This window comes from Aspergillus welwitschiae, assembly GCF_003344945.1.
Source record: "Aspergillus welwitschiae strain CBS 139.54b unplaced genomic scaffold BDQ94scaffold_9, whole genome shotgun sequence".
NCBI lineage: Eukaryota > Fungi > Ascomycota > Eurotiomycetes > Eurotiales > Aspergillaceae > Aspergillus > Aspergillus welwitschiae.
Genome location: NW_020798703.1, coordinates 768,307 through 972,519, shown reverse-complemented (window position 1 = coordinate 972,519; position 204,213 = coordinate 768,307). Strand labels below are relative to the sequence as shown.

Here is a 204,213-nt window from a genome sequence, read left to right as displayed (position 1 = left end):
TACAAGTATTTTTAATATTTTCTAATTTTATTTTTAATAATAAAAAAATCTCTGTAAAATATTATATTTTAATAATATTAAATAAATAATTTTATAAGTTTAATTTAAGAATCCTGTATTTTAATACTAACTTATTATTATTAATAAACTTTTATAAATAAAATTTATTTAAATATAGAATTTAACTTTTTTTAATTATTTTTTTAAAATTATAATTTTAATATTAAATACTGCAGCACACGCTTGCTTAGAGAATTATTAATCTTAATTAGAAATCTTATAAATAAGCTCTAGTCTTTTATCTTTAAAGAAATCCTTTATATATCTGAATAATTTTAATTTTAATTAAATTAAGTAAGATTAAATATTATGTATTGTAGAGATTTAAAGCAGTAAGGATTACGGGCAGTTCATTGTCCCGGCAGTTCATTGTCCAATTACTTTATAAAATGAACTGATTTTATTATTATAAATAATTTTTTATTCTTCTTCTAGATTCAAAAGTTTTTAGTAAATATACAGACCTTCAACAGGATCCTCTATCATTATAGTTTATAGGCTCTCACAATAAGTGCCCTGCAGGCATTGTTTAATCTACTTATATGAAAATAAGCTAATGATACTAGTCAAGTATTTCTACACTTACTGACTTATTAAGAATAAGACATCCCTAAAAAGATGTTGAGTACACAGCAAAGTAATATACATAGCTACTAAGATAAAAGACTCACGATAATCAATATCTTAATACAAGGAATCGAGAGGCATGTCTCATAGCATTGCTTATATCAAAGTTTTACTCCACTTCGGCTGCGGTTTTCTCTAACCGGACCTGTCCCTCTTTACTCCACAACAATCCCCCCCCCCTCCCCCCCCACAACTGGTATTACACCCGCAGTGATCTGTTTGGCAACCGAGCCTCCCAGCGCCGGGCTCTGGTTTCCATCTAAATACATAACGCCGTGTATTCTTATTTCCATTTCACCTATACCTTTTAAACCATAACTGTTGGTGAGTGATTAACAAAGGCTTGTCACCACTAAAAGGAAACCTCTTGTCTCTCGAATACACGTATGCATAGCACCTTCACGAGCCTTTCTTTCATATGCGTTTTTTGCCAAATCATCCTGTTTTTAGGCCAACGGAAGTGCACTGGATCCCAACAAGTCACGATAGACCAATTATCCCATGGCCTATAGACAATATACCGGATGATCCGCATGTACCCTATTTAAGTCGTCTCGCTATAGGTACTAGTACTTCGATCCCTCGAGCTGCCTCTATTGGCTGCTCTTTGAATTCAATGTTGCTCATACTAACTAACCCCTGGATAGGCCCTATCCAGTACGTCTGTCACATAGTGGCTAACTGAATTCGTGTTCCCCACATCTTGCTACTATCAAATTGATTTACCTCGGTTTCTTGCGAAGGACCCAACGTCAGCTTGGACCGCCACCGGTCAGGTCGATGCATCAATTCGGACGGGCAAAGTGCAGACTACAAAATGCCCCAATCACCAATGTCCAACACTATTCAGGTATGACTATAGAGGTTATCATATACATCGCCAAGCTCACGACTGTTGTCGTCTTAAAAGGACCATTTCACGGAGAAAACGCCAAGTTTTATCAATAAAACCAGGTCTAGAATTTCCGAACCCGTTGTTGCTGCTTTCATAGCCGGAGGAGTAGCGGGTGCAGTGTCGAGGACACTTGTATCACCACTCGAACGTCTCAAAATCCTTCTCCAGATTCAGAGTGTCGGCAGAGAGGAGTACAAATTATCAATATGGAGAGCTCTCGTCAAAATCGGAAAGGAAGAGGGATGGAAAGGCTTCATGCGCGGAAATGGTACAAATTGTATTCGCATCATTCCTTATTCGGCGGTTCAATTCGGCAGCTATAATTTTTACAAAAAGGTGAGTTGAATATGAATTCGTACAGGCTTTGAGATTGTATACCCTGAGTGTACAAGGATTTGAAGTGCGAATATATAAGCCATAAAGGACGACTAGGTTGGAGGCTTGATTAACGAAGCACTCTAGTTCGCGGAATCTTCGCCAAATGCCGAGTTGTCAGCCATGCAGCGTCTTCTTTGTGGTGCCGCTGCCGGCATCACGTCTGTGACAATCACCTACCCTCTTGATATTGTCAGAACTCGACTCTCCATCCAGTCAGCGTCATTTGAAGCTCTCAGTCACCGAGGGGTTGGCGAGCAGTTACCGGGCATGTTTACCACCATGGTATTGATATATAGAAACGAAGGCGGCATCGTAGGTCTTTACCGTGGCATTATACCTACTGTTGCTGGTGTCGCCCCTTATGTCAGTAAGGCCGGAACACTCATACGATACCCACCTGTGGCTAAGTGCATTTAGGTCGGCCTCAACTTCATGACGTATGAATCTGTCCGCAAGTATTTGACACCTGAAGGCGATGCGACACCAGGACCCCTGCGTAAACTACTTGCCGGTGCAGTGTCCGGCGCAGTAGCACAGACATGCACATACCCATTGTAAGCCTCACCAGAAAACATCGATTCTTCTCCCTCATCATGGTTAGCTAATATGAAGGTCACGGCTCAGCGATGTCCTACGACGCCGCTTTCAGATTAACACGATGTCTGGGATGGGATATCAATATGCATCAATCATGGACGCCGTAAAGGCCATTGTGGCACAAGAGGGCTTGCGGGGCCTGTTCAAAGGAATCGTGCCAAATATTCTTAAAGTGGCTCCCAGTATGGCTAGTAGTTGGCTCAGCTTCGAGTTGACCCGGGACTTTCTAGTGAGTTTGGAGGAATAATAGATATGACATCAGTAAATATGGCCATGGCACCAGAAGGATTACATATCACACCTGACAAATAAAACATTCTTCTATTTTGAAAAAAAAAAAAAAAAAAAAAAAACCAAAAAAAAAAATTCATTGTTTTGTTAGGTGACGGTTCGTATTATATACCCTTTTTAGCCTTACTGCATGCAATGCGCCATTTTCTTGGATCGAGCGATGACTGTGTTCGGCAAATCTCTCCCAATATAGGTATGAATGTGGAGACAACTGAAAAATATTATATCGGTATGGAAGCCTCTGCAGGGCATTGTTTGATGTAAGGACTGCAACTACGTATTGAAATATGAGATAGCTGACAAAGTAAGTCGAGTGAGCTGGAGTGGATTGTGCTAGACTATGCGGGGCAAAAGGTGGGAAAGATGCAACATATTTATGGATCATAAGCCTACACTATGAAATTTGGTAGAAGAGCAAACCCCTACAAATTAAGAAAGATGTGTGGTCTAGAGGGGAACCGGAGGGATCGCTCATTGATAAATCAACAGCATGTGAGGTCAACGTCCAATGATGAATGATAGCAGGATAAATGGAGCTCCCCACTAAAACTATAATTTATTTAGCACACAGTGCTAGGATAGTCGGGATCTAAACTGGAGTAACTGATACAATGAGCGGTTGATGCCTTGTATATTGGGCATCAAATGGTCTTGGCTACCGTATGTGGACTAGGGTAGGGCTCAACCCGCACACACCGTGCATCTGAAAATCGTAGATTGAAAACCTCACCAGCTTCACCTTGACTACGGGTGCGATAGCCAGTCAACTTTCAGGTGTCCCATCAATAACAGCAGCCATGGGTATGTTCAAATCGACGTGGTGATATATTCATTTGCTGAAGAATTTCGCGGGTTGCGACTTTTTTTTTTGGCTCAACACCATGGACATTTCCTGTTTTCACTTGGCAAATACTGATTTTGGGATACAGGTATCGACTTGGACCGCCACCATGTGCGCGGCACCCATCGCAAGGCGCCCAAGAGCGAGAACGTCTACCTGCAAGTCTTGGTGAAGCTCTACCGATTCCTCGCCCGTATGTCTCCGTCTTCTGAGTGCAGCCGATTTCAGCAATGGGAAACTGATTGGTGGTGGTATTTTTACAGGTCGTACGGAATCCAACTTCAACAAGGTCGTCTTGCGCCGCCTTTTCATGTCCAGGATCAATCGCCCCCCCGTTTCGCTCTCGCGCATTGTATCCAATGTGACCGACTCCCACAAGGGCAAGACTATCGTTGTGATCGGCACCATCACTGACGACAACCGTCTTCTGACTGTCCCGAAGCTGTCTATTGCAGCACTTCGTTTCACGGCTACTGCTCGGGCCAGGATTGAGAAGGCTGGTGGTGAGGTCTTGACTTTGGACCAGCTCGCTCTGCGTGCCCCTACTGGAGCAAACACTCTCCTTCTCCGCGGACCTAAGAATGCTCGGGAGGCAGTGAAGCACTTCGGTTTCGGCCCCCACAGCCACAAGGCATGTTATATACTCTTCGCGCAATATATGGTTTGCATAACTAACCTTGAAACAGAAACCCTACGTTCGCAGCAAGGGACGTAAGTTCGAGAGAGCCCGTGGACGCAGAAGGTCTCGCGGTTTCAAGGTGTAAGGAACGCTGGTTAAATATTTTCCGTTTCTTGTGTTTGGTAGCGGTTCATCGTGCTGGTGAAGACGACTTGCGGAATCATGCATACCCGGGAGTCTTCCTTATCGGCCGTTGCTCCAACTTTTTTAGAACGCCCGATGCCAGACCAAATATTATGAGGGTTCCAGGCGAGCTTAACTGGATGAAAATGAAAATGGAGTTATATCATTGAATACCTATAAATTTCTCTATATCTTCTTTTCTACTTATCAGAATGGTAGAGCTTTGTGTTTCCATTTTTTACCCCCAGCACCATCAAAGTAGTCTCCTGCTCTATGCCCATCTCCACGAATGAGGTACCTGTAAATTGTGAGGCCATCTAGTCCCACAGGGCCTCTGGAGTGAATCTTATTGGTGCTGATCCCGACTTCTGTGCCAAAGCCATACCTCATACCGTCTGCAAATCTCGTTGAAGCATTCCAGAAAACACCAGCACTGTCGATGCTGCTCATGAAGTAATCCGCAGTGGCCTTCGAATTGGTCAAAATTATGTCGGTGTGTTTTGAGGAATGGGTATTGATGTGGTCAATCGCTGCATCAACACCTGAACCGGGAGCAGATGTAGGTATCGTTTTGATAGCAAGGATGAGATCCAAAAATTCTGTGTCATAGTCGGACTCAACGGCATCCAGGATAGAACCCATTTGCGCAGGCTCTAAAGTATCGGCTAGCGCACGTTTCGAGGATTCGTCACACTTCAGAGTAACGCCCTTCGCCACGAGGGCTCTGGCAACAGTAGGTAGTATGGTCCTCAAGACTGCTTCATTCACCAGCAGGGTCTCTAGAGAGTTGCAAGCGGCAGGATAATCCGTCTTGGAATCCACGAGCACTTTGACAGAAACTTCCGGGTCCGCGTCATGATGTATGTAAGCGGAGCAAAGGCCGTCTGCGTGGCCTAATACTGGAATTTTGGTGTTGTCTTTGACGAAGCGAACAAGGTCATTCGAACCGCGAGGGATGACTAGATCAATCAAAGTGTCCTGGGCCAGCAATGAAGAAACTACATCTCTGGTCTGTACGAGCTGGATGGAGGACTTGGGAACACGAGTGCCTGATATGGCCTGGGAGATCACCGTCGATATTGCGACAAAAGATTCGGTTGATTCTTTCCCACCTGTTATTATGGTCAGCAATGCATGAAGATTCAAAGCGGGTATGTAATCGGGACCAACCTTTCAGGATAGCCGCATTGCCAGACTTGATAGATAAGGCAGCAATATTCGCGATCACCTCAGGGCGAGCTTCGAAAATTATCAACAACACCCCAATGGGACAGCTCACCCTCTCCAAAGTAATTCCGTCATCGAGCAGTGTCCTCAGAGTCACATTTCCAACTTCGACAGGTCAGAACGCGTACTTTGAATCAATTGAACATTCTTACTTGGATCGTTCAAACCCCGCACACTGAGGATTCCTTGCAACATATCATCATATTTCCCCGGCCTTGATAAGTCAAGCCTCTTCAATACGCTGGAATTCAAATCACCATCCTCCGCGGCACGGCTTGCCAATGCGACATCCTTTGCATTGGCGGCCAAGATGGCGTCCTTATTAGCCAAAAGACCCTCATAGAGCGCCGTTAATGCTTCATTGCGCTCGGCGTTTGATAGGACCGCTAGCCGCCGAGCAGCTACGGATGCGGCGCTTGCGATACTGCCGGCAGAAGACTGTGTAAGCGACATTTGCTGGGTTTCGATTATAAGAAAGTAGGATATCGGGTGAGAACGCGGGAGGTGAGGGGTCACGGATTGAAGTCGGTAACATTACCTAATCCACCAGGGACGTGGTGTGTAACCTTCAGTCCAACATACCCTGAGAAGTATCCGTCTCGGCCTCTCTGGCTAATTAACCACCAGGTTCATACTTGGCACTTTCGGAATTTTATCAGAAAGGGACCAGCACATGTGTATCTATCATTAGGCCTGTTGACCACGGGGATTGCTGCTTCTAACAAGTTATACTTTGAAATGACACATAGCTCACTTTGGGTTTTTCAGTTCTCGGCCTCATGCCTACAACATCTGCTCTGATGTGCTGTAATGACCAATTCTGACCTACAGCATCATCGGTTTGAATGTGAAATCGATGTCAAACTCTTCCATTTCGCCTTGAGTACTACTATGATTCCTAGTCTTTACATAGTTGAAGCTGGCTTCGGATATGACAGACTTAGTGCTGCACAAACTGTGTGTGTGTGTGTGTGTGTGTGTGTGTGTGTGTGTGTGTGTGTGTGTGGCCTTTGATGCCAGAAAAGACTGTCTTATGGGTAAGTGAAGTGGAGCATCAGTAAGTATTTCATGTACTACTACTGTATTACTATCCTCCCCATTATGTTACTGGGCCAGTTGGTCACGAGTAAGCTAGTCTGCTCTATTTATTAGCTGTTGTAGCCAAGCTGCGTGCACTGTGTATGAGGTAATAAATGGGTAGTACTGTTAACCACTCCCCTCAACGACCCGCCGCGCTTATCTTTCGTCCCTTATTTGTACTCAACTAGCCACTACTCAGTTACAGGTCAACAACCCAAAGAAGATGGCAGAGATTCTCTCACATCTCACATCCGCCTCGTCCGAACTTCGTTCAGTAAATAATACGCGCGATGAAAGATATGACACGCAAATCCGTGACCTGGTTGCATACATCAAGAATTGCGATAAGAATTCTGACACTCAATATCTCCTAGATGTAAGCACAGTCAGAATCTTCACGGGTGAAAGTGGAAGAGCATGGCTAGTGGGTTCTTATGCAAGATGGTATAAGCCATGCTTACGAATATGACCATTTACCTCGCAGAATCTCCATCCATCACTGCACACGTTATCCTACCTGTTGATTCTTAACCTTCACATCGACAATCTACAAATAAGGGCGAAGGAAAACCTGCCGGATGAGATCAAGCCCGGGAATGACTTGTGGACTAGAGTGGCCTACTTTCTCCAACATTTTGATCCCATCCAGGTACGGTATGCTGGCCATGAGTGGCGCCGACTTGTTGAACTCCTGGCACAAGCTGCCGAAGTTACTGCAAAGGTAGGCTCACTCCAAGCCAATGTGCCAACGTGAACTGTTTCTTTGCTTTATAGTTGACCTCCAATAGCCGTTCCTAGCGGTCCAAGTGATGAAAGAAGCGTTGCTTCGACTCAACTCACCTGGTATCCTTACATCATTACACGTTACGTTCCTCAGACTTTCTCTTCTTTCCAAGTCTTATCATTATGCTTTACCGGTTATGGAAAGATGGATATTCCAGTTTCCCGCCAGTTCAGTCCAAGCCTACCGCAAGCATATCAGTCGTCCCTTGTGTTCCGAAGACACTTTTGGCGACACTTTCATCTCCGATGCATCTGGCTTCTCTGCAAAGCTGACATATCGAGATCATATGAGATTCTTCCTGTATGGCGCGATGATTTACTTGGCCCTGAAAAAATGGGATAAGGCGTTACATTGGCTAAGCGTCGTCATATCGTCCCCTGTCAATGACTCTGTCAGCAAAATCATGGTTGAAGGCTATAAGAAGTGGGTATTAGCTAGCTTGCTAGCGCATGGAAAGGTAGTCAGAATGCAACGAAACATCCAACATACGCTTATGACTGACATACGCTGTTGTTATAGTTGATCTCATCGCCTAGAGTGATCTCTGCACACGTTCTGAAAGTATTCCAAACGTTAACAAAACCTTACGCATCCTTGGCAGACGCTTTTGAGAGGGGCGACCTTCCAAGGTTGAGAGCTGAAATTGATATTGGTCGATCTATTTGGCGTGCTGTATGTTAGCAGACGAGGGTACATTTATCAACATAGCAGATAGGCTGACCTTCTTCTAGGACAATAACGAGGGCCTGGTTTCTCAGCTGTTCCATGCCTACAATTCGTTCCTTGTTATGAAGCTAGGAAGAACTTTCTCGGCTCTCACTACAGCGGATGTGGCACAACGCACACTTGCGCCGTTGGCATTCTCTGCGAGTATCGAAGAGTTCGTGGCGTTGCTCGTAATGTCTGGCACCCTCAGCGCTACTCTACTACATCTACATGGTCAAGCAGATGCAACAATGCTTCGGTTTCTTGCGCGCAGTGAATCTTACTTATATGGAGAGATATCCATGCGAACACGCTTGGTCGAAGAGGCTCGGGTACTAGGTCTAATAACGAAAGATGCTAACCAATGTAGCAGTGAGTTGCAGCTGGGAAACGAGAGTCTCCAAATCCTATCTAGAAATCAGAGGTGGCCTGATGCGTCAAGGGTCAGTGGCGATGCTGTTGGAGAATCAGATGGTGGTTTGGACATCGATGAAGACATTATGGGAGATGGTACCTGAAGTACAAGGAAACATCAGTGAATACCATGCCGACCTTGACCATATCCAATAGCGGAACTAGAAACAGGGCTCAAGCAATGTGTAGCCCAAGCCGAATTTTGCCAACAGTCCTGTATTTGTATGGTCCGCCTATCATGGCGCGCTCGGTACATCAATTTATGCTGTCTCCTGTTCAGGTCACTGCCTCTTAGGGGATATGTGGGTATCATTAATAACGGCTAATATGGAAGCTGCGGCGTCTACCATGACTATAGCTATCTTACCCCAGAGTAAATCAATTATATACAGATATGGCCATAGTATGAAGCACGTATTAATGGCCCTAGCTTAAAAATCTACACAAATCGCGTGGCAAATGAATAAATTACGCCCATGGCTCATTGCGTTACCATGCTTAGGCCTCAGATATTATAAGTTGGTGTTGTCATTCTTCACGCGCTTGCACTTAAGCCTTCTTTTACAAGCCCTGGTTAACTGCAAAGCATATCAAACTAACATTCATAACACTTAGGCAGGTTGATGTATGATCAGCATGCGATACCATGCCCAGATTGGCTATGCTGCTCCTTCGATCTCCTACAAAGCATCTGCGACATCATGAAATGGCACACGTCTTCATCAGACCAATAGCTTAGATGGCTAGCAATACTAGCAATCATTGATATATCGAAGGCCCCCCTTTGCAAGATCAGCGATCTGTTCTTGGTTGAAAATGTTAAAAGCATTGAAGGTAACAAGCAGGTGTCTTACTCTTGTATACTATAGTCAACCCTTCCGTTGGAATTCAAAGCCCTCACTTTTGCATCTTCAATCATAAGCCTCCTCCCATGATGATCGTTCCCAAGTGATTCAAAAGTGTCCCCTAAATTGTTCTGGGAATCCCTCGGTTTGCCGCGCTCCCCGGCCTTACGATAACCCTCATAGAGTGTTTCTAAATTCGAGTCAATGAGCGTAGGATTTCTGAGATCTTCTGTTTGATGAAGAGAGTCGGGGTCAGAGGCTAATGAAAGTGTTTTCTGGGCATGCAGAGTTGAATTAAGGCCTGCCTCGGAGGATGCGGTTTCCTCTGAAGTAAGGCCAAGGCTGCGGTTAAGCAAACTGCTTGCGACACCGGATGTGAAGTTCGTCCACAATGACCCCACACTTTGTCCGACACGACTGCTAATTAATGAGAGACTCTGACCCGATGTCGTCCAAATCCCTCTCTTGACTGACGGCAATGGCTGGGGTTTAAGTGATGACATTGCTGGTGAAATGAGAGGCTCTAGACGGTAACTAACCGGGTCAGACGGATGAAAAATATTGAACAATTGTCGGCATTTTGGAGAGGATATCGAAGCCAGAGTGTGGTGTTGAAGCGTGTCCTTCCCATGACCATGAGGCGCAGAAGAGCTGGTTTGCGACTTGACAGTCACAGCCTCGCCTTCAGGACGGTTTGATGATGCATAGTACCTATGTGGTCGCCCAGCAATGGTTTTCCCCTTGAGCATCTGAAACAGTGCTATTGGAGACCCCAAACAAAATAAATCCTCACAGTCAAAGCTCAAAGAGTCGCCCTGTATCACTTTGTGACATGCCTCGTCATAGCCACGATGCGAGGCTTCAGTAGGCCGTGAGTTTTGCTGTTCATGACAGAGGATATCGAAAAGGATGGCGCTACCAAGCGAATGCCCACAAAGGCTTACAGAGCCCCGAAAAGAAGGGTTTCGCTTCTTAAAAAGGTCCAAGATCCGGTTACACTCTTGTTTGACTATCCGAGAGATATGCTCACAGTAATCACTTTGGTATAGAAGCACATCCATCGCCAAATCTGAAATGAGGCCTCGGACAGCAGGAACATTGTCAAGTGTGATATCGGACAAGCTTGGATATGGGGCTTTCTCGGAGCCTTTCACATCACCCAGATCGAATTCTGTACGGGTTTGGTGCTCCTTTTGATATGGGAAGTCCAAAAGATGCCTCCAGCATCTGGAACAAATTAGCCCTAGCGCGCTAATAGTCTACTCGGAAGAATGAATGAAGATGGAGAGTAGTCCTGATGGCGTGACAAGGGTAAAAGCACATTACCAAATTGAACCATAAAAACAGGGTACTACTTACACTGGGAGAACCTGGATGCGGCAATTTTCATGCTTGTCCGGAAAATCCGAGTTAAGAGCCTGAAGATCAGGAGAGGCTCTGTAGACACTCTTTAGAGTTTTGCGCAAAACGTTGATGTCGTGTATGAAGTTAACACTCTCCAGGCGCATGCCAAGTCGCTGGCCGATTCCATGAGTAACCAAAACTAGGTGATCGATCCCCCGATCTTTATCCTCAACCTTCCTGGACTCCTCCATCTCCTCTTGTTCCTGCTTGCGTGCTCGCTCTTCAAGCTCAACCATATCTGTCGAAACGCGCTGCTCAACAGTCGGTTTCTCCTCGAGCGAGATATTTTCATCGTCTGATGTTTGGTAACGAGACGTAAATGGTCTAGCCATCTGTGAAACTAACTTTTCTTGAGTATCCTCAGGCAAGACGTCCTGTAACTCGTCCCCAGATGATTTCGTTTCGACGCAAGTCTCATGCCCCGCCTCTTTTTGTTTTTTAGTTTCAATATAACCACGTACGAGCTTCGTACCTGGAACGCCACCTAGCTTTTGATAGACCGTTGTGCTCACCCTGGACATAAAATCATCGTTCACCAATAACGCCGTCTTAGAATCCTGATAAGTCACTATACTATTCATATAGGCACCAAACAGACGGTACGCTTCAGGTTCACTTCTAGGCACAGGAGTTGTATGTCCCGCATTCTCAGAGTCATTGGAAGATCCGGGTCCTGTAGGCAAGTAAGCCTATGACTTCGCGAAGACATATTTTCAGTCTTACCTTTTTCACTACCATTTGTTCTCACAGGAAACTTGGAAGAATAGGCAGGGCTTGTATACCGCCATGGCTTTGACTTGAGGTAACCTTCTTCAAGTTGGGTAGCTAAATTTTCTTCACATGGTTTAATTGTCGACCCGTCTTGGAAGAACCAAGTTCCGCGACGGACTTCGTAGACTGGACCTATCCAGTAGGCTGGCCGGAGCTCCCTTTGTTCAATAATAACATCAAAAAGCGAGTCTTCGTTCACAGGAACCTTGGTCGGCTCGGAAGACGCTTCTCCTATCGACCTGTTGTATGAGTCGTGCTCGTTCTCGGCATCTGTCCGTAGAAGTGCTTGAAATGCATCTTCTATGGCTTGGGAGTCTCTGGATATGAACGGGACAAACTTCTTCGGGGGCGCTAAAGGTTTTGTGTCACCCTTTTGATCCCGGAGCCCAGGTTTCCATTTGGGCGAATCCACAGCATAGAACCACCTAACCTTAAGAGGAGGACAGTCCTTGGGGTAGCGACGGGGACTCAGCCCATGTCTATGTGAGACTGTATGGTCCTCACCTCGAGAACGTTGGAGGAGCTCTTTCGTACCGATGTCAGGCTGCGGGGTTGTACTTCTAGGGGTTTTACCCGGTGTAAAGGCCCCGAAGAAAGTTCCCTTTTGACTTTCCTTTGACATGAAGCTCTTAAGAGCCCGATATGACGGAGCGCGAGCCAACGCGTTTGGTAGCAAGCAAATACGATGGCTATTGAATATGGTGACAAGACGGTTAGCTTAGAAGAAGGCCACGTAGTTAGACTGCGCGATTGTGGATCAGCAATAAGGTAGAACGAGTTTTATCTCAGATGATCACAGCGCTGAATTGGTGTATGGTCTGACCAGATAAAGTTCTATTCACCGTTGTTCTCTTCGGCTTCTACTGTCGTTAGTTCGTGGTCAATTAAGCATCTCAGACACTATATAATGTGAAGCTGCAACCGTTTTCTTGGCAAAGCCGAGCTCCAGGGACTTGGGTTGTAGGAAACGACCACTTAGTTGGGATAATCGTACAGTAAGTCGCTGGTGTGGCAATGAGGAAACCCTTGAAGCAGACATCGACTGATTGGACTGCAACTAGATACTGTCAGGGGCTACGCTACTGTATGTCTACAAAGTAGACTACCCTATGCCCGACCCAGGATCACCTCAATAGGATACCGACGAATACTACGTACGGACTGCTATTACTTACCACCGCAAAGACCGTAATTACCATAGAATACAGAAGCGTGGCCGTGCTGATCACGTGTACCACGCGAAGTACTTAATGTGTGGGATTACCTCCTCCAGACACATCCATGTCATGGAAGATTTATGTAGGGGTGTTTTTTTTTTTCTCTTTTCTTCTTTAAATTTTCAAAGAGAGAGATCTGAATCCACAAGGTGATCGAGCCCTACCTTTTCGGCTTGCAACTACTACAGAGTACTTCAAAAGCAGTACGTAGCAGTACTACTCCGTACTCGCAACCCCCACCTTGATTTCCCCACTTTCCTAGTAGGTAGAGGAAAATAGCGCAACTACGTACCTAGGTGCCTAAGTACGCCGTGCTTACTCTAATATAATAATAGTGCCTAGTGCAGGCTGCCAACTTCTTCTTGTACCCATCTCTGATTCAAATTACATCATCAGGCCGGTTACCCTTTCATACTGCTATATCAATACGCTTCCAAAGCCTATTGTAATTCCATTGACGTTTCCTCACTACTACTCTTAACTTGCCAGCCTGGATTGGAAAGTACCCGAGCAAACCCCCTGAGGATGAACGTGATCAAGCTCCAAAGGCAAGTCAATCGCCCCGATGGATTATCCAGCCATTGCGGGAATTGCTCAGCGCCGACTGACTCTGTAGCGCAGAAAATATCCGCAGTTCGAACAGTCGGAGATCTTCTCGCTTCAGGATGCATTTCGAAAGCTGGATGTTGATGATAAAGGCTCCTTAGACGAGGCAACTGTTATTAAGGCCACCCAACAATCAGAACGAAAGCCCTATGATGTTGTGCGTCAGGCCTTGAAACAAGTTGAACTCGACAGCTCTCGTCGAGTTGAGCTCGAAGATTATGTGGACGTCAGTATGCCACTATTGCTGTGTTGTTTTGGTCGCCCCTTTGTACTGTTATCGCTAAGATAACCCTCAACAGCTTATTTCTAGACTCCGCTTTGCATCGACGCAAAGCCAGGCGGCTTCAGCTCCTGCACCAGTGCTTCCGGGGAATGGAGCCGGTCCGTCTCGACATGTCTCCAAAGGCAGTATAGGAGGCAGGATCCACGTCCAAGGTTCCTCCGCAAATGTGACGCATACCATAAACGAGGATGAGAGAACCGAATTCACTAGGCATATCAATGCTGTCCTTGCTGGTGATCCAGACATTGGTCACTCCCTCCCCTTCCCCACCGACACGTTCGAAATGTTTGATAAATGTAAGGACGGCTTGGTGTTGGCGAAGTTGATCAACGATAGTGTCCCGGACACTATTGATGAGCGCGTTCTGAACAAAGCCGGGAAGAAGATAAAAGAGCTGAATGCATTTCATATGACTGAAAACAACAATATTGTGATCAATTCAGCCAAGGGTATTGGTTGTTCTGTTGTGAACATAGGAAGCGGCGACATCATAGAAGTGCGTGAACACCTTATTTTGGGTTTGATCTGGCAGATCATCCGCCGGGGTCTCCTGGGCAAGATTGATATCAAATTGCACCCTGAACTGTACAGGCTCTTGGAGGAGGATGAAACTTTGGAGCAATTCCTCCGCCTTCCACCAGAACAGATTCTTCTGCGCTGGTTCAATTATCATCTGAAGAATGCAAAGTGGAACAGAAGGTATGTTGCAATCCCTGACAGAAAGTTTCTAGCCGTGACACGACGAATAAAACTACGATAGTAAAGATGCAGCCTACTAACCGCCGTTATAGGGTGACAAATTTCTCATCTGATGTCAAGGATGGTGAAAATTATACCGTACTCCTGAATCAGTTGGCACCAGAGACCTGCTCTCGGAGTCCTCTTCAGACTCAGGATGTTGTTCAGAGGGCAGAACAAGTCTTGACAAATGCGGACAAACTGGGCTGTCGGAAGTTCCTGACACCCTCCTCGCTCGTCGCAGGGAACCCGAAGCTAAACCTGGCGTTTGTGGCGAACTTGTTCAACACTATTCCAGGCCTCGACCCAATCACCGAAGAAGAGAAGCTTGAAGTCGAAGATTTTGATGCAGAGGGCGAGCGAGAAGCCAGAGTTTTCACCCTATGGCTTAACTCTCTCGATGTACAACCTGCTGTTAATTCTTTATTCGATGATCTTAGGGATGGAACTATATTGCTACAAGCATATGACAAAGTTATGCCTGGCAGTGTCAACTGGAGACACGTCAATAAGCCTCCAGTTTCTGGGGGAGAGATGATGCGTTTTAAGGCAGTTGAGAATACCAATTACGCCACTGAGCTTGGGAAACATGTGGGATTTTCCTTGGTAGGTGTACAGGGAGCGGATATCACTGATGGTCAACGAACTCTCACGCTTGGGTTGGTCTGGCAATTAATGCGCCGGGATATCACAAATACGCTCTCAGGCCTAGCCAAACGTATGGGCAAGCGCGAGATAACAGATTCCGAGATGATCAAGTGGGCAAACGAAATGTCGCACCGCGGTGGCAGATCCTCGTCGATACGCAGCTTTAAGGACCAGTCGATCGCCTCAGGCCTTTTCCTCCTTGACGTGCTTAATGGCATGAAGAGCAGCTATGTCGACTATGATCTCGTAACACCTGGTCGGAACGATGAGGAGGCGTACGCAAACGCTAAGCTGAGCATCAGTATAGCACGAAAGCTAGGTGCCACAATTTGGTTGGTACCTGAAGATATTTGCCAAGTGCGCTCTCGCCTGGTGACTACTTTTATCGGTAAGTTCCAAGAACCTTGGACCGTGGCGAGCAGCATTCAAATTACTAACACCATGCGACTAGGCTCTTTAATGGCTACATACGAAAAAATGCAGTGATGGATCGGCAAAGATGTACACCAGCGGTGCACTGCGTTTTTTCTATCTATCCCTTTCGTGTGCAATACTAACAGTCCCTGGGGTATATGTACGTACTAGTCATGATGCAGACAATAGCAAGATGCTTCAATCCTTACCAACTTCCGTCTTGGAATGACTGTAAGACAAGAATGATGTACAAATGTGTAGGCAGTTCACACCTACCATTCTTTCCTCGCCTTGAAGCCGAGACTTCTGACTCTACAACTGCAAAGTCGCCCCAACCATATCACCAAGTGCAAATAAACCATAGACTAGAGTGTAGCCTTCAGTCCAGACTCGTATAAGCCTTGGAGGCAGACACGGCAGGTCAATACTTAGTCTTCCGTATAGCTCTTACCTTGTATGTCTCCCCACGACCTAGCATGGCGACCATTTCTACAGACTACAGAGTTACAGATCGTTTTCGAAGCGGTGTTGCAGGATATGCACGAAGTCGACCGGTCGTGTGAGACGGTAAAGGTCAATGATCATCGACTATATTAGAATGCGAGTTCAAGACGGATAACGGATCGCTGTTGATCGTGACGAAAGGACGAGACAGTGTGGCGATACGATAAACAAGAAAAAAGGCCCGCTCGACGTTCGTTCGGTCATGATTCGAGCTGCTGACCATGATAAATACCAATGTTAAGCAATAGTACCAAAGCCCCAATGCCTCGTATCTTGCGCCAGCACTTCCAGGAGTTGGCCCCTTCGCGTTCTCTCTGCTAATGAACACTGCAATTTAGAAGTAAATGGCAAAGGAAAGCACAGAGGAAGAATCAATGCAAATGGAAATATTAAGAAGCAAGACAAGAGAGCAATGGAATGAAAAAGAAGAGCGAACAAGCATGGGGGTTGAAGAGGGGAACGGGAGCTTAGGGGAGGGTCAAGACAATAGCGCCAGTATTCAACAGCGATAAAGCGAAATAAACATCCAGGTCGATCATCAACGTGCACTGATGACTTCTTAAGCTTCACGTTCTACCTCTCAGGCCTTGGAATACGATCCGGCACAGATTGACGTCTTTGGCCGGGTGCATGGTACGAGATCTGATAGTTCATGAAGCCAAAATAACCTACTCGGCTGTATCAAGCTCATCATGAGCTGAGGTCAAGGGTTCTAAGGGGACTGCGGCAGATGATCAGCACCGACTAGGAGTGGGTACATGTATCAAAGAGCAAACCTTTCCTGTCTTCACCGTTTGGGATATTCTCCCGCTCGTCCTCGCGTCGTTCACGATCGTCATCACGGCGCTCTCTTTCATCCTTGATATCGCGATCCCTCTCATCAGGGCTTCGAGAGCGGTCACGAGAACGTTCACGGTCCCGATCGCGGCGATCATAGTCGCGGTCACGGCGGTCATAGTCGCGGTCATGTCGGTCATAATCCCGGTCGTACCTGTCGTCCCTTCGGGGAGAATAGTCGCCACGACCACGTCTAGGGGAAGGAGAGCGGCCACGTCGTGGCGGAGTACGGTCACGTCGCCGGTCCCGACCAGAATCGAAACGCCAAGAAGCAGATGGAGGAGTACGTGCCCACTTTGGCCATGTCAGTCAAGTTATGAAATCCGAGTCTTCTACTTACCTCAATTTTCAACAAATCATCGCGGCCAATTCGCTTGTTATGCATTTCATGGTATGCATCATCTGCGTCACGGCGGCTCTCGTACTCCACAAAGGCAAACCTTATGTCATGAGCAAGTAACATTTAGGGTGTGAAGCCTCGATTTAACATACAGTCTGCTGGAAGGGGTACGTGGCGCTGGGATGTCACAGCGGACAAGACGTCCATATCTAAGTCAATGTTAGAAGACGATCCACATGCATTTCAATCATTAAATATATGGTGCAAGGCAACTGTGAGAGGAAATCTCTTTCGGAGGATCCCCCTTCAAGGAGTCCCCTCTCCAAGGAAATCGGATTAAACAAGCAAATCTCTATCACAATATGATATAGAGAGCGGCACCGACGTCGGTTTGCGGGACTCAGCCGAGGTGAATTGCGAGAATGGACACGGGTCGTATAGTCATGGTAGCGCGTAGCAATCGATGAGCGGCACGTACCGTTCGAATTCGTAGGCAAGGTCGCGAGCTCGTGTCCCGTGCCCGAAGCCGGTGACATAAAGCGTAGTACCAGGTCGAGACATTGTGTGTTAGCCAGTGAGGTTGTAAGGTTGTATGCTGGACTGTGTAGGCAAATCAACAATGGGTGGTGTGGATGCGAGTGAAGCAAGAATGGGCAGGATGTAAGGAAGTCAGAGACAATTCAGGAACTACAGCTAAGTTTGTATGCCACAAGCGAAGTATCCAGGGATGTTCTAGTTTCCTATTACATAATATCTGAGTCAGTAATAGCTCAAAAACGGATACACATGATAAGATATGTCTCTTAAAATGGAATCGCTGGAAGTAAAGAAAAGGTAAAATCTGGATTAAGAAAATGCAGAATTTTACATCTTATTGAAATGATTTACTTAAGGAACTAAGGTTTCATATCACAACTAAGATCTGAGGCTAGGACGCTAATAGTTGCTGAGATGTTATTTATCATTTACTGATGCCAGCAGCACTGCTGTACTGTATTAATAATAACAATATGCTTCTCGTCACTCTTGATTCGTAGTTAGCGATCGGATGGGGTTATTACGTACTCAATATTACTAGTGTCTAGTTTGTCAACACCTATATCAAGCTAATGCCGCCCTTGCAAAGCGGGAAAATCTTTCCTTTCTTTCAGAAACCTTTTGACTTGGCAAATCATTTGATTTACTTCAAAACGCAACAGCCTCTCTTAAAATGAATGCTGAACTACATCAAGTCCAGAAAGTGTGGGAGCGTATCCGCACTAACAGTCCAATTTATGCTTTTCTCCTTCAGGACATTGACATTTATGATGCCGGCAAAGGTGTATTTAATGCGCGACTGCAAGTCGCCCCTCATCATCTGAATTCAAAGGGTACCTTGCATGGCGTGTTCTCAGCCTGTGTCACTGACTGGGCGGGTGGATTGGCGATCGCATCGTCCGGTCTCGACTCAACGGGTGTCAGCACCAATATTCAGGTCAACTATCTCTCAACAGCAAAAACAGGAGACTGGCTAGTAATCGAAGGTCGCGCTGACAAAGTTGGGCGGAACCTTGCTTTCACAACTGTGACAATATCGAAGCAGACTGACTCTAATGGGAGTACGATTGTTGCACAGGGGTCTCATACCAAATATATTAAGGCTCAATAACGGTTTGGACAGTTTTATGAACAAGTAACGATTGGGCTAGCCGGGAGAAAAACACAGTGGTTTATGTAGACTTTCATACAAGCGCCGCAGTCTTCTTTGCATCTGGCATGAAACGCATATACTTTGAATGCTGGATTCACTCGGATTGCGCATAGCAATTTCCATCCTTATTTGCTTTAGATACCTTGCCTTTCAACTGGTAGCGCAAGGTAATATTGGATGGATACACGGCACCATATAAATGAATAACTCTTTCGCGATTTCAACTACACGTAGGATTTACTTCCCCCATTTCCTTTTTGTTACAGGAACTGGAACCAGTCCTGCTACGCATGATTAGGCTTATCGCTTATCCCAAGCCCTGAACTCATATGTCATGGGCCCTCAATGGCTAAAAGCAACACGGGATGACCAGAATGTCTTCTCGAGGTAGAGTGCCTTGGTTTTTGTGCGTAAAAGTTAAAGAAGACGCCCTCGCTTTCAACAATGAGTTAGCACCCGAGCCTCGCCACATCCAAGTATTTCAAACGCGGCATTGACATCGCCTGGTTAAGTCTCTGAGTGCAAGTTCTCATTTAATACGGGCCAAGGACTCCGCGCAATGAGTGAATGGGACGGAGTACTACTAAGTAGTATCACCGATCCTGCCACTATCTAAAACAGACATGCGCGCGGTCGCATTATCTATGTATTTCGAACTTTGTCAACGATTACAAACCTACACGTTATAATATATTAGCCCATTTAATGTCACTGAGAGAGACTCAAATAAAGATGAACATATTTGCAGATCATATTTATACATTACGTGTTGTTTGTATGATAAAGTAGTAGCACTCCATAGCTAGTATAGATATAATCCAAATGATCCCCGGCCGGTTGTATTAGGTAACCAAAGCGGACATGCCAATCAGATAACCAGACGTTAAAAGGACAACCAACTTGCTGTCGACGCACAGCCTTGATCACTTGCGAAATCGTGGGTTTCTCGCTTCCTTTATAAGTCTACAAACCTGCGTTACGGTCAATGCGACCATCTAATTAAGCCAATTGCTATGGATGAGACTTCCAACTGGGCCGAACAATCACAGCCCAAGAAACCCGAATTAGCTGAGACTCCTCACATTGTGTTGCCGACGAGCTACAACGAGCAGGCTGTGACGGAGAGTTCAAACCCTGTGCGATCAAAAGGAGCCATTGACTCTACACTCCAATTTCTCTCAACATCAAATGGTGAGACTCTTCTGGGTGTCTTCGCATGCTTGGTAGGCGCGACACTCTTACTTTTTGGAAGACTTGGTTTGCTCTTGATCGGAATTGCTAGTGGTATCATCTTGCACGCACAGTGGGAGGCAGCTGACGAAGACCCTACCCAACCATTATCTAATTCACGACACCGAAGGAGAAAGGAGCTCGCCCTGGACATAGCCAGAAGACTACTTGACTGGCCGAAAAGCACGGATTCTGCTGCTGATGCCGGGCAAGATGACATCGGGCAAGTATTCCTCTTCGGGGACACTTCCTCTGCTGATCTTGAATATTCTACTCTTGGCCCCAAGACAGCGGCTGCCCTGAGATCAATTACTGATGCAATCATGAGGGACTATGTGATGTAAGCTCTCGCCTATCATGCTACTTCGTGAGCTTACCAGACCTCGAAAGCTCCTGGTCTAGTCCAATATTACCGCCCGAGACAACATTTCCTCTATCATGCCGGAAGTTGTTGGCCGAATTTATCTCGTCCCTGTCATCGCACCTCTCTCGTAAACGCTCTGCTGACACTTTTCTGGAACTCCTCACTAACTCATCCTCACTGATCATTGTGTTTTTGGATGAGCTTTCTGCAGCATTTGAGTCCGTTGGCTCCAACGAACCTCCGGAAGAGGTGGTCTTGCGCTACATGGAGAGCTCCCCTGAAAGCGGTCTGGCGAATATCTTAGCCAAAGACCAGCAAAAGAGGAAGCTCGACATTATAGCAGACGATATTCTGGCTAGATTTTTGGACCCGAATGTCTATGGATGCTTGCTGCTCAAAGATTTCATGCGCGAAATGTTCGTGAGCGTTCTATTCGAGTCGACCATTTCGAGTCTTTCGAGGCCAGAAATTATAAATGGCTGGATTATATATCTCTTTAATGAAGGCAAGTCAGAAATAATGACTGCGATAGACGCCGGTGTCGAAGGGGCCCAGGAACAAGTTGTGACAGCAACTAGAGATCTCAACAGCGTAAATGAACCTTCATCCGAGACAACAAGCAACACGAGCCCCGAGCCCAATATCACTGGGGATGAAATACAACAAGAAACGGCAGATGTTGACAGGGCAACAGTGGAGGCCAAAATAGAGGCGAAGCGTCTCAGTGACATGATCACAGCACATGATATGCAGAAGCAAAGCTTAGAGAGAGCAATACGAGACGATGTGCAGGAGGTAGCATTGGATGACAGGATTGATCATGGAGAAGACTTGCCTGCAAACAAGATCGGAGACGATATTATGCAACGCGAAGACTCGGGATGTGATCAAGCAAAGCATATTGGAGTTAATATCGATTTCAAACTGGAAGAAAATAACAGCTCGTCCCCTTTACTCATGCCTTCTAAGAGTCAAACCGCACCAAATTCACCGCCGGAGCCAGTCGTCCTTCATCGTGCATCCATAACGGTAGAGACCGATGCTTCGAAGGTCACATCGAAAGGCCCACTCCGTTCAAAACCAACGTCGGACTATTTACTACAGGTTGAACCTGTATCGACACGGTCCACTGGCTGGATGGTTTTCCGAAAATATACCGATTTCGAGTCGCTTCACCAAACATTGGAGGCCATTTCGAGACTGCACAAAATCCGGACGTTTGCAGACGATCACCCAGTTGTACCCCCGTGGAAAGGCCAGACGAGATCTGAATTGGCCAAGAACTTAGGGCGTTATCTTCAGGATGCTCTCAGCCACAGGTCTATGGCAGAGAGCGAAAGGATGAAACGATTTCTTGGCAAGGATGAACATCTCGGATCGGACTTCAGTAATCCTTACAGCAAGACTGTATTCCCTTTTCCAAGCCAATCTGCGCTCGAGAATGTAGGAAAGGGCGTGTTGGGCGTTTTATCCAATGCGCCCAGGGGTGTCTCGGGAAGTGGTAAAGCCATGTTGGATGGCATGACAGGGATATTTGGTGGAGGCAGCAGTAAGAAGCAATCGCCAGATCCAGTGGCAGGCGATAAAGACAGATCACTAGATCTTTTCAACCAAAGCGAGTCAATTGGCCACGGGTCACAGGAGAAAATTGGGGATTCTACGAGAACTAGGCCGGCTTCCCCGCCGGACAGATCTCTCACACGCAAGACATCTGGGAAGCCAGGTCACCCTCCTGAAGAGAATTTCCCGGATCGAATCGAGACGGCCACGGACTATCCAGAATTTTCCGACAGCTCAGTTCAGACAACGGATGCAGGGCGCACTGTGGCTTCTACACAACCGTCTCCTTCTGCCGGGCGATATACTTCGGCTGACCTACGTCAGTCTCCTGGTGGGACACAAGATAATTTTCACACAAACAGCGAAGGGCAAGCACCAGATGCTGAATTAAGTGACTACAGGAGTCGAAGCAACCCTATCACGCATGAAGAGACGCGTATAGCCGTGGAACTCATATTTGCGGTAATCAATCAACTATACACTTTGTCTTCGGCATGGAACATACGCCGGACTCTACTTAATGCGGCAAAATCGTACATATTACGCCCCGGAAATCCTCATTTGGAGACGATCCGTGAGCTACTCCAGGTATCAATGATTGATTCACATACGTCAGATGAAGCAATTGGGCTATATCTCAACAAATTGCGTGAAAGTGCTCTCCCAACGGAAAGCGAGTTGGAAAACTGGCCGCCGCCTTCCACCGATACTGAGAAAGAACGGCTGAGGGAGACGGCTCGCAAAGTCTTCGTTCAAAGAGGCTTACCCCAGGCTCTTACGAGCGTTATGGGAGCAAATGCCAGTAAGGAAGTTTTGGGGAAAATTTTTGATTGTCTGCAGGTACAAAATCTCGCTCGGGGTTTCGTATATTCTCTTTTTTTGCAGGCTCTTAAGGCCGCTATCCTCTAATCCGAATATCCAGGGAGGGACTCGCTGATTATTAGCGACCATTAGCGATCACAAGAATACCGTCACATGTATAACCTAATGATCGGTTCCTGTTTGTATCTCTAGTTAGTTGAGCATTACATGCAGTTTCTGTGATAACTAGTCAATTAATTGTATAAGTAACATAGTTCCCATCTTGACCGGCCACCAGCCCGGGTCAGCTATCTATATAATACCATACAAAAAATTCTTTTTTTTTTCCCTTTTTTTTATAAATTTGGTTTTACTACTAATATTCATGGGTATAAAATGGAGTATAAATATTTTGGAGATAATCAAAAGTATTATCAGTATTTTTTCCAATGTCTAAAGCGTGCAATCATAGTAAGAAAATATATTTTCTAGATATTCTAATGGTATTAAGTCATAAATAGAAGACTTTATAAAAACTCTAATAAACATTGCAGCATATTTAATATTTAGATATGGACTTCTATATTAATATCTGCTACACTGGTTGAGATTCTAATTTAATTTAGAAATAATATTAATTGTATAGTAACATGGGTGGCCGACCGGGGAGGGTGGCTGGTTTGGATGGGAACTAACTACATTACTAGATTGACGATGATTCAATGGTCGGGTATAGTCACGTGATGTTACCTACCAAACCGGCGGTCCGTTTACCCCTACATATAGTCAATGAAGAAACTGAAAAGCTCGTCCACAATGAGCTTGCAAGAGAGAAATTATTGACGCATCCGTGTCTTTCTAAATACATACAGCGGTAAAACTACGTTCGCCCCTTTCGGTTTATCGGCCCCTTTCCTTGGCGGCAGACGTAGTTATGTCTTTCAGGGCCAGAAAGCGCGTACCAGACTCTGAGAGTGATTTCGTCGACGGCTATCGGTCATCAAAAAGGACAAGGGGAGATGTCTCGAAGGAAAACACAGACTCTCGTCATTCTGATTCAGTTGCTGGCCAGGGGAAGCTTGACTCGAATGGAGACCTTTATTGGGAAATCTCCAAAGCACGCCGTGTGACCATCTCATCTTTCCGTGGAAAGACCTTGGTCAATATAAGGGAATATTACGAGAAGGATGGCCACGAGCTCCCTGGGAAGAAGGTTGGTTCCCTTTTTATACTAAAAGGCTTTGCTACGAAACTCATCGTTTGCGCAGGGGATCTCTTTGCCAATTGATCAGTTTTCCTCTCTTGTGAGCTTACTACCTCATATTGAAACCACTCTTCAGGATAAAGGAGAATCAATCCCCCGGCCACAGTATGATAGTGATAGTAAAATCAACAGTGAGAATAAAGAGGCCGGTGATGACTCCGTTGATGTTTCGGATGAGGATACGCGCCGGAATATCGAAGCGACAAGTGAGGACGATAGCGAGTAGGCTTGCCCACTAAAGGGGCTAGAACTACCTTGAGGCAGACGGTCTGGTTTATTCAACAACGCCATCGCTGCTTATCTATCCCTGGGTTCCACTGGCGCTGCATTATAATGGGAATGAATGGATCGGTTGGATTTATTATGAGCAGGTATGCAAGGCGTCGAATATGCCATGAAACTCGCTCCAAACCACGAGAGTACGTATACAAGGTTTTTAAATCGCTTCCCAAATGTCCTGTAGCTTTCAAGTATATCCAGCTAGTCCCTCTGATTTCCAGTTGAAATTCTACCAGAAGTCTAGTACAAAATGTCATTTAACACCTTATCGCTACTTATCGGTCACCCTAGCACCTCTTGCAACTCCAGTAGACCTACATACCGATCGATGCCTTTAGCAGGCAATTGCTTTCTGAGGAGTACTGAAAAAGCTAAGGCAGTTGTTACCTGTGTATCGCTCCTGTATCACAACTAGAAGAACACAATAACAGTTGGCCATTTTGTACACTATAAAATAAGTATATTTGGGCTATTCAATGCGTGTCTGGCATTACCGATTTCCATTTGGATGTTTCTGCCCGTAAATGTTCATATTCCTAGACAGATCTGTCGCTTTCACACGGTGCTCAGTCTATTGTAGCGTGGGTACATGAACCCTGGTGGAGAATCGACACGCATACTTGGGTTCTCTAATACGGTGTTTGAACCTCCGGGACAACTACACAGTGCTTTGGACTTGTCTAGAATTTATGGAAGTAAGGGAAAGTGGTATTGTGAAGCAACTAACTCTGATATGTTCAATCGCGTTTCTGACATTATGTACATCCCGACACCCAGCCTCTGGGGCACTAGAGGGCGCCTTGACATCCATTTACTAATGGTGCCTGTGACTGAATAATATTAATATTAAAGAGATGTCAAGAATCCGAGGGAAGAGAGAGATTGAAAGCGACGGGAAGAAAGAGTTTGTTTCTGTATGAGAGGGTATTATCTGAGATACATGCAACGTAATTAGCCACGGTGTTGAACTACTAGGAGTGTTACCTTCGATGTGAAAACAGATTAGTAGGTTCTTAAAGTACTATGAAAAGGCTGTGGCTATTGACTATACCGTCATGTTGTGTAGGTTCAACTATGTCCTCCAATATATGTAGAAATTCATGGGTCCAATAATCATTAACAACTAACGCAAAACATAATCGCGCGGCCAGTTTGTAATGGTATAAAAAATATCTTTTCTGAAATTATTATAATCTAATTATTACACTTTTAGTGAGTCTATGATAATATATAAAGATCAATAACTAGAATATATATTTATTAGATTTATTCAAAAATTTTTATAAATTCTCTAGAATTAAAAATACGGAATATCTTAAAAATATAAGTAAATACAGGTATTTTATATCACCAGCTATTATATATATTTATATTTATCCGAAAAAAATATTAAAAACTAAGTTTATTGTTACCATAATCTATATATTTAAGATAAAGTCTAACACTCTTTTAATAGCTGAAATATACCAAACTAAAAGAGTAATTTTCATATAGTATTATTAGATAGGCCGCGCGATTGTATGGACCGCGTGATTGATATATGTTAAATGCTCAGATTAATCATCTCACTCATACTTTGTACAACCAACTAAAAGTTTACTACAAGATATGTACACAGTATAGTTGGCCTCAGAGAGACCCACATTTGCATTCACAGCCCTTTGGAGTGTGGTCACAAATTCAGTACATAATTTTGGGTATGTACAAAGTAACACCCATTGGGACATTACAAACCACAAGATCCCTTGCGTGTAATTATAGCTTAGCCGCTATTGAGGGAAGACATCAAATTGGTGTAAAATTAGTCGCCTTTAGTAAGTTATTTAGCCGGTTTTGCTAGGTATTATGGCTATGCGAATCCTTTACAAGCAGTTGCAATGCGTTATGTACCTTACAATGTTACAAACTCTGTACTATGGGGCTACTATAGTAGTAGTCGTAGTCTTGTGGAAAGATCGGTGGTTTAGCAAGCAAAGCAAATCCATGGCTAGTGAGGGACTTCCGTCATATCAGACCATGAATTGTAAAACACAATAGCCCCCTTCCCCTCCCCCTTTTCCACCCTGACCCCCGGAATAACGCTACATTATGATACGTGCTGCTTGAACATATTCTTGACTTGAATATTATAAAAAACCCACCCTGTACAATCACTGGCTATTAACTTGAGATTACTGGTTTTCTTTGTCAGCCTGGACGTATAGACCGGTTTGACCTGTCTTATCCTCTTTGTGATTTGATTGCTTATCAAAAAGGGTGCTCTTGGTATGTCCTGACACACTGCCTTTTAGCTACATTTAAGTATCATCATTCAGAAGAGTGAAGACCTATCTCAAGCAGTCGCAAGTATGATTTGCACCATCGATTATATTTTACTAACAAATAACTATCCATCTAGTGTGCTGGAAGGTCCTGTGTGGACTCGAATTCCGGATCCGAATTCAATCCCTACCGTCGGGTTCATCGAGCGTCCTACTAGCACATCTCAACCAAGAGAAGGAGAAAGTATCCTAGTGTATCGACCCACTTTGTCAATTATAATTCCGTGCATACCACCTACCTGTTGTGCTCCAGAACCGGGAGAAACTTGTCATGAATAAGGGGAGCATGCGCATCCTATAACGTCAAATCTGCCAATTGCATTGTCAACGCACACACACACACACACACACACACACACACACACACACACACACACACACACACACACACACACTATGCAACCGGAGTGAGTACTCTGGTATGGGCGCAAGACAGCAATTGAGCTGACAAATCTCTTGTGTGGACTTTCTCAGGCTGCAGAATTACTGTGGACACATCAGCTTCCGGTAAAAAGGACCTCCCTCACTGGCCAAGCCATCCTCTACGGTGCTATACTACCTACCTGAAAGCCGAAGTCGGTAATCTTTATGGCTGGTTCTGCCATTCTATAACCTGCTAGTCTCTTATTGCGGTCACGGTGTCGCAACATTGGGATTCTGTGAACAAACGTTATCTGCGTTTTCCGAAGAACGCCTTACGATTGTTCGTATTTCATTTGAGTCAACTGTTGAACGCAATCGTACACGGTTGAGGAAAGTCAAGTTATAGTGACCCGATAGACAAAGCTCACGTTCATCCATCCCCAAACGCATCACAGGCTATGTCTAGATCAAAGGAACCGGATACCGCGGATTACATTTCCAGAATCGGTTCAGGAACTCCGACACAATCTGCCTTGCCACAAGCTGCTGTATCGCTGGACAAGACCGATGAAAGTCTCATCCGTGAAGGACTAGGCAATTTGAATCGCTGGTCGCAGTCTACAACATCTAGCCAAAACTCACCGGAACATAATCGTCGACTCGATTATGCTAGAGTGCCTAGATCACCTTCGCCGAACACTGGCCATGGCGGACATAGTAACGATAGTGATGGCTCGGGATATCGAAGCCGGATAACTTCCGAAACGGGACTTGAAATACATGACGGATTCCACATACCGGAGACTTTGGATACTTTTGATGGATCGCATATGGATCACCCTTTTCAAACGTCAGTCACGTCAAATTATGGCGATCCCCCATCAAGTCACTCAGTCGACGTGGTAGGAGCGACAGTGCCACAGACTAATTGGATATTTTCTGGAGCGACTGAAATACCTCATAACCTTTTCCAAGACCCCTGGGTCAAGGAACACGGTTCAGGGCCTGATTCTGCCCAGGGAAAAGGTAGCGTTGTTCCTGCTCGCCCAATTCCAGAGGCACATAGTCCACGTGCATCGGGGCCTGACGCACCAGCAGAGGTAGGACCGCGGTTGGTCTCTGAGGGAGATAAGTCTCAGGAGAAGAGAAAGCGGGGACAGTCACAGAAAGCAATGCTTTCCAAAGCGTTGCAGAAAGCGAACACTGCAGTTCTTCTTGACAATGCGGCGAACTTCGAAGGGGCTATGGAGGCTTACAATGATGCGTGTCAACTCCTACATTTGGTAATGCTTCGGAGCGACGGAGGAGAAGACGAAAAGCAAAAACTTCAAGAAATAGTGAGTCTTCTGACTTGCATAAACTTCTTTTCAATCCTAAAACTCAATTTCTCTTCTAGCGAGATACATACATGGTACGAGTCACTGAGCTACAACGTATGGATTTTTCCTTTCGAGATTTGGATAGTAAAGCGCTCCCTGAGCGCCCGCTAAGTCAAGAATCATATGGTGACTTATCTCATCCAATCATTGATGAGAACGAGGAGTTGGCCAGAGAGAAGCGTGCCTCTTTGCAGCGCAGTTCTATGGTTCGACCATTTGATCTGGCAGAAGGGCTAGCGTCCAATTGGGATCACCCACCGCGCCAGTCATTATTGCCATCGCCGCTAGGTGATCGTACACCGGCTACAGCCCAATCATATGATTCGATCAGTCGCCATTATCCTGGATCATCCCGGCGTATATCGAAATTTGAGTACATGGATGCTTCTGAATCCTCGGAAGTAACAACTTCGGGAGTGGATATCAGTCATGCTGCTGGCCAGTCTGACCTGTCCTCCTTGGCCGGTCATAAGAAGGAAGTCAATGAATCCACGTCTTGGCTCGACACCATCGATGAATCCGGCGCATCGTCCCCAGCTTCGATGCGTTCAGAAGTGTCATCAATATACTTGCGACATAGGGGGAACTTTCATCATACTGTGGGTACTGAGGCCGAATTTGATGCTGCCCTGGATGCTGCTGTGGAGGCTGCATATGATGAAGGTCTGGAACCAGCAGTCGATATAGATGATAACCGTAGCAGCAATGACATTGTGGCCAATGCTCGGAGAAATATCGAAATGGCGAAGCAGAAGGTGAGAGAAGCTGAACGGGAGGCTCAGATAGCATTGACACGCGGACAAGAAACGCAGCGTCTGCAAGAACAACCCGCGTTTGACGGTGTCAATGATCTTAGGACTGGTTATCTAGATGAAGAAGCCGAAGAAGAGGAGCGCTTGCTAGAGGAAATGACTAGAGGCTATGTGATGGATGACTTCGAATTTGGCATTCAGTCCAAGTCCGCTCTTCCCCGCCAGTCAAGATCGGGTAGCCTTTCTGGCAGAATGCGGGATGGCCCTACTACTTCCAATACTATGACGGCCCTAACTCCCTTGACAGAAGATGCAAGTCTGCCCTTCATTGATAATAAGGGCTTCGAACCTAGCGCTTCTCCCCCAAGTCATGGCGCACTCTCAGTTTCTACAAATTCGGGACATGCCTCAACATCAACGCCAACTGTGCGAGCACGGAGGCTATCGGGTCAGTATGCCACAGAATTAAAAATCGAAACAAGTACGGACCCATTCAGCTTTCGGCCACCGCCCGTTCCAAAAGATAGTACGGCTTCGGCCTCTACTATCATTCATCAGCCAGGTCGGACATCGGGACCTGCCTCTGCTCTACGATCAGCCGCGCCCATAAAAACTCGGAATGTCTCAGTTGGATCTTTCAACGAAGATGCTCTATGTAACACTAGCTCGGAAAAGATTTCTTCTCGGGACAATGACGGCCGTGAGCTCCCGAAACTTCCATCCCCAACACGTCCCATCGGTAAAGTACCTTCAGCACCAGACAATTTGGGAAAGCTCAATACAGGACTGGGAACTTTTCGTCTGAGAAATATATCAGTTTCAGGGCCAGAACCGTTCGCTGAGTCCCCAAACAGTCCGTCAAGCAATGCGTTTCCTGCCGTCGATACCCACAAATTACCAATGACTGGTTCGATACCTATAATCCCCACACCCACCACTGCCATGATGTCTGCGAATGGCTTGCCAAGTGGCGGACTCAATATATTCGATAGCCATATACATTCCCCGACAAGCCCTGGATCCCCAAATTTGTTGGCCACTGATCCTCCTCTTCCATTGGAGCCGTGCCCAGAGTCGTTTCTTTTACGTCCATTTTGGCTCATGCGCTGTATCTATCAGACAATTTCTCACCCACGTGGTGGTTATCTGTCCACGAAGTTGTTTATTCCTCGAGACGTGTGGCGCGTGAAGAACGTGAAAATCAAGGCAGTCGAAGAAAAGGTGTCGAACTGCGACTTGCTAACTGCAGCATTACTCAAGCTGGCAAAGGTCGATACTTACGATGCCGATGCCGTATTGGAAGAAATGCAATCTTTGGAAAGTGTACTTGACCAGGTGCAAATGTCGCTGTCCAAGAAGATAGGGAGCGAGGTAGGAGTGCAGGGCGCCATGCCACTCTTCAAGTCGGCTCAAGTTCTCGAAGACTCAGCAACCGTCGATGCACCGCCCTCAAAACCATCGAATGTACCGAGCAAATCATATTTGACCTCCTGGCGTAAATTACGGTCGAAGAACTCCGGGGTCAGTGCGACGGCCTCGCTACCTGCATCGAAGGACACCAATAAGGACAATGCGACAGTCAACACCATTCCAATGACGTCTCTGCCCACTTCACAGCCTTTGAGGCGTAGAGTATCTCAATTACAATACAATGGATCTAATAACTACATGGGTGCCTTGGCACGGCTCTGCGATGCAGCTCAGGTGTTGGGTAAGTGACCCTCCTATATCGTCTCGGCAGTATTAACCAGGCTTGCTTAGATCAAATCGCTCAACAAGTCGAAGATCCTGGCCTTAGGCATTCTTCGCCTACATTAGTCGGCTTAGAGTTAAGCACTCGCCATGCTGCAGAGTTCTTCGGACTCTACGTTTGTCGGTTTGCCCTGAATGATATTGGTATGATGCTTGATAAATTCATAAAAAGAGGTAGTGAGTGGGTACTGATCTGATGGCGGGGCTTTGATTTACATGTATCATACTTGAAACTTCCTCTTCCCCGTTTTCATCTCTATTACTATTTTATCTCTGTTTCTATCTGTATTTCATTACTCTAATTATCATCATCATCATCATTAGCATCGTCATCATAATCATCCTTTATTCATTCATATATATTTATATTATGCGTCTTGATAGAACCTAGAGATGTGATTTACTTGTACAAGTACCTGCAAGATCACATAATTTCTTGCCTTTCTATCTAAGCTCTTTCAGCTGTGATATCTTGCGATAAATATACTGCTGGAGTTGCAATTCTGCAGCTATCTCGGAGAGATATGTACACCATGTGCATACCCGGTGTTCCATATCGATTGCCTCCTTGACTGCAGCGATGTCCACTGTTCCCCGTGGACTGACAAGATGCGTATGATGTATAAGGACCTGACGCCTTTATACGGAGCAGATATATGCAAGCTTGGGAATCTGCAAGTCAAGTGCCTCTTTCAACCTCGTCTGGCCGCTGACGCGAGGGACACCTGGCGTCTCTTTTCCGCATCACGAATGATCTCGGCAGATAACTTTAGACTTGGTGCAAGCCGCGCATATCTGCCAACCTCCGTTATGACGCCAGATATGATACCGTCTAGCTGAGTCGCTGGAGGCAACAGCGATGAGAGAGTCGGTGACATGGTTGCCCCCATGATTAACAACGCCTGAGAGACCATGGAAAGGGCACCTTGCCAGAGGTACGGCAGATGACCTTCACGATGTCTGTCTATATGCTCGAGTTGATTCAATGTCGCGTCCAAGCACCGCAGGCAGCAGTCTTTTACTGTCGGGTCACTGCATGCATACTCATTCTGGAAGACCGCCAGGATGTAAGGCCGATATATTATTGTACGGCAGGCAAAGTAGCGAAGCCTTAAAACTGTCTGAATGGGGCTTGAAGTTGGGCCCCCAGATAGAGGAAACCGGACAGGCTGAGGAAGGCTTTCATACCATTGAGACAGCTGGAAATCTAGCTCTGAGGCGATAGGACCGAGAGATGCGAGTGTCAAGATGCTGTCTTTTTGGTAGATCATATGACTGACTCTGTTGAGCAGCCTTCTTAGGGCAATTTCAGCCAAGAAATACCAGAGCTCATCCTGACCTATCATCGCATCTACTAGTTTCTCTTCAATTCGTATGCTTCCTTCGTCTTCTTCATCTTCTTCATCTTCCGGTTCAAAGCCCCCAGGGAGATCGACGAGCTCTTCAAAATGCACAATCCCCGAGTGTGGTAGGTCTAATTCGGCAAGCAAATCACTTTCAAATAGTAAGGTGTTCCAGTACACTCTTGTACTCAGCTCCTTCCATTGCCCCGGAACACGAGAGGGGTTACCTAAGAGTAATTGTAATTTCATGCTGGCATTTGATAGTAGCGTCCAGGCCTCAAGGGGCCTGACCATGTAAAATAAATATGCAGATGCCAAGATGACACATTGCGCTGCAAGCACCGAATTGCGCGTCATAACAGCCGGCAAAAGGGTCCAAGCTGCGGAGAAATATGATAGTCCTGGAAGTTCCTCATCTGCGGAAAGGCAAGATATACTTCCATATTGACTGGCACTGCCCAGTGCCAAAACCAAGAGTACAACGCAGCTTTCAGGCCCTCTCTCGAAGTCCCGAGAAAGAGCCATCTTGTAATAGCGAGGCCACGTCAATGGGTTGACACAAGCGTACCAAACATTTACGCGCTCGAAAAAAAGTCGAGCGTGAGTAAGTGCGTTTGATAAATCTAAGCTCACAGGAGGTTCGAGCCGAAGTGGCTCACGAGCCATTTCTAGCTGTAGAAGTGTATGAGGATCATAAGGAACAGCGACCAGTTCTCGAATGAGAGGCCATTGTAGAAGGTGCAAAGCCGGTGTAGTATGTACTCTGGGCATAGTTGAGATGCTTGTCGGTGGATTTGCCCATGATCCAAGACCCACCGCGATTGTCCTGGTAGGTATGTTGGCGAGACTGACAGCATCATCGCTACTAATTTGGACAAGGTTGGCAGCCGTGGAAGAATTCGATGACAGGGGAGACTGGCCGATGGGGTCTGCAAACTTCGACTGAAGTAAGACTTCTATTCTGTTCAGCTTTTCGATAATCAGTTTGTCACCGGCATCTAGTTTGATGCCCGGCTCACGATAGACACAATCTGCATCCAGGTCTACGCAGAGCTGGCATCTTGGGCGGGCTCCGTTACATCTCGTTTTCCGTAGACGACAGATCTGGCACTGTAGCAGCGCACGCACATTAGTATACTTGTTTTCGTAGCAGAGCTAGTACCAGGGGATAGGAAATGTGACGGCACCGGGTGGTACTTGGTGAGGGTTGTAGAGGGGAAGAGATCCAACATACCGCTATAGTTGCGCGCCTTCGGGGATACTCGGTTGCTTCAGAATTGTTGCGCTATTTTGCTGAGGTTGAATCGAGAATAGTATCACTGTCAAGTTCCTGACAAGACATGATGCTTTCAGCCCTCGGTGCATGCGAAACGCAGATCCCGGACAGTGTATGGCTTTGACAACATGAAGCCAATGATAAGGCCAAAGGGGCGTTGTTGTGTTCAAGGGTGCACAAAGACTGTCGCCCACGCGGCCACTAGCAGTTTTAATTGGCGCCCATATGAGGGGAAATAAGACAATAATCTTTGCCCTTAAAGAGGAACCCAAGCAATGCTACTAGCTAGGTGCTTTACCTACTTCGGCACGGAGCTTACTTGCCGCCCGTCAATGCTACTAACAGGTAACAATAAAGGCAAATACTATTTATTGGTGGACCGAGGCATGGAACCTGGCTAAAGTGCTTTGCTATGGCTGTCCGATAACTAGTCACGGGAAACAATATGTGAAGCTTTCTTACATTCACGTCTTCCCGCCTGCCTATTGATTTAATATACAACCGGTAAGTCACATCGTAGCAGGCTTAAACCGCACTCCGAGATTCAGCAGACCGGACTTCACCTACGCCTGTGCCCGAGTGGCTTTTCTTCCCCAATCCGCTGCCCCTCTCTGAGTTGGCGGTTGACTGTTCATCGCTGCTTCTCGTTGTGTTGTAGCTGCTGCTGGCTGGATTATGTTGGCGAGCCGGCGCCTTTCGGTCTTCGCCGTCATTACCTGTAGACGCTGTTGCAGAGACGTTCTTACTGGTTTCGCTGAGCTCAGCATGAGGGTCGAAAGTTTTAGTAGTAGTTGGACCAGCACTGCCAGAGATAGGGATCACGCCTGCAATACCGTTGACTTTCTCCCCAGTAATGTCGTCATCTTGATTCCCTTCAAACCTCTCGCCTTTCTTTTTGTTGATATCAGTGGTACTGGCATCAGCATTGGTGTCACGACCGCTATTCACGCGCGGTCCAGTCGTGTTCCTAGAATTGCTCGTCTGTGATGCGGTGGCCATTGACGCTGGAACTTCAGTGCCATGTCTCGACTCAGCAGGGCCTGACATGCTAGTCTGAGACTGGCGCAGAAACGAGTCATGTTGAGGATATTGATCTCCTGTCCCATGGGCGTTGCTGCTTCCATAGCTACTCTTGATAAGCGGCTCCTTGTTGTCCTCAGTGTTCCTCGGCTCGAACTCAGTGGCCGTCGATGATGGAGCTCTAGAACCATGCGATGACTCGGTAGCAGCAGGTATAGTCTGCTGGGACTGATGGCGAGGTGAGATATTCTGAGAGCTCTGACCGCACAGTTCTTTTGAGTTGTAGGAGTTGATGTTATCAAAGTTGTTGTCCATGTGCGGACCAGAGCTCTCAACATTGCTCGACTGGAATCCGGCAACTGTCGGCCTTAGAACATTGGTGCCATATGATAACTCGGCTGAACCCGGGGCGTTGTATTGAGACTGGTGAAGTGGTGACTCGTGCTGCGTGGGTTGTTCACTTGTGTTTTGTAGATACTGTTTCTGGCTCGGGCTTATAGCACCTTGGGCGTAGGAACCAGTATTAGATGAGATGCCGGGAGTACGGTCATACCGATCGCCGACAGCCCTCCGATCAATGGAGTCAGTGATACTGCTTGGGTGGCGATTTTCGGAGTACCCATACGAGCCACTACCGGTGTCGTTCGCATCATTGTTGTAGGTACTGACGTCGCGACGAAGGTCTGACGCGCTTGTACCAAAGGCATGTTCCGTTGCTTCGACGTTATAAGACGGATCATCGATGGGGTCCATGATGTTGGCCATTTTCGACAGTCAAATCAAATGCACGATGGTGTCTTATTCTATCAGGCTTTGCGTCAGGGCTGAGGCAGGAGGTGAATGAGGCATATACTCTAATGAAAATGATTGATTGTCTTGTGGATATTGTCCACCGGCATGGTCGTGAGGCATGACTGTTTAAGTATTCCTCAACCCCTCTGTGTAGGGCGTAAGATGACGTCGATACTAGTAGGTTATCTTGATTTTGATTTTACCTGTATTAATCATGATATCCCAAGATGAACTTTTACGTAGTTGTGGATGTCGATCCAGGCAGGACCATGACGTATGCCCACGGCTACGGTAAACAACTCGCCATTGACAGTCCACAGTAGTCAGAAGTATTAGTAAGTACTAGTCACAGTGAAACAACCGGCATCATCTTATTACTGTCTATGGGTACTGACCCTAGCATGCTGTCATAGCTCCTGGGCTCGCTTATCGGCATTGGTTAGACCAGTGAGTGGGTTTTCATGCACCCCCTCTCTCCACAAATGGATTAGGATCATTTTGTCCAACCTTCATGTACTCCGTACGGTGATGGATAAGATCTCTCGGAAGCCGAGATTGGGTGACCATCAGTCAGATTGTTGTTCAATAATTAACTATTCAATCAACCAATCATCAGAGTCAATTACCTTGTAAGTAGAATAAGACGTGATATGTTTGAAAGCCGCGTGAGTATAGTTGCTGGATCCTTAATGAAATATAGCCTGCCGTTTCTGTACTGATCCTGTGAATGCGAACAGTGAAGGAAAAGCTCAAACATAGAAATTACAATCAATGGGGCAGCTTCATTGTGTTAGAAGTTGCTAGTTACTTTTGTACATCGTACAAAAAGTATACGTGTGGATCCACACCCCACGCACGCGTGGTTCTCGGCGCGCCAGGTTTCCCGCCAAAACAACGGGACGCGCAAAAGCCTCCATGGAGATTGCTATTGATTGCAAACCACTAATCAACCTTCCCTGCTCGTTAGATACAACACAGTGCCATCATCGGCCTTGTCGCACATATATCATTGTTTACACAGTGTTAACACAGGTTATACTTGTTCCGAAGCCACAGAAGACACCCTGTAGGCGTTATCTACCTACGCAAAGCCCCGTGCTATACACAGATCCTCCGTGTGGTTGAGCAGGGCACGGCACCAAATACAGGCCCGCCTTTTCCTTCACCTCGACCTTATCACTCACAAGTCTCTACAGTTCTAGACACAAATCGCAAAATGCCGAGGCCGCCCACAAAACGCAATCGCTTGACATCCAAGGTTCCGCCAGCCGTCGAAAATGAAAGTCAACAGATCTCTGGACGGCATGGTATATCCTCGAAGGCAAACACCAAGCCCACAGAAGACGCAAACCAGGTCGTCATGGAATTTCCTGAGGTGGCCCAAAGTGGCCAAGTCTCGGAGATCAGGCGGCAATTGCGGAATCAGACGCCTTTAACGAGAGCACAAGAACATGCCATTGAGTCTTCGCCCATTGGGGGGCGTGAGAACACAGGCAGTCGCCCGGCTACGAGAGCTCGAGGGTACTCATCAACCCTCTCCGTTGTCGGGAGAAAGGGCGATACAAACTCCAAAGTCCCAGGGACTCCCGCATTCGAAAGCTCGATATTAAGTAATTTTAGAAGGAGGCCCCGGCAACCAAGCATCTTGCAGATGATGCAAGCAGAGGACGGTTCCTCTGACCTTGATGATGATGTTTTCCTCGGTAGTTTGAGCCCGGAAGATGAGTCCACCCCTTTGAATCTCCCAAGGGGTAGGCCACTCCTAATCGGACAAACTGCGTCACCATCGCCTAGACATCCAACTTCGTCCAGTGATGGGTCGCGCAAGCGTAAACTATCTGGCGAGGCACCATATGCTTCTCAATCAGACTCGGAAGATACCGAACATTCGCCTGCCACATCGCCTACATCACACTGGCGACAAAGCGGGTTTGATGTGTCTGTTGGCCATACTCAAAACCAGAACTCCCCTGGCGCATTCAGCCAAACGCTGGCCCCTCCCATGAGCAGCCCGCCAATCAGCCCGACACATACGATGTCACCATCTGGAGTGGCGCAGCAGAAGCATATAGACAAGTCAGCTGAGCCGGCAACCAGTAAGAAGCTGGTCTTACCGACGTCAGCCCTTCAAGACAGGCTTCTACCTCGGAGGAACCGCTCACAACGTAAACGCTCTGGTATGGACGGTTCTGAGATCCCAGAAGATCCAAGTGATTGCGATCATTACGCCACTGCGCAGGATGACGACGATGACGAATTGTACTACCTACCGCCCAAGAGGTCATCCCGGGCACAAAGAAAGCACTTGGTGGAACAGAAATCCGCGAAAAGTACCAGAACTGCACAGGGGCCGCAGCCAATGGCAAATAGTGTCGAAGGCCAGATAACAGGCGGCCGGAACCCTGCGGCTCAGCCGAATGCTACGGCAAGAAAACCTGGAGTTAAAAAAGTGACACACGGATTGGGAACCTTGAGAACAATGGGACCTAATAAAGAGAATGAGCTGGCTGATACATCGCCTTTATCATCCCTTTTGTCATCCCCCCCGGACTCAGAGGCGTCCGAGTCCGAGTCCGAGTCCACTGCACAGTTTACCCTGGGCAGTCATTTCCTTAGCGATGAATTGAGGTTGCAAGCGATGAAATTTGCGGATGTTGATAAGTGGGAGTTAGATTTCGAAGACGTGGCACCTGACAGCCAAGGCAGTGAAGCCTTCAGATAGCAGACAGCTGTATGATTGTTGCTCACGCGGCTAAATACGATTAGTTATGGATCAACTAGTTATCTAAGCGAATGGTCAGATTTGTCTGAGTAAGGTGATAGCCGCGCTGTTGCGATGATAACCGGCAACAGAGTCCGCCAAAATAAACCCCGCAAATTAACCCCGCCGGATTCAAATTCTTCGACGCCCATGGTTTTCCTCCTAACAGTCATTTGATTCAAGACCGCTTCCTAACATCCACTTGGAAACCCCAATCATGACTACCTTGGATTCCATTCTGGCAGGCCGATACCCTGCCAAAGCCCATGCCCGCCGGGTTGCCGAGCGTCTTCAAGTGGGCGGCTCTGGCCGGAATGGGATTATTTACCTTGAAGCACAGAAAACTCGACTGATCGAGGATAATGATGAGGCGATGCACTTCAGGTACGACAGCTCATATTAGCTCTGTTCCATATGCTCTACCGTTGCCGCTCAATCACTCAAGGCTTGCAAAGCTAATCAAGCTTCATGGCTTAGACAACGCCGACCCTTTTTTTATTTGTCAGGGTGCCCGCTGCCAGATTCGTCTCTGATTTATAACATTGCGTCTGATAAATTGACCCTGTTTATCCCACCAATTGATCCAGAGGATGTGATTTGGTCAGGTCTTCCCATGTCTGTTGCAGAGGCACTGAGACTCTACGATGTTGACCAAGTGCTACACACTACCGATGTAAATGCCACGTTGGCCTCTATTGCCTCGGATGGGAATGGTAAATCTGTTGCCTTTGCGATCGAGGGCCAGATTACAGAAGGAATCAAATTCGACGGGTTTCTCGAAACCAATACTTCCGTATTGAAGGGAGCCATCGACAGCACGCGTGTAGTCAAGGACGAATATGAGATCGCGCTCTTGAGAAAGGCAAATGACATTTCCGCCAAGGCGCATATAGCTGCCATTGAAGCATCTAAGACCGCCACCAATGAGCGTGAGATTGAGGCTGCTTTCCTCGCAACCTGTATCGCCAATGGTGCCCGTGATCAAGCTTACCACCCCATCGTTGCCTGCGGCCAGAACGGAGCCACTCTCCACTATGGAAGGAATGATGACGACTTAGTTGATCCAGTCACCAAGGCGGGGAAGTCAAGTGTCCTTATCGATGCTGGGGCGGAGTACAGAACATACTGTGCTGATATCACGCGTGTTTTTCCTTTGGGTGGAAGATTTACCAGTGAAACACAGGAAATTTACAAAATTGTGCTACAGATGCAGTTGGAGGCTATCGCAATGTTGAAAGAAAATGTGCAGTGGGAAGATGTCCATGCGCATGCCCATCGCATTGCGATCAAGGGCTTGCTCAAATTGGGAATTCTGCGTGGCTCTGAAGACGAATTGTTCGAGAAGAGGATTAGCGTCGCCTTCTTCCCTCATGGTCTAGGCCACTATCTGGGCATGGACACCCACGATACTGGTGGCAACCCCAACTATGCAGATAAAGACACCATGTTCAAGTATCTACGCGTGAGGGGCCGTTTACCCGCAGGATCAGTTATCACCGTTGAACCAGGTGTAAGATTTCCTCACCCTTTTTGATTGCTAACTCGCTAAATAATCCTTTAGATCTACTTTTGCCGGTTCATCATCGAACCGTACCTGACCTCCCCTGAGACCAGCAAATATATTGATACCAACGTCCTTGAGAAGTATTGGAATGTTGGGGGAGTACGCATTGAAGATAATGTCCACGTTACTCAGCAAGGTTACGAGAATCTGACCACAGCGCCAAAGGCTATAGAAGAAGTGGAAGTTCTAGCCACTTAGTGATCATTTGATGTATCCAGAATTCATGGCCGGTTTGCTTCCTCATAGCTCCTTAGATAAAGCATCCGATTTAGAGAGCCCTGCAGCATTTGAATCCCGCTACGTACTAATTCTGGTAGGCATACATCATATGTTGATAGGTAAGCAGCAGTCGGCCAGGGATGGTAGGGAGTGACTGCGATGGTCGCAAAGCTTTACTCGGAAAGTTTGCGTAAACATGCCCTAGAACAGCTGTATGGACCAGCCATTTTGGTTAGGCACGAGTAAAGATACTCGGGATCGGTAAAAGGGAAGAATCCTCGTACTGAGCCCTGGGACCAAATGCAGTATAGCTGGAGCAGGCAATCCTAGGGGCTCGTTGGCGACAAATTGCGGGTCATTAGGCGAGTTCTCATGTCGTACAGGACGATGTACCTTCTGGCTTTCTGCCTGCAACCAAGCAAAGGGTTGCGGCATTCGTGTTCCCAATTATCCGGTGTACGATTCAATCATATCTTCAAACCATTTCGTTTGCTATAACCCACTCCGAAGTCGTTTCCGTCCGCTTCCTTTCACAGCTGACTCTGACTCTGCCTTGTCCTGAGCACGCTTCTCCTTCTGATCGAGGACAAGACTAAGAACATCGAAGCTGAATTGGGGAACCTCAAGACAGAGTTTTCGGAATTCGTCTTCAGCTTCGTGGCGCAGGATGTGGCTCCTCAGGGCCCAGAACGTAGCCACTGGCTTTCGGATAGTAACATCGTCGACCGGAGTATTCATGTAGACATAGCGAGCATATGCAATCTCGCCATGCGAGGTGCTGTTTATACGATGGATCTTCGAGTGTGCTAGCGTCTTGAGCGCGGGGATCCCCAATTTGTCGGCTAAGGTGTATACTCGCGCATGCTTCAACAATTGTTCCCCACTATCATCTATTCCACCGGATACTGCTTCTTGTTCGGTATGGGATTCAAGCTGGGAGGCGGAATAATCGCGGGTATACTGGAATTGGAGGAAATAACCAAAGGCTTCCACATTCTCCTCGGGAAGCTCAATGCAACGCTATCAGGTATCAGAGCGCGGTCATGCAAGAGAGTAAAATGCATCAATCACTTACAGAGCTCGATTCACCCAAAGCCTTGACCTTTTCTGCAAGGACAGGCGACTCTAAAAGCAGACTTTGATGTGCTGACAAGCTAGTTTTGCCCTCTCCGGTTCCGACAATCAGTTCAACGATAGGTGACTTTAGAAAGCTGGAAGACTGTAAGTTACAGAGTCATGTACAGAAGCAGGGAAAGAAGGCGTGGAAAACAGAAAGTTGTGCTGGAAAAAGGAGACGGGCCCTTACTCTAGAAATTGAAAGCCAGGATTTTTCTTGGGCGGTGCTGGTGCCGTTTCTGGCTCAGCTGCGCCAGCGTCTGGCAGATCGATGTCTTCAGTGGGGTCTGCTTGGCCTTCGTTCACTGCGTCCACATCACGGTCGCTCGTAATTTCTAGAGGGTGCGTGCTTTCGCCTTCTTTTCCAACGTTCGCAGAGCTCTCCGGCGCATCCACGTGAACCTGAGGCGCGTCCATAATTTCGTATGCGAGCTAAGGAATCGGGCAAGGATGCGCGTTGGGATATGAAGTTCCAGCTACCGTGGTTTGACAAAGAAGGAAGGGGTAGGTATATGAGAGGACTAGATACCTGCCGCTAAGCAGCAGAGACACAAATGCCTCAACAAGATGGATAGACGTGAACGAGCGGTTGCAATACTGGGTTCAGGACTATGAAAGGAACCACAACAATGTCAATCTTACTCCCATCACTACTAAGTAGGTAGCCTTACTAGTTTGGTACGTTTGGTACTAGTAGTTCGGATATGGTAAGGCCCAAAAAGCAAGTCAAGCTAGGCCTGAAAGAAAGGGACTCGTGGTAAACATACAGATACAGTAGATAAACACGACGTAGCTAATTCTCCAGCGATTCAGCCCTGAGACATCATTTTCCTCGCAAAAACGGTCGTACGAAATTAGTCTGCCATCATGCTGTAGATAGTAGATACTAGATAGTAGTCTACGCCATGGCTCAAAGGCCCACAATCTATTTAGCGTGCAATTGAGCGAGTTGGCGGATTTGGGTTCCACTTGGAAGTTCTTCTCCGTATGGACTCCGTGTCTGCTCCGTACCTGCATGGTAGGTACTCGTAGAATCAGGCAGCTAGCAGCGACTAAACCCACGCTTGAAAGGCCGCAAAACTCTCCATTCGCCTCAGAATATTGATTGGCACTGCACAGTTCTATCCATTGGATGGTAGTGCAAAGTGATCTCATTTTCAAGCAAAGCAGTGACATGATGGTGCCATACAGTATTGTTTAGTCACACTTGTAGAAGCACTTAACTACGGCTAAATAGTAGTACCTTGCAATGGTTAGCAGTAGCCTTTTCAGTTGCCGAAATAACTAGTTAGATTCTTGAACATGTGGAAGACTTGGTCGTCAAGAACGCCTTCAATTGACAAGACAGGAAGGTCTATCATCGTCAGTACATGATGCGATGTAATTGTATATATATGTGGACATATATGTATCTGTAAACACATTCTAGCACTGAGATCAAGATCAGCTATACCCTGGGTACAACGAAAAGCAGCAAAGGAGCAAATACATTCTGCATCAGTAGCGTCACACACACACACACACACACACACACACACACAAAAGGGAAAATCAACCGTCAAGGGTACGGAAAACAAGAGTAGTAAGTAAGATACACCCAGCATCTAGTATGTGTACAGGCCGAGATGAGAGAGATGGTTACTAGAAAAGAAAGGTGGAGGAAGAGGAGGTATCATCAGGTGCGGGGCAGGGATGTCTTGGAACGTGAATGTAACAGAAATTAAGAGAAAGACGAACTTGGGAAGAGACCCGAGTCTTCCGCCCGCAGAATTCGAATTGATAGGATGGTTCTCCCTAGTCTAGGTAAGCTAAAAATCCCACTTCAATTTGAATAATTTAATAATAGTGTAAAAATAAAAGAAAGGGATAATGAAGAATTTTTACTTTCTCTTACCCATCCAGTCATCCGGACGGTAATATAAAGAGGGGCACATGCAACCTATTCCTTTCACTTTGTTCTGGCGGATTAGCTCCCCACGAGTTCCCTGCTTTACCGGTCTGAAGGCCAACGTCAACTCTTCGATTCAAGTCCGGTGGTCCCTTCGACTACCCCAGATTCACAGACGTAGCATGGCGATTAGCATCCACCCCCCCAGGGATCCCAATACCCTTAGCAACTATAACAACTGGATATGCACCCACATCACTGCCAACTTCGACATCCTTTTTGACCAGAGAAAGCTCGTGGGAAACGTCATTCACAAGCTCAAGTCAACTACCAACGGCGAATCGCAGGAGATCATCTTGGACTCTAACCATGTGGCAATCGGAGACGTCAAAATTGACGGCAGGCCTTCTGAGTGGGAGCTTCTCCCTCCGTTGGAACCTTATGGCTCTGCCTTGAAGATCAAGCTCGATCAGGGAGTAAACTTGAACGAAACCATTGACGTTGAGGTACATATAAAATCGAAATACCAGACACTTTCCTCGTTTTCTGGCCTAACACCGCAGACATTTAGATCTCCGTTCAGACCACTGAAAAGTGTACCGCACTCCAATGGCTGACCCCGGCCCAAACGTCCAACAAGAAGCATCCATACATGTGTAAGCGAGTACAATCTTTCTCCCGCCCAGTTTCTGTGAGAACTCTCTCAGACCAGGTTTAAAATCAATCAATTTGGAGCTGCTCACAAGAGTCATATCTAGTCTCTCAGTGCCAGGCGATCCATGCACGATCCATATTTCCTTGCCAGGATACGCCTGATGTTAAGAGTACCATCGATTTCAACATCTCGTCCCCCCTTCCTGTGATTGCTAGTGGCTTGCCTGTCCGGGATGCTCTGGGTGCGTCGAAATCGGAGGGCAAATCTTTGTACCAGTTTCATCAACGCGTCCCAATCCCGAGCTATCTCTTCGCTCTAGCCAGCGGGTAAGCCTGTTGTCTATCCGTGAATCCCAATCAACTCCATTTGGCTCACGAATGACAGTGACATTTCAGAAGCTGCAATCGGACCCCGCAGTGTTGTGGCCACCAGCCCGGACAAGGTCCAGGAATGCCAGTGGGAGCTCGAAGCAGATACGGAGAAGTTTATCGGCGCAATTGAGGTTTGTGAGCCGCTCAGTGCAATGGAACATCTCTGACCAAGGCAGAAAATTGTATACCCTTACGCCTGGGGCGAGTATAATGTTCTGATTCTCCCACCAAGCTTCCCTTACGGAGGAATGGAAAATCCCATCTTCACGTTCGCCACTCCCAGTATTATTTCTAAGGTGCGAATCAGAAGCTATCTTGTGCAATAAGTTGTTGCTTAATACTTAACTTGACGGATTAGGACCGAGAAAATATTGATGTCATTGCCCACGAACTCGCGCACAGCTGGAGCGGCAACCTCGTGACCAATGCATCATGGGAACATTTCTGGCTGAATGAAGGCTGGACCACCTATTTAGAGAGGCGGGTAAGCTTGTTTTTCCTGGGCCCCCTCCCCTCGGCTGAGGCAGCATAATCCTTTTTCGCTGACAACGCTCTAGATCCTAGCTGCCGTGTGAGTGTAGCATCTTGTCTTGTCGCTGCAACCAGTTACTAATCGGAACTAGACATGGGGAAGCATATCGGCATTTCTCCGCCATTATAGGTTGGAAAGCACTCACTGATTCCGTGGAGCATTTTGGGCATGACCACGAGTTCACTAAATTGATTACGGACCTCAAGGGCAAGGACCCGGATGATGCGTTTTCTAGTATCCCTTACGAGAAAGGATTCAACTTCTTGTTCCACCTGGAAACACTTGTAGGAAAACAGAAGTTTGACCGTTTTATCCCTCACGTGAGTTACCTAGGCTCACAAGCAAACCGTATCTACTGACTCAAATTCGTTCCATCAGTACTTTACTGTGTTCAAGGGAAAGTCACTAGACTCCTACGAATTCAAAGCGACTCTCCTGGATTTCTTTGGCACTGACGCGGAAGCGTCTAAGCTGTTGAATGATCTCGACTGGGATACATGGTTCTATGCCCCTGGGTTACCTCCGAAGCCTCAGTTCGATACATCACTTGTTGACGTTGTTTACGAACTTGCCCAAAAATGGAAGTCACTTTCTGAAACTTCCTCCTTCAAGCCGCAGCTAAGCGATATCGAGAGCTTGTCTGCAAATCAGATCGTCGTTTTCTTGGAACAGATGCTTCTTCTTGAGCGGCCACTTACTCCCGAACTGTCGAAGCTCATGGGCGAAGTTTATGGACTTTCCAAGAGCGAGAACATAGAGGTCGCCAACCTGTATTTCCAACTGGGCCTGAAAGCTGGTGATGAGAATGTTGTCGACCCGGCGACCGAACTACTGGGCAGAATTGGTAGAATGAAGTTTGTGAGGCCACTGTAAGCTATCTTGCAACCGAAAAGACAATTTATGGCGCTGACCAAGCAATCAGGTTCCGGAGCTTGCAGAGAGTCAACCGTGAGGTTGCAGTCGCAACTTTTGAGAAGTACAAGGACTTCTACCATCCGATATGTCGAGCAATGGTTGAGAAGGACCTTTTTGGGAAGAGGGACGTATAGCAAAATCGACAAAACTCATGAGCTTCTTGACTGATTCACATAATGGGTAAGGCCGTTGATAAAAATGACCTGCCATTTCATATCTAAAATGATTTTCCGACAACGTCAACTACGCTCATTAGCCATGGCAGTGATAGCAAAGTATGCAAGTATTCCCACACAAAGACTTAAGTGATGCAAGGTCAAGCCCAATATGTTACATTATAAAAGGTAGACATGATGGTTATTCGTACAAAGAGCGAACAAAAGAGCGCCGATGGCTAGTTCCAAACCCACATTGTCACCGCTTGCTATCGACCATCTTTTGATCGACATCGGAATAAGAGAAAATACCCGGCTTCCCGTTCCTTTGCCGGTCCAATTGGAAGACCAAATCCGCTTCATGCACCTGAGAGAGTTCGGAGAGCACTCGCCGCATATACGCGACGACCTGAGCTATCTTCGACCAATCCAAGTCCTTACCGTCTGGTGCAGTATGGCTCGCCTTCCAGAGGTTTCTCCAAACGGCAGCTCCCAGCACTGCATCTCCTTTGATTAGACCTTCGTCGTAGGCTGCCAAAACACCGCGCCACTGGATAAAAAGATCCTTGAGAAACTTATTGCGTATACCGCGGCTCGTCAATCCGTGAAGCACATCCATGCGATGTTCGGCACTATGTGAGAAGTGATCGATTAAGTGCCGTGAGTAGGTTTGAAGGCTGTCATGCGACGGCAACGCGCGCAACCGGACCGTCAATAGGTACATGTGCAGGAACGTAACCTGCGACCATGTTGAGAAAGTAGGAACGAGGCCCAATTCTATTTAATTGAGCTCTTTAGCCGCGCACCCCTAGGTACCACGCGCCTCCATCTACGAAATGAAGACACTTAGAGTAAACTCACCTTCATACCACCATCCTTCACCTACTCCCAAGTCTTCCCCGGCACTTGTCTTGGGCACCTGAGCCCCCTTCTGAGACAACTGAGGTATCTTGTAGTCTGCTTGTTTGGAGCAGGCTTCGAGTAGTTTTTGCGTCATTCCGTAAGCAACGTAGGTTTCTGCTGCAGTACCCGGGCGCGGCCCGATCGCACGAGCTAGCTGGGAAGAATTCCGGCGACTTTGCGAAGGAAGAACGAAGCATGAGGCTAGCGGCTGTTGCTGATGGCTAATGTGGCGGTGAGACACCGAGGGCTTCAAGCCGTGAATTGATGGAAGGTGTGTCTTGTTATACGTTTGTACCTAATATGATTGCCTTGTCAGACGGAACGTTATCCATTTGTTTTCTCTGCCAGATGAGGCCGTACCTGGGGCCGCGGGCATTGAAAATTGTAGAGCCCCCGAAGGGACAGAGTCTTCGAGCCTGCGGAAGGCATTGCTGGATGTCTGTATATCACCACCACCTGATTGCTTCTGGTCGGTGTTTATGCTCGCTTGGACCGAATGAAACCTTGTTGCATGAGATTGTAGATGGGGGTCTTGAGTACAATTCGAAAACTTGAGACTACTCCATACTCAGGATAAATCTAGAAGCCTGCGGGACCAACCATGTTTGCATTGTTTGCCGCCAAGCGATCCGCGGTTCATCTACCAGGTACGTCACGACTTAACCTTACCATATTAAGTGGACTGTGACAAGCATAAGCCCCTAGAAAGATTAAGTAGAAATGAAATTAACAACAATGAGCAGGACCACTGAGAGGCTCCAGAGGGATAGTAAAAAATCATTCTGCCTATATTACCTACCCCATTACTATGACACCCCTTCGTAAACTAAGCTATGGTATGTGAGGACTACCATGATAGTATCGTCACATATCATTTGAACGTGATTCCTCAGGGCTTTAATGAATACCATCCTCTAATGACCTTGCCTCACTGAGTAAAGATAATCGCAGCCAGGCCACCGGGCGTGGCGTTGCCTCGACCGCGCTCTTCATTTATCCGGAATACTGCGGGCATGAGTTGACCTAAGTAGCACTGGAGCGACTCCAAGCACTGAAGGCAGTAGACTATGCCTATCTATGTGGCGAGATAGAGCGGCCATTCCTATATCGGTTGCACTTCTTACAACCAGCTGGAGCCGCGACTGTGAATGGGCCTCATTTTGTGGTAGATGGGGGTAGACTGCGGTAGTGAGTATCCATCGTATTGGTGCTTCATTCATTGAGAGACACCCTCTCTAAGCGCTTTTCGACGAGCGGAAGAATTTCCGAAAGCCTATTAGGGTCTCTCATGACCGCTGGCACATCGTCTCTGGTCGTTGCTAAGGTCTGAAAACTAGTTAGCACTTTGGCCACTCAGATCTAGTACCCGAAATCAAGGTATGCGACAAGCTTACCCGTCTTACTGCTTCATAGTCACATTCTCTAGATTGATATTCTCTGATGATCTCCCTTTCCTCGAAGTCAACGTAGACTCTCGTGTCCCGAAGCCGGAACAGAACGTTGTCTAGTCGCATGAAGAACCTCGTAAGGAGAAGCAGCCTAGATGGCATGACTCGGATCTTGCATGATAACATAGTAATGCCGTTATCAGCAAGTTCATCCTCATAAAGGATGACGTCGTCATAAAACAAGATAGGGTCCGGCCGCTTCAACAGTTCGATAGGGATAGGCTTCGTTGTTGCTACGAAGGGCCGACTCCCAGGTTTCACTGTGCCCATGTAGTCCGTAGTGTAAGACCAATCGAAGGGTTTAACAATTTCTTTGATTCCTTCGTGAGTCTTCTCCCTAACAACCAGTCAGTCACAAACATGTGCAAGTGACCCGTGAGGTAAGCAAAGATGGTGGAGTACCTGCTCTTCTGCCACTCTCTCGAGTATGCGACTTTGAGCATCGATGTACCGGTTTTGTCCACACGGTCCAAGGCGTCAAACGCGTTGAAAGCTATTCCCCAAGAACTTTGTTCATGTTCAATCGCAACGAAATTGTCACCAAAGATCATTTCTGGTGGGGTTATTCCTAATTCTTTCGTCATTTCCTCGATTGGATCCGCCTTGAGTATTGGTAACTTCTGAGTGCTGATCTTGAATCCTTTGACCGTCACGGAATTGGGCTTCTGAAAGCTGGGCGAAGTTGCGGTACTCGCCATATTTGCTGACGCCGCGTTGCTACGTGAAGTCATGCTATGCTATATTGAGTGGGTGGCAAGTGACGGTGATAAATTATACACAGGCAGGAGAAGGAATAGGAGAATATGAAAGGTGTCGGAGAAGAGAGAATAATCCTTTTGATTCACAGATATGCATCATCGGCGTCCCCCATGGCCAGCCGATAGATCATACCCCGCGGTGTCGGAGAAAGAGGCGGTCCGATCTGTTGCTGGGGTGATGTGTATGGAAACCAAACCGGATAAACATCCGAGCGTCGCTAGAGGACTGCCAGTTCTCCTCAACCTTATTTATCTACTCACTCGTTCTCCATTATTCTCTTCCAGCTCATCATCTAGACCAATATTCTCTCTATAGACTCTCTAGGGCTTGACTATGACTTTGTAAGGCACGATAGTCCTGATAATCGCCTGCAACCTCGTTTAGCTTTCTCCGTCGCCAATCACTGTCGATTACATTTTTCTCCATGGCCTCCAAGACATTGGAAGCGCGCCTTGAGCGCCTTTCCGTCAAAGACGAAAATGACAGCGGACACAATGGCGGTAGCTACCCGAAACCTAAGGTATGAGTCCTGGAGTATGCCTTGTATAGCACATGGCCTGTTAATGCCGTACATCAGAGCTCCCTATCAACAGCTATGTCCCTTTCGGGCCTTGGAGCTGCAGGGCAATATAGCGGCTCCAATCGATCCAACCTGCTGAAGCTAGCCCTACAAAATACCAATGACAACAAAGTCAATGCCATGAACGTTGCTCAGTCCCCTACAAAGGGCTCCCAGAACACCTTACCGAGTCGCAACCTAGATGAGAATGGAGAGCAACGACACCCTAACCCGCTATATGATCAACCGGCACCAAAGAAGCTGCACCTTGGAATGTTTGAAATTGGAAAGCCTTTGGGAAAAGGGAAGTTTGGTAGGGTGTACCTGGCCAAAGAGCGGTCTTCTGGTTTTGTATGTGCGCTCAAAGTCCTACACAAATCTGAGCTGCAGCAGGGTGGAGTGCAGAAGCAAGTCCGCCGGGAAATCGAGATTCAGAGCAATCTTCGTCATCCGAATGTTCTAAGGCTCTACGGACACTTCCATGACAGCAAGCGGATCTTTTTGATTCTCGAATTTGCCGGCCGGGGGGAGTTATATAAACACCTTCGCAAGGAACATCGATTCCCTGAATGGAAAGCTGCCCAGTACATCGCCCAAATGGCTGCTGCCTTGAAATACCTTCACAAGAAGCATGTCATGCATCGTGATATCAAACCCGAGAATATCCTAGTCGGCATCCACGGGGAAATCAAGATCAGTGACTTTGGATGGAGTGTACATGCACCCAACAACCGGAGGCAAACAATGTGTGGAACATTGGACTACCTTCCTCCCGAGATGCTCAAGCCGGGTTCACAGGATAATTACTACAATGAAAAAGTCGATCTGTGGAGCTTGGGTGTTTTGACCTACGAATTTCTTGTTGGAGAAGCTCCCTTTGAGGACACCCCTGTTATGACACAGAGGCGGATTGCAAGAGCGGATATGTCGGTTCCCTCATTTGTGAGCCCTGAGGCGAGAGATCTTATCAAACGGGTATGTGAGGCCCAGCCGCCCCTGATGGAGTATCTGCTAATGCTTTCTAGCTTCTTGTTCTGGATCCTGAGAAGCGAATCTCTCTTGATGAAATCCAGAGGCATCCCTGGATTCTTAAACACTGTGTTAAGGATGAGCGAACCATGAAGCGCAGTTCTGGTTCTGCTTCGTCAAAGGATGCCAAACAATAATGTAATACTCATGCATTCATGGCGCTTTGGTGTTGAGACGTGTGGTCTTTCCCTGCCACTCCAACCAGTGGCCTTTTTCCGATTTATTTCGTGTGGAATGCGTTGAGCATGCTGGAGTTTTACGATTATCTGCTTTCTGCGGCGTCCGGTTCCCTGGGTCTATTATTTATTGGTATATCTTTGCAGGTGGCGTATCAAATAATATATACACACGAGTGCCCTCTATTGCAGGACTGCAACGCTCAAAAATGGTAGTATCATCGGTATATCTCGTCGAAGGGGCGGGTGTCCCTAAAACAGCTGTCCCATACTTCGTTTACAACCTTCTCTGCATGGGCTTCATCCTTGCATCCTGGCCTTGCTCGTACAGACAAGATAGCCCTTCTTCTAACACACTCTTGATGCTGTTGTGTAAACTTCCACTGACCCCTCCGGAAGAACTCGCGCGCCCACCGACATTCCCCACTAAGGGAGCTGGCTCGAATCTATATTTTGTGTCAGCCGATGGATCTCAAATTCAGGTGGTCATCATCCCGGGAGAGTAATTACCTCGGTACAAGCTGCGTGCCGCAAATTGTTCATCCAGTCAACCTTGAATCTCAGGTGATCGTAGGCGTGGACCATCTCATGAGCCATTGTGTCCTCCAGATGTCCCTGGTCCTTCATCTCATTCGCGCAAATTAAGATACCATAGTCAGGGTCGAAGCCTCCAGCTTTTCGATTGGTACATCGGCGGCAATAAATATTATGGCTATGGAGGTCTCCCCCAAGCTGTCGAATACTGTCACTCATGAACCGAATTATGGGACCTTGTGATTTCTTGCATTAGCTGTGATCCTGAGTGAGTGACAAAGCCCTGCGCATCCGCGAACAGCAAAGGGGAAATGACTCACTGAACTGTAAGAGATAATCACGCTGATCCTCGCAACGTTTACAATCGGCGACCTCATTCCGAATGTCCCGGGCAACACGAAACTGTTCTTTCCCTTCATCAGTCATTCGCCCTGCTAGGATGGAGAAGATATTGCGCCATTGCGTCCAAGTGTCGTCGCCAGGTATGTAACCTGTATCCTGATTGCCGGGTTGCGAGCCGTTATTGGAAGACTCGGAAGTCGACATTTCGCCCAAAGTTTCAAGGATGAGAAAGCCAGCGCAGTGAACTGGATACGGAAGAAGCGCTGCGGAAAGATCGTCCAGGCCGATTCCGCCCTCAGCTCTCCGCATTGGCGGTGAAGGGCGTACCTGGCAAAAAATAGAAATTCCCCGGAAAATCACACACGGCAAATGGGCATGCCCGATCATGCTACAAAGACTAGCGCAATCTGTCTGACATCGTCGTGTCTGGGAGGGAGGTCGGATCCCGCCGTTTACCAGTGTCGCCGTCAGATGGGTGACTGTTAGAAATATTCGTCTAACTAATCAACTCCAACTTCACTTTACAATGGCTTCAAAACGTCTCACGATCGTCATCAAATTAGGTGCGGGGTATCCTACTACAAGCCTGCGCATTTACTGTTACAGAAACGCTAACGTTCATTCGTGGTACAAACAGGGACGAGCTCCATCGTGGATGAGAACACCCATGAGCCTATACTGTCTATATTAACCTTAATTGTGGAGACCGCCGCAAAACTTCATCGCGACGGACATAATGTTGTGCTCGTTTCGTCCGGTGCTGTCGGCGTTGGTTTACGGAGAATGGATATCGACGAGAGGCCGAAACACTTGCCCCGTATACAGGTAATAACACACACACATAATACTACGGATTGCCTGATCTCCAGAAGCTGATATATGAACTCCAGGCCTTGGCCGCGGTTGGGCAATGTAGACTGATGAGTCTTTGGGACGGTCTTTTCTCGCATCTCCGTCTCCCGGTCGCACAGATCTTGTTGACCAGAAATGACATTGCGGATGTAAGCATTCATTCTGGTTCCTGAAGTTGCATCTAACATCTGATGCCGGTATAGAGGACACAATATCTCAATGCCCAAAATACCTTCGCACAGTTATTCGACATGGGTGTGATCCCCATAGTCAATGAGAACGACACTCTCGCTGTCTCGGTATGCTTCGGCTAGTTAAGATATGAAAGAAAAAGGGGGGAAAAGCTTACTCTTACAAGGAAATCAAATTCGGTGACAATGACACACTGTCGGCAATAACAGCAGCTATGGTCAAAGCCGATTACCTCTTCTTAATGACGGATGTCGACTGTCTATACACAGCTAACCCACGCCACAACCCAGATGCGAAGCCTATCGAGGTTGTCACGGATATTTCGTCTTTGGAGGCCGATGTCTCGTCTGCCGGATCTTCTTTAGGGACAGGAGGCATGAGTACCAAGATTGTCGCTGCTAAATTGGGGACCAGTGCGGGCGTGACCACAATCATTACCAAAAGCTCTAAACCGGGTAATGTCCATGAAATTGTCAGATACCTTCAGCAAACGGAGCAACTTGGCCTGGAGTCTGGAGATTCTACGAGCTCGTTAGAATTGCGCACACCGCCCCCACTACACACTCGATTCATTCCTTCGCAAACCCCAATTCAGTCCCGATCTTTCTGGCTCCTTCATGGCCTGAAACCAAGAGGTACACTATATATCGATCATGGTGCTTATAGTGCTCTCCAGAAAAAGGCTGGCTTGCTCCCGGCAGGCGTTGTGGGGGTGGAAGGTCATTTCGGCCAACAGGAAGCAGTGCGCTTGGTTGTGGTTGAGAAGATCTCGCCAGACGCCCTGAATGGGGAGTTCCTACACCATGGCCAGGAGCCGAAGGAAGTTGGGCGTGCCCTAGTCAATTACGGCAGCAGTGAAATCGTCCGCATCAAGGGCCAGAGAAGCACACATATTCAATCACTACTCGGTTATGCAGATAGTGAATATGTGGCTCTTCGAGAGAACATCTCTTTCACACAGAGTAACGACAGTCCACGTCATTGAAACGCAAATGCTTCTAACCCCTCGGCTATGTTGAGAAGGAACGATCAAGGCGCGTTCCAAATGGAGGATTAAAGATTGAAGGTGCGCTTTCGACATATTGGTTCTCTAAGTCAGTGATGCCCGAGTCCCAAATCAAGCATTGCTTCCTCCCCCAGTCACTGAACTACTAGCTATTCCGCCGCTAATTGGCGGAAGAGGGATACGAAAGTTCGATGAGTAACAGACAATTATATTATCACAAGTGCTTATCAAAGGAAGTAGAGGCTAGTCATGGATTAGATTAGAGCTTCACTCATTGTCCAAAAATCGAAACATAGATCACATTTAGTACATATATCAAAATTATTACCTGTAGTAGGCTTGCTGATTAAGATAAACTCCAAGAGGCCAGCATTGTCCAGTATAATAGTAATCACATTGATGCAAACAAACATAGTTGGGAAATGCCTGGCGTTAGGTGCAATATATATTCTCGAGCTCCGTTCTAGCTCGGGAACGCCCCATACAGGCTATCATGAAAGCATGCTAAGTAGGGAGGAAGCCTTGTAACGATCAGGCAATAGGCCATGCACGTCTAGACCTTACAGCTCAGAATTGTCAAACGCCTCAATCTTTCCATCTTTCCAAAAACCGTTTCATTTTTGTGTCTCCGGCATGCGGTGCTGGAGATGCCTGTGAAATGGAGTGCCATTAGCCCAGATTCGCAAGCTTTGAGAAGAGAAGAACAGAATCAATCGTGACAAAACCCAGCCACGCTATACTTACTGTATTCTCAATGCTAATAACGGAGTATGTTTCTGAGGCGGACAGTGTCATCTGAACAGTAGCCTGAGGTAGATATGTTGTAGCAACGGAATACGCGCTCGTTGGATATTGGGGGGTTGGTGTTCCCACCGGAATCGTACTTCCAGGCTTCTTAGCCATGGGTGCGTATCTTGTAGGTCCAGTCTGCAACTGATAGGGAATCGTAAAGGGTCCAGCCACCTGCCTCTTCCGTAATTCTTCGTGACTTTCATCCATATGGGCCGGGGGAAAGGAGTCTGTAGGGTACATAGCGGAAGGAATTCCATTGATAACCGTCGGGGAGAATGATCCGGTCATGTTCGTGAGGGTGAAGCGATCCGAGTAGTTGACAACAGAGGCATCAGGACCAGAAGCGGCAATCCTAAGGAAGCTGCACGAGGTGCAATTGTCAGCAGTGAAAGGGACGTTACAGCTGAGATCGAAACCTGCTGTCGCGTTTCATGGGAGCTATGGAAGAAGCCTTACTATGCGTTTGCATCATTGCCGTTAACCTCGGAATCAATCTTAAACGTAACTGAGTTGCCCTTGGCAAAAAGCGCGTTTTTCGCGAGGAGAGCTATGTCCTCCTGTATCAAAGACGTGGGTATTAGTAGAGTTTGCTTAAGGGGCGAGAATATTGACAGAGCACGCACATGGGATCCCACTGTGTCTCCGCCTGCACAAAGATAGAGGTCATACTGTACGAGTGAAGCAAGCCGGGGTAATGTGCCGGAATCCCTCCAGTGAGCAGTAAACTCATCCCCAGCTCTGATGACTGTGCCGGCTGCTGGGTCGATGAATTCGATATCCGCAAGAGCAGCTGAGAGAAGTGACAGCACTAAGTATACTGTACGCGCGAGTCTCATCATGGGAAGATGGGAAGATGGGAAGAGAGAAAGAGATAGAAGAAGGGGGAAAATTGGAATTTCAATGCTACCGAAAACAAGCGTTAAGTAGTATTTGACGGAGAAAGAAGATGGCCAAAGATGTCTGTTGACACACTCCCGTCACCCCCTGCAATCAACGGCATGCTGGGACGCCTGCTGTGCTACCGAAGTATATACCTGTATTTCCTCATCGGGAACTACAACGCACGGGCCACAAGCCAGGCACGAAGGCATCCAGGCACACAAGCACATGACATGTAAGGCATATACAGGCATCAAGGCAAGCACAAGCTCGGCCAGAATCCCGCTCCGAAGGTGGCATGATCCATCTGGCCCACCCGGAGGTTTCGTCGTCACCGCTGCAATCTCCAGCAACCAACAAGCAACAACTTGGATGTCAGCCCGCTTCCGGACAGGATTACAGCCCGCAGACTTGGTCTACTAATTGGCTGCGTCAGGACTGTTCTTCTAACCAGACTGGGAGAAGACGAGGGACAAGAAGTTCTGCGCTCGCGGATTGGTAGCTTCTTGGATACATACTGCGGAACCTGGGCTCGACCTGTTCATGCCCTACACAATCCCTCTTCACTACTCCCCGGATAACTGAAAAACCCTTCGTATCAATCCTGTTTATAGATTGATAAATTCACCCACCATACTTCAGGTGAGCATCTGTGAAAGATGCAATCTCACGGGAATTGGAAGACCCTTGAGGGAATAGCTACCAGTCTGCTTGATGGCAGTCCCATTGCCATTGCGGTCACAGTTTTCATTGCATTCGGGCTACCTATTCTGCTGCACTTGATCTTCTACCGGACCGTCGCTTCTCCACCCTCCAGCAATTTCCTACTCCTTGGTCCCAGTGGGGCTGGCAAGACCGCTCTCTTAAGCCTGGTATGTTCAATCTGACATGGCCTCAATGCACATCACACAATCTTATCTAGCCTTGCTCTGTGCATTCCCCCAAAGTGTAGCCTGTGCTAACAATCACTTTCCGTCTACAATAGCTCGAGACTAAATCGTCACGTGTTCCTCCCAAAGAGTCTCGGCTCACACATACTTCGCAAACGTCAACTGTAGCTACCATCAGCCTTCCCGCCTCCATCCAGACTGCTTCGAACCGCTACCGCTCTGTCAATGACACCTCCCTGAAGGATATTTCCAAGAACCCCGTCAAGTACCGCTTATGGGATACTCCAGGCCATGGAAAACTGCGGGGATCTCAGGGACTTGCGACATTGCTATCGATGTCAACATCCAAGGATGTAAAGTCCAAGTTGCGTGGAATCCTATTTATGGTCGACACGGCTGCTCTTGTGGAGGCTGAAACATTGCGAGATACAGCTTCGTATCTGTATGATGTGCTTTTAGCCCTCCAGAACCGGGCTCTTAAGAAGGGCAAGAATTCCGCGAAAGCAGCCTCGGAGATCCCCGTTCTCGTGGTGGCCAACAAGCAAGACCTTTTCACAGCCTTACCTCCAGGTTCCGTGCGTGAAAAGCTGGAGGCGGAGATTGACAGAATAAGGAAGTCCAAGAGCAAAGGTCTCATGGATGCTAGCGCTGACGCTGGAATTGATGAGGGCGAAGACGATATTCTGGGAAGTACTGACACTCGGATTAAGTTCACCTTCAGAGGCCTAGAAGATGAAATTGGGCTGACTGTTGACATTGTCGGCGGCGCAGTCAAGAGTGATGAGGGCAACCTCGGGGCCGGCGTCAGAAAGTGGGAGGAATGGATCGGTCAATGCCTCTGAACCGAATATTTATGTATGACTTGGGCCATTGACAGTGCTACTGGCCCCAGAGATGGGATGAAACGATACAAGACATTTGTTAAAAATACAAACTCATACATACAATCCAGACAGTCCATACAAGCCCTATGCGCCGGCACGATCATCACGAGCAGAAACCGGGAACCTTGGGATCATGATATACCTGAACTTTAGCCAAAAATATGCAATAACCTGCAAATTTTGACGGATACTTCTCGGAGGAGCTGCCGTCAGGACTCTTCTTGCCCATGGCGGCCTAGATGCTCCATCACCTTGGTATCTATCCAATCCCGTTACGCAAGCAGGATTCTGAGGAGAAGAGTAAGGGACAGAGAGGGTGAAATGTAAGGATATGGACCCAAAGGTCGCAGGCGAGAACCAGGTCATTTCCAATGTCAGTCGTCCGCGTCTGGCTTGGCAGTAGGAATGTAGTATTGGCCGCTAATACCATCGAGACGAATCCGATCGCTTGTAGCCAGATAGATGGCAGTGGCGGCGCTGTCTTGGGTACTTTGCCCGATGATTGAAAAGATGTAAGGGGACATTGCACCGAGAGTAAGTTCTACATACTCGTCCCAGGCCTTCCACTGCTCTGTGGCGATGTTCCCAGAAAAGAAAGCATTGACGTAGATGTTTCCAGCTTCGGAGCCTTTTTGCTCGACTCGACGAGTGAGTTCTCTCGTGGAGAGAATGTTTCCCAACTTGGAACGACAATAACCCCAGAAGCCATCAATATACGGATGCAGAGGCATCACACGCATAGGCGTGGTAAGCTGATTCAAATCCAGGGTATGGCATGCCGAGTGCAGCGAGGAACTAGTGACAACAATCCGGGCTTCTCTAGATTTACTGTACGTTTATAAGAGTGGTAAGAGCAGGGTGACCAGTTCCTGGGGGCCAATGCAATTTGCCGCAAAGACCATTTTCACCTGAGGTGATTGTTCGTTCTTGGTTGTGACACCGAGGCCTATAGAATTTGTTCTTAATCAATCATATGCCGCTAGTAGTATGCTGGTGAAGGGAAGGGTGGTCGTATATAGGAAGGTGTCATACCGCCCTTGCAAACGAGGATATCTAGTCTATTTGTTATACTTGCGGCCTGGTCGGTTGCTTCCTTCACGGCAAAAATATCGCCCAAACCGCATTGAATGAAAGTGACTCTTGTTGTCCTTGCCTAGGTTGATATGACGACGTTGCCATTCTTCTTTGGCTGCTAGGAACTTGTCGCTGTTTCGACCGAGGACCAAAACCCTATCTATATTATGAATAAGAAGCTGGGCGGTAATCTCTAGATAGACATCATTCAGTCTGACATCCTGCTTCAGGACTCGGCGTGGAAGGAGAGTTGCGATGTTCGTATCACAAAGTCGCTGCGATAACTAGGGCAGAGAAGAATTGTTTAACTCTTCCTATGCCTCCTTGACCACCCTGTTGACTGCCATGTTAGCAATAAACTCCTGGAAAACCGTGATATTTTGATTTCTCGGTTATACTGCATATTTTCTTGAATATTTCGGTAACGAAATAGTAGACTTACTGTTACCAAAGCCACTTTCCCATCCAGCGGTGGTGTGTCCTCTTAAGGAGAATTCTCTATAACTAGGTGAATATGCCTGTCATTATAGATGTCAAGTGATATCTGAAGCAAGAGAATATATACAGGTAAGAGGGATTTCTATCGTTGATAATCTTTTGGGGGCACAGTTCGAATGCATTGCTATTTCAATATAGTTACAAGATAGCGGACTCGAGACGTCATGCCGGGCTTCTGTGAGTTACGTACGTCAGCCCTACACACAGCAAGATCCCCCAACTTATTGGGATTGTTCGATTGGAGGCTCATTTGACCTGAATTATCTAGATTGCTCCAAGTAACTCCATCTCGCCCATTGCATAGCCCCCGTTATATGACTGGATGACTCGGAGCTGCGTGCCGGAGGGCATCCATCCACCCATGAAAATTAGAAAATAAAAGAAATCATGAAAATTGGAGAAATAGTTGATACTCTCCAATCGATAGCAAACCGGTTGAAAATCTAAGTTACAGTCGCTAGAATATCATAATCTTAATTACCTGAGGTGCCACTGTTGTCGTTGTGAAGCATCCAGGTGAGGAGATCGACCTTGGTCGCCACCGCAACCGGCTTCATTGCTCCTTGGTCATCTCGCTCAGTGACAACAGCTGCACTGTTCCATTCAAGGAATCGGTTGAGAACGCTCAAAGGCGTGTCCATGGTAATCTCCACAAATTTCCGATCTCTGATATGAGGCTTCGCGTTAGCACTACCGTTCTGGCCGGCCTGCGAGCTGGCAAGCCCCATATCTCTGGGATCCGTGACAATTTCCGGAATCCTGCTGAAATCGAACATGACATCAGCAACTGGGCTCTTCCCGGTAGCACGTCCATGCGTCAGCCGGCTGAGAACATTTCCAAGGGTAAGCAGTCCGACAAGCTTCTTCCCGGAAGGAGCAAGAACGGGCAGCTGGTCGAAACCTCTGTCGCGCATCATTTCGATGGCAATTTCACAGGGGATATTGGATCGGACTGTCGTTATCGGCTTCAACCTCAAAGCCTTGACCTGTGAGCCGGCGAAGGCATCGCTCTTCGCCTGCGGCTGTAGCGCTGGGAAGGATGTGGGCTCAGGGGTCGCCGACAGAAGGCCATTCGCAGCGAGCCAGTCGTCATCGGCAAACTGTGATATGTTAGAGGACTCATTAGAAGCAGCCAAAAAGTATATATTAACTTACCTTGGTAAGGTAACTTCTGATGCTGTCGGGCAGGACGACGACAACCACGTCATCCTTCTTGAATCTATTATCCTTCGCGGCTTGCGCCAAAGCGGAGATGGCACTTCCACTGCTTCCACCAACCAGAAGACCTTCCTCGGCGATTAACCGCCGAGAGTATTGGAACGACTCTTTGTCGGCGGTCTTGTACCACTTATCAACTGCCTGGCGATCCAGAACCTCGGGAATGAAATCATATCCGATACCCTCGACCTTGTAAGGCTCGTTCAGATGCTCGTCGTTCAGCGCCGCAGGAAGTGCCAAAATGGACCCATGAGGATCTGCTGCAATGACTTGGATATCGGGGTTGTGCTTCTTGAGGCCGCGAGAGATACCAGTAATCGTTCCACCAGTGCCAGCACCGGCGACAACCGCACTGATCCGGCCTTCTGTCTGTACCCAAATTTCCTCCGCGGTTCCAAGCTCGTGGGCGAGTGGGTTGTTCACGTTTCCATACTGGTCCAAAATGTGCGCATTCGGAAGCTCTTTCTCCAAGCGCTTTGCGACGCCAATGTGGGATTCCGGAGAGTCGAATGCCGCTTCGTTGGGAGTACGGATAATGGTAGCATTCAACGCTCGCAATACTGATACTTTCTCGGCAGACATCTTTTCAGGCAGAGTGATGATAGTCTTGTAGCCTGCATACTCCGAGATGGTTATTAGCCAACAAGATCCCAACGTCGAAATGCTGGTTCAACTAACCCTTGACGGCCGCAACGAGAGCTAGACCAATACCGCTAGTGATAGAAATTAGGAGTTAGGGCATCTTCTTTGAGGATCATGTGCGTGATTTGCGCAACGGGACCTACGTGTTACCGCTGGTAGGTTCGATCAAAGTATCGCCAGGCTTGATGCGCCCAGATCGTTCCGCTTCTTCAATCATGCGCAAAGCGATACGATCCTTCACGCTCCCGCCAGCATTGAAATATTCACATTTGGCATAGACGGTGGCTTCGATTCCCAGGCTGCGCGGAATCCTGTTAAGCTTGACCAAGGGAGTATTGCCGATATTCTGGGTGATTGTATCAAGGGCCACCGGAGGACCGGCCGGGGTGGTTATCGTGGACATGGTAGGTATCGGAGATAGCAGATCTTCGTCAAATGGGTTGATCGTGAGGTAAGATAATTTACGGAGCTGCAATTGAGGGCCCTGTGCGACTATAATAGGGGTATCAGAAGTAAGGAAATAAGACAAGAAGAAGGAAATTTTTTTGGCAAGGCAAAAAATCTCGTAACAGATTGGTGGTATACCCCTCCCGACGGTAGCCGTTTACGCCATGCCAACCAACCGCATTCGCCATTTCGCTCGAGTTCACGAAATTCTTGCATAAGCACCACGTGATCGCTATGTGGTCTGACATGTTGGTGTGAGTTGGGCTACATGAGACAGTATAGTTAGCATAAGGTTGTCATTATTCGGGAGTTGGATAATGAATGTCAATTGTCGACTTTACACTGAAGGGATTATGCTATCGGGCGATCTCTATCATTTCATGATTTAGCTTCTTCCATTTCTTCCAGGGACTTGGTGGAGGCAAGGTGGGTATTCACACGCACCGCCAATCAGAAAACACACTCATGCAATACCGATGACCGATAGCAGGTCCCGAGTGAAAATAAGGTACTCCAATAGGCACCACATGACCTAATACTACTAGTACTCCATACTTTGGAAATAGAGTAGGTCAGATTAGTGTTGGTCTACGTCAGAACTAGGATAGAGGTGTCCTTAGGATACGATATCGGTGACTGAAAAAAACAGCATTCTAACAGTGGTACTGGTCCCAGGAGTTCTCTCCTGCAACCAGCAATAGGATACATTCCCAAAAAATGTAGTGATAAGATAAAAATTGACATCTTCTATCGGCGGGTAAAGTTCTCGAAACTATTCCATGTGGATAATAGGCATTGCATTAGCTTTTATTCTTATTTCGCCGTTGGGGATTAACATAGAGAGAGAGAGAGAGAGAGAGAGAGGAGTATAAAAGAGAGATAACTAACTGATGTGTGTCAGCACTAAAACTATGTTACCGCTGCATTTGCTGGCATTTCTACTTAGGATACTTGGATTATGGGCCATGGATCCTGTCTAAGCCTCTGATAAATGACGGCGCAACCCTGTTCTTCTAAACTGATTTGCCTCTTGTCACATATCCATTTCAATGCTGGGGTCTGTTCTGGAATCCGCTCTTTTACTATACACACAATATTTGCTTTACCAAATCGTGTTGAGTCTTCCACTGCTTCCTTCCTCCCATTGATACCCGCACTCGTGTCAGATGGATAGTTGTAATTGCGGGATGCTGGTTACTACTATCTATGCCGTTGTGTGCTAAGTGAGTGCGCAATTGTAGATTTTGAGGGAGGATATAGAAGCCCATTGGGGGGGGGGGGGGGGGGGGGGGTTTTTTTTTTTTGTTGGGTTGTGGGGGGGGGGGGGGGGGGGGGGGGGGGGGGGGGGGGGGGGGGGGGGGGGGGGGGGGGGGGGGGGGGGGGGGGTCTATTATTCATGCATTGAGTTATTGGTTAAGCTGTGTCGAGACACTTGTCAAGCAAGCCAACTGCCGGGAAGTTTGCGGGAGCCCGCCAAGCTAGGCCATATTTACCGCTTGCTCTCGACTCTCGGTGAGTCCCCACCTGGAGGCGAGCTGCAGGATTCGACGCGAGTCAATCGTGGCTGTGTATCGACAATGCGTGAACCAGCCCCTCCTTGAAGCAGCGACTATGGTACACAGTCCATGGGCATAAATTCAGCATGCTTGGCATAACCGTATTGTCCTTGCAGCAAATCTCTCCTATCCTATAACTGTCATGGGAGACACCATCTATATCCGAAATATAGGCGGCGGGATGATAACCACCAAGCAGCTGACTGGCCTGTATCTGTTGACAGCTTATTTTTTGGGGGGGAAGTGAGCCTTTACAGCTCACCTGCCGAAGCGCCACGGCTCCATCCAGAGGCCGCACTCCGATGCTCATAGGCTCGCCAAGACTACAGCGTGGGCACGATGTTTTGAACTTTGACAACCAAGGGTAAACTAAGGAACTCAGGGATCGCCTCAGCTGAAGGGCCCGATTCTCCTGAGTGACGGACTGCACAGAGTCACTCTGGTGATGTCCAGTGAAGTACCCTGTCCAGTATTCCACAGGAATTTTGGGAAGATGACAGTTCGTAAATTCCAGCATACAATACTACCTATATGCTGTACTGTGTAGCCTCCTGACTGCATTACTTGGGTAGATCTATCTCCAGAATGATCGCGATCATGATCAGCGGGGAAAAAAAAAAAAAAAAAAAAAAAAAAGACGTCTGCTGAAGGTGGTTTATTAACTTTTCCTTCATGCAGACGGTCCCAGCCCCAGCAATTCCCCTCGTGTCTTTCCTTTCTACTAAAGGAATAGTACACAATAACAGTCGTCGACCACATCTGCAAAGCCAAGCATATTCAGCTGAAACTCCTGTTATTTCCATTTTTTTTATATGATATAGGTCCACAATTATTATCCCCCATACATAATCTCCGGTGTCCATACATTATCTTGCTTGTCTTTTACTACTCCCGTCCTCTTGTCCTCTATCCTTCTTGGCTTTGGGCCTCAAGTCACCTCTGACGATGCCGATGTGTGCCTGAGCTTACTAGAGCATGCAAACCAGTATCACCCACCTTGTTTTTATCTCACTATCGGTTTCATTCAGGAATTCCTCCGCCTTGCTCTCTTTTATGATAAAGCCCGTGTCCAACCCGTAAAAGATTGATTCTGGTCGATCACCGAGTCAATCAACAACGCATTCCCCCAGACGATGGGCTCTAATCCGGATGATGTTGGCAGACAGAAGTCACAATCCTCTCAGAAAGGAGGCCTTCCACAGCATGATGGAATATTGACGCCGGATGCTACTCGATCGGCTTCGAAGTCGCAGAGTGGTACATTATTGCCGACTCACAATGAGAAAGGACACCGACGGCACCATAGTCTGTTTCGAATCGATACCGCTGGAGAGAGTGGGCGTACTGGCGTCCATCCACTTCACTTCCTGCGCGTTTGTTTTCGGAGCACCTGTACTCTTTCCATGTTGGTGAACGTCCTCTGGCCTTTCGTTCCAGCTGCGATTGCTCTTCATTTCGCTCGGCCGGACCTTCATGTTTGGATATTTGCCCTCAACTATATCGCAATGGTACCTTCAGCGAACTTGCTTGGATTCGCGGGTGGCGAGCTAGCCAAGAAGCTGCCCAAGGTATTCGGTGTCTTGCTGGAGACCTTTCTCAGTTCCGTTGTGGAAATCGTCCTTTTCATGGTTCTGATCCACAAGGACAGGGGAGGCAATCTGATCCCTGTTATTCAAGCCGCCATTCTAGGCTCTATCCTGGCGAACCTCCTTCTCTGCTTAGGCCTATGCTTTTTCTTTGGAGGCATTGGGCGTGAAGATCAATCATTCCATGAGGCCGTCAGCGAAGTAGGCTCAGGACTCCTGCTAGTGGCAGGGTTTGGCCTTCTGATCCCGAGTGCCTTCTATTCGACTTTGAAAAGCAATGCATCGCATACACATGTACAAATCTCGACAGAAACACTGAATCAGTCTACACTGATCATTAGCAGAGCCACAGCCGTCATACTCCTAGTGGCTTTTATCATGTATGTTGTCGTGTCCCGAGATAGTTTTATGGATCTGTCTACTCACATGCTTTAGGTATCTGTTCTACAACCTCCATAGCCATCATAGCATATTCGACGAAGTCCTTGAATTCGACGAGCATTTGGATGAAGATCGCGAACGGGAAATGAAGCGGGCAAAGCTTACGTTAATTGAATGCTTTGTTGCCATTGCAATAGCTCTTGCATGCGTCTGCATGTCGGCCGTCTTTCTGGTGGAGGAAATAGAGGATATTGTGAATGAGAGAGGTGTATCAGACAACTTCATGGGCCTTATTCTTGTGCCGCTTGTTGAGAAGGCAGCAGAGCACTTGACTGCTATCGATGAAGCCTGGTAATTACATCCATTGGCGACTGTTTACTCCGCATCTTCTGACTCCGAAATAGGGACAATCAGATTAATTTTGCACTCTTCCACTGCCTGGGACCGTCGATACAGACTGCGCTGTTGAACGCACCGCTTGCAGTCATTGTGGGTTGGGGCATTGGCAAGGACATGGGTCTGAATTTCGAGATCTTCATGATCGTTTTGGTCGTTTTGTCCATCTTAGTTGTTGGAAACTTTCTTCGAGATGGCAAGTCCAACTATTTGGAAGGAGGGCTCTGCGTTCTGGTCTACGTTATTATCGCCGTCACTACATGGTACTATCCTCAGATTGTAGTGGAGGGCGAGGCTGAGGCATGAGAGGCGAAATGGACCGACTCAGTTCGGGTGGATACCAGTGTGTCAACAGTTCCTGAGCATATCGTAAATGTATGAAAGTAGACAGTAGCGGGTATTTTCAGAAACTCCCTCTTACTCACCAGGTAATTGTTGCTGAATAAACAGAGCTTTCTGTAGAACTCACAGACCTGCTTATATCCATCCGATTTAGTAAAGGTATCACGCCTAGCGCTGTTGAGGAGTGTGATGATTTTCAACCCACCAGAGTGGGATGTTGAAGTGGATTATCTGATAAGGTTGTCCTGAGGCGGCAGCAGAACAGATCCGACTCCGCGCGGAGCGCAGTGAACCCATCATCGCGACCCAACCAAAACAATCATTCAATGGACCCATCAGCGACCATTATTTCCGCTCTCAAAGATCGCGAACTCTCGATAAATCGAGACCAAATCCGATCCGCTCTTGCTGATAGGACAGAGGGTACTGAGATTGCAAAATGGCTGACGGAGCATCTCAGTACCGACACATTGTTGTCGCAAGAAGAGCTCATACTGTATTTCTAATCCCGCTTCGCAACGTACCTTTCATAGTCACTGATTACTTTGGTCAATATTAGATATTCAAAACTTGAAGACTCCGGTGCCTTGCAGACTCTTCTCGCCAATTCAAACCTCAAAGCGACTCGCCCACTTGTGGATGATGACCTTCGACGCGCCATTGAAACACTAGATGCCTCCACGGCTGCAATACAGAGACAGACCAACACGCTAGCATCGCAATATGAGACCTTAGACAGATCTATCACCTCGGATGATGAATTGGGGCTCAGACAAAATCGGGACATAGCACGATTGCGCCAGAAACATACGTCAGAAAGACAGAATATAACTGCCGCGGTAGTGCTTCCTTATGTTGATTCAGTCACAGAGCTTTGCTGAGTATATTATACAGTCTAGTGACCTGGCTCACGCATTGGAATCAGAGTTAAGAGGTGTATCGGAGCAAGCTTCAACAGACGCCAAACGGATACTCTCGTCTCTGACAGCTCGCTTCAAGGAAGATGATAGGTTAATCGCGAATCTGGAGAGGCTGGCATCCGGTATAGAAACGAGCCAACAAGATGAGAACAGTGCGAAGATAGCTTCCGAGAGATGTACTGCTCTTGCTCAGTGTGTTGCCGATGAGATCAAGTGTCGACTCGATCGGTTATATCTGGAATCGATACGGGCTGGACTAATGAAAATGCGAACTGAGCCAGCACCCACTGAAGATGAGCCGTTGGCCGCATTGGAGGAAGAGCTTGAATCTCTCTATCCCGAAATTGATGTACTGGCTGAGATGTCTACAAGACAACAGTTCGCTGTACCTATAATAGGCGAGCTAAGCAGTCACTACGAGGAACTGCAAAGTGCCTCCCATGAAACGCTGGATTATGTAAGAGATGAATGGCCTCTTTGGTTTGCTGCACTGACGCGTTCTAGGTTTTGGACGTAGTATCGGAGATGGCGTCGTCTACAAATGGTCTTGTCAAGTGCCTGCAGGACAGGGAATCTTACTGTGGAACCCTAGAGGCTATTGCTGCTGCGCACCGATCAGAGATTGGCGATATCTTCTTGGGTCCATCTAATCCTAGAAGAGAGACCCTGAGACGTTCCTCTGTACAGCCCGTTTCAATTTCTTCTTCAGCTCAAAAAGACAATAGTCGGCCGCATGATCCTCAATTGATGGCGAAAGTGTTACGCCGAGTAGGATTATCTCTGGATTCTATGCTTCATGCAGACGAAGCTAGTGAATGCGCAGTGACTTTAAAAGAGAAACGACATCAGTTGACTGAGAGTCTACATGACCACGGTAATGCCGCAGACTCGCCGCTCATAGCTGAGTTACTCCCGACAGACCGGGCGATCCGGCTTCTCTCCACTTCCTTGCACGCCGATTTTGAATTCGAGACCTCACTTGCGAATCTGGATAATCAGAGAAAGCTTTCCGATCTCGAAGATGATTTGAAGGGCGTTCAAAAGGGGCTGGAGGGACTCGACATGAGCGTGGTCCATAGACGAGATAGAGGGCGTGAGAAGTTTGTAGAGAGGTGGGGTTCGAAGGCCCTGGACGACTGAGCCCCGAGCGGCCTGAAATGCGCTTTTTAAATCATGAAGCTACGCGCTGTTCGTGCCTGCCCATGAAATGCCACGTCTACTAGAGGCACTATACATTATTGCGTCACTCCAGTTGTACTGCGGGAGAGTGATAGGTGCTGGGAAACATCCTCGATTCCATTGTCAATTGATATGGAAACAGTCAGCCCATAATTATGGGAAGAGACATGTGTACTTGGATATTTGCGCCACTTGGGTCGTAAACTTAGAGCTCTTTGTCTGAATGAAGCAGATATACCACTCTCTTGCGTGGAAGCAGAATTGATCGTCTGTTTTGAAAGGGTAACAGAATAAAACGGTTGGGTTGAGATCGGGCGCACTAATATCCGGCTAACTCCATTCCTCGCCTTTCACATTTCACTCATACACTTGAAACTCAATCCCTCTCCCATTTATGTATAGTGATCTAGAAGGCTGGCTTTCCTGTGTGCTTTTCCCAGTCATCTGCTGCTGCTACTGACCGGTGATTGAGCTGATTTCCACCCCTAGACACACAGGTAATGTGAGCAACCCAAGCATTGTTTATTGATAACCGCCCACTGACAGGTCGCACAGATGTTTCCTCCCTAGTAGGAAAACTAAGCACCGCCGTGTTTAATTCAAACCACAGGCTTTTACTTGTCCAGCCCACGCAGCCGATTCAACTCGTATCTGGTGCAGATATTTCAACATCGATTACATGCTGGGCAGTGTCCCGACCATGCGATACCTATCTGGGAAGCCAATATCAGCCTGTAGGTCCAAGACCATCTGTCGTATTGTTACCCTTGATTTTCCGACAACGTACAAGGCCTCGCGATGAACAAGGAGAGCCCGTCGACTGTTGCGAGCCTTATGGAGGCAACTGACCCAAGCCGTTCACCGAAACAAGATGAATCAATACTGGGGTCCAACTGCCCAACTGATGTCTTCCAGATCTCGCCTACGGTAGCACTGGGACTACTGTGCGCTGGTATTGAAATGCTTGTGGAATCGACCGCAGAAGGAGTGGGTTATTCTCAGGGAGCTGCCGTTCCTGTTCCCGGGCCCTTGGCCCACAGTGACTGTATATCTAGCGGGGAATCTACACCAATAAGGGTCACTGGGTTATATCGATCCACAGAAAGCTATGATGAAGCAGGTCATCACTCAAAACAGCAGACTGTGCTGTCCAAAAGATTCTCTTCGAAACGGCAGCCACCGATAACGTTGGAGGAATATTTGCTGCGTGTGCACAAGTTCTGCCCTATGTCTACAGGTGTTTATCTTGCCACAAGCATGTACATCATGAGGATGGCGACTGTCGAACGGGTGATAGTCGTCAGCCGGAAGAACATGCATCGCCTGGTGCTTGCTGGACTTCGCGTGGCGATGAAGTCCTTGGAAGACCTCAGCTATCCCCATAGCCGGGTTGCTAAGGTCGGAGGGGTGACTGAGCGCGAACTGTCGAGACTCGAGATCAGTTTCTGTTTCCTTGCGGATTTCGAACTACGAGTCGACGCGGATATGCTCGTCGACCAAGTTAGACTACTCCGAGATATAGGCTGTTGCAGTGATCCCCTCCGTTGATCTCAGCCTCGATGTGTGCGTCGAGCGGACATCGACATCTTGATTTCCCATTTGGCGAATTTGCTTTTGAGAGGCCTGCAATCGCCTTGGAGACGGCCTTTTGTAGTTCTTAATTAAACTGGAAAGGTATTCGCAAGTTGGTCAGGGGCGAATTGTGGCCTTTCAACTTGAGCATCACCTTTTCTGGGATACTCTACTACGTACCATGAGAATGCCAGATCGAAGAAGGACTTTTCATGCTTCCGATTTGGAGAGACAATCTGTGTGCACGTATCACAATGCGGCTGCCTAACTGCCCCATCAGTTAACTATCTACTAGCGACTGGTCAATTACCAGCTAAATACACAGGTGGGCTGAGTAATGCCTGCCGGGCGCAACAGTAGTTAGTTAACTGACGGACGGAAATTCGGTTCTCAGGGTGTTCGCGCGTTATATCCTCTACCATCAAATTAATATAGCTTGAAGAACCGGACTTGAAGTTGTACGCAAAGTTAAGGAAATTGCGGCGTAGTTAAAACTTGTTTTCTCGTTCAAGTCGGGGAGTTCGGATTCGCATTAGTAATAATGCAGGCAAGTTGTGGGTAAAGGTAGACCACGTCGCGAAAGGCGGAGTGGAAGGACGATCCGTCAGCCTTTCGGGAAGGGAGAGGCTCATCCCCGGGGCTTGCCTGCTGCGCCATGGTTTACTGCTACTACGCTCAGCTGTTCTTCCGCCCCCATCTAAATTTCGGTCTTCTCTTCTTCATCACAGCCTCGAAGGCCACCGTTGCCTTTCTGGAAACGACAGTACGGGCTTTAAGACATTCAGTTCGCTTCGCAATGCTCCTTTAGGTCGAGTTCCGCAAGACTACTCAACTAACTCGTGACCGCCGAACCCTTCTACAACTACGTCCTTTTTGCGGCGGCTTTTCTCTGTCTCCCTTTCCTCTCTCTAGTCCAGGAACAGTTGCGCGCGAGTTGGACTCAGTTTAGGTTAATCCCGACTATAATTTGAAATGTCTTCCGGGACTCCGAGCAGCAGCAGCTCTGCTGGTCTGGGGCAGAGTCCGCATTCCGTCCCCAGCGGCAAAGGCACCATCACTCCCCCGAAAGTGACCCAGCATGATGCGACCGTTGAACTCAAAGACATGAAACCGGAACGCGGTGGTGTCAAGGGCTCAATCCCCATTGGGGAGGATGTCATGCAGATTGCCCGTATAGGCGAGATTGCAGTTATGCAAAAAATGTTCGATGAGAAGAAGTTCCACGCCAATTACAAGGACGAAGAAGGAATTACCCCGTTACATGTGCGTGTTGCCGATATGTCCTTTGCGCTTGGCTCTTGCCATTGCTTCCATTTATCCCGAACTAACAATGCTATTCTCTTCTTCTAGTGGGCTGCGATCAACAATCAATATGCCATGTGCAAGTTCCTACTCGACTCCGGCGCCGACGTCAATGCGAAGGGAGGCGAATCTGTAGCTACACCCGCAATGTGGGCAGCTCAGCGTTGTCACTATTATATCGTGCACCTGTTACTTCAGCACGGCGCGGACCCTCTTCTTACCGACGTTCAGGGCTACAACATCTTACATCTGGCTACTATCGATGGAAATGCCTTCCTGCTTGTGCTTTTACTTCACCAGGAGATCCCGGTGGACGTTACCGATCAACAAGGCCATACAGGTTTGATGTGGGCGGCATATAAGGGATTCCCCGCCTGCGTGGACCTGTATCTGCGCTGGGGCGCTAATGCCAATGCTGTTGACGACAGCGGCTTAACTCCTTTACACTGGGCCTTGGTTAAGGGATCGTTGCCTTGCGTTCAGAAGCTCATTGAGTATGGCGCCGATAGGTTCGCAAAGACCAGGGATGGCAAGACCCCAGCAACGGTAGCGGGCGAAATGAATACCACGCGTGTGTGGTATCGTGCCCTGGACGAATGTGGCTATGACTTCGATGGGAACACGAAGGTTCTTCCCTTCGGATTGACGCCGTGGGTGCGGAACAAGAGCACTATGTCCAAGTTCTTCTTCCTGTGGCCTTTCTTAATGATTTTCGTAGCCGTCTGGATTCTCAGTAATCTGGTTGTATTCGCTGCTATCCCTATCATGATCGCAACAGCTTATGGGCTTCAATGGCTGGCCCAGAAAGTGGCGAGTCAAAGCATTTCAGAGTACAGAATACTTCAGAAGACGGTATGTCAACGACGCCCCTTGCAATGCCTCGCTTCGTTCGTCACACTGATCCGCAATCCAGCCGTACCTATCGGGCGTCTTCGCAGGCTCTTTGTTCTGGGTGGGTGTGAGATACATCTTCTACGTGCTACCAGGTGAGGCTTGCCCTGCTCTTCGCATGACATATTTCCTTTCCAATTAGATAGATTTTGCGAAGCACCAGCCAGAGTTTACTAACAATACATTCTGCCCAGCCACATATACCACAAATCCCATATCGAATATTTGTTTTGCTCTCTTCTTTTCAGCAACGACATATTTCTATTTCACCGCGATGATTGAAGATCCCGGTTTTGTTCCAAAGCTTGGCAGCAGAAATCAGCAACGAACAGTCATTGCGGAACTATTTGAGCAATGGAAGTTTGACGAAGAGAACTTCTGCGTTGCGTGCATGGTCCGAAAGCCTTTGCGGAGCAAGCATTGCAAGCGCTGCGGGCGCTGTGTTGCAAAGCATGACCAGTAAGTCCCTTATTGAGGCTGAAGTCGAAAGCCCAAACATTGACATCCCGAACAGTCACTGCCCGTGGATCGATAACTGCGTAGGCGCCAACAATCTGCGCCATTTTGTATTATACATCACATGTCTTGAAGCGGGTATAATTTTCTTTGTGCAGCTGACATACTCCTGTAAGTGTCAACTCCTCTTTTTACCGGATCAAAGACTAACGGCTACTGTAGACATCAATGTCTTGCCAGCACCTGCTAATCCGACCTGCAATGTCATTAACGACGCGCTATGTGATTTTGTACTTCGTGACACGTTCACCCTCATCCTTGATGTGTGGGTCATCATTCAGCTGGTCTGGGTCACTATGCTTTGTGCTGTTCAGCTTGTCCAAATTTCGCGGAATCAAACGACTTACGAAAACATGAGGGGCCATTCGATTGACAGAAGCTACCCAAGCTCTCGTGCTTTTGCTTCGGCTTTGGCTGCCGGAACTACCTCACTCGATGCAGCTGGCCTTTCCTCTGCTGGTCAGGGACCGAACCCAGCCCTTGCGCATGGCCACCGGCACCGGAGGGGCGGCTGCTTGAAGCAGTGGACTTCCCTTCTCGGTATCGATGCGTTCTTTGCGACAGCAAAGGATGGGCTGCGAGATGGTCCGCGTGCTTCTCGGGCGAAGAATCCCTTCTCTCGAGGTGTAGTCACCAACTGCCGGGACTTCTGGTGCGATCCGGCTCCGTACTTTGGACAGCGGGAGGCGGGATCTGGTATGCTCGGCGGTGAAGTAATCAACTACAACCGGATGTACGAGATGCCGTCACGTATGCACAGCGGCGGAAGATATCGAAGCCTGGCCGACGAGGACCCGGAACGGAATGCATAAACACGTTCTGGTGTCCTGGATTGAGTGATCATCAAGGGTTCTTACTATGCCCTCAAGAGGATCAACTAATTTCCCAGATGTCTCGATCTCCAATATGCGATCTAATGAATACCGGATGAGCCCTTTCTTCTGATGATATGTTTGACTGAAATAGATGGTCGCGGATGGTGTTTTATCCCTTCATGCCCTCACATTATCTTCATGGATTATCTTCTGCATATAAAGATTATGATATATTAGTAGATACATTTACTTTAAATCAAGGACATTGAACTTCCCACAGATATAGCCTGGCAGATCACCAAATAGCAGACATTGCAGACTTATATATACCAACCGAAAGTAAGGAAATAAATGAAGCCCTCACCTTGCTTTGTAGCTAGCTGCTGCCTTTTCAGAATATTAGAAACGGTCTCGGGAAAGCCAACGATTTTGAACCCATAATAGCCCAGCGCACTAAGTACAATTGCATTCATTAACCTGCAAACACAGAAGCGGGGAGAAGACAATCGCATAGAGTAATGTGTGACAGAGGGCGAAAGGGGAAGAAAAAGAGAGAGAGTAAATAGAACAGGGGGGAGAGAGGCCTATGTCTCAGTACGATAACCACTGAAGGATACGGACCAGTACAAAAGGGTAGTAATCGGTGGAGAACATGATGAGAATAACTGACCGTAAGTAACGTACATACAGCGTCTATACAATATTAATACATACGAAGATAATCTCCACACCCGCGCCCCATACCTAACCAAGCTTCTGAAGCCGAAAAAGCCGATGTCGCAAATAATAAAATTACGAAGTATGCATGCATGCATGCATGATATGTATTTATTCCTTTTTTCTGTTTATTTCGTGTTCGAACCTTGGAGAAAGTTTCTACTTTGGAGTAAGGGGAATGGGAACGATTGGTCTGAAACCTATTTTTCCGTCTGGTTGTGGCTTTAAAACCTTAGACCCAAAGTCAAAATGTCACGCTAAGATCTTATCTCGGCAGGTGCGGTTTGATTGATTGATTGATTTGATTTGATCGTATTTTTGCTGGATGTGGATTTCTTTTTTTTTTTTTTTTTTTTTTTTTTTTTTTTTTTTTTTTTTTTTTTTTTTTTTTTTTTTTTTTTTTTTTTTTTTTTTTTCCTTTTCCCTTTCATTCGAGGGCTGGATTCTTCTTTTTTTCTACTTTTGTATTCTCAGAGCTATTATTGTGTCGTGGGGTGCGTATGGCTTCCTCGCTTCCTCTTGTGCCTTTCTCTCGCTCTTTCTCGGTACGTAGACTAATCATGTATCTACGTACATTGATGCATACTCCCAAGTTTTAATGATTCCATCTAGGCAGACAGCTACCTACCTAATATTCCTCGTAACCGCAAGCCTGTGCGGTGGGTCTGTCTAGCTTCCACACACTTGCATTCCCGTACTTTCCATTTTCATTGGGTACATATGTTCGGGACCACTCTTCGTCACGACCTGAAAACTGGGTACTTAATTAGGACGTAGAACAGAAACGGACGTAGCGGCACCAAGTGCGCATTAATATATGATATGATCCATGGACCACGGATCCAATATATCATTATCTGATTGAAGCGGTCAGGCCACCGCTTCGTCAAGGCAAGTGGGCTCTATGTTTTATTTTCATCTGATAATGGATTGAAGAATTCACGGATCCATGGAACGGGCGGTGTTGGGCTGATTGATTAGGGCAAGGTGGTGAGGTTGTCGGGGATGGTTATGATGTTTGTTTCTTTATTTTTATTTTATGCAGGATTATATACGGTGATTGTTGACTCTGGTTTTGTTGTTTCTTTGGTGGTCACGTTATATGGGGGAATATGCGTAGTATTAATGATTAAAGTGTTGCTGCCTACTATCCAGAATATGGATACATGCATCAGATGATCAGGGTCTTTTACTTTTTGTTTTATGTTTTCGCTGATCTCTCGACATCCCCACGGATGATATTCCAGATAAACTGTGCTGTGTTGGGTGCAAGTTGCAGGTTGTGATTGCAGATCGTTCGATCTTTGGCCCTCCTGACAACTAGTAAGAGAAAGTGAGAACAGGACCCTGGAACATGGAACACCGGTCGCCGGTACCTGGCATAGCCGGCCTTGCCACAAGCGTGGACCGTTTGATCGGGTCACAGCACAGCCTGCTACATAATACATAGTACTTTCCCTAGGTTCATAGCTAAGCTAGTTTGGAAATACATTCAAGCTCGGTCTCTCTACCTGGTAAACTCAGACGCAGTTTTCTGTATCTACGTATTAGTCTTGATTTAGATATTTTGGTTATTTATTTACTATTTTTCTCCCTCGTGATATACGCGTGGGGGGAGAAGGGGATGGAGCTCCGGAGTTCGCGGAAACGGCAAGACTACTTACTTTGTACCTTTAGGCTGGCTAGCGAGTAAAGCTGGTCAAGGCTGTCTGCCTTCCTGACCAGTAAGTACATGAGTTCAGGTGCCTACTCATGATCTCTGGACAGACTGCAGCCGAATCCTTAAAAAATTGGGAGGCAAACTATTCTGACAACCTTTACGATTGGCGGGGGGAGAGGTGAATAATAATGGTCATTATTATTATAATTATCATGATAATAACAACTGTGGACATGCCACTGGCCCAGACCTGAATGGGGATCGGCGCATGTCTACCTAGGGAGTCGATTGTTCCAGGCGCCCGTTCCGGTTCCCAAGTCGCATGGTTCCGCGTGTACTGGTTAGGGATTAGTCTTGTCTCGTCTCGTCTAGTGGGCGCGTCGGGTCAGGTTGTCTACGCCAGTAGCAGCAAAGGCTGTTCATATCAATTGTTGCATTATCCAGCAATACGAGATTCATCGACAGATCGTCTGTCATATGCCTGAGAAAGTAGGAAGTAGCGTGGTGTGTTAATAATTGCAGTTGGGTTTGATGATGAGTCCCAGAGTAGGAGAGAAGGCCAAGTAATCGCCTTGACTGGCTTAGATTCTTCTCCGTTTGTGGGTTAGCTACAACCCCCAGACAGACAGATAGGTACTGTGTATAGCTACTTAAGAGCTAGATTAGTATTACGGCACCATTTGTTCCTCATGGTCTGACGATTGCACCGGAATTGCCTCCTTATCCAGCCGGGCCGGACAGCAGGATGGGTTTTCTTTCCTTATTTTGTCTTATTTCCTTGTTGTCTTCGTTATTCCCTCACCTCCAAGTCCCTAGGGCCTTGGTATTGTGGGAACGAAGGAGAGGGAAAAGTGGGGCCGCTCAGAATTATCAATCACTGATCAGGCTGTTACCTGATCGATCAAAAATGTCTGGGAATCTCTCGTTGGATGTGTTTCGGAGAGGTCCATTTCTAATGCTACCGGTATAGGTTTAACTCCGAGAAAATCCCTCGGGAACCGAGACACAAAGGAGAGTTGGTGGCAGGCATGGTCGGGGAAAGGGGGCCAGAAAGCAAACTAATTGAGTAACCCGTATACCGAAGCGAGAGGGTAAGCTAGTGTGTGCGTGCGTGTGGGTGGGTGTGGAAAAAAGAAAAAAAAAACGAGACCACACGGATCAACCTGCATGGTGCCTCATCGTAATCAATCAGTGAGTGGGGTCTCTTCATCCACCCAAGTGGTCCCTGGCAGCGAATGGGCGTGGAGAGCGGGAACCGCGGCGGAAAAACAGCGCGCCTGGCTCGGCGATGGGCGCTGATGCGGTTGGGGGATGGCGCCATCAGATAACGTGCGAAAATTTTTATCTGATCAGATTATCAGGATCCCTCCCCGACCCTCTACCAAGGTTGGAGCGCCAGCTAGTCAGTGAATGCCCACCCGCTTCAATTTCTCCTGATGAGAGTCCAATTGGTGACAATTACACCCAATCCCATCGACCCTCCTCCTGGTAATAACCTCGCTCTCCCTTTTTTGTTGTCCCTGCTCAAATGCAGAAACGCCATAATTCCCTCGTTGCGTATTACTCGCGGCGGCTAATCTGGTCAGGGCCAATTAGCCTGGTCGCTTGACGTCAGCGGGTCCGTGCTAGACTGGCGGTTGTGCGACCAGCCCACTCGCTTTTTTCTTTCCTAGGCACTTATTTTCGTCCTCCTGTCGGCTACAGGCGCGTGTCAGGGGGCCGGATAAAGTTTAAGGAGAATGAATTAACATCTGCAGCGAATGAAAAAAGAAACGTGCGCCATTAGCATGGCCTTCTTCCTAACACAATGAGCGGTGGAATTAAAATCAACAAGGACAGACTCGATGCATTCCGATCTCTATTCGTTATACAATTCCAATGTGGCTGGCTATATAACTCGCGATGGGGGTACTTGGGGAATCAGATGATGGGGTAATAACAATAGTAACAAAGTATAGGTGGTGAGACAGAAATGAACACAGATACAGTAGAGTAGATGATCGCAAAAGAAGATATCACCCCCTACCAATTTGTTTGGGGATATGCATGCATTTTTCCGGGGCATTCTTTTGTCCCAAGGGAATTAAAATGTCCGCCCTAGCGCCATCATTTCACGCGTCTAGAAAGCGGAACCCCTCCTGGGTCTCCGATCCGGCGAAAAGCCTTTACAGCATAGCGCGCAACTTCGTGACCGGCACCGTTGCACCCGCAAGCTGCTCGCCAAAGATCGACTCCACCATCTCTCCACCGCGTGCTGCCAGCACCGACAGAAGACTGTCGCTTAGCCCGTGTGTCTTCTCGTTACAGCCCTGCAGCCAGATTCCAGCATAGGGGCTGACCTTGCTGGCATCCATTTCGACCCGGTAATCCCGACTCGGCTTCCATTCCTCCTGGCCTGCCGGTCGCAGATGCTGCACGTTGCTCAAGAGCTGTTCATGTGCGTTGCGGTAGTAGCCGGTCGCCACCATGAGTGCATCCACCTCCAATATCTCCTTGCCGTCGCCGACAAGGCTGTCCGATCCATCCTTGGTCGCCCTCACGTGAATCCGCATCCGACTCTGAGGTCCATGGTGTTCGACTCGTGTGATCTTGCGTCCGGGGAGGATGCGGTGCTGCCATTGCTTCTCGTCGGGGTTCTTGACCCGCTGGACGTACATGTCGTGGTAAATCTCCTCAATGAGTTCAAGACGGACCACACTGTAGTTGGTGGCCTTGTCAGCCTTGAGGGAACGTTGGCGCTCTTCGGCAGAGAGGTTATAGAATTTGTCGACACGTTCGGGGTTGAAGACCTCGTTAACACTATATTGTTTGCTGTTAGTTGCGACCTGTCGGGCGTGCAAGGGGTATTATACTCACAAAGGAGAGTCATCACTAGGCCGCATAGCCGAATCTCTCATGATCAGTGTCGTCTTTGAGTTGGGGTATCTCTTTTGCAGGTCGTGGAAGATCTCAGCAGCACTCTGGCCACTTCCAAGCACGGCGATATTGTAGGGTTCGTTCGGGTTCTTCAGCAGGTGAGGCAGATTGGTGCAGTACTTCGACGAGTGCATAATGCGGGGGTCCTGGGGCAGGCCTGGGGGCATCTTCGCAGAGCCACCGAGTGCAGTCACCACCTTGCGCGCTCTTCTCGCAGTAATCTCACCCGTCTCAACGTTGCGGGAGCGGACGGTGAAGAAGTCGACCACCGAGCTGGTAGGATCCGTCTTTCCGGGCATCACATCGACCACTTCCTCTCCATAAGACACGACATCAGAGAATTGTTGCGCACACCACCGCATATAGTCCTCGAACTCCAAGCGAGCCGGAAGGAATGTCCCCAGGTTTGTGAAATGGATCAAACGATCCTTCTGGTGCAAATAGTTGAGGAAGGTGAAGCTGCTGCGAGGATCCCGGAGAGTCGCCAAATCCTTGATGAAGGAGATCTGCATCCTTGAACCGGGGACCAACATGCCCGAATGCCAAGCAAACTGCTTCTGACGCTCGACAAAGCAGACCTTGGGCTGCGATCCAGGCGCAGGTGCCGACTTGTTCAGACAAGGGTCCAGAGCATCGTGCAAGGCAATTGCGATCGCCAAAGAGGCAGGACCGAAACCCACGCAAAGTAAATCGTGAAGCTCATCCTTGGGGGTGGCCTTGAGCTTCGAAGGCACCCGCTGCTGCTTGGAGGGCATGTTGCGCTGGCTGTGGAAGCTCACTTCGGGCTTCCGTACCGCAGGTTCCATTGATACAGACTAGGAGAAGAATATAAGGAGTAGAAAGTGTGTGAATGAAAGAAGAGGCAGAGATTCCGTGCTCAGAGTTTGGGGAGCAGGAAGATGGAAGGAAGACGCAATGATGATGGGATTCTGAACGAAGGTGGGAGAGAACCGCGGCAAATGGTGGGAGCGATGGACGTAGTTATATCCCCTGGTGGATAAACAGATGGGGGGGAAGGACAGTAGCTTCGAACTTAGTAGACACTGGAGACCTTTGCGCCGTAAGAGGGAGAGAAAAATAAAAATATGTTAAAATAAAAACTAGGTACCAAAAAGGTAAATTCGACTAAAATATTAATAATAAAAAAAAATTCAGAATTTATGACGAGTGTAACATAAAAAAGAAAAGGGTATCAGCGCCGAACCCTTCTTTTTTTAATTTTTTTTTTCTGAAGCAGCGGATCCGTTAAGGACGGGTTTTTTTCCAGGCCACCGAGCAAAAGCAGTAGCCGGCCGTAGTTCTTCTGACAGCGGGCCGGCAATGGCCTACTTGATAGGCACTCCTCGGTTCCACCACCTGCCCATGAGAAACGTGGTTGCTGCTCCTCTTTTTTTACGTACTGGTTTAATGCTGGGGCACCGAGGCTCTTGGTGGTTGGCAAGGTATGTAGAATAGGTATTAACAATACTGAAGCTTGATCTAGCAGGCGATTTCGCGAGGATTTGTATCGTCTCCGCGTTAACGTTGGGCTTGAAGGAGAGGGAAGTGTTCACATATTAGTAGTTGTGTGACTGAGGAAACCCAACGCCATATGTCGAAATTCCAAGCATAGATGGCTGTTTCCTCGGAGATAAGATGATGTTTTATCAGGTCCAGAAGAGCCCACTTGTGGTATGAACTTGTAAACGAAGTGCTAACCATAGCCCCTCCCTTCTTCCCTTTGCTCGCCCCAGATCCGTTCACATCCTGGGAAGTTGAGGATCACGCCACAACAACCACCACCCCCATCACCATTAGCACCAGTGAAAATTCATCGAGGCATATCAACCAGTTGTACCCACGAACACTTCAATTTGCTTCATAAAAATTGAACCCAAAATAGCAAAGAAAGCAAACAATAAGCCAAGCTGCCTACTCAGTCTCCGAGCCCGAAGAGCCGACCAGGAGCCCCGCAGCATGATCCGGTGTGCAATGCAAATTAATCCAGGAAAAGTGGGATGATGGACGCTTAGATTAGATCCGCAGTCGCCCGATGTCGGGAAATTTCACAACGTTTCCAAGACTGGGCTGAATGGCGGTATCCGTATCGTATTGACGCCCAACTTACATTACCTCCTGTAACCGGTTGGATTGTTCAGGTACCAATCTTGATAAGCTTTCCCTCACTCAAATGAAATCAATACAGCTGAGTATAGACGCTTGACCGTCAAGAAGACGCTCAGGCATCAAGTTATTAACCATCAGACTCTTAAGAGTCGCACAATATCTCTCCTTTTCCCCTAGGCCGCCCGGTGACCATGAGGGGGTTCATTCACGCTACCCCCAAACCGTGGGCTGGTGGCGCACCCCAACTGAACATCCAGGGACCACTCCATGCATTGGAAACCTTTCCCGCTGCATTTCCATGTCGGCGATCAGTAGTAAGGTTTGCTGGTCAGCGGGCCTCAGCAGAAAATGATCGCATGGATACGGTGTCCCACACACGCATGCAAGATCGCAATCTGTACCGAATGCGGCGGAGATAGTCTGTACTCCTTCATCTCCTTGAGGGCTTCCTGAACCGATTAATCATTCGAATGGCTAAGATCATCTAATTGCCAAAGCAAGGCCGGTTTGTGGTGCCCATATTTGCTGGCTAAACATACAGTGATTGGTCTCAAGGTCCGGCCTGAATATGTTTTGCTTCTTCGGCTGTTGTCTGGACCTACCAGATATCACGGATTGCTAATCTACTCGGTTTGGACCATCCTCTGCCCTACCTGTTTCGGACAGTCCACTACTGTCCTGATCCCCGTACCGGCTTCGCCCTAAACAATCTACGGTTCGCAGGAAAGGAAGAAAGAAAGAAAGAGATCCCCCTCCATCGCCCCCACACCAAGGCAATACGAAGTTGTAAGTATCCCTATTCGGTAGATGTCTCATCGCCCCATGCAAGCATCCAGAACTCCTGCTCTAGTACAGTGCGGTGGATACTTGCTGTCTCACACAGAGTGACTACCCAAATGCTGCCCGTCTGACATACACACCATCCATCAGAGGGAGTTTATTAGACCTATCTCCTGCAGCACTTAATATAAAACCAATGGCATATGGGCAATTACCCGGAGTTCCGAGTTAGAGGCACGTGCCACATTACGGAAACATATAGAGGTATCTGATCGCCAGACCTCGTAGTGCGTATATGAATGACATAGGAACATCATGGCCCGCGCGATTACCCCGCCGCAAAGTCCCCCTCCTTTTGGACTCGGACGTGAACAGGGATCCTTGTCTGGGTTGGAGTCCACTACGGACGATCTCATTCACTCTATTACTTGGCCCAAGTTCTGTGCACGTTCATTTTCATTTGACGAGGGGAGATTTGAAAGCGTGGGTCGACACTGGCCAAAAGGCACATGCTATGCCGCTATGGAGCTAAAGCTAAACCTGGATGACTATAACTATGAACTGATTTGCCCGAAGCTTCGGCTGGCCGATCGCTGTTTTGGTCTTACTCATTTTCCAGCGCTTGCCTCGACTACTAGTGCTGCTATGTAATTGTGGGTACCTTGCTCCTTTGTTCGTGTGGTAAAACTCTTCTTAGTACCTAGTACTACTTACGTATGTCCGAAGTCGATCCATGAGCCTGTCGACTGCTTACCTTGTTTCTTTCTCCACTCCAATGCAGCAGCCCCTCCTCATCATACGAGAGAGTCCGCTTATTTACCGCCGTAATCGAGCCTCGAGATTATGAATATCTGAATCATGGTTGGCTCATGCAAGACACTACCTAGGCAGCTAACCTCTTTCACGCTATTGCGGCAGCAGGCTGGGTATCCTGGTCTAGTTCAGCCTCGAATCATATGCAAGTGTGTCAGGATCAGACGCCATTGCTAGGAGCGAATGCAACATCTCTCTTTCAGGGGCATTGTCTAGCCACCACTTCATCCTTGAGGCCTTTGTTCCTCTTTTCTTCCGTTAAAGACGTAAACGGTATTTCCCCTCATTAACAGGACTTGCTTATTATACCCGACCTGTGACTGGCTGTGCCCTCGCACTATAGATTGTTCTACACAACCTCCGTCTCTTACCAAGGCAATGATAGACATAGCTTTTCTCAGGTGACGCAGGTCAATATGACTGTGAAAGATCTCACTTTCCGCGAAACGTAACTATTGCCGAGCTCGCTTCCTGATTCTCGTAGCAATAGTGGGTCCTACAAGAAGGTAGTAGTTGATTGATTGAAATTGATATATCGTCGAGTTCTCTCGTGTCAGCACACGACTAAGATTCGGTGCTTTAGGAGACCATCCAAGTGTCCTCACAAGTGAGAATCAAGTATACCATGTGTCACAACTCGACATGTCAACTACTCAAGGCGATTGCTCTCCCGTTTGCTTACATATGAGCTGCCATCAAGCATCTTATGCAGAGACTACGAGAAAACGCGCTACCCAGGAAGTCTATGCTCAGACAGTCACCGTCAGTCGTCAGTATCACAGTAGTACAGCCCTGTTGGAGCAGCCACGACGAAGATGAAAAACATATATTCATGGGGCGTACCTGGATGATGCAATTGCTTCATATGACGTACCCTATTGTGCAGCCTTTACCCTGACGAGCCCACCGGTGTACCACACAGATAGATCCCTGCACAGTTTTTTGTGAAGTTCATTGAAGTCAGCTTCTGAGAATGCTCATGATATACTGAATGACACTCTCACTACATATGCTGTAGTCAGTCGATGACACAATAGGCCGCAGTGAAGCATTGGAGACTTCTCAAGTATAAGACAGTCGCTACAGATATAGGCGCCCCCATTTTAAGTGGCCAACAGCCCTTTGCATGGACTTGGAGAAATACATCGTTAAGTACAACTCACCAGGCCGTCGGGTATGAAGGAATGTGTACTAATACCTAGGTCCCGACGTGCCCGGAAGCCACACGAATGAGGCGTTATCGTAGAAAGCATACCCTTATGCAAAATTTACATTCATAACATGACTCAGTATCCCGAACCCAGGCTGTTTGGAATAAGAAGTAAATTCTAGCTGCATTCCAACGGTGACACCAGTCATCCCTCGTACTCAATCACTGAAAATAGTACTATACCGAAATTGTGGCTTATACTAGGATGATAAATTGAAGTTGCCCATGGTTTCCTGAAGAAGCATCCCTTTCAAGTTACTTCACACCACTGGAACTCAGTATGACTCGAGGAAATGGAACCACACTACCAGAAGACGTTCGAACCCGGAAACAATCAGGTGCAGCTGCCTTTCTATAGTAAGTCAATACGTATAAGCCCAACATCCTCTTTGAACAGCCATCCAAACAGCCCCGTTATTGCACAAACTTTGTATATTACCTACCATAACTAATGACACGCAACGTTTCAGAGTCCCACGCTTACAACTCGAAGCATCCCCTTTGTTACAATGGTAAAAACTCCGAACATTATTCATCCCAAATTCTCCTTCCTGCCTGTCTGATGGATATCACCGGCTGGACGCTGCATGCGCATCTCTCCAGTCCCCTTGCTGCATGCTCTTGCTGCTGTCAGTCTGATGCATTGTTCTATATATTCCGAAATACTCGGATATCTAAATGGGAGCATGGTATGTTTCTGATGTGAAGGCGCATTAGACACCTTCGGAATCCCTCCTTATCTATCACACTTGAGCGGCTCAGGTACTTGCTAATCATTCCTCGGAGGTCGATTTAAGCATCTACTATCTTTCAGATCGTCTTGATTGATTTTCAGAAACAAGAAAGCGACGGCATTATTCTTAGTCAAGTCACATAGGATAGAATTCCACTCTAAACTGGCGAGAGCATGAAAAATACTAGTCTCACTGAGCTCCTATTACATAGAATGCTCCTGAGTCCTACTAAGGATCATAACTCTGTTTCTAGCTAATTAGCCATTGAAGTGATCATGGTGCACGATTCCAGTTCTTATCTCTCTGCGCTAGCCCCGATGCTAAGCACCTTGCGCAAGATATCCAGGTGAGTGCTGGTAGCAATGGACTCTGAGGGCCAGAACATTGTCGCTATACTCATTGTTTCCTAGCAGCTCCGAACAACTAGTCTGCTCTTGTTCTGTCACGAACAACTAAGGGTCCCGCATCCCTCAAAAGTCCTCATGATCAAGGAAACTTTAGACAAGCCGGCAGAACTATGTATGTTAGCTTAAAACATATGATAGCTGTAGGACAACCTAGCACTAGTTTTACTGTCTCTTCTACATCCCCTTCCGGGAATATTTGATGAACGCTTAATGCGACTGCAATATTCCCGCAACAGCCAGAACTTGTTTCACACTACTATAGAGTTCCACAATGTTGCTTGCTGAATGCCGGATTGAGTGGGTGCATTGGTGCTTCTGGGGTATTGCTGCTAACTCACCTTCCAAATCGACCAAGCCACTACGATATTCTGAAGATCTGGATGGCTGAAGGACAATTGCAGGATAGGTGAATCAATACTATCGGGCATCCCGTGCAGCAAAATCGGGATTTGGCGCATCCTCAGCTACTGATGGGACATGTCATATTCAGCTAAAAATGGCCGTGGCGATGTAGATCATGAACGACGAGATTAGATTTGGAGTTCATGCATTAATACGATATCAATTACCGATTTGGTCGAGGTTGTTGCGGACGGACCACGCCGAGAAACGGCCAAGGTGGCTGCAGAAAGGTTATGGGGTCTTGAGCATTCAGCGTAAGGGATAGGATTACTGCATGCAATCTATGCACGATCGCTGGGCTGGAAATCAACATTTACCTTGTTAGGTTCACTGCGACATTAACTGAAGCAGAACAGAACTTTGCTGAGTCATGCCGCCGACAACGGTTGGACTTCTAGGGATGGATAAGTTCAATAAATCGAATCAAGGGTTGGGGTAATGGCCTGGATCTGCCTAATAATTGCCCATGGTCATAATGAATAATGCCCAAGGCGGCTTTCACGCAACACTGTGTGCAAGGAAGGGTTCAGGTGTTGACATTGGACCGTTGTGTGGCAGTAGTTGTGGTTGTTGAAAGCGCTACTATATATTTTGGGGATAGTGCTATCATTTCGAAGCGACTAACTCTGCGCTTCACCGACGACATCATTCACTATTGGTAAAGCGCAACATACCCCTCGAGGCAGAGAGAGAAGAAATACCCCATAAAAAATTCGCCTCAAAGTACTAGATATTTAATATGACCGCACATTCAACGTCATCGATGCCCGATTGTCGGCTCAGGACGTAGTCTACCCATGAGGACCACGGCGTTGCAAGTCCAGTCGCCTGAGGCAACGAGACCGTTTCATTCCTTCAGAGGTTAGAGCTCGGAAGCAGGCAATCTAGATGGAGATCGTGTGGGGTATACGCCGTATGTCGAGGATTATGATGTTATCCATCATATTCGGAGTACGTCAAGATTGTTGGACTGAGTATCTGATGACGTATGTACGAAGGGATTATGGCGAGGAAGTTGGTGGTATGTATCATACTGGGAATTGCACGACGGAAACGGTAAGTACTAGGTGTATCCATTTATCTGAGACTATGATCTGCGATTGGGGGGCCCTCCGACGTCAGTTATTCTCGATTTGGACACGTCGACAATGAGGGACGACACGTGGTGCTGAGGGGTTTGTACCGTAGAGTTGAAGTTGGGCCTTCTAAGATGGAAGAGGCGACAGCGTGGTAAACAACGTGTGGGACTCGTTGGTTACCCTGGCATCTAGGAACAATTGAAATTATTTACCTATGTCAAAATTGGTAAATTATGAGGTCAATGATCTGCCTACTACGTCCATGCTTACTACATCTATGCCTTGGAGAACTACTAGAAGGATGATGGAAGCACGGGAAGATGGGGCGTCGGAACCCAAAAAGATGCCTAAGCCGCGCTGTGCCTGACTCAAGTCCAGTTGAGGGGTGTGGAGAAAGGATTTTTTTTTCCCTTCTTTTTTTTTTTTTGGGAGGAAAAAAGACCAAATGAAAATAAAACCAGAACAGACGAGAAAGAGGAAGAATATATTAACCATATCTTTTGCCACTATCATCGTCTTATTGGCGTGCTGTAGATGCTACTAGTGGATATAGCACGGGACTTGCAAGCAGAATGGTTTGGTGGCGACAACTCGGGGAAAGGGTACTACTATGTTGTACTGACTAGTAGAAAGGCAGCTCCCCTCAGCCTGGAAACTTAAGCGTCTCATGTTGGTGGCCGGATCAAACCAAGTAATACTTAGATTTTTTGTTTTCATTATGGCGCACATGCAAGGGAGCAGGATAAATGGGATGATCCGGCTCCCCCGCGGTGTCCTTATCAACATTATCGATATCGATATTGTTTAACAATGGGGGAGGGGCGACGGCGGATAGAACCCGAAATCTTGTCTTGGAGCGAAAGGGTCGGTACGGAAGGAAACAGTACCGCGGGATGGATGCCTGAACATCATCCAAGCCAGGCTAGCCAGCCAGCCAGCCAGCCAGCCAGCCAGCCAACCAAAACTGGGTCAACAAAGGATGAATAATTTTTCAACAACAATGTAATAACCACCTAACAAATATTCGGTCAATTGAATGCTAAACATGGATTAACTACTTCACTTTAAAGTGTGGCAAAGGCTTAACAGTAGTTGCATCTGTAGAGTGTGTCTGTATTGTAACTAACGCGGTCTGTATCGTATGATCCACGGGGAGGGAGGGGCGAACCCTGCCTGGGGGTGGGAAAAAGACGCGTGAGACTTCCGGCGCTAAACCCAAAGTAGCGGGGCAAACAACAACAAACGACGCGAGAGTCGCGCGTGCGACAGAAACATCGAGGTTCCCAGGCGTAACTGGCTGGGTACCTGAACCTGAACCACTCAAATCCTGCCGATAGAATCGCTAAGTACCTAGTAGACCATCTTAGTAAACTACTAGTCGTGGTCACCTAACTGACCACTATGTTCATTCGCTTCTCTCTATTTTTTTTTTCCCTTGCCAACCTCTCCCAGTGTGTTGTGTCTCCATCATCGCCTGTCCTCCCTCCAGCCATCGACTAATCCACCTTCCCCAACCTTAACCGTCGAAACTCTCCTCCCATAAGGGAAATCCATCGGACGATTGATCCCTCATTATTGAAGGTTGGCTCTGCATACCGCAACTTCCGTCCCCAGTCGCCAGCCCCTCCGTCCGGCCGCCCATCCTATCTCCCACCACCATCTCCACTACGTACTACTACAGCTATCCACCACTGCCGCCTCCCATCCCTTTCTTCGTTTCGACTCCTCTGCTTCGCGTGGCTGTCTGCTTCTTTTTTTGGGGCATCATCTCGCGTCACCCCTTGCGCTGCCAGTCCCTCGGCCGGAGAAGCGCAGTCATTCAGGTTTTAAAGGAAGAAAGGGAGACGGAAGGGAGACGAATCTTGCTGCTGCCGGTGTCCTTCTATCAAATCAAAATCATCCCTCTCGCATCCCTCTCTGCAACTCGTTACCTCTTCTCGCGCATCGCTTGCAGTTATTCGCTGTCTGGGAACTTTCTCGCGTCCGCCTCGTCGCGCCAGTCCTCGTTCCTGTCGCCGCTGCATCTTCGCGCGTCGCGCCTGCTTGTTTTGACGCCTGGGTTGTCACCCTGAAACATTCCGTCTTATCGAACAATATCGCATTAGGCGCCGAGCGAAACTGCGAAGGTCCCTTCAAGGATATTGCGTGTTTCAGGCGCGTGGCCCCGTGCCTCAGCGCGAAAGAGTCCCCGCTTGTGCTTGTTCCTGCCCTCATCCACACACTCTTGGGGTGTATGGAGGCTTCAACAAGCGCATTCGAAGCCCCCCGTGGTCTCGGAATAGGCTGGTGATGTACAGCCGTCGTTTCGCATCTTCGACTTGTTTTGGCTGCACCCTGCCATAGGCGCGCAGCCTTACTTTTCCTAGCATTCCACCGCGGTCAACAACAACTTCCGACCCCTGTCACTGGCTAGACCGACAGGCGGAGGAAAACACCGCCACACGCACTCTCTGTTTGGCCCAGAAGACTCTGTTGTTGTGTACGCTCATCGCGACTTGAGGTCAACTTTGTCCCGCGTCGTAAACTGTATACTGCTTTACACCTTGTCTGGCCGACCTCATCACGACACCAACCTAATAGTTGAGTGTTCTTGTGATCTCGGTCTCATATTACCAGATCTGGAGAGCTACTATCCTGTTTTACCACCTACAGACTGTTCGTGATCATCATGGTCGCGACATTTTCGCCGCACCGTGATGCGGGTGGCACACTACACCTGCCCTCGCACACGGGCATTCACCACATGGATGCTAACTCGGCCATTCGACAACTGCGCCGGTCACTATCTCGTTCACCTTCAAAGAGCTCCAACTTCTCATTGCTTGCTTCCCGAGGCCATTCGCCGTCCAAAACAGCGCCATACATTTCGTCGCCTTTGTCACCGTCACGGAGATCGACCCAGAGCAACTTTGTCCTTTTCCCCAGCTCCTCTCACCAGTCTCCATTCGCAGTCCCGTATCACCCAAGCGGAAAAATTACAAGGCCAACCATGCGCCGTGTGCGGACCTCTCCGAGGAGCCCCGTGAAGCGTGCCCTAAACGTCTCTACGGACCAGGGAAATGCAAAGCCTGCGCCGTCGGTGCCAACAACACCGGGCGTGGAGAACACACCCTCGACACCTGGACTTGTTCAACCCGACAATGCGGCTAGAGACATCTGTCCAAGTGACACGCCCGCATGTGCGGAATCCAGCTTGGGTCCCCGCCCGGCCCTTTCCCGCATTGAGAAGCGGCGGAGTGGAACGTTTGGCTCATATGCCACGGTTAGCCCGCTGAAACGGAGCGATGGAATCATGAATCTAGATCGAGTGTCTCGCGGTAGTCCATCGGCTAAAAGACGAAGCGTCCAGGCAGCAAGCCTATCGGGTGAATTTAGCATTTTTGATAACGAAGTCACACCGAACAATGCTGAAGAGCCCGAAGTCGAGGCTTCCCCAGAATCGACCACGCCTTCCTTCCCTCCCCCCATCACACCGTTCAGCCCGTTTGCCACCATTCCCAAACGATCCTCTTCTCTACGGCGGTCCACCCTACAACAGCGTCAGAGTGATCGCTCTCTATTTGCTCGGGCGAAGGCTATGGATGATTCACCTGATGCCCTAGACAATGGGACTCCGCTCTCCGTTCGACCTCGCATGTCTTTGGATCAGAATCTTTTCCAGCCAAACCGGGACAGTCCGTTCTTGTCACGGCCATCGCCAGGTACCCCGTTGTTTGCATCGACGGGTAACAACGCCGAACAGCCCCGACCTTCTGCTCATCCCCTATCCAGAACAATTACACAATCCTCCTCGAGTTCGAGTCTTGGAGACGATTCTCCGACCCACGAGCCCGTTCACAAGGGTGATCGTCCCAGAGGGATAATAAACTTTTCAAAGTCTCTCCCTGCGGGGACTGCCCGGCCTGCGCCGTTGCGGCATCTTAACCGCGAGGATTCGACCTCGTCCGTCGACTCCTTTGCCACGCCCGAGAATTACAAACTCGTCAAGCCTCTCCCAGCGGCGTTTATGTCAACTGGTCTTATATCCAAGAAGAACCGCAATGCCGACGATCCTCAGAACACGCTAGGTTTCAGCAAGAACATGCCCGATACCCCATGCAAAAGGCCCATTAACCTCTTTCCTACCGGTGGAAGAATACAGCCGGAACGGCCTTTGGAGATGTCAGGCTTGGTTCGACAATCAGATACAATACCTCCGTCACCCTTCAATCCTTCTAGCACACGCCCTAAATCCGGACCTTTTGCGCGAGGCATGGGAATCTTTGGAAGTTCCTTCAACAGGCCCGAGGTTTCCCGACGCGGAAGCTTTGCTAGCATCGACGGCGACGACTTATTACCATCTCAATCGCCCTGCGGCCGAAATAGCCAACCGCTAAGCGAAACCGACTTCCCACCAACACCCACAAAGCAGAGCTTTTTCCCGTCTCGAACCTATCCACCACCAGTCTCGCAGATTGCCTCTCTTGAGCGATTGGCGGAGGCTAAAGGTACCAACTCAAGTCCCTTGCACGACAGGTTTCTGCGCGGTTCTCCACGTACACCGCAAGACCATCTATTCCCCGATCCAAGTGGACTATCAATCTCGAACGAACAGCAATCTGGTCAGCCTGACTTTAATTCCTCTAACCTGCCAGCAACCCCAACTGGCCCTCGTGATTCCTTCCAGTCTGGAAAACGACCCAGCCTTCCCTTGGCTGGATATCATGCGCCAGATGTCGATCCCAGTTTGACTTCACGGTTCGAACGGGTAGAACTTGTTGGAACCGGTGAATTCTCTCAAGTTTACCGTGTTTCCGAGCCTCACGACACATCGATCTCTACTTACCCAAGCGAGATGTTCCCCCCCAAGGTGCTACCCGAACAAGTATGGGCCGTTAAGAAGTCGAAGCAGCCATATTCGGGGCTCAAGGACCGGGAACGCCGAATTCGTGAGGTCGACATACTCAAGTCGTTGACTAATGCGGACCACATCATTTCCTTTATGAACAGTTGGGAGGACAACGGCCACCTTTACATTCAGACAGAATTCTGTGAAGAAGGCAGCTTGGATGTCTTCCTTGCGCAAGTTGGGCTCAAGGCAAGATTGGACGATTTCCGAATCTGGAAGATAATGCTGGAACTATCAATGGTAAGTCCTAACATTTTTATACTGGATGAAGTCATTGGCAAATGTAGTGTAGTGCTAACCATCATGGCAGGGTTTGAAACATATCCATGACATGGGATTCATTCACCTTGATCTCAAACCAGCCAATATCCTAATAACCTTTGAGGGCGTGCTCAAGATCGCTGATTTCGGTATGGCCGCACGTTGGCCAGCAGAAGACGGAATCGAAGGCGAGGGTGACCGCGAATACATTGGACCAGAGATCTTGATGGGCCGCTATGATAAACCAGCGGACATCTTCTCTCTGGGTCTCATTATGTTCGAGATCGCCGGCAACGTTGAGCTGCCTGACAATGGCCTCTCGTGGCAGAAGCTCCGCAATGGAGACATGAGCGATATCCCCAGCTTGACTTGGAGTTTTGAGACCAGCGTCTTCCGCGATGCATCCGGTAATCCGATCTCGGAGGAACCATCGTTCGAAGAACTATGTACCTCAGACTTTGGCGAGGATGATTATGGCACAGACAGTTTCCTCGGAGGTCGCACAAGCAAGCGGGACATGACCTCTACCGCTCGAATTGGAGAGCTTGTTGATCCCCCTAGCTTCATGGTTGATGCTGGCCATGAGCAGGCATTGGACAAGATTGTGCGCTGGATGATCTCGCCTGAACCGCTTGACCGGCCCACTGCGGATCAAGTACTAGAAACGTACGGGGTCCAATTCGTCGCCCGCCGGCGTCGCGCGGGTGCTACCGTCTACGAAGGCAACTGGGGCCCTGCCGACGAGGTCCTAGCGGAAGACGCCGAGATGATCGATGTTTAATCACCACGACTTGACATATCTAGTGCATTTGGACGGAGTTGGCGCTTTCCCTTTACAGTACCATCTAATGACGGCGTTTATGCGGAGAACCGAGCTTTTGATATTAATGCCTCTTTTCTCTCGATGACCTTGATGTGATCGGGATGTCTTACCGACCATCCTTCATGATTTGGACGATGTTGATATGACCGATATGCTAGTCCCATGGAGGGGTGGTTGTCCACTCATTCCTCAAGATTTCCTTTGTGAACATGACTCGTTGATTTAGCGATGATTATAGGCTTCTTGTTTCTTTTTCTCTTTCTACCTTTCTATCGCGGTTCCTTCTCTTCATGTACCTATGTCTTCTGCAGGTTGAAAACCTCGTGACGCAGGATGACCGAGGCGACATGTCTATAATCCTATGCCTGCCATTTGTTTTTGCCTTTCACCTCTTGATTCCCACTACACAACTTCTCTTCACCACCTTTGTTTTATTGATGCTTCATTTCCTTTGTTGGAGTGACTGAGAGCACTGGAGTAGTTCTTGCTCGTGCACTTTGGGCGTTTGATGACCTCTACTACCCTATTTCTAGATGTCTATGTATTAAATATCCTTGGCGTGTGTGCGCCATTTTCTCTTCAACACTGTGTTCGCTTGATTCGATATACCTTTTTTCTTCCACGTGCTTTTGCCTTCTCCTGTTGTCCTCACTACTCCTTTCTATGTGTCCTTGGCAGACGAGAAACCGCCTCGACGTGATCAAGCCGGCTTGAGAACAGGATAATGCTTGTGAATTAGATATTGAAATGTACATCTGACTTGGACGGACCAAAACAGCCAACCAACTATCGAGGCGTAAATAAATAAAACCATCAATATAGCGTATACTTTGTATTGCATGTTAGGTAGAGGAGAGGTTGGAGCACCTTCGTCGGAGGCTCTCGCCACTGGCCGACCTAAATTCGGTCTTGGCGCCCGCCGCTGCGTCTTGCAGTTCCTCGCCGCGACCTCCATCTTGCCTGCATCTCTCTGACCCTCTCCAACGCCTTGGTGTCGCCGAGCTTTCCTCTAACAACCGTTATAGCCGAATTTACAACTACGAGTCGCCGATTCTATATCAAATCTATCCGATAATCAGCAAACACCCCTGTTGTCGTTGACCTTTTCTCGATACGCGGCGACGATGTGCGGCTCGATTTAAAGCCTCATTACGGAAGTATTCGAACTGGAAGCTTGTCACCACCGAATGCCAAAGTCTTAGACTTTGCTATTGCAAAGATCTTCTCGAATTTACCAGTCTCTGCGATTTCCTTTAACTTTGGCCGTGCAACCTCGAGAAAAAATACCCTCGCAACATGGACCATCGAACTTTCGTGTCGGATTCGCTCCTCCGCCTTACGAACGCGTCGGATCCTACTGTCGTCGACTTCGTGCTTGCCACCGCCAGTTCCGCTAAGTCAGCTTCCGCTTTGCAAGACAAGCTACTCCCTTTCCTGGACGGCAGCTCCGATGACATTAGCTCGTTTTGCGGCGAACTTTACAGACGGGTTGGGGTGAGGGCCGGGTCCAGCGCTACCAGTGCCAATGTGGCAAGTAAAGAGCGCAGTGATGCCGTGTCATCAAAGAAGAAATATCGACTGCTAGAGATGGAGGAGGATGACGTACCGGACGCTCGGGGGTCACTAGGCCCTGTGAATGTCGAGGCGGAACGGGACAGACGGCGACGCAGAGATAAAGATCGGAGCAATGGACGCAGCAGTAAGGATGGCGAGAGCGGTCGCAGCCGCTGGGAAAAGGACGAGAGCCGCAAACGCGATCGCAGTCGGGAAGAGGAATCGCGCGACCGGCCCCGGACGAAGAAGGTACGGCGACGGAATGCCGATGACTTTGATGATCGCTGGGGAGATGAGGAGATACCTGAAGATGAGCTATACGAGGATGATGAGCAGGCGGGCGAATTTGAGGAGTCGCCTTCGAAACGGAGTCGGTTAGAGGATGGGTCTGCGTCGCCACGGTCAAATGCCTCTGAGGAATTGGATCCGGAGACGAAGAAGGAACAAGACCGGAAACGGGATCTCGAAGAACGAGATGAGTTTGCGAAACGCCTTGCTAAGAAGGATGATGGCAAAACGAAGAAGATCGTCGAGGATCGGACAAGGTCTGGTGAGGCTGCGCGGCGACGAGCGTTGGCGGATGATGCGTCTGCGCGGGCGGCTGTCATGCCAGACCTGAGGATGCGCTCTCGACAGGAATATTTGAAGAAGCGTGAGACGGAGCGGTTGGCCCTCTTGCGCAGACAGGTCGCCGAGGAGACGGCAGAGCTGCGCGATAATCCCAGTTTGACTCGCAAGGAGAAGGAGGAGTTCGCGCGCAATCGAGAAGTTCTGCGGATCGCGGAGGAGCGGTTGCGGATTGACGACTATCGTGATGGTTACATGATGCCCGAGGACTACATTACGGAGAAGGGCAAGATCGATCGGAAGAAGAAGGAGGACGCGCTCTACAAACGTTATGTGGATCGTGATGACGCTGGTCAAGAGCGGTTCATTACGGAGCACGAAGAATGGGAAATGGAGCAGACAGCCAAGGCTAAGGCACAGATCAATCGGGCTGAATTCGTTGACGAGGGCAATTATGAGTATGTGTTTGACGATTCGCAGAAGATCAACTTCGTTGTGGACGCCAAGATGGAAGGCACTCGGAAGCCTATGACGCAGGAGCAGCGCAGGCTTCAGGAGCAGATTGATGCGGCGGAGAAGAAAGCACAGTCGATGGAGGACACGCGAAAGAGCCTGCCCATCTATCAATTTCGAGACCAGATCATTCAGGCAGTGCACGACCACCAAGTCTTGATTATCGTGGGAGAGACTGGTTCGGGTAAGACGACGCAGATTCCGCAGTACCTTCACGAGGCTGGATTCACCAAGGGCGGCATGAAGGTTGGATGTACCCAACCACGTCGAGTTGCTGCCATGAGTGTGGCTTCTCGAGTGGCGGAAGAAATGGGGGTGAAGCTGGGGAACGAGGTTGGCTACGCCATTCGATTCGAGGACAACACCAGCGACAAGACAGTGCTCAAGTACATGACGGATGGTATGTTGCTGCGTGAGCTATTGACGGAGCCCGATCTCGGCCAGTACTCTGCATTGATGATTGATGAAGCCCACGAGCGAACGGTGCCCACGGACATCGCCTGTGGTCTTCTGAAGGATATTGCGAAGGCACGGCCAGATCTCAAACTGCTGATCTCCTCCGCCACGATGGATGCTCAGAAGTTCCAGCAGTATTTTGATGATGCTCCGATCTTCAACATCCCCGGTCGTCGGTACCCTGTCGATATTCATTACACATCTCAGCCGGAAGCGAATTACCTGGCTGCAGCCATCACGACGGTCTTTCAAATCCATGTCACTCAGGGATCTGGAGATATCCTCGTCTTCTTGACAGGTCAAGAAGAGATTGAGGCGGCGGAACAGAGTCTCCAGGAAACGTCACGAAAATTAGGGAACAAGATACCCGAAATGATCATATGTCCAATCTACGCCAACCTCCCGTCCGAGCTACAGACTAAGATCTTCGAGCCGACGCCGCCAAAGGCACGGAAGGTCGTGTTGGCAACAAACATTGCTGAAACCAGTTTGACCATTGACGGCATTGTCTACGTGATTGACCCAGGATTTGTCAAGGAGAATGTCTTCAACCCGCGGACGGGTATGGAAAGTTTAGTCGTAACTCCCTGCTCGCGAGCTTCCGCCAACCAAAGAGCCGGTCGTGCTGGACGTGTTGGTCCGGGCAAGTGTTTCCGACTCTACACCAAGTGGGCATACTACAATGAGTTGGAGGAAAGCACGACTCCCGAGATCCAGCGGACCAATCTGAGCAGTGTCATCTTGATGCTGAAGTCCCTGGGGATCGACCAGCTGCTGGACTTCGACTTCATGGACCCTCCTCCGGCGGAGACCATCATTCGTGCGCTGGAGCAGCTGTATGCGTTGGGGGCTCTGAACGATCGAGGCGAGCTGACAAAGATTGGGCGACAGATGGCCGAATTCCCAACAGATCCCATGCTGGCCAAGGCGATTCTAGCAGCCGATAAATACGGCTGTGTGGAAGAAGTGTTGTCTATCGTGTCGATGCTGGGCGAGGCGAGCGCGCTCTTCTTCCGACCCAAGGACAAGAAGATTCACGCGGACAGCGCGCGGAATCGCTTCACCATTAAAGATGGCGGCGACCATCTCACGCTGCTCAATATCTGGAACCAATGGGTCGACTCCGACTTCAGCTATGTCTGGGCCAAGGAAAACTTCCTCCAGCAGCGGAGTCTGACGAGAGCGCGCGATGTCCGCGACCAGCTCGCGAAGCTATGTGATCGCGTCGAGGTGTCCGTGAGCACGTGCGGCTCCAACAATATGCAGCCGATTCAGAAGGCCATCACAGCCGGATTCTTCCCGAACGCGGCACGACTGCAGCGAGGCGGCGACAGCTATCGCACAGTTAAGAATGGACAGACGGTTTACCTCCACCCGTCGAGCACGCTGTTCGAAGTCAACCCGCGGTGGGTGATTTACTTCGAGCTGGTGCTGACCAGCAAGGAGTATATGCGCAGCAACATGCCATTGCAGGCGGAGTGGCTGGTCGAGGTGGCGCCACACTATTACAAGAAGAAGGATCTGGAGACGCTGGGGTTGGAGAAGAAGATGGCGAAGGGGCAGGGGGCGGCAGGCGAAAAGAGTCGGAATTGAGGATGTGAGAGAATATAGTAGAACTACTCTTTACAGATGTTGATACCAAATGAACAGCTAACAAACCATGTGTATGTATGTATGTATGTATGTAGATCTACTTACCTATTTCCCAAGTATCTGTCCCATAATAATTAGGCAATCGAGTACTCCGCACATTCCAAAGCAAGTAGTGCGCAGAATGACCCAATCACAACTCGCGGATTGCAACACGCGACAAACCGACCGCGGCTTTTCCTCCCCCAAACAAACCTCGGCATCTTCGCATCACCTCCGCCCGCGCCGCCAACTTAAACCACCCAACTTTCCGACCCCGGATTCCAGATTCCAGAACTATCCACTTACCAGCAATCACTGTTATTCAACATCCACTACCACCACCGCTACCTCCTTTATCCTTCCCACCAAACAATCAAACAACAATAACAAAGAAAACAAAAAGGCATAGCGATAGCGATAAGAGAAAGGGTTTATTAAAAATGTCCCAAACATTCACCCCCGCCGACGTATCCACCCACAACAATCCCGACAAGGGAATGTACATCATCATCGACAACAGCGTCTACGACGTCACCAAGTTCGTCGATGAGCATCCTGGTGGCGCGAAGATTCTGAAAAGAGTAGCGGGAAAGGATGCCTCGAAACAGTTTTGGAAGGTGGGTGTTGCTTTAATCCCGTTTGTGTCTTTACTATCATGATTATTATATGCACCTTATGTACCTAGCTCATCTGGCTATGCGGTTATCTTTCTATTGTTGTTTTTCATATAGCGACCTTGTTTGATGGTATGGTGCATTATAGTGCTAACTACTTTGTCTTACTCTTCTTCTAGTATCACAATGAAGGCGTGCTGAAGAAATATACGCCCAAGTTGAAGATTGGGGAGGTCAAGGAGGCGGCGAAGTTGTGAGATCTGAGGGGGTTTTGTCTATCTGTCTTGTTGAAATAGGGATCTTTGCTGTTGGAGAATTTAAACTCGGTCACCCATATACACTTTAGATGTCGCGATGCTGCTGCTGCTGCTGCTTGGAAAGGCGAGACTGATGGTTCAAACAGTCCCTAGACCGTCAATTACTAATAACATTAGACAATAAGCTAAATAGCTAACTACTATTCCCGCCAATATAACGAACGGAGCAAAGAGTGGTATCCATAACCGGCGAGCACTTGTCTCAAAGTGCCTGATAAATCCAAAATACAGATAACTATAGCAGCCACTTAAAATCATGTGGGCTTTAATATGCTTTCTAATTTGGGCCTGCCCTTTCAGAATTCCCCGAATGGATCATGCCGGAGGTTCCCGCGGCCCTCTGCGTAGGGCGAGTCCAGCTCTTGATTCGCGCTCCAGGCGCTCGACGCCTTTCGGCTGTGTCGCGCAGACCGCGGGCCTTTGTATCCGTTTGTTTGGTCAATGAACGCCTCCATGCGGACCGTGCCGATCGCGTCGAAAAAGTTGCCCGTCCGCACACTGGTTTCAGACGTGCGGCGACTGACGCTGGCCAGGCTGCCGTTGGCGTATGGCACTGCAGGGCCGTAGATGTCCGAGGAGCCGCGCGTCGACGCCACTGAGGGCATCGTACCCTGGCTCGAGAAGCTTCGGATGATGGGTATGCGGGGAGAAGTGTTGCTGCGCTTACGCGCATGATTCGAGAACCGTGGCACTGTCGGCGGGTCTGCAGCATCCATTGACTCGGCGGATTCTAATGCAGGCGGTAGTTCAGGCACAGGCTCTGGGTGACTGAGAAGGGATCGTTTTCCCTTGGGCCGCGGGCGTGGGCGGCCCTTGGCGATTCGAATAGAGTCCCGGATTGGGTTACGGCGCAGAGTGGCCGCGTGGGTAGGTGATGCGAGTTCCTCCCGCGGGACTGGAGGTAGGGAATCTAGGTCATGGAGACCCATGGACGAGTGACTCAGGAACGACAGTGCAGTCAGCCAGACATAGTGCCGCTCAATGCTCGAGGCAGTGAATTTGAGGGCACGTTGAGGCGTTAAGATGAGAATCGACCGATTGAACTGGTTTTGAGGGTTGAAGCCTTTAGGTAGCGGATTGTCATCCTTGACGTCAAGGACGGATTGGATAATCACTAGTTTAGGGTCAGCATGGATACACCAAGGCCAAAATAAAATGAGAACAATGACTTACATTTCCTACCGCTCTTACCCAACAGGGCTGGCCCGCTGGTTGGTTGTTTGCTGCTCCACATGACTGCCCGCTCATACGGCGCCAGCCAGACCCATCGCTTGTGTCTTGCGCCGCTGTTGGTGATATTTGCAGATACCTCGTCCGCATTCCGCCCATCCCAATTGTCCTTCGGCTCGCCGACACCCCCAAACGACCTCCGTCTCCGAATGTACTTGTACATCCACTCCCCGACCATGGTCTGTGCAATCGCGTCAACAACGCTGGTGGGTTGGACAATGGTGGCCGTGGAGTCCTGCCGTCCGTGTGCAAAGGGGCGGGACGCTGTCGGCGGGCGAGTCGGGCCCCTTTGCACAGCTCGTTTAGCCGGAGGTGCAGTGACGTCGTCGTAGGGAAGGGGTGGATGCTGGGGACTGTCTGGCCCGCAGGACGATGAGGACATGGTTGGCGACGAGCGGCTCCCGGGACGATCATGCGGCTCTACATGCGACATGGCAGCCGCAGATCGAACTCGGCGCAAAGTCGGCCGCCGAACAATAGGCGGTCTCCCTCGGTCTGAGAAATTGCGAGGGTTGGACGGTGTTGGACTCTGCCGTCCGTCGCTCCCTCCAGGGAATTTTCTGGAACTGAACCGCATCGGCACAGGAATAGGAGGTGCAATGGCATGGGCACCATTACCACTCTCCATACTCGGCTCGCTGGGGCTTCGCTCGCGAGGTTTCTGATGCGCTGCTGCCCCGTTGGAGATTATGGCTGTTTTACGGATATCCTGCTGTCTTGCGCCGGAAGCTCCAAGGGCGAAACGCTGAGTCCACGAAGACGGTCCGACTACCTCCTTGGAGCCTCGGTCAATTGCTGATTCTGCCAAATCAGCTTCGGCTTCTCGCAGATGCTCGTCAATTTCCGGAAGAGGAGACTCGTCCAAGCTAGGACGTCCTTGGGTGGAGACAAGCTTGCCTCTCTTCAAAGTATACGACGCAAATGGCCGGTTCAAGAAATCATCGTCGGTGAAGACGTCCCTAGGCTGCGCAGAGGTTTCTTCATCGCTCGCTTGATCGAAACCAGCAAAGAGGCTACTCGATCGTAGAGGCCGCTTGTGTTCTGACTTGGATCCCTCCGAAAGCGGACCGTTGTCATTGTTTCCCGGGTAGGCTTGCACTGGCTCAGCTGCCTTGGTGCGTACAGATGCCTTGCTCTCCCGTTTCTTTGATCTCGGAGGAGGGGCATGGTACGGCTGAATAGGAGGATCCTGAGTATCTTCGCGCAGTGGGAGATCGGGTATCGCTGACGGGAGTAGACTGGCCGGTAACTTGACAGGCCTTTGGTCGATTCGAATCTCTTCCGTCTGGATACCAATGGTCCTACTGTCTATGCTCGGACTGAAATTGGCTTGGCAGGAAACGCTCTTGGTTTGAGGTGGGAGAACCACGCTCCCTCGGGGCGAAGGGGGCTCTGAGTGTGGTGGGTGTATTGCGATCATCGGGATATCAATTTCGGGCGACTCCATGTCGGTTGGCGACGCACTGACTCCCTTGTCATCCGTCTGTGTGACGGGTGTCTGCACCGTCTGTACTGACACAGACACCATCGGTGTCACCTCTGGGACTGGCTGCGGTGTCTCGTCCAGTTTAGGAGTCCATGGGGGAGTGGGAAGGTCTTCGACAGTTTGACAGGAAGCCGAAACCATATCGATTGTAAGCGCCGATGTGCCACTGTCTTTACCCTGATAGTGGTTGGTGATTTTGCTATCACGGCGCTCTGTAGTCTGCTCCACGGACGGTGGTTCCGGTTTTGATGGTGACACGGGCGATGGAGGAGGTGAATACTGGATGCCTGTGTCGCAGTACACAGAGGGTGTTGTGGACATTTTCAAAGGGCTACTGGGTTCCGAGCCCCCATCAGCCTTGAATCCATAGCCATCTGCACTGGTCAGAGAAAGACCGAGGATTTTTCTCGCCTTTGCGCCCATGCTCATTGTGCGAGAAAGCTGCGAGTGAACGGAAGCCGGCCGTTCTTCTGGAAGTGCCTCGGGCGACTCTGGTACAAAGTCGGCTTCAAAGGACTCGAACTCGTCTTCCTCGTCAAATGCCAGTTCTTGGGCCAAACTCAGCCCTTCGCTCTTAAGACCCTGAATGGTGGCTACACTCGCGACGGAATACCGCACGTTGTGATAGTCAGTCTCATCGATGCTGTCAGCACTCACACTTGTGATACTGGTCCGACGATGCCCTTGACTGCTTCTTGAGTCAACACTTGCAGAGTCGCTGTCTTTCCCAGCTTCTACTAACGTTGCGGTCTGATCACGCCTCGAGTCATCGGCATCCTGGGCTGAATGAAACGAGCCAGCTGCTTGAGCAGCGGCTACCTCGCTCAACACAACCTTCAGGCGTCCTTCCACCACGTGGACTTTTCGTTCCAAGTTCCTCCGTTCGCCTTCCCAAGCATCTTTGTCTCGGTTCCAAAGCTGTGCTGTTCTCTCTACCTCCTCTTCACGGCTTCGTGCCTTCTTCTGAGCTTGTTCGAGCTTCTTACGGACATCCGTAATGTTCTCCAGGGCTTCATCACGCTCTCGTGCTAGCTCAGTGAGGGCGGACGAAGAGCCACCTTCCAGCAGCTGCAACTGATGCTTGAGCGAACGAGACTCCTTAGTGAACTTGACCAGGCGCTCAGTAAGACCTTCGTTCTCCGTTCGTGATTCGTCTAGACTCCGTTCGAGTATATCAATTGCCTTTGCTTTACCCTCCACGTCTCGACGCAGAGAAAGGATTTCGGAGACAAGTGAGGCATGTAGTGTAGGTGTAAAGCGCCGCGGATCTAGTGGCGATAGGTTGTCCTCGTCAGCAGTGTCCTCATAGTCGCTGCGAGCATCAGGCGAGAAATTCAGAATTGGTAGAGAATTAGGCGAAGACGACAGGCCGGGGGAGGAATCTGCGCGAATATGTATTGAAGGAGGTCTTTGTGGTGTTGCAGATGGCGTCGGGAATGCCCTCGAAGCCGGAGGGCTTGTGTAGACGGTCTCGGTGGCCATTGTGTGTGTATGCCCAGAGTCGATGGATGTTCGACAGCTCAACGCAATCCCCCAATTGCAATAGAGCAATCAAAGATCGTAGTACCGCGTCATGCGCTTTCCATGAGCTTTACATATGCTGTGCTCCTCGACGTCCCCAGCAAGGACCAGCTCGACTGGTCGAGGTCTGATTGTGCCAGCCGTTCGCCGCCAAAATCTATTGAAGCGTCGTGGCTACTAATCTTCCTGGCGGAAAAGTGTAGACCTGATCAGCACATGGTGTCTGCTTGGAGCGCCAAGGAAACGCGGTTGGAAATAGGGCTGGAGACCAGAAAAGGCATGCGGAAACAAGGATGGTACTTACGATCAAATCAAAGTTCAAGACCTGCCACCTTCACAATGCACAGGCTGGCTCGAGCTTGATAGGCGCGTCAATGCGAGTGAGTGTGCTAGGGAAGAGAGGCCAGTGAGGGGGGCAAAGTATGAACTGAGTCAAGGTCTCTCTCGACGCGGGGATGGGGAGGGGGGCAAGGATGTATGAAGGTAAACAGGATTGGAGGGCGATCAAGAAAGCAGCGGCGTCGCGAAATCGGACCCAAAATATTAGTTTTATTACCTGCCAGAGGCCGCGAAAGTCTAGACAAGAGATCTGAGGGGAAAGGGGAGATTGTTTGCCAGGCTACCCTTTAGTGAGTTGGAGCACACCGGGCTCAAGAGCTAAACTGGGCCTTGCACGAAAGAACCTTGTCCATGGGCCATACATCGGGCGGGGGACAGTTAGCGCAGTAAATGAGAGTGATAAAGGTAGGCCCATTCGACAGCGGAGTAATTGTCTGCCATAACCAGAGCAAACTAGCGCATTAGCTTCGTCCAGGGGTGTTCGTTAGGGGGAAGATGGGGGGAACCGAAGGCCAACTCCACGCACCCAATGACTAGTGAGGAGAGAAACCACCGAACGACCGACTCCACTAGAGCTTGCCACAGCTGGGCTCGAGGATCCCGATCCAATAGGCAAGTGATAGAGGATGTGTCTGACAGTGCGACGGATCGGCCGCCGCCATTGCAGATGAATGGCTGGTGACCAGCGGACTGGTAACAGCCAAACCCTCGTCGGTGGAAAAGCATAGCCAATGAAAGACAACAGCTGAGAAGGAAATAATGAAATGTAATAAAAATAACAAAGGGTAGTAGTACCTGTCTACAGTAGGAAAAGGGACTCGAGTCGAATCTGAAACAAGGCGACATGCATTGATCCTAGCACACCGCGGGAACAGGGGATGGCAAACGCGAAAGCGAGGGGGGGCAAAGAGAAAAAAAGAAAAAAAAATATTATAATAATACTAATAAATACAATCAAAAGGAGGATGGTAGGCTGAAGATCGTCCCGACGTACTTTGTACTTCTTGCGCAAATCCGATGAGAGTATCCGATGGGAGGGGGCAAGAAAATTCCAGCACGAAGTAGGAGAAAAAAAAATCCAATAAATAGAAATAAAATGGACATTAATACAGAGATAAGCCAATTAGACGAAAACGCAAAAGACCAAAAGACCAGGCTAAGGTAGACTAAAACGCGACCGAAGTCGACCAACACGGCCGGCACAAAGACTGCCGGGCGAAGGTCATTCAAAACAGCAGTTGAACTTGACGGCAGTTCGTGTCAATCACTAGTCGGGTCCACCGGTGGGCTCAAGGGGATCATCGCCTCTCCTCTATTTCGATCCTGCGCCTGTTGGTTGGTGAGATTGCCTTAAATATGACTTCTCTTCGAGGGCTAAGATATATTGGTAGCCTCGTTGCCATGTATCGGCTATACCGGGCCAGCGTCTTGATTGCGGATGTTGAATAGCCACCGGGATCAGTGAAGGCCAGCCTGCAGGGACTGATTCCAGCCGACGCGACATGGGTGTACTAGCCGTAGAAGAAAGTTTGTTGCATCTCCCCAATCGTATGATTGAAAGACGAGTGGGAAGCTTCAGGATACTATCTTGTTCAAAGCCACCAATGGATTTCCAACGAGCCCGTGCTCGATGTTTCAGAGTCCTTTCACCAGCCCCAGAAAAGGCTGCGCAACTTATATTTAGGAAAAAACCAACCCGTCACGTCCTGATGGAGTGCTTGTTACCCCCGATCTGCTATCAGACCCGGAGCGGACTCGGAGTTCCTTCATCAAGATGGTCGTCCCGGGAGTTGGTGGTTCAGTTGTCAAGGGCACCTAGTCCAACATTTGACATGTGAGAGGCGTTTAATTTCCGCGCTTTGTACTCCATACTACCTCTGTTCATTGATTCTTGAACCCAATACGAACCAGAAGGGGTGCACGAGAGGAACAGCCGGGAAGGATCCTTGGGTGCTTCCGTTCAGCTTAGCTCCCCACTTATCATTTCCACCGTTCCCTGGTTCAGGACCACCTTGGGAGACGGCCCGGCGCTCAACTTTTGGGTAGTGTCTCCAGTCCGGAAATTACATACTAGGGAGGCGGGGAGATTGGATGGATGACCCTTTGCAGGCGTCCTTGCTGTTGGCAGCCTCCGAGGGAAAACGTCTCCCCTCGTGATAACTTCTGCGTCGACGGACGGGATGAATACTAAATTCACCTTTCCTGTCATCAAATCATCACGGACCTCTCGGGTGGATATGTATTCATATCGAATTCATTTAATGGCTTGGCGACCATCACTGTTTGCCGGTCTGCGATCAATTTTCGCGCGCGGTCCGTGTGACGCAAGGCGATGATGTGCGTTAGATCATAATGGAATGGAGCAAAAAGGATTTGTCGCCAGCTAGATAGTAGACTATCTATCTAGTTATCAATCCGGTATTGCTCAGCCAAATCAGCATCCGACTTTCGTCCCTGGCTCAATTAAGAGAACGTGAGCAGTTACGTACCAAAGCCAATTGGCTTGCAGTCTAATCGGCCGTAGTCTGCGCCGGCTTCAAGCTTGGCGACCCACGCGGCAAGACGGACTGGATTTTGCGCCTTCCGGCCTTCGTCTCAGGGGTAAACCGGACCTGACAGGTCGGCCGTGCGTTACCTGAACGGCTGTGCAGGCTGCAGCTGAGAAGTAGACAGGGATCGTACTTAGACAGTTCATACTAGATCACAGTATGGAGTATACAATAATAAATATAACGCTAGTATTAATATCCTAGTGACTCGTTAATACCTCGCCGGAGGATATCCGCGGTTGGTCTGGACTGGTCCGGCTGGTGTCTCGGATGTCGTCGCGTCGCTCCAGAGAGCACCAGGATCAACTATCATGGTACTAACCACGCATCCCGAGAGAGGCGATCACATAGATAGTGTCTTCCTGGCTGAACTAGGGGACCAAAGAGACCTCCTTGGCGCAGCCGACGAGAGTCGTTACTCCGGTCTTAGACAGACCAAGATCCCGCCGTTTGAAGGATCATCGGGCTGCAGCTGTCATTATCCAGGAAAGGATAACCAAAAGACGCCCTGGTCAGCCAACGGTGAACGTTCAATGCAGGGCTAGCGATGCGCGGACCTTCAGTGAGACGTAACCCCGTACTTTCCTGCCTATTAACCTGAAGCAGCGATGGAAGGTGATAATGTGATAGATCCAGGGATCACCGCAGCTTGTGGGGTGGGGGAATCTCATGTAATATATTGTCTTTGCCTTTCCCGTCTCTGTACAATCGTGTTATATCAGCCAGTCGGGAGTCTAATCCGAACTCTGAGCGGCAAGTAACCAAAGTCTCGTCATTATTCGAGCACGGGACAGAGCGGATGGGGTAGAGAGCAGAGAAAGAATAGTTCATGTGAGAGATGAGAGGGAGAGGGTGAGAGAGAGCAAAGGTTGATCGTTTTGCATGCTTTGCATCGCCAGAACTCCTGGCTGATGTTTCTGCCGGTGCACGCTTTGTTCGCCTTCGCCATTCTTTCCCCTCATGATTCCATTATCGCTCGATTTCCTCTCTCCTCTCTCTTTGAGTGTGGGATTCATATATCTAGATAGGCTAGATGAATAACCAGAGCCCTGATATTACCAGCAGGTTGTTGCTTTGACCTGGTTGGCGCCTTTGGAAATCCCCTGCTACACTGTGCATATCTCACAGACCCGCGAAGTACCGCTATAGGGACGCATCGCCTCCGTACCCCTGTACACACACTGGCCAAGGTTCAAAGCTCTAAATTTACATCCCGACAGACAGGCACCTTCAGTGGCGTTGTGCAATACGGAACGCGGACAGTGACACCCGAACCTTGCATCAGCCAGATAGGTACGCCACACGAGTCAAATCTTACATCCCATCATGTCGATCAGCCCACTCCCAAAGGCACTATTCTTTGACGTCTTTGGCACCGTCGTGGAGTGGCGCTCCTGCGTTACTCAGGCCCTGATGAAAGCGGCTGAGAATGCTCTGCTTGATCCTGGGAAGCAGCTCCCAGCGGACGTCCGCGCACGGGTACAGGCCACGACCTCTGAGGACTGGCAGGCCATTGCGGAAGAATGGCGCGCGTCCTATGGCCGGTTTACGAAGAACTTTGATTCAACATCGACGTTCGTATCGGTGGATGAACATCATTACAGCTCTATTAAGCAGCTGCTCCACCAGAGAGGTCTCCACGACATACTCTCTGATGAAGAGCGATGGGACCTTGCACTCTGTTGGCATCGGCTCGAGCCTTGGTCGGACTCGGTCGAAGGCTTAGAGCTGTTGAACCGCCGGTTCCAGACTTGCACTCTGTCGAACGGCAATGTGTCTCTTCTAGAAGATCTTTTGAAGTATGGGTCATTGCCATTCATGAACGTGGCCAGCGCTGAGCACTTCGGAGCCTATAAGCCCGCCCTTCGAGCGTACCATGGAGCAGCCGAGCGGTTCGGCTTGGATCCCAGTGAGTGTGGTATGGTAGCAGCGCATTTGTACGATCTCAAAGCGGCAAAGAAAGCAGGCTTTATGACAATCTACGTCGAACGGCCCCAGGAGGAGAGCTTCACCGCTGAACAGATTGCCGAAGCCAAACAGGAGGGTTTTGTCGACCTGTGGCTCGAGCATGGCTACAGCGGTCTAATTGGGGTGGCTGAGCGACTTGGTATTCTGAAGGAAACCAGGCCGTAGGATTGAATTGTGTGTCTGGGCGCTTCTTTTGCACGTCATTTATCGAGCATAAGGTGGCGCAGAAGCATCTGCAGCACCCGATGAATCGTCTGGAGCATCCTTTTTGATGATGCGGTCCTTTCTGTCCTTAATTCCAGGCATTAGCATATCCTCCCAGCACGCTCGCTTTAGGAATGACGATAGCTCAATATTCGGTTAACTTCTCCAAGCTCCGCCCCGCATCATAAGATGGCATCATCGCGGCGATTTGTCAGCGCCCGGGCCTCAGGCTGTGTATAAGTAATTAAAAATTGACTGACAGCTTGGACTGTGAGACTGTAGGTAGTGCACTCATCTTCTGGTGCTACTCGACGTATCATTTATTTTGTCGACTTTGAATTGATTCAGTTATTAGCAATATGGCGGAACAGGTATAGATCATCTCTGCCTGAATTCGTCAAGAACATAGGTCAGCTAAGTTGTAACAGGAATCCAAAGTGCATGGCCATGCCGATGCAGACGGTCACTTCCGGCGCAAGGAGTCCGCCTTCCGCTCGACCGTATCTTCGGATCCTGATGCGGAATTTCCTGCTGAAAAGGACCGCTATGTCTTGTACCTGACCTACGGATGTCCGTGGGCGCATCGTACTAACCTGGTTCGATCTCTCAAGGGCCTAGAGGATATCATCCAGCTCGTGGTTTTGGACCCCGAGCTGGGGCCCGAAGGTTGGTTCTTTTCTGGCCGATGGGGGTCCGCTGAAAAAGATCCCTTGTATGGGTTCACAAAGTTGAGCCAATTCTATTTTAAGGCCGAGCCGGACTATGAAGGGCGCTATACCGTTCCGATGCTCTGGGATAAGAGAAAGGAAACGATCGTGAACAACGAGAGTGCCGAGATCATCAGAATGCTTTACACAGAGTTCGACCAACTTCTGCCGGAGGAGCTGCGTGAGGCCAACCGGCCTGGAGGGGGTTTCTACCCGGCACATCTGAGGTCAGAGATTGACGCAATGAATGAGTGGGTGTATCACAAGATTAACAATGGAGTGTACAAAACCGGATTCGCCACAACGCAGGAGGCTTATGACGCGAATGTGTATCCACTGTTCGAGGCCCTGGACCGCGTTGAGCAGCACCTGGCACATCCAGGCCATCAGCCATACCTGTTTGGGGAGAATATCACGGAGGCGGACATTCGACTGTACACAACCATTTGTCGGTTCGATGTAGCCTACTACCTGATCTTCCGCTGCAACCTCAAGATGATCCGGCATGATTATCCGCTGATCGACCGTTGGTATCGACGGCTGTACCATGATGAAACGCAGCGTACCCGAGGCGGAGCATTCAAGAAGACCACCTTCTTTGGCATAGTACGTGAACCGTTATAGTCGGAAGGTGGCATTCGCTAACAATCTTGGGCAGTACAAATTCGGCTACCTGAAGGCGCTAGGGAAGCGATCGGGCAGCACTCAGACGATCATTCCGGCTGGTCCATTCCCGGACATCCTGCCCCTCGAGGCGTAGTGGATAGTAATGATCACCAGTGGCGTGTGGATAGATTTGCACGGATATCGGGCATCTCTGTTCGCATGAAATGAGTTGGGATGTTATCAACCTGGCATTGCTCGAAAAATGTGGGCTGAATGTGATCGTTGCGACGCACAGAGCATGTCCTGGTTCCCATTTTGCTCGTTCCTTCCTTAGCTTAGTGAGAATTGAGGACAGAATGCACGACTAGGCTTCCCATGACTGCTTCACGCAACAGCCACTCTGTCAATACCGGCGACCGTTAACCTAAGGACACTGGTCACTCAGTATGAGTAAAGGAGGTATGCGGTCACTTCGTAACTACCGGTCGGCTTATTAGACTTCAAGACCGTAATTAGACTTTGCTAGTCAGGACGGCGACGGCAGTCGAGGGGGGCAGATGAGGGACCATCTAACGAGGAGAGGCAATTGAAGCCGGGGAGACGTGTCTAACACAGAAAAGACCTCGCAGACTATCCGCATCTCCCGAGGCACGATGCCTGACTAGAGCATGGTCTACTTCCTAGACTGCCTTGGCAAAAGCTGTTCGGTCAAAATGCCCAATCCGGGTCTGGACAGGATTGCCAGGCACGAGGCTGTTTCAAAGATCGGTCGGGATGACTTCGAAGATCAGTTTCATCTGCTCGAAGACTACTATGCTCCCATTTTCGTTGTCGACATGCGAGATGATGATGGGATAATGAATGAGTGAAGGAAGGGGGAGGGTAGTGGGTGGCCTCGGCACATTCTTATCGTAGAACTCCCCGTCTTCGAGAAGTGGGTGGGAAGGAAGAAACCTAGAATGCGTCTAGAAGAAACTAGATATCCGCGACAATTTCCCTTCTCCTGCGGAGGTCCTTTCAGGGGGTTCGAACTATATTACTCGCTTGTATGGAGAAGTAGGATATGTGGCGGAATCCACTTCACCATCCAGAGGAGACGGATGGGGGATTTAGTGGGTTTGAATGAGACTCTGAACATGAGTTATGGTTTCTCGGGGAAATTCAGACAATAGGAAAAATAGTACACCTGTCGCTGACGGGGGAATGAAGGGAAACGACCAAGGCCGGCTGCTGGTAGATATTAGGAAGTGGAAGCTGTCAGGATGCACGGGGATCCAAAGCCATGTGCAAAGTGGGCAGGTTACCCAGTAAATAGTCGATACTAATCACTAGCCGGTAATTAGTGACCCAGGCAGGTGGGACGCCCTTTTCCTCCCCCCTCTCTCTTCCTCTTTTGCTGCTGCTGTCCGTCCCCCCCTGATCCGTTCGCATGCTTGGCCATGGATGTTGGAGTGTTTCTCTAGCAACCAGGTCCACCATAATCCCCCAAGCAGCAAGCTGCATGCGCCGGTTCAAATTCATGCATGATCGGTGGAAATCCAGATACTAGATGTATAGATAGATGCATGTCCTTCATGGGGTGCATGCAAGTCATGCAGCCGGTGGCTCTAGGCTGGCCGATGGGGAGGAAGGGAAGTAAAACGCACTGGCGGTCATACTATGTATGGTATTGCCGCTCTTGAAGTAGGGGTCCTCGGCCGGCTTCCTACACAATGACTACCACTGTTGGTGAGTTATTAAGCATTTCATGGGGGGAAGAGGTTGAGAAACAAAAAAAAAAAAAAAAAAACAAAGAACGTTAACTCAAGAATTACCCATTACTCATAGCTTTCCTGACTGGAGCAATTACGGAGCATGAATCTGACCTGTTCCGGACTAGCCGGCCGTCCATCCACCGTTGAAAAGACGTGCGAGTCAGTTTTGATTGTGATGGGACGAAGACTAAGCCGGTAGCGTCGGCTACGATTGAGAGACACACCAATGAAGGGAACGGGCATCCCGTCGGTGTCAGAATTTTCTTTGAGATTACCTATCATGAAGATGACGATGTCCGGCGATTCAGTGGAAATAAAGACCGATGGAACACTACTTCCCCGAGCAAGGTACATTCTGGACCACGGGCCGCCGTCCAGTAGATACCACGCAGTACTAGTAGGTAGCAGTACTAGTAATCTAGTAGTCCCCGAGAGCTACTTTAGCCACCCACGTGGAAGGAAACGGGGCCGGGATATTACTCGCGATGCTATTTAAAATGATGGATGGCTTCAGAGTCCCAGGGGATAGGACACATCACGATGGGTTCGCGTTCCTGGTGGATTCGTCGTTGATTAATTCATATTAAATTAGGTGTCAACAACGGTTGGAAACCCCCGAGAAGGAAGGTGCATAACGGATAGATAGCACACAGTAAGCGGGCTTCTGCTTGTGAGGGAACAATAATGCCTAGTTGTGTGGTAGTGTGTGTGGTTATCCAGGGGATTCATTATTTTCTTGTTGGGTTTACAGTATGTCCCCCTCCGAACGGAAAAGCCCAACCCTGTCACACTCGCGGTAAACCAAAACGGGTAACTAATGTGAGAATCAAGTACAGGCCAACAAGTTCTTCTCCAAAACATCGCGCCTATAATGTGGCTTGGTAAGAGTTCGTCTGCTCTCACTCCGGTCAACCGGATGTGTTTCTTTCTCTCCCTCACTCACCTTCACCTTGGCACTCTCGATGGGATGGCAGTGATCGAGGACTGACTGGGTGCGTCGCTGTAGGCAGTAAGTAAGCTGTAGCTCGAAGGAAGGGAACGGAGGTCCAACTTGCGCTATGGCCCGGCCCGATACTTGATCTGTACCTCCAACGATAGTAGAAGGTCACCCAACAGACACCTAGCAAGTACAGAATACGCTGTTAGCTATAATGTTTCATAACGTCTTCGATGTTTGAGAGGTCAGCGTTACTAGAGATTTGGGCCTTCAAGGTCAATGGCACATGCATTACTGTGCTACCTTGAACGGTTGATCTCTCCTAACCTATTTAGTCCTTCTCAAGGGGCGAACAAATCTAGCTCATGATCGGTGATCTTTTGCTTCCGATACATCTCCCTATGCTGCAAATGCAATAGGGGGAGGGATGATGTCTTCCCCTCTCCACTAGAATGTCTCTAGGGATTTCCCAACTTTCCCAACCTCAAACTTAGACTGACCGGAAGACGATTTGTCAAACGTCATATACCGCGGCGATGGAGACTTCTGTTCTACTGAGCTAGCCCCTTTTCGTTGTTCGAGAACTCTACTAGTCTTCTACCAAGTTGGGGATTATCTACCTATATTCACGAGCCTGTTACTGGTGAAGATCAAGGTTAACTCCCCAATAGTGTGCAAATAATGACTAATGGAATACTTGTAACTCACTAGCAATGTCCGAGGTCGTTGAGTTTTCCATCCCTCTTCTAGTTGGCATGCAATGACAGTACGCATCCAAGTACACTGGCTCTTGGGCAGATCTGTTGCACTTTTTCGAAATCCCGATAATCAGGAAGATTGATGTTAGTCCGGTTCCCCAGGGGAGAGAGGGGGGCGCGGAATGTTCTTTCCTTCTCCCCGTCGCACTTAAGTGGAACTTGCGACTCTTAGGGCATCGTCAACCGTGAAAATCCTCCTGCTACACGGGATGGATGGGTCTTCATGGGCCTACATCGGTCCATACAGACGAGTGGCTTGCTCCATAAGGCGTCATATCGAGCACTGCCTTTCTGGTCCCTTGGTAGAACTTCGGGCAGTTCACCTGGTGGCGCAAAAAGGTTCATTTCACCAGTAGACAATTTTACTCGCTTGTGCAAAACGTGAGCGAGTGTGGTATGGTTTGTCTTCTATCCATTGCGGGTAAAATGATGGCACCACATGCGCATTGGGTTGCTCTTTGCATCAGACGAATGACTGTTCCTGAATCCCTCCGTGATAGGGACACTCAGAGCTAATTATGTATTCATTCCTGACTCCTGATACAATCTGCAATCGGGACCAATACCATTTATTACCAGTTACCATGCCTGTTCTGACTTCTGTCTGTTGTGGGGAGCCAGCCTTGAACTTAGTGTTTCCATGCACCCACTTCGTGTCTACCCGAAACCATCTCAAGACTGAACCTCAATTTGAATGCAACTTCTGTCCTCTAGGAAGCGGACAAATGAATCCAGGTGGGACAGGGACCGATTATGATGTAAAGCACGAGGCGTCGCAGGCAGCAAGCTTTAAGCTTGTCGTTTGTTGGGAAGTTTCTGTGTAGATACTAGATAGACAAAACGCCGCATAGTAGTTCGTTCCTATGGGATTCTCAAGATTTCTTCCCAGTCATATACCCATGTCAGATAGTATGGTCTAGATTCTAGGTTGATCTCCGTATGGGCTGTCAAGTTCAAATTGGTTCCGAGAGCGCGTGGTCGGTACGGCAGCATGATCGGGACAGCAGAGGTTGGGTCAACTCCTTCAGTTCCCCAATCAAATTGGTCGAGAGTAATTTATTTGAGAATCTTCAACTCTACGCAGAACAAGAGTGGAAAAGAGAGAAATAGAGAGACAGAGAGAGAGAGAGAGAGAGAGAGAGAGAGAGAGAGAGAGAGAGAGAGAAGAGGGGGGTGTGTTGTGTACCTGAAAGTACCTGGTACCCACCAGGAGAACTTCCATACCAGGAAAAATGACCGTACCATACCATACCCTCCCACTTGTTTCCACAACCCCCCGTGGGTCTTGGTTGCAGCATTGTCCAGCTCCAAATTACTTACTTACCTTCCGATGGCACTCACTCACTCAACTGCCTTGAACTGCCCTTCTGTGACCTTTTTGACTCTCGTTCTCATCCACATCTTCCTCTTCCCCTCCTTCGGTCAGTTTACTTTACTTTACTTACTTCCACCCCCTCCTCCTCCTACTGCGACCTCCTCCCTTCTCTGATCTTCTCATTCCATCCATCTCGCCTACACCCTCAACTCATTCTTGCCTCTGCTTATTCTCTTCCCCCGTCACTTTTATGACCTTTCCTTCCAATCCCAACTCCATTCGTGTCCTGTCCAGTTAAATTGATTCTAGCAGAATCATTGACCCCGACCTGGCTCATCCATTGATTGATTTCCTCCTACTACTAAGTACTTACCTCTTGAAACCAAACCGCGGTTGTTGGTCTCCAGCAGGGCTCATCGTCTCCGCTACTTCATTATCTATTCTCTCTGTTTCCTAGTCATCCTTTTTTTACGCCCTTTCTTTTCTTTTTATTTATTTTTTTATTATATTTTATTCTTTCTCATTTTAATTTTCCCTTTCACCCTCTCCATACCATCCCCTCATCATCCTTCTATTATTTCTTTCTTTACTTCTTAGAATCCTTTCAATCCTCTTTTTTTCTCTCTTCCCCTCTCTCTATCTCTCTCTCTTTTCCAAATTCTTCAATTCCTCACTCTCTCGGGTACACCTCTCACTCTTCGGGACCTTAAAACTTGAACCATTCCCAAAACAACAACAATTGGGGGTTGCCCCTCTTCCGTCGAATCTTTTCCGGCCAAGCCTCTTTGGACCTCCCTTTAGGTCCTGCGCCTCTTCCCCTCCCCTCCCCCTCCACTCTCGTCAAACTCAGCATCGCAGAAAGAGTCACCCTTTTCGCAGCCTGCGGATACTTTCTCAGTACATCCGCTGGTGGCGATCATTGTCTGCGTCTCGCCCCTCACGTGGCAGAACTACCTTGAGGCAAACCTTCCTGTGTTTGGAAGCTCGGGCAAGCCCCGTTCATCTTATTTTCTTACGTTCACGCGGAGTTCCGGGCCAGCTCACTAAAATTGAACTCCGCCCGCTTGTGCCATTCTGCAGCTGTGGGTGGCCGCTTATTTGAGAGTCCTCGAGCCAAATCAAGAGGTCCTCCTTCACCACATTCTCTTCCCACCTTTGGTTGCTTTTCCCCCTCCATTGCTTCAAAGGTCGCAGTAACGCGAATTCGGCGACTTCTTGATCGCTCTTCGTTACCACCTTTCCCCTACCTCCTCCCCTTTCTCTCTCTCTCTCTCTCTCTCTCTCTCTCTCTCTCCCTTCTCTCCCTAATTTCCAGCCTTCTCCCACTGCGTTCTAGGTACGTAATATTCCCCCCTCCTCCTTATCTCCTCTGGCTGCTCCTGTCGCTCCCGGTGTGGACTGGTGAGCTTGGACTGGGGGTCCAAAGGCAATGGATTCCGGTGGCTAACCGCACTACCCAAATAGCCGTCCTCTTTAGGACCCCAGCGTTTCGCGAATCGAAACGCTCCGTTCCCGCGTCCGTGCTTACCGTGGAGCCTTCATAGATCTCTTTGCTTTTCTTTTCTTTCCCTCTCTTCCTCTTTCCACTCCTGTGGTCTTCTCCCACACCGGTTGTTCCCCAGTGACACACCCAATTATCTCTCAACCTATCGCTCTACCTTTCTGGTAGAATAATCAATCGCCATGTCGGGGAAAATGACGTTGTATAAATTGGTGGTGCTAGGGGATGGTGGTGTCGGAAAAACAGCCCTCACAATTCAGGTTAGCCCTTCACGTACCCGCCCGCACTGGTGTTCTGACAACTGATCTTTGGACCTTGGTCTTGCCCAACAGCTTTGTCTAAACCATTTCGTTGAGACCTACGATCCGACCATCGAAGACTCGTATCGTAAACAAGTCGTGATTGATCAACAGTCGTGCATGTTGGAAGTACTGGACACAGCAGGTCAAGAGGAATATACTGCGCTGAGAGACCAGTGGATCCGTGACGGCGAAGGGTTCGTTCTCGTCTACAGCATCACCTCGAGAGCTTCTTTCTCCCGCATACAGAAATTCTACAATCAGATCAAGATGGTCAAGGAATCGGCCAACTCCGGATCGCCCTCGGGGGCCAGTTACTTGGGATCCCCGATTCACACGCCTTCAGGCCCCCCGCTTCCGGTGCCGGTCATGTTGGTTGGCAACAAAAGCGACAAAGCCGTTGAGCGCGCGGTTTCAGCTCAGGAGGGGCAGGCGCTTGCCAAGGATCTCGGTTGCGAATTCGTCGAGGCCTCCGCGAAGAATTGCATCAATGTGGAGAAGGCATTTTACGACGTGGTCCGGATGTTGCGACAGCAGCGCCAGCAACAGCAAGGACGGTCTCAGGATAGACGAACGACCGGTTTGGGTGCCGGGCGTGATCCTGGTCCCGAGTATCCCAGATCATTTCGGCCCGACCGTACGGGAAGCCATCGCCGCCCGTTCAAGTGCACAATTCTGTGAATAGGTGGCTTTGCACGGCCCGTTCAGCTGGCTGATTTGATTTCCTTCCCGGTTCCTAGATGCTGGCCCCTGCTGCTCCTGCTGCCGCAAGAACTGCACACCTATATTTTTTCGATCAGTCGGTGATCTGATTGTCTTTCCGTATTCTTATTTCTTCTCTCCTCCCCCCCCATTTTACGTTTGCCCCTGGCCTCTCTATCTCATACTCTTGTTATATGGCCTCATGTGGGTCGGACCAGGGGCAGCATCTTCCCCACGTTCATACCGGCTGTCGACAATGCGCCGTCCAGCAGAATCTACGCAACGCGCAACTTTCGACCTGTTTATTGTTTTCGTTGACGTCTCGTCCTCTCGAACTCCATTCCTCGCAGATGCCCAACTCGAACAGATGCGAGGGCGAGCCAACGAATGTGCTTGATGCATGAACCATGCTTGTTTATTAATAGTATTATATGTGCCCGGGGGGTGAATTTTCTTTCGCGTCCATGGCAGGGTGTTTCGGCTACATTGGGGAATCTTATGTTTCAAGGGGCTGGGGATTCCGGAGCTGCTGGGACCATAGAACGATGCGCAATCTCTGTTCTTGTTTGCTTTGTTCCGTATTTTCTTTTTGATTTTGTTTGTTCGGCGCCCGTCGGCACAGCGCCCAGCCTTCTGCATATCTGGGTGGCGCATGAAGGGCCAGGAGGCAAGAGGGGCAGCTGGACGAGGCAGGCAATGGGGAGCGATGAGGGGCGGCGGTGGATGAAGGAGCGACTCGTGCGGTAGAGCGAGGATGGCAGTCGACCGTTTAGCAGGCATTGCGATATGATACCCTACGGCTGAGCTTTTGAGTTGTGAATTTCCGATGCATTTGGCATTACTACAAAAGAATCACAAAGATAAAAAAGTGAACCCTTGATAACCTAATATATTCTATTTCCGTCACTGGTGGATGTTGAGAGTAAATTTATCATAATGATTGGGTTCGCGTGCGGGGAAAGGCCCAAATAATGTACTTCTCTTTTGATGTGTTAACAACTATACTACTAGTAAGTACTACTGCCAGTCAGTCGGTCGGTCGGGTATTATTATATGATATATATATATATATATTTTTCCCTTTTTTATTTTTTATTTTAGTTTCCTCCTTTTTTTTTTCTGGAATTGGTAAGCAGAGCAATAGCTAATTGAATATATATATTTGCGTGTGTGTGTATATCAGATCATTGTATATGTGTCTTTCAATCGTTGTATGATGTCTCTACTTCACAGTAGTCACCTCCAGTTGAAGCCAGCTGACTAGTAGTGTTGATATCCCAATGTAGGCATCGAGTTATTATTTTTCTTTTTCTTTGAATACGAATTATGATCCCATGAGGTCGTGTTGACTAATGAGAGTTAATATCGCAAGAGTTCGGTTATCGCGTCTGATACTTTAGGATTCCGTACTAGTAGTACTAATCACTTTTCCCCTCCAGCTCACTGCACGATGTCTCATTCTTGAGGCTGGCTAACTCAACTGGTCACTAGCCCACATTGGAGTAGGTTTCATTACTAGTAGTAGTACTGTGGTGGTGGTAGTGGTGGTGAAAAAGAATCTCTCTTTCCATGAGTCTCCTTTTTCCTTACAGGCATTCACTCAAACTGTACACTCTTTTTGCTTTTCCCAGGGAATTAACTCTTAGGATGGTTTCTTCCCATAGTATTGATATCTCCCCATCTAGTAGCCTAGTTCCTAACTACTTGAAGTAGACTCAAATGGGTTATTCTTCTTGAGAAATGCGACCATGAGAGTCAATGATCTGCTGGAGTATTTCATGATAAAAAGTCCCCATAAAGCGGAGAAAGACGGTGGGTCTCTACAAAGGGAGTGACCACTTGGTTTGACTTGATTAACTTGGTTAAGGTGTCATCCCCACCTTTCCCCCTCATCTTCTCTCATTCTCTCTTCTCTCTTGTCTTGTCTTGTCTCCCTCACTTTCTCTGCTGCTTCCCCTCCTCCTCATCCTCATCCTCGGTGATCGACACTCCCCCCTCCCTCCGGCTGTCATCGGGGTTCTTGTCGGTCCCATGTTGTCTCTGTGCGGTCGCGCCGCCACGAACGCCACTCTGGTTGAAGACAAACCATGTCACTTAACAGCCACTTCGGCGGTGCGTCGCCCTAGTACAGACCAACCCAACCCCCGAAGCCTGCACGTTAAACGCCGGTGCTCATACTAACCCCCTTAGCCTCACGGCACATCAGCGCGGTTCCGGATAGCATGTCCAAGCCTCGACCCATCCGCGGAATGTGACAGGGACTAACCGCTGAGTATCTGCAAGAGGACCCTCATCCTCCCACCGGAAACGACACCGCTCTCTATTTCCTTCGCCATGTTGGCGTGGTGTGTTGCTGCAAGCCCATTTTTAATCTCTTCCGTCGACTTTACATCCATTACTATTTGTCTATGTCCTATTTCTTCGACTATTTAAGAAGGAGAACCCCCTCCCCCTTCTCTTTCAGCATCGTTTATCGATCCACGATGTCACTTCACCCGCAGCAGTTGGTCCACAACACCTCCCTGCGCGACCCAGAAGGCTTCTGGTCTCGCCAGGCCGAACAACTGCACTGGCACAAAAAACCATCGCGTGCCATCGACCAGCAATTGAAAACAACCCCCAGTGGCTCCAGCTATACTCATTGGAGCTGGTTCCCGGATGGGGAGATCTCGACGACCTACAACTGTGTCGATCGGCATGTCCATTCAGGCAAGGGAGATAATGTTGCTATCATCTGGGAGTCCCCGGTGACAGGAACGAAGGAGAAATATACCTATAAACAGCTATTGGACGAAGTCGAGGTTCTAGCAGGCGTGCTAAGAGAAGAAGGTGTGCGAAAGGGCGACGTGGTTATTATTTATAGTAAGACTTCATTTTGAATCATCTTCTTCTCCAACGTCAAATAAAGAAGAAGCTAATAATCGGAAGTGCCTATGATTCCTGCGGCACTTATTGCTGCTTTGGCAATTGCACGCCTGGGTGCTATTCATTCCGCAGTCTTTGGCGGGTTCGCAGCCAAGTCGCTCGCACAACGCATTGAAGCGGCCAAGCCACGCGTCCTCATGACAGCGTCGTGCGGTATCGAAGGCTCAAAAGGTCCCATCGCCTATCGACCGTTAGTTGAGGGTGCTATCGAGCTGAGCCACTTCAAGCCAGAGAAAGTGATCGTCTGGCAGAGGGATCAACTGCGGTGGAATAACCCCGATAAGTTGGCTGGACAACGTAACTGGCAACGACTGGTGAAAAGCGCACGCATGCGTGGCATAAGAGCCGAGCCGGTACCCGTGAAGAGCACGGATGGACTATATATCATCTATACTAGCGGTACGGCTCCGATCTTGAGTGTGGCCCTTGGGTAGAACTGACCCCGAGATCCAATTCCAGGCACTACGGGCTCGCCCAAAGGTGTGTTTCGAGAGGCCGGTGGACACGCAGTGGGACTCCAGCTGTCGATGAAACACCTATTTGATATACAAGGGCCCGGGGACGTCATCTTCTGCGCCTCTGACATTGGATGGGTGGTCGGTCATTCGTACATCTTGTATGGGCCACTCCTGGTTGGAGCAACGACAATCCTTTTCGAAGGAAAGCCGGTGGGGACACCGGACGCAGGCACCTTCTGGCGGATTATCGAGGAGCATAAGGCAAATGTGTTGTTCACGGCGCCCACGGCCATGCGGGCCATCCGCAAGGATGATCCCAACAATCGCTTCTTTGAAGAGGTGGCTCGGCGTGGCGGCCTCCAACATTTCCGCGCACTGTTTCTTGCGGGAGAAAGGAGCGAACCCAGTATTGTGCAAGCCTACCAAGAACTTCTGAGCCAATACGCTGCTCCCGGTGCAGTGGTTGTGGACAATTGGTGGTCGTCAGAATCAGGGTCTCCCATATCTGGGCTGGCACTTAGAAGCGCTGCGGCAATGGAGTCGTCCTCGCGTCAGAATGATGCAGTGAAGCCATTGACCGTTCGACCAGGATCAGCAGGTCTGCCCATGCCTGGATTTGACGTGCGCGTGGTCGACGACGAGGGAAAGGCACTGCCTCCGGGCACGATGGGGAACATTGTCTTAGGCATTCCTTTGGCGCCCACTGCATTTACCCGTCTCTTCAACGATGACGAGCGGTTCTACCGGAGTTATCTGCGTAGATTTAATGGACAGTGGATTGACACCGGAGACGCGGGGTTAATCGATAAAGACGGGTATATCCATATCATGGCTCGATCCGACGACATCATCAATGTCGCGGCGCATCGCTTCAGTACGGGTAAGTCTCAATGTCGCGTCACTGATCCTACATAGGAATACAGGCTAACACTTGTCTGAAGGCGCCATTGAGCAAGCAATCCTCTTGCACCCACAAATTGGCGAAGCCAGCGTGGTGGGCGTTCCGGACCCGCTGAAGGGACACCTCCCGTTTGCTTTCATTCAGCCACGAACCGCGACCGGGCCCATACCCGCGAAACCTACAGCAGAACTGTTTCAGGAGGTGAATGGGCTGGTGCGCGAGCAGATCGGGGCAATTGCATCCCTAGGGGGCATGATACAAGGCCGGGGCATGATCCCCAAGACGCGCAGTGGGAAGACGCTGCGCCGAGTGCTGCGAGAGCTGGTGGAGCATGCAGTGCGCGGGGAGTACGAGGCGCCGGTGAATGTGCCACCGACGGTGGAAGACGCCGACGTCGTGGATGAGGCACGACGACGGGTGCGTGAGTACTTTGATCGACAGGGACGGGCGAAGCTGTAATCGCTTGTTGGATGCAGTTGGATGCAGTTGGATGCAGTTGGATGCACATGGAGCTGTACAGGTGACATTAAATGACATTTATCGTTGTACTTACCGAGTTGATTACCATTTGTGGGAAGTAACAGTGTTGATGATCGATGCGTATCGTATTCGTCAGTGCACGAATCAGAATTAGTATGTATGTATCTATTGAATGGATATACGCAAGTATTTTAGGCAAACATATGTATGTATCTGTATCTGAAGCTGCTTCAGAGACGTGACTCAAAACATTAAAGTTATAGACAATAGAAAAACGAGGACATGAACAACCGGAAGCCAAGCAATGCAAAGCCGTAGATGAATATAAATAGAAGAGAAAAAAAAAAAAAAAAAAAAAAAAAAAAAAAAAAAAAAAAAAAAAAAAAAAAAAAAAACAAAAAAAAAAAAAAAAAAAAAAAAAAAAAAAAAAAAAAAAAAAAGAACCATAGACGTCAGAAGATTCCAATAAGGTATAAAGCACACAATAAGTTATTTGTCAGTCGAGTCGTAAAAGAAATAAAGGTAAAAAGTATCGACACAAACAAAGGAAACCACCCATCCGATCATTTACCTCCACTGATTTGCTAGTATCCAGTAGATTCTCGCGTGGTATAGATAGAAGTCCCGAAAGTCAAGAGGGTCCTTCTATATGCCTCTATAGATCTGATTCTATGTCACACACACACTCAAGTCAACTCATTTACAGAAGGAAGGCGACGAGAGCGAAGACGGAGGCCAATCCGGCACCAGCACCAGCCGCGGCGCGGGTAGCGGCGCCAGTGAAGACAGGGGCGGAGGGAGTGGTGGCGGAGCCAGAGCCAGTGCCAGCAGCGGAGACACCCTCGGGGGAGGTAGCGGAGGAGCCGGAGCTAGAGCCGGAAGAGCTGGAGGAAGAACTGGCAGGGGCGGCGCTAGAGGCAGCGGGGGTGGCGCTGGAGGAAGCAACAAGCTTGGAGGAAGCGGGCTTGCTGCTGGGGATCAGAGGGCGAGAGGAGGGGTGGAAGCCGCTAGGGGTGGGGACCGGGGTGTAAGAGACGACCGGGGTGGTGGCGCCGATTCCAATGGCACCGGCTCCGCTGGGACCAGCGGAAGCACCGGCGGAACCAGCTCCGGAACCAGCGGCAGCACCGCTGGGGGAGGAGCCGGAGCCGGAGCCAGAGCCAGCGGCGGCACCGCTAGGGGAAGCACCAGAGCCGGAGCCAGTGGCACCCTCGCTGGGGGAAGCGCCAGAGCCAGAGCCAGAGCCGGCAGCTTCACTGGGGGAGGGGCCGGTACCGACAGCAGCGGCGCCGCTGGGGGAAGATCCAGAGCCGGAGCCAGCGGCAGCACCGCTAGGAGAAGCGCCGGAACCAGAGCCGGAGCTGGCACCCTCGCTAGGAGAAGCACCGGAGCCGGAGCCGGAGGCACCCTCGCTGGGGGAAGCGCCAGAGCCAGAGCCAGAGCCAGGAGCCTGACTGGGGGAGGCACCGGTACCGACAGCAGCGGCACCGTTGGGGGTGGAGGTGGCAGGGGCGGCGGTAGCGGAGCTGTTAATATCAAATCAGTCAGTTTTGAGGTTATTCGGACGGTCATCTTGGCGGATGGAGCCGAGGACATACCACTTGTCACAGTGGGTCACGGTCGAGGTGACAAAAGGAGTGGAGTAGGTGTAGGGGGTGCCAGAGATGGTGACGGTGGTAGGCTATATCGGATGAGAGTCAGTTGATGTTTGATTGACACGGGAAATCCGGGGAGACTGAATGAAGAAGATCGTACCTGAGCAGCAGCCGGGGTAGTCTGGGCACCCGAGCCAGAACCGGCACCAGGACCAGTGGCCAGAGAGGTGGCCTTAGGGCAAACGGTGGTGTACTCGGTGACATAGACGGTCTTGTACTCGGTAGCAATGGCACCGGCAGCCAGGGAGGCAACGACAGCAGCGGAAGCGACACGCATTTTGATGGTTATGGGTGGAATTGAAGGTGCTTTGTTTGGATTTTTGTGTAGAGTTTGGATATATAGATGACGTCGAAGGACTGACGGAGAGATAGGATCTCTTTTTCTCGTTTGTAAAGACTGTAAGCCTTGGGAGGGATTGACTGTGTTCGTTTGAAAAGAATGTACTCGGTTGAAGAACCGGAAGAGCTGAAACAGCGAGTGAGTGGAGGGAAGAAAAGAGTGAACGAGAGAGAGAGGAAGAGAGAGAGAGAAAAGGAGGCGAACCAGCGGGCCGATCCCGATATTAATATAAATAACATTACAGAGCAAAAGGAAGGAGCGAAGGAGGGGGCAGCCACCATCGCTCCTTCCAGTCTAGTGCTGTCCGTCCACCGTCGGGCCATTACCAACAATACCAATAATGTCTTCTATCATTTCTCCTATCTTCTCCTCTTTCTATGGGGTAATTATCCCCCCTAGTGACCATACCGTTACCACCTGGAAGTTCCCCACGTTCAATTTCGGGCTGCAGGAACCCAGCGGGCAACTGGCAATGGTGAAACATCACCAATTAATGAGTCCTTCACTGCCCTTCTCTCAGGGTCTGGATGCTGTTGGCATCATGAAAATGATCGGTTAGTTTTGCTCGGGTCTTGTCTTGTTCGGTTTTCCCCCTTCACCGTCTTTTTTTGGGCTATCATTGTGTTTGGGTCAGGAACCAGGTGTTCACTAAGGTTTAATGACTCCTGAGAATCATTGCCCCCTTCAGCCATAGGTTCATATCCAGTTTCTATTCATAAGTCGCCAAATCTCAGGATCATCCTGCTCAACAATGCTAGAGTTTACGGCTGAAGGTCAGTGTGGGAGCCTGGTTACGAGGAAACAGAGTAGGTCGGAGTATAGTTTTAGCTGATAAACAGTTCTAGATCGTGATCATCGATGCCTTTCATGACAGCTTGCATTCATTAGTTTGGGAGTAGTCCCTGACTATCACATAAACTAGACACGATCTATTATAACCACTACAGATATCTTGAAGACACTTCATCCCATGTCCCAGCCAACTCTTATCACCTATCAGCCATGTAGCTGTGGATCACATCATTCAGTAGACACACACAAACACAATTCCAATCGGATGGTTCAAATTGTCCCTAATGGATGGTGAGAGGCGGGGACATGTCAGCATCGCCCGGGTTAACCTGATCGAGACCAGACCAACCACGAGAACTGCCAAGCGTAAACGCCCTTCTTCATCTTGGATTTAGTTGTGTGATGAAGAAAGGAAAAAAGGAAAAAGAAGAAGGAGGGAGGAGAAAAACACACAAAATGAGAGGAAGCGAGGATTCCCGCAAGCGAGGTCGGAACCGGACTATCCTTCCTCCTCCATGCACGGGCCCCTCGGAGATGCTAAACCCGATTGGGGCTAGAGTCAGGTGCTTCCCGCGGGCAACTGGCGGCCATTCGGGCAAGCTCGTTATCAGCGCCGGAGAGCTGATACCATCACCGCGCATTCCTTGCGTCTCCGTTCGCTGAGTCCCTCATTCCCTCCTCTTCTTTTCTTCTTTTATCTTCTCCATTGCCTCCTCTTCCCGTCTCTCAATTTGATTCATTGCATATCACACCTTTTGCATCATGTTGAGTCGCTGTGGACGTCAGGCCTCGCGCCTGATCCCGCGCACGGCAAGCTCCGCTATTCGGTCGACTGCCATCCCTCTCCAGCTTCGTCCTGCGGCAGCTTCTCCTTTGCGCCTGCCGGGACAAGGCCGTAGCGTGTCCTCCTCGACCCGTGAAGGACAGCAGACTGTACGTGTCCCCTCATCGTGCGGGATTCGCGCAATGCAGCAGCTTCCGGGTTGCCTGATGTCATCCCATATCTTTATCGTACCATACCCGCTAACTCCCGTCTCCAGCTGCTCTCCGCACCCCTCGAGGAGTCCGACCCCGCCATCTATGACATTCTCCAGAAGGTAGAATTGCCAATTCTTCAGACGCAATTGATCTACCCACTCATCACAGATGTAGGAGAAAAAACGTCAGCAGCATTTCATCAACCTCATCCCATCCGAGAACTTCACATCGCAAGCTGTCCTTGATGCGCTGGGCAGTGTCATGCAAAGTCAGTCATGGTCTATGATTCGATCCTGGGGCCAGCGGAAGCTGACGCGACAACAGATAAATACTCGGAGGGATACCCCGGTGCCAGATACTACGGTGGAAACGAACACATTGACGCCTCTGAGCGGCTGTGCCAGCAGCGTGCGCTCGAGACTTTTGGCCTTAACCCCGAAGAATGGGGTGTGAACGTGCAACGTGAGATTCCTGTCGTGGCATTGGCGTGCGACAACTATACTGACCAGCACAGCGCTGTCCGGCTCGCCCGCTAACCTTTATGCCATTTCCGCCATCCTCAACACCCACGACCGCTTGATGGGCCTGGACCTGCCCCACGGCGGTCACCTGTCCCACGGCTACCAGACCCCCACCAAGAAGATTTCGTTCATCTCGAAATACTTCGAAACGCTACCCTACCGGCTAGATGAGTCGACCGGTATCATTGACTACGACGCCCTGGAGAAGCAGGCGCTTCTCTACCGGCCCAAGCTCATCATCGCCGGTACCTCGGCCTACAGCCGCTTGATTGACTACCCTCGTATGCGGCAGATCGCAGACGCCGCCGGCGCATACTTGTTGAGCGACATGGCCCACATCTCCGGTCTCGTGGCTGCGGGTGTCCTCCCGTCGCCCTTCGCCCATTCGGATGTGGTGACCACCACGACCCACAAGTCGCTGCGGGGTCCCCGCGGCGCGATGATATTCTTCCGCAAGGGTGTTCGCCGGACGGACAAGAAGGGTAACCCGGAGATGTATGATCTAGAGGGCCCGATCAACGCGTCCGTGTTCCCGGGTCACCAGGGTGGCCCTCACAACCATACTATCACCGCCTTGGCTGTGGCGCTGAAGCAGGCGCAATCGCCTGAGTTCAAGACCTACCAGCAGACAGTGCTGGCCAATGCGCAGGCCTTGGCAGAGCGTCTTGGTAACCCGCTTAGCAGTGGAGGCCTGGGATACAACATCGTTTCCGGCGGCACCGACAACCACCTGGTGCTGGTGGATCTGAAGAACCGCGGAGTGGACGGCGCGCGCGTCGAGCGGGTGCTGGAGCTGTGCGGTGTGGCCAGCAACAAGAACACGGTGCCGGGCGACAAGTCGGCCCTGAAGCCCGGTGGTCTGCGTCTGGGCACGCCGGCCATGACGACGCGAGGCTTCCAGCCGGAGGACTTCCGCCGCGTCGCAGACATTGTGGACCGGGCGGTGATTATCACACAGAAGTTGGACAAGGCAGCCAAGGAGAGTGCGGCCGCAAAGGGTGTGAAGAACCCGAACACGGTCAAGGCGTTCTTGGACTATGTGCGCGAGGGCGAGGAGATTCCGGAGATTGTGCTGCTACGACAGGAGGTGGAGGACTGGGCGGGGACGTTCAGTCTGCCCTGGGCTAAGGATGAGTAGGAGAGGGCGGTGGAAATGACTATGGTTATGTTTAATTTATGAATGCATGTCTGTACAGTGAAATTAAAATGTTCAACACATCAGAGCAGGGCTTTCTTTTTACTAAGTAGGAGGAGCAATGAAATTCGGAGAGGGTCGGGGAAGAGGGGACAGCCGTGCGGAGACAAAAATAAAGACGGAGAAGGGAGAGACCCGCCGATAAGCAAAAAGCGCCGATAGGACAAACAAGTTGGAGTCACTTTCCCCTCCGAGTCTGGATTCCCCGGCTTATCTCCGCAATGCAGCTAGCTTGTCTTGGTTAACTATTCCCGCGGAATGCATCAGTCAGTCATTCTGATCCTGTATCCCTTCCCTTCTTTCTTTTTGTCTTTCGTCTTGATTCACTCATACTCACATATACAATACATCCGCTATAATACATATACACACTTCCCACGAATCCACCATGCACATCAGCCAAGTACATCATTCCCCACACCCATCCACCCTTCCATCCATGCCCGTATCCCAGTATCACTGCTAATACTGACATTAATCATCCACCAGCTCTACACCTACCCCATTAAATCCCTCCAAGGCATCCCCATCCCCAGCGCAACCTTCACCCGAACCGGTTTCCCCTATGACCGCCACTTCATGCTCCTCAAGGTCCTCCCCAATGGCGAATACAAGAATATGCACGTGCCCCATTTCCCCGAGATGTCGCTGTTCTACACCGATATCATCCACGGCGATGACAACAAAAACGCATCAGAATCCGAGTCTAGCAGGATAGAGGTTACATATCGTCCTCCCCCCACTGCTGATCAACCCCAATCTCAACGGAGGTTGGAGGTACCACTGGTACCCAATACGGCTGGGTTAAAGGAAGTAGAAGTTATCATGCATCAGAGTCCGACGAAGGGATATATCATGGGGGAGGAGTATAATGGGTGGTTTAGTGAGTGTTTCGGGTATCAGGTGGTGCTGGTGTATTTGGGCGGCAATTACAGGGGTGTTCTGGGGAGCTTTGCGCCGGAGAAGAGTGCGGCGCATAGAGGGACGCAGGGATGGTGGAGGAGGGATGGGGTTTTGGGTCTAGGAACAGGACTGGTGGGTGTGATGATTTTGTTGTCTTGGGTTGGTATGAGTATGGGCTTGCTGGGGAGTATAGGAGCAACAGGAGCAGCAGGGGCTGTGTTTTGGTATGGAGCTGGATGCAAGAATAAAAAGGAAGAGCAGATCACTTTCGCTGATACGGCGCCGTATCTAATTGTGTCGCGCACTTCAGTCGATGATGTCTCGGCGCGGTTAGCTGGGGATGAAGAAATGGATGTTACCAAAGCCCGGCCAAACATTGTGATATCTGGTGCGGAGACGGCGTTTGAAGAGGATTTCTGGGCTGAAGTGCAGATTGGAGAGCTTGGCTCGGCGAAGCTATTGCTCACTGCCAACTGTGTGCGGTGTCAGAGCCTTAATGTTGATTATGCGACAGGGAAGATGGGCACGGGCGAGTCGGGGACTGTGCTGAAGAAGTTGATGAAGGATCGGCGTGTTGATAAGGGCGCCAAGTTCAGTCCAGTGTTTGGTCGATATGGGTTTTTGGATGCAGGGTCGGATGGCCGGACGGTGCGGGTTGGGGATGCGGTGGTGGTAGCAAGGAGGGTTAAGGAACGGATGGTCTATGGTAAGTGTGCTGCTGCTCTATCTTCTGAGAGTGATTATGTGACTGATTGATATAGATTGGCCAGGATTGACCAACTGAGCGGGTTTCCAAGGAAAGAGGGTACTAAGATACTACTTATATACTCCTAGATGTAGGATACTATGGATATTTGTTAGCGATAGAATTCTGATTGGCGATGACGTACCGGCCCAAACAATTACTCCTCACCACTTCCTCTCTTTCTCCCCTCATCAACATCAACATTAATCACCACCTCCCCTACAGTTCCTCTTCTACCGTAAGCACCACCATGTCTGAGTTTCCTCCGGCCAGTCTCCGCCCTCTTATTGAAGAGATCTTCGACCTCCTCCGCGCCCGCAAGGAGACCATCTCCGTTGCCGAAACCGTACCCCTCCCTTCCCTCACCCCACCATAGTCCCTTCACAACTGACCAAAGCGATTGATAATCAAGGCATCCGGCGGCCTCATCTCAGCCTGTCTCCTCTCTACTCCAGGCGCATCCACCATCTACAAAGGCGGACTTACGGTACATACCTTCCACTATACACATCACCTTTCAATAGCTAAACAGGACCAGGTGTACACCCTCGACTCCCGCATTGCCTACACCGGCTGGACCCCTCAAAATTTGGAAAATTACAGTGGCCCGACCCCAGAAATAGTGGCGGGGATCGCGGAAAATGTGCGCGGCACGCTGAAATCTACATATACCGTTTGTGAGAGTGGAACGGCAGGACCGACAGGTGGAACGACCAGGAATCGGACGCCGTGAGTGACCCAATCTTTACTTTTCTCTCTTTTAATGTATCCGGGGAAAGGGTCGTCGTATAAAATGATGCAAAGTGTACTGATACGTAGTTATGCAGTGGATATGTGGCGCTCGCAGTATCGACGCCGTCTGGGACGGTGACAAGGGAGGTGGAGACAGGAACCGCGGAAAGAGAAAAGAACATGGTGCTTTTTGCTGGGGAGGGATTGAAGTTGGTGAGGGATTTACTTGTTGGTGATGTTAAGCCTACCACTTCGGCATTGTAGTAGATAGATAAAAGAGGAGTGGAGTGGGAGGGGGTCAACTTTGGGTTGGGAATGTGAGTTTATTGATCCATGGATGTACTGAGACTGGACGGTGCTGTGCTTCTATTTCAGGCTGTGTATAGCTGATTACCTATTCGAGTACTAAGTTGATATGGCGAGGATTGATGCATTGCATTGTCGGTGTAATACACCTAGTAGCACCAACAAAATACGGTGTGCTATTCCAACTCATAGAAAGTGAGGGTATCTGCAGTCTTTGTCATGATATCATGCGAGAAGAGGAAACTGTGGTGCCTGAAAGGGTAATTCGGCATCGGTAAAATGCCGAATTGAATACGAACTTCCGGCCCAAACGGGAAACCGGCACCGCCCGGGTGGGAACACCGCCACAGCTTGTTCCATTTGCAGCCAATGAACGGCCACTATTACTGTCCTACGCGGGCTTCCTTATGTCATCGTGGGCCCGACCGTGGCGCAGCGCTCACTTGCATTTCCCGCAGTTTCTCTCTCTTCATCCCGCAAAAGGCCAAAAGATCTTCTTGCCTTCGTACCACCACTACTTACTACTTTGTCGGGCGCTTCTTTTCTCACACCATCCCCGAGTATCTTCACATCCCGGTCATTTCATCGTCGATATCATTTTATCGCAATACCTCGCCTTTTCCATCTATCAGCCTCATCGATCTATCCTCATCTGTCTCGCCCGGCGGGGTCATGGATTACTCCGTCAACCTCCGCCGCAAGGATACCACCAAGGGTCCGCCCTTGCGGATCCTGTCGCTTGGTAGGTATCTGTTCTAGATGCTCATAAAGATATCCCCACTAACCTAGCCCATGAAATGGCAGATGGCGGCGGCGTCCGCGGTTACTCCATGCTCATCATCCTCCAAGAACTCATGTACCGCGTCTATGTCGAATGCGAAGGCAAAGCCCCTCGTCGCGATGAAATCCCCAAACCCTGTGACCACTTCGACCTCATCGTCGGCACCGGAACCGGCGGCCTGATCGCCCTCATGCTGGGTCGGCTACGACTGGATCTCGAGACCTGCAAAGATGTCTATGTCCGCATGACCCGCCGCGTGTTCGAAACCGACAAGACCTTCGCCGGCATCCCATTTCATAAAACACTATTCAAGGCTTCCAAGCTGGAAGAAGCCATCCGTGAATGTGTCCGCGAACATACCGTTTTTGAAGCGGAGGGGAACGATATGAGTCCGTCGGCGCGCAATTCGCTGGCCAGTGCTCCTTTTAGTCCCAACTCCATGTCAGTGCCCCAGCGCTCGGGCAGTCGGGCTAGCTTCAGTACTACTACCTCCCATTCGTCGGGTCATGCTAGTCAGCGCAATTCGACGTTTGTGAACGGCTTACGCTGGGGAAATCCGGATGCGCTGTTGTATGATAATCGAGAGTATCGGACGAAAACGTATGTTTATCCCTTCCACTACTTCCTCGCCTTCTTTTACTTCTTTCTTTATTTATTTGACTTCCTTTGTGAATATATGCTGACTGATCAGTGCTGTGACTGCACTCTACAAAGGTACCACGTCCCGCAACGGCTCGACCGTCCTCCTCCGGTCCTACGATTCGCGCAAAGAGCCCCCGCCCGAGTTTAACTGCACAGTCTGGCAGGCTGGTCGTGCCACTTCTGCCACCGGGCTAGCCTTCAAGCCCATTCAGATTGGACAGCACGTCTTCATCGACGAAGGTGCCGGCACCTACAACCCCTCGCCGCAGGCGCTGGATGAAGCGGTCATGAACGAGTGGCCCGGTCGCGAGATCGGAGTGTTTGTCAGCGTGGGAACTGGCAAGCGCCCACCAGGCACCAACAATCGGCAACACGAATGGTGGGAGGACTTCTTTGGGGATGCCCTGGGCACGTTCGCGGAAGCTCGTCGACGCCTGATCGCCAAGATCGAGGGGTGCGAGGATATCCATTTGGCGATGCTGCGCGACCATCTAGCTAAGCGCAATGTGAGCAAGGACAACTACTACCGGTTGAACGTCGAGGTGGGTGTGGGCGAGTTTGGAATGAATGAATGGAACCGGCTGGCAGACATCAGCACCAACACACGACGCTACCTGACGCGACCGGAGGTGAAGCACCAGATCCTGGACGCAGGTGTCAAGTTCGCCAAGATTGAGCGCCAACACCGCCGGCTGGCTGACCATGCGGCGGCGGCAGGTCAGGTCGATGATGGGACCTCGTCCATCATGCACAGTCCAGTGCTGTCGGTGCCGCCGCCATCGCACCCGATGGCCGTGGAGCTACCGGCTGAGCTGCCGGGTGACTTTGTGCCTTATATCACAACAGAGGACTCGCTACCGGCGCACCCCACGCCACAGGACGCCGTTCTGCCATCACCGGGGCGGACATCAGGCGACTTGGCCAGTCCGGGGGCTGGCGATGTGAGTCGGCCCAACTCGCGGGCGCATGGGTCCTCTCGACCCAGCACCGGGCATGGCCATGATGGGATGCCTCCGCCTGTGCCGCCCAAGACGCCGATTCCCTATCCTTCCGAGTATCCTAGTGAACTGGGAGGGATTCCCATGCCGATGCCGACGACGACCAGCCCGGGACATAGTCACAATGGAAGTTTGAGTGGGAAGATTCGACCGCCGTATCCAGTGGACGAGCCACCGGTGGTAAACAAACAGCGGAAGCCGAGTTACCATGTGCGGTCATGATATTATTACTTCACTTTCCTGTATCTTTCTTTATGTTTTTACCTTTTTTCTTTTTGACTTTTGATGATGAGTCTACTTCTATGGTGTATGAGGGAGGCGTCTGCGAGAATCCTGCGAGGACAGCGGGCGATTTCCGGTTATGATCTGATGGATACCCTAATGACCCGTTAATGAATATTACTGTTTGAGGCTGCTGGATAGTGGTGCGTAAATAGAATTAGTGTAGTGATGTTCTAGAACCACAAAGAGGAAATCGAAACGTTGAAGAAGCATTGCGACGAACCGTGGATCGGGATGTGCTGCGCCGCCCAACTGGCGCCGGATCAACCAACGATTGACTTCAGTTTCCCAGCCTCGCTTTTCTCTGCAACAAACAAACAGTTCGTCTTACGCAAGCCATTCGTCTCCCCCCTGCCTGTCTTGCTTTTCTGCACTTTCTCTTCCCCTTGTCTTCTACTAAGATTAGTTTTACATACCTCCCCCTCACTCCTCGCGGCATCAGATCTCGATCACTATCGATCTGGCACATTCCGATCCCACGGGCCTGTCGATCGCACGCCTTTTTTTGCATTCCTTGATCCGCTGTCAGTCCGACCTCGTGGAATAGCAGTCCAATCCAATCAATCAGTCTATCTATTTCGCCCCTGCAGCGCTTCATCCACTCATCCATGGCTGTCTAGCGCCAGACCCCGACTAATTATAACTCTCTCTCGCTTATCGCTTCTCCCCCCCTATCATCCTTCGCGCCCGATCTCACACACGACACCTTCTTCCTCTCTCTCCCACCTGTCAGCACGGCATCGATACGAGAGAGAGTAAGATACAAGACACTGCAGGCAGTGTCCCCGATGCAGCCGAGCTTCCCATCATGGACTCCGACAATCCACTACATCCTGTGAACCTCCTCGCCGCCCGCGCCGACAGTTCCTCCCGTCCAGCCTCCTACAAAGCCATTGGTATCTCTCTCGCCATCGCCTCGGGTTTCTTTATCGGCGTCTCCTTCGTACTCAAGAAAAAAGGCCTCCTCCGCGCCAATGTCAAGTACAATGAAGAAGCCGGCGAAGGGTATGGATACCTGAAGAACCTCTTCTGGTGGGGCGGGATGACCCTGATGATCATCGGGGAGCTGTGCAACTTTGTTGCCTATGCTTTCGTCGACGCTATCCTCGTGACGCCGATGGGCGCACTGACGGTCGTGGTGACCACCATCTTGTCGGCAATCTTTCTGAAGGAGCGGCTCAGTTTCGTTGGAAAAGTGGGCTGTTTTTGCTGCATCTTAGGCAGTGTGGTTATTGCGTTGAATGCGCCAGAACAGTCGTCTGTGAGTGATATTCAGGAGATGAAGAGCTATGTCATTTCTCCGGGGTTTTTGTCTTATGCTGGGGTAATTATCGTGGGGTGTGTCGTCACGGCGGTTTGGTTGGGGCCTAAATATGGCAAGAAGAGCATGTTCGTGTATATCAGCATTTGCTCGTTGATTGGAGGGTTGAGTGTCGTGGCAACGCAGGGTCTGGGATCTGCTATCCTGGCTCAGATTAATGGTGAGGCGCAGTTCAACCAGTGGTTTATGTACGTCTTGCTGGTGTTTGTTATCACGACGCTGGTGACTGAGATTGTCTATCTCAATGTGCGTATCCCTTATGTTCTTCATGATTTCGTTTGGTGTACTAATGCTCAGCCAGAAAGCCCTCAACATCTTCAACGCTGCGCTGGTCACTCCTACCTACTACGTCTTCTTCACCAGTTCCACCATTGTCACCTCCGCCGTGCTGTTCCGCGGCTTCAAGGGGTCCGTCTCCTCCATCGTCACGGTCATCCTAGGCTTTCTGCAGATCTGCGCTGGTGTCGTCCTGCTGCAGCTGTCCAAATCCGCCAAGGACGTCCCCGATGCCGCTGTCTTCAAGGGAGATCTCGACCAGGTGCGCGAGGTCGCCACGCAAGAAGAACCTGAATTTGAGCCCAAGGCCGACTCCATTCGCGCCACTGCTGCTATCATTCGTCGTATCTCCACCCCACGCCGCCAGATGGAAGCTGACGAAGCCCGGCGCTACTTCCACGACCGCGCTGAAGACCTTAAGCCGCCGGCGGAGAATGAGGTTATCGAGTGGGACGGGTTGCGCCGGCGCAAGACCGTCCTCGGCGAAGGTCCAACCACCCTGGGACGCACGCGAACCCTGCGCGACCCCTCGGTCAAGTATCCCGTCCCGCCACTGGGCATGTCGCACGTACCGGAGGAGCGACCAGACGAGCCGGAGCGACCCGACACGAAGCAGAGCAGCCATTCCTTCCTCGACGACCTGCGATCTCGCGCCTCGAGCCTCTTCCATCCTGCCTGGCAGCCCATCCAGGATGAGCATACCACGCCGGACCCGGTCTCCCTGACAGCTCTATCCGCCCACAAGCCGCATCCCGACACCCGCTACCCACAGTCCGTCATCCCAGACGAGTCACGCAGCCACACGCCATGGGGAGACGAACACGCGGCCCCTTCCCCGCCACCCCACGGCGGCACACGACGCCAATTCTCATTCAACTCGATGCTCCACCGCATGAAATCAGGCCACGAAGCAACTGCATCGCGAAGCAGCGTTGCCCCCCGACCGCCCCGCCACCGGGCACAGTCCGTCACCGAGGAAGAACGCCTTGGTCTCGTGCGCGGTGACTCCCGGGGGGAGTCGGCACCGGACGATGATGTGGACGAGAAGCTGGACCGACTCGACTCGCATGATAGCACCTTCGACGACGGTCCGGGCCGATTGCCCTCCGGACTAACGCATTCGCCGGAGCTCTACCCAGCCCGACTGCGCGTCAACCCGCTTCCACCGCTCCCGGATGAAGAGCCGCTCGAAGATCCGTATGCGCCAATGGATATGGGCCGGCGCGGATCGCATAGTAGCGCGGGGACGCTGTCCTCAAGCGGACGGAGTGTGGGCTGGCGCAGACATGGATCGGGAAGCAGCGGGGGCAGTGTGCAACTGCCAGGGAGACGAGGAGCATTCATCTAACGAAATTGGTTGGGCACATTTTGGGATGTATGATATGAGATAACGAAGATATGATATGATCAGGATGATATTAATGTATATAGTATGATAGATAGATGATGTTATGAAAGTGATGAAATATCATTATATGTAGCTGTAGAGGTAGACGAAGTAAATGCAAGCACACTCCTTTGGTTAGTCCTTAATTGAACCGCATATTTTGCCTCGGAGAGACGTTTCCCTGCTGCTATACTATCGACAGCCCTACACACAATTAGCACAACCCGTTCATCCATCCCCAACAAGAAAAAGAAAGAGGGAGAAAAGACATACCACTGAACCCTCACCAACTTAACCCCCTTCCACCCACCTCTCTGTATCTCCTTCTGTAGTTTTCCCGCTGCTAAACCGCCTCCTGCCCCTGCTACCTTTATTGCTGGTTTCAACGAAGAAGAAGAAGAATGGGCATTAGGTTCTCCCAGAATAACATGCGTGACTCCACGATGCATATGAAGCGAGAGATTTGCACCGTGCGAGATAAGAAGGTGTTTGAGTTTGTGGTCCGAGACTGTGGGAGTTGTTTGGCCGTTAATGTGGATGGTTAGGGAGGAGAAGATGGTAGATGTAGATATATTATTCTTGTTTCGTGATTCTGTGTCTGTGTCTGTGTCTGTGTCTGTTGTTTTATTCTCACTATCGTGATCAATTCTTATCCTCTTTTTCTCTGCACCATTATCCAATGACGTAGCATCTCTCTTCAACGATGATAGTATCTCACACCCTTTCTGCGGAATAGATATAGATAGTATAGATGTAGGTTGTTGGGGTTTCGGTTTCGACACCCCAAACATACTCCGTATATCCCTCTGCTGCTGCTGCTTTCTTCCATTCATGCTCGTCTGCATCTCTGCGGATATAGATTCCTCCTGAGTAAGAACCCACTCTCCCTTATTATCCACCCCATTGTCGCTGTCATATGTACAGTCCCCTCTCCCCACGCCAAACTGTCTGGTGAGTTTCTCTCGTCTCGTCTCGCGCCAGGAGGTAATTCCGCGGGAGGATCCGGGATCGGCGACTTGGTGGCCTGTGGAGGAGGAGTTCCAGGTGTCGAAGGTGAGGTAATTTGTCGGGGTGGGGGTGAGGGGATGGGGTTTGGAGGGAGGTGGAGGGGGCATTGTAGCTGTGGTTATGTGGAAGTTTTGAGGAAATGTGTATGTGTGTGTGTTTGTTTGGTGGTTGGAGGGGATACCATATCCGATTGAGAAGAGAGTTTCTTATCGGTCATGTGATTTGATCTAGATAAGTTATCTTATCGGGTGTTGGGATGGATGTTTGTTCGGTGGGTGAGTATGGTGGAGTGTTTTATGTTGTATTTATTGATTGTAGATAATATTTGGAGTTGAGATGGTGATTAATTGGGTAGTAGGGAATTAGTATGGTGGTAGTGTAGTTTTGTGGGTATGTGATTATTACTCCTACTATCATGATACACTCTAGGTCTATACAGGATATGATATATATATACATGGCAGTGGACGAAGAACTGTACTTCTACATCCACGAAAAGAATAGTATATCATCAGCTAGTATAGATTTTAGCTTATCACTACTACTAGTAACAACAACAAAAGCAACAATACTACTACTACTACTACATCATGAATAAGCTGATTTACCTCACCTAACCTCGCCTTGCCTGACATAGCATGATCCGTCCGTCGTATTCCTTATGCTTCACATAACTGTATCTGAATCTACCAGACTTGATCTACATGAAATCCTACATAAGTACATACTTTATGCTATGCATATACTCTACATAAGTATACCATCCATAATATTCTACATATAACACCAGACGATAGTGATATAATAATAATATACAGTCTATGGCAACTCAATCCCTCGCACAAATCATCATAGCTAGCTAGTATATCATAGACTAGAGATCATACCACACCCTCACTCACATTCCAACCACCACCCTCCCCCAGAAAGACGGTGAAGGGAAGGCAAAAAAATAGAGAGAGAGAGGGAGATAGATGAGCTCATTGTGGCTGGCTGGCTGACGACTAACCAACCTGGATAATATTACACAAAAGGTGGGAAAGAGTTTGGGATGATGCATCCTGCACGGGTTTGTGTAGCCTTGTTCTAGCCTCTGTGTAGCCAGCATTTTTCAAGTATGTAGGATCATGTATGTATGTATGTATGTATGTATGTATATGTGCATGTATGCAAGTAGTAAGTAATAGGGATATACTGAATTAAGCAAAAGGAGATTAAACTTAGAAAAACCTATCAGGATAAGGATAAGGATGGAAATAACGGTGAAAAAATGAGTGGCTAATGAATGAATCAAGGGATAAACGTTAAACATAATGCCTGGTTCGATAAGATTTTATTACGGATTGTGTAAGAGAAGCGAACTAAGAGTACATATCATCTGTCAGCTGATGCAGGGTCATCATCATCATCATCATCGTCATCGTCTTCGATTCAGTTCAATGTTATGTATGTATCTCTATCTGTATTTCTGTATATGTATGTACGTTGTGCAGCAGCAGCACTCTGCACTACTATATTAGGAAACTTTTCATAACCTACTTACTAGTTAAGTTAAACCCTACTTCGATGGTGGTCAGTACTTATCTATTTCTATCTCGTGCAGCGATCGACGGACTGCTCATATATTATCTGTATTATCTATTCTACTTTATGTATCCTACCACTAGTATCATAGGCAAGATATAACTGGCAATGATAATATACGTATATGTAGGTATGCATCACGGGTTGTTGCAGCTGAAACCAAACAACGCCATCCCCAACGCAAGGATAGTAATTAGTAGTGGTACTTACTCACTAGTAAGTTAGTAGTTAGCGGTCTGCCTGCCTGTCTGCCTATGTCTGTCTGCCGTGTGTGTGTTCAATTCCCGTCTGTCTGCCCATCACGTTCATTTTTTGCCAACTCACTGCCAGATTAATCTCATGCCCTTCCCCTCTCCTCCTCCTCCTCCTTTCCTCGATGTGCAAAGATACGTGGTCGTCTCCACCGCCAGTCGGTGCGCCCCCCCTCCCTCCACCTCCTCTCCCACTACTTTGTCACTAATCAACTCACTGCCCAATCATGATCTGCACAACCCCTCAAGTCGAGAACATCGCCTCAGACAACCGGGCGACGAGGGTCCGTGTCGCTTGGCGCTGATCATCGTGGCCCTTTTGGTCTTCCCTTTCTTTTTTCTTGTGTTGCCTGTTACTGTGTATTCTCATCCCATCCCATCCCATCCATCTCATCCTGCAAAGCCCGGCTTCCCCGATCTGGTAGGTCATCTACTACTGGGCTTGAATGTACCGTATCAGGAAAGTAGAACAAATAATTATAACCATGAGAATGAGAAAAAAAAAAAAAAGGAAACCCCACTCATCCTATACATACTACAATACTACTCGTCTCTGGAACGAGCTATTTTGAACCGTGACATCAGCCACCAACAATCCGATTCTTCCCTGGCCGGTCGCATTATGCCACTGACAACAACAAATCCGGAAGTTACAGCAATCCGTCAGCGAGTTCTTGACCGCTCATGTCCTTGTCTAGGCAGCAGCCTCTTTTCGAATTGCTCGTCGTGAAAAGACGATGGAATAATAAGAAAAGTAAGCGGCAGATATTGGAGGAGGAATTGGCCAGAGTGAAATCGTTCAAAGCTTATTGCACTGGCTATCCACCTGCGCAGTCGATCGTGCACGGGTAACAACGGAACATGCAATGTAAGGTTAATTACTGCGTGCAGCAGTCCTGACCACTCAGGTTGGTTCTCCCGCCACTGTCCGTCCCCTCTCGCTACCGTTAAGATGAGATGCCTCAAAATCATTCCTGGCCCTTTTTTACGGCACCGCTACAGAGGCCAATAACGCTCCGGAAAAAGGGAGGGGATGGGGATGGGGGCCGTGCTGGGGACACTGATTTCACGTCGAATCTCCCCCCTGCACGCGCCCGTCCAATCGACTTCGTCCGACTTTGTCCGGATGAAGCGACGGATTCGGGCTGAACTCGGCTGTGGGTGTGCTGGATTGGCGACCGGGGGGGTGGATTGGAGCCGTTTTAGTGTGGTTTCTTGGTGTCGCTGAACAGTTTGAGGGGACACAGCCAATCGAGGCGCGGATTCCCTTTCCCTAGTTGGAGGCCGGTCATCGACCAGAGCGGCATGGATGCGTTGAGATCACTCGTGCTGACTGACGAGATGCACGAGACCCGGGAGTTGGGGGCCATATCACATTCCGGCCGGAGAAGGAAACTCGATCAGCACGGAGTTATATGCCTTTTGCCGAATATGTCATCGTCTTCTAGAATGGCAAATCTTCCCTTCCCGTAGATTTATCGCCCTTTGTTCGGAGGGCGTCAAGCTACTCACTAGCCTAGAATTTGTCCTCGACCGGTTATTCCCGTGGCCAACGTTGCACAGCAGGGGAGGAGGAGGGGGCGCGCAATGTAATCCTCGCCCATTATCCGGAGATTCAGCATCCGCGTGAGCAGCTAGAGAGCTAGATCCTAAGGAAGAGCTGGGGTCATTAGGGGGGCAATGTTTAGTGTTAGTGCTTCCAGATGGTACTGAGGCAGAAAAGAAAAAAAAAAAAAAGAAATTAAGAGAAAAAAGAAAAATTAAAACCAAGAAAAAAAAGAGAAGAGAGTGGAGGAGTCTGTCTTAGTGTTTGTTGACCTCCATTGGAACAAACTAGCGCCCTGCTAAGGTCCAAGTAGTAAAGCGACAGACCGGCCATCTAACTAACATCTGCACTATGCCCAGTGCGCGCACTACCTCGGTACCACCATCCTGGCGGCTGCAGGTTATCGACTGCTGAAGAATGAAGCAGTTCGCGGGTGCAGTGACTTGGGAAGCGGTCCTTCCCTGGGGCGTGCATGGCAGCTGCAGGTACCGCCGGAAACCTGACAGGCGCGTTGTCGCTAGTCTGGACGGGGTCTCATGAAACTGGAGTGTGGAAATGAGAGATTGGGGGGGATGAGAGGGGAACAGGGAGAGACGGTTGGTTAGTAGACAAGTCCAAGGCCGTCCGTCGACAACCGGACCGATAGCGATCTCAGTCATAAGCGACCCGAGAGGAAGTTATCCACGCATTGGCGGTACAAGAGGAGGTGCGCCCCACCCGTCAGGACCGGAGTAATTCCTATCCTGCTTTGGATTTGGTTCATGTCTCTTCCATGAATGATCAATCGATCAATCAATCAATCAATCAATCAATCCGAGTGGAGGGGGAGGGTTTATGGACAAGTCTCGTCCGAGGCTCACATTGCTCCGACGAGTAAACACTTAATTAAAAAAAATAATAAATGAGTAGGAAAAAATAATGACACCACGTAATGACGGGGATGTGTCGATAAATTAATTAAAAGAGAGGGAGAGAGAGAGGAAGATGATAGAGACAGTGTGAGAAAGAGAGAAGAAACAAAAAAAAGAGGGGAAGCGAAAGGCAAGACGGATCGATTTGTTCTCCCTGCATTTACGCAGTTGAGTCTAGCGTGACCCGGACGGGCCTTCAACTCGCTGAATCCTGAGCTCTTCACTCCGCGGTTGACTCCGGCGCCAACTCTAGACCAACTCCTGTGAAGTGGGGTTTCCAAGCCTTGTTATTTGTCAATTGGCATCCTCGGGCTAATTGGGAATTCGCGGGAGAGGGAAAGAGAAAATATAGCGTGCTGGTTTGAGTACTTTGGAGGGTGGATAGTAGTAGTGTTAGTAAGTCTCATTAGTTAGTGTAGTGTCTCTTAAGTCTAGTCCGGTCCAGTCCAATCCAACTGTCCACGGAATTGAAGAGGAGAACCAGACACTAGCCAGGATGTTATGGCACAGAAGTACCTACTACGGGCGTAGGACTCTGCATGCTCTGCAGCGCCGGGACTAGCGCCACAGGGTTCCTGCTCCAGCAAAAGGTTTGCCCAGGATGCCCAGGGCTGCGTTGTAGCAGGATGGCGCTGGTCGGCGATAGCTGCGGTGCAAGTTTGAACGACCTCCCGATTGGATCCATGACCCTGACCATGTTCAACTGAAGGTGAATAACTCCGTCGGGGCCAACCATCTTCGCCGTCTACCCTGCTGTATACTCCGTCAGGATGAGCTACAGCCCCGCAAGATCTGCTGTATGTACGACGGCTGCGGGTGTCGGGCCGTCGGTAGCGGACTTCCAAGAATGACTAGATAGATCCAGCAGTATGGCCTTGTGTCTGGCTTGGAAGGATCACACCCTCTCTGGGCCCCATAATGATGGGCACATGGGGTGGATGGGCTGGTCTCAATTTCTATCTTCCAGTCAGACACAGAGGATAGGGAGACTAAAATAAAAAAAGAAAGGAAAATGGACCAAAAACCAAGACGGATGGAAGAAAAGCAAAGCAAAGCGAAATTGTTAAGAAAAAACAACAATTGAAGAAATACCAGGTAGACATAAAAGAGTAAAAGACTGGGTAGATCCTCATCTTAGACTGCACGGCCCTGAGCGATCCCCAGCTGGTAATACTGAGACTAACTCCGACGGTCATTCAACCTGGTCGATCATTGGCGTCTCGGCACAAGCTCGGAGGGGACAGTGTTGCTTGTGTCGTCTGTAGTGACGGTGGTGTACTTCTTTCATTTCACGGTGTAGTTACTCACGGAAATGTCAACCAGGTGTGGATAACTATCGCACCGACACCCTCCAAATGACTAGTCTGGTTTATTTTCTTTCTATGGCGCTCAACACAGACCGCTTGGTGCATGGTGCTTGTGAGAGTGTTGAATGCCAGATAGATGTGCATTTGGTCTTACCTTCAGTGACCAATACACTTGCATATTCACTTACAGTAGTCGTGCTTCTCAACTCTGTCGGTCGGTTGGACATGTGGCAGGGACATGACAGGCGGGGGGCGCTGCTTGGTAGCAGCGGTCGGTCGGTCAGTCAGTCAGTCAGTCAGTCCTTCTCAAATTTTCGCTCTTGTTTGGCGTAAGAGCTAAGAAGCAAAGGCTGTGAGAGCGAGAAGCACAAGCTCCCCAGGTTTCAAGGTTGCTTGCTTGCTTGCTTGCTGCACCCTGTCATGCCTGACATCCATGGCACACACTACCAGGTAGCTAGCCTGTCATTGGATGTTTCTGGATACGCTGTTCAATCCTGGATCCAAACTAGTAGCCAGAACATCCATCTCCATTGCCTATAGCATGGACGATGAATGGACAACCACCAACGGATGGCTACACAAGAAGTAGTCCTGAACTAGACGCGCTTAACGGTCGGAAATAAAAAGAGTCCTGTCCAACAAACTGAAACCCATAATCCCCTCATCGGCCGTCCTACTCCGTCCGGGACACCCCAACCTGTCAACCCAAATTATTTCCCACCTCTCCGTAGTTTCTCTCACCGTAACACCCTACTAGGACATAGTAAGTAGGCTTGGTGTAAACTAAAGTCGTAGTACTCGTAATACTCCCCCTCGGGCCGGAGGTGAGCGAAAAGCAAATAAAGGAAAAAAAAAAAAAAGAAAAGAAGGCAGACAAGGCCTTGTCTCCAACAATGGGAAGCTTCAGCTTTCTCACTCTCATATTTTTTTTATTCCCGTACCTCTGATACTGAAAGAGTAATCCATAGTCCAGTCCAGTCCAAATCAGTGGGGGGAAAATTAGGGAGTTTGGGCCTCCCAAAAGTGGGACAGAGAAGAGTGTCGTGGACCAAGATCGCTAGTCTCCTCCACCTCACGCAAGGGGTCGCGAGGGAGAGTTGCTGCAGGCCCGCAGGAAGAAGGTTCCCGGGCCTATCGTTTGCGCCCCCCTCCTCCGTCAGCCGAGCATGAACAGCTGGAATGATAGGGCTTGTCAGTCAAATGACAGTCGCCCTTCCCCCTCCCTCTTGCTCCCTCTGCTCGCCGGAAAAGAAACGATGAACCAGCGGTGAGGCCTGGAGGCTGTCCTTTCTGGCTGTTGAGTTCATGCCCTTGCGCCCAAAAAAAAAAAGATCCTGTGCGCTTCATGACCATGAATCCAATTACACCGGATTGTTCGCGATCCCGGCTTGAAACGACCAGGGGCCAGTCATTCAACCGCGAGAGTCGAGCGATAATCAAGAATTAATTACTGTATTGCTGGAGTCAGGGAACTGGTCAATGCCTCACCGGCTCCATTCCTGGAGCTAGATAGATGATGTACATCAGGGTACCCATAATCATCGTGCGGGAAGAGCCCACTTCCCTGGGTGTTGATGGATCAGGATACTCCATCGTGACTCCATAGAAGCTCTGCACCAACCTCCCTCAAGACGAAGGTTTCGCCGATCTGAGACAGATAGATTGATAGATTCATACTTACCTACCCTTCTCAACAAGCTGCTGGAGAGAAGGGGAATGGTGTATGGACTGTCGCCAGATATCATGGGCCCTTTCCTGTCCATCCTGACGTAGCTCGATTAGGTTCCAATGAGCCACCAGACCTGCGTAAGATGGACTAAAGCCCGGACGAATCTGGAAATTAACTCCAGATCCCTCACATTGACGACGAGCCCAATACCCCCAATACCTGGCAGCACGACTAGTCGTAGCCCAGGCTAAGCTGGCTCGTGAAACGCCAGCATTCCACCAATGACAACCCCAGTCCCATGCATCGGCGGGGAACACCCATTCATCATCCTCAGCGGAGAATTAGTTTAGGAGGAATGAGGTCGGGGCAGACTGGCCAGGGTCGTGGTCGATTACCCGGGGTTGGGCGCTTGACCGACTCTGCTGGTCTGATGTATCCAACGAGCCGCCTCATCGGGTGAGACGAAGAGTCTTTCCGCCACCTGCTATTGATTGAGAGAAAAGAGGCAAAAAGCAAGAAGAAAGGGAGGTTGGATTTTCATTCCGACCAGGACTACTCCTAGAAGAGCGGTAGAAGAGAAAGATGCTGGTTTCTTTTTTTTTTTCTTTTTTTTTTTCTTTTTCTTTTCCGTTTTCTTTTTCGTTTTCTTTCCGTCTTTCTAAGTCTTCCTCGCTTGCCCCCCTTTATTGGAAATGGTTGGGGAAAGAAGGCGGGGGGAGGGGAGAGATGAGTTGGTTCCATTGGTGATAGACTGATAGTACTTACCTATTTACTTACTGGGAAGTATGAGTCCTTCCAAGATGCTACAGTAGGGGCAATAGAAATGAAGCGGCCAGACTCAGCCGAAAACAGTAAAAGCGCATGATCTGGCGATGGAGTTGCGGGCTGCTCCGTACCAGGTATCCATGTAGGTCCGTTCGTACCTACTGGAAGAGCTGTCCGTCTGTATGCAAGCAGGTAGGCAGGACTGGGATTAGAGTATTCTGGACGTAACCGGTCGGGAATCTGAAGACAACTGACAGAATTTTAGACCGAAGCTAGTTAGTCAAGAAACTAGGATGTCTCTGCTCTGGAGCTTCCCTACCGACCGATAAGACGTACAACTGACGGGGGTGATGGATGTATGCGTGTATGAGTGGGTGTGTCTGTGTCTGTGTGTGTGTGTGTGTGTGTGTGTGTGTGTGTGTGTGTGTGTGTGTATGTGTGGGAAGACGAGCAGACTTGATCGACTGGGTGCTCGCACGCCACCCTGCCTGCGTGGTTGTCTCTCAGCCAGTGGTTTGAATGGCCATCTGCAGGAATCCCTGTCCTTCGGCCTCATCCTGGTCGCTTCTTCTTCTTCTACTTCTGCTCTGTGCAACAAAGGAGTGGGCTGCGCTTGCTTGCATGACCTTTACCCGTTTGGAGGCATTTTGTCGTGATTAACTTCTGGGCTTGGGTTTGACGGGCAGAAGAGTGAAATTATGCCAGCTTTATGGGATTATGTCATGGATTACGGATTATGGATTATGAATTATGGATTAGTTAGTACGAAAGTAGAGTCCCTAAGCTGCTGAGCACTATGGGAGGACCATCCCCTCCGCTCCCTCTCTTCAATTTTCTGATCGATTTATTTAGTGATTTACTGATCCCTTGACAGTTTAAATGGTTAATCGCCTTTTTCCTTCTCTCATCTGTCGCCGCCTCACACAGTCTCGCAGCAAATCCCGGCTAAGATATTGTACTTCATCTAAGAGTTTTTTTCTTTTTTTTTTATTTTCCACCCTACCAGCTTGGCCGACTTAGCTTCGGCTATGACCAGTCACACCAGACTCATCTAAATGTAGTGACTTGTCAGGCGTTATCCCAGTAACATTGAACCACCTTTTAGTCAGAAAAGAAGGGGAGGTGACGCTGGGCGGGGCCCGCACCCTAACGCCCTCCAGATCGTCCCGAAAGCCTTAAATTATTTATCGCACACACCACCAGCCCCAAAGGCCAAGCCCCCGGGCCAATAGAGCCCTCGTCCCCCCGAGGGGAGGCTCCACTTGGCCGCGAGGCTATTCCTGGCTGGCGTCTGCTAGTCTGCCCCTAGCAAAGATCTCGTATTGACGGGCTCGTCCAGACTTGACAGCGATCAAGGAGGATGGCTAGTTCAGTGGATCACGACCGAAAATCTCAATATTATTCCATTGCGACCGTGTCCTCTAGGTTAGGTAATACTCTTACGGCATTCTTCGGAATAAATAACAAAATAGCAAAATAAATGAAGGGTGACAATGTGAGCGGAAAAGCAGATAGGGTGCGAGATTAACCACATCGAAATTACTAGTACTAGTACTATCTAGTAGATAGTAAAGAGGGATTGTTCGGGGGTTGGGTAATATTGCATCCCTTGTAAAGAAAATCTCTTGGTGTGCACCTCCTCAACCACTCACGCATTTCCCTCACTTCCGACGCTGACTCGATCGCGCGCGCGCGCGCTCTCTCTCATCTCCCTTCCTCTCTCTCTCTCTCTCATATCACCATCTCCTTCTGATCCTTCCCCCCTCCTTGCCAAGTCACCGCCATTTTGAAGGCGGTCCTCTTTTCGGCGGTTCTCTCGTTTCGAGGCTGAAAGGACACATTGTGATAGTTGATAGTTGATAGTTGTTGGATCTCAAGGTTTTTCACTTTCAGATAGTTCGTTGGTCTGTGTTGAATGCTTCCCGCTGCTATACTTACTTTCCCCTATGATCCACATACCGTTCACATCTTGCATCAGCTCTATTGTTGCTGCGATGGCGGGCTTTGTATGACCTGCCTAGACACTCTAAGTATGACTACTGTATGTACATCTTTGTGGTCCCCAAGTCCAACATTTCAGGCTTATGGCCCTACTAGCCAGTAATCCTTCTTTTTGTGATTCGTTCCCTGGTCGCTCTGGGCCATTCTGGCGCCCTGCTACTGGTGGCGGATCTGAATCCACATTTGCGTATGGACTATCTACGGAGCAGGTACCTTTCATGCATCGAGCTCGTCACTGATTGACTTGCCGTCAGCACTCTACTTAGGCAGCGCCAGAATGACTCGTGCAGGTTAAGGATTAAACACCAGAAATAAGAATACCTTACAGCATGTAGGCTGGCCGGTCGGCAAGCATGGTTATCGTTCAATCCGCACCATCGGACGACATCCTACGTATCTACGTACTAGTACTTGCACACACACACACACGCACGCACCTGCTCTACTTAGATAATAGTACAGGATCGCCTGTCCACTGCTATCCATTGATTAACAGTTGTACTGGGAACCGTCTACAGTCAGTCGCAGTCCTACCAACGGTATATCCACAATGGGCAAATTCTGGACCCATGGATGCTGTCCATTGGTTCGCCGCCCCGTGACAGAGATACGGCTTGAGCCATTCCATGGGACGACGCGGTGTGGGACCCGGGCTCAATCGTGGAGACACCTGTTCGAACCTGGAACTGAACTGGAACACGCCTGTCATTCCGTCATCTGGTGGTTTGCTTTGCTTTGCTTCCGTGGTTCTTCACAACCCGATCTAAGCACTACTGCACCGCTGCTGCTTTGGCTGCCTAGGCTGCTGGCTTTTGAGACATCACTCTCACAGGTCGTAGGATGGTTGATCCTCCGATCACGTTTCGAACTGACAATAGACTTTGAACAGAATAAACGAAAGAAAAAGAAAAAAAATAAATGAGTAGAAAAAAAAAAATAAAAAAAAAAAAAAAAAAAAAAAAAAATAAAAAAAAAAAAAAAAAAACTAAGCCAGTCTGCACCGAAGCTGGGCTAATTGACTAAATTTCAGACCGACCAAATCAGCTCCGAGCAACGGCGCCAAAGAATTCATGGGAGAATAATTCCATCATTTTCTTTCTGTTTTTCATTTTCGTCTTTTATGATGTTCTCATTATTATTAGTAGTAGTATTATTATTATTATTATTTTCCTCTTCTTATTATTATTTTCCATTTTTCTCTTTTCCCTCTCCCTCAGTTTGTGTTGATTTCGATCGTCTTCCAGTCGATCCAGCATCATCCCGGCAGCGCAGGACGATCGAATGACTTACAGCAACGCGATCGGTCCCAACAGTTCATAGTGGCTCCCGACTATCGCAGTCAATTGGAAGTGAAGGACTCACCAACTTTTTCCCTTTTTATCATTTCATTTTATTTTAGCGACATTTATTTTATTTCCTTTTTTTTTATTTTTACTTTTTCATCACTCCTCTCTTTTCTTTTTTTTATTTTCCTTTCCAAATTTCCCTTTTCTATAGCTTCTTCCCTACTGTACTGGTGTAATACTTCCCCCTCTTCTCCGAGGCTTTTGGGTCCTCCTCCACCCTTGTGAGAATTTGATTACCGTGATCAATATTTTATCTGAATAAAAAATCAATCATTTTTCTGCAATGGTCATGAAGAGCGAGTTAGTGAGTAGACATTGAATGAACCCGTCTTATTTCAGATGAGGTTTCCCTAATCAGATCGGTCTCCCGAGCTGGTCAGTAGGCGCCTGTGTTTTGATCAACTCTGGCTTTGCCCGCATTGAATTGTTTCTTAATGGTTGCTCGACCCTGCAGAACAGGACGTACGTCTTCTGCTTCTTCTGTGCCATCACTCTTCTGTCCATCCAGAACTCGGGTGTCTTTTTGTTCTTCCACTTAGGCTATCGATCTCATTGTTCACATCCTCGCTATAGTCATTGGTTATTGTTATTCCCACGGGTACGTGATCATTGATTTTTTTTTATCCCCCAAAGTCTGACATCTCCTGCGCACGCCTGGTTATTTTTCCTATGTATCGTGTCTGTCTTGTTGCCAATACCACCTCACCTATCAGTTTGCCGCTACTCTGATCTCCCCCCTCCTTCCCCTCTCTCTCCGTCATTCCCACCATCGTGTTCCCCCGGAGCCAATCTGAGGCCAGTGTGCAGACACCGCGTCGGTTGGATCATCGCTGTCCTAGCCCAAACGGTGGTTCCTGTCCGGCGTCTTGTTTAGCTTATCCGGCTGATGGTCCTTGCTTCGTGGCGGATTCGCGGAATCCTCACTGTCTGAGCTTGACACAGCACTTGTGGACTGGACCCTGCCAGAAGGAAGAGCCAGAGAGTGGGAGCACCAGTACCAGCACCGGCAGCAGCCTAGCAGGAAGAAGCAGCAGCAGCAGCAGGAGCACCAGCACCAAGATCCCACGGTGTAGTAGTCTCTCCGCTCTTCCGCAAGACGCACGGTCGTGGTCTCCCAGAAAATCCCACTCCCCTTCTTCTTCTTTTGCTCTTTTTAAGTGCGGGATCCACACCTGACTATTTCCCTTTCTGCTTATTTTTCCCTTTTTCTTATTCTAATTTCATCAAACCTTTTTTATTTTTATTTTTATTTCTATGATTTTCTTTTCATATTTTACCACTTTGATCGTGCATTCCTTATTTCTATTTTCCTCTGATGATTTTCTTTTTTGATTTATCCATTTCTTTTCAATCTCGTTAATCCCTCCCCCTCTTAGCTGTTGGGGGATTTTGCTGACACCTCTTTCTATTTTGATTTTTTGATTTTTATTCTTTTTTGACCTTGATTACTTTTTTTTTCTTTTCTCAATTTTTTTTTTCCCTTTCTCCGTTTTATTAAAGAGAAAAGAGACGGACCCAGGACGACTACTTAGTACATAGTTATAGTGACAGACGGTCCCAGTGATCCACTGCTCGGTCCCTCTCCAAGTTCCCTTTTGCCTCGTTCTTCAGAACCGACTCCAAACGGACCCGGCCGGGGCTGACGCCTAGATTGATACATATAATAGAGCAAAAAGGGCCAAACGCAAAAAGGACAGCCAACGAGCGCGACCAAGCTATAAGCACCAGAGACATTCGACGGCAGACAATTGCCTTGCAGCTTCTCTTACATTCCCGCGCCGCAGGTCTCAAAAGAAACTGGTGATCGAGAAAAGATCCAAATACACGTGCTGGTATGTGAGTGTATTTTCCTATTCTCTCTCGTTGAGCTTTCTCTCCTTTCATCCTGACACGCGCGCACGCGCTCTCTCCCCGTGAGGCGAGAGGATCGCTGGGTGAATTGTTTCTTGTCTTGTCTTGTCTTGCCTTGATCCCGACCACTTCCTGTTGTGAGAGTTCTGTTGCTGCTGCTTCTGCTGCTGTCCTTGCTGCGGTACGCGCCCAGCCGCCCGAGGACCAACCCCCAATGGCCGTTGCCGCTCCCTTGGTTCGATGAGGACACCGGACTACTGCAGATACGCTGGATTGTCTCTGCTCCACCTGCGACAGAGCAGATTTAGACGTGTCGTGGTTCGAAGTCTGAGAAGAAAGCATACCTTCCTCCCTTTCTAGAATATCCTTCTCTGCCCAGCACACCCACCGCCCTTCCCTTCTTGGTTTGTTTCCCACCTTTTGGCACCCGATCCCATCGTTTTGGCTGGTGTTTCGGCCGTCTTTCGCGGGCTTCGGTTGCACCCGTCAGCCGGAGATCCTCAGGCTGGGCTTGACTCTCTTTCTGCTGGCCGGTCCAGCGCCAACCCAAACCCAACCGAAACCCACCAGCCTCCCACTAAAACGCGGAAGCTGAGCGGCTGGCCCCCTCCCCTCCCTTCCTTTCCTTCCTACTAGATAGTACTATCTAGTAGTAGTAGTAGTACTTCCATAGTACTACTGGTCTCTCTACCACTATTCCACTCCCACTGGGTCTACCGTACCGAGTGAAAGCACGGTCTGACCATACCCTTTCCCCTCCCGAACCCAACCTGTTCCCCCCCCTCTCTCCCCTCTTTACTCTTTCTCCCCTCGGCCCATCCCATTTCCCTCGTCCACTCGTTGGCCATCTATGGGTGAAAAGCTGTCTCTAATTGCTTCCCCTCCCCGCCCCTTCAGCTCCGACCACACCTATCAATCCTCCTAAGGGGGGACAGCAGATAGAACAACAGAACCTCACCACGTTGGATCTTTGAGTTGGTACATCCTCCCTTTTTTTTGAATTATTATATTTTATTTCTTTCTATTTTCTTTCCCCTTTTCGGTTGTCTTGCCCTCTCTTTTTTTTTTTTTTTTTTTTTTTTTTTTTTTCCCTCTTTCTTTCTCTTCCCCCTCTTCCCGCCCACCGAGTTAAACGGGTTCCAAGGCGGATCGGTCGCGGTCCAGAAACCCCGGCGGCTGCAGAGAACCTCAGGCTTAGCCCGGGGGCGCCTGCGTTTGCTGTTTCTGCCCCAGCCTCCACCTTTCGCCCATGATCTGCTGCTGCGCCGGCGGCGCTGCAATCATTCCCGTCTGCCCTCCACCGCCTTGGTCCTTCTGCTCGGTCATGATCGCCCACGTCGAGCGTGTCTGACATTTGCTCATCCCATCTGTTGCCCTCTTTTTCTTTTCTTTCCTCTTTGGATTTTATTATCTCTTTTTTTCCCTTTTTTCCCTAAATTTCATTTTCTTTTCCTTTTCTTTTTTTTTTATTATTTCCCTTATCCATTTTGTCCTTTTTCCCTTTTTTCTTTTTCTCTTTTTTACCTTTTCGCTCACCTCTTTTCCTTACCCAAAATTAACTGCCCTTTTGGATTTCCCTCTTCCCAATTTCCACCCTAACCCCAGTAATTTCCATCGACCGACTTCCTTGGTCCGGATTACTATTTTTTCCTGGTCCCCACCGGTCTCCCTTGGCCTCTCCTCCGTTGCTGTACCATCCCTTCCGTTTGACGCCTTCTTATACATACACCTCCGCCTCTGCTTCCCTCCACCATTCCCCCCTCCATCAATCACGACCTCGTCTCTTGTCTTGCTTTTTCCCTGTTTCCCCCCTCTACGTGGCTATGTGGACGAACTGAACGACTTTCTTACGCCTGCTACTTCTCCATTACTCTTTTCTTTTTCTATTTTCATGACTCATTATTTTGCCCGTTACTGTTTCTCTGTCTCTTGCCAATTTGCTCGCATGAGGTTATTGACCCGTTCGTAGAACTGTCAGTGCCTGTATCGCCTCCCGCTCCTCGACGACCTGCTACGACCTGTTACGACGCCTTAACGAGCCTGTTCTCTGAACTCGTCGCAGAATCATCGCCATTCGCCCGCTTGACGCGTCTCATCTGTGCTACCGCTTTTGGTTGCAAGTCACCCAAACTGTTTTGACGTTTGATGCTGGACTGTCACGTCGCCTTCTCCCGCTCTGTTCTTACGACTTGAAACGAGACCCATGATTCTGTGCTTCTAAATTGGCTGAGCGATTTCTGTTAACCATCCGCAAGCGCTTGTTGTCCTGCTTTCATGGTTTCGCCTGTGACGACTCAAGATTCTTGAAAGTATCTGGATTTAGATTTCTGTCAGTACCCTCACTGCATAGCGATTTCCTCGTCCAGTTGCGCCGGCCATATCTTCAAGCGTGTTACGGTTACGACTTCCCACGAGCTTGCCACGATTGCACACCCTTGCATGTTCTGCGTTGCCTGTTAGAAGCTTCTCTTTTGTTCGGCTCACCTGCCAACTTGATCCTCTTGTGTCTGACCCATTCTATTGGTCGCGATACATTTACGACAAGTCTAAATCTCATCCCGGGAAGAAAAGAAAGCACCCACGAAGAGAAAAAAAAAAGTTCGCTTTGTTATTTCCTGCTATAGTCAGATCGTGCCTTTGCGAACTGACAATTATTTGTTGACAAAAGACCTGAAAACAAGAACCGACAAGTTTCACCTGCTCACGGCACGCCGGACACATCGTTGAGTCCGACGTCCGATCGCTCCCGTTCGCCTCACTTTTCAAGACCGTTACCCCCGTCAACCGAAAAGCTGGAGCTGCCGTCGATTTCGCAGGTCCACACCAGAGGTCCTGTTGATATTCCTTGGTATAACCACCACGCCGCGGAGCGACCCCTTTTGTCTGGCGACAAACTCCCAGCTCTCAGTCTACCAACGGCCACGCAGGCCATCTCGGGCCAGTCCTACCGGGCTAGCTACGAAGACGCGTCGGCCCTTGGTTCCAACAACACGAGCACTCGAACAAGTTTATCGGGAGCTGCGCCTGTAGTTAGTGAAGCTAGAAGCCCACCGCCTACGTCTGCAGACCTCGCGACAGGTGGTCAGGGCCGGCTCTCATTGGATTCCTCCACCCAAGAGTACTCGCTCCAACAAAACCCCGTTAGTGACGGATTCTATCAAAACCAGACTTCACTTGGCAGCATGAACCAAACACAATCCTACATCGATGTCCACTCATCGCACCTGTCATCCGCTCAGCCGTACGCGCCTCATGCCGCCACTGCGGGAGGGTTAGCTCATTACCAGTACCAGCAGCCACCTGTTCTGCAGCCAGCATCGACGACCTATGGCCCGGCAAGCTCGTATTCCCAGTATGCTTACCCTGGTGGAGTGACCTCCTCTCAGGGAGGTCCGCAACCCCCGACCACCTCCATGAGCAGTGGTGTCCCAACCCAGTTGTTGCCTTTACCAGGTACGTCCTACTCCATTTGTCACGAACAGCTGCACCCCGAATCTGACTGCATATCCATAGCTGTGGCAACGCATGGTGCTGTCCCGACAGCGGGTTATGGGAACACGACCGGGACCCCCTTACAAGGCTATGTGTATGATCCCACTGGCCAGGTCGCCCCGCCCGGAGCGAAACCGCGCGTTACTGCCACCTTGTGGGAAGATGAAGGCAGCCTCTGCTACCAAGTGGAAGCCAAGGGTGTCTGCGTGGCAAGAAGAGAAGGTAAGCATGCCTTCAGCTGCCACTTTCTGGCTTCGTGCTAATGTGTATCTGCAGACAATCATATGATCAACGGCACGAAGCTCCTAAACGTCGCAGGAATGACCCGAGGTCGCCGCGATGGTATTCTGAAGAGCGAGAAGGTCCGACACGTTGTCAAGATTGGACCAATGCATCTGAAGGGCGTCTGGTACGATTCTCTGAATGCTCGATTTCCACCAATCAGGACTGACTGAATTTTGCTCTAGGATCCCCTTCGAGCGTGCCCTCGAATTCGCCAACAAGGAGAAGATCACAGATCTCCTGTATCCCCTATTCGTTCACAATATTGGTGGTCTTTTGTACCACCCCACAAATCAGAGTCGGACGAACATGGTGGTGCAGGAATCGCAACAGCGGCGATTGGAAGGCCCTCAGGCTGCGCGAGCATCCCAGGGGCCTCAGCCGCCAGCTTTGCACCATCATCACTCTCTACAGGGCACAGTTCCTTCGCACATGCCGCAACCCCACACCATGGCTTCTCAGGCCGGTGCTCGGCCGGCGCTTGATCGAGCACACACATTTCCCACGCCCCCTGCCAGTGCCTCGAGCCTCATGCCCATTACCAACCCCAGTAACTCCTATGACTGGAACAACCAAGGGATGAACTCTGGGGTACCGAACTCCCAGCCGCTCTCTATTGACACGGCCCTGAGCAATGCCCGCTCAATGCCGACTACGCCTGCCACCACACCCCCCGGCAGCAACATGCAGGGAATGCAGTCGTTCCAAGGCCAGTCCGGGTATGATTCGAAGCCATATTACTCCGCTGCCCCGCCTTCTCACCCCCATTATGCTTCCCAGCAACCTTTGACTCAGACTGGTATGGCTTCCTATGGCCAAACGATCCCGTCTCATCCTTACATCAAGAGCGAGATGGGGCCCCCGTCAAGCCGGACGCCTGGCGGCCAGCCGGAGACGGACGCACCTGAGGTGAAGCAGGAACGCTATGCCCACAGTAATGGGCACGTTGGAAGCAATGGAGCTGAGCAAGTGCCAGAGCATGAGACCGAGTATGTGCAGCATGACAATTCTGGATATAACACCAACCGGGGCTCCTACACCTACACCACCAACACTTCGGTGGGCAGCCTGGCGGGGGACCACTCCCAACTTACGCCAGAGATCACGGGCTCGCCCACGCAACAGAATGGGTCTGAACGTATGACCCCCCGTACGAGTGGTGGGCCTCCGCCCCCTTGGGGCTCGGGATACAACACTCCTCCGCGCCCCGCCGCCGCGAGCAGTCTATACAACATCGTTAGCGACACCAGAGGAACATCGGGCAACGGTGCGACCTCTGACAATTACTCCGTTGCTTCGAACTCTGCTCCTGGGTATTCGACAAGCATGAACGGTTCCCTAGGCTCCAATAAGCGGATGCGGGAAGACGACGACGTGGATCGCATTCCTCGACCAGACAGTCGAGGAACGGAGTATGATAGCAAGCGCCGTAAGACGCTGAGCGAAGTCGGCGGTCCCGTTGGAGGTGTGCCCCTTGGGCTCCAGCCCATGAAGGCTGGCGGTGTCATGGGTCGTCGTCGGTAACTGTTCATTCCCGGAGTCGTCTTTCCTGACCAGGTGAAGATCTGGAGTGGCAAAAAGAAATAAAAGCAGAAAAAAAAAAAAGAAGAAATTTCCAAGGAAAGACAAAAATCTAGTTCTGTTATGGGTTATTGGTTTCCCTTTCTTGGAGTGAATTGAGGGGATTTTCACGTTCCTGGTTGTTGTTTTTAACTCTTATAATAGACTACACATTCAGCACGGCAGGGTATGGGATATGAAGCGACCGGGTGGAAGGCTATTCGTCACCACTCGAGCGTTTCAACAATTGCATTTGACAGACAGCGCCCTATTGTGTCTTTGCCTTTTGCGTTGGTTGCATGGTTTCTCGGATTGGTTTGAACAGTGTCTGGACACCGGCACTGGTAGGGATGGCTGCATTGCTTGGTCCCTCCACAGACCTGGTTTTCGATCGTTTGTATGTCTTCTGTTGCTTCCCCATGGAGGGTTTCCCAATTGATGGGAAGCCTACTCGCAAGGGGTGTGTTATCTGGGTTGTTCATGGAGCAGCGTTGGGACTGCGCGCTTCGCTTTTCTCACTTTCTCTACGGATCAAGCGAGGGATGGTCAGCGTTACGGTGCTTTTTGGTCATCTTGTGGTATGGTATGTGTGTGTGTGCGTGCGTGTGCGATTGTTTCCGACCGGTTATATTTAACGACCATGAAGTCACGAATTTCCTTGATGAGAACATTTTCCTTTTATACTGTTGTGGCTTTTCTCCATTCCTGCATCTTGGGACCGTTGGTCCTAGGTTTTTGTTTTTCCTGTTCTGACTGTATGGGCATTTAAAAATTCCACGGGCTATTCAAGAACGATTGAGAAACGTATGATTGTAGGAGATTCTATTGACTCTATACATTTACGTAGACGATTTGATGTTCGAATCGGATCAAGGCATATAACTGAAATCAATGTTTGGGGCAGTGAGAGATGAGGGGGAAAGGGAGGCGAAGGGGAGCAGCTTATGGCCTGATGAGGCTCGGCGGCTCAAATCCACGCTGCCTCTCCTCTCTCTTCTCTATTTCCGTGTGTTCTTTCTCCCTTTCGTCTTCTCTCTCGTCATTGCGTGTTGTCTTTCATTCCGTCCTCTTCTCTTCTTCCTCTGATCTCCCGTGCAAGTCCCAGCACCGTCGAGTGAATGTCTGGGAATGTGGCAACTAGACCCAAGTTATCTGCCAGCGTCCGGCCTCGCCCATAGTTGAAAGGCTGACCGTCCAGATCGGTGATCATGCCGCCGGATTCCTCATACACCAGCATGCCGCCGGCATGGTCCCACGCATAGGCACGATACTCGGGGCTTCGGGGGATACGGACCATCACGTTGCACCCGCCCACCACCAGGGCTGCATACTTGGCTTGCATGGACCATAGGTCAGTAACGGGCCTGGTGACACCCAGTCTCTCGCGAACAACCTGGTGTAGCCGCTGATCGATGTAGGGGCTCTCCATGCTCTCTGCAAATGCCAGATCGGGCTGGCCGGTATCGGTCCGTGCCAGGACGTTGTACACCTTCACGGCGGGCTGCAGGCGCTCCTTGCTCATCTGACGCTTGTATGTACCCTGGCCCCGGATTGCCGACAGCATGATCCCGTATCCATCCCGATCAACTGTGTCTTCGTGGACCACGGTGCTGTGGAAGTGCAGATTGGGATATCCGACCACACCGACCTTCTGCTCGCCCTTGTCGACAAGCGCCACGGAAACAGCATACTGCCGGCCCTGAATAAACGACGCTGTCCCGTCAATAGGATCCAAGATCCAGGTGCGCGTATGACCGGCTCCTTCCCCATTGCCGCCCAAATCTATGATGCTTAGCATCTCTTCTAGCGACGAGGGGGCTGCGACGATCTCTTCGCTCTCGGTATCATGCAATTGGGTTGTGGATACCAGCTGCCACACTCGGTCGGCTAGTGCGGGATCATTCCGCAGGGCTGATGCTGATTCCTCCCCGACAAATTTGTCGCTGGGGAAGTTATGGCGGATCGCACTAATCAAAATGGCCTGTGACGCAAAGTCGGCTATGGTCACTGGGGACGCGTCTGCCTTGTCGGTAGATCCCTTATCTGCCTCCGCCAGCATGGTCTTGGTGACTATGCTGGCTCGCTGGACGGCGAGACAGGCCACTTGAAGCTCTCTAGCGAATGGTGAATGGGCCATTGTTGTTGAGGTATGTTGGCCTGGACTAACATGCATTGACTTGCTGGTTAGAGACTGGCTAGCGGCGCGCGTGAATGCGCAAGTCTGCCGTACGTACCTTTCTGGTCTTCGGTTGCCACGGCGCTAGGACCACTGCCTGTTTGCACATCCGATTCGGCCTCTGAGAGGATGGCTGAGGAAATTCTACAGTATTCCTGGGGATCTAAAAAGTGAAGAAACTGGATAGTGGGAGCAGGAGACAAGCGAAAACAAGAGGATGCAACAGTGGGTATTGATGGCTGTTGATAGTAGCTCCAAGCCATTGACTGGGGCAGGAAATCTCCCAATGAGGAAAAGCGTTTCAAGCTGCATCAATTCACTACGGACTATCCATTCACCGGCCCGTGGGCGTGCGGACAGAAATGACCGAACGCACTTTTTCTACTCTATAACTAAAGGGTAAAGGAACATGCATCGTACATACAAGTGCTGAGCCGCCAGGACTACTTCCTACCGCCGAAGCTTGAAGCCGGGGTGGATCCAGCGTCTCTGCGCCAGGATGGCTGTCTTGCGCACAGATCAAACGATACACAGAGCAACTGCGGGAGGCTTCGGGAATCGATCTATGGGGCACTTTGCTCGTTCGCTCTCGCCTCTCGGAGCTCCCTCTGCAATCGCTTGGCGTGTCTAACCCCGAAGCCGTGGGTGTAGATTTCCCGCACCGACTCCAGAGGCATATTGTGCACCTCCGCATAGCAGAAGATGACGAAGACCCATCCGAGAAAGCAGATACCCGCATAGAATGCAAAAACTCCGCTGGGGGTCATAGCCTTCATCATGGACAGAAACGTCGACGAGATGATGATATTACAACCCCAACAGGTCACGGTATTCAGCATTGTGCCAAGTGCACGCACTTCTAAGGGGAGAAATTCAGTGCCCACCCAGGAAATAGGTGCGACACCAGCCGAATAGAAAGCAATGTACACGATCAGCGCGACAAGGAGAAGAATACTCGCCCAGGTCATCTCGTGCGGTCCGGTGACGCTCAGATCCGAATTCACAGGGATCCAATGGAATGCGATGGCAACGACCACCAGGGAGAGGGACTATGTCAATGTTAGTCAAAGCGACGATGCAAGCGAGCTCCATGAAGATGCAGCACTTACCATTCCCAACACGGTGACGAGAAGCATTGATCTTCTTCCAAAGCGGTCAATGAAGGCGAAGTTGGGGAATCCAAACACAAAATTCGTCGCTCCAACGACGATGGAGACGGCTGTGGCCTGATTAAAGCCGACTAGCGAGAACAATGTGGCGGAATAGTACATCAGCGTGTTAAATCCTCCTAATTGTGATACTGGATAATGTCAGCATCCATGATCGGAAACACGAGAAGGGCTCGGGTTTCTACCAGCCATGATAGAGCAGGCCGTGGCCAGGGCGCGCAAATTAGCGCCTACAGTGAAAAGTTGTTTCATCTGCCACCATAGGCTCTTGTCTGATACGGAAGCGGCAACCTCTTCAATAGAATGCCGAACCACCTTGATTTTGTTAACCACTTGTTGTTCCGTGGCATGAGGAAATATCTTTCGGATTACTCTCTTGGCTTCATCGTCGCGACCATGAGAAATCAGCTGGCGAGGCGTTTCCGGGCACAAGGGCATTGTAGCCGCCAGAGCAATGGCAGGAACAGCACCAATGGCAATTGTGTACCGCCAGCCCTGATGTACGTTAGTGAATGCGGCCCCGAGGGCATAGGCAATGAGCTGGCCAAAGGTCACACAAATGTTATCGAACACAATCAGTCGACCACGGAATCTGGCAGGTGCCATCTCTCCGATATACAGGGGAACGATCATTGCCGCTTCACCAACTCCAAAACCAACCACCAGGCGACCAACCACCATCTGGGCCAGCGAGAACGCCGTGGCTTGCAAGGCTGTTCCCACGAAGAATACCGCACAGCCAATATAGATAGCCAGTTTCCGTCCATACTTGTCTGAAGTCATACCAGCCAGAACGGCGCCGATCAATGCACCCCCTGAAGTTATGGAGGTGACAAGTTCCTGGTCGTTAGAGGACAGAGCCTGGCCGAGGTCGGTCCCAAGGCTGACGAGGACGGCGGATATTACACCCGTGTCGTACCCTGGACGAGTGAGGGGAAAGAACCATGTTAGCTGGTACTGGCTATGATGGGCCACGAAACGCTAATGGTCTGGGGCATGCCTACCAAAGAGAAACCCGCCCATGGACACCGTGCACGCAATCAGCCATACTGCCTTGCCAGGATTTGTCGTCTCGATTGAATCGTCCAAGCCCTCCGCGGCACCAAGGTTGTCAACGTGGAAAGTCTCTGGTTTCAGATCGTCGATGGCCGGCACATAGTCGTCTGCAGGATCCATGATGGTCTGGATTAGGGCTATGGGAAACAACCAAAGTCTAAACAATGAAACGGTATGCTAAGAAGATACAGGTTATGGATGAAGTGTTAATTAGATTACACCCGTGCAATGACCACAGAAGCCCGGCCGACGTGGCTAAAGACTGAGTAGGAGGATTATCTACGATGACAGCGGGCATATATGCAATCAGAAAGACTATTGCCGAGAATTGACCCCATGGCCATCACCCACATTCGAAGAGGGGGGTACATGCCTGCCCCCTCATTCTCATGGCCAACTACAGGACTCGAAGAGGGGGGTATGGAATGCCCGGGTATTGCCTCAAGGTTCGGCACGGTTCCATGGGTCTGTTTATGATGACAGCCATATCCCCAGGTTACCCCAGACTTGCTTGGACCCGGATATCTGTGTGTCTCCATTGGCCGATCTGCACATCTCGGGGTTGTCCTCAAACACCGTCAACCCCGCTAATATGACGATAAGTACCGGGGAATCATTTGCACAATAGCCGGGGTATGGGGCTCCTGTCAGAATCTGGTGGGTCTAGCTGATCTCTCGCGAATTGTTTCCATCACAATTCAACCGGCAAACGCGCGAGGGTTTTTACTCTGTCGGTGGTGGCGGTGCACAAACAGGAAATTCTCTCCGCCCTGGCTGGATGGCCCTGAATGGCAGTTTTGCCCGGCATCATGCTAGAATGACATGGCAGTAGCTACACATAGCCAGGGAGTTACGATGTTGTGAGCATGGTGGGATGCTTGGAAGGTCGGTATCTGCGGTTCACGAGGATGGGTTAGTTTAACCATTTATACCCTTCTCCTCCTGGTTTACCTGAGGTTATAAGTAGCTGCTCTCCGGACTAGAGAGCTTGCTGGTACGGGCCAGGAACCTTTGATATCTGAACCTCGTTCGTCATTCTGACCTTTAATTTATTGATCTACTGTGTTTCTCTTGCACGGTGTTATCGTGACGTCCTTAAGGAGCAACCATGTGGTCACTTTTCACGATCGCCCCTTACGCGTTCTTTATCGGGATCGTGGGCATCTCCTACTTCCTGGCATGGCCATTTGTGCAGTATATCAGAGACCCCAAAGGTATGTCCATACTCGTATATATGGCAGGTTATCTACGGAGTCCATATGCTGACTAGCGAGTGTCTCAGGTCTCCGAAAATACCCCAACCTTACACCAATCTCCGGGATGTCTGCTATACCGTTCATGCTCATGGCTTCCCGCGGGTTCCGGTCGCGAGAACTGCAGGAGCTGCACCAGGAGAAGCCGGTGATTCGTACCGGACCCAATACGCTCTCCTATGGCGATGTGCGCGCGATTAAGGACATCTACGGCCATAACACCAAGTGCATCAAGGACCCATCCTACGTGGTCACGGCAGGCACGCATTATCACCTAGCCGATGTGGTAGATAAGGGGGACCATGCGCGGAAGCGTAAGGTTCTGTCATCCGCCTACGCTCTCAAGAACCTTGAGACGTGGGAGCACAAGGTCAGCGACAAGGTCGAGAAGGTGGTGGCCCACTTTGACAAGGTGTGCACGGCCGCTCCGTCTGCGGCTGTGGCGTCCGGCAAGGTTGCGCCGGACCCCAAGGACCTGACGGTGGATTTTCGCGCCTGGACCAACTACTTCACGCTGGATGCAATCGCAGATATCGGCCTGTCGGAGAAGCTGGGCTTCTTGGACCAGGGCAGCGATGTCTGTATAGCCGAGCGGAAGGATGGGTCGACGTACACGGTGCACCTCCGAGAGGCGCTGTACCCTACGGCCCGGAAGCAGTCGCTTATTCTCTGGAACTACGAATGGTATCCGGTGCTGAACAAGCTGGTCAACGTGATCCCGTTCTTCGGACGGATGCAAAAGTCCTCAGACAACTGGGACAATATTGTGTGGCGGCGCAGCATCGAGCGCCTGCGACGGTACGAGGCTGGAGAGAAGCTCGATGACTTCTTCCAGGCACTGATGGAGGATAAGAACGGACGGGCCAACAACCTGGAATGGGGCGACGTGGTGTCGGAAGTGAACATCATGATGAACGCAGGCAGCGTGACAACGGCGATCGCGATCGCCAACGTGATGTACCAGCTGCTGCGGAATCCGGAGTGCCTGGCTAAGCTCCGGGAAGAGATCGACGCAGTTCTGGACGCGGACGAAGTCGTTGCGCCATACGACAAGGTGAAGCACTTGCCGTATCTCCGGGCGTGCCTGGACGAATCGCTCCGGATCTTTCCGCCAACGTCGCACGGGCTCCCGCGCGAGACGCCGGAAGAGGGAATGGAGATCCTGGGCCAGTGGGTGCCGGGAAAGACAACGGTCAGCATGTCGGCGTATGTTGCGCACCGCGACGAGCGGGCCTTCCCCAAGGCGGACCAGTACATCCCGGAGCGGTGGTTGGGAGAAGAAGGGAAAGCGCTGCAGCCGTACTTTGTGGCGTTCTCGGCGGGGGCACGGTCTTGTATCGGGCGGAACATCTCGTACTTGGAGCAGACGAAGATCCTGGCGACGTTGGTGCATCGGTATGAGTTTGCGCTGCCGTACCCCGGGTGGGAGCTGAAGCGACTGGAGACGATGAACTTGATTCTGGGAGATATGCCGGTGAAGGTGTGGCGACGGCAGGTGCCGGCCACCGATTAGGGGGTTATTTTGTTCATATTCTCGTTCCTAGACTGGCTAGACTTTTTTTTTTTCTTCTCTTCTTCGTGATGAATGATGAAAACATTGGTAGCGACATTGCACTAATTCCGTGGTGTTGGATGGAATAGTCCGTAGCTCCCAGTAGCTTCAGTAGTTTCAGCGGTTTCCTTGGTAGACGCTTGATGAGCTAGCCATACATCTCAACCATCTAGCTGCGTAGAAATAGTCTCACGAGGGATCGTCATGGAACCCCAACGTGTTCGGCCAGACTGGGCCGGGATCATCGGAGCGAGGCTGATGCGTCCGTTCCGTGGGGAAGCTATGCAGTATACTAGCTATCCCTTTCAGCTCAGTACAGTCAGTCAAAAAGGGGAAAGGGATATAACGCCCCGAATGCCGAGCTGGGGTAGGAAGTGGAAGCAAAGTGCGGGGGAAAGAAAAGCACAGGGACGCGGGGAAAAGTAGCTGGATCGGGTATGTCGGGGCCGAGATGGAGGTCAAAGTGGGTTAAAGCGGAGGGAGTAGAGATACACTGGAGCTGGAGGGATTGGACAATGGATGAGGCGAAAGAATGCACAACCAGAATCCAAGACATGCAGAGACTACAAGAATCTTGGTGTGGATTTGACGACGAAATGGAAAAAGATGCCGCCTGTCCCAAATGGGGTAATTTTCCCCTCGGGGAACATTGCCGCTTCTTTCTCCCTGTTCTCTTCTTTGGGATCCCCGAATTCTGTTCCGGTGATTTCTCTTTCTACTTCTGTTTCTGCATCTGCGTCTGGATCTGCTTTCTTGCTCGGGTTGCTGCTTCTTCTCGTGCCTCGTGTCCTTGCGCCGCCCCTGCTACCTCCACTGTGTCGGTCATTGGCGCCAATTCACTCACTCATCGGAAATCATGGTGTCATGGCCTCTCATGGATCGATTTATAGATCCAGCAGCTGCTCTTTCTTCTTCTACTGATCTTCCGACTACAGAGTGACTGATTGACTGACGGGCTGGCTGGTTCTGCTCAGTGCACCTCATCCTCATCCTCATCATTATGACCTCCCCTCTGCCTCCATGGCAGCTATCGCCAGCCCTCTGGCAGGAGCTGACCAAAGCCCTCACCCCCACTGGAGTTGCCGACTATGCCGCCCTGACTCTCCTCGCCATGGCGGGCACAACCTACCTGTCACGCGGCATCCTTTGGGACCAACCAGATCCCTATAACTATCTCTGGTATGAGCGTCCCCAGCTGAAGATGGCCGGTTCCGCCGGTCCCAATGCCCACCAAGAGACCCGCAACATTGCCCAGAAGCTCGAAGAGGCGGACAAGAATATCGTCGTCTTCTGGGGATCACAGTCCGGTACATCCGAGGGCTTTGCCCATCGATTGGCGCGCGAGATCGCCCTCCGCTTCCGCCAGGGTACTCTGACGGCTGATCTATCGGATTATGATCCGGAGAGTATCGCCCAGATTCCTCAGTCCAAGTTGGCGATCTTTATCCTGTCTACGTATGGCGAGGGAGATCCCAGTGATAACACGGCTGAGTTCTGGGACTGGATTCACAAGGCCGAGAATGTCTCTTTGGCCAATGTGAGGTATTGTGCGTTTGGTCTGGGGAATAGCAATTACAAGTTCTACAACCGTGTCGTGGATGTGGTCGTTCAGGCGCTGGATGGTCGAGGCGCAAAGGCTCTCATGCCCGTTGGTAGGGCTAATGACGCCGAGGGCGCCACGCAGGAGGACTTTATTAGCTGGAAAGACGAGCTGTTTGCCATGTTCAAGTCCCAGCTCGGCTTCGAGGAGGGTGAGATGGAGTACCTGCCCACCCTATCCGTCGAGGAAGATGAGTCCCTGGAGCCTATTGATCTGAACCACGGCGAGCCAGATGCCCGTGATGCTAGTAGGGCATCTGCACAATGCTCCCCTGTGCGGCCAGTGACTATCTCCAGTACTCGTGAGCTCTTCCAGGTCTCAGACCGCCACTGCTTGCACATGGAGATGGACCTGTCCAGCGTCCCCGAGTTCACCTACAAGACGGGTGATCACCTCGCCATCTGGCCCAGCAACCCCGACGCAGATGTCGAGCGTCTCCTCCAGGTGTTGGGCCGTACTGCACGCCGCGAGGTGCCCATCTCCATCAAATCTCTGGACCCGGCCACGAAAGTGCGCATCCCAACGCCCACGACCGCGGCAGCCCTCTTCCGCTACTACCTGGAGATCTGTGCTCCCGTGAACCGCGACACGGTACTCGGTCTAGCACAATTCGCACCCACCCCGGAAGCAAAGACATACCTCCTTCAACTAGGCCAGGACAAGACCAGCTACGCCAACTTCCTCAACTGCACCCATGTCACCCTCAGTCGTCTCCTCCAACTCGCCTCCCCAGACAATGCCTGGTCCGCCCTACCCCTATCCTACCTGGTCGAAACCCTCGCCCCCATCCAACCTCGATACTACTCCATCTCCTCCAGCAGCGTGCTCTCGCCCCGCAAACCTTCCATCACCGCCATCGTCTCCACCACGCCAGTCCCCGAGAACCCGGACGAACTCATCCACGGCATCACCTCCAACTACCTCCTCGCATTATCCCAGCACCGCTCATCCCCATCCACCACCCACCCTTACGGCCTTACCTACCACCTCAACGGGCCCAGTAATGCCCTCAACAGCGAGAAGGTCTTCGCCCACCTCCGCAAAAGTAAATTCAAGCTGCCCCGCACCGGAAACACACCCCTCATCATGATCGCCGCGGGCACGGGCCTGGCCCCGTTCCGAGCATTCATCTCCGAGCGCCGCCAGTTGCAGCAGATCGGCCGCGAAGTGGGACAGATGATCCTCTTCTTCGGGTGTCGGCGCCCGGACGAGGATTATATCTATAAGGAGGAGCTGGATGCGTTGCAGGAGGGGCTGGGAGGGAAGTTGCGCATTGAGACGGCGTTTTCGAGGTATGAGAACGAGGGAGTGAAGAGGCAGTATGTACAGGATAAGATTGTCGAGTGTGGGGATGAGGTGGTTAGATTGTTGGTGGAGGAAAGGGCGAACTTGTATATTTGTGGAAGGGCGGGGATGGCTAGAGAGGTTGAGAAGAGGGTTGGGGGGGAGATGTGTAGGGTGAAGGGGTGGGATGAAGGTGATGGACAGTGGAACGAGTGGTGTAAGGGGTTGAAGAAGAGGGGGAAGTGGCAGGAGGATGTTTGGGGTTAGAATCTTCTTCTTGTTCTTTTCTTGATGATCAGTTCCATGAACAAGTTCTGTTGATTTATGTGTCGGAGTTTCATGAGATATATCCATCTATCGAGTTCATATCATATACATCCAGCTTCATCCGCCTTTTTCTTCTTTCATTCACCCAGTCCTTATACATACATACACGCATTTCAGTCATCCATACAAACCCAACCCAATTCAATTCAATCCAATCCAACCAGAAACCTAATTTAATCCCAATTGCCCAATCCTAGTCTAGTCCAGAGCAAGCAAAAAAGCATCTTCCAGAAGGCTAAACCCAATGCACACATCATACATACATACCAACCAAGCAATCCGAACCCAATGATAATAAACATAGACAAGTAACCAGGGACAGGCGAACTACTTCCTCGCCTGAGCGAAAATCACCTGCCACAGACCCAACCACTGCTGCTGTTTATACGACGGCACGCGATGCGGCTCACGGAACGTATTCTGTAGGATCTCGCGCAGTCTCGCGCTCAGCGTCTTCAGCGCGAGCATGGATTTCCAATCTCGCAGGGAGAATCGGATGCGATTGGAGTCGATGGATATGACTCCGGAGTACATCTATAGATTCATATCATTAGCATTGATCATAGGTGGGAGGGTAGTGGTGTATGTGTAAGGGGGAAAGGAGGCAGCGTACTTTAAACTCAGCCTCTCCGCACAACAACGCAATAGCAAAGTCATCCACAGCAGTTGTTTCAAACGCATTATAGTTCTTATTCCGTCCCTGCATGATATGGTAATAGGACACCCATTTTATGGCCGATGCGTCGGCTTGCTTGTTCACGGAGGTCGGGTGCAGCGTGACGGATTGATTGTTGGCGACGTTGCGCCAGCCTTTCCCGTCGCGGGTGAGCAGTTTCGGGTAGAAACTCCAAGCGATGACGGAGTTGACGACTGTGTCGTTGGCGCTGTTGAAGTCGTATTCTTCGGGGATGGTGAAGAAGTTGCGCCGGTTGTTGGATCGGGAGCTTTATTTTTGAGACTTGTTAGTAGTAGTTTTGGTAGGGAGGAGGGGAGGAGGGTGTACCGGTTGAGTAGCGCTTTCTGGGATGGGTCCAAGGTTAATAGACCTGTGTCAGCGATCGATACGATCAGCTGCATTTTAATGTCCTCGATATTGAGCAGTGTTTGCGAGCTGAGGAAGTTCTTGCGGCAAAAGGCGTACTCGCTCACGCCTGGAGTGTTGCGGGCACGCTTCCACGCGCAATAGGCGTTGTATACCGTTAGCAGATCCGAATCACCTATATATTGTTAGTGGCAAGTAATCACTGTGATGGAAAGTACCCACCCTTGCGGAAAGATAGTCGAGCCAGGTCCTTCTGTGTGTTGGAGCCCATCGTGTTCACGAATGGCGACTTGGAGGACAGGATGGCGGCGATGCTGACGGCCGCATCCAAACAGCGGAAGAAGGCGCCGTGGATAATTAACTTGCCAAGGAAAACGTCCAGCGGCAACTTGGCCAGCTGCAGACCCAGAGGCGTTAGATTCTCTGCGTTCGTCAGGGCTTTCACCTCCTTCAGCGAGTCGATCGCCCGGCGGATGTTCTTGGACGACGGCGGATCGAGCGCCTCCAGCAGCGTCGGTTCTACTTCACCCAGTTTGCAGATCTTGACACGCAGCACAAGATCTTGGAGAGACAACCGGAGCATCTCAGGCGTCTGCTGTTCTGCGAGCTACAACTGGTCAGTATTGAATGCTGCAGCCATGGTTGCTACACATACCAGCTTATCGTGGCGATGCTTCGTAAACAGGTGGAAGCAGATACCATTCTGCACACGTCCGGCTCGTCCACGTCGTTGCTTCGCATTGGCGCGCGAAATAAATGTCTCGACGAGCCTAGATAGCTGACGACGTTCATCGAACCTGGGCAAAGTTAGCTAGTTTATTACTCAGCCAGGGCCTCTCTTTCTAACCTCATGCTCTTTTCTTTGCCCGCATCAATCACCGCAGTGATATCCGGGATGGTGATACCTGTCTCTGCGATATTGGTGGCAATAACAATCTTTCTCATACCTTCAGGAGGAACCACGAAAGCTTTCTCCTGATCTTCGCTGGCGATAGATGAGTGCAGCGCATGCACAATCCATCCCTGCTGGAAAGTCGGATCCGACAGGATCTCATCGTTTAGTCGGCGAATCTCCGCCATACCGGGCATGAAGATAAGGATGGCTTTGCTGTAGTGTGTCATGTCAGGCGACGAGGCGATCTGCACAACCAGCCGCTTGATCAGCTGGTAATCCAGGCGATATTCGTCAAAGTTTGCCACGGTCTCTTTGGTTTGCTTAGAATATCCATCAAGCGAAGCCATCAGGCCGCCGGCAGTGTCACCCTGTGCCGTCTCCAGCGCCAATTCATCCGTCTCCTCTTCGACCGTATTGGATTCATTCTCCAGCAACCGGTAGTTGGTCATTTCGATCGCATCCTCTAGGAACTTCATCTCCACAGGGAAAGTCCGACCGGGGATGTTCAGTACAGGAACACCGCCAAGATAAGTGGAGAAGCGCTGGGCCTCGAGTGTGGCCGACATGAGGATTAGCTTCAGGTCGGGCCTCTTTTGCATCAACCGCCTAAGAACGATGAGGAGGAAGTCGCTATCAATCGAACGTTCGTGGACCTCATCGAGAACGACATGGGTGATATCGCGGAAATCTTCAGGGCGCTCAAGCATTCGCACTACCACTCCGGTAGTCCTGCCAGGGTCAGCTGGTTCTCAAATTCACAGAGGCAAGAACATACGCGAACACAAGTCTCGTAGCTTGGCTGACTTTGCTTTCCAGTCGGACAGCAAAGCCAATGAGTGAGCGCGCCGTTCCCACATCGTTCTTATTCTCGCCTAGTTCTTCGCTCACTCTTCGGGCAAGGGAGATAGCGGAGATCCTGCGAGGCTCGGTCACGTAGATCTTGCACGGTCGGCCTTGCTTCATTTCATGCTCCAAGATAAACGAAGGTATCTGCGTACTTTTACCGCTTCCTGTTTCACTGCAGATGATAAGTGCACGATGTGTGTCAAGAGTATTGAGAATCTCGTCGCGGAAATTCCAGATGGGCAGGTTCATCCTTCCCTGAGCCATGTATTGGAATGAGGCCGTAGACGACTTTTCTGTCCAGATCCGAGTCAACTCCTCGTCAGGCTCAGAGCTGTCCTTTACGCTGGCTCCCCGTACCGGAGATTCCGGCTTGCTAGAAGTTCCGTTTCGCTTCCGGAAATTATGTGACAAGACAACATCATCTTCAAACGCCCCATGGTTGTCCTGAATAAGTTTCTTCAGATCCTTGACGGTCTGCTTGTCAGCTTCGTCTTCCTGCAACTTCTTCGCATTCGCAAACTCTGTCCAAAGCTCTCGCCACACCGCTGGAAGGCGCAGGTATGCTTTGCCTTCTTTGGAGTTCTGTGAGAATAGGATGAAAAGAGCAAGAGTCGAAACGAAGGATTCCGCTTGCTGGGAGTTTGGAGTTGCCACCGAGTCCATCGAGACGAATGTCGCGTAAGCGTTCGAGTTATGCGTGGTAGTGTCCCAGGCAAAAGGGAAGGGAACCTCCTGAGGTTTGGACCATCTTACTTCAAGAGCTTGTCTATTCGAATGCGACGAAGCAGACATATCCTTGAACGTGATCTTGCAACCCGTATCCCTGCCCAGATGACTTAGTCGCCGTTCATCTCCAGCTCCTCTGCGAGACATACCTTGCTTTGCATGTTTCTTCTAGCACTCGTCGGGGGCTAAGTCCAGTCCATTTCCCGAAATCGCGCATCTTAACAGAAGCCTTTTGTAACTCTTCTGTTATCACACCGAGCTCCAGGACAGGCTCCTCATCTTGGAACATGTCCCCTAACAAATCCGTAGCCTCTTCATTGTCAAGAGGCTGTGCGCCGTTCTCCGGTGTCACTTTCGTTTCCTCCGATTGCTCTGCATCTTCAGCTTCTTCTGAAACAGGCTTCTCTTCGGGCTGTGAGCGCCGGACAAAAGCCGCCTCTTTGCGCAGATCGTCGAGTTTCTCTCTCCACTTGTATTCGGCCTCATGCTGGTCAAACAGCACATCATTTTCAATGCTGGTAATTTTGCGTTGCAACCTCGCAATCTGAGGGTCTTGCTCGGCTTCAGCAGGCTTACGGCCTCCCTTCTTGCCCTTCTTGGGTTGGTCGAACAGCTCCGGTCGCAGGCCATACAGACGAGTCTGCAAGTCCAGATACTTTGGGATGAGTGTGTCAGGGTCAAGGGAGCTGTCCGAGTCGTAGGGACTCGACTGAAGGGTAGGGCTCGGCTCCTTTACAGGGCTTTTGGGTTTTTTCACTTTGCTATTATCTGGGCCCAGATTCGGGGTGGAGGATTGTGATGGCTCACGATCTGATGTCAGTCAGGTTAGCCATCCAATCCTTACGGGATACCAGGCATCTAAGATTACCATTTATCCAAGAGATATGTCTATCCAACTCATTGCGCTGCTGCGCATTTGTCTGCATGTAAGAAGGCAACTCCTTGGGGGTGCAATGCAAGGCGAGCCAGTCTAGGGCCTCATCCAGGTTGCAAACCACCTCCCTATTGGATGTGGCAAAATTACCAGAAAAGTAGAGAAGCATATGCTTCAGAGCCTCGTTTACTTTCTCCTCCGGGAAGCCGAGTTTAAGCAGGGTTTCCTTCAATGTCCAGAGTCTCATATATAGTTCCTCCTCCGAGACAGTTTTCTTCTGGCCTCCCGAATCCCGTCCAGGTAGCGGGCTGAGCTCTCGCTCCTCCGTTTCGACCAGGTGCATGATATTCTGCAGAACCTCAGTGGGGAACCACTCCAGCAGGTTTATAGAGACAGCTTGTTGCCGGAATACTCTGCGTTCGGTCTCCAATTTGGTGACTTGCCGGGCGGCATCATTTCTGCACTTGGAAGCATATTTCTCAACCAAGAGCTGAAGTTCAGCTTCCTCCAAGTGTTTCTCGAGTTCCTCGGGAGTATAGTTCTGTAATGAGGGGGCTTCGTTTTTGGAGTCTACTGCAGGTTGCTTTCCCTCGACGGGCGTTGGACGATCGCTTTCGGATACGGACACGGACTTTGAGTCTGCTGTGGAGACTGGGGTTGAGGATTCAGTAGGCTTGGGCTTAGATGGCACGGAAACCGTGGCAAATCCTCGAGCGGGATTGGAGGCGGGCTTCTTCTTTTTCCTGTTGTTAGGTGGCATGGTGGTGAGATCGAAGGAGGGGAAGGCGGGCTGCAAGGTTTCCCGCCGGGGCGGACAAGGAGAAGTCTCTAACGATAGAAAGTGAGAAAGGCGATGTCTATGATCATTAGTGAAATCTTCGGGGAAAGAGTGAGCAAAACGGAAAGAGTTGAGTTAAGTTGATGATGGAAGAAATTGGCGAGATACTTCGTCATGGAGGAGAGGACTGGCGGGTCCTCCAAAGACAAGACTCCCAGCAAGAAGGCAAGGCGGCGGAGCTTCCCCCACAACGCCGCAAAACTTTTATGACAACATCCGCGGCCCCATTCGTGCCCATTGCTCCTCACGCCGGGCATGCTTCAGGCCACCTAGACTATCATGGACGATTTTCCATGGGATCAGGTGGAATCAGGGGACCTGGGGAGTCTGCAGGTCGTTCTCTTCTCCAGTTCGACTGCTCGCAGAACTCGCGCTCTCCAGGACCTCCGTGACAGAATCGGTGCGTGAAGAATCTCTGCCTGTCCAAAGCCCCTCTCTCTCTGTGCTGCCTCTCACTTCCAAATGTGATACTCTCGTGCTCTTGTGCTCACCATCTATCCACCAAACAGGATCTAGCTTACAACCTCAAACCTACCAGCCTATAATTGGCCTTCTCTTTAAGACTTACCCTCGCTACGTCGATCGTCCCTCGCGGCAGGCCGTTCAGCAATGTCTCCGCTCGCTTCTCAAGGCACCCGTCCCGACCGACGACCTGAAATACCTCACCCAGAAATTGCAGGTTGAGGCTGCTAAACCTGGCCTGGCGCCTGGTCCAGCCCTTGTATTGTTGGAATGGTGCTCGGTGGTGCTTCAGATCCTGGGAGGAGACCCCGAGACGCCTCTGTCTGCCGTTCTGGATACCATTGCGGTCGATGCAAAGGCCCTGGAAATCTGTCTGGCCTCCAACCCGAGACCAGCAGTGAAGGCTTCTGCCCTCCGGGTTACGAGACGTGCTCTACGCGCTGCATTTTCCTCCACTGCTTGGGGTGAGGATGCTGTTCGTGAATCCGTCCGCCGGTTGACCAGCGACTCGGCTACTGGCCAGAAGAACGCACCTTTCCTGGGCGTCATCTCCGGCGTCTGCGCGCGTCTTCCCGCCAAAAAGCCAATCTTGGAAGGGGAGAAGAAGGCAATCCTTTCATTCTACGTCAAGGAACTGGCTGGCGCGAGATCCGCGCCTCCGGCTCACATCGCCGATGCATTGGGCGACTTTTTCGTCTCTTTCCTTAGTTACGATGACCTCACTACCGAGTTGATCCCACCCTTTGAAAAAGCCATGTTGCGCTCTCCCGAGGTCGTGTTCAATGGTTTGTTGCCTTCGCTGTGCGCTTCTTTGCCGGAGGAGATCGATATGTCCGAGCTTTTGCATTCGCGGCTGTTGAAGCACCTGTTGTCAAGCATGAAGTCGAACAATCCAGCCATTAGACAGGGTGCCGTTCGCTCATTCGAGTCCCTGCTCGCAAAATCCAAGGATCAGGCCTTGCTCACGAAGATCACGAGCGAAGTCGTCGGTCCTCTGAAGACCCAGAAGATCACCAACCCGGAACAGCGTGCTGTGTACGCTCAAGCGGTCGCTGCGATATTGCCTTCGGCCGATCTTTCGAAGGACGTGGTACAAGGCTTTGTTCCTGTTTTCTCCAGGGAATCCAACGAGGCCGCTCTGGAACAGGAAATCAAATCATTCTGCAAGCACCTGGCTTTCCTTGTCCAGTCTCAGGTGAAGGTCAGCGACGACGTCATCAACGCCATTGTGAAAGGATCTTCCGATAAGCGTGTTCCGTTCAAAAAGCTCTGGCAGCTCAATGTCGGAGAGATCATGTGGCAAGCCGAACCTGCGACGCTGGCAAGCACTGACGTCGAGCCGCTTGTGAACAAATTTCTCAGCAAGATGAAAGAGCTGTACAATGAGGTTGTCGCCAACCCTCTTCCCTCTGCTCAGGGTGGCTCTCTGTCAACTGCCTATGTGTACCTGGCCCTTCTGGATCGCTCTTCCTCACTGCAGAGCTTCGACAAGTCTGCATGGGAGGAAACCGTAGCTCAGTCAATGGTGTTCAGCCCGAAGCCGTCTTTCCTCCTGAATCCTAAGGCCTATTCAAAGTTGGTCACCCAAACCGAAATTCAGTGGGCCGTGCGCGCACTTGCTGCGGTCACTACCGGTTCGAAGTTCGAAAAGGCTGAGGATGCAGCCAAGACCGCGTGGGCCCAGGCATTCATCTATAATATCGCCGCCCCTGGTCTTCACACCAGTTTCCGGGATGGAGCTGCTCGGACGTTGTCAGAGATTCATTTGAAGGATGTGGCAGGTATGGGCCGGACAGTTACAAGTGCTCTGTGGTCCTGGATACTTTCCTTTAGAACTGGCGAGAAAGAATCTGCCTCGGTCTCTGCAGGACCAGAAAGCGAAAGGTTTCTCCATCTCGTTGTAAAGGCTCTGTGCCCTCCTGCTTCTAGTGTGCAGGAAGTAGACCACGTCACAGCTTCTCTGAAAGACCAACTCGTTGAGCTGCTGATCCTGTGTCGTCCCGAGCTTATTCCCAACGCATCCTGGATTTCGTCTTGCTTAAGGACCGGCATTGACCCCGGTAACCTTGTGCGCGAATTTCCCGAAAAGTGCATGGAGCAGCTGACTCGTCTGCATGAGGTATGTCGTGTGCCTATACTTCTCAAACGCAACTCAGAAAGTCCAAACTAATACTTTCTCAGGACCCTATTCAGTCGAAGATCCCCCAAATCGATGCCGCAATCTGGAGTGCTGCGGGTGAGTTGGCATTCGTAGCACCTGATGCTATGGTTCCCCGACTGGTTGGCCAGATCCAAGACGACCTAGATACTTCGCGGCTGTCCCAATTCACGGCAACCGATGTCGCTATCGCCCGTACACCAGAGGGAACCATGTTCGTCGACGTGCTCAGCACGAAGTCGAAGCAGTCGAACTTTGATAAGAACACTAAAGACTACGACATCCTGAAGTGGGAGGAGGAACTACGGTCACAGTTGGCTGATAAGAAGGGCCAGAAGCAGAAGAAGCTTACTGCGGAAGAGCAGTCCAAGGTCAAGGCCCAACTTGCCAAGGAGTCCAAGATCCGCGAGGAAGTCCTCCAGGTGATCAAGAAGATCGAAAGGGGATGTGGAATCATCCAGGGTCTCGCGGACGGGCCTGCCATCGACGCGGACGGCTGGATCAACCCTGCCGTGAGCTCCTTGCTCTCTTTGACCGAAGCCGGTGCGGGCCTGTACGCTGGTGATGTTGTATCCAAAGCGTACGTCAAGTGTGCTGAGAAGTTGTCCTCACGTCTCGGGCCGTTGCGGCCTTTCGTGGGTATTGCAACGCTTCGAGCTATTGGCAAGAGCTACCTGCCTCCGCAAATGGAAGCAGAGGCACTTGGACGTATGTTATTTTGATGTTCTGGCTATGTGGGAAGCTTACACTAACTGATCGGCAGAGCTCGTGACGAGAATCCTTTATCGCTTGCGTTTTGCTTCCGAGCAACGTCCTTTCGAGAGCACATCTCTGGCCTACGTTCTACCCTTGATCTTCTTGGTACTCAGCAAGAACGGAGTCGATGAACAAAAAGGGGACGAAGAGGGCGAGCAAGTCCTCCTTGCCTTGGAAGTCTTGTCCTTCCATTCGGGCTCTTGTGAGTTACCCAACAATTGAGGGAATGTGTCTCAAGGCTAATACATGGTTAATTAGTTGCCGACGAACGTCTTCCTCGTGTTGAAGTCCTGAAGATCTTGCTTGCATCGATGCAGAAGTACACTCAACACTACAAGCTTATCAAGGATACCCTGTTCGATGTTTGCAGGTGCATCTCCCCCAATATCACCAAGGATGAGCTGGACGTTCTTCTCAAGGGCACAATTGTTACGGATGTGTCTGTACGTACCTCGGTGTTGCAGGTCATCGAAGCTGAGATTGACCTGACGGACCTCGACTTCTCCGAACACATCTGGCTGGAATGCCATGACCACGTGGAGGAGAATGCTGAGATTGCCGAGAACATTTGGGAAGAAAACGCCCTGGAAGTCGACGAGTCCTCTTATGAGAAGATCATCCCCTACCTCTCCTCAAAAGATGCACAGCTTCGTGGTGCTGGCGCTCGCGCGTTGGCTCATGCCGTTGAGGTGAACCCTTCGATGTTTGACCAGATCATTTCCGAATTGCAGTCCAAATACACGGTTGAGATTCAGCCTAAGGTGCCCGAGAAAGATAGCTACGGTATGCCCAAGAAGATGGATGTCACGGACCATTGGGAGCTACGCAGCGGTATCGCGCTCACTTTTGGAGCTATGACAAATCTTTTTGAAGGCGAGCAGATCGTCTCCTTCCTCCGGTTCTTGATTGAAAGAGGTCCTCTTATCGACAAGAGTCCCGCCGTCCGCGCACAGATGGCCGAGAGTGGCAGATCTGTCATTGCTGCCCGTGGGCAACAGAAGGTCGAGGAATTGATGAAGCTCTTGAAGACAACTTTGGAGACCTCCGACAAAGGAAGTGAGACCTCTGATCTTCTGAACGAGGCTGTTGTTGTCTTGTATGGATCCTTGGCCCAGCATCTCAAAGCGGACGATCCGCGTCTGCAGACAGTCATCAAGAGACTACTGGACACTCTCCCTACTCCTTCGGAAAGTGTGCAGTCTGCCGTTTCGGGATGTCTGCCGCCTCTGATCCGCCTCTCGCGCCCTCAGAGTGGTGAGTACGTCCAAGAAATGCTGGATCAGCTGCTGCAGTCCAAGAAATATGCTACACAGCGTGGCGCGGCTTATGGACTTGCTGGTATCGTCAGTGGTAGGGGTGTTGTCACCCTACGAGAGTTCCAAGTCATGTCCCATCTGCGTGATGCCACTGAGAACAAGAAGGAACCCCATCAGAGACAAGGTGCACTGTTGGCATATGAGCTGTTTGCCGCCATCTTGGGACGGACCTTCGAGCCATATGTTATCCAGATTGTTCCCCAGCTTCTGGCCGGTTTCGGTGATGTCAACCCTGACGTCCGTGCTGCCTGCCTTGATGCAGCAAAGGCTTGCTTCTCGAATCTTAGCTCGTATGGTGTCAAGCAAATCCTTCCCACCCTTCTCGATGGTCTTGATGACACACAATGGCGCAGTCAGAAGGGAGCCTGTGATCTCCTGGGAGCGATGGCCTACCTTGATCCCCAACAACTCGCCGCAAGCCTTCCGGACATCATCCCTCCGCTCACTGTGGTCCTCAATGATACCCACAAAGAAGTGCGCAATGCTGCAAACCGCAGTCTTCAGCGATTCGGTGAAGTCATCAGCAACCCTGAAGTCAAGAGCTTGGTCAATGTACTTCTGAAGGCGCTCAGCGACCCCACCAAGTACACCGATGAGGCCCTGGATGCCCTCATCAAGGTGTCCTTCGTCCACTATCTGGATGCGCCGTCCTTGGCTCTTGTTGTTCGCATTCTTGAGCGTGGTCTTGGCGACAGGTCGAACACGAAACGTAAATCTGCTCAGATCATTGGCAGCTTGGCTCACCTTACAGAGCGCAAGGACCTCACATCCCATCTGCCAATCATTGTTTCCGGCTTGCAACTGGCTATTGTCGACCCTGTGCCGACTACTCGTGCGACCGCCTCCAAGGCTCTCGGTTCCCTTATCGAAAAGCTTGGAGAGGACGCTCTTCCCGACCTCATTCCCAACCTTATGTCTACGCTCAAGTCGGATACCGGAGCCGGCGACAGACTGGGATCTGCTCAAGCTCTTTCGGAGGTTCTGGCAGGTCTGGGTACAACCAGACTCGAGGAGACGCTGCCTACTATCTTACAGAATGTGTCCAGTTCCAAGGCCTCTGTTCGCGAAGGTTTCATGACGCTCTTTATCTTCCTTCCCGCCTGCTTCGGAAACAGTTTCGCCGCCTATCTCAGCAAAATCATTCCTCCTATCCTTGCCGGTTTGGCTGACGACGTCGAATCTATTCGTGAGACCTCTCTCAAGGCGGGTCGCTTGCTTGTCAAAAACTTCTCCTCCAAGGCCATTGATCTCCTTCTGCCAGAGCTTGAGCGCGGTCTTGCGGATGACAATTACCGCATCAGATTGAGCTCCGTCGAGCTGGTTGGCGATCTTCTTTTCAGTCTCACCGGTATCACAGCCAAGACTGATGCAGAGGAGGAAGAGGAAGAAGCGGCTCAAGCTGGGCAGTCGCTGCTGGAGGTTCTTGGAGAGGAGAGAAGGGACAAGGTCTTGTCGGCACTGTTCATCTGCCGCTGCGATACTTCGGGTATGGTCAAGACCGCTGCTATGGCTGTCTGGAAGTCACTTGTTGCTTCTCCTAAGACGCTTAAGGATATGGTTCCGACTCTGTCTCAACTCATTATTCGCCGTCTCGGTTCCTCCAACATGGAGCATAAGGTCATTGCTAGCAACGCGCTTGGAGACCTTATCAAGAAGGCTGGCGAGTCGGTTCTCTCTGCTCTGCTTCCCTCTCTCGAGGAAGGTCTCCAGACTTCGCCCGACGTGGATGTCAAGCAAGGTATCTGCATTGCTTTGAGAGAACTCATTACTTCCGCCTCCGCCGAGGCCCTTGAGGATTACGAGAAGGTTCTTATCTCGACTGTTCGGGTGGCCCTCGTTGACAATGACGAGGATGTCCGCGAGGCTGCAGCCGAGGCTTTCGACGCCCTGCAACAGATCTTGGGCAAGAAGGCAGTGGACCAGGTCCTGCCTCATCTCTTGCTTCTTCTGAGAAACAACGAGGATGCAGAGCAGGCGTTGTCGGCACTGTTGACTCTCCTCACGGAGCAGACCCGCGCGAACATCATCCTCCCCAACCTTATCCCGACACTCCTCACGTCTCCCATTTCCACCTTCAACGCTAAGGCTCTTGCTTCCCTGGCTGAAGTCGCCGGCTCTGCCATGACCCGCAAACTGCCTACAATCCTCAACTCTTTGGTGGACGAGATTGTGTCTACTGAGGACGAGGCTCACCGCGAAGAACTTGGCAGTGCCTTTGACACGATCCTGGTTTCGGTGGATGAGTACGATGGCTTGAATGTCATGATGAACGTCATGATAACTCTGATGAAGCACGATGACCATCACCGTCGTGCTACCGCGGCTATTCATCTCAACAATTTCTTCTCGAATGCGGAGATCGACTACTCCAGGTACCACCAGGATCTGATCCGTGTCCTGCTCATCTCCTTCGATGACAGAGACAAGGATGTCGTCAAGGCCGCGTGGACGGCTCTCAGTGGACTCACGAAGCATCTGCGCAAAGAAGAAATGGAAGTCCTTACCATTTCCACTCGCCAGACCTTGCGGAGTGTTGGAGTTCCGGGTGCCAACCTTCCTGGCTTCAGCTTGCCCAAGGGTATCACAGCCATTCTGCCTATCTTCTTGCAAGGTCTTCTGAACGGCAGCGTCGAGCAGCGTACGCAGGCAGCTCTCGCCATCGGCGACATCATCGATCGCACTGGCGCAGACTCTCTGAAGCTGTTCGTGACCCAGATCACTGGTCCCCTCATTCGTGTTGTGTCCGAGCGATCGGTGGATATTAAATGTAAGCTGCTTTCTACAATTTCACTGAAAATTATATTATACTAATTGACTACACTAGGCGCTATCTTCTTCACCCTCAACAAGCTTCTGGAGAAGATACCCCTCGCTGTCAAGCCGTTCTTGCCACAGCTTCAACGAACCTTCGCGCGTGGTTTGGCTGATGCATCCAGCGAGACTCTGCGTAACAGGGCCGCCAAGGGTCTTGGTATCCTGATCACCCTGACACCCCGTGTTGACCCTCTCATTGCGGAGCTTATCACGGGTACCAAGACGGAAGACGTCGGTGTGAGAAACGCAATGATGAAGGCACTTCAAGAGGTGGTGGGCAAGGCCGGCGCTAACATGAGCGAGGCGTCGAAGAACGCCATTCTCGCTCTTATTGACGACGATGCCAGTGACCAAACGGATGCTGTCGCTATTACAAACGCGAAGTTGCTTGGTGCACTGGTGAAGGTCCTCCCGGCCGCCACTGCTGGCCCGCTGATCAAGAACCGGGTCCTCACGGCCACACCTTCTCACGCATCGATTCTGGGTCTCAACGCCCTGCTGGTTGAGTCTCCGTCGTCCTTGACCGAGCACTTCTCCGCGGAGACTCAGGCTCTGATCTGCCAGGGTGTCACGAACAAGGATGTAAGTACTTATGTTTGGGGTTTTTTTTTGAGAAGTGATGCTAATCCTAAGTAGCCCTTTATTTCCGACAACAGCGTCCTCGCTGCCGGAAAGTACCTCCTGATCGAGGATGAACACCGCAACTTCGAAGACAACAAGGCCATTTTTGAGGCCTTGGCGCCTTGCATTCAGCCCGGTACGCCGTCTGATACGCGGCGGTTGTCTCTGGTGGTGATGCGCACGGTCAGCCGGCTTCACCCCGAGTTGGCTCGGCCTCATCTGGCCCTCTTGGCGCCACCTATCTTCGCCAGCGTTCGCGACGTGGTCATCCCTGTCAAGCTGGCGGCTGAGGCAGCATTCCTGGCGATCTTCTCTGTGGAGGAGTCCGAAGGCGCAGTGTTCGAGAAGTACATGACCGGACCCGGAGCTGCGCTGCCACCGGGACCCAAGCGGAGCATGTCGGACTACTTCAAGCGTGTCGCGCTCCGTCTTGCCGCCCAGGCCCGCGAGCGCAAGGAAGCGGAAGGTGGACAAGGAGGGCTGGGATTGTCCAATGATGAGGTAGAGGATGAAAGGGAATTGTGGAGCATTGGAAAGGTTGATCTCGGGGATGGGTCGTTTGGGGATGAGTAAGTGGTGTCGAGGTGGGCTAGACTGAGATGATTTAGATCTACTAGCTCTCTTATCTGCTACTATCTATACCCTTCTGTTGATGTGGGTGAAAGAGTTGGGGTGATATTGTGTGTCCAACTTCCAACGAGGAAAAGAAAAGCATGTTGATACATATTATGAGATGAGCAATGCATTTGTTTTGAGTTTCCGCAGATTTTCCATGGTCGGTTTTGATGTCAGCCTCAGTCATCCATACGTAACTGATACAACACAAGTACAACAGTTAGAGATCACGTGGAACATCCGGAATGGCGCATCTGCCCGAATTGGTCCACCGCCGAGCGACGGATAGAAGATTGAGTCGTGCGCTGAGAAGTTGAACCTTCAGGAAAAAGTAACAATGTAGATAGTAAATCCAGTCCAGATCACGTTCCAAACAACCCAGCATCTGTAGCATTGCTCCAGCCAAATGCTGTAATGCGCCGTTGCGGCTCCCGGCGGTGTTCCCCGGATCGGGACAAGCGTCTGGGGCACGAACCCTAACAGAGGGTTTTGCTGGTCTCGCTTAGCAGACACAACCGCTTAGCTAATCAGCCGCCGTATCTCAAACTCCTCGCCCTGGGAATTCTACCCGTCGACGAGTGCAACGAACATCATCCGCCAACGACCGTCGATACGCCGACATCAAGATGTGAGTCCATCTTCAGCTCTTGATTTTTGCTGCATCAAGGGGGGGAAATACTGTTCGTCGCTGGACTGTATATCCTCCCCCTCTTCCCCCGTTCAGACGCCCCGGATTCGCCTCCAGATGGCACTTTTTCGTGTCATACGCAGCAGCAACCCCCCGATCGGTTTGGACTTCATGCTGACCGACTGCTTTTTTTTGCACCACACAGGGTCAACCTTCGCACCCAGAAGCGCCTCGCCGCCTCCGTGGTGGGCTGCGGCAAGCGCAAGATTTGGCTCGACCCCAATGAGATGAATGAGATCTCCAACGCCAACTCCCGCCAGACCATCCGCAAGCTCGTCAGCGATGGCCTCATCATCCGCAAGCCCGTCACCATGCACTCCCGCTCCCGTGCCCGTGAGCTCGCCGCCGCCCGCCGCATCGGCAGACACCGTGGTCTGGGTAAGCGCAAGGGTACCAAGGAGGCTCGTATGCCCAGGTATGCTCATTGTCCAATCCCTTTGAGTGCCATTGCAAGGATTTTCTCGGTCGCCCACGACTATCAGCGAGATGCCATATGCGAAGGAAAATGATGAAATGGATGTGTGCTGATGGATATCGGATTAAAGCCAGATCCTCTGGATGCGCCGCATGCGTATTCTCCGTCGCCTGCTCGTCCGCTACCGTGCCTCCGGCAAGATCGACAAGCACCTGTACCACGAGCTCTACCACCTGAGCAAGGGTAACACCTTCAAGCACAAGCGTTCCCTCATCGAGCACGTAAGTTTCGCCGCCATTTGCTTTTTTTTGATGAAATCGCTATACCCTCGAGACTACGAAACGGAACGAGTGTATACGGTCTTCTGTTGGGAAGATGAGGAAATAGGGGCTAACATGATCTCTTTCCGTACTACAGATCCAGAAGGCCAAGGCTGAGCGTCACCGTGAGCGCGTCCTCAAGGAGGAGATGGATGCTAAGCGTGCCAAGAACAAGGCTCTCCGTGAGAGACGTCTGGAGCGCAAGGAGGCCAAGCAGAACGCCCTCATTGCTGAGGCTCAGGAGTAAATTTCCTCAGCTAAGGAACTTGGGCGGTGCGGAGGTTGAAACGGGGGAGGGAATCGATCAGCCCACGGACTCTGATCGACCACTCCGTGTTCGTTGCAGGTCTGGCTCGGTGGCTCGATTCATCCGGGACGGGGTTGTTTGGATCGTATCGGGAGCCTGGAACAGGGTTGGGGATCAAGGATATGCACCATCATCACCATCATCGTCATCCCCGTCTCTTCCTCTTCACGGGGAAGAGCATGTGAAAGGACCACGCAAAAAAAAGGAAAAAGACCTAACTGTTAAAGCAAAACAATGGCATGGCGCTTTGTGTGATACGAAATTTCCAATTTTTTTTACTATTTCTTCATCCTTTCGCCAACTCTTTCCTTCCTTGACCGTGAAAATCGCCTTTGAACTGCTATTCGATATTAAAATCCAGCCAACTCCCGCCCGGATATATCTGTCCCTCTGCTGCTTTCTCCCCAAGCACACGCTGCTTTTTCTTTCCTCTTTTTCCTCTGCACTGAACATGTAATGTCGTAACGCACATCCTGAATATCATTCCGAGGGTTAACACAATAGTCGGTTCCTTGTAATGGTCTAGAATGTTACTTGTTGTAGTTTAGGTTGCATACATAAACTATTGAAAATGCAGCCAAAACCCCCCCTCTCTCCTTCGTATTACGTCAAACCAAGCCCACCCCTCACATTCAGCCTGGGAATGAATAAAGTAAATCATCCCCACTTTCTTCACTCTCATAAATGGACTAATACCTTCCCCCCTCTATCTATGGATGTAGAAAAATGTTCTTGTCGATTTCCATCATTTAAATTACCTCTTTTCACTGGAAATTCTCAGAATTCCACCCTTCAATTTTGTTTTCTTCTATTTCGTCTCTTCTAACATCTCAGCTGTTCAACTAGGTCTGTGTGGAACAGCCTCCACCGCACTACTACTAGTAGCTTAGCCTTGAATTTTCCGTTGGGGCTATTTCCAGACGGAAAAGTTGTATGTGAGTCTAAATGTCAAATTGAAAACTAAAGTCTGATGTTGATGGTATATACGTATATATATGTATACTTATTGATATTCCATTGATCAGAAGTAGTGCTGCTTCTCTATTACTACTTACTAGTAGGGATGAATTTTCAAGGAGGCGGTTGCGGTGGGGAATCGCGGGGGTAGATTCAGTACTAGTTGAATGAGAATATATATCCACTGCCATCACACTCCCTTTATTTCAGTTCGTAAAACCGAACGTTGAAGGGGGTTAAAGAATGCTGCGAAGAAAATAAAATTGAAAGGCAATTTCGATTTTTATTTAATAATTGGAACTTGAGCTAGGTAACGGCCGAATCAGATGCTACAAGGGTTGAATCTATATGTTTAACTTATGATGATTGGTATGGCGTTCAGCATATGTATCTCCATTTCATAAAGGTTTGGTCTACTTAGTACTACAAATAGTATTACTAGAAGATGGATATGTGACTAGGCTGTATCATATTCGAAATAGGAATTTTGGAAATTGTATTCGCACACGACAATTGCACATGTAATTATCGTACACATACAAATACAGCCGTGGGAGCATGGCACACCCTTACTTACCCTTCGCTACTCACCACCTGCGTGCCATGCCTGATAATAACCAGAACCAATCATAAGTAAAATACATATACATCTATCCTGAAGTAAAATCCGCTCCATCTCTCTGCATTCCCTGCTCAACGAACCAAACGGGAACTCCATATGCTTGATCGAAGAGGATAGCGTGGACTCATGTCGCGTATCTCGTGTGCTTCTCCGTGTCCTACACTCTGTGTGCGGGCAGCAAAAAGCTCTATCTTCTCTCTCCTCAGCCGTAAGTTAGACGTGCCCCACCGGTATGGCGGTAGAACTACGCCTGTGCATACCGTGGGGTGGACATTCCAGATCAAAGGGGTCACTGCGCGTGCTTAGTCTGGCCATGGGCTCGCATGCTTCTAGCTCAGCCACGGTGAACGGGTAGCTGAGTCGCTGCAGGCTACTTCCCGCACTGCTCCGCCCCGGGAGGTGGACCGTACTGCCTAAGCTGCGATCACTATGCATGGAGTACCAGGCAGCTGACGCGGGTCGCTGCGACATGTATGATTGTCGCATGACGACAGTGTGACTTGGAGCGGCATCAGCGAACGGGTTGCGGAGCGTCCCCGCGGTGCTGGGAACGCCACTACCACGCGACACATACTTGATCTCCGCAGAGTCTAGGAAAGGGTTTGTATCGGAGAGGATGTTCGGACCGGAAGGGGTCCGACGCGCTTGGTAGCTCTTGGCCGGAATTGATACCGGGAACATAGCGCGAAGAGGGCTGGAGGGGGTAGAGGAGTTGTCGGTGAAAGATGACCCGCACGACTGATATACTTGATGTGAGCCTGCTGAGGAAGTAGCCGGACTGCGGTCATCTTGCAGGTGTTCTTCACTCGTGCCAGTGACCAACTCGTCACGGGGTTTGCGCCGCTTGTGACGCATCACGAAATAACCTATTGCAAGCGCAAGAGCAACAAAAGCTACACCTCCTAGAACGCCTCCCAAGATTGCGCGCAGTGAGGAGTGAGAGTCACCATGATTCGACTGATCTATGTAGCCATGCGACGAGCTATTGGCTGAAGTGACAGCGCTAGTTACTGCTGAGTGTGGAATAAACGAAGTAGAAGAGCTGTGAGGGTACTGTGTCGTTGACATCGTTGACGTTATGGGGCTTAGTACATCAGTGGAGGATTCTGATGTCGACATGGGCGTTTGGTAACTTGATATTGAACTTGTCCGTGAGGACACAGGCATATGCAAATGAGTGCCATCCTCCGTGTGTGTTTGTATGAGATTGTAGTCGCTGGGATTTGCCAGGATAGAGGATGCAGTTGTCGCCGGGACGACCACTGAGTCACCAACCGATGGTTGTGACGACTTTGTAGCCGTGGCATCTGTAAGAGCTTCTGCAGCTGCAGCTGTTGAATGCCATGTGTTGGACGGGGAGGGCTCGATTGACAATGAGCTCTCGGTCGAGGACGCGGGGACCGGATTTGTGAATGAGGGAGAGGAAGCGGCTGAGGTGAAGGAAGAACTGGTGATTACTGGTGCAGAAGACACTATTATGTTGGAGTGTCGAGGAACCTTAGTTGCACATCTCGAACTCTGATGGAGAACCGCAGAGCTCGACCTGGACATGTCGCCAAGCCCGCAGGCCGGAGGACGCAAAAAGTACTTTGCTGGATCAAGAAGGGGAAGAAGAGAAGAACGTGGCCTGCATGAAGAACCAGGTATGATTGTAAAGTAACAAAAGAGGGAATCCCTGGATTTAAGGCCGCTGGCGCGTAAAAGAGCGGGGGGAGGCCGCGGGCAAAGGTGGTACTTGATATTGTAGTGAATGACCGGCTCACGAAGGTATGGAAAGAGTGAACAAACGGAAGCCGTGGGTACAGTCGAAGAAAGCAGATACACACATGCTAAGGCCGACTCATTGCTGATTCTCTCTACCGGGAGGAGACAGGCAGGCCATGACAGCAGATGTCAGAGGCAATAGCCTGGAGGTGGTGCACCTGTTTCAGGATAGGCTGGTGAGGCGGGAGGGCCAAAAACGCGTGAGATTTCGATCACACGTGAAGAAAGAAGAGAGATTCAGATATATTGAAGAAGCTATAAAAAAAGAAGGCTGTGAAGGAGCAGGGATGGGAACGAGAAGAGAAGAGGACCAGGGTCCCTGGAAACAAACAAAAAGCAGGCCATTGTGTTTGGCCAAGCGCCATGTACAGGTGGGCCAACAAACCGGCTGTGACGACAGGAAGCAGGGGGGTGTGTGGAAGAAATTGCTGCCCTTGAGGAAGTGGATGAAACCGCAGTCATCCAAGACATCCAATCCGCGATGCAGAGGCAGCTCTAACGAAGGTGCTGGGCGGCATTAGTCGCTGGCCAGAGAGGGGGGTTTGGGCCCCTCGCCCCTCGCGTTGTGTTAACGGCCCTTGAGGGTGGTCAGGAACCACCAGACGTTGGAACGGTCTTATTGGATTATGGAAGGGGGTGGAGAGGGGGATAAGCCTAGGGAACCAAAGTCAGTCACAACATGGCACATCGAATGGATTCATCTATCTGACGGAGCTGAACCATGCTGAATAGTGGACGATGGGATAGATGGATAGATGGAAAAAGGGCGATGATGGAGATGATGGACTGATTGGGTCCATTGCCTGATTGGATTAATTAAGTAATGGTGAGGAAAATGTGATTGGCAGATATTCATTGGCTGTTGGCGCCAATCAAGTGGGGGCCCCGTGACTGAGTTACTCTTTTGGGACAACCCAGTCAGCCACCGCTAATCCACTTCCACATTAGTGCCATCATGTGCAGGCTGAGTCAGTATGAACTAGCCTGATTGGGACAGTCCCATCTTTCGGATGAAGAATTGATCAGTTGGTCCTTGTCCGAGAGACGATCAGACGTTGACAGCTATAGTGGCATCTACTGGGTGCAAATCATACTTAGACTCAATTCTCGGATTTCAAATCTCATGAAATCACCCACGAGGTGACCTAATCGATTTATATGTATGCATGATAATATCCCCGGATATGGACGGAGTTGCACTTGCGCCATACTCGAGAAGAGGAGACAGAATTGCCACCGCGGGACTTGTGATCTCCATCTTCCCTTCCAGGGATCACGTCTACTACAGTCCCCTCCTTCACCCAGAATTGGGGGGGCATGTATTGGTCGAAACGCCATCAGGAAAGGGTGGATCGGAAGTCAATTGACATCACAGCCCATAGAGAGGGTTTCTGTTCTTTCGAAGAGCCCAAGAATGGGGGAGGGCGCTGGGCAGCCATGGTTATCCCCATACTTTTTCCTTCCCCCGCAATATTGGGCCCGGGGAAATCGCCAGGCACCTTCTCGGCGGGTAAAATAGAATTCAGAGGCAAAAATGTTTAGTGGATTTACGGATGGATGAAATGAATGGATACGTATTGGCGATAAGATGGGAAGGGAAGAAAGGGAACGAATTGAATGGGTCCAACTCCACTTGGAGGGGAGCATGATGGATTCCATGAAGCCCGGGAGTGTCGAAGGACTAACGAGAGGCTAAGGCAAACTGAAGGCGACTAACCATTTGACCATTCGACTCTTTCTTTCACTGCTATCTTATTTCAATGCATGCACTTCCCCCTCTCTCTCTCTCCCTCTCCACTGCCATCCTCGCCTTTATCCAACATCCATCCAACAATTCCCACTGCCTCTTCTCCTCCATTCCTGGTTGCCACTATCGGTTAACAACAAAGTCCCATTCTTTCCGCTGACTGGTTCATCTGCTTTCCACTACTTGATTTCCGCCCTCTCATTTGTCTTTCCTCCTGTGTGCCTCGTGCTTCTCTTATTTTCCCCCCACTGCCGGTTAGTTTCACATCGCAAAGTGATGAACTAAAGCCACTCAGCCTCCATCTAGTGCTGAGATCTCGCATCGCATCCACATCGCATCCCTTTTTAGTCTGTTGATTCGGTTCCATTCGGCGCATAGAGTACTAGAGAAGCCACAAACCATCACTGGTTCCCGTTCCGCCTTCCCGCACTCTAATTACGGGCATCATGTTTGGCTGGTGTAGTACCTTGGGTAAGCTTCGCCCTCCCGCTCGGTCGTCAATCGCCTTCCCCTTGCTTTCTTTACAGAGTCGTCTCGTCTCTTGTGCGCTTCCTTCTGCTTTCTATGAGTCGTGCGGAATTGGCGTGGGCCCATCGGAAAGTGCTTAGAGTGGTGTTGGTGGTGGTGTGATGATGGAGAGTCCCGGTCGCTGACCCGGTCGCGCCTTGTCCCATCGTCTCCAGCTTCTAAGAGACAACTTGTGTGTCAGCATTTGATCCATGTTCAATTGCATTTATGGCCCCCAACCCTCCAGGCCTGCTGTCAGCCTGGCTGACTGACCTGAGCGCACTCACAGAGCCCACTCGCTGATACTGACACGCGATGCAGGCCTGCCCTCCGTGAGCTCAGAGCCGGAGAAAGAGCGCCGTCCTCCTCCCGCCCCCACGCCCCTTGACTTCCCCGTCTACCAGCTACCGGAACTTTCGGATAAGGACCCGGAGGCTACTCTGTCGAGACTGAGTGAAGTGCTGGCGTCAATTCGACGGCCACAGGATATCAACACGCAGAAATTCGAGGCGCTCAATCTGAGACTAGAAGAGAATGTGTCTGCAGCAGACATCGTTCGTCCGAGCGGGGCAAATACAGCTCCTCCGCTCCCTTGGGATAACTTGTCAGCTCGCTCATCCCCGGTAGATGAGGATGGCTGTCCTATCCTGATGGACAACGGCAATTCATATCCCTCCCGAGACCGATTCGAGGCGTTGCAGAACGAGCTCCTACTGGATAACGATGACGCTTTCAGAGAGGTGGGCAGACTGCCGCCCCGCGACGGGCGTCCAAGGGTGCGTGTGGCTCAAACGAGAAAATTCTGGACAGGCCTAGAACGGATGGCCCAATATTGGGATACCAGTTTGGACGAGTACTACGAGCGCCCGAAATCGCCGCCCCCACCGGCAGAGCAAGAAGAAGGCACAGACAAGATGCAGACGGATGGGGATGCCCAACCGCCAGCGGCCGAAGACAATTCGGAAACATCCATGGACGTCGACCCAGCGCCGCCTGCAGAAGCGACAAAAGACGGTTCACAGGCGCAGCCAGACACAAAGGAAGAAATGGTTACTATGTACAAGGGCCGCCGTCTTGGTGCCGGACACGAGATGCCAGAGGATGTGCGCGAGGAGACCGTTCGAGCCTTGGCCGAAATGGCTGCTTGGCCCTTTGGCTGCCAGGCAGCCCCTCCTATCTCTCCACCTCGGCTGGCTGTGAAGACTTTGCTCTTCCCTGTCCGACACACTTTCCAGGCCGCACGATCGCCAAAGGACCGTCAATTGGCGCGAAGCGGTATAATGGAAGGGCCTATCTTTGCAGCTCAGTGCCGACCCGAGACCTCGTGGCGCGGGCCACACGATGCCCCAGGCTCTGGCATGGGAGAAGTGTGTGATTTGCTTCGGGAGGTGGGTGCCATGCTCCTGACAGCTCAGGAACGGGCGAGACAAGGGGAAGCAGAGGTGAGACCAGGTGAAGGCAAGTGGTGGACAACAGTGCCCCGATGGGGCGGCGCCCCCAACGACTCCGTCAGTGACAATGAGAAGGAGACACATGGGGAGGACAAGCTGCCATCGGAGTCTGGATATGCTCGCAAACGCTCCAAGTACGAGCACCCGTTCCTCGCATCGCGTCGACCGAGTTCGGCGCGAAAAATGAGTAACAGCGACAGGTGGAAGATTATTCAGCCTGGGCCGGGTCTTTGGGATAAGCGGATGCGGTATATACAGATTGGAAAGCCGCTTGACAGTGCATTTGACGATGTAAGCGTCCTGCTCCAATGCATGCTTTGTTTAGGTTACATGTATAGAAACTAACTGAAACGGCAGATCTATCTATTGTCCTCTATCAATCATCATGTGTCGATCCTTCATCTGCGTGTACACCGACGATATCTCGAAGTTATCACCAATGGGTCCAGCAACTTCCCGCCTGTAACCGACACGCCGGAGCAACCGTGGTATGTTCTACAGCTACGACGTACCCGGTGGTACGACCTCCTCAAGGGCGAAGACCGTGTGGAGGCGCTGAAGGGAATCTGGCGCATCTTCCACTATCTCCTTCGACAGCAGCCGGAGACTCAGTTTCTGAACTGAGGCTGGGTTGGTGTTCGTGTTTTGACTCTTTTGTTTCATATACCACTTTTGTTCGCATTTGATATTAGACGACCGGAAGCAGCGTCTACATTGCATGGCATGATCAGAGTGTATTATGACGGCTTGGATGTATTTGGCATTACGACATTCAGTTGGGCATTTACTTTGGTTTTTCATCGGCTGAATCGATGTTCCTGTCTTAGATTGACTAGACGTGTGAAAGACTGCTCCACAATAGAAATGCATGATGTTGCACAGGACCCGAGGAGAGGAAATGCGCTCTATTTTAGGCAAATCAATGCATATTCTGTCGGTAACCGCGTCGTCAGTCTCTTGAAGCAGACAGCAGTATGAGTGAGATACCATTGTAACCTGACACCTTCTCACAATAACAGCGCCATACCCGAGATTCCAGAACAAAAAGAAATCAAATCCAAATCAGCTTGTCACTGACAGTCGTGATAATTTGACATGCATCTCACAGACTCTCCTCATCCCCACCCAGCTGTACCCATCTACCTATGACACGCATCGCCCTCCCTCCTTTCCTCGTAGTAGCAGTAGCAGTAGCACCACACTAACCAAGCAAGTAGATAGACAAGTGTAGCTGAGACGGAGAAAAGAATCCGATCATCTCCATCACCTACTTTTTAGTAAGTCCATTTCCAACGTAATCACTTTTTTGGGGGTGGGTGTTCTTCCCCAATCGCAAATCAAATCCATCGCATCTGACACGTACGTGCTAGTCAGTCACATACTCGATGTAGCTTAGCATCTTACTCATACGTACATAAGTCCGAATAGGCCCATTGCATACCTACTTCCTAACGTAGTGCTGTATGAAAGGGGGGAAAAGAAAGAAAGAAAAAAAAATATGTTGCTGATCGTGTACGTTTCTACTTCCACTCGGAATTGTACTTCCATGAAGGGTTGCTTGAAGGTTTTAGTGCTGTGAGGCGAGATTTTACTAACTACTAGACACTTGCTATGTGATTGTAGGAGGGGTTTTATTGTCCTATGGATGGATGGATCACGATAGGATGATCAGCGTCAGCAGACACAACAACAACAACAACAACAATAACAACAATTTGATTTCGATATACTTATCTGCGTATAACTCCGGTATTTGATATTATTCTCTAGTATTACTGTATAGATAGGAAATAAATATAGTATACTGTGAGTAGTGAGTAAGTAGTAAAGTATCCTCTCGGATCCTATTCCCCTTCCCTAATGCCGAAATGCTGCATCCATATCCATCACTGAGCATAAGTAAGTAGTGCTCAGGCCCCTACGATCAAATGACCTTTAGTAAACACTCGATCACAGTGATCGGGCGAACGTGATTGGTTTATCTGTCTTTGATCCTTTCGCATATATCGCAATATACTACGCCCCTACACCATGAATAATGGGGACATTTTTTCATAGATATGCATGTCGGTTAGATGTAGATGGTATTTTGGGTTTTATGGTGGAAAGGTAATTCTAGATGGTGGATTTGATGAGTCGATTTCTCGTCTTTCTATCAAGTTGTTGGGATCGCTTGTTGGTGAGGTGTGTGTGTGCGTGTGTCAGAGTATAGGGTGGGTGATTTGGATTATTGTGTCGATGTTATTCATTTACTGCCTATGTAGCTGTGTGTGTGTGTGTGTGCGTGCAAGTTCCACATATGTGGAAGTAGTCTAAGTCTACTACGCAGTAAGTAAGAACATGACCATCCCCACAAAAGTAAACCATACCCCATACCAAACAACTACTTATTGACTTGACTAGTACCCATCCAGCAAACAATATACATCCACAATCCACAACTCTTAAACATAAATGGTCCGCACCCACTACCCCAGCAAAGCAAAAGCAGGCAAGAAGGCAACGACAGAACCTAAAACCTTAACCACTACTAATTGACATACATATGTACATCTAGACCGATTTCATTGAACATCCTTCAGCCCAGAAAGCATCACTTACAGTCCATATCGTCAAATCCTTCCACTTCATCTCAATCAACCAACCAGAATACTCCGCATAGTGAGGCTCGGATTTGAGCATTTCCTCTCTCGGTTAGAAAGGCTAGTCCAGGTCAGCAGGGGGGGAGGGGGTTATATTAGTCGTGTATTATTGTTGTGTGTGGCGTGTGTGTGTGTGTATGTATTTAATTGAGTATGCAAAAAAAATGGGTGTGTATTTGTTATTGGCGTTGATGTTGACCTTGTTGATTTGATTAGAATTAGAATTACGGGGATTGCTGGGTGATGGGGAATTCGGATTCTTTCTCCGAGATAACTTCTTTTCTATCACCACTTTCTATTTGTGTAGCGGTGGATTTGTAGTTAAGTTTGTGTGATGTGGTATGTCTTTATCATGCTCTATTCAGGTTGTTTCTTAAGGTATGAATTGTATACACTTACGAGGTAGTTAATGGGTAAGTAAGCATTCAATGCATCAAGGTAGCATTGCATGGATTCACATCCCAGACATACCAAAAAAACAAACTAGTTGAAAGTGTGCGTGGCCAGACACACACACACACACACACACCCACACGGATGGGTACCGTTTAGCCCTTAGCTTCAATCCCGAGCGAGCAACCAAGTAACTATCCAAAGGATTCCAGGTCGTCTCCCAAGCTGAATCTCGTCTAGCCTAAACACATGGTTGCTGATCAGGGGGGGAAGGGGGGAAGCGGATACGACACACAGGGCAAGAGCGTACTTTTGAGTCTGACACCTACCACCTACCCAAGTTAAGTAAATGGTAGTAAGTAGTAACTTAGTGTGCAAGCCGGGAGAAATACGAAGGAGTCTTTTACCAATGAGAATGGAGAAAAAGGGTACTTTGAAGTGACTGTCACCTTCCCACTTCTTCCTAGTAGGCAGGAACTAACTAAATATCTAGTTAGTTAACCTGGGGGCTGTTTTGCTCAGCCCCTGAATTTTATTTTAATCTCCAGGCAGACCCGACGGACATGGCATGGGCCATGATGGCTACCCAACTAATGTATCTATATTAATCCTTTCTGCCTTCGTGCGGGACTAAGCCGGGGTGGGTGGTAGTTGGGACTGAGGTCCCGTCAGGTCTTACTCACGCACTCATTATTCGAGTCACTTAGTCTAATCATGTACGGAGTATGCATGGGTAGCAGTCTAGCTGTGTTTACGTGGTGTAGACTAGGTCCTTCCCGTCGCCTAGCTCATACCGTTTAGCCATTGCTCTTCCCTGGCTGGTATCGAGTCACATAGCGGGATCTAGAGACTCGGATCGTCCTGTTGCCCGAGGGTCGCGCTTTGTCCAGATGCTGATCCTCGCAACTTGACATCTCCGCCCATGCGTCGTGGCTATTGGTCCCCCATCCTGGGCACGGTGGGCTTTGGAGATGCCATGGCTTGCTTTATCCCGTTTGCTTCCCAAGGCAGACTTCCTTTTCTAGCCCGTTGCTGCCATCAAAGGAATCAGGGGGGAAAGAGACGGAAAAAGAAAAAGAAAGAAAGATGTAACTGCCACTTACTAGTGAGCCATGGGTAGGGTCGTTTCTCCAAAGTGTCACATGCCCAGTCTCTGCGATCGCAATCAGGAGCGACGGCAGTAATGATAATCGGGACGGCCATTGCGGGACTGCAACGATGCCAGTGCATATGATATGAGTCTTCATCATTGATCATTGTCCTCAACAATCGCATGTATATGCGCATGTACGTCAGAACAGACTACTCCGTTCACATACATAGAATGTAGGTACGATCTTCTCCACTCCCTTCCTTGTTAGCAACTGCGCGCCGTGCCGGACTTGCTCGGCGCGACGCGCTGTGATCGCAAAAAAGGAGGTTGTGGAGGTTCCAGACCGGTGGGAATGTGATGAGTCCAGTGGCGGCTAGGGTGGGAAAAAGTAAAAAAGCAGGCTGGGAAAAACGAAAACCGCGCGCGCTTCGGTTGACTTGCATTGGTAGGCTCTCGTCGCGTGCTAATCCTAGCACCGGGTTGACACCTGTAGCGATCGACTCTGTTGCGCCCATGTCAGGCGAAGCCATGTCCACGGAGAAAGGTTGGTGACAGGTGCTTGATGGCGTTGCAAAGGTGAGAAACCCATCCAATGGGTTCGGGCGTTTCTCCGGCAGGTTTCCAGATTGCGACGGGGGCATCCCCCGCAAAAGAGCTGCTGCTGTCATACCTTCTCGACACCCGTCTGTGGAAACATGTCAAACAGCTTCCCGAACGCGGCCCGTCCAAGCAGCAGTAATGGCCTTTCGTATTACTCGTGAGGCTGACTGGAGGATAGTCACCGAATAGGCTGGGCGAAACCGTCCTACCGTTTACACACAGACCATGATTGACACTATTGGTGCCCGAATGGTGAATGGTCACTTGCCCAGGTGTCTGTGCTGTGTGCATGTGTTAGGGATTGGCAGTCTAGTCGATATGGAGTAGCCTGTCCCAACCGAATCCCTGTGTAGCGTGTGTGGTGTAGTCTGGAGGTGGCGGGAAATCAAGGAACTGAAGCAGCGCTGGTGGAGAGGACAGCTCTCCTCGCTTTGCCTCGAAAGGAGATTGCTCATCGCATTCTCTTTCAAGACAACCTCGCGAGCACGGCGGTATCTTTGTTTTGGGTCTGGGATTAGAGCAAGTTAGCAGCACCTCCTGAGCAGGGAGTAGGAGCAGGACTACTTACCCACTAGTAATGAGCAGGTAAGCTCATCGGCAGAACCGGGCACGCCGGGAACTCTCCACTGGAGCAGCAGGGAAGAATAATCACTAAAGGGAAAATCAAAATACAAAATAAGAAAAAAAACCTGCACATCCCCTTTCGGTTAGCGCCATATGCAGGCATTCCCTCAGCAGATTTCTTACCTGCAGAAATGGATATCGTATGGATCACTACAGGAGATAGATACTAGCCAGTGTCTAACCAGGTAGTAGTCGAAGTTAAGAAATTGATAGTGGAATCTGACATTAGAAATATTTCATTCCTTCAAATATATCCGAATCATATTCGATGTCCCCACGATGCTTCATAGAACACTCTCAATTTGGCCTTGTGTAAGACGTGGTATTCTTGGGCGTCACGTAATCCTAGCTAGGGATTGATTACCACATAATATAAAAGTTATGATACCAGCTGGCTGGCAAGGCACATTATTGAGACCGTCGCTGTGGCACCGAACTCGTAGTACGACTCCTCCCTATTACTGCACGAAATGGGTGCACTGCGCATGCACGCAGTAAGATTCGAAGATCGGTTCCTGGATTCCTCACTGCGCAAGAAGGGCACCGGTCTAACCTACCTACCTCTATCCCTCCATAGGTAGAGCGCTCTTCTTCCCCCCCCCTCGCTTACCCCGATTAGAGCGATCGTTTAGTCTTTCTTGTAGTACAGTAGCTCAATCGATCGCCCCTCGATAAGGTTGGTATGTTAGAGCTTTAGTCGAAAAGTTTGGGGTTCGGAGTCTGGAGTACGGAGCAGCATGAGACAAATCGCAAATCGCATAAAGGAGGGGGCAAAAGATATGGGACAGGTCATTAGGTGGCCGGGAGAAGGATCATTTTGCCACTTGATTGCTCTCACACAGGAATTTGGTGTGGATTACTTACTTACTACTACTTTTACTAGTTTACTACCGATAGGGAGGGAAGCTTCCCAGGAGGCGCGCGGTCCACGTGGTCCATTGTGTACAGTTTACGTTAGCTGTGCTTTCTTCCTGACAACTGGGATGGTATACTGCTAGGTAGCTAACTATGAAGTAAAGGCATATATATATCCAGTGACTAGTACTAGTATGTATGTCACCAACAAAGCATACACGCAATACGTTTCTCCAGTATCCCCAGCTCCAATCCAATACTCTTCCCATGCAACTACATAATTTCCAAGGTTCCTTCCTCTCTAAATCCTGCGATGAGATTGATACGATAAGCAGCCTCATTGCGACACGCCGTAGACAATTGGATCAGCGCAATAACGAGGCTTTAGCTTCCCTTAGACGAGACAATCTCAAATAATTCTCCCTTGGATCGGCATATCATCCATATCCACTATAATACCCTTCAAAGGAAGAGCACTGCCACATCCAGTAGTCATCTCCGTGAGCCATTCCCCGGCTCGACAGACTAGAGACGCTAATTTGGTTTTCTTCTGGAGTCCTTGAGATATGGCTTGGCTGCCTTCAAGGTGTCATTTGTGAATCGATTTTCGGTGATCGAAGCATGTTGATCAAATTGATATCGCGCGGTTGCGACATACTCCACCACCACCACCCCCATCACCTCCTCCTCATCCACCTCCACGGTGGCCACTCTTTCAGATGAATGACTTTTATGAACTTTAGCAACCAATATTACGCCAAGGAATCCCAGCCTCACTTTTTTTTGTCTCTAGCGATCCTACCGCCCAGTAGAATTATGATCCGCTCCGAACCACCCTCTCGGAGTCACAAGGCGGGCAGTCCCGCTGTCACCTCTTTTTCTCATAAAAAAGAATTGGTGCGGGTGTGTGTAGTAAGTGTACATGTGTCCTGGACACTGAGGGCTTAGATAGTTGCCCAGCCGATCCCCGTCGATTGGTGCTCCCGTATACGGGCAATTAATCTAAGTCGTTATCGGACGGTCTGACCAGGCCCGAACACCCTTCCCCCTCCCATAAGGCATCTGGTTTGGCACATCTCATGACCTTGAGAGAAAGAGTCAGGAGTCAGGATACTTGCCCGGTCTAGTGAGGGGTAAGGGAGCTTGATGGTCCTTGCTGGACAAATGATAGGCCTGAGACATGGAATTGATCTGCAATTTGGGTCTGGCGAAGATTTACCTGTAATCGGTCTAGGAATGGCGCCCGGACCTCGTGATGACCGCATCCCATTCCATCTTTCCATTTGCTGGTCGCCTTTTCCACATATCCTTAGGTCTGAGTGGGTTAAGGGTAGCCTGGTAGGTAGCTAGCTAGCTACATACTAGCCAGGCAGACTCTTCAGCCAACGCCAACTTACCGACCACCGTGGACGGTACGGAGAACCCCGTCCTGGCATGTGTTTGCATTAAGTCAGGTAGTAGTAGGCCGGAGTTTCGGCAGCTAAGTTTACTGTAATATGGTGCTTGCGCCGGAGTTTTCTGCTGTCAAGGAAATCCCGCGGGTTACAGACGTAGTTGCGTTGTGTTGGGGATCGGACTCTCCTTGTGTTGCTTGCTGTTGGTACGTAGCTCCAGATCTTCTTTTATTTTATTTTTATCTTTTTCCTTTATTTTTTCCCCTTAGTTTTTCTTCTTCGGTAACATGGGCCCCCAAGCAGACAAATGACTGAAATAGGTCTGGCAAATTCCAATCTTGAGATGGCGCTTACTACCTACTTACCTACCTGTTTGCTACTAGCACTAGGTCGTTCGCAGAACAAATCCCGGGGGTTCATATCAGGTTAGACAACAACATCAGCCATGGGCACTAGCACCAGGATGTTTTCTCACCAAATGTGTATCGTCCCCTCTCCCCAATCCAATGTCCATTTCCAATAGCCACAGTGTCTACCCGTGTAACCCCAGTAAAAAACGTCGAGCGATGTGTAGTAAAGGACAGGGCTATCCCTTGCTTCTGGCACCTGACCATTCCACTACTACTACTTTGAGAGAAAGAGAGAAAGAGAGAGAGAGAGAGAGAGAGAGAGAGAAAGAGTCAGAGAGTAGGCCTTCTCCTCCGGCCCTACTTGCCGCATAGGTGTAGTACGGCGCACAGTATGCACATCATTTGCTACTAACTTTTGCCAGTCGACCCAGCCTTGCAGGATCTCCATTCAAAGGGAGAACCTGAACGGAAAGAAATCGTGCGACTCCATTCTTAGTCCATGCATACGATAAGTCGGTGGTGAATCGGGCGGGTGTATTAAGTATGGTTAGAGTTAGTTCTTCTTACTGTAACTATGAAGGGAGCCTGGCGCCATCGGTCCTTTTTTTTCCCTTAAACTTTTTTCTTAGTTTTTTTCTTGTCTTGGGAACTGCTGAAATCTCAAAGACAGACCAGACCCAACATGCCGCCAGCCGATGGTGGGTTCCAGGAGACGGGATCATGGAACGTCACTAAAGGCGGATCGACCGAATGGGGAGACAAGCTGGTGAATTCGTTGGCTCTCCGAAGCCAGAAATGGGTCACCTGTGGAGGGGCAGGCAATTGGCGGTAATGAATAAGGCATGGCTTGACTCCGACTTTGAACTTTGATGGTACGGAAGATTCCGTATCTGAAGGGAGACGGTGAGAATCGGGTCTTTGGGCGGGCGTGAATCTGAAGGGGGTTGTTGTTCTGGTTGGGTGCTGTTGGGTCACTTCGTGTCAGTTGGGTTTCGTTCATGCTTGGATGCGAGCAAAGACGAGGACATAGACCTCTGCGGTAACGAGTTCAAGTTCGAGTAGAATAAAATGTCGGAGTCGCGGTTAGCTGGAAAGTCGAGAGATCCATCAGGATCCAAGCCCCTCCATTTTCCCGAGACCGAAATTATTCCAGCCGAAATATTAGGGACGGTTAAGGCCACGACGGTATGCTGATATTACCCCACTAATGAAGGTAAAGGTGATCGGGCTGCTGTGCTTGCCCAGTCACTCGGTCGTCTTACAGTCTTGCAGAGTGACAGCAGTAAGTAAGACTGTAAACATTTAGCCTAATCAGTTCACAGAGCTCTTTGACCCTTTCTTCTCTTTTTCCCACTCTCATGTCCCTGTTTATTATCTTTTTGACCGATGCCGTACGAGTGGGAAAATAGAGGCTCAAGCTGGTGATTTTGCTAGTGATCGTGTCACAATACGAAACAGGTAACCAACTATACGACGCGACCGAAAAGGTGGCAAACTGGGTACCCCGATGCTGCGTCATGAGATCTACCCCTTATACATATCTGCGCATACTCTTTAGACGGTAGACTAGTACGTAGTATAACAAGCTAGCTCGGCCAGTTCTCTGTGATAGGCTGCTAGCATTCATGTTTTGGATACGCGCTAATGATGAGGTCTATTGAAGATTGGCATGGGAGAGCTGTTAGGCGGTTTTGCGAATATTAGGTGGCCGAACACGTCCCATGGCAGAGACGGTTTGTTTGCCGAATGTAATCCGAATGACAAGCTGCGACCTAAACCCAAGGTTCTCTTCCGTAAGTTACCGTTCTTCGGACCACCGCGGATAAGTCAGCGGCTGTCCCTGAGGTGAACCATGATTAGTCGCAGATGAAGACCCAGGGAACAATTGCCGTTTTGCCTTTGGCTGTGGGGTGGGAAAAGGTAAACAACCAAGATGATAACACGTAGTAGACTAAGGTATTCTACCTGTACTCCGTACTCCGTCCTACCCCGTAGCAACAACCAGCAAATGTATCATGTATGTGCGCAACTATGTATGCAAGTTGGTGACAGGGGCCTCCCTGGGTGATGATCTAATCGTCCAGCTGCTCCGGGTTTTAGCGGGTGGGCGGGTAGAACTCGAACGGTGGCTCGTCCTTCAGAGGAAGACATGGCACTGGTCTAGCTAAGATCATAACAGGTATGGACCCCAGGAGTGGCTAGTTGGTTAATCTACAGGGCTGCTTGGGAGTGTGTAGAATTGCACCCAGCTCTAGGTTAATTTATGATAAAAAGAAGAACGAGGTCTACCTTGGAATTGGATGCTCTCGTCTTCGGGAATTTCCAGGACCAGCGTGTCCCGATATGTTTCTTCTCCGCCTTTTAGAAGCGCCCCTCAGCTCCTTAATCCATGCAGAACTCTATTGAGTCTGCCTTGTGCATATCTGAGCGCACGGCATTGGCGAAGCAAGTCAAACCCTTGATTCCAATGGCCAAGTGACACCCGAGCAAGGTGGAGGGTGCTCACCGTCTTCTGCTCCTGCGTGGGGCACCGGAGAGTCGTTCAGGTCTCCCTTTCCCCCTCCCTCCTGGGTCGCATCATGCATACCTCACTCCCGTTTGGCTTCATACTCCGAGTCAGGGCACCATTTGTCCTGGGCACTTCTGCCGTTCCTGCTCATTTTCATCTGCCATAATCCAGGTAGACAATAATGCTTGGCTTTTCATCGTTGTAGCATGCCATTCAGGGCGCTCCTATCGGACACCGTTGTAGGGACAAATTGACTTCTAGATTTGAGTCCGTCCCGTAGGTGAAGAAGATAGGGCAGAGAGCATCCCCCTTGCCAATAATCAGGTGAAGTAAGCCGAATCACAGGATTAGAAGAGGATGGGCACCAACAGACCGAAAGAATGAAGCCGAGAGGCTGCGCGCGTGTGTGTTGACAGCAAGTATGTCTCGAGTGTGTACACAAGTAAACTTCCGTGCTACCGCCTGGTTGAGTCATCCATCTAATCGGCCCTTGGGAGGGATAATTGAATGCCTTACCATCTGCTGTGGCTGGTTTTCTGATTGTCGATTTCACTTGTGGTTTCAGTTTTGTCTTTCCGGAGTTCTACGAGTCGCTAGAAGCGTCCTATCGACTCACCGGGTGTGATAGGACAAGAGACGACTACCTATTTACCGTCGCCTCTCAGGCTCTCCTCCCCCTCAGGCGGAAACATATAATGAGTTTCCCCTCAATTTACACCATCATCATCACCACTCAGATTGATTGACCTCCTTCCTTTCCGCCACGGGAGTTACTAACCCTCGAAGTATTGGGCACCGATCATTTCACAATCTGCTCACCTCTTTTAAGTCCTTTTCCGAGGAAAAACCGTTCCCAATCGGACCCGTACGCCATTGAATACTACTACTTGTAATCCACCGCCAACGGAGAGCGGTTGACGTTGGGTGTGTGTGTTTGAGCGCCTTTCCTTAATTATTCTCCAGTCCACCCATCCATGTGGCACTGAGGACGACCGGAGCTGATTGCGGGCCCCCAACAGATCGAAAAACCGACGGTACCCAGTCAGTTCCTTCAGTCTTCCAAGACTGCACCACAGCTGGTTGTAAGTGGGTTCTCATTTCTTCTTTATTTTGCGAATCTCGTTTTAGCCCGTCTTGGTTCAGCTCCAGTTTGCGGCTCCACTTTCTGCCCTTTTTGTTTTCTGGTCTGTCACCAGAAGTCAGAGGCCGAAACTGAGATATTGAAGAAACCAAAGAGGAAAAGAAAAAAATAATGAAATGTGAGAAGGAAAAAAAATAAAAAAATAATAAAAAAGGAAAAATCAAATAAAAAGAGAATAAAAAAAAATTGAAGGGGAATTCTCACTACGTACTGTTTTCCCTTTTTGTCTTTTGCTTGTCCTTCCGATTTTCGCTTCCCTCAATTTCTATTTTACTCTTTTTAGCAGGAGTAAAAAAGAAAAAGAAGGAAAAAGAAAAAGCAGGACTGCCCAGACGAATTAGAAAGGCGATCTGTCAATTCAGGTGGCTTGTGTTAATTCATGCAAACCAGGATCCTGGTTCAGGGTTACAAGACCCAGTCCCCTCAGAAGGCGTGCACCAAAAGAAAGATTAAAAAAAAAGAAAATAAAGGAAACCCAGAGGAAAGCAAAGGCGAAACATCAGAAGAGAGGAGGAAATCAAGGCAACGAAAAAAGGGAAGAAAAGCAGTTCATCTCAACAGCCCACTGGAGACATCTGCGATTGAAAGGTGCGCAACTCAACTATTATCAGCATCGTTTCCCATCATCTGTAAGGAATTGCAGAAGCAGCAAATCGCCCATATTTCCTAGCTGCCACTACTACTCTTTGCGCGCTCCGGGTCTTCTATGGGCCCAATAACCCCCCTCCCTCCACCAGAAAGAAGGGAACACAGAGGGGCAAGCAGACCTCTTCATCTGCCACACTCTTCAAGGCCTATCAGCCTCCGCTGGATCGCTCGTTTGCTTGATAGTTCACTTCCCTTGTCATTTGCGTTTCCATTAACTATTAGTTATTTTATCCTCCCTTCTCTCCTCCTCTTTCTTGCTCATACCCCCTAACTAACCTTCTCATCGTTGGTGTTCCCGCAAGATTCGACTTCCGCCTTTTACCCATCAGATCCATCCATCAATCCACTCCTGCCGACCTACCACTTACTACTCCCGGACTGACTCTGAGCAACTTAACTTTTCGCTCCTCCAAGACTGACCGGACGGGAAGTCTTGTTTGGTCAACCTGCTATTTCGAGTTTAATCCCGTTCGAGGATCCATCGACTTTCCTTCCAGACGTCCGGCCGTCTTTTAGGAACCCCTCCGAATCCCTCGACCCTTTTTTTTTTTTTCTTTTTCCCTCTGTCTTTTCTTTTTTTCTTCTTATTAAGGAAAAAGACACCCGCCAACAAAGCTCTACTACGACGCTTCCCACCGTTCGATCGACCTGTTTTTGCACCGGGCGACCCGACAGCTTGGCTTAGCTACCTTAGCTAAGGAATACTACCTACTATCTATCTACTCCTACCATCACCGCACCCGACCTATACTACTACTACTACTACTACTACTTGCTTCCTTCCACTCGATCGGAAAGCGCCAGAACCAGTGCTAAAACCCGCCCGGCGGTATTATTGTTATTATTATTATCACTACTTTTCCATCTCACTACTAACTACCAACTAGTTATTCGTTCCATTTATCTTTGGGGCGATTCGAAACACTTGTGTCTAAGTACGTATACATACCACCCTCTTTTCTTTCTTTTCTTTTTTTCTTACCTACTCTGTGCCATCGATCCTTTTCTTTGGCTTTGATTTATTTGCTTTTTATTTTTCTTACAGTGCCCATTTTCATTTACATTTACATTTTTATTATTATTATTATTATTATTTTTTCTTTCCTGTTCCCACCCTCTGTCATCTGCCTCGGGCTCGTTTTTCAAATTCCTGTTATTTTTGGTATCGGTATGATTTGATTCCTGGCTGTCACCCCCGATGACCCCGTTGACTTGCGTGGCGAGGTCATCTCGGGTTTCCAGGAAATTCCCTATGGTATTTGACTACTACTGGTACTAGTAGTTAGGCCGGTACCTGCTGAATGACCGCTCCTTCAGTGGGAGTAGGGTACCTACACTAAGGTGGCTACTTTCCATCTCTACCTACTGAAGTTGACTGGTGATACTACTACCTAGTTTGCCCAACTGCCGGCCAGGGTCGGTGTGTCCATCGCAGACATTGATTGATTACCTTTAGTCGCGGCGCGGATCGCTTCTTGTCCTCCACCTCCACCCCCCTCTCACTCTCACTCTCTTTCTCCCCTGTCAAGCTATACTTCCTGTCTGCTACTACTTTTACTATCTCTTAGCCCTCGCACGCTATTGCATCTGCTTTTGTCTGATGATCATCCTTTTTTAACTTATATTTTCCCATCTTATTATTGTTCTCATTACGAAACAGCGCCGTTGCCTTTCTCCAGTTATTTCGCACCTTTCCCCACCCTCACAGCTATTTTCATGCTACTACTATTCATGACTTTCTACTAGTACTCACTACTTTTGTTATTAACCGCTGTCACTCCTGTTCCGCTCCGCTTTCCCTCCCACCCCCCTCCTCCCTCCCTCCCCTCGTTTGCTCCCCAACCGGTTATTGTTTGCCTTGGTTCGCTGATCGTTTGACCGTTGTTCTTCCCAACCGCCGCTACTTAATCCATGCTAAGCTAACTATTGAAAAAAAGAAGCTACCGGCTGCTTGCGTCAGGCTCTCTCGCTGATCGATTTTCTACCCCTCCTCGCGCGTCCATTGAATCTTGAATTGCGCCTGCCTTCTATGCTCCCTGGGTTGCGCTCAACACAGTGACCAGAATATTGCGGACTCTGAAACAAAGAACCACGGATCGAATAGCACCGACATTAGCATTCGTACCATTCTGCCCATTCCCCGAATCGGAAACTTTCTGCGTTTGCACGTTCCACCCAATACTCTCCGGTCGCACAACTGAGTTTTTGATGCTTGTCTGGGATATCATGTCCTCCTGACTGTATGACTATCCCACTGAGTCGACTATCCACCGTGGATCCGCGGCAACCAGGAATTAGTGGCCATAATCGGGGCCTCTTGAACGCCGACGTCGTCCCGATCAACGACAAGCAGAAAGTCTTTCTTGCCGGTTCTGGCCCTCCGTCGCCAATGCATCGCGTACAACCTCTGGACGGATCGCATGGTCCGCCCAGTGCTCCAGCAGTCTACGAGCAGCCATGGCGCCCTCCGTACTCGTCTTCTTATGACGGACATCCCGCGGACCAGCGTCGCACATCGAATGCTCCTCAGCCTGCGCTCCCACCCCACGGATACCCGATGAACCCAAACCGTGAGCTGCCGCAGCTCCCACCAGAAGTCCCATATGGCCGACAGGGCAGTTTGCCTGGCCCCGTGCATACCCCTCCAGAAGCCCCCACTCCTCATCCCAGCTTTCGTCCTATGAATGGAACTCCCCATGAGGCCGCCCCTCATTCAGCACCCCCCGACTATCGCTCACGGATGTCTTTTACACCTCAGGAGCCTCACAGCAATGGGGACGCTCCGCTCCCCGCCCACACGTTACCCCCGACTCAGTATCCCACTCCGGTTCCGCATTTGTCGCATACTCCTACGCCGTACGATTCAGGTCTTTACGGAAACCAGGCGTACGGGATACGCCAGCAGCGAAAGGCCGCTCGGGCGCAACAGGTGAATTGTCTCCTTGCAGCGAAGTTAGCTGAGATATTGATCGGGAAACCCTGACTAACTCGTGAGCTTTTGCTGTCTTTGAAGGCCTGCGATCAGTGCCGAACGAGAAAGGCCAAGTGCGATGAAGGCCGGCCTGCTTGTAGCCATTGCAAGGAGAACAACTTGATATGTGTTTATAAAGAAGTTCCCCCTCACAAGTCCGTGGCCCGGCAATTGCCACTCTAATAGTTCGATGGACATGTGCTGACGACGTATCCAGGCAAGAAAAGGCAACACAGCTTCTTCTGGACCGTATCTCTCAGTTGGAAGACGGTCTCATCGAAAAAATCGATCGCATTAATGCACTCCAGGTCGAGCACACGAATCAACTCACTCAGCTGTATCCTCGGTTGAAAGAGGCTAAAGCGATAAGCACCAAGGAGACGACAGAGAAGCAAGCCATTCCTCGGATATCGAAAGCGGATATACCTGATATCTTACAAAAAACGGAAACCAAAGAAGAAGACATGAACGCGATCGTCGGACAGGAGCTTGAAAGAGCCGAAGGGGAAGTGATTCCACAGGGTGAAGACGGTGATCTTTCAATTCCCGTTGAGCATACCACTGCAGCCCACAAGTTGCTTTCGTGGCCGTCTATCAAGGCTCTTCTCGAACCGAGAGAGTACGATGAAGATTATGTTATGAAGCTGGAAGAGGAGCGAGGATTGATTCTCGTTTACGGCCGCGGTGAAGGACACGATACTAGTGAAAGCCCAGCAATGACATTCTCATCATCATCGTCCCGGTCCAACTGGGATCAAAGTTACAGCAATGGTGCTCCTGCTAGCGGCCAGTGGAACCCAGGCGCTGTCCAAAATGGCACTCATCTCAAACCACTCGGACCCAGTATTGATAATTTCGGGATATTCAGCACTGATGCCAAAACCGTTCGTCGTTATCATCAAAGCTACCTGAACCACATGCATAAGCTTCATCCATTTATCAACCTGACCGAATTGAGCGCAAGCATCGAATCATTCATTCAGAAATACTGCTCACCTGACGTTTCTGTTCCGGTAAACATCCTGAACAGCCATACGCCCGGCGACATTCCACGCGGTGCGAAAAGGAAGCGTTCTTGCGATACGCTACATGGTGGCGGATGCGACATCCAGTTTTCTCCTGGTGCCAAACACGAAGGCTCTAGCGGACGTCGCGTGGAGAAGTCACTGGAAAATGCTATTGTTCTCTTGGTTCTTGCACTTGGCAGTATTTGTGAAGTTCCGGGAGCCATCCCTGGTCCAGTTACTGACACGCCCGTGGACTTTCAAAAGGAGCGGATTCCTGGACCCTCTACACGCAGCATGCTATCATCGGCAGATACAGAACTAGTTATGCAGTCCCAGGGAAGTTTCTTCTCGCAGACAAGTAACCATTCATTTTCATCTGCTACCGGGGGGCAGAAGGCTGCTTCCGATCGGTCGCCATACCCGGATAATAGTCACTTAAGGAACGTGGATGTCATTCCTGGCTTGGCATATTATGCGTACGCCGCACAGATCTTGGGGAGTTTGCAAGGCGCGAACGGGCTGTACCATGTTCAAGCAGCCTTACTAGCAGGACTTTATGCGGGACAATTAGCACATCCTTTCCAGAGCCATGGATGGATCTACCAGGCGGCCAGAGCATGCCAAGTGCTTGTCCGATCGTATGTATTTTCCTATTTTACTCTTCTTTCTCTTTTTCACCCTGAACACCAGGAGTTTGCAAGAAAAATCCCGTGCTAACCAGTCTCAGGAAACGGTATGAACAAATGAATGACGGCCCGCTGAAAGACCTATATAACTTTGCGTACTGGACCTGCCTGCAGCTCGAGAGGTAAGCACGTTGCTCTCATTATGCGATCCATGAGTACTAATAAGTCGTTCATATAGCGACATCCTTGCCGAACTAGATCTTCCGGCTAGTGGTATATCTCGCGCGGAAGCACGGATTGAGTTGCCAAAGGGCCGAACTCTCTCTCTACCTAACGACCCTGCTGCTCCGAACACCATGATGATGTTTTTCTACTCTGCCCAGATCCATTTGAGAAAGGTTCTGAACCGTGTTCACACCGATCTATACAAAGTCGAAAGTAAGTTGATCTTAGGCAGGCAGGAGCCCTTGGCTGTACTAACGCTTCTCTGCAGAACAGAATGAGAACAGGTGGTCTGCTAACGTACAGGAGATTCTGAGCATGAACCTTGAACTGTGGAGAAGCAGCTTACCTGACATAATGAGATGGAAGGACACGGACCCTCCACATGAGGATATTAATGTGGCTCGGATGCGAGCTAAGTACTACGGTGCACGATACATTATCCATCGTCCACTCCTTTACTGGGCTCTGCATCATTCACATCCCACCGAAAACGGTCGATCGGCATCAGTGGATTCCCCTACAGGATCGGCGATGTCGGGAGCCAAGTCGCAGCAGGTTTCGCCCTCAATGGCGCACAGCCAACGTGCTATCAATATGGCACGATTGTCTAGTGATGTTGGCCCTATGGGTCGATCGGCACCGACGCCAACCCCCGCTCCGACAGGATCGCGACCAGCACTCGCATATCGCGACCTCAATCCGAAGTTACGAAGAGCGTGCAAAGTATGCATAGACTCCGCCATATTGAGTACCGAGGCCTTTGATGGCATCACAGGCCGGCCGGTAGTAACTAATATCTTCGGCACAGCTCATGCGTAAGTGGAGCCCAAAAGGGAGTGTGAAGCCGGATAGTGGACGTCGCTGACCTTGCTGATGCTGTGCTAGTCAATTCGGTAACATGCTGGTATTGTCGGCCACGTATATGTCAAGTCTCTCAGAGCTGGTTGATCGGAACGACCTCGATCGGTTATTTAAGCGAACCATACGCTTTCTCCTCCAAAGCCGCGAGATATCGCCAACCCTACGAGCCGATGCAAAGATTCTCAGCGAGATATACGAGAAGATCTTTGGGGAGCCAGCTGATATCGTGGCTCCGTTATAATACTGACAGCAGGGGCTCAAAATTTTCGCGTTGCCTCAGGGCCATCGAGGCGTAGAGATGGCCCCATGCACCTGATTTTGCTTTTTTGCCTTTTTTTTTTTTTTTTTTT

General features: G+C 49.7%; 63 protein-coding genes across 63 annotated transcripts; 35 read left to right on the top strand and 28 right to left on the bottom strand.

Annotated features, from left to right (window-relative positions):
• The first annotated feature begins 874 nt into the window (after nt 1-874).
• On the top strand, nt 875-2,895 carry BDQ94DRAFT_140049 (putative mitochondrial carrier protein). Its single transcript, XM_026765546.1, has 7 exons — nt 875-1,071; nt 1,138-1,250; nt 1,335-1,537; nt 1,598-1,918; nt 2,045-2,323; nt 2,378-2,514; nt 2,585-2,895. Exons 3-7 carry the CDS (start codon nt 1,505-1,507, stop codon nt 2,802-2,804), a joined length of 990 nt encoding a protein of 329 aa, XP_026628693.1. The 5' UTR covers nt 875-1,071; nt 1,138-1,250; nt 1,335-1,504; the 3' UTR covers nt 2,805-2,895.
• A 692-nt stretch (nt 2,896-3,587) lies between these two features.
• Nucleotides 3,588-4,650, top strand: BDQ94DRAFT_140046 (60S ribosomal protein eL18). Its single transcript, XM_026765545.1, has 4 exons — nt 3,588-3,649; nt 3,778-3,882; nt 3,953-4,320; nt 4,376-4,650. Exons 1-4 carry the CDS (start codon nt 3,646-3,648, stop codon nt 4,451-4,453), a joined length of 555 nt encoding a protein of 184 aa, XP_026628692.1. The 5' UTR covers nt 3,588-3,645; the 3' UTR covers nt 4,454-4,650.
• On the bottom strand, nt 4,552-6,349 carry BDQ94DRAFT_130975 (glutamate-5-semialdehyde dehydrogenase). The gene is made up of 3 exons (XM_026763956.1): nt 5,871-6,349; nt 5,662-5,823; nt 4,552-5,603 (listed from the first exon to the last, which is right to left on the bottom strand). The coding sequence occupies exons 1-3, from the start codon at nt 6,169-6,171 to the stop codon at nt 4,699-4,701; spliced, it is 1,368 nt and encodes a 455-aa protein (XP_026628691.1). The 5' UTR covers nt 6,172-6,349; the 3' UTR covers nt 4,552-4,698.
• Nucleotides 6,350-6,841: 492 nt separating this feature from the next.
• BDQ94DRAFT_140040 (putative COP9 subunit 3) lies at nt 6,842-9,088 on the top strand. The gene is made up of 5 exons (XM_026765544.1): nt 6,842-7,174; nt 7,283-7,519; nt 7,587-8,039; nt 8,102-8,254; nt 8,314-9,088. Exons 1-5 carry the CDS (start codon nt 7,022-7,024, stop codon nt 8,803-8,805), a joined length of 1,488 nt encoding a protein of 495 aa, XP_026628690.1. The 5' UTR covers nt 6,842-7,021; the 3' UTR covers nt 8,806-9,088.
• Nucleotides 9,089-9,332: 244 nt separating this feature from the next.
• On the bottom strand, nt 9,333-12,343 carry BDQ94DRAFT_158373 (DDHD domain-containing protein; the record flags this gene model as incomplete). Its single annotated transcript, XM_026768940.1, has 4 exons — nt 9,333-9,483; nt 9,556-10,773; nt 10,906-11,623; nt 11,674-12,343. The coding sequence occupies 4 exons, from the start codon at nt 12,341-12,343 to the stop codon at nt 9,333-9,335; spliced, it is 2,757 nt and encodes a 918-aa protein (XP_026628689.1).
• A 686-nt stretch (nt 12,344-13,029) lies between these two features.
• On the top strand, nt 13,030-16,187 carry sac6 (fimbrin). The gene is made up of 6 exons (XM_026765543.1): nt 13,030-13,141; nt 13,274-13,486; nt 13,560-13,770; nt 13,844-14,526; nt 14,619-15,601; nt 15,665-16,187. Exons 2-6 carry the CDS (start codon nt 13,464-13,466, stop codon nt 15,697-15,699), a joined length of 1,935 nt encoding a protein of 644 aa, XP_026628688.1. The 5' UTR covers nt 13,030-13,141; nt 13,274-13,463; the 3' UTR covers nt 15,700-16,187.
• A 15-nt stretch (nt 16,188-16,202) lies between these two features.
• On the bottom strand, nt 16,203-17,994 carry BDQ94DRAFT_140031 (RNA-binding protein). Its single transcript, XM_026765542.1, has 5 exons — nt 17,787-17,994; nt 17,461-17,517; nt 17,309-17,408; nt 16,908-17,262; nt 16,203-16,852 (listed from the first exon to the last, which is right to left on the bottom strand). The coding sequence occupies exons 1-5, from the start codon at nt 17,867-17,869 to the stop codon at nt 16,800-16,802; spliced, it is 648 nt and encodes a 215-aa protein (XP_026628687.1). The 5' UTR covers nt 17,870-17,994; the 3' UTR covers nt 16,203-16,799.
• A 466-nt stretch (nt 17,995-18,460) lies between these two features.
• BDQ94DRAFT_140030 (PaaI family thioesterase) lies at nt 18,461-19,234 on the top strand. Its single transcript, XM_026765541.1, has one exon. It carries the CDS (start codon nt 18,519-18,521, stop codon nt 18,954-18,956), a length of 438 nt encoding a protein of 145 aa, XP_026628686.1. The 5' UTR covers nt 18,461-18,518; the 3' UTR covers nt 18,957-19,234.
• A 671-nt stretch (nt 19,235-19,905) lies between these two features.
• Nucleotides 19,906-23,279, top strand: BDQ94DRAFT_140029 (PX domain protein). Its single transcript, XM_026765540.1, has 2 exons — nt 19,906-20,568; nt 20,619-23,279. Exons 1-2 carry the CDS (start codon nt 20,012-20,014, stop codon nt 23,059-23,061), a joined length of 3,000 nt encoding a protein of 999 aa, XP_026628685.1. The 5' UTR covers nt 19,906-20,011; the 3' UTR covers nt 23,062-23,279.
• Nucleotides 23,280-23,751: 472 nt separating this feature from the next.
• Nucleotides 23,752-24,768, top strand: BDQ94DRAFT_140027 (transcriptional coactivator p15/PC4 family protein). Its single transcript, XM_026765539.1, has 2 exons — nt 23,752-24,166; nt 24,222-24,768. Exons 1-2 carry the CDS (start codon nt 23,888-23,890, stop codon nt 24,441-24,443), a joined length of 501 nt encoding a protein of 166 aa, XP_026628684.1. The 5' UTR covers nt 23,752-23,887; the 3' UTR covers nt 24,444-24,768.
• A 2,381-nt stretch (nt 24,769-27,149) lies between these two features.
• Nucleotides 27,150-31,407, top strand: BDQ94DRAFT_140024 (uncharacterized protein; the record flags this gene model as incomplete). Its single annotated transcript, XM_026765538.1, has 3 exons — nt 27,150-28,517; nt 28,577-31,022; nt 31,073-31,407. Coding segments are annotated over exons 1-3 (3,508 nt in total), but the record flags the coding sequence as incomplete, so codon positions are not given.
• Nucleotides 31,408-31,755: 348 nt separating this feature from the next.
• On the bottom strand, nt 31,756-32,931 carry BDQ94DRAFT_168655 (putative C6 finger domain protein; the record flags this gene model as incomplete). Its single annotated transcript, XM_026771120.1, has 1 exon — nt 31,756-32,931. The coding sequence occupies one exon, from the start codon at nt 32,929-32,931 to the stop codon at nt 31,756-31,758; it is 1,176 nt and encodes a 391-aa protein (XP_026628682.1).
• BDQ94DRAFT_140022 (uncharacterized protein) lies at nt 32,914-33,360 on the top strand. The gene has a single exon (XM_026765537.1). It carries the CDS (start codon nt 33,125-33,127, stop codon nt 33,350-33,352), a length of 228 nt encoding a protein of 75 aa, XP_026628681.1. The 5' UTR covers nt 32,914-33,124; the 3' UTR covers nt 33,353-33,360.
• A 678-nt stretch (nt 33,361-34,038) lies between these two features.
• Nucleotides 34,039-35,692, bottom strand: BDQ94DRAFT_140021 (uncharacterized protein). The gene has a single exon (XM_026765536.1). It carries the CDS (start codon nt 35,465-35,467, stop codon nt 34,208-34,210), a length of 1,260 nt encoding a protein of 419 aa, XP_026628680.1. The 5' UTR covers nt 35,468-35,692; the 3' UTR covers nt 34,039-34,207.
• A 694-nt stretch (nt 35,693-36,386) lies between these two features.
• Nucleotides 36,387-38,368, top strand: BDQ94DRAFT_140020 (uncharacterized protein). The gene has a single exon (XM_026765535.1). It carries the CDS (start codon nt 36,711-36,713, stop codon nt 38,214-38,216), a length of 1,506 nt encoding a protein of 501 aa, XP_026628679.1. The 5' UTR covers nt 36,387-36,710; the 3' UTR covers nt 38,217-38,368.
• BDQ94DRAFT_130773 (aminopeptidase P family protein) lies at nt 38,345-40,274 on the top strand. The gene is made up of 3 exons (XM_026763954.1): nt 38,345-38,639; nt 38,733-39,765; nt 39,817-40,274. Exons 1-3 carry the CDS (start codon nt 38,473-38,475, stop codon nt 40,015-40,017), a joined length of 1,401 nt encoding a protein of 466 aa, XP_026628678.1. The 5' UTR covers nt 38,345-38,472; the 3' UTR covers nt 40,018-40,274.
• An 87-nt stretch (nt 40,275-40,361) lies between these two features.
• On the bottom strand, nt 40,362-41,757 carry BDQ94DRAFT_130780 (uncharacterized protein). The gene is made up of 3 exons (XM_026763955.1): nt 41,345-41,757; nt 41,114-41,249; nt 40,362-41,058 (listed from the first exon to the last, which is right to left on the bottom strand). The coding sequence occupies exons 1-3, from the start codon at nt 41,569-41,571 to the stop codon at nt 40,531-40,533; spliced, it is 891 nt and encodes a 296-aa protein (XP_026628677.1). The 5' UTR covers nt 41,572-41,757; the 3' UTR covers nt 40,362-40,530.
• A 433-nt stretch (nt 41,758-42,190) lies between these two features.
• BDQ94DRAFT_130762 (uncharacterized protein) lies at nt 42,191-42,834 on the bottom strand. Its single transcript, XM_026763953.1, has one exon. The coding sequence runs from the start codon at nt 42,756-42,758 to the stop codon at nt 42,423-42,425; it is 336 nt and encodes a 111-aa protein (XP_026628676.1). The 5' UTR covers nt 42,759-42,834; the 3' UTR covers nt 42,191-42,422.
• A 252-nt stretch (nt 42,835-43,086) lies between these two features.
• BDQ94DRAFT_186393 (bifunctional aminopeptidase/epoxide hydrolase) lies at nt 43,087-45,827 on the top strand (the record flags this gene model as incomplete). The annotated part of the gene is made up of 9 exons (XM_026775138.1): nt 43,087-43,548; nt 43,614-43,698; nt 43,801-44,023; nt 44,082-44,199; nt 44,245-44,364; nt 44,427-44,552; nt 44,675-44,920; nt 44,979-45,469; nt 45,523-45,827. 9 exons carry the CDS (start codon nt 43,087-43,089, stop codon nt 45,647-45,649), a joined length of 1,998 nt encoding a protein of 665 aa, XP_026628675.1. The 3' UTR covers nt 45,650-45,827.
• On the bottom strand, nt 45,828-47,152 carry BDQ94DRAFT_130722 (uncharacterized protein). Its single transcript, XM_026763952.1, has 3 exons — nt 46,934-47,152; nt 46,532-46,868; nt 45,828-46,447 (listed from the first exon to the last, which is right to left on the bottom strand). Exons 1-3 carry the CDS (start codon nt 47,000-47,002, stop codon nt 45,930-45,932), a joined length of 924 nt encoding a protein of 307 aa, XP_026628674.1. The 5' UTR covers nt 47,003-47,152; the 3' UTR covers nt 45,828-45,929.
• Nucleotides 47,153-47,785: 633 nt separating this feature from the next.
• On the bottom strand, nt 47,786-48,719 carry BDQ94DRAFT_168648 (TIP41 family protein; the record flags this gene model as incomplete). The annotated part of the gene is made up of 3 exons (XM_026771119.1): nt 47,786-47,899; nt 47,968-48,358; nt 48,424-48,719. The coding sequence occupies 3 exons, from the start codon at nt 48,717-48,719 to the stop codon at nt 47,786-47,788; spliced, it is 801 nt and encodes a 266-aa protein (XP_026628673.1).
• A 313-nt stretch (nt 48,720-49,032) lies between these two features.
• On the top strand, nt 49,033-50,629 carry BDQ94DRAFT_130690 (aurora family serine/threonine-protein kinase). Its single transcript, XM_026763951.1, has 3 exons — nt 49,033-49,300; nt 49,358-50,314; nt 50,365-50,629. The coding sequence occupies exons 1-3, from the start codon at nt 49,205-49,207 to the stop codon at nt 50,503-50,505; spliced, it is 1,194 nt and encodes a 397-aa protein (XP_026628672.1). The 5' UTR covers nt 49,033-49,204; the 3' UTR covers nt 50,506-50,629.
• Nucleotides 50,364-51,667, bottom strand: BDQ94DRAFT_130688 (mitochondrial inner membrane protease ATP23). The gene is made up of 3 exons (XM_026763950.1): nt 51,399-51,667; nt 51,055-51,314; nt 50,364-50,990 (listed from the first exon to the last, which is right to left on the bottom strand). Exons 1-3 carry the CDS (start codon nt 51,622-51,624, stop codon nt 50,763-50,765), a joined length of 714 nt encoding a protein of 237 aa, XP_026628671.1. The 5' UTR covers nt 51,625-51,667; the 3' UTR covers nt 50,364-50,762.
• A 279-nt stretch (nt 51,668-51,946) lies between these two features.
• BDQ94DRAFT_168645 (glutamate 5-kinase) lies at nt 51,947-53,449 on the top strand (the record flags this gene model as incomplete). The annotated part of the gene is made up of 5 exons (XM_026771118.1): nt 51,947-51,983; nt 52,058-52,245; nt 52,311-52,421; nt 52,476-52,571; nt 52,631-53,449. 5 exons carry the CDS (start codon nt 51,947-51,949, stop codon nt 53,447-53,449), a joined length of 1,251 nt encoding a protein of 416 aa, XP_026628670.1.
• A 520-nt stretch (nt 53,450-53,969) lies between these two features.
• BDQ94DRAFT_130681 (putative beta-1,6-glucan biosynthesis protein (Knh1)) lies at nt 53,970-55,242 on the bottom strand. The gene is made up of 4 exons (XM_026763949.1): nt 54,886-55,242; nt 54,719-54,819; nt 54,215-54,623; nt 53,970-54,121 (listed from the first exon to the last, which is right to left on the bottom strand). The coding sequence occupies exons 1-4, from the start codon at nt 55,099-55,101 to the stop codon at nt 54,056-54,058; spliced, it is 792 nt and encodes a 263-aa protein (XP_026628669.1). The 5' UTR covers nt 55,102-55,242; the 3' UTR covers nt 53,970-54,055.
• Nucleotides 55,243-55,800: 558 nt separating this feature from the next.
• Nucleotides 55,801-56,873, top strand: BDQ94DRAFT_168643 (signal recognition particle receptor subunit beta; the record flags this gene model as incomplete). Its single annotated transcript, XM_026771117.1, has 2 exons — nt 55,801-56,013; nt 56,127-56,873. The coding sequence occupies 2 exons, from the start codon at nt 55,801-55,803 to the stop codon at nt 56,871-56,873; spliced, it is 960 nt and encodes a 319-aa protein (XP_026628668.1).
• A 416-nt stretch (nt 56,874-57,289) lies between these two features.
• On the bottom strand, nt 57,290-57,655 carry BDQ94DRAFT_168642 (putative short chain dehydrogenase/reductase; the record flags this gene model as incomplete). Its single annotated transcript, XM_026771116.1, has 1 exon — nt 57,290-57,655. One exon carries the CDS (start codon nt 57,653-57,655, stop codon nt 57,290-57,292), a length of 366 nt encoding a protein of 121 aa, XP_026628667.1.
• Nucleotides 57,656-58,960: 1,305 nt separating this feature from the next.
• Nucleotides 58,961-60,750, bottom strand: BDQ94DRAFT_168641 (cystathionine beta-synthase CYS4; the record flags this gene model as incomplete). Its single annotated transcript, XM_026771115.1, has 4 exons — nt 58,961-59,587; nt 59,643-60,319; nt 60,384-60,418; nt 60,491-60,750. The coding sequence occupies 4 exons, from the start codon at nt 60,748-60,750 to the stop codon at nt 58,961-58,963; spliced, it is 1,599 nt and encodes a 532-aa protein (XP_026628666.1).
• Nucleotides 60,751-63,855: 3,105 nt separating this feature from the next.
• Nucleotides 63,856-67,452, top strand: BDQ94DRAFT_186391 (hydrogen/calcium exchanger domain-containing protein; the record flags this gene model as incomplete). The annotated part of the gene is made up of 7 exons (XM_026775137.1): nt 63,856-64,316; nt 64,372-64,668; nt 64,722-64,992; nt 65,316-65,551; nt 65,615-65,894; nt 65,950-66,432; nt 66,480-67,452. 7 exons carry the CDS (start codon nt 63,856-63,858, stop codon nt 67,113-67,115), a joined length of 2,664 nt encoding a protein of 887 aa, XP_026628665.1. The 3' UTR covers nt 67,116-67,452.
• A 500-nt stretch (nt 67,453-67,952) lies between these two features.
• On the top strand, nt 67,953-68,702 carry BDQ94DRAFT_168638 (putative cyclin-dependent protein kinase complex component; the record flags this gene model as incomplete). The annotated part of the gene is made up of 1 exon (XM_026771114.1): nt 67,953-68,702. One exon carries the CDS (start codon nt 67,953-67,955, stop codon nt 68,700-68,702), a length of 750 nt encoding a protein of 249 aa, XP_026628664.1.
• A 488-nt stretch (nt 68,703-69,190) lies between these two features.
• BDQ94DRAFT_139992 (uncharacterized protein) lies at nt 69,191-72,528 on the top strand. The gene is made up of 6 exons (XM_026765534.1): nt 69,191-69,989; nt 70,077-70,880; nt 70,942-71,014; nt 71,114-71,378; nt 71,434-71,546; nt 71,598-72,528. Exons 1-6 carry the CDS (start codon nt 69,699-69,701, stop codon nt 72,245-72,247), a joined length of 2,196 nt encoding a protein of 731 aa, XP_026628663.1. The 5' UTR covers nt 69,191-69,698; the 3' UTR covers nt 72,248-72,528.
• A 2,805-nt stretch (nt 72,529-75,333) lies between these two features.
• BDQ94DRAFT_139991 (uncharacterized protein) lies at nt 75,334-75,598 on the top strand (the record flags this gene model as incomplete). The annotated part of the gene is made up of 1 exon (XM_026765533.1): nt 75,334-75,598. Exon 1 carries the CDS (start codon nt 75,373-75,375, stop codon nt 75,595-75,597), a length of 225 nt encoding a protein of 74 aa, XP_026628662.1. The 5' UTR covers nt 75,334-75,372.
• A 1,004-nt stretch (nt 75,599-76,602) lies between these two features.
• BDQ94DRAFT_130539 (lysine N(6)-hydroxylase/L-ornithine N(5)-oxygenase family protein) lies at nt 76,603-78,568 on the bottom strand. The gene is made up of 2 exons (XM_026763947.1): nt 77,484-78,568; nt 76,603-77,426 (listed from the first exon to the last, which is right to left on the bottom strand). The coding sequence occupies exons 1-2, from the start codon at nt 78,347-78,349 to the stop codon at nt 76,793-76,795; spliced, it is 1,500 nt and encodes a 499-aa protein (XP_026628661.1). The 5' UTR covers nt 78,350-78,568; the 3' UTR covers nt 76,603-76,792.
• A 9,151-nt stretch (nt 78,569-87,719) lies between these two features.
• BDQ94DRAFT_186389 (tyrosine protein kinase SWE1) lies at nt 87,720-91,170 on the top strand. The gene is made up of 2 exons (XM_026775136.1): nt 87,720-90,202; nt 90,273-91,170. Exons 1-2 carry the CDS (start codon nt 87,743-87,745, stop codon nt 91,002-91,004), a joined length of 3,192 nt encoding a protein of 1,063 aa, XP_026628660.1. The 5' UTR covers nt 87,720-87,742; the 3' UTR covers nt 91,005-91,170.
• Nucleotides 91,171-96,208: 5,038 nt separating this feature from the next.
• On the top strand, nt 96,209-96,639 carry BDQ94DRAFT_168633 (cytochrome b5-like heme/steroid binding domain-containing protein; the record flags this gene model as incomplete). Its single annotated transcript, XM_026771113.1, has 2 exons — nt 96,209-96,385; nt 96,562-96,639. 2 exons carry the CDS (start codon nt 96,209-96,211, stop codon nt 96,637-96,639), a joined length of 255 nt encoding a protein of 84 aa, XP_026628659.1.
• On the bottom strand, nt 96,555-100,897 carry BDQ94DRAFT_186385 (putative nuclear migration protein; the record flags this gene model as incomplete). Its single annotated transcript, XM_026775135.1, has 2 exons — nt 96,555-97,813; nt 97,873-100,897. 2 exons carry the CDS (start codon nt 100,895-100,897, stop codon nt 96,996-96,998), a joined length of 3,843 nt encoding a protein of 1,280 aa, XP_026628658.1. The 3' UTR covers nt 96,555-96,995.
• Nucleotides 100,898-101,574: 677 nt separating this feature from the next.
• Nucleotides 101,575-102,176, bottom strand: BDQ94DRAFT_139978 (uncharacterized protein). The gene is made up of 2 exons (XM_026765532.1): nt 102,071-102,176; nt 101,575-101,709 (listed from the first exon to the last, which is right to left on the bottom strand). Exons 1-2 carry the CDS (start codon nt 102,119-102,121, stop codon nt 101,587-101,589), a joined length of 174 nt encoding a protein of 57 aa, XP_026628657.1. The 5' UTR covers nt 102,122-102,176; the 3' UTR covers nt 101,575-101,586.
• A 2,974-nt stretch (nt 102,177-105,150) lies between these two features.
• BDQ94DRAFT_158356 (haloacid dehalogenase) lies at nt 105,151-107,463 on the top strand (the record flags this gene model as incomplete). The annotated part of the gene is made up of 3 exons (XM_026768939.1): nt 105,151-105,915; nt 106,425-107,309; nt 107,362-107,463. 3 exons carry the CDS (start codon nt 105,151-105,153, stop codon nt 107,461-107,463), a joined length of 1,752 nt encoding a protein of 583 aa, XP_026628656.1.
• Nucleotides 107,464-113,567: 6,104 nt separating this feature from the next.
• On the top strand, nt 113,568-114,652 carry rasB (Ras small monomeric GTPase RasB). The gene is made up of 2 exons (XM_026763946.1): nt 113,568-113,834; nt 113,907-114,652. The coding sequence occupies exons 1-2, from the start codon at nt 113,757-113,759 to the stop codon at nt 114,552-114,554; spliced, it is 726 nt and encodes a 241-aa protein (XP_026628655.1). The 5' UTR covers nt 113,568-113,756; the 3' UTR covers nt 114,555-114,652.
• On the bottom strand, nt 114,652-115,486 carry BDQ94DRAFT_130380 (uncharacterized protein). Its single transcript, XM_026763945.1, has one exon. It carries the CDS (start codon nt 115,353-115,355, stop codon nt 114,750-114,752), a length of 606 nt encoding a protein of 201 aa, XP_026628654.1. The 5' UTR covers nt 115,356-115,486; the 3' UTR covers nt 114,652-114,749.
• A 1,572-nt stretch (nt 115,487-117,058) lies between these two features.
• Nucleotides 117,059-119,318, top strand: BDQ94DRAFT_158354 (putative acyl-CoA synthetase; the record flags this gene model as incomplete). The annotated part of the gene is made up of 4 exons (XM_026768938.1): nt 117,059-117,437; nt 117,504-117,899; nt 117,960-118,838; nt 118,900-119,318. 4 exons carry the CDS (start codon nt 117,059-117,061, stop codon nt 119,316-119,318), a joined length of 2,073 nt encoding a protein of 690 aa, XP_026628653.1.
• A 721-nt stretch (nt 119,319-120,039) lies between these two features.
• On the bottom strand, nt 120,040-121,271 carry BDQ94DRAFT_168627 (putative GPI anchored protein; the record flags this gene model as incomplete). Its single annotated transcript, XM_026771112.1, has 3 exons — nt 120,040-120,865; nt 120,938-121,020; nt 121,095-121,271. 3 exons carry the CDS (start codon nt 121,269-121,271, stop codon nt 120,040-120,042), a joined length of 1,086 nt encoding a protein of 361 aa, XP_026628652.1.
• A 1,617-nt stretch (nt 121,272-122,888) lies between these two features.
• On the top strand, nt 122,889-130,149 carry BDQ94DRAFT_158352 (SHMT-domain-containing protein; the record flags this gene model as incomplete). Its single annotated transcript, XM_026768937.1, has 9 exons — nt 122,889-123,059; nt 123,167-123,223; nt 123,279-123,372; nt 123,429-123,566; nt 123,619-124,737; nt 125,092-126,467; nt 128,068-128,248; nt 128,311-128,887; nt 128,979-130,149. 9 exons carry the CDS (start codon nt 122,889-122,891, stop codon nt 130,147-130,149), a joined length of 4,884 nt encoding a protein of 1,627 aa, XP_026628651.1.
• Nucleotides 130,150-130,905: 756 nt separating this feature from the next.
• On the top strand, nt 130,906-133,233 carry BDQ94DRAFT_139953 (DUF803 domain membrane protein). Its single transcript, XM_026765531.1, has 2 exons — nt 130,906-131,776; nt 131,832-133,233. The coding sequence occupies exons 1-2, from the start codon at nt 131,018-131,020 to the stop codon at nt 133,152-133,154; spliced, it is 2,082 nt and encodes a 693-aa protein (XP_026628650.1). The 5' UTR covers nt 130,906-131,017; the 3' UTR covers nt 133,155-133,233.
• A 22-nt stretch (nt 133,234-133,255) lies between these two features.
• BDQ94DRAFT_139951 (uncharacterized protein) lies at nt 133,256-134,353 on the bottom strand (the record flags this gene model as incomplete). Its single annotated transcript, XM_026765530.1, has 2 exons — nt 133,467-134,353; nt 133,256-133,397 (listed from the first exon to the last, which is right to left on the bottom strand). The coding sequence occupies exons 1-2, from the start codon at nt 134,306-134,308 to the stop codon at nt 133,256-133,258; spliced, it is 984 nt and encodes a 327-aa protein (XP_026628649.1). The 5' UTR covers nt 134,309-134,353.
• Nucleotides 134,354-135,000: 647 nt separating this feature from the next.
• BDQ94DRAFT_139950 (uncharacterized protein) lies at nt 135,001-135,421 on the bottom strand. Its single transcript, XM_026765529.1, has one exon. It carries the CDS (start codon nt 135,307-135,309, stop codon nt 135,100-135,102), a length of 210 nt encoding a protein of 69 aa, XP_026628648.1. The 5' UTR covers nt 135,310-135,421; the 3' UTR covers nt 135,001-135,099.
• Nucleotides 135,422-136,532: 1,111 nt separating this feature from the next.
• BDQ94DRAFT_139948 (uncharacterized protein) lies at nt 136,533-137,584 on the bottom strand. Its single transcript, XM_026765528.1, has one exon. The coding sequence runs from the start codon at nt 137,006-137,008 to the stop codon at nt 136,700-136,702; it is 309 nt and encodes a 102-aa protein (XP_026628647.1). The 5' UTR covers nt 137,009-137,584; the 3' UTR covers nt 136,533-136,699.
• A 1,570-nt stretch (nt 137,585-139,154) lies between these two features.
• Nucleotides 139,155-140,130, bottom strand: BDQ94DRAFT_139946 (uncharacterized protein). The gene has a single exon (XM_026765527.1). It carries the CDS (start codon nt 139,687-139,689, stop codon nt 139,483-139,485), a length of 207 nt encoding a protein of 68 aa, XP_026628646.1. The 5' UTR covers nt 139,690-140,130; the 3' UTR covers nt 139,155-139,482.
• A 2,521-nt stretch (nt 140,131-142,651) lies between these two features.
• Nucleotides 142,652-143,015, top strand: BDQ94DRAFT_139944 (uncharacterized protein). Its single transcript, XM_026765526.1, has one exon. It carries the CDS (start codon nt 142,669-142,671, stop codon nt 142,888-142,890), a length of 222 nt encoding a protein of 73 aa, XP_026628645.1. The 5' UTR covers nt 142,652-142,668; the 3' UTR covers nt 142,891-143,015.
• A 2,319-nt stretch (nt 143,016-145,334) lies between these two features.
• On the top strand, nt 145,335-145,555 carry BDQ94DRAFT_139941 (uncharacterized protein). The gene has a single exon (XM_026765525.1). The coding sequence runs from the start codon at nt 145,356-145,358 to the stop codon at nt 145,518-145,520; it is 165 nt and encodes a 54-aa protein (XP_026628644.1). The 5' UTR covers nt 145,335-145,355; the 3' UTR covers nt 145,521-145,555.
• A 3,768-nt stretch (nt 145,556-149,323) lies between these two features.
• Nucleotides 149,324-152,948, top strand: BDQ94DRAFT_186382 (cell pattern formation-associated protein stuA; the record flags this gene model as incomplete). The annotated part of the gene is made up of 5 exons (XM_026775134.1): nt 149,324-149,382; nt 150,200-150,885; nt 150,946-151,146; nt 151,201-151,333; nt 151,392-152,948. 5 exons carry the CDS (start codon nt 149,324-149,326, stop codon nt 152,728-152,730), a joined length of 2,418 nt encoding a protein of 805 aa, XP_026628643.1. The 3' UTR covers nt 152,731-152,948.
• Nucleotides 152,949-153,805: 857 nt separating this feature from the next.
• Nucleotides 153,806-157,287, bottom strand: BDQ94DRAFT_158348 (myo-inositol transporter; the record flags this gene model as incomplete). The annotated part of the gene is made up of 7 exons (XM_026768936.1): nt 153,806-154,923; nt 155,001-155,097; nt 155,367-155,431; nt 155,517-155,991; nt 156,052-156,242; nt 156,297-157,031; nt 157,116-157,287. 7 exons carry the CDS (start codon nt 157,285-157,287, stop codon nt 153,806-153,808), a joined length of 2,853 nt encoding a protein of 950 aa, XP_026628642.1.
• Nucleotides 157,288-157,991: 704 nt separating this feature from the next.
• On the top strand, nt 157,992-160,164 carry BDQ94DRAFT_130131 (cytochrome P450). The gene is made up of 2 exons (XM_026763944.1): nt 157,992-158,381; nt 158,450-160,164. The coding sequence occupies exons 1-2, from the start codon at nt 158,276-158,278 to the stop codon at nt 159,931-159,933; spliced, it is 1,590 nt and encodes a 529-aa protein (XP_026628641.1). The 5' UTR covers nt 157,992-158,275; the 3' UTR covers nt 159,934-160,164.
• BDQ94DRAFT_139929 (uncharacterized protein) lies at nt 160,145-160,529 on the bottom strand (the record flags this gene model as incomplete). The annotated part of the gene is made up of 1 exon (XM_026765524.1): nt 160,145-160,529. A coding segment is annotated over one exon (238 nt), but the record flags the coding sequence as incomplete, so codon positions are not given.
• A 130-nt stretch (nt 160,530-160,659) lies between these two features.
• BDQ94DRAFT_186376 (NADPH cytochrome P450 oxidoreductase family protein) lies at nt 160,660-163,435 on the top strand. Its single transcript, XM_026775133.1, has one exon. It carries the CDS (start codon nt 160,973-160,975, stop codon nt 163,121-163,123), a length of 2,151 nt encoding a protein of 716 aa, XP_026628639.1. The 5' UTR covers nt 160,660-160,972; the 3' UTR covers nt 163,124-163,435.
• On the bottom strand, nt 163,060-164,397 carry BDQ94DRAFT_139927 (putative ATP dependent RNA helicase). Its single transcript, XM_026765523.1, has 3 exons — nt 164,187-164,397; nt 163,797-164,127; nt 163,060-163,717 (listed from the first exon to the last, which is right to left on the bottom strand). The coding sequence occupies exons 1-3, from the start codon at nt 164,258-164,260 to the stop codon at nt 163,511-163,513; spliced, it is 612 nt and encodes a 203-aa protein (XP_026628638.1). The 5' UTR covers nt 164,261-164,397; the 3' UTR covers nt 163,060-163,510.
• A 4,286-nt stretch (nt 164,398-168,683) lies between these two features.
• BDQ94DRAFT_168615 (putative translational activator) lies at nt 168,684-178,816 on the top strand (the record flags this gene model as incomplete). The annotated part of the gene is made up of 10 exons (XM_026771111.1): nt 168,684-168,804; nt 168,914-170,985; nt 171,048-171,732; nt 171,788-171,982; nt 172,039-175,863; nt 175,921-176,492; nt 176,547-177,100; nt 177,980-178,249; nt 178,380-178,530; nt 178,667-178,816. The coding sequence occupies 10 exons, from the start codon at nt 168,684-168,686 to the stop codon at nt 178,814-178,816; spliced, it is 8,595 nt and encodes a 2,864-aa protein (XP_026628637.1).
• Nucleotides 178,817-180,280: 1,464 nt separating this feature from the next.
• Nucleotides 180,281-182,171, bottom strand: BDQ94DRAFT_130000 (uncharacterized protein). The gene has a single exon (XM_026763941.1). It carries the CDS (start codon nt 182,004-182,006, stop codon nt 180,669-180,671), a length of 1,338 nt encoding a protein of 445 aa, XP_026628636.1. The 5' UTR covers nt 182,007-182,171; the 3' UTR covers nt 180,281-180,668.
• A 1,816-nt stretch (nt 182,172-183,987) lies between these two features.
• Nucleotides 183,988-186,938, top strand: BDQ94DRAFT_130003 (uncharacterized protein). The gene is made up of 3 exons (XM_026763942.1): nt 183,988-184,437; nt 184,795-186,215; nt 186,282-186,938. The coding sequence occupies exons 1-3, from the start codon at nt 184,413-184,415 to the stop codon at nt 186,546-186,548; spliced, it is 1,713 nt and encodes a 570-aa protein (XP_026628635.1). The 5' UTR covers nt 183,988-184,412; the 3' UTR covers nt 186,549-186,938.
• An 82-nt stretch (nt 186,939-187,020) lies between these two features.
• BDQ94DRAFT_130014 (uncharacterized protein) lies at nt 187,021-187,505 on the bottom strand. Its single transcript, XM_026763943.1, has 2 exons — nt 187,339-187,505; nt 187,021-187,276 (listed from the first exon to the last, which is right to left on the bottom strand). The coding sequence occupies exons 1-2, from the start codon at nt 187,470-187,472 to the stop codon at nt 187,192-187,194; spliced, it is 219 nt and encodes a 72-aa protein (XP_026628634.1). The 5' UTR covers nt 187,473-187,505; the 3' UTR covers nt 187,021-187,191.
• Nucleotides 187,506-189,501: 1,996 nt separating this feature from the next.
• On the bottom strand, nt 189,502-190,381 carry BDQ94DRAFT_139908 (uncharacterized protein). Its single transcript, XM_026765522.1, has one exon. It carries the CDS (start codon nt 190,207-190,209, stop codon nt 189,946-189,948), a length of 264 nt encoding a protein of 87 aa, XP_026628633.1. The 5' UTR covers nt 190,210-190,381; the 3' UTR covers nt 189,502-189,945.
• A 3,140-nt stretch (nt 190,382-193,521) lies between these two features.
• On the top strand, nt 193,522-193,936 carry BDQ94DRAFT_129861 (uncharacterized protein). Its single transcript, XM_026763940.1, has one exon. It carries the CDS (start codon nt 193,628-193,630, stop codon nt 193,838-193,840), a length of 213 nt encoding a protein of 70 aa, XP_026628632.1. The 5' UTR covers nt 193,522-193,627; the 3' UTR covers nt 193,841-193,936.
• A 6,479-nt stretch (nt 193,937-200,415) lies between these two features.
• Nucleotides 200,416-204,104, top strand: clcA (putative C6 finger domain protein; the record flags this gene model as incomplete). The annotated part of the gene is made up of 7 exons (XM_026768935.1): nt 200,416-201,102; nt 201,187-201,299; nt 201,362-202,789; nt 202,879-202,959; nt 203,016-203,215; nt 203,271-203,817; nt 203,888-204,104. The coding sequence occupies 7 exons, from the start codon at nt 200,416-200,418 to the stop codon at nt 204,102-204,104; spliced, it is 3,273 nt and encodes a 1,090-aa protein (XP_026628631.1).
• Nucleotides 204,105-204,213: the final 109 nt, after the last annotated feature.

Excerpts from the sequence above, each read along its gene's own strand:
- BDQ94DRAFT_186389 (XM_026775136.1), top strand. The coding sequence starts at position 87,743 with ATGGTCGCGACATTTTCGCCGCACCGTGATGCGGGTGGCACACTACAC. Across the intron at positions 90,203-90,272 it reads TAATGCTGGAACTATCAATG|GGTTTGAAACATATCCATGA; the intron begins GTAAGTCCTAAC and ends CCATCATGGCAG.
- BDQ94DRAFT_139992 (XM_026765534.1), top strand. The coding sequence starts at position 69,699 with ATGTCTTCCGGGACTCCGAGCAGCAGCAGCTCTGCTGGTCTGGGGCAG. Across the intron at positions 70,881-70,941 it reads ACAGAATACTTCAGAAGACG|CCGTACCTATCGGGCGTCTT; the intron begins GTATGTCAACGA and ends TCCGCAATCCAG. Across the intron at positions 71,015-71,113 it reads CATCTTCTACGTGCTACCAG|CCACATATACCACAAATCCC; the intron begins GTGAGGCTTGCC and ends CATTCTGCCCAG.
- BDQ94DRAFT_130003 (XM_026763942.1), top strand. The coding sequence starts at position 184,413 with ATGTTTGGCTGGTGTAGTACCTTGG. Across the intron at positions 184,438-184,794 it reads TGGCTGGTGTAGTACCTTGG|GCCTGCCCTCCGTGAGCTCA; the intron begins GTAAGCTTCGCC and ends CACGCGATGCAG. Across the intron at positions 186,216-186,281 it reads TTGACAGTGCATTTGACGAT|ATCTATCTATTGTCCTCTAT; the intron begins GTAAGCGTCCTG and ends CTGAAACGGCAG.
- BDQ94DRAFT_140022 (XM_026765537.1), top strand. The coding sequence starts at position 33,125 with ATGAGAGGCCATTGTAGAAGGTGCAAAGCCGGTGTAGTATGTACTCTG.
- BDQ94DRAFT_130722 (XM_026763952.1), bottom strand. The coding sequence starts at position 47,002 with ATGCCTTCCGCAGGCTCGAAGACTCTGTCCCTTCGGGGGCTCTACAAT. Across the intron at positions 46,869-46,933 it reads TTCAATGCCCGCGGCCCCAG|GTACAAACGTATAACAAGAC; the intron begins GTACGGCCTCAT and ends CAATCATATTAG. Across the intron at positions 46,448-46,531 it reads TGAAGGATGGTGGTATGAAG|AATTGGGCCTCGTTCCTACT; the intron begins GTGAGTTTACTC and ends TCAATTAAATAG.
- BDQ94DRAFT_130131 (XM_026763944.1), top strand. The coding sequence starts at position 158,276 with ATGTGGTCACTTTTCACGATCGCCCCTTACGCGTTCTTTATCGGGATC. Across the intron at positions 158,382-158,449 it reads GTATATCAGAGACCCCAAAG|GTCTCCGAAAATACCCCAAC; the intron begins GTATGTCCATAC and ends CGAGTGTCTCAG.
- BDQ94DRAFT_140049 (XM_026765546.1), top strand. The coding sequence starts at position 1,505 with ATGCCCCAATCACCAATGTCCAACACTATTCAG. Across the intron at positions 1,919-2,044 it reads GCTATAATTTTTACAAAAAG|TTCGCGGAATCTTCGCCAAA; the intron begins GTGAGTTGAATA and ends GAAGCACTCTAG. Across the intron at positions 2,515-2,584 it reads CAGACATGCACATACCCATT|CGATGTCCTACGACGCCGCT; the intron begins GTAAGCCTCACC and ends GTCACGGCTCAG.
- BDQ94DRAFT_130014 (XM_026763943.1), bottom strand. The coding sequence starts at position 187,472 with ATGGAAGTACAATTCCGAGTGGAAGTAGAAACGTACACGATCAGCAAC. Across the intron at positions 187,277-187,338 it reads ATGGGCCTATTCGGACTTAT|ATGCGATGGATTTGATTTGC; the intron begins GTACGTATGAGT and ends CGTACGTGTCAG.
- BDQ94DRAFT_130380 (XM_026763945.1), bottom strand. The coding sequence starts at position 115,355 with ATGCCTGCTAAACGGTCGACTGCCATCCTCGCTCTACCGCACGAGTCG.
- BDQ94DRAFT_139941 (XM_026765525.1), top strand. The coding sequence starts at position 145,356 with ATGATGTTCTCATTATTATTAGTAGTAGTATTATTATTATTATTATTT.
- BDQ94DRAFT_139946 (XM_026765527.1), bottom strand. The coding sequence starts at position 139,689 with ATGACCGTCGGAGTTAGTCTCAGTATTACCAGCTGGGGATCGCTCAGG.
- BDQ94DRAFT_139978 (XM_026765532.1), bottom strand. The coding sequence starts at position 102,121 with ATGTCGCCTTGTTTCAGATTCGACTCGAGTCCCTTTTCCTACTGTAGA. Across the intron at positions 101,710-102,070 it reads CCTTTTCCTACTGTAGACAG|ACAATTACTCCGCTGTCGAA; the intron begins GTACTACTACCC and ends TGGTTATGGCAG.
- BDQ94DRAFT_140031 (XM_026765542.1), bottom strand. The coding sequence starts at position 17,869 with ATGTCTCGACCTGGTACTACGCTTTATGTCACCGGCTTCGGGCACGGG. Across the intron at positions 17,518-17,786 it reads CTTGCCTACGAATTCGAACG|ATATGGACGTCTTGTCCGCT; the intron begins GTACGTGCCGCT and ends ACATTGACTTAG. Across the intron at positions 17,263-17,308 it reads ATGATTTGTTGAAAATTGAG|TGGGCACGTACTCCTCCATC; the intron begins GTAAGTAGAAGA and ends ACATGGCCAAAG.
- BDQ94DRAFT_130681 (XM_026763949.1), bottom strand. The coding sequence starts at position 55,101 with ATGATGAGACTCGCGCGTACAGTATACTTAGTGCTGTCACTTCTCTCA. Across the intron at positions 54,820-54,885 it reads GAGACACAGTGGGATCCCAT|GAGGACATAGCTCTCCTCGC; the intron begins GTGCGTGCTCTG and ends TCTTTGATACAG. Across the intron at positions 54,624-54,718 it reads GGCAATGATGCAAACGCATA|CTTCCTTAGGATTGCCGCTT; the intron begins GTAAGGCTTCTT and ends CACCTCGTGCAG.
- BDQ94DRAFT_140029 (XM_026765540.1), top strand. The coding sequence starts at position 20,012 with ATGGATGAGACTTCCAACTGGGCCGAACAATCACAGCCCAAGAAACCC. Across the intron at positions 20,569-20,618 it reads ATCATGAGGGACTATGTGAT|CTCCTGGTCTAGTCCAATAT; the intron begins GTAAGCTCTCGC and ends AGACCTCGAAAG.
- BDQ94DRAFT_139944 (XM_026765526.1), top strand. The coding sequence starts at position 142,669 with ATGTGTGGGAAGACGAGCAGACTTGATCGACTGGGTGCTCGCACGCCA.
- BDQ94DRAFT_130780 (XM_026763955.1), bottom strand. The coding sequence starts at position 41,571 with ATGGACGCGCCTCAGGTTCACGTGGATGCGCCGGAGAGCTCTGCGAAC. Across the intron at positions 41,250-41,344 it reads CCTGGCTTTCAATTTCTAGA|CTTTCTAAAGTCACCTATCG; the intron begins GTAAGGGCCCGT and ends ACAGTCTTCCAG. Across the intron at positions 41,059-41,113 it reads CTTTGGGTGAATCGAGCTCT|CGTTGCATTGAGCTTCCCGA; the intron begins GTAAGTGATTGA and ends GATACCTGATAG.
- BDQ94DRAFT_130000 (XM_026763941.1), bottom strand. The coding sequence starts at position 182,006 with ATGTCCAGGTCGAGCTCTGCGGTTCTCCATCAGAGTTCGAGATGTGCA.
- BDQ94DRAFT_130762 (XM_026763953.1), bottom strand. The coding sequence starts at position 42,758 with ATGCTGGGTGTATCTTACTTACTACTCTTGTTTTCCGTACCCTTGACG.
- BDQ94DRAFT_140030 (XM_026765541.1), top strand. The coding sequence starts at position 18,519 with ATGAATGCTGAACTACATCAAGTCCAGAAAGTGTGGGAGCGTATCCGC.
- sac6 (XM_026765543.1), top strand. The coding sequence starts at position 13,464 with ATGAACGTGATCAAGCTCCAAAG. Across the intron at positions 13,487-13,559 it reads AACGTGATCAAGCTCCAAAG|AAAATATCCGCAGTTCGAAC; the intron begins GCAAGTCAATCG and ends TCTGTAGCGCAG. Across the intron at positions 15,602-15,664 it reads CCTGGTGACTACTTTTATCG|GCTCTTTAATGGCTACATAC; the intron begins GTAAGTTCCAAG and ends CCATGCGACTAG.
- BDQ94DRAFT_140046 (XM_026765545.1), top strand. Across the intron at positions 3,883-3,952 it reads GCTCTACCGATTCCTCGCCC|GTCGTACGGAATCCAACTTC; the intron begins GTATGTCTCCGT and ends GTATTTTTACAG. Across the intron at positions 4,321-4,375 it reads TCGGCCCCCACAGCCACAAG|AAACCCTACGTTCGCAGCAA; the intron begins GCATGTTATATA and ends ACCTTGAAACAG.
- BDQ94DRAFT_140020 (XM_026765535.1), top strand. The coding sequence starts at position 36,711 with ATGCCGAGGCCGCCCACAAAACGCAATCGCTTGACATCCAAGGTTCCG.
- BDQ94DRAFT_140027 (XM_026765539.1), top strand. The coding sequence starts at position 23,888 with ATGTCTTTCAGGGCCAGAAAGCGCGTACCAGACTCTGAGAGTGATTTC. Across the intron at positions 24,167-24,221 it reads ACGAGCTCCCTGGGAAGAAG|GGGATCTCTTTGCCAATTGA; the intron begins GTTGGTTCCCTT and ends TCGTTTGCGCAG.
- BDQ94DRAFT_130690 (XM_026763951.1), top strand. The coding sequence starts at position 49,205 with ATGGCCTCCAAGACATTGGAAGCGCGCCTTGAGCGCCTTTCCGTCAAA. Across the intron at positions 49,301-49,357 it reads GTAGCTACCCGAAACCTAAG|AGCTCCCTATCAACAGCTAT; the intron begins GTATGAGTCCTG and ends GCCGTACATCAG. Across the intron at positions 50,315-50,364 it reads CGAGAGATCTTATCAAACGG|CTTCTTGTTCTGGATCCTGA; the intron begins GTATGTGAGGCC and ends AATGCTTTCTAG.
- BDQ94DRAFT_139927 (XM_026765523.1), bottom strand. The coding sequence starts at position 164,260 with ATGCAGCTGATCGTATCGATCGCTGACACAGGTCTATTAACCTTGGAC. Across the intron at positions 164,128-164,186 it reads CAGAAAGCGCTACTCAACCG|CTCCCGATCCAACAACCGGC; the intron begins GTACACCCTCCT and ends TCAAAAATAAAG. Across the intron at positions 163,718-163,796 it reads GCGGAGAGGCTGAGTTTAAA|ATGTACTCCGGAGTCATATC; the intron begins GTACGCTGCCTC and ends ATGAATCTATAG.
- BDQ94DRAFT_186376 (XM_026775133.1), top strand. The coding sequence starts at position 160,973 with ATGACCTCCCCTCTGCCTCCATGGCAGCTATCGCCAGCCCTCTGGCAG.
- BDQ94DRAFT_140040 (XM_026765544.1), top strand. The coding sequence starts at position 7,022 with ATGGCAGAGATTCTCTCACATCTCACATCCGCCTCGTCCGAACTTCGT. Across the intron at positions 7,175-7,282 it reads ACACTCAATATCTCCTAGAT|AATCTCCATCCATCACTGCA; the intron begins GTAAGCACAGTC and ends TTTACCTCGCAG. Across the intron at positions 7,520-7,586 it reads CTGCCGAAGTTACTGCAAAG|CCGTTCCTAGCGGTCCAAGT; the intron begins GTAGGCTCACTC and ends GACCTCCAATAG.
- BDQ94DRAFT_140021 (XM_026765536.1), bottom strand. The coding sequence starts at position 35,467 with ATGGCCAACATCATGGACCCCATCGATGATCCGTCTTATAACGTCGAA.
- BDQ94DRAFT_130539 (XM_026763947.1), bottom strand. The coding sequence starts at position 78,349 with ATGGAACCTGCGGTACGGAAGCCCGAAGTGAGCTTCCACAGCCAGCGC. Across the intron at positions 77,427-77,483 it reads CCTAGTGATGACTCTCCTTT|TGTTAACGAGGTCTTCAACC; the intron begins GTGAGTATAATA and ends CAAACAATATAG.
- BDQ94DRAFT_139948 (XM_026765528.1), bottom strand. The coding sequence starts at position 137,008 with ATGATTTTGAGGCATCTCATCTTAACGGTAGCGAGAGGGGACGGACAG.
- BDQ94DRAFT_130773 (XM_026763954.1), top strand. The coding sequence starts at position 38,473 with ATGACTACCTTGGATTCCATTCTGGCAGGCCGATACCCTGCCAAAGCC. Across the intron at positions 38,640-38,732 it reads GATGAGGCGATGCACTTCAG|ACAACGCCGACCCTTTTTTT; the intron begins GTACGACAGCTC and ends TTCATGGCTTAG. Across the intron at positions 39,766-39,816 it reads TTATCACCGTTGAACCAGGT|ATCTACTTTTGCCGGTTCAT; the intron begins GTAAGATTTCCT and ends ATAATCCTTTAG.
- BDQ94DRAFT_130688 (XM_026763950.1), bottom strand. The coding sequence starts at position 51,624 with ATGTCGACTTCCGAGTCTTCCAATAACGGCTCGCAACCCGGCAATCAG. Across the intron at positions 51,315-51,398 it reads TGATTATCTCTTACAGTTCA|GTCCCATAATTCGGTTCATG; the intron begins GTGAGTCATTTC and ends AGAAATCACAAG. Across the intron at positions 50,991-51,054 it reads GGCACGCAGCTTGTACCGAG|ATTCGAGCCAGCTCCCTTAG; the intron begins GTAATTACTCTC and ends CACAAAATATAG.
- BDQ94DRAFT_130975 (XM_026763956.1), bottom strand. The coding sequence starts at position 6,171 with ATGTCGCTTACACAGTCTTCTGCCGGCAGTATCGCAAGCGCCGCATCC. Across the intron at positions 5,824-5,870 it reads GCGGGGTTTGAACGATCCAA|TTGGAAATGTGACTCTGAGG; the intron begins GTAAGAATGTTC and ends GACCTGTCGAAG. Across the intron at positions 5,604-5,661 it reads CAATGCGGCTATCCTGAAAG|GTGGGAAAGAATCAACCGAA; the intron begins GTTGGTCCCGAT and ends CCATAATAACAG.
- BDQ94DRAFT_139908 (XM_026765522.1), bottom strand. The coding sequence starts at position 190,209 with ATGATGAAGACTCATATCATATGCACTGGCATCGTTGCAGTCCCGCAA.
- BDQ94DRAFT_129861 (XM_026763940.1), top strand. The coding sequence starts at position 193,628 with ATGGTGCTTGCGCCGGAGTTTTCTGCTGTCAAGGAAATCCCGCGGGTT.
- BDQ94DRAFT_139950 (XM_026765529.1), bottom strand. The coding sequence starts at position 135,309 with ATGCTGGCTACACAGAGGCTAGAACAAGGCTACACAAACCCGTGCAGG.
- rasB (XM_026763946.1), top strand. The coding sequence starts at position 113,757 with ATGTCGGGGAAAATGACGTTGTATAAATTGGTGGTGCTAGGGGATGGT. Across the intron at positions 113,835-113,906 it reads AAACAGCCCTCACAATTCAG|CTTTGTCTAAACCATTTCGT; the intron begins GTTAGCCCTTCA and ends CTTGCCCAACAG.
- BDQ94DRAFT_139953 (XM_026765531.1), top strand. The coding sequence starts at position 131,018 with ATGGACTCCGACAATCCACTACATCCTGTGAACCTCCTCGCCGCCCGC. Across the intron at positions 131,777-131,831 it reads CTGAGATTGTCTATCTCAAT|AAAGCCCTCAACATCTTCAA; the intron begins GTGCGTATCCCT and ends ATGCTCAGCCAG.